The following is a 274,792-nucleotide window of genomic DNA, read 5'->3' as shown; positions in this document are numbered from 1 at the left end:
TGCCCGGCCAGGCCCGTGCGCTGCCATCCCTGCGCTCTTTGTCTGCCTTCCCGCCCTGTGTCACGCTCCCTCATGCCGCCCGCAGCCCCTCGGCCGCCCCCGCCCCGCTGCTCGCCCTGTGCCGGCCCCTCTGGAAGCGCGCCTCTGCTTCCCATCCCCGCGGAGCTGCTCCCAGCTCCAGGGGCTCCATCGCCCGCTCCGAGGCGGTGCGGGGGGAAAACAGGCAGCTGCTGCCTGGTTATTGATTCACCACCTCCAGCCGCCGCGCGGCTCGGCTCGGAACGCTTCCAGCCGGGAAAGATGGGGACGTGGGGAGCAGGGCCCCCGGCACGGGCTCGCTGCTGAGATGGAGCTCTGGGGTGCGAATGTCACCAAGAGGGGACAGCTGGGGCCAGCAGGGGGACAGGGATGGGGTGGGGAGAGGCTGGCAGGGCCAAGGGAACTGTTCGGTGTCCCCAAAGCACAGGGACACTGTCCCTGTGGCACAGAGGGCACCTTTGCGGGCAGCCCCAAGCTCTGCCTGGCGCCTGGACGCGGCTCTCCTGACACATGGTTTGGGGGTCCCCCAGCAGCACAGCCCCCTGCAGTCCCCCAAAAATGCCCCCAGCTTTGGGAAGCGCCTCAGCTTGATCCCAATTCCCAACACCCCTCGCCAGCCAAGACCAGACTCCCTCGGGCGTCTCCAGCCCCAGAACCTCCCCAGCAGCACCTCCGGGCTCCCGTTACCCCCCAGATCCCTCTTTCCCTGGGCAGCAAAGTTTCCCGAATTTCCCGGCATCTTCTCCCCCCATGACACGCAGCCAGCTCTGGGGGCCGCAGCCGCTGTCCCCGCACGGTGACACGGAGCAGGGCACCAGGAGGACGAGGCCGGTGCCACCTCAGGCAGCGTTTTGGGGGCACAACAGGCACTGCTTCACCCCGGGATGTGGCTTGGCTGGCTCTTCCCAAATCCTGCGGGGGTGTGAGATGACAGCACCCCCTCAACCTCCATCAGGCACCACCCGGCACCCCGTCAGCAGCACGTCTGGAAAATGCGGGAAAGGTGGGAAGGCGCCGGGAAGCAGGCAGTGGCAGGGCGCCTGCACAGGTGTGAGCACCCCCAGCACCCCACGGCTCCGGGCTCACGGCACAGCCGCCGCCGGTGACGTGGGAAAACTCCCACGTGACGGGAGCCCCAGCAGCCGGGAGCACGGGATTCGGGAATTGGGGAGAGGGGCTCTGTTCCCCCAAATCCCGCAGCTCGAGCTCTGTCCTGGGAGCCTCCAGCCTGCCAAGCAGAGCTGGCCATGGCACAAGCAGCCGTCAGTGGCCCACCGGCCAACGACGGGGACATCCGGCAGGGACAAGGGGGACAAACCGGGGGCAGGTGCAAAGTTTGGAGGGAGAACGAGGCAGGAGCAAATCTCGGGCACCGGGAGGGACGGGCAGCCCTGTCAGGCTGCTGCCGGCGGGGACAGGCTGGCGTCCCCCCTGTGCCACCCACCCTCCCGGGTGACCTTGGGCCAAGCCGTGCCGTGCCGCTCTCCGGGCATCGCTGCGGGGTCGCGGTGCCCCGGGATGGAGCCGCTGCCGGGGGGAGCGCTCGGCCCGCGGGCAGGCGCGAAGTTGCCCTCGAAGGCGGCTCGGCCGGAGCCTCCGGCTGCCGGGCAGCGGTGACGCCGTCACCTGCCGCGGGTGACAGCGCGTGGCGCGCCCCAGCCCGCCCGATCCCGCAGGCCTGGCACCTGCAGCTCTCCCCGGCGGCGCCCGCTGTCCCCGCCGGCACGTCCCCACGCCACCGCAGGACACGCCGTCCTTCTGCCCGCTCCCCGGGCCCCGGGACACGGCGGCCAGGCCCCGCCGAGCCGCATCGCTCCGGCGGCAGCATCGCTGTGTCTCCGCACCGGGCTCGGGCACCCCCAAAACGTCCCCGCCAGCGTCCCAGATTCCCCGGTGCGGGGCCGACTGCTGCCTTCCCAGCATGAGCTCAGCAAATCCGCGGCGGAGGAAGCCCCTTCCCCAGCCGCCCACCCCCGCGTGTCCCGGTGTCATTCCGGAGGTGCGGCAGGACAGGGCACGGGGACCCCCAGAAGGACGGAGGAGGCGGCAGGTGAGGAGTAGGGGCGTGCTGAGCGCTGGATGCTGCTCTGGATGGCGGGATTTGGGGCTCGCCCGGGGCTCCGGGGGTTTGCTGGGGGTCTGGGGAGCGGGATACTGCCCCCGGGGCTTGGGGTGTCCCGGGGGGGACGCGGGGCTCCAGCGGCTGCGCAGGGTGAGGAGAGGGGGGATGTGCTGGGTGTTTGTCTGGGCGCCGGCGCCCGGCGGGATTTGGGGCTCGCCCCGCGTTTTTGGGGGGCTGGGGAGCAGGATGCTGCCCGCGGGGGTTGGGGTGTCGCCGGGCGGGGGGTGCCGGTGGCTCGGGCAGCTCCGCAGCGCGGTGACAGCGGCGGCGGTGACTTTCTCCCCAAAGTACCGTAACTCCCGGGGCGGCGCGGGGGGAAGCGGGCAGCGGCCACGGCGGATCCCCGGGGGGGCGGCGAGCGGTCGGCCACCCCCGGTGCGTGTCCCCGCGTCCTGCGTGTGTCGGTCCCCCCCTCCCCGGCGGCGCGGGGCTCACCTGCGCTGGCAGCCTCCGGGTGCAGGTACATGGTGGCGGGCGGCGGCGGGGCGCGGCGGGGCGGCGGGGCGGCGGCTGCCCGGTGCAGCGGGGCCGCGGCTCATCAGACGGCGGCGGAGGCGGCGGCGGGAGGGGGCGGCGGGGCGGGGGGCGGCGGCGGGGCGGCGGGGGCCCGCATGCGGCGGCGGGGGGCCGGGAGCCCCGCGGAGCCCGTGCTGGCCGCCCGCTGCTGCGGGGTGCGCGCGTGTGCGGGTGCGTGTGCGGGTGCGTGTGCGGGTGTGTGCGGGTGCGTGTGCGGCGCGATCCTGCATCCACTTGCTGCTCGCTGCTGGCGGGATTGGAAACTGCAGCCGCCGGGAAGGGAGGAGGGAGCGGAGCGGCGGGGGGGGCGGGGGGGTCGGGATGCGCACGGAGAGAGGGGGACACGCGTGGGGTGGTGACAGAGCCCGCCGTGACGCCCCCGCGGGCCCGCACTGACCGCCCCGGTAACGCTGCCGTGGGGCCGCGAACCTGCCGGATCCGCGCGTCGCGCCCTCGTGGGGAGGGGGACACGCGTGGCAGGGGCAGGGACCGGCGGGCCCGCACAGGGGTAACACACAGGGCCGCGCACCCGTGTTCTGACCGTGGGGCGCCCTGGGAAGGCCGAGCCCGCCCCGGGTCCCCGCACACGCGTGGGGCCGCGCTCGGGACCCCTCCGGGCCCCCGCAGGCTCCGTGTGCCGCGCTCCGGCGGGATCCAGGCCGGGTTTTGGCGGGGCCGGGGCGCGGCGGGCGCTGCCGGGGCACTGCGGGCGCGGCGGGCGCTGCGGGCGCCGAAAAACGCGGAGTGGATTCACGGAGCTCGCTCCTGCTATCTCCCACACCGCCGCGCAAAGACAATTCCCGGAGAATTCCTGCCCATCCAGCCGGGATCCAGGGGTGCTGGCCTGGGGACACCCGGGGTGCGAGGGGGGGCGGCTGGGGATGAGACCCTGCTGATGCAGGGTGTGCTCATGGATGGAAGAGGCATCTGGGGGAAAGATGATGGAGACCGGGGGTTTTCTCCTGGAACTGGGAACCGTGCTGGCTCCCGCTTTCTGCTGGGGTGAAAGGATCAGAGATCCATCCTAGGATAGGATGATGGGGTCAGGGACTCATCCCAGGATGGGGCAATGGGGCTGGGACACTCCTGGCTGGTTCAGGACTAGTGGGAGCCTCCAGAGGCAGAGCCCAACCTGTCCTTGTGGAATGGAACTCGGACCAGATGACCTTTAAAGCTCCCTTACAACCCAAACTCCTGGGAATCAGCTGGAATCTCACTGGAGTCGCACTGGACCAGGAAAAAGCAGGAAACCACCTCAGCCATGGTTTGGAAGCTCTTTGGGAGAGTAATATGGGAATACTCCTGGGTTGGGTTTGGAGCAAGAGACGAAGCAGGAAATATCTCCTTATAAAAACCCCGAACTGTCAGGCACTGGATTGAGGGATGGGGCTGAACTGGGGGCAGTGGTGACTCCCCGGTGCCATGGAATTCCCTGGCAGGGGAACAAGGGGTGAGGGGTCTGGTCTCATGTGCCTGACTCACACCAGGGGAGGTGACCCTTCCCTGGGGGTGGGGGCCTCTCCCAGCACCTCATCACTGCACCAGCCACATCCCGCTTTGGAAAACCATCTGGGAGCCGCGTGCCAGGCAAACTCCGGCACGTGCGCCCTGGCAGAGCTCTTCCAGTGATGGGGAACAGTGCCAGCCTGCTGCCAGCCCTCCTGGCACTCCTGATGGGCCGGGAAAAGGGCACCTCTCTGCCCCTCTGTGTGCTCCAGGGCTGACGGAGCATCTTCCCGAGGCCACGGAGCTTTGTTTTGATTTTGGAACGATTTCTGCCCCTATCATGGGAACCGTCTGATGGAGCCCTTGGCAGCGGCCCTGGCTTTCACTGCGCTCCTCTCCGCTCGCTTCCCACACACTCCCGGGCTCTGAAATCCCCATCCCCGCAGGCACAGACAGGCGGGCAGCTCCGTAACCTCCCGCTCCCACTCAGCCGCTCCCGCCGTCGCTCCCGGTGGGCGGGAGCGCTGCTGAGTCACGGGCCCGGCGTGAGCCCCGGGCCACGCGTGAGCCCCCGACCCCGCCCGGGAGCCTTTCCTTCCTCCCGAGCCAGCGTGGAAGGAGGCAGTCGGCCCAAAGTGGGGCCCTGTGAGTCCCGGTGCCCCGAACGCTTGAGTCGCTGCCATTCCGGATTCCTGAGCGCCCCAATCCCCTGGGTGCATAAACTGCTGCCATTCCCAACTCTAGTGCCCCTAGAGACACCTGCATTCCCAAATCCCTGGGTATATGAGTTCCTACCATCCTAAAGCCTTGGATGCCTGGAGCCCCTGCCTTTCCAAATCCCTGGGCACACCAAATCCCAAACCATCATGGCCCAGCTGGGCAGGAGGATACTCCAGTGTCTCTGGGATGTCTCCCAAGTGCCCGCTCAGGACTCCCTGGAAAAGGCACATTCTGCTGCTTGGCTGCTCCAGGAGGAGTCATCCCGCTCCTTTCTCCTCATTTTCCCTCTTTTTTGGGGGAAGAGAATGGATATTTTCTCTTCTCCCTCCGCACCCAACGGAGAGAACCTTTCCCTTTGTATTTATTACCCCTCGCTGGAGCTGTTTATCCAAATTAATCTCCGGGCCGAGGCCAAGCCGGGGGTAATTCCATGGAAAACGAGGAAATTTTCGGAGCCTAACGGGAGCAATTACAGGGGGTTAGGGAGCGAACCATCCCTCAAGTCGGACATGAGCGGGCGGTGACCCGGCGCTTGTCACAGCTAATAAAGATGTTAATGAGCCGGCAGCGGCACCCGGCTGCTGCTCCCATTGTTCCCATCGCTCCCCATTCCCGCTCCGCCGCTCCCGGCGCTGCGGAAGCAGGGCCGTGTTTGCCTTCCCTGTGCAAACACAGCGCGGGGCAGAACCGGTCCGGCGGCCCGGCGGGATCCCGGTGCGCATCCCGGGAGAGGCCCCGGGGGGAGCGGGAAGGAGAGCGGCGGGATTGGCTCCGGGGGGATGCTCATCCTCCCGTGCGTTATTCCATGAGTGAGCGGGTAAATGATGGACAAGCTCGCTGGCCCGTGGATGAGCAGCGCGGCGGCTCCTCGGGCTGTGGATGCGCGGGGAAGGCTGGAAGCCCACCCGTGGGGGCAGCGGGGAGCGGGGAATGCAGCAGAACCCCAGCCAGGCCTCCCTCACTGAATGGGAATAATTATCCCTGTGACGGCTGAGTGTCCTCTGGATGTTTTAATTACGGAGGGAGCATCCGTCGTGTGGCAGAGCCGCTCGGCGCCGCGTTTGCCAGCGGCTCCAAGGGACACTCCCGCCGTGGCCGGCGCTGTTTGCCCTCGGCACATCCTCCCTGTTTGCTCTGCGTGCCTCCAGCCCTTTGGAGCTGCTGGAGTTTTCCATGCCTGTGGCACGCCAGCGTGTCCCTGGGCGGGGCCGAGGTGCGGCGGCTCCCAAAAAAAGGCACGCTGGGAATTTGAGGGTCTTCCAGTTTGAGCCTGAAGCCACCAGGAATATGCGTGGAGGGCGTGGGATGCTCCAGCACAGAGCTGGGAGCTCACCCATCCAGCCCTGGAGCTGCACTCTCCATCCAAGGAACTCACTCCTGCTCCTCTACCAGGCAGAAAAGTATTAAAAGAACAAAAGAGTTGGAACCAGGAATATGGATTAGAATTCATGTGGAATGCTGGGGATGGAGAGATACGAGCCAGGGTGGGTGACCATGGGGGATGTCACACATTCGCTGTCCTCCTGCCATATGGTGCCACATGGTCCTGTCTGAGGTGTATATAAACCTCAGCTTCCCAGTGCTCTTTATCTTTTTGGGATAATTTTGGCTATAAACCCTTTGGCTGAGCTCTCTGCCATGCAGGAGGCCGCTGCCTTCCCAGTGTTGGGCACCCCGTAGGGATGACCTGGCTGCTGGAGCAGGGAGGGAAGCTCCGGGCCCTCTGGCATCACCTGGGTGCCCAGAAAGCCCCGAGGGAAGGCGGGAAAGGCGGCAGGTGGAGGCTGAAGGTCGCGCTGTGGACTTTGCCCTGGGAGCAGCTGCTGGGCAGGTGAGACGGGATCCGAGGCTGCCCACAGGATCCTCCCTGCTGGCTCCGGGCCCGCGGCAGCCACAGGATGCAGGAGAACCCCGTGGAGGCTCTGCAGAGGCCTTGGGCTAGGGATGCGGGGATCCTGCCTCCCAAAATCCTGCGGAGACGGGAGGAGGGTTTGTCCTTCCTGCAGCTCACAGCCAGGTCGTGCCGGGGTCCTTCTGCGCAGCCAATTTGGGATCAGGTTTCGATCGATGGAGTCGCTCCAGCCCCGCTGCCCTGACTCAGCAGGGCCCGACTCCCAGAGTCCCCGCTGTGCCTTTGGATCCTCTCTGGGAAGGCTGGAACCAGCCGGGAAGGGGTTTGGGAGCGATTGGTGCTCCCAGCACGGGGAATGCTGTCCCAGGGGAAGCCGAGAATGGTGACACGGGGTGTCGGGATGATCCCGCTCTGCATTCCAGGTGCTGCCAGGGGAAGAGCCGTGCTGGGACACAGCCTGGGAGTGGTTCCCCCCCCCCCCACTTTGAAATCCTGTTGAACCCCATCCTCCCAACCGCTGCTTTCCCAGCCCTTCAGCGCCGGCCTTGGATCATCTTTTTTTCATGAGCGCCGGCGGTCGATGCCTGGGAAAGGCAGAGCTGGAAGGAGCTGCCCTTGGACACCCTGGCCAGGGAAGGAACAGCACAGGCACTGCCCTTTCCCTGCCCATTCCAAAGTGCTCTGGTGCTGCCAACATGGAGCCCGGAGCTCTCAGCCCATCCGAAACCGCGGCTCTCCGCATCCTGATGCTGGATAATTTGCGGAGCGCGGCTCCGTAATGAGTGGTGACCTCTATTAGCCAAGCTCTCCGGCTCCTCAGGAGTTCCCAAAGTGCCTCTCCAGTGTTTTTTTTGGAGAGTGGAAAGGCCGAGTCACTGTACCATTAGGGATAAATCACTCCTGCATCAGATGGATGGATGGATGGATGGATGGATGGATGGATGGATGGATGGATGGAAGGATGGATGGATGGATGGATGGATGGATGGATGGATGGATGGATGATGAGCAGTTTTGGTTCTCGTGGCTGTGAGGGCAGGGATGAGGTCAGTGGGATCAGGAAAAATCAGATAGAGATAGAAAATGAGGGATTTGCCTGAAAATCAGACAGGAAAGCGCTGGAGAGAGACATTCCTGTTGCACCCATTGCCCTGACCAGCAATTTCAATAATTTCTCCCACCTCCCACGGGGAATCTTTGCACAGCCACATCGGACTTGTTGCCTCCCCAGACACATTTTGGGGTGAACCCTCTTTCCAAAGCCTTGGAAGAGGCCTGGATTTTCCCTCTGAAGGCAGGGTGGGCAGAAGTAGCCTGGAGGAAATAATGCTTCAGAAAAGATTCCATCTGGAAACAGGATCCCACAATCCCAGGGCGATGCCACAATGCAGCCATGCCCAATCCTCATCCAGTGGGCACCAAAACCTGGCACCTGGGAGAAAATCCTACAGGACCCCGTCAGCCTGGGCTGGGCAGGGAGATGGGGTGAGCACTGTTTGAATATCCCAAAAAACCCTGGCTGCTCCAAGGACTCTAGGAAAACCAGGAATGCTGGGAATTCATGGCAAGCCAAGGGTGGAGGAGCACAGGAAGGCGATGGCACAGGAGTGATGATCCATGGCCAGCACTGCCACATCCGCTTGTTATCCAAACATCTCCGTCCTGCCACAGGCGCCGGAGCAAAGTCCAGCCCCACGAGAGCTGCAGCAAATCCGGCTGGAAAAGCCTCCAGCACCTGCCTGTGATGGATGCAGAGAGGCAGGATCAGGGGTGGGAGAAGCAGGGAGGAGGGAGGCTGATGCCACGCCAGCTACAGGAAGAGCCAAGGTGGGAACCCACCTGACATCCCGTCATGGAGATAAACAGCTGCTTGTGGAGGCACTTAATGGCTGGGAGAAGGGATTTAATGGCCAAGGATTGTTGGGAACAGCTTGTGCCAAAGCCCTCTAACAGCTCCCATGTAATCAGGGACAGAGATGAGTCTTAAGGTCGCTTCCAACCCCAACCATTCCGGGATTCCGGGATCTTCGGCTGCTTGGGAAGGGGCCAGTTTCTCAGTGTGAGCAGCACAGCTGAAGATCATGGAATTCTGGAATGGCTGGGGTGGAGAGGGTCTTAAACCTCATCTCATTCCAGCCCCCTGCCATGGACAGGGACACCTTCCACGTGCTCCAAGCCCAATCCAAGCTGTCCTGGAACACTTCCAGGGATGGAGCAGCCACAGCTTCTCTGGGCAACCTGTGCCAGGGCCTCCCACAACCTCACAGGGCAACAGAAACTTCATCCCATCCTCTCCACCAAAAAGATGTTACAGAGCAATCCCAGTCCCATCTGATCCCTCCTCAACACCATCACCAGAGCCTCTGGCACTCAATTTAGTGGGATGGGAGGATTTGTGTCCTGCCGTGGGAAAGGGCACGCTGGAAAAGGCTCCTCGGAAAAGGACCTGCTCCATCCGGAGTCCCCAGTGCTCAGCCCTGATCCAAACACAGCAGCCATCCCAGGAATGCTGTGTTGGGCAGGGAGAGCTGCGGCTCCGTGCCAGCTGCTGACAGATGTTGGGGCTGTCAGCTCCCTGCACGCTTCCCGCCGCCCGCGGCTCCGCAGTCACGCACCGCTGCCGCTCCGCTCCCGCTCCGCGCTCCCCGAGGCCGGCAGCAGATGTCCGGCACCGGCCACCTCCGGCACGCTCCACAAATTCCCAGCTCCTGGCACGGGCAGCGCCAGATGGGCTTCCCGATGCTCCAGCGCAGGAAAGCAATTCCTGCCGCGGCAGGGAGCGCCGGGACCGTGAACCCGCTCTCCTGCCCCTAGCCGCTATTCCCGCATGGATATGGAGACGTTCCATGGCACAGCAGGCTGTCTGAATTCCCAAAAAGGATCTGGGAGGCAGCAGGATCCCGCCAGCGCTGTCGAGCACCTGCTGCCTTCCCTGGATGTGTGATCCTGGTGGTATTTTGGGAACGGGCCATTTCATTGCCTGGGTGAGGACTCGCGGCGCTCCGGCAGCGCCTGGCACTTTTCCTGATTCCTCTCCAAGAGCTGGGAATGAGAGGGAGGTCTTGGTGTTCCAGAGGCTCCAGAGCCATCCCTGTGGCTGGGGTGTGTCTGTGATGCTCAATAGGGGCTTTATTGGGAAGTGGAGACAAGAGCTGGAGGAGGACTTTGGGAGGGATTAGACCAGTGGGAGAATTTGCTCCTCCTGCTTTCCTGCAGGGAATTCTCTAGGCCATGGAGGTGCTCCAGGCTCGGATGGGAGGAGCTGGGACAGTGCCAGCACTTAATTGGGGTCTGCTGGGTCTTGCCCTTGTTGGTGGCCTCTGCCCACAGTTGGAGGGAATCCTTCCCAGGGGAGTGGGAGAGGGATGGGATGGGATGGGATAAGGGGCAGGAATAGGGTGGGATAGGTTAGGAACAGATGGGAATGGATGAGGTGGGATGGGGAGGGATGGGAATGAATGGAAAGGAATGCGATTGAATGGAATGGGATGTGGAAGAACAGGAACAGATGAGAAGTAATGGGAAAGAATGGGATAGAATAGGATGAGAAAAGAATGGGATGGGATGGGATGGGATGTCTGTGCCCATCTAAGGAGCCCCAAACAGGGTTTTCCCACCCCCTGCTGGTGTTTTAGGGTTCCAAGTGTGGATGAGCTCCCACTCCCTCATGTCCAGCAGGAGCACACCCAGGGCAGGTTATTCCAATTGGGAAGTGCAGAGGGAAGCACTGGTGCTGAGCTCAGCCCTGCTGGGCTCCAGGGAGTCTCCCCATCCCAGGAGGCAGGAGGATGGCACATCCCACAATCCCACCCTGCCTTTCCTCCAGGAACAGGAAAGGCTCCACTTCCCCTTCCTTCCAAGCTCATCCTGAGCGTCTCACCCCCTGTGGGCCCCATCCCGCTCCGGGGAACTCCTCCCTGTGTGATTCATCCCGCCGGGATCCCCCTCCTCAGCCGAGTGTCACCGGCTGACGCAAATCCTCCCACCCCAATCCCAGGTGCCGGATTTAGAACGGCTCCACCGGCGCTGCCAGGGAGGATCCCACAGCCCGGCTGCCAGCAGGAATGGGATGGGCATCCATCCTGGAGGAGCTGGAAGCGCAAATCCCAGGGAAGGGTGGGATGGTTGGAGCTGGACAGGAGCAGGAATGCGGGCGCCCATCTTGGAGATGCTCCCACTTCCCTCATGGCAACGCTCTCACCAGGGATGAGATGGGACATGGGGTGGGATGGACAGGGAAAGGATGGGAAAGAATGAGATAGGATGAGAAAGAATGGGAAAGAATGGGATGGGCCACTATCCCAGCACACAGGAGACATCCATGTGGAAGCCCCAGGGCAGCAGCAGGAGGCAGGAGGAGCTGGAGCAGCTTCTGGAGAACAGTGGTAAAATCCCATTCTGAATCCAGCTCTTCCTGAGTGCCTTTCCACAGGGATGAGATGTGGGCCCCGAGGTGGGAGAATGGAGCTGGGGAATGGAATCCCTGGAATGCAGCCCTGGGAATGGCTGTGGAGGGCCAAGGGGAACCAATGGCACCAGGAGCACCGGGACTGCTGGGATGGGAGCACGAGGAACTCCGGGTGCTCTGGGAAGGACAGGATTATTGGGATGCACTGGAAACAACGGGATCTCCTGGGAAGAGCACCAGGATGCACTGGGAACACTGGGAGCACTGGGAATGGTGGGAGCACTGGAATGCACCAGGAGCATTGGGATGCACCGGGAGCACGGAGAACCCTGGGAACAGAGTGGTTTACTGGGAGCACTGGGAGGATGAGGATCCATGAGAGGGATGCTCCAGGAGCGCTGGGAGTTCTGGGAACAGAAGCAACACTGAAATGCACTGCAAGCCTTGGGATTCATTGGAACTGGGTCCCTTTGGAGCACAGGGATGCTCCAGGAACACCGGGAACGCTGAGAACAGAAGGGATGACCGGGAGGTCTGGAAGCACCAGGGGGTGCAGGGGTGCTCCAGGAGCACTGGGATGCCCGGGAAGGGGGAGCGCTGGGATGCAGCGGGATGCGCCGGGAGCCCCGGGATGCGGCGGTGCGGTCTGAAAGCTCCTCCTCGTGGCTCCCGGGGAGAACTACCGGGAGAGGCCCGGGATACGCGGGAGAGCCCCGGGGCACGGCCCGGGCACGGAACGTCCCAGCATCCCGGGAAACGTGGAGCCACGGGAATTCCGGGATGGAATGGATCTTCCCGTTCCCGCAACCAGCCGGGATGGGACGGGGCCGCATCCCGGCCCACATGGCATGGGAACATCCAGCTGGGATCATTGTCCCCACAGAGCCACCAACCACCCCGGAGCGCCGCCGGCATGGGGGGGTTCTGGGAAGGATTGGTGTTAATGCATGGAATGTGATTTCAGGCCACGGTCCTGCTGATCCGAGTGTGGGAGAGAGGCGGGAGTGGAAAATCACTTCTGCTGCGAGCAGCAATTCCTTTATTTTGCCTTTTGCTGGCAAAGGTATTGAAAATGAGAGGGAGAGAGGAGGAATGGGAACATCCAGGACCCTCAGGGCAGCTGCAGCTGCGCTTCCAGACAGCTTTCCATGGATTGCACCGTGTCCCCAGCCCAGCAGCTTGCTGCTCCTCCATGGGAGTTGTCCCTAAAGTGGTGGGAATATCCAGGAATCCCTCCTGGGCCTGGCAGTGTCACCGGGATGGCTGGAAAGGAGGGAGCAGGTGTGGGATTGGGGTGGTTTTGGTAACCAGTGGTGGGGTTGTGCTTTGCTCATCCCCTCGTGCACCTGATCCAGGTGGGATGTGCCACCACTGGGATCACTCCCAGCTCTGTTATTCGGGAAAGGGTCCCGCCCCCATTCCATGCTGTGCCCTCCAGTCAGAGCTCCACAAGGAAAAATCAATACCTGGCTTCCAAAATAAGCAGCTGCTGGTGGCTTTTTATAGCAACCTGTCCCATTTGCATCCTCCCTCAGCCCAGGCCCAGGGAGCCCGACCTCTGGCTAAATTAGCTGTGAATTCCCAAGGGAAACAGCCTTGGAAAAGCAGGAAGAGAGCTTGGTAGTGCTGGAATATTCTACCGCAGTCACCCCATCCATTGTTCCTTGCTGGCCCTGGTTTCCACAGGGAGGAAAGTCCCTGATGGGATTGTCCCACTCCTGGAGCACTGCTGGGCATGGGACAGGGTGGGTGCCAGCAGTGCCAGCCCCTCCTTCCCTTGGGATTGCTTCCCAGAGGGAAATTGGGGTGTGGGAAGGAGGAGAATCTGGGGCTGCCCCAACCAGGGAGCTCATGCAGGGAGCAGGGAGAGGGATGGCTGGAAATCCCTGGGATGGGGAGATGCTGACCCTCCTCCCCTGCCAAAATCCCACTGCTGCTGCTGCTCCACGGGCGAGGGAGGTGCCAGGCAGGCAGGCAGAGCACAGGGAATATTTAGGTCACAGTAAATGAGCTCCCTCATTAGAGCCTCTGGAGCTGCACCCACGCGGGGCCGGGGCCTGGAAATCGGGAAGGGGATTTGGACACCCCCGAGTGGGAGGGGAGGATGGATGGGCCCATTATCCCCAGGAAAGTGAGGAGGTGGAAGGCATGGCATTGCCAGGCTTGGATGGACAGGCCAGAAACGGTGGGAGGCTCCCAAAACATTTTAATTCCTGAGATGTTGGGTTTCTGCCCTTGGTAAAAGCTTTTCCTGCTTCCCTCCCTGCTGATCCCAGGTGCTGCCCATCAGCCTCACAGCTGGAGCAGAGGAGGGATAAAGGGGGAATTCAGGGGGGCTGCCAGCCCTTTGGAAGTCCTGGTGAGTTCCTTGCTGTGCTGGTGGGATGGATGCAGGCTGGGGCTCTGGAGCTGCTGGAAGTGCTTTGGGAGAAGGTGAGTTACTTCCCAGATTGTGTCTGGAGCATGGGGGGACCCTGGGGATGGACCAGGAATTTTCCTCCATTTTCTTCCCACATAAATTTTTCCCTGGCATCGCCAAGAGGTTCAGGGAGGGGATTTTTCCCCTCTCTCCTGCTCTGGTGAGATCCCACCTGGAATGCTGTGTCCAGCTCTGGGTGCCTCACTGTAAGGAGGATGTGGAGCTGCTGGAGAGAGGCCAGAGGAGGCCATGGAGGTGCCAGAGGGATGGACACAGGCTGGGAGAGCTGAGGGTGTCCAGCCTGGAGAAGGGAAGGCTCAAGGGAGGCCATGGAACCCCTTCCAGTGCCTAAAGTGTCTCCAGGAGCTGGAGAGGGACTTTGGAGTGACAGAGCAAGGGGGAATGTGTTTCACAGCCAGAGCACCTGTATAGATTGGAGATTGGGAAGGAATTTTTCTCCATGGGGGTGGTGAGACCCTGGAATGGATTTCCCAGAGGAGCTGTGGCTGTCCCATCCCTGGAAGTGTCCAAGGCCAGGCTGGACAGGACTTGGAGCACCCTGGGACAGTGGAAGGTGTCCCTGCCCATGGCAGAGGGTGGCGCTGGATGAGCCTTAAGGTCCCTTCCAACCCAAAAACCTCCATGATTCCCTGACTCTGGGTATCCCAGTTGGCCCTGTCAAGGAGAAGAATCCAGCTGGCAGATCCAGGGATGCTCCCCCACAGCTGGGAGGTGTGTCAGGAATTGCTGCCTGATCCGGAGTGCAACCAGCAGCAAGAGCACTCCTGAGGATGAGTCAGTGTCCCTGAGAGCCGGGCTGGTGATCCAGCAAAAAACATTTCAAGGAGAGGCTCCTGCACAGCTCGGCTCTGCGTCGGGGACGCAATTCCCTGGAGCTGCTGCTCCAGCCCAGCCTGCCCCTGGTCCGTGGCTGCTCCGGGGGGCTCCAAGCTGTGCCCTCACCATGCCCAGCAGCGGAGAGAGCTGGAGCTCTCCCAGCTTCTCCTGTCACCTCGTGCCTATTCCATGTCCCAAGCTGGTGGCTCTTCTGCTGGAAGAATCCTGGAATGGTTTGGGTGGGAAGGGACTTTAAGATCATCTCCTTCTACCCCCTGCCATGGCAGGGACACCTTCCACTATCCCAGATTGCTCCAAGCCCCATCCAAGCTGGCCTTGGAGTTCCAGGGATCCAGGACCAGCCACAACTTCCCTGGGCACCCTGTGCCAGAGCCTCCCCACCCTGACAAGGATGGATTTCTTACCAACATCCCATCTAAATCCACCTTTTTTTTGGTTTAAAATAATTCCTGCCTGACTTTCCACTGCTGCAAGCCTTAGGAATGCCTGTAGTAGGGATGTGCTGGGATGAGTGGGAAGCAGCACCGGGCAGTGGCTGCGCGTAATTGGTGTCACGGCGAGCAGCTGATGCTGCTGATTTTGGGATGAGTAATTCCAGCAGCTTAATTTGGGAAATCAGGCTCTTTGTGTCTTGCCGGGCTCATTTGCAGGACAGCCCTGGCGCAGCAGCCGGAGTCGCTGTGCCGGCAGCCGGACATCTGGAATGCCGGCGTGTCCCTGGCTCCGTGCCTGCCAGGGGCGGCCGCCGCACACATCCTTGGCCCTCTTCCCCCAAAAACAGGGATTTGCTGCCTGAGGGGAAGGGAAACCCTCATTAGCACCCGGCAGGAGGGACAGAGGGCGTGGAATTGCATTTGAATGCAAAGTAAAGTTTGGGAGAGCATCCTTGTGTTTTTTAGGGTCTGTGTTTAGTGTTGGTCACATGTGTGGGATCAGGGTCTCCCTGTTTGAGTTTTAAGGCAGTTTTGTTCCTGGGAGATGTTCAGTGTCAGTGTCCTGGGTTGAGGGACTTCAGCTTTGTGTCCTCCTTGGAAGTGGCCTGGATGACACAAATCCATCTGGCCTTGCTCCCACAGATTCCACCAGCCAGGAATGCTGATGAGACAAGGATGTGTCCATGGCACACATCCTTGGCCCTCTTCCCCCAAAAATGGGAATTTGCTGCCTGAGGGAAAGGGAAACCCTCATCAGCACCTGGCAGGAGGGACAGAGAGCATGGAATTCCTTGTGGAATGCAGAGGAAAGCAAAGTTTGGGAGAGCATCCTTGGGATTTTTAGGGTCTGTGTTAAGTGTTGGCCATGTGTGTGGGATCAGGCTCTCCTGGAATACTTAGTTTGAGTTTTAAGGCAGTTTTGTTCCTGGGAGATGTTCAGTGTCAGTGTCCTGGGATGAGGGACTTCAACTTTGTGTCCTCCTTGGAAGTGGCCTGGGTGATACAAATCCATCTGGCCTTGCTCCCACAGATTCCACCAGCCAGCAATGGGGATGGGACAAGGATGTGTCCATGGGATTTGTCTCCTTGGCTCCAGGAGAGCCAGAATCCTCCTTACCCAGAGCTGGATGCTCCCTACAACCCCTACCACCCAATCCCTGGATATTCCCACTGTGTGGGAACTGAATTGGAGCTTTTGGCAAAGAGGAAGGGGTGTAACCCTGTGAAAAACTCCCTGTTGCTCTGAGGGACCGGGCCAATCTGTGCTTGATGACATCTCCAAACACTGGGATCATCGAGGGGGACAAGCTGGAGAGCGCCCAGCCTTGGGACAGCCCATCCATGCTGCTGTATTCCACACCTTCCTGGCTCCTCCAGGCATCTGTTTGTTTGTGTGGGTTTATCTCAACAGCAGCCAGTGGCAGCTTGGCACGGAATCCGGGAGCTGCAGCTCCTTGGGATGTGGCTCCAAGATGGAGCTGCCCACACAGCCAGGGGAATGGGCTGGAAGAGCAGCTCCCAGCTGGCACTGGCACTTCTCCTCATTTCTTCCCTTCCTGGGAATCTCTGGTGGCCCAAAGGAAGTCCAGAGGGTGGTGGTGGCATGTCCAGTGTCCTCCCATCCGTCTGTGGAGCATCAGCTGCCTTGTAATGCTTCCCAGAGAAGCTGTGGGTGCTCCATGCCTGGAAGTGCTCTAGGCCAGGCTGAAGAGGGCTTGGAGAAAACTGGGATGGTGGAAGGTGTCCCTGCCCATGGCAGGGAGCTGGAATTCAGTCATCTTTAAGGTCCCTTCCATCACTAACTGTTTTGTGATCCTTGGATTCTGTAGCATCCAGGGATTTCCCTGTTTTCCATGGCACTGGCTGCTCCTGACAGGGCTGTGGAGGTGCTGTGTGGCTGGAGCAAATTCCTCCTCCTCCTCTTGGCAGCAGGAGCAGAGCAATCCTGGGGAGTGGATGATCCTGTCCTTGCTGCTCAGGACTTCCCCCAGCTTGTGTGGGATGTGGGATTGCTGGGAATGAGTGCCCAGTGAAGGTTCCCTGTGGGCTCTTGGTCACTGAATTTTGGGATCTGCAGTGGACTTTGTGGAGTGCAGTGGACTTTTTTGGGGTGATTTCAATCCAAGAGATGCCTGTGAATAGGTGGGATGGGGGAGATATAAATGCTGCTCCAGAGCTTTCCCTCAGAGAATCCCATAATAGTTTGGTTTGAAAGGGCAGGGACATATTCCACTATCCCAGGTTGCTCCAAACCCCTGCCAACATGGCCTTGGACCCTTCCAGGGATGGGGCAGCCACAACTCCTCTAGGAAATCCATTCCAGGGCCTCACTCTCCTTACAGGGAAGTTTTTCCCAATATGCCATCTAACCTTCCCCTCCAGTGGGAAGGTTGGAAGCCATTCCTGTTGTCCGGTCACTCCAGTTTGTGCAGAGTTCCTCTCCAGCTCTCCTGGAGACCTTTCAGGTTCTTCCTCCCCACGTCCCTCTGTTTTATGCCCATGGATGTGGCAGTGCCGGGGAACAGCCTGAGGTGGGCAGAGATTCCCCAAACCCCCTGATCTTCCCGCTGGATCCCTGAAATCCCAGCCTGGAGCCGCACGGTGCTGCGTGCCTCAGCTTCGGAGCTCCACCACCTTTGCTGCCAAGGGATTCTTTCCCCGCTTTTCTTCCAGCTCCTGCTCTCAGAGCCTTGTTTGTGGCCGTCAGGATCTGACAGGCTCCTGGCACGCCTCCCGCCCCCGTGGCAGCAGCGATTCCCGATTCCAGCCCTCTCCCCCTTTCCCCTTGCCCTGCCACCGCGCTTGGAGACCTGTTGGGAGGGCTGCGCTTGCCGGGAAATCAACTCCCAGCCTTTTTTTAGAGCCAGAGAAGCCCTGGCACGGAGATGACAGCAGCAGAAGCCAAAAGGCTCAGATGGTTTTAAATGTCAGGGAGAGGTGTAAACGGATCTGGGAGACAGCATGTCCAGGAGCCATGAGATTTCACAGACAGCAGCTCCAGAGCCAGCATCCTGCTGTTTTCCCTCTCTGGGAGCCCGGTCACTGTCCTGGAGCCTGCTGGGATTTGCCTGTGGGATGGAGCTGGTGACCCCTGGAGCAGGGAGGATGGAGGGCAGGCGGGGGGAGCGCTGGTGATGAGCAGAAGCACAAATGAGCCTTGGCTCCCGCTGTCTCCGTGACCTTTTCCGCTCCGGCCTGATCCGTCCTGACACTGGGCCGGGGGAAGGGGAAGTGGTCATCTGGGCTTGGCCGCTGTGTGACGGCCTGCTCGGCCCTGCCACTTCCCAAAAAAAGAGTTTGGAGTCTCTGAGAGTCAGCAAGTTCCCGGTGCCAGCCATCTGTCCCATTTCCCTTAGCAACCATCCGTCCTTTTCTCCTTCATTAAGTGTCTGAGGCGGATCCTGCCTGGCACACCCTCTCCCGCTTCCCTTTTTGCCTCTCTGGATCCTTCCCATCTCCTGTCACTGTGGCACAGAGTCCTGACATCAGAGCACACTCCTCAACCAGGGATTCTTGGACAAAGCTTGGACAGGGGCTGTTTGCTCACATTCCTGCCTGCTGCACTTTTTTTTTTCCCCAGACTGATCTTTTCCAGTTCCCCTCCTTCAGGAGCTGTTCAGGCTGGAAAAGACCTCCAAGATTGAGTTCAGCCACCCAGCTCTGCCATGGCCACCATTAATCCATGTCCCCAAATGCCACATCCACTCAGCTTTTAAATCCCTCCAGGAATGGGGACTGCACCTCTGCCCTGGACAGACTGATTCAACCCTTCCATGAAGGGAGTTTCCCTAAAATCCAGAGAGAAATTGCCCTGAGGCAGCTTAAGTCTTGTTCCTTGGGAGCAGAGCCTGACCCCCATCAGGGAATCATGGAGAGGGAGAAGGTCCCCCCTGAGCTTCCTCTTCTCTGGATTAAGACACAATTCCCTGCTGTATTTCACAGAAGGGAGCTGGGATCTTCTCCTTAGGATAATTATTCCCGGTTATTGGTCTCCAGCCTCTGCTTTGCTCTGAGGTCCCTCTCCCGCCTGCCTGCTGGGCTGTGATCCCAAGGTCTCTGCCAGGGCTTTGTGGAAGAGCTGTGCTGCAATTTAGGATTTGGGATCTCCACGGGCGGCCGTGCCTCCCGGTGAGAGCTGAGCTTCCCCTCCGGCAGCTGGGAGCTGGGATGAAGCCAAGTGGGTTAGACAAGGCTTTGAGGTCCGGGAGAGGTGGGGAATGGCTCTGCAGCCTGGTGTGAGGAGCGGGAACGGAGCCAGCAGCCGAGCCAGGAAGGAATCCTTAATGGGAAACCTCTTGGTTCAGTCCACCAGAAGCAAGAGCAGGATCCTGAGGAGGCAGAGGAGGGAGGGGTTTGACCTAATGAAATTATCCAAGTGCCTTGGCTCCAGCTGCTGCTCTCCAGTCACATCCGACTGATGTCCAGAGACGTGGCCTGCGGGAGGGATCGGATCCTGCACGGAGCATCCGCATCCTCCGTGCCGTGCCCACATCTGACAGCAGCATTCCAGGCTTCCAGAGAGCCTGGAGGCTGCAGGTGCTGCCTGGTGAGGGAGAGCTCTCCGACACTGCTTCCCTGGAGCTCTGACAGGAACAACACAGCTGATCCCCACATTTCCCCGTCCTGCCGCAGCCGTTAGCATCCCAGGAGGTGAGCGGGCTCCTGGAAACTGGGAAGCAGCTCATCCTCGGGGTAAATTCCTATGCTGTGGAGTCTCGGCCAGGGAAGCTGTGTTCATGCCACAGGGCCCTGGGAAAAGGCTCCTGCTTGTGGGGGTGAAGGCATCCCACATCCCTAAAGCTCCTGCTAAAATCCTGATTCATTCCTGGGCTGGAGCTCTCCTCCCGAAGGAGGATGGAGCCAAGGGCATTCGAAAGGTGGGCGGGGAGGAGGAATAACATGAAGGAATTTTGGCGGGGGTGAAGCAGATGAGGGAAATGACACGTTGTTATTGCACCTGGATTAGCCAGGGCTGGGATGGAGCCGGGAATTCCAGCGGCTGCCAGTGCTGCAGGCACATCCCTGTGACTCAGGGGAGCTTGGGGGATTGCATTTTCCTCCCCCTGAAACCTTTAGGGTTCATTTCCACACATTTTTGTTTTTAATTCCCTGCAGAACAACGAGGCTTTCACAACCTGAGGCGAAAAAAGCTTTGGAAAGATGGGTTTGTCCAAGGGGGAGCGTGGAGGATGCTGGCAAATATCCTGACAGCCTGGAGCACTGCTTTATCCTCTCATTTTTCCCAAAGGAAAAGCCACCTGGAGCTGCCAGGCAGGAAGATGCCCTGAGCTTTGCTGAGCAGTGGTGAGAAACCCCAGTGAACTGTTATTTAATGGTCCTTTTCCATGGCAATGGCTCCTTCCCAGGGAGAAATTTCTGGGCTGAGGAGTCACAGCTTGGATAATGCTGGATAATGTCCTCGGGAGGGGGAAGCGCTGGCGGGATTGATAGCAAGTCTCCGAGGCTTGGCTTCCAGAGTTAGATCTGGCACCAATTTAGCAAAGCAGCTGGAAAGAGGAGTTTGTGCTTGGAATCGTGAGCAGCGAGGGCTGTGCCGGATTCCAGGATGCAACCTGTGGGAGAAATCCTTTCCAGGCTTTTTCCGCGCAGCCAGACCCAGCCGTGTGCGCACGGGTGTGTTTACTACGTGCCAAGAGCGAGCCCACGGCGTGGGAACCTCTGGGGAAAGGGAGGGATCCCACTAGGAAAGCGGCTTGGAGGCTGGAAAGGGGGTTCCTGAGGAGGGGGTCGGGTCCCCAGCCTGTGCAGGTGGGAATGGGAAGAGCTGTGCCCCAGGGAAGGAGCAGGGAATGTGCCGGCCTTGCTCTGCCCTCCCTCCCTGCGGTGGGACCTGGTGCTGCCCACACCTTGGGAATTTGTGGAAAAAATTTTTCCCTGAGGAGGGGAAATCCATGGATGCCACCAGAACCCATTCTGGTGGTGAGGCACCTGAATGGATTTCCCAGACAAGCTGTGGCTGCCCCATCCCTGGAAGCATTCAGTACCAGGTTGGATGGGCCTTGGAGCAACCTGGGACAGTGGGGAGTGTCCCTGCCCATGGCAGGGGGTGGAATGGGATGATCTTTAGAGCCCTTTCCAATCCAAACCATTCCAGAATTGCATGTCTGATCCCTTCAGGTGCCTGACAGAGGTTTCCCAATTTGTGCCCTGCCTTTGGCTGGTATTCCAGCCTCCATGTGCCAGCCTGAGCCTGAATTTGGGCTTCCAGCTTATCCCTGCACCAGCTCTCCCTAGGTTTGGCTCTGACTGGGATGTCTCCCCTCTGAATTAAATGCTTTTTAGGGATTCAGGCTCAGGGGTGGCACAGCAGCCTGGGCCCCCCAAATCCCTTCCCAGTGCTGGAGGAGCCATGGAAAGCTGAGGCAGCTGGAGAGGGAGATTTTTTGGAACATCCAGAGTGCAGGAGAAGCCTCTCCATTAGGGAATGATTTTCAGTGAAGGTTTGAGTGATGCTGTTTCTCTGCAGAGCTGCAGCAGCTGCTCCTGCTGGGGGGACACTGCCAGCTGCTCATCCCTGCTTTGGGAGCTTCCCAGGGGCTGGGAATTGCATGGAGGGTCGAGCCAGGAGGTGCTGGCTTGGGGGGCATCGGGGAAGAGCAGGTTTCTGTGGAGATCTGCTGGGATAATGAAGGGTTTGAGGAGCAGGAACAGTCTGGAGGCACTGGATTAGCAGCGCTTTGGTAGGAGGTGATGGAGGCTGATGCCTCCAGAGAGCCGCGGGCGGGAATCACGCTGGGAAGGGAGGGAAGGAGGGAGGGAGGGCTGGGAAGGCACAGCCATCACTTGGATGGAAGCAAACACAGGCACTTCCTGCTTGGTGACACGGGAATGGGGGACAGGAATGCCTGCTGGTGTGGTTTTTTAAAGCGCTTCCCAAATTCTCGTTGGCAGCTGTGAGGTTTGGTGGGAATTTTGTGTGGGATTATGGTCGGCTGCACAGAGGGAGCAGCCTTGGCTTGTGCCAGGGAAGGTATAGATGGGGTATGGAGGAAAACTCCTCCATGGAATGGGTTGTCAGGCATTGGAACAGGCTCCTGGGGTGGAGTCCCCATCCCTGGAGGGATTTAAAACATGTGTGGATGTGGCACGTGGGGACATGGGTTAGTGGTGGCCTTGGAATGGTTGGACTCTTTGATCTTGGAGGGCTTTTCCAACCCCAATTCTTCAGTAACTGATATTCTCTAGAATTTTTCCCCCTGGAAGAAATGTCAGGATAACACTGTTGTCCACCTTTCCCTGGTGGCCTGTCCCCTCTGAGAAGGACAAAAGCACCTTCCCACGACACTTGCTGCTGTCACTCCTTGGGAACCAGCCAGCTGGAACAGCCTGTGCCTGCTCCAGAGGTGATGGAGCCCAGGCTGGTGTTTGCAGGGGCTGAGGAGTGAGGAGGGGTTTGGATAACCTGGATGCTGGAATCCCTACTCCAGGCAGATTGCTGCGCTCCCAGCCTTGCTCAGGCTATTTCCCTGTGATTTATTGTAATCCTAATGGAGCAGCTGAGGGAAATTGGCAGGGTTGGGATGGAGGAGGAGAGGGGCTCGTTACCCTGGGAGTAACGGAGCGTCTGACTCCGACTGGGAGCCCAACAGGAGCAGGATTCCGGAGCAGCGGGATTGGATGTGCTGCGCCTGGGGGCGGTGGCAATGACAACAAACTGAATAATAATATAAAGCTTCCCATGCTCCCAGCTATTCCTGGAGCCTTGTTCCTTGTCCATATTCCCTGGAGGAGGGCTTGGTTTGCTTTTAGGTTTAGGAGAATCCTTAACCCTGGAATCTGTTGGCTTTTTTTCAGGACACACAGCTGGATGGGCTGTGTTGAATCCTTCCTGGCACATTCCAGGGATCTCCAGAGCTCCAAGGTTGCCTACAGTGGTCCAGCCTTTTCCTGGGAGCTGATATGGAGAATTCCAAGGCTGCAGTGTGGAACAGCCCTGTGCCATATCCATGTGTGGAGGAATGATGCTTTCCCTCATATTCCCTGGTCATTCCTGCACAAAGAGCACAGATCCATCCAGAGGTGAGTGAGGAATAGCAATTCCTTAAGCCAGTGGGGCCTTTGGAGGTTTCCTTGTGAAATGGCTGGTGATGCCCTGATGGAGACAGTGCATCTGAGTAATCCAGAGGGATAACCCAGCTGATGGATGTGTGGGATGCTCCAGCTCTCCCTTACATCCCTCTGAAGGTGTGGGATTCCCAGGAATGTGTGTACATCACCACACCATTTTGCCCCAGGCATTTAAACCCAGCCTCAACCCTTTCCCACAGGTTGGGAAGCTCTGAAATGAATGGATTTGCTCCAGAGGCAGGAGGTGGGGACAGATCCATGCGAAAATCAGGGAAAATCACGTCTTTTGTGACAGGCTCAAATTAATTCCTTAATTCCCTTAAATGCTTCGCCACCCGCCCTCCGTGTCATGACAGCGGGGAAAAAAAATGGGATTTCTGAGGGCATTAATCCTTCCCTTAATGCTTTAAAAGGCATCCAGTTCATCCAAAACATTCCAAAATTGCCTGTAAATGGTGCCACTGCCATACAGGGGTCAGGGAACAGAGCCCTGGGGGTCACTGGGGTGAATCCTGACCTGGAGCTGGGCTATAAATGGGGTCTGGCCCTTGCAATTCAGCATAGCCAGGCTGGAAAGGGGCAGCTGGAGCTGCTGGAAGGCAGAAATCCTGAGCTGTATTGGATTAATCACCTTGTGTCCCTTAATTGGCAGGATCTGGGCTGGGATGTGCTCTATCCCACCCCTTGGAACGCTTTGGATGTCTTCTGATTGTATTTCCCTGAATAAAATCCTAATTTCCAATCTTCCTGAGCTTCTTCCCTCTGTCTGCTCCAGGTTTTGGGGCTTCCAGGGGCGCCTGCCCGGCCGGGAGCGGATCGTGCCGAAGGGAGACCTTGGAAGCGCCACAGGCTGGATGAAACGATTTGTTGGAATGCTAAATTTGGCAGCAGCTTTTCATCCAAAGCGGAGCCACTTTGCACCTGTCTGGGAAGATAAAGGGACTGGGAATGAGCGTGAGGGGGATTTTTCTGCCTGAACGGGATACAAAGGCCTCGGCACAAATGAATTCCGGAGCTTCAAAGCCTTTCCTGAATGTTTTTCCGCCCCTGTCAGGCTGTTTTATTTCCCAGGTACGGTGATATCACCCAGCAGACCATTTGAAGGCTGCTCCACTTGCTTTAAGGAGGAATGGGCAGGAGAGGATGCGCTGCTATTCCCTGCTGGATCAGCTTTTCTGGGACAGAGATTTTTTTTTCAATTTTTTTTTTTTTTTATTTTTTTTTTTTTTTTTTTTTTTTTTTTTTTTTTTTTTTTTTTTTTTTTTTTTTTTGCAGTAGGAGCATCTAAGTTGTGTCCTTGGATGATGGCAGCTGCTGTGCTCAAAGGGAATCGCTGTCCTTCCTCCCAAACGGGATGGTTGTTGTGGTGTGTCCATCCTTACAAGGGTTTTTTGGGAAGAGGGGGGTTGGTTGGATGGGATCTTACAGCTCATCCAGTTCCAGCTCCCCAGTCACAGGCAGGGATACCTTCTACTATCCCAGGTTACTCCCAGGATGGTCCAATCTGGCCTGGGACTCTTCCAGGGATGGGGCAGCCACGGCTTCCCAGCCAGAATCCATTCCAGGGTCTAACAATTTCTTCCCAATATCCCATCTAACCCTGTTCTCTGTCAGTGGGAAGCCATCCCTTCTTTTCCTGTCACTCCATACCCTTGTGAATAGGCTCTCTCCATCTTTATTGGGAACATTTTTTCCTGATGGGAAAGCACTGCTTTTCCATGCAGGGCATTGAAAGCAGAGTGCTCTCCATGAGGGAGACCACAGTGCCATACTGGGTAGTTTTCCAGAGGGAAGGGATGCTGGGAGAGCCCCACGTGTAGCTCAGGGGAGATTTTATTGCTCCCTGAATGCCCTGATTGAGGGGGAGGAAGGTTGGAACTGGGCTGTGCTTCCAGGGAACAAGAAACAGGACAAGATGATATGGCCCGAACTTGTGCCATGAGAAGTTCAGGTTGGACACCAGAAGGAATTTCTTCATGGAAAAGGGTGGTGAGATACTGGAAGGGGCTGCCCAGGGAGGTAGTGGAGTCCCCATCCCCGGAGGGGTTTAAGGAATGACTGGATGTGACACTCAGCGTTCCGGGCTGGGTGACAAGGTGGGGATTGTCACAGGTTGGACTCGGTGGTCCTGGAGGTCTTTTCCAAGAGAATTGGTTCCTGTGGGATCCTTCCGTGATTCTAGCGGGATCTTTCCGTGGTATATGGGTAGGGCAGGTGCGCATCAGCCCAGGAGCGGCCTCTGCCCGCAGCAGGCGGGGTTGGTTCCCGGGATCCCGCCGAGAATTCCCCGCTGGAATCGCGGCCGGCCCGCCACTGCCCCGCCCCGTGGCGCTACCGCCGGCCGCCACCAGGCGGCGCCGCCGCGCCCCGCACTCCCCGTTGCCGTGGCGACCGCAGGTTGCGTAGCGGCCCTTACGCAGTTGACGCAGTGGGCGGCCCCGGCGAGGCGGGGGCGGCCCCGGCAGGGCGGAGGCGGCGTTGGAGAATCGGGGGCCGCAGGGCCCCCGGCATGGAGGAGGCGGCGGCGGCCGCGGCGCTCCCGAGGCGGCGGCAGCGGGAGCGAGGTGAGGGACGGCGATGGGCACGGCGCGGCAGCGGGGGCCGGCGCTGCGGCAGGTGCGGGGGAGCCGGGAGGGCTCTGGCAGGGCCGGGGGAGCGCCCGCCGCCGCCCCCCGCCCCGCTGGGCTGCAGGCCCGTGCCGCCCGAGGGCTCCGGATCCCGCGGGAAGGGCGGCATTCCCGGCGGGAGGGCCCCGCGCCGTGTGGCCTGCGCCCCGTGGGGAGCGGGGCATTCCACCTGCGCCTCTGGAAAGCCGCCATCCCGGGCCGGGCAGGTGCGAGGCGTGAAGGTGATGCCGGCGCTCGGGAGTCGGGATGCTGCGGTGGGAGGCGGGAGCGGTGCTGCTGGATGTCCAGGGAGAAGCTGCGCTGTGGGTGTGACACAGGGATTCCTGCTCCCAGCTTTTATTACTTCCCGCAGGGAACGGTACCTGACTTGAGCAACGCGGGCGGATGCTGAGCCGCGGCCGTAAAATTCCCAAATTTAGGATCGCGGGCAGCTGCAGAAGTGAGATATCCTTATGAAAGTGAGGGAGATGTCGCTCCGAGATCTTGGAGCTGGGATGCTGCCAGGCTGCTCGGCCAGAATTCCCACTGTGCCCAATTCTGGGAATTAGTACCTGCTGGTGGATTTGGGACAGGCTTCAGTTGGCACTGGGAATATGGGAATGGGGATTGCCCAGCCTGGTGCATGCCGTGGTCCTTAGAGCCTGCTCCAGGTGGGAAATCATGGAATGATTCACCAAGGTGGGATATAGAACCCCAGGATGTGAAAGCAGCAAAACTCTAGGGAGTGGTGTTAAAGGAAAGGAGTATTCCAAGGTGGGAATATTCATCTCCCCCTGGATGAAACTTAGTGGGGATGAGCTGCTGCATCCTCCTGGCTGGACAGGGAGAAGCATCCGAGATTTTGTGGTCAGGCTGAGTGTTCTTAAATGGGAGATAATGAAATTGTGGGAAGTGGCTCTTGGAAAGCTTCGGGCTCTCCGTGATTCTGGCATCGTCTTGGCTGAAATGTGTATCCTGTGGACGCTGCTGGAAGAAGCTCTCCAAGTTGGAAACCTGAGCTGGGGGAAGGTGTTTGTTGTACCAGGTGTTGGTTTGCAGGGTCATAGAAGTTGCACGGGGGTCTTAAGGCTGCTGGGGAAATTCCAGCAGTGCCAGCTTGGACTGGGAATGGCTGAGGGGGTCGGGAATGCCCAACAGGGACAAGAGGTGTGGAAAAGCATCTGTTACATGGTAAATGATACAAATAACCTGGAATTTCTGCAGCCAAAACCTTTCAGCAAGGAGCAGGATAAAATTCCCCCTTCAAGTGGGGATTTAAATTGGGAATCTGGGAGTTGGCAGCTCTGCTGTCCAAAATTTTACTCAGGAGGGTCAAAATCAGGGATTTAAGGATATGGACTATGTACTGCAGGTACTTTGACAGTGCTGACCTGAAAAAATCCTGATTTGACCCGAATTCCCATTTAAATTAAGGCACTGGGCACTTTTTGCCTGCTACCTGCACAGCCAGATCCGAATTCCAGAGACAGGGAATGCTGAAATCCCTCTGTGGCTGCTGGGAAAGGAGTGGTGAGAAAGTGAAACTTCTCTGGGCTGTGTCCACCCTGTGTTCCCTTTTCAGAGTCTGGGAAGGAGCAGTTGTGCAATGAGGGGCCTTAAGGGAAGTGCTGTGCCAGGAGGGAAAGTGAGAAGGGTGGAAATGCTCCTCCCAATGACCAAAAATGTGAGGAATAAAATAATCCCACGTTTTGGAAACTTTGTTAAAATTCGCTGCACAAACAATTACAGCAACCAAAAAAAACTCCCTCTGCTTGGGTTTTTTTTTTTTTGTTTTTTTGGCTTTTGTGTGGGAATCTCAGTCCTGTTCCTTCTGCTCTCCCTCCCCTTGGAAGTTAATTAATTGAGAGCTGGCTGCTCCAAACGAGGTCACTTGGATTTCAGAGCTGCCCTATCATTGTATGGATTTGCAAAATCAGGATTTACGGCTTGTGTGCCTTAGAAATTTTTCCTTAAAGTGGCATAATCCTGGTTTTTGGGGGTCTTTTCCAGGCAGCTGAAGGATGTAGGGAGGAGAAGTGTTCAAATTGGAGGGTGTAAAGCTTGGGAAGCTGCTCAGCTTTGGATGGAGAAGAGTTTGGAGAAACTCCCAATCATTCCCAGGCCTGGCTGTCATTTATGAAACTTCCTTGGACTAAACCAGCAGGAATTCTCTTCTGTCCCAAACATCCCTGTCCTGTCTGAAGAGTTTTTTTTTGGGAATTAAGCCTTTATACCTCCCCTAGGCCATGCAGCTTTATTCTGGGGAGCCTTCACCCTGCTTTTCCTCCCCTCCCATTCCATCTTTCCCAAATGAATGACCCTTGGTTCCACCTCTGCTCCCAACAGTGATCCAGCTGACGAATAAGAACATCCTGAGCTGGATTGAGCCCTGGAGTTTGAGGAATTTCCAGTTAAAGACGCAGCAGTTGAGATGGGGTGAGTGAAACCAGTTTAATCTGCTCTTGGAGCTGCAGGGCTGGAGTTTTTCGGGCACTGGGAGCAGATGAAAGTGGCCTTTGTGCCATGGGAAGTGTGACAAATGGACTTTTGTGGGATCTGCAGAGAGTGCTGGGAGGTTTATTCCTGCTGGGATGGATGGGAGTCAATCAGGCTCTTCATTCCAGGCCAGTTGGAGCTGATATTTTTGTTATTTCATACATGATATTGTTAATTTAGGTCTGTTTCTATACCTTATTGTGTGGATTTTTAAGGAGAAATCAGTGAAAAAATCCTTGAAAATTTGCCAGGTGCAGCACCTGCCCAGCTTGGGACTTTGAAAATGGGAGAAATTAGAATGGTCTTCCAGGTTTTGGTGAAAAATGGGAAAGTTTGCCCTGCTGAGGAATATCCTGCCCTGAAACATGGACAAAAATGCTGCTGGACCCTAGCAGGGATTTTGGATACAGGAAGTAATTCCCACAGATTTTCAGGAAAAATGTGCTCTGTACCTTCAGGCATTCCTTCTTCCTCCTTTTCTTTCCTTTCTCCCCTCTTTCCAGTGGAAGGCACGTGGATCCCTTACCTCTGGATCTCTTTGGGAAGATTAAACAAAAAAAACCCTTTGGATTATTTTCCTCATCCTTGCAGCAGGAGCTGGAAATCTGCATGGCAGGCAGAGACTGTCAGGAATTCTGCCCTGGGCTCTTAATCCAGGAGTTTCTTCTTTAACTCAAATCCTTCCTTCACTACCCTTGTGCTCCAGCAGATCCCTGGAAATCCTCATCCTGCCCCATCCATTGGCATTCCTCCCTCTCTTTGAGGAGCCTTCTGAGCTCCTCTTTGAAGATCTGTGGAATTGCATGAAAATTCCTGGCTTTTTGTTCCTTTCCAGCTGAGATTTTGGTTCCTACGTGTTCCCTTGGTGTAGAATTAAAACAAGTGGGTTCCTCAGGGCTGCCTTTGAGCTCAATAGGAATTTTTCCCTGAAAACAGGAGACAAGATGTAATTTAGAGCCTTCAATTCCAGGTTTTCCCGGTGTTTTTAATTTGCCATTTCATCAGAAGTCAGTGGCAAAAATCCCACTCATAGCCATCAGTAAATATGGGAATGCCACCTTAAATGAGCATTTTCCACTACTTTTATCCTCTGGAACATGTTTCCTTGGGATTTCTTGGCCTGGAGGTTTTATTATCCCCACAGATCTGAGTGATCCTGATTTTACATCCAGGCAGGCTGCAGGACAGAATCCTTATCCTTGTTCTTTTGGAATAAAATGCTGAATCCCTCAGGCCACCTTAAAACATTTGAACTGGATAATGAGAAGAAACAGGAAAATTCAGGACATTCCTATTATAGTTCAGTGCAGCAAATAGAAAATGGGGAGGTTGAGATGGAATTCAGCCCTTTCTTCCCTGAAAGGTGCTTTTCTTCCCTGGAAGGTTCCCATTTGGATGTGTCCTGCTGCTCCATGTCTGCTGGAAGTTGGAATTTCCACAGCTTTGCATCCTTTGGGGTGAAATTTATTATTCTGTCATGGCTTGTCTTTGGAGCCCAGATCCCTGGTGTTGACACAGCCTGGATGTATTTTTGGAATATGGATTTCAGCTCCAAACTGGGAGCCTCTGGAGGTTTGGCTTTTCCCATTGGGTCTGCTAAATGATCCTGCAAATTGGTGCTGTTTTCTCCTGTGGGAAATGAACTGTTTCACCTCCCAGAAAATCAGAGCAAGGCAGGTGCTGCTTAGGAGCTTCCAGCATCTCAGCCAGCTGGGGATTGTCCTGAAAAAACTTTATCCTGCTCTGCTTGGATGCCATGATTAGAATCCTGGAATGATTTGGGTTGGAAGGGGCCTTAAAGCTCACCCACTATCCCAGGTAACTCCAAACCCCATCCAGCCTGGCCTTGGACACTTCCATGGAGCCACAACTTCCCTGGGCACCCTATTTCTTGGTGATATCCATATCCTATAAATATTCCTCATGTACCTCTGGGCCACGTTTAACCTTTGGAAGCACATTCCCCTTTTTGTGACTCCGGGTTTTTTCCGGCTGATTCAGTTGTTTGTCACCATCTCCATGGCACCAGAGCATCCGCTAATGACAACCAGCATTTCCCTAAATGAGAGCATTCAGGGATGAACTGGATTTTTCCTTGGAGAGGGGAAAACATATGCCCTGTCAGAGGAAGGAGAAAGACTTCCCATAAAAGCAGGAATTTGTGATTTGTGCTGCTCATTTTCTTCCCTGGATAGAGTAGGGAATAAGGGAAAATTTCATGGAGAGATTTTGTGCTCTGTGGGATTGCTCTTCCCTCTACCTTTGTCAGTTCTCCCTTATTTTCTTGTGGAAAAAGAGACATCCATGTTCCAAAACTGGAAAGATCCTCAAAATTCACTGACAAATCCAGGGGCAAAATTCTCTTTCCCTGTGTGGAATTGTGTTGTTAAAACTTCTGCAGGAAGCCACAGGTTGCTTTGTCTGGAAAACCTTCTTCTCTCTAAATTTTGTGGCTATTCCTGGATCAATGTGTTGCTTTTGGAAGAGAGTCTTTTGGTCCTTAAAAAAAAGAAGGGATCATATTTTCTCCCTGAGCTCGTTTGAACACCTCCAGTGCCATAATCGAATTTAACTCCATAGGAAACAGGCACATCCCCAAATCCAGCGTTATCCATGGTTATTCCAAGGCCTGATGGAACCTGAGATAAAGGGATTTGTGGCATGGAACTCTTTGCCTTATGGAATCCCAGCTGGCAAGGAGAATTTCGGGACTCTCTGGGGCCTTGCTCTGACTTTGTGTTCCCCTTGGATGAGGGCGGAGGAATGAGGAGAGGCGAGCTGGGAGGTGGGAAGCACGTGGGAAGCTGCAGAAAATGCTCAGGAATGGGCGGCTGAGTAAGTGTGGAGCCTCCTGGGAATACTGGCAGAGTTGGTGAAATTCCCTTGTGAGGTGGGGAGCGGGAATTTGGGGAGGGAAATCAGGAACATGCCAGTGTTGGAAGTTTCTCTGTTATCTAACGTGTGAGTTTGCAGGATGTGTTTTATTCTGGAGAAAAGAAGGATTGGGGGAATTTCTCATTCCCTACAACTCCATGACTGGATGTGGGAGCCAGATGGGATTGGGCTTTTCTCCCAGGGAACAAATGACAGGACAGGAGGAAGCGGCCTCAAGCTGCCTCAAGGGAGGTTTAGGTTGGATATTGGGAATATTTCTTCATGGAAGGAGCTCTAAAGCACTGGAAGATGCTGCCCAGGGCAGCAGGGACTGGTGGGTCCCCATTCCCGGAGGGATTTAAAATCCATGTGAATGTGACACTTTGGGACATGGGTAAGTGGGTTGATTGTTAGATTTGATAATCCTAAAAATCTTTTTCAACCTTAACAATTCCATGGTTGTTAGATTTGGTGATCCTAAAAGTCTTGTCCAACCTTAACAATTCCGTGATTTTCTATGTGCAGGCCAGGCACTCCTAAGGGGTTTGATGTTCCCAAATTTTCCCATGTCCTTCATGCCATAACCCATGCTTTGTGTCCATGGATTTGCTGGCTCCTTGCATGTTTGTTCCCCTGAAACCTGGAACCCTGGTTTCCAGCCATTTCTGGGTAGGAGCTCCAAGGATTCTCACATTTAGCCTTGATTCCCTGGGACACACAAGGTTTAGTTTGGTCCTCAGGGGGATGTTCCTGCCAGATTTTCCTTCTCTTGGGGGGTGACAAGACAGGGAAGCGAACTTTTGGAACTGGGACATCCGCAAGCCCGGTAAGGACTCGTGGTTCCGGGTGTTTGGGATACTCTGAGGGGATTCAGGCAGCGGAACTGATCCGAGGTGGCTCTGAACGACTCCGGGCTCACCCAGATCCTTCTGGCTCAGGAGAGCGGAAGGGAATGCGCTGTGTTTGCTCACTGGATGCTCATCCCAGGGCTCGCGTTAGTGCCGCGTTCCGTGGCAGCTCCGAGCGGGCGGACGAGGTGCTGGGGAGGTGTCACCTGGGCAGGCCGAGGAAAAGGCGGAGTCGCCCCAGGGAATGTGGGAATCTCTCCAACACAGGGGATCCTGGACTGTCCTCAGCCAGTTATCCTCCTAAAACCTTGGGGTGTTGTGCAATGGACGAGTCAATCGTAGGATATCCCAAGTTGTAGCCCACAGGGATCGTTGGAATCCAGCTCCTGTTGTCCTTGGTGTTCCCAGCTGCCATTGTATTTGTGCTGTCGTTTTCCAGATGCTCTCCTCATTTTCCTTTCCATGTTAATTCTTAATTGAACAACACTTGGAAGCAGGATGTGCATTGAGGAGAGTGAGAGGCACTTCCCACTGTTAAGAAATGAGGCTTCTCATTCCAGAAAAGCCTAGACAGAGGGGGTTTGGAAAACCAGATGGAATGGGAAGAACTCATCCTGGTTCCTGTTCCTGTAGCTGCAGGATTTTGCCTTTTGTGTGCCAGAGCTGGGAAATGCTGCCCTTTGGAGTGCAAGAAGCGTGGAAGGGTGTGGTCGGAGCAATCCGGAACCTTTTCACCTGAAAGCACCTGATTTATGACACCAAAATCCCAGTGTTAACATGGATTTGTTTGGTGAACTGCTCAGCTCTGAGTTCCCTGGGGCTGGGCCAAAACACTCCCTCCTGCCTGGCATGGAAAACACAGCCCTGGAGCCTCTGCTCCGGAGCACGAGGGCTCAGCATTCCCAAAAAACAGTGAGTTGGCCTTTCTGTTCTTCCAGCAGGTGCTGTTTGGCTCAACCTTAATATTTAGGGAAGTTTTTGGGTGGAGAGTGGGAGCAAATCCCCTTTTCCTTCTGGAATGCTTTCACCATTCCAGTGTGTCAGGGCCTGGAAGTTTTACATGGATAGGAGGAGAGCAGATGGATCTCCTGCCTCAGTGTCCAGAGGTAAAAGGTTTTGTGCCAGAGGGTGTGATACTGGAATTCCTGGTTGTCCAGGCCTGGATAAGCAGGACATCCTGTTCCCAGACAACGTGACTATTTGTTGCTCTGTACTTTAGACAGCTGTCCTGGTGTTTGCTCAGCTCCTTACACCTGACTGCAAGGGTTTTCCAAGGAATTCCCATTTAAAATTGGAGGTTTTGTTGAAACTCTGGCTTTTTTGGGGGAGAAAAAGTGACAAATCCCATTAGGAGAGAGGAAAAGGGAGGAATTTAGGACTTGGTGGCCCCTGGGGCTGTGGCTGCTGTTCCCTTTTTGGAGGAGGAATGGGAGAATTGTTCTTTTACCTTTCCCAACGTTTACAGTATTCCAGCTGCTGAGGCTCCATTAGACATTGCTGCTCTTGGGAAAGGAGATGAGGTTGGAAGTTCTCATGTTCCTATGGGAACAGGGAGTTGCAAGGGAATTTTCATTTATAAGAAGATTTGTCGGGAAAGGTAGGAAAGGGATTTAATTTCTGACTTAAGTGGGAAACCAAGATTCCTTCTCTCCCAGCTGGCTCCTGACTCTGACTTTTCCCATTCCAGGCTGCTCCGTGGCCTCGGAGTTAATTACAAGTTGGATCAGGAGATGCCCGAATCCGCCCTGCTGTTGTTTTGCTGACTCAGCAGCTCAGAGCTCCTTTTTATAGGGAATAGGGGCAGCAGAAAGACCACTCTGGATTCCAGATGCTTGTGGAGCAGGGTTAGGAACCCTGTTGGGATGAGTTTTCCATGTTAAGCTGTTCCTGAATCTGCTTTTCCCACCTCCTTGGAAGTAGATAAGATGTTCAGGACACAGAAATCCTTTTCGCCGGTGCAGCTGTTGTTTAAGTGGCTCCCAAGGAATATGGGACTTTGCCCAGTCCTGTCTGCATGCCTCTTCCTGGGAATATTGCCCCATGTGTGCTCAGAAAGGCTGGAAGGGGGAGGAAATTCAGGAAAACAGTTGTGTGAGGGAAGAGGAATTGCAGTCCCAAAGTTCACCTAGAAAATGGAAATGGGAAAAAGATGAGAGGTCAATTAAGGAAGAACTGTGGTTTTTATGAGTTTCCAGCCAAATCCAATGGAAAACAGGCACCTGCCATGGGATGGGGCCTGGGTTTCAGTGTGCTGGGATCCTGACTGAAGCAGCTGTGCAGTTTTTCCCTGTGGGAGCTTCCCTAGGGTTCTTCTGCCACTGCACCATGTCTGGGCTGTGGTCAGCGCATCTGGGACTCTTGCCTGAGGGATCCAATCCCTTAATTTGTCATAAATCTTGGATTTGGGACTTCTGCCTGAAGGTTGTCATCCCTTATTTTGTAATAATGGGATTGTCTTTTTTTTCCCCCTAAATTTGTATTTTCCATTAATTAGTGGCTGTTATTAATTATGACTTGGTACTTTAATACTTTAGTTTTCCGTGTTTCCAGTGCTGCAGAATGGAATTTGAATTCATCTGTCCCTTTGGAGGGCAGGGAAGTTTCAGCTCTCCGGTTAAAGGGGAGCTCTGCCTTCCTTGGAGCCTTTTTCCTTGGAACTATTTTGGGAACATGACTTCATCTTCCTCCTGGAGCGGGGGAAAAGCCCACCCCAGAAACGTGGGGGATTCAGAGCTTCTGTTCTTCCCTGCAGAAAATCACGGAATTGTGCCTCAGATTTCCCTGAAATGGGGGTGTTGGATCGTTGTAGGAGGGAGAAGGGGTGAGTTGTGTGCTGCTGGTGGACGGATCTGTGTTCTCCAGAGGTCACTCCTTGCTGGCAGCCCAGAGCAGGAATGGGATTCCTGGGTGCTGGCAGCTGAGGGAGGGGTGTTAAAGAGGCAGCTCCCGCTGGCTTTTCCAGTGATTCCAGCCCCTTCCCTCCTTGTTTTCTCTTGGATGTTTACCTCTGGATTCTTTGGCTCCCATCCTGGTAGTGCTAAACCCTGTGGTGGACTTGGGAAGAGCTGCATGAGGGTGGAGGTGAGATTTTGTCCCAACACATTTCAGAGCTTGGATTGTCCCTTCCTATTCCCCTGCTGCTTTCCTGGTGGAAACACAGAATTTTCCCATTTTGCTGTGTTGTCTCCTTCCTGGCTTATCAGGGGGAGAGGGAAGAAGAGCTGTGTTAAAACTTCCTCATGGAATGGGACGGGGTCATCCCAGTGTCCTTTTTACCTTTTCCAGCTTCAGTCTGGCAGCTGGAACACCTTGAAAATTCCAGCCAGGAAATCATGTAACTGAGGGGGGAATTATTCCTTGTGTCATTCCATAACCTGATTCCCTTACTCCAGAGGGATCATTTGATCTTTTGCTGGACACTGATCCCAGCTGGGAGCAACGAATATGGTGGAGGGAGGAAGAAACCTGTGGACATGGAGTTTTTCCAGCTTAAGGAATGCTTGGGTTCATCCTGTGCTGGACAATTCCAGGCTGGATGCTGGAGCTGGATATTCCCTGGGTCTGTGTGCTCTGCTCTTTCCCTCTTTGCAGTGAAAATAAAATCATTCAATATTCATGGGATCTTTATAAATCCTTAAATATCCATGGGAAGTTGCAAAAATGGGAATGTCAGCAGTTGGAGACATTGATTGATTTCTTTTTTCCCCACTGGAGAAGGTGTGTTGTCTGTGGAATGTGGGAAAGACTGTCTGGGAAGGTGTGTGAGAAGCTCCTGGGATTCTGGGAGCTGTTAGGAGTGCTCAAGAAATCCCTTCTCCAAGAGACCTTTGGAATTCTTTTGGTATTTTGAAAAAAAAATCAAAGCCATGTGACAAGGGACACTGGAGTTGTGCCAGGGGAAGTTTTAGGTTGGATACTAGGGAAAGTTCCTTCATGAAAGGGGTTGTAAAACATCGGAATAGGCTCCAGCGGTGGAGTCAGTGCTGGGGAATGTTGGACTGGATGATCTTGGAGGGATTTTCCAACCTGAACAATTCCATGATCCATTTGTCCATGCTGTTGGACGCACAGAAGTCTCAGCCTGGCATTTGAGGACAATTTGCCTCTCCCCTGGGCTGTGGGATCCCAAAACATCTCCACAAGGATGCAGGCAAAATTCCTGTAATTCCTTATCAAAAAGACTGGGAATATTTTGCCTTGCTGCCCAGAAGAGAACTGTAGGAGATCTCAGTTTGTGCCTGTGCTCAGAATTTAAGGCTGAGGGAAGGAACTGCGGCAAAAACAGGCACAGGATTGGGATGGAGAAGAGTCAGACCTGGGCAGGGATAATTCCTCATCCTTCAGAGCTTGATTATGATTCTTTAATCAGCTGTGTTAATTACAATATCATATTGCTCCCAGGCCTCTGAGCTCTGATCAGGGATGAGGATGTGAACTGAGAAAGATGGAATAAAGGAATTTTTTATGTCTTTGGAAGTTCACTTGTCCTGGCAATAACGGAATGAGTCACCAAACCCCAACTCTGGTGCCTGTGATCTTTTCCCAGCTGATTAGAACATTCCCACCAAGAGCTCTTCCAGGCATTTCCTTTTGAAGCTTAATTGAAAAAGCTCTGGGTGATTGGATACTTCATGGTTAATTATAAGATAATTAAAGGAAAGCAGGGAAAATCCACACCTGGACAAATCCTGCCGAAGGAATCTCTGCAAAGGCACTCAATTTAATTACCAGGATGGCCACGCGTTGCCTCGGGAATGAGAGGAAAAAGGAATTTCTTTTCCAGCAGCCTCAGACTGGTTGGGCTGGGAGCCAGGGGCTTGTCCTGAAGTAGATCCCAATGAACAGCTTTTTTCCTTATAATCCTGTTAGGATTATAAATTCAAGTGTGAAATTCGTTTGGAATTCGTGTCTGGTGGAGGAGGAGAAATCAATTGCAAAATGCGTCCCTGTGCTGTTGGAGCAGGGATCCTTCTCGTTTTCTGAGGATTGCCAACTTCCCTGAACGAGATTTGAGCTCCTTTTGTCTTTGGAAAAATGGAATTGCTTTCCTTTGCTTTCCAAAAGCTGTGGGGGTGTTGAATTCAGTAGAGAGGGATTGGGATCACCTGGCCAGGGTCCAGGATGTCCAGCAGCCAGGTGGGTAATCCAGGTACAGCCCTGAGGATGATCCTGCTGGGATGGAAAGGTGATGTTTTTCCTGTTCAGTTCAGACATGGATTGAGGACAGGCTGGGATTGCTGGGAATATTCAGCCTGGGCAAGAGAAAGCTCCAGGGAGACCTTAGAGACTTGGGACAAGGGCCTGGAGTGACAGGACAATGGGAATGGCTTCCCACTGCCAGAGGGCAGGGATAGATGGGATATTGGGAAGAGAGGCTTCCAAGTGAGGATGGCAAGGCCCTGGAATGGATTTCCAAGAGAAGCTGTGGCTGCCCCATCCCTGGAAGTGTCCAAGACCAGCTTGGCAGGGTTTGGAGCGACCTGGGATAGTGCAAAGTGTCTTTGCCCATGGCAGGGGCTGGCTGGAATGGGATGAGTTTAAGGTCCCTTCCTACCCAAGCCATCTGGAATTAGGGATAGTTTTAGGAGAAGCACATTTATCTCATTTTTGGGATCCTCCTATTTATATTGTAGCAATCACATGGTTGATTTAGTTTCTGGATCATCTCCTGCTGCTTCTAGTTACCTCCTGCCATGGTCTGACATTCCCCAGCTCCAGAGCTGGTGCATTCCCACATGTTGCCAGTTCATTTTTCCTGCTCCCTGTTCACTTGGGGAGGATTGTTCCTGGTTTTCTGTGGTATAATCAATTGTTAGGAACAGTCAGTTCCAATCTGTGCCATTCAGTTTGTGCCTGCACAGCTGCTGGGAGCCAAGGAAAGCTTTTCCAGGGATTTCTTCGGCTGCAGCTCTGCTCTTGTCACGTGGGCTCTCTGCTTCTGCCTCACCTCCTTTCACCTCCCTCTTGTCCAGCTTTTCCAAATGAATTCTGGCTCTGGAGCTGGTGGCTGAGAGGTGGGGACAGTGTCCCTGGAGTAACAACTTTCCAGGCTCCTTCCAAGCTCTGCTGAAGGACTCCCCCATAACAAGGGAAAGCAAGGAAGGCATGGAGACATGGAGAGTGGTGATAACAAGGAGAAAAATCCCAGGAGAGTTTGGGTTGGAAGGGATCTGGAATGTGATCCAGTTCCATTCCCCAGCCAGGGGCAGGAACACCTTCCACTAGCCCAGGTTGCTCCAAGCCCCAGCCAAGCTGGCCTTGGACACTTCCAGGGGTGGGGCAGCCACAGCTGCTCTGGGAAATTCAGGGTCTCATCACCCTCACAGGGAGGAATTTCTTGCCAATATCCCACCTAATTCCATCCTGTGGCAGTGGGAAGCCATTCCCATTGTCCTGTCACTTGTTGCCTTTATCCAAAGTCCCTCTCCAGCAATCTTGGAATCTCTCCAGGCACTGGAAAGAGCTCCATGGTCTCACTGGAGCCTTTCCTTCTCCAGGTTGAGCAAAGTCATTGTATCAAGGAGACACCTGGAGTGTCCATTAGGGAATAAGCATGGAAGCAGGAGGAGATTCCTGGTGCCATGGCTGCAGCCAGGAATGTGTGGCTGTGCTTCCTGTGGCACTGAGTTTGCTGGATAGCAGAGAGTAGAGATGGGAATCAGCAGTTCCAACTCCAGGATCTGTAGTGATGAATCCACAGGGAGAAACAGGCACAAGGAATCTGTGTCAGCAGGAAAAAGTTGGAGTAAATATGTGTGAGTAATTCCAGGAGTCAGAGCTGGAAAACCTGTGGAAATCGAGGAGATGTAAAGCTGCCTTATGGAATTAAATAATTCCTGAGCTTGAAACTGAATCCCTATCTCGTGGCTGTCCCTGGGGAGCAGTGGGCAGGGCTGGATCCCTGCTGGGGAGGGATGGGTGTTGTGGCTGCCAGGAGAGTGCAGATCCTGAGGGCCTGGAGAAACTGCGGATCAGCTCCACGTGCAGGCTGTGGGTGGTGAGGAGGAGGCATGTGTGTGCTGGGATTTGGAAATGCAGCTCCTGGAGTGTCCAAGGAGAAGGGAATGTGGAAAAATAAATATGTTTAAGGCTTAAATATGACATAGGATCAGGGAAGCCTGGGCTTGATTCATCCTTGCTTATATAAGCAAAAGGAAAAGAGGATTCCTGCTTTCCATCACAAATCTGAGATTCAGGAAGAGTCTGGAGAGTTCAGCTTGGCAGGATTCAGCTCAGGATTGCAGTTCTGGGTTGCTTGGTTGTCATTAGGGAGGCGCTGGATGGGTAGGAATTCCTAGGAAAAGGAGAAGGAAGCATTTGGTCCATTGGTCCTGGTGGTTTGGAGAGGTGTGTGCTCTTTGTTCCCTGTGGTGATTCCAACATCTTTATCCCAAGCACCAGGTGGAGGAAAAGCAGGCTGGTAAGTCCCAGGATTTGATTTCCATGAGGTGGGAATTTGGGACTTTATTCCATAAACTTGGGAGAGAGTTGGAGCTGCATGTGCTGGACTGTTGGTGGTTTCCCATGTGCTCTTCCTCGGTGAGCTCCATGTTCCTAATGGACAATGGGCCTTTTTGGGATAGGATGAGAGAGGAGCTGTTGGGGTGTGGAAGGAGGGAGCTGCTCCTGAGGGTCTCCATGGAGGCTGGAATTTTGGGGTCCTGCAGCACTGGAAAAAGTGATTTATTCCTAGGAGCAACCACTGAGGCAGGAAAAGTTTTCCCAAGCTGTTGTTTGAGTGAGCTGGAGACCTGGAATCTGCCTTTCCTTTCCTCATTCCCTCCCTCCTTCCCGGCTCCTGCTTTCTTTGGATTTGCACTGTAATTAGCAGTTTTATGGCAGCTGGGGCAGAGCTGGCAGCCTCCTTTAGAAAACTGTTCTCCAGGTGGGAATGAAGCAGGATTCTTCTGCTGGGAATGCTCAGCCTGATGCTTTCTTTTACTACCAGGGCTATTCCCATGCATTGAGGTGGAAGCCTTGGGATGGGAGGGGCAGAAGCACATGAAGCACATTTCTTGGGAAGTTGCAGCTGGAAATCCAGAGTTAGGCTTAAAATGTTCCCTTTGAGTTTAGGAAAAAGGGAAAGAGGATGTTGTCCATGTCCATATCTGAGCCAAGAACATTTCTGGGCTGAAATTCCCACTTCTCTGCTGTTGTACATTTAAAATTCCCACCTATACAGGTGTTCTTGTCTTGGCCCTTTCCCAGACAGGACTTTGGTGTTTGATCTTTGCTTCCAGGATAAACATGGAAGTGAAAGTGGATACATTCAGTGGGGAAAGAAGCCCTTGGATAGCAGCAATCCTTTGGATGCTGGTGATTAGTTCATAGGATCTTGCTGGAAAAACATTAATTCAGGGTTGGTTTTTTAATCCATAAATATTCCTGTAGGTTCTGGTTTATCAAATGAGCTTGCAGAAATAACTGATTCCAGGATATCGTGATGTTGCTTTGATTTTCACTGGAGGCTGGGAAAAATCTGGAATTGGGGCCAAGAAGCAGATTCTACTTAATCAAATGCAAGATTGATGCTTTCCAAGATATTGGAAAGTGGGAATCTGGGAGGGTTTGGGGAGTTACAGGAACAGGCAAAGCACAGAAATGGCATTTTCAAGGAATTCATAGCATTCAGGAATGTTCCCTCTTGAACTTACTCCCACAGGATGAGGTACTCAAATAGGCTGGTGGTGGCATCCACTGGAAGTTTCACTTGGACTTTGGGAAATATGACCTCCATGACCTCTTTCCAGGCTGATTTCTAGGAATGTGGGATACAGGCATGTCCTCAGCCAAGGAAACAAGCAGGGACACGGTGATGGAAATAAACAGGCAGCATCAGGAAAATGGGAATAGGTCATGTCCAGGTCAGGTTTAGGCTGCTTGGAGCCATTCCCAAGGTTTTTGAGCCTGGAAGTGTCACAGATCCAGGATCATGTTTAATGAGGACAAATTGTGTTGAGAAAAGATGCATTTGGGTTTAGATTCCCAGAAAACCTTTCCATATAGCATTGATTCCCATCATTTTAGACTTGCAGCTGGGCATGTCGTGGAATATGAGAAGAGGAAAACTCCTGAGATAAGTTGTGGGATACAGAAAAAAGGCCAAATTGGGAATGCTGGTGAGCAGGGAGTAGAGTAAGAAGCTGGAGGCCCTGAAATTCCACGTGTGTCCCTCTTTCCCCCTCAGTTCCAGGAAGGAGGGAAATAATCCCTAGTTTAAATTTCCTTAGGAAAATTAAACTAGGAGATGAGCAGAGCCAGCATTGCCTCCTATGCCGGCAGATGCACATGGAGGGAACCTCTCCCTGACGATTCCCGTGGCTCTGGAGCCTGGAGCCGCCTCTCCGGATGCGCTTCTCCTCTCCAGCACATTTGTGGGGAGGGGGGAGCAGGGAAGGAGTGCCAAGGAATGGTGTTGACCACACAGTTTTCCCGAGTTTGGCAGGGATTTTGTGTTCTCCCACTTCTTTCGCTCTCCTCGTGTTGGCAGCGGTGGTCCCGGCGCCGCTCCCGGTGGCTTTCCCTGCATGTGACTCATCCCCAGGGAATTCCTGAAGCAATGAGTCAAGTTATTGGGAAAACTGTTTGCCCACTAGTGTAAACTAGGGAGCCAAGAAGCTGCTTGCAGGAGGGGAGAGAGGCAATTCCTTTTGGGAATGACTGGGCTTCTCCTCCCTCTTCCTGAAGGCATCGCTTCCAGATGTGCCAGAACAGGGATGTGTCTCTGAATTCAGTATCTCACCTGGATATTTGCTCCTTCTGCTTTTTTTCTGCCTTTTTGAAAAGGAGGCTGAGCTGATAAGCATTCCAGGGTGGAGTAAAACTGTCAGGAATTTGCCAGGATTGTAGTGGAAAATAGCTTTCCCTAAAGAAATGAGGCTCCATCCAAAATTCTCCTTGTGTAATTACTGGTCACCTCTTGGATTTGCCCTGGCTGGCTTCATCCAGCCCTTGGAGTTTTGGCTATAAATAACTCAGAGACCATGTGCTTTCCAACCAGGAATTATCAAGTTCTGTGTGTGGCTGTGGGATATTCCAGTAAAACCAAGGTTTGGTGATTCCCAGTAAATATATCCAGGGAGCTGTTGTTCCACACCTGGGAGCAGATTTGGGATGCCAGGAGCATTTATTGCTGTATCCACCACCTCATCCAGCTATTCCTTTTGTATTCCCTACCCCATTCAAACCAAGCTTTCCTTGTTGTAGGGGATTTTATTCCCCTGTAGAACATGGAGTTGTGCTTGAAATCCCAAATTAATTGGGATTTATTACATTTTCCCCCGTGGCAACTTGGCCGTTATTTTTGCCCGAGCTCGGAGTGGTCGGGAAGCTGCCCGTGGGCTCTGCCGGCACAAGCTGTGGGTGGAATTGCGGAGCTGCCGGCACCGAGACAACGACTGGGGGTTGTTTTTAACTCCATTCCTGGCAGCACACTGGGACTCTGTGTGACAGTTCCTTCTCCACTCCCAGGTTCCTGAAAAAGTGGTGGCTCCCCTTGTTTCTCAGCCAGGTGTTTGTGCAGGCTTTGGATTTTCCGTAGGGTGATGAGTCTGGAGCTCTGGAGTTAAGGTGTGCTTTTGTCGAGGTCAAGGAGAAAAGTCCTGGGAATCTTGGAGGTGTGAGTGAGGCTTTTCCATCCCTTTCCAAGTATTATTCTCCCTTTCATTTGGGCAGCTGGAGTATCTCACAGTCATCCCTGTCTTTATGGACTTGTCCCTACAAACCTCTTCCTTTATGCCCAGGGATGGTTGCTGAGGGCTGGAATTAATAAAACCCTCTGGATCCTTCACCAAGGGGGACATGGAGGTGCTGGACCATGTCCAGGGAAGGGTTTGGGGCACAAGGAGCAGCTGGGGGAGTCAGCCTGCAAAAAACTGAGGATCAGGAGGGATCTTCTCACTCTCCACAAATCCCTGACAGGAGGGTGGAGTCGGGTGGGACTCCAGGCTCTGCTCTCAGGGAATAAGTGGCAGATGAGAAGAAATGGCCTCACATTGTACCAGGGGAGGTTTAAGTTGGATATTAGAGAAAATTCCTCAATGGAAAAGGTCTTAAAGCATTGGAGCAGGCTCCAGTGGTGGAATCCCCATACCCAGAGGGATTTAAAAGCCATGTGGATGTGGCATTTGGGGACATGGGATAGAGGTGGCCTTGGAAGTGCTGGAGGAATGGTTGGACTCAATCTTGGAGGGCTTTTCCAGCCTTAATGGTGAAGCTGTGGACAAATCCTGGCCCATGGGGTGGTGCAGGGATATCCAGTGGAGAGGAGCATTGGGTTGTGCAGTGTCACTGGTGTCTGGGACTGGGATCCATGGGAACAGTCTCAGAACTGGTCCCAGTTGTTCAGAGGAGGTTAATTTCAAAGTGGAGAGTTTCCTTGTTTCTTTTTGATTCAGTGAATCCCTTATCTGGCTTTTAACAGGGAACAAGTGCTGGGAGTGGCACTTTGGGATTTGTCCATCCTCTTGCACTAAATCCATTAGGGTTTGCAAGACAGTCCCATTTTTCCCGAAAACACCACTGCTGCGGTCGAGTCCATGCCAAAGAGATGCATACTGGAGTCTCCTTATTAAAAATTAATAATTCCCAGTGTAACAGAAAGGAGATGTTGTGCATGCTTGAGGGAAATGTGGGATTCATGAGACCTTTTTCTACCCAAAGCAGGAGAGTTTGGAGTTAAGGAAAAAGGGGATGGATTTAACCAAGGAGAACATGCACCTTGTTGTGTTTATGGCAAAGGGACTTTGGGAAGGAGTCTGAGGAAGGAGTGAGGTGGGATGGAGATGGATCAGTGCTGGGCCAACTGGGAAGTGGCTACACCAATCCTGTATCCATCACCATTGCAGTTACAAGGAATTTATTCCAGGATTTCAGGGTTAAACTGGTGGGCCAAACAGGTAAGTTCTTGTTCTCTGTGTTTTGAAGGTCAGTTGATGCTCCGAGATTATTTTGGGAATTTGTGTCAGTGGGCAGTGCTGGAGTTCCAGATCCAAGCTGATCCCATTAGTTCTGTCCCGATGACATTGTGGAGGTGACTGTGGTGCCATGGCCTTATCCCGAGGGAGCCACATCCAAAGTGTGCCAAGCCACAGGAGGCTCTTTGAACCTTTCCTGTCTCCAAGCTTCATTCCCTGGCTCTGCTGCTGACTCTTTTTATTCCATTCTCCTTGGAAAATGGGATATTATCAAGGAGAATATTCAAAGTAGCCATGAAGATATCCCAAAATTCTTATCCCCATTGATTTTTGCCAGTGATCTCTGCCTGGGATTTGCTTATAAATATGGTTCTTAAATGGAGAACCATATTTCCATGAATCCATGGAATATTCCTTAAAGTAGGGGTCTGTTCCCTTAATCACCTCCGGTGAGGGCAGAGCTCTCCTCACAAGCTTCCGGCAGCTGCTGTGCCTTCTTTCCCCTGGGAAGAGCTTTCCCTGCAATTCCTGCAGGCCCTGCTTGCAGCAGATACTTCCTGCCCCTTGGAAATGGCAGAAAGGATTTGCCTTCCTTTGGTGCTGTGGAATTTGTCCCCTCTTGGTATTCAATCCTGGAATGGTTTCGTTTAGAAAGGACACGGAATGCTCATCCCATTCTACCCCCTGCTGTGGACAAGGACACCTCCTACTATCCCAGGTTGCTCCAAGCTTTGTCCAGCCTGGACTTGTCACTTCCAGGCTTGAGGCAGCCACAACTTCTCTGGGAAATCCATGCCAGGGCCTCACCACTCTCACAGGAAAGGTTTTCTTCCCAAGATCCAATCCAAACCCACACCATGTGAGTGGGAGGCCATTCCCCCTTGTCTTGTCCCTCCATGCCCTATTCCAAAGGCTCTTTCCATCTCTCTTGGAGCCCCCTTAGGCACTGCAAGAGGCTCTAAGGCTCCCTAGAGCCTTCTCCTCTCTGGGCTGAGCTATCCCAGCTCTCCCAGCCTGGCTTGAGAGCAGAGCTGCTCCATGCAAATTCCTCTGGCCAGCTTCAGGACATTCTGTATGGATGTGACCCATCCCCCTTCTCCCTGGAAGGCGAGAACAATTCCCAGATTGTGAGAAGCCAACTCAGAAACAGAAAGAGCCTCATTTAAAACCCTTCAGAACAGCTGGATGGGGCCTGGTGGGGTTGGATCCAAGCTGGAATTGATGATTTCCGTCAAGTTCAGTAAGTGCTTGGTGGGAACAGGAGGGTTCTGGGAGCTGCAAGGGAATGGTCCAGCCTGGAATGGAAGCCCATATGGGACATGTTGGCGAGGGAAGGAAGTATTTGGGGTGATTGATGGGACCACAATTCTGTTGGTTAGGGAAGTGAACTGTGTTATCCTGCAGAGTGAAAACGCAGGATGCAGCATCCATGCTGTGCCCTCAGGACAGGTGTCTCCAGCACCTGGGCAAGGTGACCTGGATGTGCTCTCAGGGAGAAGGGAAGCACCTCTGCTCTGGAACAGAAAATCACTCCTGAGGAAAAGCTGCTATGGGAGCTGGCAGGACACAAAGCTCCTTTGGTTTTGGTTTTCCTGCTGCATTTCCTAAGAAGTTGAGCTGGGAGCTGGCAGGCCTGGGCTTGAACTTCCCAGTGGGACAGCAGGTTGGGACTGGGACATTCCTGGGGAACATGGTGACATTTCAGCCAGGGAGAGGGATCCTGGGAGGGGCAGCATTCTGGGACATGGTGCTGGATTTCTGTGGAACAGCCAAGGGCTCTGTCCTTTAGCAACACCTGCAACCATCCACTGAGACCTACAAATCCAATCTTTTTGGTGAATTCTGTAGCCCTGAGCAGTGAAAGCAAACATCTGGCTTGTTTAGAGGGAATTTCCTTGGGTGAGTCACCCTGGAGGACTCTGGAATTTGCAGAGACCAGCTGGGAGAGGGTGCTGACAGAGATGAGATGGGATTGCTTTGTCATACCTGGGTCTTGTGAAAGTGCCATCAGGTGCCTGAGAGAAAAGGTAGGGAAGGAATATTGGGATAGCAGGGCTTCCTCCATGCAGACATCCCCAGGGATCTGGCAGAGGGAGAGAAAACTCCCAGCAGATCTGATTTCAGCCTGGGTTTGGCTTTTGCTCTGAACAGCAGCAGGTTGGGAACCAGGGGAGGTTTTGAGGTGATGGAAGTGGGAATTCTGAGTTAGCCTGTGGATGCAGGGATGGGGAATTGCAGGGAGGGGGATTTGCAGGGGGTTATGAGTCTGTGGATGCAGGGATGGGGAATTGCAGGTGGTTGTGAACCTGTGGTTGCAGGGAAGGGAAATTGCAGGGGCTTGTGAGTCTGTGGATACAGGAATGGGGATTTGCAGGGAGTTGTAAGTATGTGGATGCAGGACTGGGAATTTGCAGGGGATTGTGAGCCTGTGGGTGCAGGGATAGGGAATTGCAGGGAGAGGGATTTGCAGGGGGTTATGAGCCTGTGGATGCAGGGATGGAGAATTGCAGAGAGTTGTGAACCTGTGGATGCAGGGACGAGCAATTGCAGGGTTGGGGATTTGCAGGGAGTTGTGAGCCTGTGGATGCAGGAATGGGGATTTGCAGGGATGGGGAATTACAGGAGTTTGTGAACCTTTGGATATAGGGATGGGGAATTGCAGGGGGATGTGAGCCTGTGGATGCAGGGATGAGGATTGCAGGGGGTTGGAGCATTGGGCTGTGTGGGTGCCTCGGGAATCTGCGATTCTGGGAGCTTGGAGCAAATCCTGCCTGGATTGGGTGGAGGGAGTGGGTGACTCCGGGGGTGTTGCTGTGGTGTGGGTGGGCTCCTGGCATGCAGGATCCAGGCACAGCCTTTTTCCTTCAGCTTTATTTCCTGGTGCACTTCTCCCTAAGGAGGCTCATGTCAGATGGGATGGGCTGTTGGATTAGCCTAAGTCTCCGAGGTTTAGCTGGAATGTTTTCTCACTGTAGCGTTTTTCTCCCTTGCTCTTTTCCCTAAGCCTTTCCCTACAGACAGCTAATTCTCCCCTTCCCCCACATCCTGTCATAGCCCAGAGCATGTCACAAGGAATTAACGGCTGGAAAGGCCGGGAGAGGCTCCTCTGGAACAGTCTCTCCTTTCTGTGCCCGGGGTGGCCCCCTCTGTGTGTCCCTTTTGTGTCCCATCCAAGTCCCCTCCCCCTGGCCATTCACTGGGACAGTCGGTGGCCAGGAGCCTTTCCCAGCCCTGTGCCACGGCTGTGTCCGAGCGCTCCCGCTTTCCCGGTGGGAACAGGGCGGAGGTTTGTGCCGCTCCAGGGTTTCCCTCCTCTCCCGGCTCCGCATCTCTGACAGCATCGCCCGCTCTCGCTCCCAGTCCTCCTTCCCACAATCCACGTACAATCTCCTCAGAATAGGGATGATGTCACTTCCTTCCAGAGGGTGCTGGGGGGTGTGGAAGGGGGAGTCACGACCTCTGGCTCTCGGCATTCCCGGTGGATAAATGAGGTGCAGGGAGGGACTTGCTCTGAGGATGATGCCCGGCACTGTCGGCAGGCAGATCCCAGTTCCCACGCCGTGCTTCCCTTTGCCGAGTGGGATTTTCAATGGCTGCAGGAAGAGTTTGCTGTTCCCTCCTGAGCTTGTGATGCCTGTCTCCCTGGATATGCACTTTTCCTGAAATACCCTTCTGGGAGAGGAGGATGCGCAGCGGCTGGACCACATGCCATGTAAGGTTCCTGCTTCCCTAGGTCTTGCCCGGCTCTCAGGGGGCTCCTTGTGCATGTGCTTCCCTTTTTTCAGCATTGGGAGCTTGGGGCTGCTTGTACCGGGATTCAGCTTTCAAGATCCTGGGAATGTTTGGCTCTTTGCAGCAGTTTTAGGGGCAGTGTGAGGTTCTTGCTGTCACAGAGCCGGGGTCAGTGGTCTCAGGGCTCTTTGCACTCCAGCCTTCCGGTCCTCCCAGTTCCTCTGCTGGATCGTATCCTCAGCATCTTAAAACCGTTCCTGGGATATGCTGTGCTGGAATGAAGCTGAACAGTCCTCACAGTGAGAGCTTTTTCTGGTGGGTTTTTCAGCCTCAGGCCTTCCATCATCTCCCTCCTTTCCAAAGCAGGGGCAGAGCCCCAAACCTCCTGGTTTAAATTCAGGAATCTATGGGAATAAATTGGGAATGTTCCTGCCCTGAGAGCCTGGTAAGTGAAATGACAGTTCCACTGTGAGTATTCCCATATGTGACAGTGAGTGACAGGCTTCTCCGCTCTGTCCCCATCTGTTGCCGTGGATAAGGAATCCACATTGGATATTTGTTGCTGTCGTTGATATCCTGCTTCTCAAACTGGGAGAGGGTGCTGGGAACTGGGAGAGCCCAACTGGAGGGGTGGAAGAGTTCCGGAAGGCGCGTTGGTGGGACACAGCCGAGGGATGACGGGAACGGAGCTGGGCTGGGAGGTGCTGGAGGTGTATCCAGGGTTTGTGATATCCCAGCTGTCCTGGGTGGTGAATGACAGGCACGATGGGGCTGGCAGGCAGTCTCCAGATGGCCAAAGGAGTGAAGGTAGAGCTGGAATGTACTCAGTGCTCTGATTATTCTATGCTGAGGAAGTGGGAATCCAAATGGCGTTGGAATTTCGCATTTGCTTTGTTTGTGGAGTGGAGCGTTTCTTTCAACTGAGTGACAAGCTGGAAGCGGCCTGTTAACTATGGAATCTCCTGGAATTTGAGGGGATTGTGTTGGTTTTCAGTAATGGGTGGCTGAAATGGGTTGGAAAATCCATCCCAGTGAGTGTGGGTGTTGCCCCAGGAGAGACGACTCTGGATTTGGAATATTCTGGGAAGTGGTGGGGTAACCACACCTGACTGCTGGGTTGGATTTAGTGGGACAGGGCAGGAATTGGTGCCATGGGCTGTCTCAAACCCAACATTTGTGTTATCTGGAGGGTTCAACTTAGTTTAAATCATGAGCAGCCTGGACTGGTGGGAGCTGTCCCAATCCATGACAGGGAGGTGGAACTGGATCATCTTCAAGATCCCTTCCTATCCAAGCTATGCTGGAATTCTATGGATATCCTTCCCTTTCTAATTTGTTTTACTCACAGCACTAAATTAGGGGCATCATATCCAAGTGTGGGGGGTTTTTTTTGCCTGGTACAGGAAGTATTGCAGGTAATATTCCCTTGGGAATGCTGTCAGAAATCGTGTTGTGAGTAATGGATGAGGACACTTAGTTGTCTGCTGTTGGGTTCCCAGAGGCAAAAATCCAAGAGCACTTAGGGATTTGCAAGTGCAGCTTTGGAACAGCATGGCCACCGCAGGACACGGGTGGAGCACTCCAGCAGCAGTGCTTGGATGTGGGAATTGGGAGGTTGGAGGAGTTGGGAACTGAGATGGATCAATTGGGAGAGCTTGGAGCAGAGGGGCACAGGTGAGGTGGAGCATTCCCTGGTAGCACAGGTAAGAAGTGGGACAGGGATTAGGGCATGGAAAGAGGGACAGGACTAATCCTCCAATCCAGAAATCCTTGGTGTCTGTGGAAAGAGTGCAAAGACACCATCCTGGATTTGTCAAAACCAAGAAGAATTCCTGGTAGTGGGTCATGTGTTGAGCCAGGAAGGCAGGAGTGGGATAAGGTGTGCTGCCAGAGTCCCTCTGGAGCAGTTTGGAGTACGGCCAGCTGGGATGGAGTGGGATGGCTGTGCTGGAGGAGGCTGGAGCGCCCTGTGCAGTCTCGTGACTTTGCACCACTCCTGTTTCTATTTTCCAAAGGGTTTGGGAAGCCCTAAAAATAGGAGCACAAACAAAACCCAGGGAGGAACAGCAGCTCCTCAATCTTCCACCTTGGAATTGGTCGTGCCTGTCAGGGCCGGTGCGGATGCGACGGAGATGTGGAGCTGGCAGGATGCTCCTGCTGGTCCAGGGGGAGATCTCCTAGGAGCCAATATCCTCACTGAAAGTGCAGTTGGGAGCCAGTCTATAGTTCCCCAGATGCTGTCACTGGCTGTTAATGGATATTTTGGCTTCCTGAGCCAAGTGTGGGGGGGAAAATTGTTGGACAACAACAGCCTGGCAGCAGGTTTGTGCATGGAAAAACACAGTAACAGGGTTTTCCAGAGATTTGAGGCCAGGATGACCTGTCCCAAATCCCACAGTGGCTGCTCACCATCACAGCCTAACAGGATTCCAGGTAATCCCATGAAGTGGATCTGGATGAGTTACACACCGGCTTCACCTAATACTTCCCACTCCTTCAAATCCCAGCCCTCCTTCCCGAGCATGCCATGCCCCCTGGTGCTGGAAGGAAGCAGCTCTGGGATAAATCAGGATGGCTCCCAGGTTGTGGGGCTCTCCAGAGGGGGCTGAAGAGGCTCAGCAGCAGCTTTGCTTCCATTCTTTTCCAGGAGGTGAGTGCTGTGCCTGCTGAACTTCCCGGGACCCGCCAGCCATGCCAGGGATTGTCGTGTTCCGCCGGCGCTGGTCTGTGGGCAGCGATGACCTGGTTCTGCCAGCCGTCTTCCTCTTCCTCCTTCACACCACCTGGTAAGTGAGAAGGGCACAAGGATGCTTGGAATTCACCCAGGAATTCTTCTGGCTATTTCTGGCACGCCTGGAAATTCTCCCTGCGCTTCTACATGGGGCCAGAAAGTTTGGTTGGGACATTCCTGATGAACACCAACATTTTTCCAGCTTCTGTTCCCGTTTTCCAGCTAAGCTCTGTTCCAAGTTCTGGCCTAGTTCCAAAGAGCCTGACCAGAGCTTTTTGTTATCCTCCTGTGCTGCTCAAGATTCTCCACTAGAATTTTGGGCTGTGTTTCTGTACAGAAGCTCAGGCAAAACAGGTATGGAATTCTGGAATGGTTTGGGTTGGAAGAGGCCTTAAAGACCATCCAATGCCAACCCCCTGCCATGGGCAAGGATGGCTCCCACATCCTAGGTTGCTCCAAACCCCGTCCAACTTGCCCTTGAACACTTCCAAGGGATGTGGCAGCCACGACTTCTCTGGAGTGGCAAATCCCATGGGATAATGTGGCATGGATGAAATGATTCTGATGGGGATAGCAGGGCCTCTGGATAGTTTGTGGGGGTTTGGGGCCCAAATGAAGAATAATGTAAGGAGCTGTGGGACACTGCGGAGAGAAGCAGCTGTGGGATATTCCATGGTTTCCTTGGCTTTCCTGCCCGGCAGGTTTGTGATCCTCTCGGTGGTGCTCTTCGGGCTGGTGTACAATCCCAACGAGACGTGCTCCCTGAACCTGGTGGACCACGGCCGGGGCTACCTGGGGATCCTGCTGAGCTGCATGATCGCCGAGCTGGCCATCATCTGGCTCAGCATGCGCGGGAGCATCCTGTACACGGAGCCGCGGGACTCCATGCAGTACGTCCTCTATGTGCGACTGGGTAAGCGGCCGGAGCCTCCGCGCTTCCCCGTGCTCTGCCCTGGAGCCTCCTCTCCCTGCCTCTGGGGCTCCTCTGGCACGGCCAGATGGCTGCCAGGATGTGCCGTGCATCCCGATGAATCCATAGGCTGCGCCTTGTCACGGCTGTCAGACTGGCGGGCGATGTCCCAAATAGCCTCCTTTTCCCTCATGGAATCTGCTCCCCTTCTGTTTCTCTTCCCCCCCCCCCTACGTTTTCCAAGGATAGAGGCATAAATCCCAAGGGTTCTGACCCTGAGGTGTTGCCTCTTGACTCACCTGATTCATCCCTCCAGGCACTGGGAGCAAAAGAGGTTTTCTACCTGCTCACTCCCTTTATCTTCCTATAAACAATTCCTCTTGTTCCCTCTCCAAAAACTAGAGCAGGGAAGAGAGTTATTCCTTGATCCCTCATTCCCTTTTAGCTTGTTTTCCCTGGATTCCGTTGCCTTCCAGGTACAGAAATTTAATCAGATTTTTCTGTGCCAAATGAAAGGTTTTAGGAGAAAAATCTTGAGGGATTCAGAGCCAAATCCATTCCAAACAAATCGTCCATTTGCATCCCTGCTTTTTGCTGGGTTGTTTTCCTGCAGAATCCACTAAAATAAGGATAACCTTGCTTGAAAGCTCAGTCTGGAAGACTTGGAATGCTCAGTGCAAGCCATTAACGCAAACAGCAAACAAATCTCCCTCTCCAGCTTCCCAGCCAGTCTCCCTAGGGATGCCTGGAAAGCCTGGCAGTTTCTGTGAAAACCAGACTAAGTGGGGCAAAGGAGGTAGGGAGAGTCCAAAGAAAGGTTTTCCTGCCCCCCCAAAACATCCCTTCTTCTTCCTTAAACTCTCTGTGTGCTCAGGAGTGGGATTTCCTCTGGATTTTGGGTCTTGTATTCCCTTTTTCCTGGGTATTTTACTCCTGGTGGTTGATCAGTTGTGCTGATGGAAGTGGGAGCGTGACCAGTGCGTGGGCAAGGTCCATGTGACTATCCCAATTTAAGCGTGTGCTGTTTAATGCAGAGGAATTTAGGGAATTAACTCTAATGTGAACCTGGGAATGTCTCATCACTGCTCCTGCTGCTCCTGTCCTGCAGCAGGCAAAGGGGAGAGGAGCCAAGGGAAGCAAAACCTAACTCAGGCATAAATTGGGTTTATCAGGAACCAGTCCCAGCCCTGATTCCTTGCCCAGGAAAGCTCTGTCTCCTGGAACTGGTCTTTCCAGGTCTGTAGCAAAGCCACTTAAGGAAAGATTCTGTGCCAGCAGGAGATAAGGAGGGCGAGTGGGATAAGCCAGGCTGGATTTAGTCTCAGCTCCACCAAAATTTAAGCAATCCCAAGCAAGGTATTCACCTTCTCCACACCTGATTGCCCACGTGTCCTTTGGAATTCTGGGGAGAAAGTGGGAGGATGGGCACTTCAGAGCAGTTTCCCAGCTTTTGTTGTTCCAGGGAAGCACTGTTAATCCCCAGTTTCTAGTTTGCTGTCAGTCACATGCAAAACTGAGGAGCTCCTTAGGCGCTGTCTCCTTGGAACTGTTATGGGAAGGGCTGCAAAGGTGCTGAGAATGTTTGCTAAGCATAGTGAGCAGGATTAATCCTGGATCCACACACTCACATAGTTTGGATCCGTGAGTCAGGCCAGCTGTCTGAGGTAGTTAAGGTTTGGGTCCTGTCATTCCTGCTGCCTCAGGGAGTCTTTCCAGCAGCGTGGGAGGAAGGTCTGGATCTCTGATTCATACCTGTGACACAACCAAGGGCGCTGACCCCTCCACGATCCCATTTTTTCGGAGCCGTTTGGAACATGTCACACTTTAGGCTCATCTCCTTACACATCCCCTTCCAAAGCGTTTTTATACCTATTGCTTGTGAGAAAATGGGAAGAGGAGCTCATCCTTAGGGAAGAGGCTGCTGTCATCCGTGCTGTTCCCATTTTTTCCAGCGATCCTGGTGATTGAGTTCGTGTACGCCATCGTGGGCATCGTGTGGCTGACACAGTACTACACCTCCTGCAACGACATCACAGCCAAGAGTGTCACCCTGGGTACGGAGCTGGAATGTGGCTTGGGAGCATTCCGACAGATTGGCGGGCATCCTTCATTCCCCTGTGCCAATTGACTCTGGGAAGTGGCTGGGAGCTGTCAATGTGGGGCTTGTTTTCCTGTTTATTGCTCGGAACAGTCCTTCCATTCATCCGCCTGTGCTGCCGGCGCTCGGGCAGGGATCTGTGTTCCCAGGGAAGGGCAGTCTGTAAATTCTGCTCTTGCCCTTCAGAATGGTTTTACTGTTTTCCTGGAAGCCTTTCCCAGTCTCCTGGTGGGGGTGATGTTAATGGTGCAGCCCCGGATGCTCAGGGAACATTTAATGGCCCCATAAAACAGCCGGAAGACTCATCCAGCTGTGGCTTAAAAGCCTTTCCAGAGGATTTCCTTTTGGGATGGGAAGTAAGGGCCAGAGCACGTGACTCCTGTTTTGTTTTGTTTTTTTTCAGGAATGGTGGTGTGCAACTGGGTGGTGATCCTGAGTGTGTGCATCACTGTGCTGTGTGTCTTCGATCCCACGGGACGCACCTTCGTCAAGCTCCGCGCCACCAAGCGCCGGCAGCGCAACCTAAGGACCTACAACCTCAGGTGAGGCAGCATTCCCTGGGATCCCGGAATTCCAGGGTGCCTTGGGTGCAAGGGACCTTAAAGATCATGGAATTCCAACCCCCTGTCATGCGCAGGGATGCTTTGCACTAGAAAAGGTAGCTCCATCCTGGCCTTGGATGCTTCCAAGGATGGGGCATCCACAGCTTCTCTTGGAAATCTGTTCCAGGGCCTCACCACCCTCACAGGGAAGCATCACTTCCCAATATCCCATCTGTCCCTGCCTTCTCTCTGTCAGTGGGAAGCCATTTCCCATTGTCCTGTCCTTCCAGCCCCTTGTTCAAAGTCCTTCTCCAGCTCTCTTGGATCCACTTCAGGCACTTTAAGATCTCTCCAGAGCCTTCTCTTGTCCAGGCTGAACATTCCCAGCTCTCCCAGCCTGTCTTCACAGCAGACTGAATTTCCCTTCTATCCAAGGACACAGAGATTTAAGGAAAGAACCAATGAAGGGTTTCAGCATTACCAGTGCTGTGTTCTTATGGCTACAGGCACCCAAAATCCTCCTCAAGCCAGGGAATTCCAGGATGGTTTGGGTTGGAAGGGATCTTAAAGCCCTTTAAGCCATGGGCAGGGGCACATTGCACTATGCCAGGTTGTTCCAAGCTCTGTCCAAGCTGTCCTGGAACACTTCCAGGGATGGGGCCACCACAGCTTCCCAAGGCAAGGTTTCTGGAAGGGTGTCCTGATTTTTTGGGATCTTGCCCTTCTCCTTGCCTTGCTGCAGGGACCATTCTGCTCCACTGAAGGGGATTTTGGGAGGATGCAGCTCCCTGTCAGGTGCTGTGTGTGGGCACCTGCATCCAAAGGAAGCAAAGCCATGCAGAATCCAGCTGGATTCTGCCTTAATTACTGGATTTGAGGATCCTCATGGACCCTGCTGACCACAACAACCTGTTTGTCCGTATCCCATAGCAGTGTTTTCCGTGGAAACACTGAGTGTGTGCTTAAATTTTCCTTACTTTGAGGCAGCATCTCCTTCCAAATCCCCTTTCTTCCTTTATTTTCCTCTCCAAAATCCAACCTTTTGCCCTGAGGTTTCTCCTATTTAGTCTTGGCCAAGGAACAATTCCATTTGTGTTGGCAGTTGAATCTTTTAATTAAGAGTTGATTCCATCTTGGAGCTCCCCAGATGGGGAGAGAAAAAGCTTTTTTTCACCAAGCAGAGCTTTTTCTGAAGGATTTTTTCCAGTAGGGGACAACACAAACAGGCTTTGTTTCCTTTGATTTGTGACTGTCCTTGAGGAATGTGGCTTTGGAGGGCATCAGGATCCGAGGGATAAAAAATGAGGCTTTCAAAAACCACTCCATAAATATCCCATTTTTCATTGGGTTTGTGTATTTTTTGTATTCCAATGACTTGGAATGAGGTCCCTTTTGAGGGAAAATGGTCTTTTCTAAGGATAGTGCATCAAGTTCTGTGAGAAGGAGCCTGGGTTTTTTTGTGGAAAGCCAGATATTCCTCCTGACCTTTCCAATGTGTTACAATGGCCTGGAATATTTGGAATTAGTGCCTAGCATGGTGATTGCTGATTGGAATCAGGACATTCCCAGGAAGATAAGAAGGATGATACTGTGGATGTACTGCATCCCAGGAAAAAAATTCTTCCCTGTTAGAGTGGTGAGGCACTGGAATGGTTTTCCCAGAGCAGCTGTGGCTACTCCATCCCTGGAAATGTCCAAGGCTGAATGGGGCTTGGAGCAATCTGGGACAGTGGGAGCTGTCCCTGCCCATGGCAGTGACTGAAACGGGATGAGCTTTGTGCTCCCTTCCATCCCAAACCGTTACAGAATTCTTGATGATTTTTCTAAAGTAAATCTGAGCTCCACAGCTTGCACATGTAAATTCAAACCAAACCCGAAATTCTCTCCTCTGTGGGGAATTTTGAGATCTCAGAAAGCTGAGTGAAGGCCTTTCTCCCTTGGCTGAGTTTTTCCCTCCAGGCCTGCAGTATTTATGGAGAGCTTGTTCCTGCTGTTCATGGATTTTTCCCTCTGGAAAGGGAATGTTAACAGCTGTTAACAAGCAAACGCTGTGGGCTATGATGTGAAAAACAAACATCAAATGTGACTGTTCACTGCTCAAACAATTGTTTCCAAAGGATACATTCCCAACTTCTCCCTCTTGCTGAAAGAAATCCTTTCCAAGGAATAGATGAGGAAGTTCTCTGCCTGGCTGGATTGTGTCCCACGGTGGTTTTCCTTTCCCAGTGGCATCGTGGTGTGTGTGGGCTGGGAAAAAGAAACAACCCAATAAAAGGCTTGGCTTGCTGTGCCAAGGCTTTTCCATGGAGCTTTGGAGCTCCTACTGAACGTGTGGAAGTTAGGAAGAAAGAATTTGGGAAAAGATGGAGGGAAAACAGCTCAGAGTGCACTTGGTTGTTGAACCCCGCCAGGGAAATTCTGGAGTTCTTTGGAATCTGGGGGAGCAAAGCCCTGCTGCCACTCATATTCCCATTCCTCTTCTGAAAGGTTATGGAGAGCTGTTTTCAGATACTCAGGCAGGAGCTGATGGATCCCTGTGGGATCTGCTCCTTCCATTTCAAGCAAATATTCCTTTGCCAGCATCTTTTCCTTCCAGGTGCAAACCACTTTCTGGACTTGGGCTTATCCTGATGGGATAACCTGCCAGAAAATGGAGTGATGTTTTATTTTGGATTCCTCTGGCATGGATTAAATCTGTGTTTCCCTAAAAAAAAGAGGAGCTGTGGACTTCAGGGAGCTTGGCACTCTGGCACAGAGTCAATCCCTACTTCTGTGGCAGGGGGTGGAACACAATGATCCTAAAAGTCCCTTCCAACCCATAGCATTCCTTGATTCTGTGATTGGGAAAATTTGCATGTCTGAAATGCTCAGGGTCTCTTGTGCCATTCCCACTCCCTCACCCTGAGGTAAATTTTTCCTCCTGAGTGGTTGCACATCCTGGCACATGGAGCAGCTGCCAAATTGCAACAGGAACTTCATTCCATGCATCCCATTCAGGCAGGATGGATGTTTGGATACCAGGTATCCAAACACAGTGCTTGATCCTGTGGATTCACACTTCTCTGGAGCATATCCAGGGAAGGGAATGGAGCTGGAGCACCAGGGGTGGCTGAGGGAGCTCAGGGGGCTCAGTCTGGGGAAAAGGAAGATTGGGGGAACCTCATCCCATTTTTCCAGGGACAGCACAGCCTGTGCCACTCCATGTTGGATCTTACACCATGTTCTGCCTCTCCTCACATTCCTGCTCTCCCCTTTATTCCCAGACACCGCTTGGAAGAGGGTCAAGCCAGCAGCTGGACACGCAGGCTCAAGGTGTTCCTGTGCTGCACACGGACAAAGGACTCCCAGTCGGTGGGTACCAAAAATCTCCTGTTGGGAGTCAGAATATCAGTGGGAGAAATCCCTGTTTTCTCTCAGGTTAGCACTTCCTGGGCAGCTCCCATTTCCCTTTATCAGCCCCTTCCTGAGCACTTTCTCCTGTTGTTTCCATCAATCTCACACCCTTAAGGAGGAGAATTTGGAAATGGAAAAACAAAAACCTGGAATCACCAAAATCCTTCTGGATCTCCTGACAATCAAAAAAGGTCTAATCCATAGGTCCACGTGAAGGTCACTGGGAATTTTCATGTGCTGCCATTGGGATTTTCCCTTGCTGTTCTCTAGCAGGGAAGGGTAAAGGCCTTGAAACTCCTTCCCCAAAAGTTATCATTCCATTCTCCTTAGAATCACTAGGAGCAGGTTTGTGCCTGAGGGTGGGATTCACCAGCATTCCAGAGGACCTGCTGGAGAGGCAAGTCAAACTTTGGAGCTTGAAAAGTTGGCTTTTGATTTAACTAAGTCAGTTAAAATTCTGACTGTTTGAGGACTCCTGAAGGAGCCAGCAGAACCAGGGAGTTGTTCCCAAAGGGAGGAGAAAGTCATAAAAATCAGGAGATTTGTGTACTTGCAGACACTGAGCTCTGAATTAGTTACAACCTCTCAGGGAAAAAGCTGGGATTTATCAAGGACATTCCAACAAAACCAGCAGTGGCCAAAAAATCCGCCCAGACGTTTAACTCCAGTTAGAAGGGCACGGAAAATGACAGGGAAAACACCAAGGGACCGACCACAGCCGCCGTGTCCTCACTAAATATAGCCCAGAGTTCGTGCTCCAAAAGGATGCAGCGGGAAAAGGAGCACACTGGAAGGGATGTGAACGTGGAGAGGAAGAGAAATGAGGCAGGGATTGAAAGCTCCAAAGGGAAAGTGGAAAAATAAAGGAGAGTCAGGTGAACGTTTGTTCTTCCCAGGTGATGAATATTGGATTAACAGCATTTCTTAGGGAGTGCTGTGGAATTGTCTACAGGTGCAGCTTTCAGAGTGTAGAAGGCTTCAGGAATTGTCACAGTCCTTGTGCAGAAGTCCAGCACTGTATCCCAGAATGCTGCCCCTCCCAGGATCCCTTTCCCTGGCTGAAATGCCACCATGTTCCTTGGGAATGTCCTTCTGGGAAGTTCAAGCTCAGGCCTGCCAGCTCCCAGCTTATCTGCAGGGGAAATCCATCTGGAAATCCGTCTGGAAAACTGAGACCAAGGGAGCTTTGTGCCCTGGCAGCTCCCACAGCAGCTTTTCCTTGGTGCTCCAGAGCAGAGACTCTTCCCTTCTCCCTGAGAGCACATCCAGGTCACCTTGCCAGGGTGCTGGAGACTCCTGCCCTGAGGCACAGTGTGGATTCTGTTTCCTGGGAGAGAGAGCCCTGACAGACACCTGAATGCCCTGAACAACTCCCATTTTATTCAGGATTGCAAAAGTATTCCAAATATTTCGAGTTCTTTTTAACAAACTTTCCATTTTGCAGTGACTGCTTCTCTTTTTTGTTAAGCTTGGAATAAAAGTGGATTCCAAATGCCTCACATTCCTCGTGCTGTTGAATTTCCACTTTACATCCAGCTTTTGAGCAATTTCCAGCCTCTTTTCTCTGCAGGAACAAGCCCTGATGTTGTGTCCTGGCATGGCAGCGTGTGGAATGAATGAGCACGTAATGGATCAGAAATGAATCCATTGCTGCCCATCCCACACCCCATGGAAAAAAATAAAAAAAGTAGCAGGAGAGGATCGTTGTCCTCTAGGCTGGAAAAGTGTTTTATGGGATGGACATGGCTTTGGGGAAAGGATCTGAGGTGAAGTCTGAAGCCTCAGAGCCTTCAGGGTTTGTAGCAGAGCACTCCAGGTGGACAAACAGGAATAATGTCAGGTGTTCCCAGAAAAAGCTGTTCCTTTGGAGCGGAAAATATGCACTGAACTTCCATCAGGGCCTTTTTTTGTCACAGCATCCAGGGCTGGAGCTGCCACTTTGGATTAATGGGTGTTTGTCCTGTTTCCTTTGGAGGCTCTTGGCATTTCTTGTGAGCTCGCAGGAGCCATGCTAGGATTGATGAGGTCAGGATTTCAAGGATACTGCGGTTGGAATGCCGGTGGCTTTCCAAAGGCACTGCTGGCACAGAGAGTTGGCACCTGGAGCCCCAGTTCTTAATGGGGATTTAACTGGCTTTTGTAGGGAAGTGAAAAATGACTGAAAGTCATCCCACATGCCAGGAGTTTGGCAGGGATAAAAGGATGTAGGTCATTCCTGCAGGGAAGAGAAGGGATTTACTGTCTTGATGGTCAAAGAAGGGAGAGGAGAAATCCCGTCCTGGAGTGCTCAGGGTTTCCACAACACTCCAGTCTTGTGGGTTTTGATGCTGGATAAAGGATACTATGAAAACACAGGGTAAAGGTTCAGGTAAGGCTGTGATCATCCTTGTAGGAAAAGTTTTGGATGGCAGGAGTCAAATGTGGATCATTGGTGGGTACAGCTCCACGTTTTGTTGCTCCAGCCTCTGGATCATCCTTGTCTTTAGGCTGGAGTAATGACAGGTCAGCACTGACCCACATTCCAGCCCCTCTCCAGCCTCCCAAAATATTCTACTGTAAGTTCTCGTGGTTTTCTTTTCTTGTAGCACAGAGCAAAAAGTGGAAAAAGGACATTTCTCTTCAAAATATCTTTGTCCCTCTGCTCTAGAGCCTTGCTTGACCCTCTCAGGTCACTTCCATTTCTGTCCCTCCTTTTTTGGGTTTGGTCACCTTCATTCCTGGGAATTCTGCATTCAGTGTCTCAGTTGTGCTTTTTGTGCCTTTTTGCTTGGGTGTCATCCAAAATAAACTTGGAAAAGCCTGGCAATATGGGCAAAAGGATCCCAGGTCTGGGATAAATTTGGGCAACTTCAATTTGGGCAGAAGGATCCTAGGTCTGGAATAAGTACAGGCAAGTTAAATGTGGGCAAAAGGGTCTGAAGTAAATCTGGGGAAAGGCTCCCAGGTTTGGGTTAAGTTTGGGCAACAGGATCTCAGGTCTGGGATAAATATGGGAAAAAGGATCCCAGGGCAAATTTAGAGTTGAAGAGACTCTTAAATAGGACAAAATTAGTGTTTTTTCCTCCTGGAATGGCCTTTATTCTGCTTTAGAGGAGAAAAGATGACTCCAAGGTAGCACTGGATTGGCATTTGCTTGGTTTTCATCCCATTTTCTCTGTTTTGTTGAATAGAGAGGGCCAAACCCATTCCCTTTCCCTCCCTGTGTCCTGTATGAGCTGTTTGGATGTCGAGGTGCCCACACACGGCACAAATCCAGCCCCCGAGTGCGACTGTGGAAAACAAACACGACACAATAATCATGTGATTAGTCCAGATCTGGCATTCCCTGCAGGAATCTCGCGCCTGTTTGGGAGGCTGAGCTCCAGAAACGAGTCCAGTTCTCACTCTGTGTCCTGTTTTGAGGCTTCCCACACCCAAACTCCTCCTCCTCCTTCTCCAAGCCCTCTCTGCCTGGATTTTGCAGGATGCCTACTCCGAGATCGCCTACCTTTTTGCGGAATTTTTCCGGGACCTGGACATCGTGCCCTCGGACATCATCGCGGGGCTGGTGCTGCTGCGGCAGCGGCAGCGCGCCAAGCGCAACGCCGTGCTGGACGAGGTGGGCAAACGTGGCAGCCCCTGCCATCCCAGCTGCCCTGGGATTCCCTGCAGGGAAACAGCTGCAGGGCTCTGCCCACCTCATCTCCGGGCTGTTCTCGCTCGCTGAGGTGGGAAAGAAAAATAATGGGGAACTTCAGCAGCTTTCCAGGAGTTTTTCCCTGTCAAAGGGCTCAGCCGATGCTGGAATCTGGATTGGTCCTCTCCAGGCAGATGATACAGGAGGTGCTCTTGATGCCAAAACACCTCCAAGGGGGTTGCAGGTACTTGGAAATGAATGGGAAGATTATTCCCACTGTACAAAGGTATGGAGATGATTCCAGCGATCTGCAGGGGGAAAAATTCCTAAAATTTCCAAAATCCCTAAATTTCCAAGCCGCTGTTGAGGTTTGCAGATTGTCAAAGCCAGTAGGAAATGGATTTATTTTACTGGAGTTTTTCCCTTGATTTGGGATTCAGGTTACAGAAGGAAATTCCCAGTTTTCCAAGCTGCTGATGAGGTTTGCACATTGTCAGCCCAGTAGGAAATTGATTGATTTTAATGGGTTTTTCCCCCCTTGAGTTGGGATTCAAATCAGGGAGGAGTAAAACCATTGGAAGTATTTGAGGGGCCTGGTTGGGATATTTGAGAGTGGATTTTTGTCTTGCTGTCACACAGAGGAATTTTTCTGTGTAATTGTGATTTCCAGGCAAACAATGACATTTTAGCTTTCCTGTCTGGAATGCCAGTGACCAGGAACACCAAATACCTGGATCTGAAGAATGCGGTAAGGCCCTGGGATATGAGATCCTCCAAACCCACCTGTCATTCTTGTTTTCTTTTCCTCACTGGCTTCTCTTATGCCTTTCTGCCCCTCTTTGAAATAATCCAAGAAATTCCATGGGAATGGAATAAAACTTGATCTCTGGAGGCTTGGTGAGGTGATTTTGCTGTTAGAGAGTCAGCACTGTTATCCATGATTTATTCCAGATTTTGATTCATCCCTGATTTTGGTTTATCCCTAATTTATCTCTGATTTAGATTTGTCTGACTTATCCCTGATTTTGATTTGTCCCTGATTGTGATTTTCCCACCAAATTTCCACCCCCTCATTATCCCTCTGCCATTTCCCCCTTCAGCTCTTCCTCCAATTTACCTCTGATTTCTCCCTGTTGTCTCTCTGATTTTCCCCTCTGATTATCCTGCTGTGTTTAACTCCAGTCGCCGATCCAGCTCTTTGGAATAACTGAGCTTTTATGGGATGCAACTGCTTCACATTGGCTTTGTGGCCCTCTCCAGGCATTCTCTGGCCTGCTGGAGAGGGGATATTTAGGGAGCTCATTTCCAAATCTGCAGGAAGCAGCTTCCTTGGCAGCATGGTGGGATACCCCAGAGAATTCCTCAGGAAATCAGGCAGAGGAATCTCTGGGAGGGGGTGGCTCTTGCCTGGCATCCCCACCTCGCTCTCCTCAGTCACCACAGCGCAGCTGGGAGAGGGGGCTGGCACTCAGCACGTGCCTAACCATGGAAAAAGGGAATGGAGGGGGGAATTGCAGGAGATGGCAGGCTCAGGGAGTGCCGTGTCTTCCAGCAAGAGATGCAGCGGTACCGGGAGGTGTGTTACTACATGCTCTTCGCCCTGGCTGCCTACGGATGGCCCATTTACCTCATGAGGAAACCCACATGTGGACTCTGCCGCCTGGCCAGATCCTGCTCGTGAGTGCCCACCCTCATCCCTTTTTTCCTGCCTGGTTTTCCCACGTTTTGAAAAACTTTGTTTTTCCCCATGTGTATTTCATCCCCTTGGTGCTTCCTCCCTGCTCGATTTATTTTCGACCTTCTTCTCCTCATGGTTTTTCTTTCCATCTCCCTGGGCTTCATATTCCAAAGGCTTTCTGAATCCCTTCCAGTTCCTAGTACATAAACCAGCCTGTCCTCTGCTCCATCCTCTCTGGAGCATGGAACAGCCAGCGGAGACAACTCACCTGGCACAACACCAAGTCCAAAAAGAGCTTCTTGGAGCTCAGAAATCAGGGAGTTGACATTTGGGTCCTGATTAAAAGACCTCCAAGATTTGCCTGGCTTGGGCTGTGCTCCCTCAGATTAATTGGATTTTTCCAGCTCAGAATTTTTGCCCTGGTGCAAGGGTTTGTTTCCAGTTGCCAGAATTCTGTCACCGGATTCAATTTGGGGACAAGCTTTTGGCACTTCCTGGGCTATTGGGAGGAATGTGATTCCTTGGGAATACTTTTATTTATGAGAGAGAAAGAAGAAAAGTCAACCTGAGTTTCTCTTTTTATTTTGGGATGATTCTAAACCCATTGTTTTCCTATAAATAAACCTGGAGCTCAGTCAGTGTTGGCTTTTCCACATTGAAGCACTGGAAAACTGTGCTTCCAAGGACAGTATCCTTTGAGGAGCCATCCCACCCCACAATCCTTAGATTCCTTGGGGACTGGCTGCATTGTAGCTCTCTCTGGTGCTCAAAAGGAAAACTGCACCCGATCCCAGATTTTGAGGCTGTTTCATGGTTTTATCCTTCACTTGGCACTCGCTGCCATCGCGATGAGGTTGGGAGGGCCCGCCTTTCCCTTTCCTCTAGGAATGCCACTCCAAATCCAGCCTTTTCCCCTCAAAGCCGTGCTTCCCGCCCGCAGGTGTTGCTGCCTGTGCCCGTCGCGGCCGCGCTACGCTCCCGGCGTCACCATCGAGGAGGACAATTGCTGTGGCTGCAACGCCATCGCCATCCGCCGCCACTTCCTGGACGAGAACATGACCTCCGTGGACATCGTCTACACTTCCTGCCACGACGCTGTAAGCACAGCCCCAGGCCCCCTTCCCAAGGGGATTTACCCACTTGTAGTAAACCCCTCAGGTTTAGCCAGGGCCCCTTGGAGAATAGAATGCTGACACAGCAGCAAAGAAGTTTCCTGTCTCCAGAGACATCCGCCTTGTACCTTATCCCTATAGCCATGTAAGGCAATATTGTGTTAAACCTTACTATTGGTCACTTATGGTCACTCTAACACCTTTGCCATTGGTCAGGATTGGATCCAGGCCAAGGGTATCAAAGTAGCATACTGTACCCCTACTAACTCGGAAGAAGAAGAGCTGAGACCCTTCACGGACCCTCCAATAAAGCCATACTCGTGGAACAGCCAGCGTCTTCTGCTTCTCCTCTCTCTACCGTCTGCTGGAGCCTTAGGCCAAGGGAAAAGCTACCTAGCAAGCAAAGCTGAAATCACAAGAGCTGCCTAATCACTAAGAGCTGAATATCTCCCTGCTTGCTAGGGGCTAACCCGCGGCCTTGGTCTGAGAGCGAGCTGGCTTCTGGCACCCAGTCCCCTTGGGGACTGAGCTCTGGAGCGGTAACAGCTTGCATAGGATACGACCAAGCAAGGCTCATTTACCCACTTCTGTTCTGCTGGGACAAAGAAGGGAAATGAAGCCTTTTTCTCTTCCATTTCCATCAAAAAATTCTGTTATTTGGACATAAATCCTGTCATGCACTCTGTCACCTTTTTTCTGAGGATAATCCTACAGGAATGTCTCTCCTGATCTCTTGCAGGTTTATGAAACCCCTTTCTACGTGGCTGTGGACCATGACAAGAAGAAGGTGGTCATCAGCATCCGGGGGACTCTGTCCCCAAAAGTAAGTGGGATATGCAGTGGCCTCCTTGGTGGATATTCCAGAGAGGTGGAGCCCTTCCCAGTTTGGAGTCCTGACTTGGATTTGACTCACCTGAAGCAAGGTGACTGCTTTTCTTCCAGGATGCCCTGACGGATCTGACGGGGGACGCGGAGCGCCTGCCGGTTGAGGGGCACCACGGAACATGGCTGGGACACAAGGTGGGGAAAACAAAGGGAAAACGATCCCAAACCAAACAAAACCCCGTGGATTTTTTTTTAATTATTTCACTTTTTAATTATAAACCCCCAAATGGTCTTAATTACTTGAAAAAGAAGTTACAGAAAGGGCTTTGAGGTGTTAAACAATTAGTGGGAGCAGTTAAAATCACTGGGCGTGTAATTAAAAACTCAGTGCAATTAGAGAATTCCAAATTCAGGAAGGCATTGTGGAGACCCACAATGAAATTCCTGGAGCCACTCAAATGACTTTTTCTTCCAACAACCTTTAAGGAATTTTCAATCAAAGCCTGAGAATGTGCTTAAAATTCTGCTGTGATGGGAATGTCCTCCAAGGATGCTGGCAGGACTCAGATCCGTGAAATTAGATGGGTGCTCTGTGTCTGTGAGCAGCTCTGGGCTGGCTAAATCCATTTATTCCAGAGCTGACCTTTGCCCCTGGCTGGCAAAGGAACGATGTGCTGAGTTTTTAAGATGATCAGGAATTTGGCAGCTTCCAAAGCTGCAGTGCCAAGTTGGGAAAGGAAAATCCAGAGTGAAGGTTGTAAGGAATGGAGCAGTTGCTGGAAATGCTGCTGGGGGGAAGGTGGTGTTGCTCAAGGTGAGATGTGGAGCTTGGAAGTCCTTGGAAGCCATGAGTTGGGAGCTCCAGCTTGCCTCATGGTGTCCTGCTGGAATACCAAACCTCTTCCCTCTGCTTTAGGATATAGAACCATGAAATCCTGGGATGGTTTGGGTTGGAAGGGACTTTAAAAATCCTGTTCCAATCCCTGCCATGGGCTGGGACACCTTGGAGGATCCTGGATTAGTGAAAGGTGTCCCTGCTCATGGAACTGGGATGGGCTTTTAGGTCCCTTCCAATCCAAACCACTCCAGAATTCCACGATTCAATGAAAATCCAGGAGTAGATCCTTGCAGAAATTGGCTTTGCTTTTGATCTTTATATGAAAATATTCCTCCACTGGCGACTTCCATGAAACATTATCAGTTTATTCCCTTTGTTCCAGACAGAGCTTTTATTTGTCCTTTGTGTTATTTCTTTTTTGGGATTACTGCCAGGAGAGAAATATTCACTTTCTCTGGAATTATTATCAATATTAATCTACAGACAATAATGTGCTGTTGATTCCCGAGGGAAAACTAAGGGAGATAATGGAATTTAAAATGCATTTTTAATGTCCAGGAGTCAAGTTTAATATCCAAACAAATCCAATGTCTCACTTACACATTTAATTTGGGAACAAGGACTTGGCTACGTGGGAGCTTTCCCAGGATTTGTTTCATTTGGGGTGTTTTCCTGCTGCTTCTGTCCCACCCATCCCCGGGGGTGTCTGTAAGCCATCCTAAAATTCCAAGTCTTGATGTTTACATGAAATTTTTTATCACTCCACAGCTCCAATGTCACAATTAAAAAAAATATTTATCAGGCCTCTGAGCTATTCTGGATCAAAAAATAGAGCTGGAACTAAAGTTTAGGGATTAGAATGCCAAAAAAAAGGGATTATAACTCAAAGAAGAATCGAACTTCACTATTTTTGCAATAAAGTCCACTGATTTTATAACAAAGTTAATTTTAAAAATAATCCTCAGCCAAAGGGGTGAATCCACATTTAATTGTTGAACTCCCAGGACAAAGTTAGTGAAAATAGGATGTTACAGAGCTTTGTTTCCTGGTGTTGAGCCAACCAGGAGGACAAGGAGCTGCTGGAAAGTCCTGGAAGCTCAGCCATGATCCCAGTAATGAGAATTTCCTACATTTTTCTCTCATAAATAGACCCTTCTAGGGGTTTTCCCCCAAAATCTCAAATATCTCAGAGCAGTTTTGTGCCTTTGGGATGCAAAACAATGCAGAATATTTCCTTTCCCTTTCCCTAAATCTTTGATCCATTTGGTTATTTATATGTGAACTTGCTAGATTAAGCCCAAATAGTTTTATTAACTTGAAATTGGATTTGTTTCCCAGAGAATTTATGGATGCTACATCCCTGGAAGCATCCAAGACCAGGTTAGATAAAGTTTGGAGCAACCTGGGCTAATGGCACATGTCCCTGTCCGTGGAATGGGATGATCCTTAAGGTCCCTTTCAACCCAAACCAGGACTCCAGGAATTTTAGGGAATTTTTCCAATGGTGAATCTAGATGGAAGTTTACAGTCTCATTCCATAATCATTAAAATCCCTGTCTCTGTTAGGGTATAATTACCAAAAACACGTCCCGAAGGCTGAGTAACCTCCCAGCAGTGACATCACCGTGGATTTGGGTCACGCTCTCTAAAAATAGGATCCCAAATTCGCGGTGGGAATTTAGATCAGTGGCCTGCTGCTCACTTCTCATTAGGATTGGGAGTGGAGACTCTTCTGGAAGCTGGGGAGGAGCTGGGACAAGGCATAACCACTGTGGTGCCTTTTGGTGGTGGCAGCATCCCATTTATCTCATTTCCATGGCGTGGGGTCTCTCCTGTCCTGCTTCCTCTCTTCAGTATCCAGATTGGGATCAAAGACATCTTAGGTACTGAGGACCTGGAAAAATCCATGTTTCTTTGCTTTTTTTTCCCCTCACTGGCTTCTCTTATGCCTTTCTGCCCCTCTTTGAAACAACCCAAGAAATTCCATAACAGTGGAATAAAACTTGATCTCTGGAGGCTTGATGAGGTGATATCGATGCAAGACAGTCAACATTGTTATTCCTGACTTATTCCTGATTTATCCCTGCTTTTGATTTATCCCTGGTTTTGATTTTCCCACCTAATTTTCCCACCAAATTTCCACCCCTCATTTTCTACCCACTCCTCAGCTCTTCCTCTGATTTACCTCTGATTTCTCCCTGATGTTTCCCTGATTTTTCCCTCTCATTATCCTGCTGTCATATCCTCATTACCCTTTTTAACTCCAACCCCCAATCCAGCTCTCTGGGATAACTGAGGTTTTATATATTATTATTTACATATATTTTTCTTTGCTTTTGGAGCCAGGAATCTTTTCTTATCTCTGAGATGAAGAGTGAGCCCCCAATAACATTCCCATTTTAAGATAGGGATTTAAAGGAAAACAGCCAAGGAGATGATTTTGCCCAGTGTCCCCCCATTTTTTGGAGTTTGGGCTCACTTCCCACTGAGTTAAACTGTACCATTATCAGAAATTTATGCAACAAACCAAATTCCAGTTGCTTGTTTATAGCTGCATTTAGAATTGCATTGAACTACATTTGGAATCAGAGAAACACTCCTTAGCAGAGAGGAGAAATGTTTAGATCCAGATATGATCTTTCTCATCTTCCAGCACTCCTTGACTTCTAGGGAATAAAAACTTTTAATAATTTGGGATGAATGTCCTCTGACAGCCAAATCCCCTTAATATTGATGGCTGGAGAAGGCAGGAACTAATTCCTTGTGCTTTTCCCTTTGGTGTTTGAATCATTAACTCTATTAAAATGATTCACACTTTTATTCCCAGATTTAAATTGAAAACTCCTTCCCATATTTACCTGGAATAGGATAATTTGGCTTTAAAACCACCAATATTTAGAATATCCAAGTCTGTTTCTCTGTTCTGCCCCAGGTCCCTTGGCCTGAAGTACCAAATCCACAATCCCGTGTTTAAGTTAATTGGATTTGGGGTAGTTTTCCCCCTAAAAGCCCAGGAATAGGCCCTTGGAGTGTTCCTTAATTAAGAACTGCCTTTACTCCTTAAGCACCAAAACTTTGGAAATGCAGAGGGGAATCAGATCTCCCTCCATCCTGATCCATGCTGAGGGACATTCCAGAGCTTCCTCACCTTCTGGATGTTGAGATCCCATTTACATCCTGCTGTGTGTTCCTGCTCCCACAGGGAATGGTGCTGTCTGCTGAGTACATCAAGAAGAAGCTGGAGCAGGAGATGGTGCTGTCCCAAGCTTTTGGACGGGATTTGGTGAGTACAAGTTGTCTCTGGACAGAGGATGAGATTTCCATAAAAAACTGGGTTTTAAGGGAATCTCTGTGTCCCTGAGCTGTTGTATTCATTTCTCAGCTCTTCCTTTAATTCCTGGATTTCCAGCTAGTTACTCATTTTGTGGAATGGTTTGGGTTGGAAGGGACCTTAAAGCTCATCCCATTCCACCCCCTGCCATGGGCAGAGAACATTCCACAAGATCAGGTCGCTCCAAGCCCCATCCAGACTTCCTGCAAGGCTTTTTTATTTTGGAAGCACCAATAGTGCAGAGCTCCTGATTATTTTCCTTTTCCTGAGGCAGGAAGTCCCACATGGTGGCAGTGAGGGACAGGGAGCATTAAAACCAAATCAGCAGGAACTAAAATCCCATTTTTATGGAGATTTTCTTTGGAATGCGGTGGTGACTGTCCCTGTGGGCACATTCCTGGTGGCAGGGAGATGTCACAGGACTCAAGGGAGATGTTGGGAAGCAGCTTCCCTTGGTTTATATGTTGGAAATAGTTGCTGAAGTGCTGCCTTGGGATATTTGGTGGATGGAGGGAGACATAAACCAGCATCTAGCTTTTGGGGATGGAGCTTCATTCTTCTCTGCCTTCTGTGCAGAAAGGGAAAATGGGAGTTGTTCTGTTACTCAGGAGGAATATTTCCAGGCTTTAGGTCCATAAGTGCCATCCCAGGTCCCACCAGGACAGGACCTTGTTTCTGATGGTTGCCAAGACAGATATTCCAGAGAAAAGTGTCCAGCAGGGTTTAGAGACACTTTCTGTGTGGGCTTGGATGTTTTCAGGAGGGACAAAAAGCTCCCATCAAATCCTAAATAATTCAGATAGCTTGTGTGCCTTTCCTTTTTTTTTTCCACCTTCTTTCTTTCAGGAATGTCCCAGTAGGCCAGATGTAGAAATCAAGAAGTGGATGAAGTCCAGCCTCCAGTCAGGCCCTGGCATGGGTTTCCCAGCTGGATGGGGCTTGGAGCAGCCTGGGCTAGTGGAAGGTGTGGAGTGGAATGGAATGATCTCTCCCTTCCTTTCCAGCCTAAACCATTCCAGGGTTCTGTGATGATTCCATGATTCAGAACAAGCAAGGAGCCATTCAGCTGGAATCTGGAATGCTCATGTATAGAAACAGACTCCAAAACTGGGGAAAGGGAGAGATTTGGAGGATAAATTCAATTTCATTTCTAACCTGACCTTGATTCCTTGTTGTTTCCATGTTTTTTAGGGAAGAGGAACAAAGCACTACGGCCTGATTGTGGTTGGGCATTCCCTTGGAGCTGGCACAGCTGCCATCCTGTCCTTCCTGCTGCGTCCCCAGTATCCGTCCCTGAAGTGCTTTGCTTATTCCCCCCCAGGTGGGCTGCTCAGGTAGGTCTTGGGATACACCTGGGATACACTGGATCCTCCTGGAGAGGCTCTAGGGGGCAGTGAAATGGACAAGGCAGCCTGGAGAAGCTGAATGTTTCCTCTGGGATATAGTTTGGTATTCAAGTTAGGATGGCAAATAGCCACTTTCCCAAATATTCTGGTTTATAACTGAATTGTCCATGGGTCTACATTTAATGAGAAATGGATGCAATTTCCTTACTCTCTGCCCCCTCCCACTGAATAGATGGAAATAAAGGAGATACTTGACCAAATGCAGGTGTCTGCAGCAGCTGATCCAGTTCTTTGGACTCCTTTTCCAAAGAAATTGGAATTGAGATGTGATTTCTGTCATTCTGCAGCCTAAAATTTCTCACAGGGATTGCTCTGATTTTCCTCCCTTGGCCGTGGGGCAAAACCAAGGAGAGATTAATTGTGAATCCCTCCCATTATAAATGGGAACAGACCTTCTGGTCATGTCATTCCCAAATACAACATCCCATTGGATTGCTGGGAAGTGAGGGAAGGTCTCCTGGTCCTGACAGACACCGTGGGGATCCTTGGAATCAGCTATGGATCATGAGAAGCTTCTCTTGGTAGTTCCTGCATCATATTCCAGGAGCAGCCAAGGGTTTTAAACCATCCTGCTGCTGAATCTGGATGCTGGCATTCCTTGTTGTAGTATTCCCAGCTCTTCTGCAGCCACAGAGCTACAGAGGAGGATATTTCAGGAGAGTTGTACAGCCTTCTGCTCCAAACTGTCCACTCCTGGATGCCTTGGTAGCTCCTGACTTGTGTCATGCTCAGGATCATCCCTAGGTCAGTGAGGCAGCCTCTGCCCATGGTGACTGGTTGGGAATATCTCCAGGAAACTCAGTGGGAATCTTGATTTCTTTCTTCTTGTCTTGGAAGTCAGGTTGCTCCAGGAATTTGCCATTTGAATTCCCCCAAATATTGGTATATTTCATCCTACATTGTAGCCTCAGGAGCAGGAAATATCTTCTTCCTTGGCTGTCCCACCATTCCCAAATTATTGGAAAATGACTATGAGGCATTCAGTTCAAGCATTTCCTTTCCCAGCTATATCCAGAGTCGTGTGCAGGGGGATGATTGGGCCATAGGATGTGGTGATCAGGCTCTTCTTCCACAAGGCACAAATCCCCAAAGCCTGGAGCAGCTTGGATTGGGGTCTGTGCCCCTGGTTTCCCTGCCACTGAATTGGGAATGAAACACTGTTTGCTTCTCCTTGCTCCTGTTTCTCTTCCAGTGAGGATGCCATGGAGTATTCCAAGGAGTTTGTGACTGCAGTGGTGCTTGGCAAAGATCTGGTGCCCAGGCAAGTGGAGAAGTGTCTGAATTCCTTGATGAATCTCTGCTGTTCTGTCCCAAATCATCTGTTTCCTATCTGAAACACTTGGATCATCTCTGTCTCCAGCTTCCTCATTTTCCTGTCCTTTTATTGTTCCCTGTGTCTGTGTTTTTCCTGGACACCTTTGTTGTGTCTTTTATGGGCAAATCCCTCCTGTTTGAAAGAAAAGGGGGAATGTCTTACCTCTGGAATCCCTCCCTGTGGTACCTGGAATATCAGATGTGCCACCTTCCTTGTTTCCTGTGTTATCTTGGCCCTGTCCTGGATGTGCTGCCACCTCATTTGGACCAATTTGTCCCAAAATCCCTGTTCTATGTCACCTCATCTCCAAACCAGCTCATTCCTTGTGCCTTGGCATTCTTTAACTTCCTCATCTCCTGGGATATGTTCTGCTGAGCAGGGATTTGGAACAGGAGCCAGGCAACCTGGGATTTACCTGGATGCCATGGTCCTGTCCATCCTGTCATCTGCTCTGTGGTGTCATTCAGCTCCAGGACACTTTTCCAACTCACCTGTTCTGTGCCATCTTGGTTGTCACCTCCCTCCTTCCCTGTTAACTGATCTTATCCTTGTTGTCCTGGTAATTCCCTGGGCCTCTCACTCCTGGCTCCTGCTCCTGAGTGATGCCACAGCCCACCTCTGAATCCATCTGCTCCATGTTGCATCCTTTTAACTCAATGCCTTGTTTACTGTGCTCCATATCCTTCTTGTCCTGTTCCCTGCCCAGGTGTTGTCTTCCATATCCATAACTTTCTTCTTTTTCAGACTCACTTCTTCTTCTCCAGAATCACATCTTAATCCCTTCTAGAATCACATCTTCCTCTTTTCCATAACCACACCTTTTTTCCAGAGTCACATCTTCCTCTTTTCCATGGTCACATCTACCTCTCTTCCAGGATCGGGCTCTCTCAGCTGGAGGGATTTCGCCGGCAGCTTCTGGATGTTCTCCAAAGAAGCACCAAACCAAAGGTAAGAGGGAAGAGCCAACACCTGGAGATGTCTCTGAGCAGGGATGGGGAATTTTTATGGCAAGAAGGGTGGGTTTCCTCCAGGCCTCCTCAGGATCATTATTTAGGGAACCAGAGGAATGATGGAAGGAGCTGGAGAGCTCAGTGGGATCATTCTGGCTCACTTGCTGAAACTTCACCATCACAGATCCCAAATAACTGAGCAGGGAATTTTCTGTCTGAGCCCCTTTTAAAGTCTGTATTCCAAGTGTGGATTTTCCTGACCAGTTAAAACTGGGAACAGGCTGGAAGTCCAACACCTGTGCTTGTCAGAACATTGGGGTGAGGCTGTTCCAGGATAAATGGTCTGCTTCATGTCTTGGAGATAGGAAATGTGGGAAGCTGTCCCTCCCCAGTCTTTACCCTTGCACCAAGATGGAAAAAACCCCATAAAATACAAAGATTTTTAGGGATAATACGTGATGGAATTTACCTGGAGAGAGTATATAATTGGGAAAAGAAAATAAACTTTCAGAAACATTTGGATCATCTCTGTATCCAGCTTCCCTGTTTTCCTGTCCTTGTATCATTCCTTATTTGTTCCCAGTGTCACTGTGTTTTTCCTGGACACCTTTGGTGGTGTTTCACACACCTTCCTTGGGCAAATCCGTCCTGTGTGAAAGAAAACTGGGTTTTTTGCTGTTCTCTCCTCAAATCCTCCCTCCCCCCCTCTCTCTTTGTGGGAACAGTGGCGGATCATTGTGGGGGCTACCAAGTGCATTCCCAAATCCGAGCTTCCCGAGGAGCCAGAGGAGAACTCGGTGACGAGCAACCGGCTCTGGACACATCCCAGTGACCTGACCATCGCCCTGAGTGCCAGCACGCCCCTGTACCCCCCCGGCCGCATCATCCACGTGGTGCACAACCACCCTGCCGAGCAGTGCTGGTGAGTCCTGCAGTTCCTGCTGGAATTCTGGCTGGAAAACTCTCCCTGGGACAAGGAGAAGGGGGTTTTCTTCCCCGCTGTCTCATGGGGACAGTGGTTGTGGCTGTGCTGGCGGAGTTATGGAATTGTTTGGGTTGGAAGGGACTGTGCAGATCATGGGCAGGGATGCCTTCCACCAGACTAGGTTGTTCCAAGACAAGTCCAGCCTGGATTTGAACACTTCCAGGGATGGGGCAGCCACAACTTCCCTTGGAAATCCATCCCAATTTTCCATTCTCACCACCCTCACAGGGAAGAGTTTCTTCCAATATCTAATCTAAACCAGCACATGGAATGCTGCAATGGTTCGGGTTGGAAGGAACTTAAGGATTTATCCAGTTCCAGCCCCTGCCATGGGCAGGGATGCCTTCCACCATCCCAGATTGCTCCAAGCTCATCCAACCTGGCCTGGAATACTTCCAGGGATAGGGCAGTCACAGCTTTTCTGGGCAACCTGTGCCAGGGCCTCTGCACCCTCACAGGGAAGAATTTTTTTCCAATATCCCATCTAAACCCACCCTCTTTCAGCTTAAAGCTACTCCCCCTTTTCCTATTATTCCAGGCCCTTGTCCAAAGTCCTTTTCCTCTTCAGATGATGATTAGCCCATGGATAATCATGTCCCCATAAAGCAGTATTTTGGAACCATGTGTATTTTAACAGCTCCTCCCTCTGTTTTTCTTCTTTTTCTGCCTCTGCATCCTGCTGTTTCACATGCCAAAACACTGCCCTGCTCTTCCATCCCATTTTCCCTGTTGTCTGCACCCCTTTTCCAGCTGCTGTGAGCAGGAGGATCCCACCTACTTTGCCATCTGGGGGGACAACAAGGCCTTCAACGAGGTGATCATCTCCCCGGCCATGCTGCACGAACACCTCCCCTACGTGGTCATGGAAGGGCTCAACAAGGTAAGGCAGGGAATTGTCATCCCAAAAACCACTGGGCCAGGCAGGCTTATCCTGGGAATGCTGCTGGTTAAATACACCAGGCTGTTTATTTTGGAGAAGAGGAGGAAAGGGGATGCTCCTGGTCAGTCTTGCACTGGGTATTGGGAATGGAGTGTGACAGGGTCTGGGAATGGAATTCCCACAGTCCCAGGAGCTCCTGTTTCCAAATTTAACATCAGAATAACGTGAGGTTGGGTGGTGATGGTTCATTCCAGGAGCTGCCCTTAAATTGGAGCCCAGGTGACATCCAGGGATGTGTCAGGATTTATCCTTCTAATCCTTTATCTCCCTGTGCTTCCAGAAGGCTCTGGGAAGAAAGAGGCCAATCCAGCTGTTTGAAAGCTTCCAGTCAATCCCTGCTGTTCCTCTGCTTTCTTTGGACAGGTCTTGGAGAACTACAACAAGGGGAAAACAGCTCTGCTTTCTGCAGCCAAAGTGATGGTGAGCCCTACAGAGGTGGATCTCACCCCGGAGCTGATATTCCAGAGCCAGCCCTTGCCCAGCTGCCCCACCGTGCAGATTGGAACTGGACCCATCCCAGCGGACAGGAGGAACAGCAGTACCAAGTAAGGAGAGATTTTATATGGAATATTAGAAATATTAATAAATACCCACAAGTGTGGGCCCTCTTCCTCTTGGAGCATTGTGATCCGTGTTTGTGGGAAAGACAGATCCATGGGCCTTTGTGGGAATTAAAGCTTCAGGATATCTTGAGGAATGTCAGGGGAAAAAATCTCTTGTGTTGCTTAGGAATTTGACTGCAGCAAGTTCAGGAAAGTTATGAAAGAGACTTCCTTTTTTTTTGCTTTATCCAGACACGTGAGGTTTTCCTAAGGTAAAACTTGGAGCCAAGTTTGGTTTGGTTTGATTTGGAAGGGATTTAAGGATGATCCAGTTCCAGCCTCTGACATGAGTAGGGACACCTTCTACCAGCCCAGGTTGCTCCAAGCCCCATCCAGCCTGGAGCACCATCAGGGATAGTCCACAGCCTCTCTGGACAGGAGAGAAGGATTTAGTGAGCCAGGAAAAAAGAGAGAAGGGCAAGAACTGGAGTTTGCAGAGGGAGAATCTGTTTGTGGTATTTCCAGCTGGGAGGATGGAGCGAGAAGAGATTCCCTGGAGTTGTGGATGCCTCTGGTTGGAGGAGCTGTGTGAGGAACCCTTGGATCCTCTAACTGTTCTGGAATTCTGCAGCCTCGTGTTCTCTGTTTCCCATTGCAGGAGCAAATCCCATTCGGAAATCAGCCTGGAGGGGTTCTATGAGACGAAGCCGCTTTCTCCCGTGCAGAAGGACCCCGTGGAGCTGCTTCTCCTGGACACCAAGGAACGTCTCTCCGTGGAGCTCCAGGACCGCCGCGCCCCTCTGGCCACCATGGAGAGCCTCTCGGACAACGAATCCATCTACAGCTTCGATTCCCGGCGCTCCTCCGGCTTCCGGAGCATCCGGGGCTCCCCCAGCCTCCATGCGGTCATGGAGAAGGACGAGACGCACTGCTTTTATATAGACCCCGTTATCCCTGAGGAGAACCCTTCCCTCAGCTCCCGGACAGAGCTGCTGGCTGCTGACAGCCTCTCCAAGCATTCCCAGGAGACGCAGCCCCCGGAAAACGTCCTCAACAGCGGCGGCACCACCCCCCAGCGCCGCTGCAGCGCCGAGGGCGCCGGGAGCGACGGGGAGCGCGCGTCCTCGTCCCCGCGGGAAGAGCCCCCGCTCCACAACGGCCGCCTGGCCGACGTTCCCAGTCCCCAGGTGCTGGAATTCGCCGAGTTCATCGACAGCCTCTTCAACCTGGACAGCAAAAGCAGCTCCTTCCAGGACATTTACTGCATGATGGTGTCGGACAGCTCCAGCGACTTTGCGGAGATTCCCAAATCCGTCAGCGACCAGGAGATCCTGCTGAGGGCACAGTACGAGCCCAACTTAGTCCCAAAGCCCCCGAGGTTGTTTGCGGGCTCGACGGATCCCTCGTCGGGAATCTCCGTGTCGCCCTCCTTCCCCCTTAGCTCATCCGGAGAACTCATGGATATCACTCCCACGGGTGTGAGCAGCCAGGAATGCCTGGCCACGGACAAAATCCGGACTTCCACCCCTTCTGGACATGTAACCAGCCCTGCCAAGCAGGACGACCTCATGATTTCGGCCCTTTAGTGCAGGGGAAAGGGGTGGAATGATCCCAGTGGGATAATCCATGGAGGAGGCTGTCATCGGGCAGTTGGGATCAGAGGAGACAGCTGGAAAAATCCTTTCTGGGGTGACCCAGTGGTGGTGTCTGGAGGATGGATTGTGCTGGAATCCTGTGCTTGGAGCTGGGAGAAGCTTTGCCCCACGGGGCCTGAGAGGGTCTGAGGCACTAAAGTTCCCTACCTCAGCCTGTCTCATTCCAGAGGCAGATTCCTTGCCCTGGGGCACCTGCTGAGTTTGGGAGTGAGATACCTGGATAGATGGAAGCAGGAGGGAGCCGGGCCAGATCCCTCTCCTCGGGACCGAGCCGGTGGTTGTGGGAAATGAGCGGATTGAGACTTTGGGCCCTGTTGCACTACCACGGATCCGGCCCAAGATCCAATTCGGCACACTCCCATGGGGATTGCTTTTGTAGGACACTCCTGTTTTAAAGCCATTGGGGCTGTATTCCCCCCAAATCCAGTCTCCCCTTCCCGGCCAGGCGCAGCAGGAATGGGGCTGGCACCGTGGTTTCTCTCCCCCGAGCACTCCTGAGAGGGAAGGACGCTGTTCCCAAGAGCCCAATCCCTCTGCCTTTGGCAGAAAGTTCTCCTGGATATCACCCCCATCACTCCTCGATTCCCTGGACCCCTCTAAGCTGGCGACATTCCCGTGGGACTGCCAGGATTCTCATCTCAGAGCTGCATGGATGTGGATGGATCAACTGCAAGATGCACCTGGCATTATTTTCCAGTCCCCTGTGGAGTCTGGGAGTCTCTCCTGGATCCCTGGGGGTCCTCACACCACTCATATGCAGCATCCACAGTGGATCAGTGCCAGCCTCTGTCATTGGGAATTCAGGGAAAAGATGGACTTTTTCCCAGTGTTGCAATCTCTTGTATGTTTACAGAGCTGCTGAGCTGGTTGGAAGGTATTTATTAAGGAAATAGGGAGGCTTTCCTGAAGGAAAATTCATGGTCATCCTCTCCTTCCCATGCTGTTCCCTCTGGGGACTGAGGGAAGAGAGGATGGCAGGCAGAATTCCAAGCCCCCTGCTTCCCAAGTGGCTTGGATCTGGGGGTAACTGCCTGCCCCCTCTCCCCACCTGCACAATTCCATGCAGGAAAGCTTGAGCAAGTTAGGAAAAACTACCTGAGCCTCCGGGCCCAGAGGAGCCTGCTCCACCTCTCCAGGCAGGTTTTCCAGTGATGGGAGCAGGAGGAAAACTACCTATTGTAGGAAATGAAGCATTCTTGGGACCTGGAAAAGGCCTTGAATTGCCACAACTCCCCCTCAAAGCTCAGCAGTTACTGATGGCTCTCCCTGGAGCTCCCTGGAAAAGAAATTCCTGGTTTAACTTCCTTAGAATCCTGTGGTTGCTCCCTTTTCCCCTCCTCAGCAGTGCTATTTCCATTGTAGGTGGATGCTGTGCTTTCCAGGAGCTCAGCCCCTGGCAAATCCCAGCTTCCTGTTCTCCGTGTGGGCTGTGGAAGCGCTGGGATGGGTCAGGGCTGTGCTCCCCGGGAGCCAGTGGGATCCAATGCCATTGAGGAGCACTTTATAACCACTGTGCATTGATGTAAATAATCCTGGGTGCATGGAATTCCACTGGATTCTGGGTCCAAGTGCTGATATCCCACTCCATCCAGTGTGGGATGCTCCAGCCCCTGCTCCTTACCTGTTTCAGAGCCTTCAGAAGTGCTTGAAGCAGCCAGGAAAACATTATCCCTGTGGTTTAAGGTTCCAAAGGTGACCTTTCCCTGAGTGGAATCAGAGGAAGGAAGCCCCTCTGGATTCAGAGGGATTTGGAGAAGAAAAAATCCTTTTATTCTGAGCAACCAGAAGTTCTTTTTGATGTTGTAGGTCCTTAAAAAAGGAGCAGGGAGCAGGTGGTTCAGGAGCACAGCACAGGGTAAGGAGGAATTCCTGCACTCAGGAAACACTACCGAGGTGATTTTTTGGGAATACGCACAAAAATCTGGGAAGGTTTGAGGGGAAAAGGGGAGCTGAGGGGCAGGGAGGCTGGGGCTAGCGGGCTAGCTCCCCTTCTGGCCCAGGAGCTGGGATAAGGAGCTCATTCCTGCCCTTATTCCCAGCAGGAATTAACCCTTAGCACTAAGGCAGAGCTTGGGATCTGCAAAGCACTTTAAAGCACTAAGGAAAATTATCATCTCTGTCCCTGGGAGAGACATGGATACCTGGGATTAGATGGAACTACTGGTGGGAGGTGCCTCCAGGTGAGGAAAAGTGGGATATCTCCCTCCTAAAACGATTCCAGTGGGAACCTGCTGATGTTCCATGGCTCAAATGTTGCACTAGAAAGTCCCTTCCCTGACGTTCCTCTGCTGTGTCCTGGAAGACTCAGTCCTTGGGTGGCTGTTTCCTTCTTTGTGCCATTGGAACTGTATCCCATAGGAATGGCCTTCCCTTGCCCTGACAGGAAGCAGTCTGGAATGCTGCAGTTTATTTGCTCTGTGATTACTGGACTTAGGAAAACCTGGAATCACATAACTCCTGGGAGCTGGGCTTACCACAGGTCAAGGAGTAAAGGCACAAAAGAGCCCCTCAAAGGTTCTCATTGTATCCTGTCATGGATAATTCCTGGTTTTTGTTGACAAACAGATCTGATCCCAGTCCTTTCAAATGAAATTCACATTCTTGGAATTATTTCTGCTTTAAATGTCTCTGTGTCTTGATCCCCATCACTGTGTCTTGATCCCCAGCATTCCATGTCTCCATTCCCATCACTCCTTTGCTGTCTGGGCATTTGGAAAGGCTGATCTCCCATATCCTCCTGGAAAAGCACACCTGGAATGCTGAAATAAATGTTAAAGCTTCAGCTACCTCCTTCATCTGTACTGTACACACTTCCTGCTTTCTCTTCCTGCTCTGTCTTTGGGAATACGAGGCATCTCCAGTTTTCCAAATCTTTTGGCTTCTGCTTCTTCCTCTTCAGCTTTGTGCCTTCTGATCTTTGGGTATTCCCATGACATTCCAACAGGATGTTCCACCCTGTGCAGAGGCAGTGCTGGAAGTGCCTGACACCCCAGACTGACCAACAGGTCACCCATTCCATGCCTCATCCTTAAAATCCATTCTGATCCTTCTTCCTTGGACTTGAGTGACCTTTAAAGGTCCTTTCCAACACTGCTGAGTGTTGGTATTCCAAGAGTTCCTTGGCAGAGGAATGGAGCTGAGGCTCTTCTGCACCAGTAAATTGATTTTATTGTTGCTTTCATTGCAGCAGTGCCAAAAATTTGGGAAGGATCCTGCAGTGCTAAGGATATACCAGCTCTTTTCCAATATTTATCATTGCTTCTTCTCCACTGGGGCTGCCTTCTCCATTTGGAATATTCATTTCCTCCTAAAACCTTCCCTCTTTTCTTTGCTCCCTGTGCTTCTCACCTATTTCAGGAGCCACCTCATCCCTCCCATCTCTCAGGGTGCTGATGGCTCATTCCACATCCTTGGTAGCACATGGGAAACATGGGAAAACTATCCCAAAGCAGTTAAATGAGATTCTTGGAACTTTTTAGCAACTTTTTTCCAAAGCAAACAGGATTTGTGGGAGGTACTTTGGTCTCTGCAGAGGGCTGGCATGGCAGAGGGTGGGGAGTGTGGTTACAGAATTCCAGTGATTCCCAGTTCTATTCTTTTAGGATGCTAGATTCCAGGAGCAGTTGATGGTCCCATGCAGAATTAAAGTGGGAAATCTGTTTCCAAGGGCACGTAAGAAGGAGGAAAAGCTCCAAGCGTGGTGATGCAGGATGAATATCTAACACATTCTCCATGCACTTTGATGTTTTCTCAGCTTTTGCTGCTCTTTTCCTGCAGGCAGATAATATTATTTCCATGGACTCGCCCACACAGCTTTCATTTACAAATTGGGACATAGGAATAATCAGGATTACTCCTGGCAATGGGAATTAGGTAGGATTAATTATTGCTGGAATGGGTGTGTTTGGATTTGTGTTTTGAGGCTGTATCCAAGAGCCTCCATTGGGCAGCAGAGTCTTCTGTGTTTGCCTTGGGAATTGCTGGGCTGGAGCTCCCCTCCATGCTGGGTTTGTCCTTATCCATTCTGGAATATTCTTCCCTTGGCAGTAGGACATTCTGGCTTTGCAGGATGGGAGCAGGAATATTTAATTCCAGTGGGTTTAGGAATAGTGGTTGTAACTGCAGCCTTTGAGTAACATTGCCAAGGGGGGTGTAGATTCCTCATTTCTGGAAATATTCCAGGCCAGGTTGGGTAAGGCTTGGAACAACCTGGGCTAGGGAAAGATGTCCCTGCCCACGGCAGTGAGTGGGAACTTCCAAATTATTCTGGAATTCTGTGATCCCTGTTTGCAGTGTTACAGTGCTGCAGGAAAGGGAAGGCTGGAATTCCAGCAGCACCTCTGCATGGATTGCTCTGCTGAGAAATCCCTCTGAAGGAAGCAGTTGGAAAGCACTGCCTGGAACTGGGCTCATTGCTTTGTTCCCAGAGCCTGTGCAGTGCTGATTTTTGGGAAGAGCTGCTGGATTTCAGGAAGAGCCTCATTTCTTGTGCCAAAGCTCCCTCTCATGGCTCCCGTGTGGAGGAAGCAATGCTGCATGGATCCTGCTGGAGGCAAACACAGCCCATCCTTGGCAGCTGTGGGAAGAAGGAGAGGAGGGAATGTTGCAGCTGGAAGCTGGCATTCAGTCTGGAGCCCTTTGCTCTCCAGTCAGATCCACAGGGGAGTTGTGGATGCAGAGAGGGATGGGAAGGGGGCTGGATCAGCAGTCACTGATGTCCTTCCCCTTCTTCCAGCTCCAAGGAGCTGCTAAAGGGCTGGAAATTCCAAATAGGCAAGGATTAGGGCAATTCCTTGCTTTGTCATAGGGAATCATCTTCAGCCTCCAAGTGCTTTGCTGTCTCCATTCCCATTGTTTTTTCCATGTTTTTTGAGTTCATACCTCTTGTGCCTTTGTTCTCCCTGGCTTCAGGTCCCAGTTTCTGGGATCAGACATCTCCCACCTTACTTTCCCACTTCTCTGGGAGTATGGAAGTGTGGCCAAGGCCTGGCAGGAGCTGCCCTTGCTCCTGAGCTCTCCCATTCTGCCTCAGCCAGGACTTCCCACACCTTCCCACTTTTCCTTGCTGCCTGAGGTCGTATCCAAGTGCCAAAAGCAAATCTTGACCTGAGGCAGGCGATTTCCTCCAACCCACACCAAGTTTCTCCCTGGCTCTGGAGCAGCTCCCTGGGAATTTTTCCAGCTTTCCTTGTTGTGTCCAATCCCTCTGCTGTCACTGTGTCACACCATGCTGCATGTCCTGACTTTCCCACCTTCCCAACACAACTGCGGGATGAGGAATGACTCCCTGTCTTCACCTCTTGATTCCTGAAAATCCTTGCAGCACAGGAACAAGCCTTGACACTGGTTTTTCTTTGGATTCCACTTCCCTGCTTCCCATCCTGGGCTTTGTGCAGTTCCAATGGCTCAGAGTCAGAAGTCCCAGCTGGGGTGGCACGGGTCTGTCCTGCTGGGATATCCACTTTTGGGAAGTTTGTGTGCAAAGGGATCCTGGCAGGGATTTTTCCTAGGACGCTGTCACACCCTTTGGGTCCTCACTCCTTTCCTGGGATGTCCCCAGCGCTTGGTGGTGGCAAAGTGGCCTCACCTGCAGCTCCAGCTTCCCACCTTTCCCTCCACAAGTCCAGGGAATACTCCTGAGCTCCTGTCCTGGCACTATGTGGAATTCCTATTGGCACAGGGATATCTGGGGATGGGCTGTGCCTCCCTGTCTGGAATGTTGAGCCCTGTGAGTCCCTTTCCTTTGGCTCTGCCTCTCTGGAAAAGCCCTTCCTGCCTGTCACCTGTGTCCCATCTCGTGCTGGGGCAGCTCAGAGCAGGATATCTCTGGATTCATTTCCTGCTGGATCCTAATTGCCTCCTTGGAGCTGAAGCCTTTGGCATTTTTGGGAGAAGCAGCCCTTCCAGGGAGCTCTGAGGCACTCCCACTGCTTCTGGCAGGGCTTGGAGCACTTGGATATGCAACTGGGGGGGGGAAAACAGCCCAGCATCCTGCGTCCCCATGCTCATCCTGGGAATGCTGCCCTCTGAATCCCTGCTCCGAGCTGCCCCAGCATGAAGATTCCAAGGAAACTCAAGCACTCCTCATGTGCCCTTCATTCTCCACGTGACTTTTTTTGTACCTCTGTACGAAAGATCTGAACTAATCCCGCTGTAAAGAAAGATCGGATGAATTATAACCTAATTCCAGAAACATGGATGTATATAAATTTTCTGTATATTCTATGGCACTCTGTATAAAATGGATGTTGGAAGCATGGCTGGAGTATGTGACTGTTGCCAAGGATGTCCTGGACACGGATGGTTGGGAATTGCCTGAGGTTTCTGCCTTGAAGGGTGGTGAGTGAGGTGGGAAGGACACCAGGAATTGGTGTGTGGCACTTGGGAAGGATCCAGGCAATCACTGGGGGTTGGTTGTTTCTTCTCCAACTCTCTCTGCTCTGAATCTCAGCCTTTGGAGTGGGAAAACACTTGGGAGAACATCCAGAACTTGTGGATTTGCCATACCGTGGCCAGGTTGGAGCCGGCTGGAAGTTGTCCTGGAAGTAATGGAAGGTGTGCCTGCCCATGGCAGGGATGTAACTGGATCTTTAAGGTCCCTTCCCACCCAAACCATTCCAGGACTCCATGATCCTTGTCCCTTGAGATGAGTTCTAGGAATTTCTCCTTCTGTGGAGAAGGAAATTAAGGTAGGAACTGGATGCTTTGAGTTATTCAAAGTTAAATTCAACCTGTCCTATAAAAAGAAGGATTTTAGTGCAAACGGGGAATTTTTTTGGGAGTGGATGGGAATGACAGGGATAGAGGACGAGCATGTGTGCTCTAAGTCAAGGATATATCCCAAATATTCAATCAATTGGATTTTCCAGCCTGAACCCTGTGGAGATCTCCCCTTTGGATGAACATGGAGGTGCTGGGATCCTTCTGTGGGCCGGGTGAGTCCAAACTGGGATTTTCCCAGTGTCCCACAGGACATGGCTCTGGAGTTGTAAGGCAGGATCTCACTGCCTGAGGGCTGGTCCCAGCTGAATAATTTCGCATAATTCATATTCTGGAGAAGGGAAAAGCTGCATTTATGGCTTACAGCATTGGGGAGTAAGGGCAGGAGAAGTCCTGGAGCTCACTGACCAGCCAGGAGAAATCCAGGGAGAAAAGGAATGCCTGGAAGTGTGTAATCCTATTAATGGCTGCATGGAATTGTTTTTTATGGCTGCTCCTGAAGGGACTATCAGGGAATTAAGAGCTCAAAGGTGGCTGAACTACTGAGTTCCTATAAAAATGCCTATAAAAAGTGCTGGAATGTTGAAGTGCCTGATGTTTTGGGATGGTTTTGTGGGATTTTTTTTCCCTACCCAGAGCTATATCAGCCTCATAAAAGGATATTGGCTCTTCTGGAAACCCTTCCCCTCCTGGGGAAGGAAAACATCCAACTCTGGCTGCTATCCTTGGATAAACATGGAATAATCCATGTTTAGGAGAGGCTGCTTTAATTCAGTTTTTAAGGATGAAAATATATAGATGTGGACACAGCAGGAGTGGGGGATGCTGCTATAAAACCTATTAACAGCCTTCCTTGGGGATGTAGTCGTGTTTTCCAGGGAGATTCTCCGGCTGCTGGGTGTGTTGGTGGCCTTAGGAAAAAATCCCAGTTTATTGAGAAAAGTTGTTTCCAATCCATTGAGAAAATATCCAGAACTACAGAAAAAAAACCCCAAATTTTCCAACAACTTTTGAAGTGTTCTCCAGCAAGCAAAGAAAATGGGGGGAAATAACGGGAATATTTAACTAACTAAAGCTGGGATCGAATTGTTAATTAATTCAATGGAAACTAGCATGGCACAAATAGTTCCTCAGGGTTTTTCCAAGGATTCCAGGTTGTATTTCCATTGGAAAAGAGGGAAAGGAAAGGTGATCTGAGGGTGGTGGTCCAAATGTAATTCCTGGTCTGTTGCATCAGCGTTTATATTTTCCTGCCTCCTCAGCAATGTCTCCTTGGATTTTCCAGCAATCTCTACTCATCCTTCCTGCCACAGAACTTCCTTGGAAAGCACATCCAGCCCTTGTGGCCTTGTTTGTCCTGGTAGGGTGGACAGGGGCTTTCCATAGAGCCTGGATGTCCTTCTTGGGAGTGGGTGGGTGACACTTCCCTGCTCCAGGCCTGGGCTGAGCCTTGTAATTCCAGCTCCAGAGGCTTCCCAGGGTGCTGAGGTCTCCCAGGACATGTGTGCTTCTTCCTGAGGATGATCCTTTATTCCCTGATGAATCAATGGAGGTGTTCTCTCTGTCTTGGGAATGAACCCTTTGGAGTTAATGGGTAACCAGGCAGGGATTGATCCACACAGGTCTCCTGCCAGGAGGAGATAACCGAGGGAGCTCTGCTCTGCTTCCGCCTCCAGCGGGGTGGGAGCTTCCCTGGGGCCTGGAAAGGATTTCCCAGAGAAGCTCTGGCTGCTTTGTCCCTGGAAGTGTCAAGTCCAGGTTGGACAAAGCTTGAAGCAACCTGGGCTAGTGGAAGGTGTCCCTGCCCATGGCAGTGGATGGAATGGGATGAGCTTTGAGGTCCCTTTCCACCCAAACCATCTGGGATTAGGGGAATTTGTGCCTGGATTGGGGTGGTTTGCAAGTAGGAGATTCCAGGTATTCCAGCATCTCCAACAGTGACCCAACACCTTCTTTGGGACCTGGTTGCACCAGGAGCAATAGATCTTATATCCATTGGATATCTCTGGATCCATGATCCCAGCTCGGCTGAGCCTCATGTGAGCCAGATCAATGACTCCGGCGCCCCTCCAGAGACTGAGGTGTTCATGCTCAGAGCTGGTGGAAAAACTTAAAAATGGACTCCAAATCCTTCCAGTCATGCCTGGGAGTCTCAGCTGGAGGTTGGGATGTGGGCAGGGATGGGGTAAGGGAGGGGGAAATTCCTGAATTATTGTTTTGTTAGAAACTGGACTTTGAAATTTGGCGCCGGAGGGAGCCCCGGCCGCACCTTCCATGAGTAATATCCCGAGTAACATCTCTGCACCCCTTCCTGGCTCGTGCTGCTGCAAGCCACGTGGGACAGGGAGAGCAGGGTTTGCAGGGAGCGTCACCCAGAGGGGACTGGGAAGGGGGAGAAATGTGGGAAATATGGAGGGCAGGAGAAAGGAAAACTAGTGATGGAGTGTGTTTGGACCCACTGGCGCTGCCTCCCTATGGATCAAAGCAATACCTTGGATTTTTTTGGGATTCAGAGCTCTCTAGGATCCTTTGGGGATCACACAAGTCCATCCCTGAAGTGCTGCAATCCCAGCTCACTGCAGGAAGGGAGCTGGGCTATCCTGTATGGATGAGGTTGGCTCCATCCCTTGGTGTGTTTTTCCAATGGGTCTTTTCCCTTTAATCAGGTCTGGGAAGGGAGAGAGCAGCATTCCCTGGGAGTGGGAGCTGAGCAGGACTGGGAGGCAGGAGGAAAACTCAGGTGAGAAGGATGTGGATCATCCACACCTCGATTTAGGCACCAGGAGAGGAGGAAAGATGGGAAGGAGCAAAGATTCCTTAGGGATATGTCCAGAGGAGGGCATTCTGGAAATGGCAGCCCCTTTGTGAGGGCAGAACCCTCAAATCTGAGGATTTGAATCCTTAATGAGCTGTTCCCAAAGGGATTTTCCTGTCTGGTAAGGAGTGTGTGGCACTCTAGAGCTGTCTCACAAGGGGTTGGGATGTGAGAATGTTGATATTGTCCCTAAGGAAGGGAGGGAAGTGTGCTATTTTTATTGTAAATTAGTTGCTCAGCAGGATTTTACACTTTAGGATGGGGAATCCCAGGCCAAGCCCAACATGGTCAATCCAGAGGGATCCAAATCTGGGCTCAGGATCCTTTCCCAAATCTTTTGATCATCCTTGGACCCATATATATGGTTCAATGCCATCACAGGTAGGAACTTTTGGAAGTGTTGGTGGAACTGGATGGGTTTTAAAGTCACTTCTCACCCAAAACATTCCAGGATTCCATGATCCCTGTCCCTCAAGATCCGTTCTAGGAATCTGTCCTTCAGTGGAGAAGGAAATTAAGGAAGGAATTTGATGCTTTGAGTTATCCTCAGTTAAAGTCATCCTGCCATATAAAAAGAAGGATTTTAGTGCAAATAAAGTTGAGTACAAGGGAATTTTTGGGAGTGGATGGGAATGACAAGGATAGAAGAGGAAGATGAATGCTCTCAGTCAAGAATATATCCTAAATTAATATTAACATAATTAAATTATGTTGGATATATGGTGTGGAAATCTGCCCTTTGGATGCTGGGATCTTTCTGCAAGGAAGGTGAGTCCCAAATGGGATTTTCCCAGTGTCCTACAGGGTGAGTGACATAGGCACATGGCTCTGGAAAGGTAAAGCAGGTTCTCATGGCCTGAGGTTACTCCCAGCTGAAGAATTCCATGGATGAGTTTTAACTTCACTCCCAAGGCAAACCATTCCAGGATTCTGGGATTCTAAATCACAGAGCGATGGAATGTGATTCTACAAATCAAATTATGATTTTATGAATTCACAAGATTATGGGATATGATTCCGTGGATTCCAGGATTCTAAATGACAGAATCATGCATTCTAGGATTCAATATCCTGAGTTGGAAAAGGCCTCTAAGGATCATCCAATCCAATTCTGACTTTAGTGCTGGGTTTAATCTTTATTTAAGTAAAATATTTTAAGTAAAATATTACAGACCAACATCTAACAGGGTTTAGGCTGGGCTGGCGCTCGGCTTCCCAGGAAAAATCCATTTTCCCTAATTTCCTTTCCTTCCCACGCAGCTTGTGCCCGAAACGGGGGGCTGAGCGCAGGAACAAGGGGAGCAAGGAATAACAATTGTCTTAATGTGGAGAGAGAGAGGAGAAAAAAGGGCTCGTTCTCTCCATCCCGAAATAATAGACCCATTACTGTCCCCAATCCTCAATCCCCCTCCTCTCCCGGGAGAAGAATTGGTCACTGCACAGCTGTGGGAGCGGGATAAATATATTTATATATCCCGGAGAATCTGCCCTTCTCAATTGGGATGTGGGGCTGGACAATCCCTCATTGTGCCCTGGCTGGCCCGCAGCAGAAAGGCCCCACAGTTTGGGGCTGGCAGGGCCCCGGCGCTCCGAGAACTCGGAACTTCATGGACATTATTCCCAGCGGGCCCTTATTTATTTGATTGGAGTCATTATGGGGTGGGAGGGGTGAGTGTGTGTGTGTGTGGGGGGGGGGGGGGGTTATTGGGGATTGTGGGAACATCTGGGGAGAACAAACCACAGCTGGGCCTACCCCTGAGGGGGCAGGGGTTGGGCTCTGCGGTGGGATTTGGGGCTGGTTTAAGGTGACTTGGGGCTAGATTTGGATGATTTAGGGATGGTTTTGGATGATTTAGGGATGGTTTTGGGTGATTTCCAGCTGGATTTGGATGATTTAGGGCTGGTTTTGGATGATTTGGGGCTGGATTTGGGTGATTTGGGGCTGGATTTGGGTGATTTGGGGCTGATTTAGGGTGATTTGGGGCTGGTTTTGGGTGATTTGGGGCTGGTTTAAGGTGACTTGGGGCTGGATTTGGGTGATTTGGGGCTGGATTTGGGTGATTTGGGGCTGATTTAGGGTGATTTGAGGCTGGTTTTGGGTGATTTGGGGCTGGTTTTGGATAATTTAGGGCTGGTTTTTGGGTGATTTGGGCCTAGATTTGTGTGATTTAGGGCTGGATTTGCTGGTTGGGGCTGTCTTAGGGAGATTTGGGGCTGGATTTGGATGATTTAGGGCTGGATTTGCTGGTTGGGGCTGGATTTAGGGTGATTTGAGGTTGGCTTTTTGGTGGGGTGCAGCTGGGTTTTGATGATGCAGGGCTGAATTTGGTGATTGGTGCTGGTTTTGGATGATTTGCAGCTGGATTTGGGTGATTTGGGGCTGGATTTGGATGATTTGCAGCTGGATTTGGGTGATTTGGGGCTGGATTTGGATGATTTGGTGCTGGATTTGGATGATTTAGGGCTGGATTTGGATGATTTGGGGCTGGATTTGCTGGTTGGGGCTGATTTAGGGTGATTTGAGGTTGGATTTTGGTGGTGTGCAGCTGGGTTTTGATGATGTAGGGCTGAATCTGGTGCTTGGGGCTGGTTTAGGCAGATTTGGGGCTGGATTTGGGTGATTTGGGGCTGGATTTGGATGATTTGGGGCTGGATTTGGATGATTTGGGGCTGGATTTGGATGATTTGGGGCTGGATTTGGATGATTTAGGGCTGGATTTGCTGGTTGGGGCTGATTTAGGGTGATTTGAGGTTGGATTTTGGTGGTGTGCAGCTGGATTTTGAGGTTTTAGGACTGGATTTGGTGCTTGGGGCTGTTTTAGGCAGATTTAGGGCTGGATTTGGGTGATTTGGGGCTGGATTTGTGTGATTTGAGGGCTAATTTTTGGTGGATTTAGGGCTGGATTCTAGTGATTTGGGTTTGGATTTCTGACTGGATTTTGGTGGTTTGCACCTGGATTTTGATGATTTAGGGCTGGATTTTCTTTTGGGGGCTGGTTTAGGCTGATTTGTGACTGGATTTTGATAACTTAAGGCTGGATTTAGTGTTTAGGGGCTGGATTTTGGTGATTTGGGGCTGTTTTAGGCTGATCTGCAGCTGGATTTTGGTGATTTGCAGTTGGTTCTGTATTCTGTGACTGGAATGTGAGGCTGGATTTTGGGGATTTCCTGGTTTTGTAATTTGTGCCTAGATTTCAGAGATTTGTATCTTTTTTTAAAAACAGGATTCCGGTGATTTGTGGCTGGTTTTGGAATTTCTGGGAGGATTTTGGTGGTTTGTGGTTGGATTTTGTGTCTCAGGGCTGGTTTTATGAGCAGGTTTGTTGGTTTGTGGCTGCATTTTTGTAATTTGTGGCAGGTTCAGTGTTTTGTGGCTGGGTTTTCCTAGTTTCTGGATAGATTTTGGCCATTTGTGGCTGGATTTTTGATGGTTTGTGGCTTCTTTTGGCACCTTATGACTTTGGGGACAGATTTTGGTGCTTTGGGGACAGATTTTGGTGCTTTGAGGGTGTTTTTCAGTGATTTCTGGCCAGATTTTGGTGGCTTGTGGCTGTTTTTTTTTGGTGCCTTGCGACTTTGCTTTGTGAGAGATTTTGGTGCTTTGTGCACAAATTTTTGTGCTTTGTGAGTGTTTTTGTGCTCAGATTTTGGTACATTGTGGCTGGATTTTTTGGTAGTTTCTGGATGGATTTTGGTAGCTTATGATGTTTGGTGGCTTGTGGCCATGTTTTAGTGCTCTATAGCTTTTGTTTTGTAGTTTATGGGCAGGTTTGGGTAGTTTGTGGCTGCATTTTTGGTGGCTTGGGGCTCTTTTTTTTTCTTAGTGCTTTGTGGCTGAATTTTGGTGGCTTTTCGCTGATTTTTTGGTGCCTTGTGGCTTTGTTTTGTGGAAGATTTTGGTGTTTTGAGAGGGATTTTGGTGCTTTGTGCACAAATTTTGGTGCTTTGTGAAGGATTTTGGCGCTTAGTGCACAAACTTTACTGTTTTGTGAAGGGTTTTGGTGCCTTGTGGGCAAATTTTAGTGCTTTGTGGCTGTTTTTGCAGTTTGCTGGACAAATTTTCATAGTTTGTGGCTGCTTTTTTGCTTTGTTTTCTGGTGATTTTTGGCTCCTTTTTTTGGTGCTTTTTGCACAGAGTTCTGGTGCTTTAGTAGCCGGGTTTTGGGGGCTTTAGTAGCTGTTTTTTGGGGGCTTTAGTGGCCGGGTTTCAGGGCATTAGTGGCCAGTTTTTGGGGGGCTTTAGTGGCTGGTGTTGGGGGCTTTAGTGGCTGGCTTTGGGGCTGTAGTAGCCGATTTTGGGGGGCTTTAGGGGCTGGTTTTGGGGGCTTTTGTGGCTGGTTTTTGGGGCTGTAGTAGCTGATTTTGGGGGGCTTTAATGACTGGGTTTTGGGGGCTTTAGTAGCTGGATTTTGGGGACTTTAGTAGCTGGGGTTTGGGGCTTTAGTAGCCGGTTTGGGGGGCTTTAGTGGCCAGTTTTTGATAGCTACTTTTGCGGCTTTAGTGGTTTGCGACTTGGGGCTGTTTCTTGGCGGCTCGTGGCCGCTTTTTAGCGCGTTCTCAGCGTATTTTTCAGTCCGCAGGTTCCTCCCGGTGCCTGGCGAGCGTTTTTAGGTGACTTTGGGCAACCTCGCGACTCGGCGGCGTCGCCGGAGCCTCTCGGCGGGGGTGCCCCGATCGCGGCGCGGGGCGGAGGAGGAGCGGCGGGCGGGGAAGGGCCGGCACAGGGGGAGAGAGGGAGGGAGGGAAGCGGGCAAGGAGGGAGGAGCGGCCGCGGTAGCCCGAGGAGTCCGGGGCAGCGCTCGGCGGACGCCGATGGGCATCGGGCGGCCGCGCTGGGCAGCGGGAGCCCGGCGCTGAGAGCGGGGCCCGGACGGGGCTCGGGGGTCGCGGCGGGGCCGCCCGGGCCGGGGCGATGCCCCCCTGCAGCCGCAGGGACTGAGCCGGGGCCGGCCCGTGCATGGCCCAGCCATGGAGGTGGTGGACGAGACGGAGGCTCTGCAGCGCTTCTTTGAAGGTAACGGGGGCAGCGCCGTCGCACAGGGCCGGCCCGTTCCGGGATCGGCCGTGGAATGGGCTGGGAGGGAAGGGAGCCTCAGGCTCATCCAGTGCCACCCCCTGCCCTGGGCACGGACACCTCCCCTAGCCCAGGGTGCTCCCAGCCTCGGCCAGCCTGGCCTTGGGCACTGCCAGGGATGGGGCAGCCACAGCTTCCCTGGGAAACCCGTCCCGGGGCCTCGGCACCCTCACAGGGAGGAATTCCTTCCCAACATCCCGGCTAACCCTGTTCTCTGGCGGTGGGAAGCCATTCCCCCTTGTCCTGTCACTCCAGGCCCTCTGTCAAAGTCCCTCTCCAGCTCTCCTGAAGTCCCTTTAGGCACTGGAAGGGGCCCCAAGGGTCTCTCTGGAGCTTTCCCTTCTCCAGGTTAAACAATCCCAGCTCTCCAGCCTGGCTCCACACCATCCTGGAATGGCACAGATCCCTATCCAGGGGCAGCTGTGCATCCTCCAGTGCACACTGTGGGTGCCAAGCTGGAAATTCTGGGAATTGTGTTGTGCCATGCCTTAGATTCCCACTGCCAGCCCAGCAAGGACCTTGGAATGTCCCTCACCATCCTTGGAGCAGGCTTGTGGCAGTGGCTCTGGCCTATGGATCCCAGACCTTTTCCGGATCCTTGTGGCCACCGCATGGCTGTGGATCACTCTCCTTCCCAGCAGGGTGGAAAAGTGGCTGGGAAGAGAACTTGGCCTCTGTTGGATGAAATGTGGTTGCTCATGGCTGAACTGGGATGTGTTGGGAGCCTGATCCCATTGTTGTTCCTGCCTCGGCTCCGTGTTCCCTTCCCTGCTCTGCTCTTGTTGGCACGCTCTGCTCTTCCTTGTGGAGAGGCTGGTTCCTTCTCTTTCCCCCTCGTTGCTTTCTTTCCCTCCCTTGTTTTCCAGTGGGTCGCTTGCCAGGCCCAGGTTTGGTTGCCATGGGCTGTGTCCTTTGGGATGAGCCCCTGGCACATGGAGGGAATAATGTGCCCATCCTGGCGAGGCTCCATTGCCCCAGCAGGTGCTGGGGTGTATCCTGATCCATGGGTCAGCTCTGGAGCTGGGATCCCCTTTGGAGCAGTGGGGTTGTGCAGTGAGCCCCCAGAGGCAGCTGGGGCAGGACAGTGGTGTCCATGTGGATTCTTTGGCTGGTAGAAGGATTTATCCTGGAAAGCGGGAACAGAAGATGCTCTTGGGAGCGAGTGGAAGCTCAAGCTGCTTCCTCCTCGCTTCCCCCTCTCCTGGCATCCATGTGACCTCTCAGTGAGGCATCTCTTCTGCAAAGGAAGAAGCACCCCCTGTTAGTTCCAGCCATGATCCCAGATTCCCAGGAGCCCCAGGATTAGCAAGGAAGGGAAGCCTCACCACGAGGGCTCTTATCGGCCGCTCCCAGCCCACGTTCCCTGCAGCCTTCTGGGGCTTCCTTTGGTTTTAGGATTTCACTTGGGCCAAACTCCTAAATCCTCCTCTCCCACTTCCCATCCTGGGGGTGCTGAGCAGCTCCCGGGAGTCTGCAGAGCTCTGGCTCAGCATCCCAGTGTTATTTATGGACCAGCTCTCTGTCTCTTCAGCTGGAGACATGGAATTTCTCCCTTTCCCCAGAGCATCTTTATTACAACACAGAGATTTCTTTCTTTTACTGTTTTCCTGTTCTTTCTGGGTGCTGGGGGTGATCCTGCTCGAGCAAGATGACTCCAAGAGATCCCTGATAACTTCAGCTATCCTGGGATTCTTCCTCTCTGTTTTCCTCCTTTCTTTTTCCTTCCTTTTCTCCACCTTTTTCCTCCTCCTTTCTCCCTTTTTCATCTTCTTTTTTCCCTTTTTTAATCTCCTTCTCCTTCTTTCTTTTTTTCTTCAATCAAAACCATCCTGTCCCTGTAAGAATCCAGAATCAAGGAAACTGCCTGAAGGATATTTTTTGCCTTCAGCTATAAAATCCTTCTTAAAACCTCTCTGAGCCAAATATTCCATGGAGCACAACTTTGTTTGGGCAGCTCAATCCCTTTCCCGCTGTTATTCCAGAGCATATGTCCGACATGGAGCTGGAGGGGGACAAGGGAAGAGAAGAAAGTTTTGCCGCCAGGAATTGCTGCTCAGTTTTTGCCTCTTGTGCCAGGTTTAATTGTTGTGCTCTGAGGAATTCTGAGGCCAGAGTGATCCTCTGGTTTTTTGGGAGTGAAGGTCAGGGCCTTAAATCATGGCATGGAGTTGGATTTACTCTGGAATCTGGCCCTCCTGAGGAATTAATGGTTTTTGGATGTGGTAAACAATAGATCTGTTAGAACTTCATAATTTACAGGAATAAATTAATTATCCAATCACTCCTTTAAAATTTATCACTGAATTCCCATCATCAGGAAATCATTTTCCAACCTATTTTTCACTTGCAGTGAAATATTTTCTTCTTCTTACGGATCATCCCACCCTGAAGGGATTTCTTCCTGCAGGCTGAGAAGTCTGGAATAACTTGGGAATTCTCATTCCTTTGCTTGACTCTGATTTTCCCAGGATCTGAGCCTGCTGTAAGGAATCACAGAAAATTCAGGCAGAATCCCTGAGCCCTTGGTATTTCCCAGTGTCAGACAAGGATTAACCGGGCTCCTCATGGAGATGTTTGGGAGTGGGGGCTGTGCTGGTGGAGCTGGGGAAGAACTGGCGCCTGTGGTCATTCCAAATCCTGGAATTTGGCTGGTCCCATCTGCAGAGCCAGGCTTGTTTTGGAAAGCAAATGTTCCCAAAATCTCAGGTTTGGATGATGCCTCTGGTTTTCTCGGTTGTGAGAGATGGACCTGGATTTTCCTAAGTTTTCCTTGGTGTTTGCTGGGGCAGGATTTCCTTATTTTCCTGGGTATCCTTTGTTTTCCTGGGTATCCTTGTTTTCTTGGATGTCCTTGTTTTCCTGGATATCCTTATTTCCTTGTGTACTTTTGTTTCCTAGGCATCCTTGTTTTCCTGGATATATTTATTTCCATGGATGTCTTTGTTTTCCTGGGTACCCTTTGTTTTCCTGGGTATCCTTGTGTCCCTAGATATCCTTGTTTTCCTGGATATATTTACTTCCATGGATATCCGTGTTTCCCTGGGTATCCTTGTTTTCCCAGATATCCTCGTTTCCCTGGAATGTGGCTGTCTGCTGTTTGAGGGTGAGATCTGAGGCGTGTGAGGATGGAGAAGCAGAAAAGTGATGGGAAGGATCCCAGGCTTTGCTCTGGTATTTGGGATGGACAAGGGAAAAGTTCCTGAGGGAAAAAATGCATTGGGAATAACTTCAGGCTTTCCTGGGATGAAGGTGCTGGGAATGCAGTCCTGCCTTTCCATACTGGGTGTCCTCAAGCTGGGCTTCTCCTGTGCTGGGAAGATTGTTGTTGTCCTCAGGCACATGGTGGAATTTTTGAGGTTGTCCTATGCAGGGCCAGGAGTTGGACTTGGATGATCCTCATGGATCATCCCTTCCCACACAGGCATCTTCCCAAACTCCGTGGTCTGTGTTAGCACAGCTGATCCATGTGTTTGGAGGTGCCCAGGACCATCCTGCAGGCAAAAATCCTGGAGCAGCGAGCATGGGATGCCAGGGGGTTCTGGCAGGGGAGGAAAGGAGATTTCCATGGGTTTGGGAGTGTTCCTGGAGCGTTTGTGTTTGGATTCAAAGGAGAAAGGAGGGAGTTGACAGCGTCTGACCCTTGGCTGGCATCCTGCTCCCAACCTTTCCCTTGCTCCCGCCCGCCCCTGCCTCAGGGAAACGCTTACGCCACGGCTCAGCTATTTGGGATCCCTCTCCCGGCTAATTTATGAGATAAGGGCTCAGGGAAGAATGTACAGCGGGAAGGATGTTCGGAGCAGCGGGGCTGGCGGGGGCTGGGAAGCGGGAGTTCGGGAAAGGAGCAGAGAAAGGAGAGCGAGCGCTGAAGGTTGAGCAGGTTTGGGGTCGAGGTGGAGCTGGGAAAGACAAGAGTTGGTTCAGCAGAAGGGGAAGGTTTCCATGAAGGTTATCCAACAGCTCCACGGGTATTCATGGAGCACAAGTGGCTGGAACACTGGGAATGTTGTCTGTGGAGCAGCCGTGTGTCCGTGCAGGGGTTGCTGGGCTGTGTGTGCACAGGAATTTCTGAGCTCAGAGTGACCAGGAGTGGATGGTTTTGCCTATGGGAACGTTTGGATATATGTGTTCATGGAATCCTGGAATGATTTGGGTGGGAAGGGACCTTAAGGATCATCCAATCCCACATGGGCAGGGACACCTTCCACTATTCCAGGTTGCTCCAAGCCCCAGCCTACCTGGTCTTGGACATTCCAAGGATAGGGCAACCACAGCTTCTCTGGGAAATCCATTCCAGGGCCTCACCACCCTCCCAGGGAAGGATTTCTTCTCAATATCCCATCTAAACCCTCCCTCTGTCATTCACAACTTCTCTGGACAACCTGTTCCCATGTTCCTGGTGTTGGTGGCACCCCTGGTGATTTTGATTGTGGAGCACTTGGTGCCTGTGAGGAGGAAGTGTCGCCCTGCAGAAAGCGGCCTGGAACATTTCCCTCTTTTCCTTGGATAAAGGAGTATAGAATACTGGAGCTGAGGCAGTGAGGTGACCCCAGGACAGCTGAGATTGCCCCTTGTCCCCCGTGCTGGGCCATAAGGGGGATTTGGTGGTAGTGGTGGTGGGAATGAGTGGAGAAGGAATTCGCTGGTCAGACTCCTGCTAGTGTAAAGCAGCACATCCATGAGAATCCAGAGACTGCTGTTGCTTTGAGAAAAATTGGGAGCAGAAAGGGCAGGAGGACAGTGGAACCTGGGGGATCTGTCCTGGTGTCCCGTGATTTAGTTTCCCGGGCTTGACGTAGAAATGCAACTACACAGATCAGAACATCACTTTTCATGGAATGCCTTAAAAAAATGGCTCTTTTGGGGCTTCCTGCTTGTCACCCTCTGCCTGCCCCCAAATCCATCCCCGAGGCTTGATGCTGGAGAGAGCTTTTCCCACACGGAGCTGCTGCGGCAGGGGGAGAACACCTTGGAAAAGCCCAGCGTGATCCCAGCCCGGGGGGAGCTCCTGGCTGGGGGATGAGGTGACAGTCACTGCGGGGCCTGGCTGGCGCTGGGGAAGGTAAGAGGCTTTGCCCGGAGTTCTCTGGGAGCCGGGAGCCAGCCCGTGCCGGAGTGGGCGCGGGGCAGCTGGTACAGCACTAACACATGACCGTCCCTGCGGGTAATCCCCTGGCCGTCCCAAATCCCAGCGCGGAGCAGCGGCCGCCCGGCTGCCTCCCCAGCCCTCCCACTCTTCCCGGAGGGAATAGAAAAACCAGCAGGCAGCAGCTGCCCCGGGAGCTGGAGGAGCTGAGCTCAGGGAATAATGACACAGGGAGGGAGCAGGGATACGGCGGGAGCTTGACGTCGGCTCTCAGCATGCTCAGGATGCGCTGGATCCGAGCAGGTAACGGCACAGACCTCCCAGCCCTTCCGTGGCTTGCCTTGCTCTCCCCTCTGCCTCTCCATCTCTCTTCCCAATGGGATTGTTCCCTGGTTCTCCTCTCTCTTCCCTCTGTTTGAAGCTTCCCTGCCTGCCCTGCTTAGTCAGCCCTCAACAGGAGCGGGTGACATGAGGATGCTGCTGAGTCCAGCTCAATCCCAGGGCCTGAGCAGAGCAGGGAAGAGACAAAAACATTCCCTTGAGCTCATCACCACACTCAGCTGGCATTCTGGACACTGGGGGACAGCTGCCACATCCATCCCAACAGGAGATTCCTGGAGTCTCTTCAGCCAAAGGACTCGTCCTCATCCACTCCTCAGGGAAGGCTGGTGCCAAACGCCGCCACTGCTGGCATGGTCTTGTGATGGTTTTGCTGGTGCTCCTCCCTCCCATTTCCTCGAAACTCCTTTATCCTGGACCCTAAAACTCCTTAATCCTGGGAAATGGGTAAGAGACGTCCAGGTGGAGTAAGGCCAGAGAGCTGTTCATGAGAGGGTGGATCTGCAAAGCCTGATAAAGGACAGGCTGGCATTTGGAAAGGTGATGTCAGCACGAGGCTCCATGAGGAGGAACTTTGCCCGTGTCCTGGGTAATGCCCCTTCCATAGGCTGCTGCCCTGGGAGCAATGCCCGGGCACAGACAGGGAGAAGCTTCAGGAAGAGGTGGCACTTGGGGCAGGTTGGAAGGAGTCATGCTGGGGGTGTGACCAGCATGGAAACGGTGACACAGAGATCTGGCTGAGCCCGTGCGTGGGATGGGGCGTGGAAGGGCTGCTGCATGCAGGGAGATGGGAAAGGAATCCTGGTCAAGGAGGAGCCGTGGGATGACAGACGGATGGACAGGTTTCCCTCTGCTTCCTCACCCTTATCAGGGAGAGCCCTTCCAGGACAGTCAGGAGTCATCCCAGCTGCCAGAAAGAGGGAATTACATGGCTCCTGGGCATGGTTATTTCGAGGAAGAGAGATGGGATCCTGCTCTGCTTTCCCTCTTCTGGATAAGGGCCTTGTGGATTCCTCCTGGTGGGAGTGGCTGGAGTGTTCTGGTGGTGAGGGTGGTGGAACAGGGTGCCCAGAGAAGCTTTGGCTGCCCCATCCCTGGAAGTGTCCAAGGCCGGGTTGGATGGGGCTTGGAGCAGCCTGAGGTACTGGAAGGTGTCCCTGCCCATGGCAGAGAGTGGATTATCCTTACAGTTGCTTCCAACTCAAGCCATGCCAGGACTCCATGATCTGGAGCTGGGAGCTGTGCTGGGAAGGTGCAGGTGAACCCATGGGCACTTCCCAGCCCATGCCTTGGATCCCTCTGGTGTATCCCAGCCTGAGGATGGCGTTGCTCTGGCACAGCTTTGCCGCCCTTGCCGGGGAACCCTCCTGCCTCTTCCCAGTGCTGTTGCTGACTGGACTTTGCACTCTCCGATAAGAATCCCGGGACACTGAATGTGCCTGAGGAATGATTAACCAGCATGTGCCGTGCCAGAGGACAAGGGAGCAGCTGTGGCTGGAGACACAAACAGGAACAGTCTCGTGGCTTTTGGGGCCGAGCCGGTGCGTTCTGGGTGCCCATCCCGTGCTCCAGCGTCATTCAGGAGGGACAGCCATCAACATGGGGCATTTCAGAGGGATACGAGGACTAGGGATGGACAGACAGTGGCAGAGAGCCAGGGAGGTGTCCTGCTGCTGTGGAGGGTAAATGGGAACTCTGAAAAGTGGAGGGTGGATTGATCCCTGGAAGTGCCCAAGGCCAGGTTGGACAGGGCTTGGAGCAGCCTGGGCTAGTGCAGGGTGTCCCTGCCCATGACAGGGAATGGAACTTGAATGAGGTTTAAGGTCCCATCCAACCCAAACTACTCCAGGATTCTATGATTGGATACCACACTTGGCTATCCGGTGGCTCTCACTTTTATTTTCATGGATATATCCTTTTATTCCAACTGACTGCCATGCTTGGCATGCCCTTGCTTATCCAACAGACCGTTCCTTCTCCCCGTTCTTCCTGCACAGCAGGGCATGTAATCATGGAATGCTATGGGTTGGAAGGGACATTAAAAATCATCCAGTTCCACCCCCATCCGTGGCATTTTCTCCCTGATTTGGTGGCTGATGTGGCCAGCCCAGGATCCCACACTCCAGGCTGGCTTCCAGCGGCACCTGGGGTGTGTTCAAGGCACATTTGAAGGAAAGGCCTCCTTCCCTTCCCGAGGGAAAATGTAACATGACACTCAGGGTCCACCACTTATCTCACTGAACTTTGGCTGCTTTTAGAGCTTTCCCTCTACTCCAAACAGAGAGAGGGAAAGGTGGGAAGAGTGGCCAGGCCTGGCTGCAAATGGAGTGGACAGAATTCTTGGGGAATTCCTTGTCCACAAATGTTCCCAAGTGCGAACGCTTGTGTATTTCCCTGGGTTTTGTGGTGGTGGGGAGGAGAACTGGCTGGAAAAGCCAAGGATAGAGTTTTAAACGGCCTCAGAGTGCTTGGATCCAGCCTGGGTGTAAAAACCAGGCATTAAAGGGATTTTTTCTGGGGTTGATTTGATTTTCCCTGTTTTTTTTTTAACATGGAGTCTTTGGTATCACCCCAACTTTGCTATGGAGTGGCAATTGTTCTGGTTTTCCTACCCAAGTAGTTTAGGGAAGGAGACAGTGCAGAGGTTGTGGGGTGGGCATGGAACAGGATTTTTTGAAGACTCAGGTGTGATATCCAAGGAACTGGAGGTTTCATTCATTGATTTATAGAATCCTGAAATGGTTTAGTTTGGAAGGGACCTTAAATCCCATCTTGTTTCATGGGCAGGGACACCTTCCACTATCCCAGGTTACTCCAAGCCCAGTCCAACCTGGCCTTGAACACTTCCAGAGGTTGGGGCATCCACATAATTTATGACTTTTAATCCTGAATGCCGATTGCTCAAAATCCACATAAACAGGAAAGCAAACATCTTATCAGCCTGCTGGATCTTGGCTTATCTCCTGTGTTATGACTAGCCAGGGTTTATGGACATTGATTTGTGGAAGCATTAAAAAGGATGCTTTGACTTTATTGGGAATGAAACACCTGCTTAAGTAAAGGAAAACTTGGAAAACAGAGTTTTATAAGGGCCATCAAACCTTTTTACAGTTGGCTGCTTGCTGATAATGCGGTCAGTGCCCCTCTCCTGAACAGGCATGGGGTTTTCCCAGATGAGATCCCATCTATCCCAAAATCCCAGGAGTTCTGGGCAGGGGGAAATCCTACCTGTCCATGTCCCCTCTGTTCTGTCTTGTTTTAATTCAGGTTTTGGGAAGGGGTATTGGAATGGAGAGGTTGATCTGTAGGGAAGGCCAAGCCTGGATTGGACAGGGCTTGGAGTAACCTGGATGAGTGGGAAGCATCCCTGTCCATGGAAAAGGTGGCACTGGATGATCCTTAAGGTCCCTTCCAACCCAAGACATACTGGGTGATAAATATTCCAAAATTCACCTCATGGTGTTGAGGAGCCAGAGGGATACAGGGAACAGCCCTGTGGGGGCCTGCAGGCTGGGAACAGCTTTCACAGCCCAGGATGAGGAGTTTGGATGCTGGAAGTTGTGCTGGTGTTCTCGGAAAGAGGAGCTGGACAAACTCAACCCAGTCCAGCAGGATGGGCTGTGGAATGTCAAGGCAGGGACTTTTCCTACTTCCTGGTTTTTAAACAGATGTAGTGTGGCTCTGGACATCCAGTGGGCAGCTGTGGATGCAACAGGTCAGGAATGATCACTGAGAGGGATTTTTGCAGGATTTCCAACCACTAAAAGGTCAGATTTAAGTAGGAAAACCCTGCAGGATCACGAAGTCGAACCATTCCCCATTCTCATGTTGTTAAGGTGTTTTTCCCTCATTGCCAGTTGTGTTGCAGCAGGGATTAGCTCTGGAGGTTTTTCCCCATTGCCACAGAGAGTTTATCCATGAGTTTGGGGTCACCATCCCTGTTTTGCCAGGAGAAAGGGGCTTTGCCACCTCTTCCTTTCTTGTATCCATATAATCCCTTGCAGAGGCGACTGAACAGAAACAAGAGGCCTGGAATCTTGGGAGTTTCTTTTGCTCCATATGAGCAGAGGTCATGGAATTGTGGAGCCATTTAGGTTGGAAAAGCCTCCTGGGATCATCCAGTCCAACCATTCCCCTGGTGTTGCACTACCAAGGCCACCACTATCCCACATCCCCAAGTGCCACATCCACACAGATTTTAAAATCCCTCCAGGGATGGGAACTCCAGCACTGGAGCCTGTTCCGATGCTTTACAACCCTTTCCATAAGGGAATTTTCCCTAATATCCAACCTAAACCTCCCCTCATGCCATTTGAAGCCATTTCCTTTTGTCCTGTTCCACGTTCCTTGGGAGCAGAGCCTGACCCTCACCTGGCTCCCTGTCAGGGAGTTGAGGAGACCAAGAAGGTCCCCTTGGAATGTTTTTGACCCCGGTCCCTACCAGGGGGTCTCTGCCTGGGAAATCCTTGTGCCTGGTTAATTTGGACACAACTCATTCCCACCCATTCCCAAACAACCTCCTGGTCCTCTCCTCCCCATGGCACATCCCCAAGCATCGTGCCAGGAGTCTTCCCTCTGGATTTGGGGCTCTCCAGCCAGCCCAGTGCTTTGAAGTGATCCTGGGAACACCCAGGGAGCTCACGGGATGGATGGGATCCAAGCAGCACGTTTGGTATCTCGGCTGTATTGTCTGGGAAGTGTTTGCTAAATCCCTGGAGCAGGAAATATGTTCCAGGATGGCTCAGAAAAGGCAAACAAGGGGGTTTTTTTTAAAAAAAAAAAAGAAACCTCAGTTCCCTGTGAAAAGTGGGTGTGGGAATAGCCAGCATGGTAGTAATCCCTAGGGAATTTTGGGGTTTCAGTAGTGAGTTCAATTGTGTAGAATCCTGTAATGGTTTGGTTTGGAAGGGACCTTAAAGACCATCCAATTCCACCCCCTGCCATGGAATCATGGAGACAGAAATGACAGCCCTGGACCTGTCTCACTTCTATTGGTCATGCTAGATCCTGGGGAAAGCGGGGATCCTCCTTGGGAGCTTTGTGCCATGTGGCTGGGGAAGGGTTTTGACAGCCCTTGTGATGATTTTCTTGGGAGACAACTCCGGAGCAAACGTCCCAGCTGTGTGAGCAGCAGGAAAACCCTGGCGACCCGACGCTCCTCCTTGTGAAAGATCCGTGGTGGTTGCACAGATCTTGGGGTGGCCCTTCCCGAGCCCTGGAAAATGTCCCATCTAGATAAATGGGTCTGCTTTTTCCTCCCAGCCTGCTCTGGAGATTGTCCAGCCTGGACAGACCTTGGTGCCTCCCAGTTGGAAGGGAGGGGATGATGTGTTCAATCTGGACACGGTGTTCCCGGCGATGCTTGGCTGCCTCTGCTCCTGTATCCTGGTGCTGTTCTGTTCTTAATCTCCCTCCCTAAGGATTGTTTTGTGCTGTAGGGGTTTCCAGGAGAGGCAGCACCTCTCCAAATCCTGAGTTATCCCGAGTTCCCTCTGTGTGTGGTGTGGATGTCTTAGAGTTGGGCTGATGGTGGCTCATCCTGGCTCTCCAGATTCCCTGAGAGCCTTTCCAGAGCCACAGTGTTGCCCTGCAGCGAGGTCAGTGTCCAGGGACTGCATCCCTGGGTTCTTTGCTTGGAGCTAGGAGAGCAGCAGGATCACAGCTCAGGATCTGCCATCAACTTTGTCAACTCCTTGTGGTTCCCTGAGTGTTCCCTCTCCTGGTCATTGCCAACATGGGAAACTCTGGGCAGGTGGATCAAGTCTCTTCTTGGTACTGGTATGTAGCTGCTAATTATATTATTAATTTTTTATCCATTCTGGCAATAATTCTTCTGAGGGAATGGTTTGGGATATGGATATGAACCTTCACCACCACAGCAGTGTCCAGGAGCTCATCCACATCATGTTATCCTATGGAAAATGTCCCTCCTGTCCCCCCAAAGCTGCAGTCTGGATAAAACAAGGCCAGGTGAGGCACCTCAGCAACGGGGATCCTCAGGAGCTTTTCCCCATCCCTGTTGTCCCCAGGGATGAGGCCCCAGCCTCGTGCAGCCAGATGAAGTGGCCTCCTGCGGTCCTGTTGTCCCTGCTCCAACACCCTCGTCCCGGGAAGGGAGATAAAGGCGTTGTCTCCAAACAAACAGGGCAATGTGCCCCCCTGGGCAGGCACCTTGGAGCCTCCCAAATGGAGCCGCTGTTCCTGCCCTCGGAGAGCATGAATGGACAAGCGCGGCATTGACGGCCGCGGGGACAGGGACAAACGCGCCTCTGTGTCCCTCCTCACACCTTCCCCTCCTCCTCCTCGGCCCCCGTTCTCCCAGGACAATGGCTCCATCCATGCCAAGGTTCACAGCTGGCAAGGGCGGGGGAAAGGCCAGGACAAGGGTGGGGAGCTGCCAGGAGAAAGGGATGCAGGAGGGAGGACGGCTTTGGTGAGGGGAGATGAGGGGAAATTCCAGGAGGGTTGGAGGAGAGAAGGTGCTCAGAGGGAGGGCTCAGGGATGTTTGGGAGGGAGGATCATCCTTTCTGCCTCCTATTCCTGCAGTTCCCCAAGGAACATGCCCATGGCCTGCCATGGCAGAGCAGGATCATTTCCTCACACTTCCTGTGCTTTGGGATGTCTCCCACCAGCACTTTCTCTTCTTGAGAATGGGGAATGGAGGGTGTTATCTCCTTATCCCTGAGTCTGGGGTGTTTCCCAGGGCCATGTCCACCTCATCCAAAAGTGCTTTTTTTCAAGTAGATTAATCTGTGGATGTAAGCTAAGGAGTTATGGGGTTATGTAGGAGCAGAGAGAGCTTTCCGGGGAACAGAGAGATGCTGCTGCCTCTGGACACTGGGTATTTAGGGAATCCTGGAATGCTTTGGGTTGGAAAGCACCTGAAAGATCATCCAGTTCCAACCCCCTGCCATGGATTTGCTTGTACTTCCCACCAGGCCAGTTAATTATTCTTTCCTCTGGAGCTGGCTCACTGTTACCCAGCTTGTTGCTCCTGAGTCTTTCCTGTAAATCTCTTTTCTCCCTCAGCCTGAGGATTTGGCTAAATCCCACTGTCCTGTATCCCTATCCCTGATCACTGCTTTCTCTGCACCCTGCCCTGTCTGGCATGGGATAGTTTCTCTAGGAATGCAGAGGGGTTGAATTTGGGATATTGGCTGGGAGCTCACCAAGAACTACCAGGAAGGAGAGGGTCAGGTACTGGGAACAATCCCGGCCCCTCCATGTAGAAGGTTTGGTGGAATGTGTCTGTTCCCAACCCGTATCCATTGCTCTGTTGATTAGTTCATTTAAATTCCATGACAACCAAATTCTCACAAACCCCCAAATCCTTATCTCTCAGTTTGGTGTTTTCCTTGGGATCTTATCCCACAGATCCCAGAGCTCATCCTTGGCTGTGTTTTTGCTGTGGAATTAGCTGGAATTTGGACCTTGTGTTTTTTTGTCTGGTATGAGCAGGGATGCAGGAGCTGCCCCTTTGCTTTGGAAGGGCAGGGCTGTCCTTGGGGATGGGCTGGCTGGGGAATGTCCCCAGTATGGGATCCTCAGCATTGCCTGGGACAGTCCCACCTTCTGTGACGGGAAGGGACACGGGCTGGGTTGGGATGTGTAGGGATGCATCCCAAAGGTATCCTAATCCAAAAGAAACTGCTCAAGGGTGATGTTCCTGGGGGGAGCCAAGGATGACAGTAATGGGATGAAGAGGGGCTGTGGATCAGAGATAAGGCCTGGGATCCCCTGGAAGTGCCTTGGACAGCCAGGACTTTGCTCTGGGGTGGTCTTTGGGGAGCTGTGGGAGCACTGGCTCCGTGTCCTGCTCCGGTTACAGGAGCCCCCTTTGGGGGCTGGTTATCATCCCAGTCAGGTAATAAAGAGCATTAATTAAGCAGGAATGCCGGGCTGGGATCCAGGAGGAGCCAGGGGCTCCTCCAGGGTCACCAGAAAGGATGGAAGCAGCCCAGGGTTGGGCACGTGTGGCAATAGGGGCGTGATCCTGTTGTTCCTTATGGAAGCAGCCTAGTCCAGGTGTGCATCCCAAGTCTCTGGGTTTGCTGAGGTGGCAGGCACGGGAGGGATGCTATTCCCAGCTGGAGCAGTTCCTCCCTGCGTGGCAGAGCCGTCCAGGACGGGAAGAAGCTCCGAAGCCAAGCGCTGGCCGCGCGGCTGCCCGGGCTTAGGCGGTGTTTGGTTTGTTTGCCACGGCGCGGATTCCTGGTGCTCGGGGCCAGGCCAGCAGCCAATCCTCCCGAGCCGAAGGATAAACACGGCAGGAGGGAGAAGGGGGTGAGGAGCGGCGCGGGGCCCCGGGAATGTGCCGATGCTGCAGCCTGGCCCCAGGATTGCACAACCCAGCCCTGGTGCACCGACACAGGCGTGATGAGCCCGGGGAGTGCCGGGGCTCTGTGCCTCGCCAAGCTCCGGCGCTGCTGTGGCATCCCAGGTCATTCCTGCTGGAGCTTCGTGCTCTGTGTCCTGCCCATCTATCCATCTATCCCACCTATCTAGATGCTCCATTAGGAGAGGGACCACATGGAACCAGAAGCTCCTGGGGTTTCCCAATCCTATTCCACCGTGCATTGGTTTGGGTATTTTATCACCTCCCAGGCTGTTCCACACCTCATTTTTCCCTGAAAATTCTCTGGTACAATGGCACTGGGAAGCGCTGGGCTTGGCACAGCGTCTTCTGCTGCTCTTTCTCCTCCTCTTCCTCCCCAGTGTCCCCCCACTCCTAGCTGATGTTCCCCAGCCCCTGCAGAGTGCTGACCTCGTCGTCATCTCCAGCTTCCCACATCTGGTTCGTGTTAGCGCATCCCGGGATGAAGTTCTCCAGCTCTCTCCCTTCCTCCCACCCCCAGGTGACCCAGGCAGGATTAGAGGTGATTTGAAGACAGGCAACAGAGTAGGAATTGAAGAAGGAGGGGGGACTGTTATAAATAGAAATTCCATAAACTTCTCAGCCTATCACTCCAGGAAAATTCCGGGTTAAATCCCTCAGACCTGTAAATATGACAGTTCACAGAGGCCAGGCTCTGTTAACTCTTTCCAAGCCCTATGGCCCCGTGCCCATCTCTGGGAGCACCCAAAACTGGGACAAGGAGCTGGGAAGGTGCCACCAGGAGGGATGAGCCGGTTGGGGCAGGGAGGAGGTGGCAGGGGGGTGGGAAGCACCTCTGTTGGGATGTGGAGCGTGTTTGGAGGTTTGGGGAAGGCAGAGAAAACCAGTCCAAACATTGGGATTCCTGACATTCTCACACGTCCGGGGGCCTCAGCCCGCCCGGCTCCGCTCACGAGGAGGGTGCTGAGGGTTTTAACTTCTTGTTCTTCAGGCAGAGGTTGGGGTTTTTGGGATTGCCATGGCTCTTATCCCAGAGAAGGGTTGGAAAGTGGAGCCGTGACATGGTGGGAGAGCAGGGTGGCAATGCCAGGGATGGGAGGAGGATGGGATGTAGGGACCTGGCAGGTTTGGGATGGGTGAGCTCAGTGCTTTCCTTTGCTCCTCCATCTTTCTTTGGTGGGATGAGATGTGGGAGCCTGTCCCATGCAGAGCCATGTGGGTGTTGAGCTCCCCTCCTCGGTGGCTTCCCACTAATCCCCACTTGGGAGGGGGAGGGAATGCCGGTGCCATTGGGATCTCGTGACTATGGAGCAGTATTAGCTTTTAATTAATCACCTAAGCTGGCTTTGGTCAGAGCCCGGCTGCATGGAAGCTCTGGGCGGTGGGACATTCCTTGTCCCTGCCCTGATATCCCTGGATTTGTGCAAATCCCACTGTCCTGGAGCAGAGGAAGGTCTTTGATTTCTGGTGGGCAGCCCCAACTCGCCCCCAGCCCTGGCACACTTCTCACGTCACCGGGCTTTTCTCACCTCCCCAAGGTGACTTCAAGGAAGCAAAGGAATCCTGAAATGGTTTGAGTTGGAAGGACTGTGAAGCTCATCCAATACCACCTTGCCATGGGCAGGGACACCTTCCAGTGTGTTGCTCCAAGTCCCATCCAGCCTGGCCTGGAACACTTCCAGGGATGGGGCAGCCACAGCTTCTCTGAGCACCCTGTGCCAGGGCCTCAGCACTCTCAGAAAATTGGGAAACGCAGCATCCTGCTGTCTATAGAGGGCTTCTCATCCTGGAGGGTTCCTGGGCTCCTCTCCCACCACGGAGGAGCTCCTGGAGTTTGGAGGTGTGAGGGAAACCTGCTGGGGTTGGACTTTTCTTGGACAGGCTGAGTCACAAAAATTGGCCAAGTGCTCTTTTTGCTGCTTTGATCGTGGATCCCAGTGCCGGAACTTGGGATGAAGACAAGTTTCCTGATGGCCTTTGGGGTGGGTGTTTGCCACGGGCATGCTGTGATTTATAGCCTGGGGGTTTTTTTGGCTAAGAGGGAGGCAACGGAGCACAGGGAGGGTTCCCACCCTCCTGGAGTGCTGATCCCTGGCAGGAGGTTTCGGGAATTTTACGGGATGACAGTGAGGGTTTGAAGAGGTGCCTTGGGAGATGTGTTTATGGTGAAGTGTTGGGAGTGGGCTATGGCAGAGATCCTTAGGGATGAGCAAGGGACACATGGATGGCCATCAGTGAGCTCCCATAACTCCAAGGACAAGAGGGTGGAGTTACCACATCCCGGGAACTTCAGGATAGGATGCGGCTGTCACAGTGGAGGGACAGAAGCAAACCCTGTGCTCCCTTGGGATCTGCAACTCCATATGGGATATGATGGAGATCCCGGAGGCTGTGCCTGCTCCATCCTCTCCTCACCTCAGTGCTCACCTGGAAGCAGCATTGTGTGTCTCTGCTCCAGATGTTCACATCCTGCTCCTGTGTTCACATGCAAGAGCACCCTCACCGTGTCCCCAGGTCCCTGGGCTCTGCCACGGAGATGTCCCAGAAACGAACGGTTCCCTGGGATTTTCCCCCCCTCCAGCCAAGGTTTGTGAGGCAGAGCTCCCTGTATCCACACACACCCTGTCCGCTTGGCAGAATTCCTAGCTGGATTTATTTCTGCCGATTTGCCTGTCTTGGTATGAAAGGGATTTGCAGAGGGAGGGCTGCAATTGGCCGGGGTGGGCTGGAGCCCCCCGGGCCGGCCCTTGCGGATCAGCAAGTGACCTTTCCCGGGAAGCTGGGGGATCCAGGCGGGCAGGGGCTTCTCTTGGGCTTTCACGTGGGGTCTTTCAGGATGGTCTTTCACTGAGTTCCTTATCAGAGCAGGAGGAGTTGGATCTTCTCTTCCACTTTCTTGGCAGTGCCTTTGGCGCAGCGGTCTGGCTCTGGCCCCGGCGGCCTCCGGACTCCCACTTGGGAGAGACAGATAAAGGAAGGATTTTCTGTCAACAAAACCCTGCCCAGCTTCCCTGGAACAGGGCAGGGAGGGGAGGAGGAGCCCTCTGGAGAAAGGACAGGGAAATCCACAGCCTGCCCATGGGGCAGAGAAGAGGGAGGAAGGTCGGGGGTTGATCCAGGTTGTGGTGGAGAATTCCAGTGTTCTGCAAAGGGTCCAAAGGGAATCATAGAATGTCTTGAGTTGGAAGGGATCCCAAAGGATCTGGTTCCCAGCATGTGTCTGTGTCCCTGCCCTGGCTTGTCCCACGTGCCCCATCTCCTGGGATGAGGCTTTACACTGGGATGCAGTGGGTATGGACAGCTGGCAGTCCCCAGGGATCTGCTGATCTAGTGAGTCATCCCTGCCCGTGGCAGGGGGGTGGGATGAGATGATCTTTAAGGTCCCTTCCAACCCATTCCATTATTCCACGATTCTCAGATCAGTTCCTTGTCTGTGTAAGGGTCTGGTGGTGTTTCCAAGGCCCTTTCCTGTCCTTCTCCTGGCTCACATTTCCACCTCCTCTCCCCTCCAGGCCACGACATTAATGGAGCTCTGGAACCATCCAACATCGACACCAGCATCCTGGAAGAGTACATCAGCAAGGAAGACTCTCCAGAGATGTAAGTGCTTCCCTTGCTCTGCAGCAGGAACGATGTTCCTTGTGATTTTTTCATGGAGAAATCACAGAATCCTAGAATGGTTTGGGTGGGAAGGAGCCTTTGGGTCAGAAGGGACCTTAAAGCCCATCTCATTCCACCCCTGCCACATGCAGGACACCTTCCACTATTCCAGGTTATTCCAAGCCCTGCCCAGCCTGGAATACTTTCAGGGATGGGGCACCCACAGCTTCTCTGGAAACCTGTTGAGCAGTTTCCAGCCCTGAAATGTGAGGAAGCATTTGGGAATCACCTCTGCCTCCCCAGAGTCTTCCTGGATTTCTCTTTGCTCCTTTATCATTCCCATCTCTTTCTTCTGTCTCTTCCTGGCTTCTAACCTTCAAGTTTTCCCAGTCTTTTTTTTTTCCCTCTCTTTATCCCCTACAAGGGCACCATAAACACTTTTCCTTAATCAGAGCACTGGGAGCTCAGATTAAATCCCCAGGACTGTGCAAGTTTGCAGAAGGGAAGGATCTCCCTGTGTACCCCAACTTTGGGAAGGAGGATAGAGCAGACCTGGAGAGCACCAAGGGAATCTGGGAGCAGTGTGGGAATCTTTGGCATGGCTGGTCTGTAAAGGTGGAGCACAGTGAGCACATCCTGCTGGCTACACAAACCTTGAGGCTGCTGTCCTGGGCACTTCAGAACTTCCTGGGTGGATTTTGGACTCTTCCATCAGTCTCACTGTGCTGTTGCCCTGACGTTGTCCTGTTTTCTCCCTCAGCTGCTTCCCTGAGATCCCTGCTCCCGCCAGCTACACGCACCCCCAGCCCTCCAGCTCCGCCAGCATCCCTGCTCCTCCCAGCAGCTCCATCGGCAGCGTGAGCAATCCCTCTCCCAGCGCTGCCCTCCACCTCCCTGCGGCCGGCAGCCAGCTCCCCATCCGCCATGGGCCCCTCCTGGCCGCTCCCTGCGGAGCCGCCTACGGAGCGCACCTCAACTGCAACAACAACAACGGCATGGTGGTGCCCAAGGGCTTCCTGCCTGGCCACTGCCTGAGCAGCGTGGTGCCTCCAATCAAGTCAGAGCCCAAGGCCTCCTACGCACCTGGGTGAGTGGGAACGGGATGGCGGGATAAGGGTGGCGCTGGGATGGAGGATCCTTCAGGCTGTGGTACCTGCAGGGTCCCACGGAGCTGTGGCAGCGTGGCTCAGTGATAAGTCCTTGGTTTTGGGCGAGTGGAGCTCCTGGAACTTCCCAGAAGGTTTTTCGGGATCATCCCCCACACCATTGTAGAGTATTGGATACCTCTGCTGGACATCTGCAGGTGGGAGAACATTGGAGCAGTTTTTAAGGAGGAGGAGACACAGAATAAACTGAAACAAGACAAAATTCAGTCTCTGGGATGGAACTTGGTCTCTGGGATGTTGCCATGACTATTCCAGAGGATAATTCACTACAGTGGGCAGGGAGATATTCTTCTTATGGCCTGATGTTGTAGATGCTCCACTCCAGAGAAGGAGAAGATGGATCTGAGCTGGATGTGTCCTGTTCAACAAGCTCTGGGGAAGAGGAAGGGCAGGTTCTGAGACTGCTGATGGACCCAGCTGGAGAGTTATTCCCACGAGGAGAAAGGATGTGGTTCGTGCTCTCCAGGATGGAAGGAGGGGTTCAGTAACGTCCCAAGGTGCTGTGCTGTGCTCCAGCCTGGATCTTTAGGTGGTGATGGCCCCAGACAGCCTTCTCCCATGGGATGGATTATGGATGTAAGGACAGTGAGGCCAGGATGGTTCTTCTCCCTCTGCCTTGTGCCCTCTAGTGTTGCCAGCAAGCACAATGCAGAGATTCCCAAATTTGGGAACACTCAGTCAACAGCTTTCACCCTTTGGATGAACTTGGAAAGACATCCCAGAAAGCTGAAAGAAAAAAAATCTGCCTTTCTTTTATTCCCAGACCAGGGAGTTTTCCCTTGCAGTGATCCCAGAAGGATACTTGGAGCTTAGGGGGAATCAAAAGCATGAAGTGATGCCTTGTTATGTCCTTTTCTTCTGGATGCATCTGGAATTCTGCAGGATGTCATGAGTAAGGATCACACCTTGCTGTCAGAGGTGGAGACCTAGTTTGGATGTAGCTGAACTGACTCAGCTTTGATGGCAGCATTCCCTCAGCATCCTAGAATGACTCTTCCCCCTTGTGCCAGGCTTTTCCCAGTGGAGAATCATGGAATATCCTGGAAGGGACACATAAGGATAATGGAGTCCACTTCCTGACCCAGGCATCCCATCCTGTGCTCAGGGACAATGTGGTGGATACCAACAAACCCTTCCCTTGGACAGCCACTACCTCCCAGTGGGAATTCTGCAGTGTCTGCTTTTTCCAGCCTCCTGGATTCCTTGAATTGTGCTGTTCCCTTTTGTTACTGGCCAAGACTTGGCCTGCTGGTGCATAAATCTTGATAAATCCATAGGAAATACAGTATGAACTGAGATCCCACATGGCAAGGAGCCTGGAAATAAGGCTGGGAAGGGAGTGATGGAAAGGTGCTCCAAGGGAAGGTGGAGGATGAGGGAAGCATGGCAAGAGGTTTTTTGGGATCACCTTACCTCAGCCCTCTTCAGCCCCTGCTGTGTGCAACTTCCCATGGAGAATCCAATCAATGGGCCTTGAGCTTCTCTGCTCCTGGAAGATCCTGCATCCTGGTTCCCAGCTGGAATTGTGGGTGCTGTCAGGAGCAGAGTTGGAGCAGTGTGTTCCTGTGCTTTTCCTCCCTTTCCCAAAATTCATTTGCTTTCTTACTGGTTTTCATCTAAGGAACACTGGGATTTGTCTGGGATTATTTCTAATCCATAAAGCTGATGGAATAGGATGGATGAATGGAAAAGAATTCCCTTGGAAAATGAGAACGTGCCATGGTCTCTGTCCCTGCTGTGCCACTACACATGACCTGGTGCTGCCATCCCTAGCCATGGATGTGCTGGAAAAGGCAGCTGGGAGCTCCCGCTTTTTTTTGGATTGTGTTTCACAGCCAGGGCCAAATCCTACTCCTGGTGATGTTGGAATATATCCAGGGGGATACAGCAGGAGCTATGGTGGTGCTCAGGTTTGTACAGGCAAAATCCATTCCATGGACTTCCCAGAGCCTCTCATTTCATAGAATCATGGAATTGTTTGGATGTGAAGGGACTGTAAAGCCCATTCAGTCCCAGCACTTGCCATGGGCAGGGCTATCCTAGGCTGATCCAAACCTTTTCTCTCCTGGCCTGGAACAGCTTCCCGGGATGGGAAGAGACCTCTGTGCATTCCACTTGATCACTGACTGACATTTCCATGGGAAGCACACCTTTCCCTGGGAAGCAGATAAATTTGTTTGGCTTCTTTTCTCTGGAATTCTCACTGTCAGCTCAACAGAACGTCCCTGTTCCCGAGCTCCAGTGGAACCTGTGGCAGTGATGGACACACTCAGGGTGTCTGGGATCTGCTGCAGGTGCACCTGGGATTCCCCTGCCAGATCCTGGAGGGTGCTTGAATCCACCTGGACCTCTTGGTTGTGCTGGAAGCTGGATTAAAGTGACTTTCCCTTCTCTTTTCCCATTGCTCTACAGCACTTTGCCGGACTCTCCCCCGGATTCCGGATCGGAAGCCTACTCCCCTCAGCAGGTGAATGGTAAGTGCTTCAAAAAGGGAAAAGGAGGGGGAAAAATATCCTAATCCAAACCCCAAATCCAGCATCCACCCCCTTTTTATTCCGTGAAAGTGGTTGGCTCTGCAATCTTTATCGGCCGGGAGAAAACAGGCGGCTGCACTACGTGGGGAGATTATCAGTTAGTAAATATCCCTCAGCTTTCGCCCATTGTTCCGCTCCCGGCTCTGGAAAGGGGAGAGGGACCGGCACAGAAGGAGAGCTGGGAGTCCACGGACACGGAATCCGTGGTGGGAATCCAGAATCCACGGGCACTGAATCCGTGGTGGGGATCTGTGGGCGCGGGGACAGCGTGGCAGGGTGGGATGTGGAGCCCGCCATCCCCCTCGTCCTGTCCTCTGCCTCGGGAACACGGAGCGGGAGCGCGTCCCTGACATGGAACCTGGCTCTGGGAGGCAGCCATGAACCCGCCATTCTCCAGTAAGTTCCTTCCCAGCCTTTCCCTCCCCTCCAGCTGATCCCGAGGATCTCCCGCTCCCGCTGAAATGGCACAGGGAGCTGGGACCCCCTCCAGGGTGTCTTCAAGGTGTTCCTGGCTTCCCCCAGGAAAGCCACCCAGGCTGTTTGGTCCCTTTGGTGACCTTCACTGTTCTACCATGGAAAAACTCCTTGGGAAGGAAGGAGGGAAGGTTGTCCCAGTCTCCCTTCCCCCTCGGCAGGAGCACCCTCCGCTTCCCCAGGCTCCAGCCCAGTCCCCACCGGGAACAGCGCCTGCTCCTCTTTTTTTTTTTTTTTTTTTGATGGAAGAGGTCAAGAGTTCTGTTTATCTTGCTAAAAAAAATCCCTGGAATTCCTCCTGGCCCTTCCTTAAATATAACAAAGAGGCCGGGCTGCTCACCATGGGGAGAGCAGCTTTGGAGTGCTCGGAGCTTACTTGGGAAGGAGAGGAGGCTCCAGAGGGCACCCACAAAGCTGGGATCACATTCCTGGAGATGATTTTTCCCTCAGTTTGGGAATGCCTTGGGCAAGCACATCACTTGCCTATCCTTGGCTGGGCTGTCCCTGAGGAAGCTCCCAAAGGAAGGCTGGCCCAGGAATGAGCCTGGAAGGAGGAATCCGGTTCCATGTGTGTGGAAAAGGCACTGAGAGGTCCCAGGGGGAAGCAGAACACCTTAGAGGGAGCAGGATGGGTGAAAGCAGCCCTGCCCTGGCAGCCTTCAGCAGGAGGACCCAGTGCAAACACATTCCAATTTTCCAAACCTTCTGACGGGAGGAGTTTTCCCATTCCTGGTCAAGCGCTTTGGCCTCATTACTCAACCCCTGCCTGGGTGCTCTGAGGCCAAAGTCCATCCAGCTCAGCCTGGAAAGATCCAACAGATCCTTCCCTGCCGTCCCTCTCGGTGTTCCCAGAGGCTGTGCCTGGCTTGGCCAGTCGCTGGATGCATTTTCCAGCCGGTTTTCCACATTGGAGCATGAAGAAGCTTTGTCTTGCATTTAAAACAAAGTCACTGTCTCTTCATACCCCGCGGTTTGCTCACATCCCAGGAGTCAGTCCCTCATTCCTGCTGGGATTGCGGTGTTCTGTGGGGACACCTGAAGGCATGGGTTGATCCAAATATCAGGGAAAAGCTGGAAAAACAGATGGGCTTTGTCCTGGTGAAGAAAAAGGAGGCTGGAGAGGGACTTTGGACAAGGGCATGGAATGTCAGGACAGGAGGGAATGGCTTCCCACTACCAGAGGGACATTGGGAAGGAATTCTTCCCTGTGAGGGCAGTGAGGCACTGGAATGGATTTCCCAGAGAAGCTGTGGCTGCCTCATCCCTGGAAGTGTTCCAGGCCAGATTGGACATGGGTTGGAGCAACCTGGGATAGTGGAAGGTGTCCCTGCCCATGGAAGGGAGTGGATCTGGAATGTTGAGGTGTTGAGGAGCAGAGCAGGAAGGGACATGGATTTGCATGTCCCTCCACACCCAAAACATTTCTATTCGTGCTGGTGTAGTCAAATCCACCCTAATTATAGAATGGCTTTAGTATCCCATTCCAAATGGAGGAGGAGAAAGGTGGAATCGCATTTGAATGTCCCTTTTTATCTATTTAAATTCTGGGATCAAAGTCTCCTCTTGGTTTCAGTTAAAATGTTTAAAGTGCCCCCTCAGAAATCCTCCCTGGAAGTGCTGGGGGTGTTCAGGTAATTCCATTGACTCTTCTCCCTCACTGTCCCATGGAGTGATAGAATCTTGGAATGGTTTGGGTGGAAAAGGGCCTTAAGGCTCATCCCATTCCAACCCCCTGCCATGGGCAGGTGCACTTTCCCTAGTCCAGGTTGTTCCAAGCCTCATCCAGCCTGAGAATCCAAGATAACTGGGTCAGTGGGATCAGGACACTCCTGACTTTGGCTCTTTCTCCCTTTCCAGATCCTCACCTTCTCCGGACCATGACTCCCGAAAATATGTGTCACATGACTCCCCCTTCCCGCCTGGAGCACCCTCCTCCTCCTCCTCCTCCTCCTCCCCCCCCTCACCTCCAGGGTCCCCCTCCGCCGCCCCCGCCGCCCCCTCACCCCCTGCAGCCACAGCACAATTCCCACTTTCCCGGCCTGCAGCGGGATATGTTCCTGAAGGCCGAGCCCCTGATGCCTCCGTACAGCGTCGGGCCGGGAATGGCGCCCGCCGAGCTGCACCATGCCCAGCAATCCCAGATGCTGCACCAGCTCCTCCAGCAGCATGGAGCCGAGTAAGGCCTGGGAATGGTGGGGGTGAGGAAACGGGAGCTGGAGGTGTGTGGGTTGCCTGAAGTGTGGGGTTGGGTGGTGGGAACAGACATGGGAAATCTGTGGAAGGTTCCCTGCCCATGGAGAGGGGTTGGAACCGGATGAGCTTTAAGGTCTCATCCAACCAAACCATTCTGGGATTCTGTGGAATTAAAGATGTGGCTCAGCACAAGTAGTGACCCAGACTCAGCAGTGTGGGTTAAGGTGGGACAGCACTGTGGGAATGTTGAATTTTCCATGTGAAATCTCGCTTGTCCTGGCTGTGGGGTTGTCACCTCCCGACCCTCCGTTCCCTGCTGATTGTTCCCGCGGTATCCGCAGCCTCCCGGTGCATCCCGCCAAGAAGCGGAAACACTCCGAGTCCCCCCCCAACACCCTCAATGCCCAGATGCTCAACGGGCTGATCAAGCAGGAGCCGGGAATGGGATCGGTGCCGCTCAACCCCGACCGCGTCCAGACCCCGCCGTGGCACCAGCCGGGAGCGCTCTCTCCAGGTACCCCGTTATCCCCTGAATTCCAGCCCTGGGCCAGGGCCGTGGGAGGAGGGAGGATGGTTGCCAGCCTGTGGGATTCTCCCTGGATCTGGTGCTGCACCAGCAGAAGGAGGGAAGCTTCAGGCAGTGCTGGTCACTTCCTTGGGCTCCCACCCCTCTGGATACTCAGCCCAGCGAGTAAAATCGGGATTTAATCCGTTTTAACTGTTCCACACAGGCCTGATTCAGGATAATGACAGCCTGAACGGCTCCTACCTGGATCCCAACTTCCAGTCCATCAAGTGGCAGCCACACCAGCAGAACAAGTGGGCAACTCTGTATGATGCCAACTACAAGGAGCTGTGAGTAATTCCCTCACCACTGGAGAACATGGGATCCACATTCATTGTGCAATTGGCAAGCCACTGGTGTTGGGAGCATCCCACTCAAAATATGGGATAAGGATCTCCCTGGGCTGGGCTTTGTGGTGGAGGTAATGCTCCCCATTGCCCCTTCCCTACTGGGAATGTTGCTCCTCCACACCTTTTATGGATAATTAAGGAATAGCAGAAGGCATTTGAGCAGCTTTGGTAACAATTCCAGAGCCACTCAGACCTTGCTCACCATGGAGGGCTTTATTGGCAAATCCGGCCTTGTCCTGAGGAAAGTTTGGATGAGCAGCACCTTTTCCCCCTCCCTAGGTTTACCAGAATCCTGGATTTTAAGTTTAGGATTGAGAAATCCTAGTGTGGGAGGCTGGAGGTCATCCAGAGCCACTTCAGGGCAGCTTGAGCAGTGTAGAAAGGACCTGGAGGAGTGGAAATGGTTGAGGGGGCAGAGGAGGAAGGAAAAAGAGGGGAAGGGGATTTAGGAAATGCTGGAAGTGGCAGAGAGGAAGGTTGGGATGATCAAGACAGGGAAGAGAGAAGTGGGAAGGTGGGCTGGGAATTGAGGCTGCAGAGGGTGGAGACAGCACACAGGGAAGGAGGAGTGCTCAGGAGGAAACCACTCTGGATCCTCCCTGCATTCCTGGGAGGTGACAAAGAGCTGGCAAGCAGTGGGATGGCTTCCAGGAACCTCCCAGGGACCCTCTGTTCCCTCCCACTTCCCTCCCTCCTCTTTCCACACAGCCAGCTGGGGTCCTGTGGGGGACATGGAGCAGGGAATGCTCTGGTACCTGTGGATAATCCTGGACTATGACCATACTTTGCCTGGGAATGGGAGCCAAGGACTCCAAGGGTTGGGGCAGAGTCCCAGCTTTCCCACAAAATCTGCTCATCCAGTCTTCATCCCATCTTTCATGGTGGGAATGGGCAGGGAATTCTCTGTTGGAGCTGTTGCCTCCTTTGGACTCTGTGGCTGTTTTTCCACCCCACAGCAGGAGAGGCATGATTTGGAAAGACAACTCCTTCTGGTTTACCAAGCCATTCCCATAAAAGAGTATCAGCAGCTCCAAAGCCATCCTGCATCTTTCCCTGCTCTCCAGCACCAGTTTGCTCCCTCTGGGTGGTGGGATGGGGAAAGCTGAGCATCTTCCATGGATCCTGTCCCCAAATCCCTCTTCCATGTGCAGGAATTCCACTGCCACCTCCTCTGACCTCTGTCTGGACACGTCACCTCTTATCCTTTGGTTTTCCAGCCTCCCTTTTCCTTCTCACTGCTTCCTGCTCTGGGAAAATGTTTTTCCATCCCAAACACATCACAGCCTGTCCCATGCCATTTCCAGGCATTTCTATCCCATTTCCAGAGATTTCCCATGCACCCTGCTGTCCCCAGGTGGATTGGGAGAGACAAACTCCATGATATTTTGTGCTGGACACAGAGGAGTTGCTGGAGAACATCTACAAAACCAGCCCTGCCCTCTGGATCTTGGGATCACTTCCCTAATGCCTGCTTTCAGGATTTAGGGTAAAAGCCTGAGCAAACCCACTCCTGGGGGCATTGAGGTCGTCATCCTGTTGTGTAAGGAATAAATTCCATTGAGGTGACTCCATGGGGATTTGAGGAAGCCACGTGGGCTTTGTTGTGGTGCTGGATTTGAGCAGAATTAAGGGTTAAAGGTTGATTGATTAATTTTTAGCTCCACGTTACCTCAGGGGACTCTTCCTGCTCCTGTCCAAGCTGGACCTACATCTCTCTTTAAATGGAGCATCCCTTCATTCTCCTGGTGCAGCACTTCCCTGGGATAATCTATGAGAAACACACTAAAAAAGTTCATCTTTCCTTGTTCCTGTAATGGCATTTTTTAGGTTGGCTAATATGAATTTGACAGGTGGGAATTGTCTCATTTTTTTTCTCCTTTTGGGTGTCCTCAGCAAACGAGTAGCATCCACATCAGGATCCATAATTTTTCCCCCAGTTTAGCTTCCAAGGAGCGGCCCATTCCCAGTCTGGTTTCTGCTGGAAGCTGTCCCCAGTCTCGATGTGCTGCTTGAGTTCCCTGTGATCCGGGTGCCCAAAACCTTTTCACAGCCTCAGGAATGTGAATCATCTGAATTATCTGATTTTTCCTACTCTTGATCCTAAGAAAAGAGTCCAGAGAGGAGGTGAAGGAGGGAGAGCATGGGAAGCTGTCCAGGTTCTTACCAGATTCTTGGGAGCGATTAAAGGGCAAAAAGTACAATTAATGCTATTCCACGTTTTCCTCCCTTTGCACACAAAAAATGAGGTTCCATAAGGGGATGGGGTAGGGATTAGGTTCCATTCCAGGCCCGTGTCTCAGGTTTTGCCAAGGAATCTGTGTTGCTGAAGGAGACAGAAATCCCTGGATTAATTTTATGGATAGCATACAATGTTTTTGGCCTTTTGCTCTGATGTTGTGGTTTTAGGCTCAGTGAACATTTCCAGGGATGAGCTGGTTTCCAGCAGTGGAGCCAAAGAGGCCTGGAACTGGGCAATTCCCTAATTTACTCCTGGGAGAAGGAGCCATTCATCTCCCTGACAGCGGGCTCCGATAAATTCCAGCTCCCTCCTCCCTCTCCCAGTTTGAGGGAAGGCAGCTGGGAATAGTGCAGCCCTTCATGGAAACAACTCCATGCTGAGGCCAGAGCCTTGGAACTGGGAAAATGGGAAGGTGCTGTTCTTTTCCCATCCAGCAAACTGGTGCTCTCTGGGGGCTGATCCTGGAGTTTTGGGGTTGCACCCCTTGGCTGGTAGAAGTGTCAGGATAAACAGCCCCAAACCTGGCTGTGCTGCACATCCTGGATCTCACCAAGGGAATGGAGACCAGTCGTGGTCCAGGCCTGCTGGATGTGTTTTGGGATATGTGATATGGGGTGCTGGTCATGGATCATGGATGTGTCCTGGGAAGCTGATGGGAATACATAATATGGACATACAGGTGGGATTGTGTGGGAGGGATGACAGTGTCCTGCTGCTCAGCTGGAGTTTGTATTCTGGAAGCAAAAGAAATCGGGGAATGCATGGAATTAGGGAATGTTTTTGGATTAGGAGTCTCCCAATATTGTTTTAGGAATGGTTTAGAGATGGGGAAACCTGGATGGACAGAAGGAAGGAAGGAATGGGGGAACATGAGCATCCCTCTGCTATCTTGCTTTTGGCCAAATCCCAGTACAATTCCCTGTGGGGAGTTTGTAACCCCTTACCCTCACTGGGATTGGGAAAAACCTCCTCTGATCCTGCCCTTCTGTCCTGCCTTAATCCCCCCTGTCAGTGGGGATGTTCGGGATCAAATAATCCATTTGACCCCAGACCTTTTATTCCTGACACTTTGCCCTTTGGCCCCTGCCCTGTCTTGGAAAAGCCAGCATGGAAAGCAGCTTCTTCCCTCTGATCAATCCAGTGCAGGGATCCCAATCTGGGGAATGCAGCAGCACAGCCATTGGGGAAATGGGAAAAATCAGTGAAAAGGAACCTCTGAAAGGGGATAATGGAAGACCTGGAATTTCCAGAAGGCCGAGGAGGGGAGGCCTGCCTGTCTCACCTCTGTCAGCACACATTTAGCAGCTGTCAGTTTTCCAATTTGGGAAGCATCCATGGTTTGGAAGTTCAGACAGACCCTCCCTCTCCTTGGCTTTGCCAGTTAAAAAACAGTGGGAAGAGTAGGGAACACTTGGGAGCCATTAAAAAAAACAGGAATGGCTGCACTTGGGTCCCCTTGGGATGAGGGTGCTGGGGTCAGCTTCAGCTGCGTGTCCCAGTCAGGAATATCCAGATGGAGAATCCAGGGCTGAGGCTGGGAGGAGGTTGGGGAATTCCTCTCATGCCTCTGGGCTAAGGTAGTGCTCTGCTCCCACCGCCTGGTTTGTGTCTGGAGCAGGGCACAGCATTCCCGGCTCCCTGGGGCGTAAGGAGTGAGTGGTTCCTCGTGGCTATCCCAGAATTACTCATGGCAACCTGGAATCACCCCCAGCTCTCATCCACATTAACTCCTCAGGTGGTTGCAGGGAGAGAATGGTTTTATTCCAGAAAAAAAGGAGGGATACCAGTGAAGAATCCTTGTCTCCTGAGTTCTGCCACAATTTCTTACTGTCAATCTGTCCACCTCCCCTCCTGTTGCTCCAGTCCTTCTGGAGGTGGAAGTCAGAAGTGGTTTGGTTTTGGAAGAAAAGTACTCCATAATTTTTAAGCCTGAGATCCAAGGCTGGGCTGAGCTCCCCCTTTACCTCATCCCCTGTTCCTTAATTAAAAACAATGGGATTTGGGTGTTCTGTGGGATGAGAGGCAGCTCCTTCCCCCCCTTCTGAGGGCCCACCAGCCCAGGACTGGGCTTTGTGGATGGTGAGGAAAACGGACTCACTGCAAAGGCCACATATTTCCCTGATTCCCATGGAAACCAGCCCATTAAGGAGATGTAGATTAAACCTTTCCAGCTGGTGTGTGTTCATGGAGCAGCCAGGACCCCTCCTCCTCCTCCCTCCCTCTCCTCCTCCAGACCTGTCCACTGGGAAAGCTGGAAGCTTTTCCACAGCAGCCAGAGCAGGTGGTTGTGATTTTAGCTGGAATTTGGGAGGGTACAGCTGGTAGAAGGTAACATTGGGAATGCCACAAGGTGTGGGTCAGTCTGAGCTGCTACTCCCATGTTAAAGGGATGCTCCAGGCTTTGGGCAAATTTTGGAACTTGGGATCTCCATATTCCTTCCCAGGTGAATGGGAAGAGCTGTGGAATGATGTGGGTTGGAAGGGACCTTATGGATCACCCAGTGATGATCCATGGGCAGGGACACCTCCCGCTAGCCCAGCTTGCTCCAAGCCCCATCCATCCTGGCACGGAACCCTTCCAGGGGTGGGATATCCGCAGTTTCTGTGGGGAATTGCTGTTCTCAGCTGCTCCCTCTCCCCAGCCCGATGCTCACGTACCGCGTGGATGCCGACAAGGGCTTCAACTTCTCCGTGGGGGACGACGCCTTCGTGTGCCAGAAGAAGAACCACTTCCAGGTCACCGTGTACATCGGAATGCTCGGCGACCCCAAGTACGTGAAGACCCCCGAGGGCCTGAAACCCTTGGAGTGCTTCTACCTGAAGCTGCACGGAGTGAAGGTGAGAGGGAGCTGAGGGACCATGGTGGATCCAGCTGGGAGCAGAGGGGTTGGGAGGTGGCTGGGGACGGGTAACAGCACCTCTTCATGTAGCAGAGGAATGTGTGGAGTCACACAATCATGGATTGGGATAGGTTGGAAAAGCCTTCTAGGATCATGGAGTCCAGCCCTTCCCCTAGCAGTGCCAAGGCCACCAGTAATCCATGTCCCCAAGTGCCACATCCACACAGCTTTTAAATCCCTCTAGGAATGGTGACTCTACCACTGCCCTGGGCAGCTTGTTTCAATGTCTGACCACCCTTTCCATGAAGAGGTTTTCCCTGATATCCAATGTAAACATCTCCTGAGGCCATTGAAATACAAGTCCTAAGATGGGCTCCATCTGGCTATCGTCAGGATTGCTTCCCACTCACCTTTGACTCCAGAGGGATAAAGGCACTTTGGGAAGATCCTTCCACCCTCAGCTTTTTTGACTCTTGGACAATGCCCACACTCAGGCTGGGTGTTCAGCATCAGATGTACCCTGTCATTGGAGGGCGGGCAGAGAGCTGGGAGGGAGGAGGTGGGAAGAGGAAGGTCTCTGTGCTCTGTGCCACATTCCCAAATCTTTCTCTCCAGCTCGAGGCCTTGAACCAGTCCATCAACATCGAGCAGTCACAGTCGGACCGCAGCAAACGGCCCTTCAACCCCGTCACGTGAGTGTGTCCTTGTGGGAATGAGCATCCTCTGCTTCCAGGGAATAAGCAACAGCAGGAGAAGGTGGGGAGATGGTGGAGTTGGAGGTCTCCTACTCCACTGTGTGAGTGCCACACTCTCCAGTTTTCTCCTGTTTTCCTCTCTCTGCATTCCCAACCCTGCTCTGTGCCCACGTCACAGACTGTGGAGCAGGCCAGGAGATGGCCATTCCCAAAAAAGCTCTCCTCTCCAGGTTGTGGCTCCAGCCTCTCCATACCTGGTTCCTCAGGGCATGGAGTATGTGTGGCAGGTCCCAAGATAGGACCAGTGTGCAGCTGGGAATGAGGGAAGAGTATTGTTGGGTTCAAGGCCTCCAGGTGCAGGAAAACTGTGTACTCCCCACCTAAGAAAGGAAGAGATAGGAGAGGAGTGGGAAAAATTAGGCACCATTCCCAAATAGCCACCATCCTTACTCATTGCTTTGTTTTCCTTTCCCTCCAGGGTGAACCTCCCCCCAGAGCAGGTCACCAAGGTCACTGTGGGGCGGCTGCACTTCAGCGAGACCACGGCCAACAACATGAGGAAAAAAGGAAAACCCAACCCGGACCAGAGGTGAGGGAGAACACAGGGGCCTCCTCCAGAACATGCTGAGAACCCTGTGGGTCTGCCTGTCCCTGGGCTGGGCAGAGTGGCTGGAGTGGGATGTGGGAATAGGGCTTGGATTGCGGACACCAGAGGGGTGTCCCTGGTCTGGGAGGGGTTGGGGACACCCAGCACAAGGACAGGGGATGCTATGAGCCCACTGTGGTGCCCAGTGCTCCAGAGGGGACAGAGATCCAGCTCTTCCCAGCACAGGATGTGTCCCTGAGCTGTGTCCCTCTGCAGGTACTTCATGCTGGTGGTGGCCCTGCAGGCACATGCCCAGAACCAGAACTACACACTGGCAGCCCACATCTCCGAGCGCATCATCGTCCGGGTAAATCCCTGCTTTCTCTTTCCATCCCCACACTCCTTTGTTGCACCATCCTGGGCTGTTTCCCACAATTCCATATCCACAAAATGTGTGGATGTGGGTCTTAGTTTAGTGGTGAATGAGGTGGAGGTGCTGGGCTGGCTTCGATGTTCTTAGAGGTCTTTTCCAAACTTGATATCCTACCTTTCCCACCTCCTCCAAACTCTTCCTTCCTTGCTTGTGGCTTTCCCTGTCCACACTGGGATTCTGGCTTCAGACTTTCCAAACTTGTTTCAAGAGCCTGTTACCGGAAGAAATCCCATTCTCCAAATGGGATCAGTGTGCAATAGAATTATTTTGAATGAGGAAAGAGTGTTGTTGGAACTCTGCAGCAGGAACAAGAAGATGCAGGAAAATTGGGCACTCTCCCAGAACATCACTTTTTCATGTCCTAAGGTAGGGGAGCAGGAAAAGAAAGGCACCATTCCCAGGCTCACCCAGGGTTTTGCTGGAGCACTCAGCTCCAAAACATGAAAGCAGGTAGTAAAACCCAAACAGGGACCTCAGACAAAAAGTCCATGATGGATTAGGCAGCTTCCAGGATGCCCAGCACAGAATTTCAAGGAATTGCAAGCAGCCTGGAACGCTCTGAGTTTGTGACCCGGGAGTATCATCCATGTCACTTGGTTTCCTGCTGTCCTGAATGACTGGAACACTGATAGCTGGGATAACAGCTGAAGGAAGCAAGGATATTCTTTTAGGGAGAGGAGAAGGAGAAGGAGAAGGAGAAGGAGAAGGAGAAGGAGAAGGAGAAGGAGAAGGAGAAGGAGAAGTCAACCTTCCCCGTCTCTGCTTCCCAGCATTCCCCTCCCACTTTTTCAGTCAGTCCCTGTTGTCCCATGTCTCCGCAGGCCTCCAACCCGGGGCAGTTTGAGAGTGACAGTGACGTGCTGTGGCAGCGGGCGCAGCTCCCGGACACCGTGTTCCACCACGGCCGCGTGGGGATCAACACGGACCGCCCGGATGAGGCCCTGGTGGTCCACGGCAACGTGAAGGTCATGGGGTCCCTGATGCACCCTTCGGATGTCCGAGTGAAGGAGGACATCCAGGAGGTGGGAATCTGGGAAGCAGGGTGGGCTTGGGGTCACCAGGAGGCTGAAGAATTCCAATAATTCTTTCACATCCCTTCCACCTCGGGATATTCCATGATCCTGTGACTGCAGAGCAGATGGGAAGTGCCTTAGGATTTTTTCTGTCCCAAGCACAGCTAGTTCACTGTATCTTAGGGAATATTGACTCTTCCAGTGTTAACCAGAAGTAGCAAACAGCAGGAAAAAGGTGGAAAATGAGTGGAAAAAAGGTCAGTGTGGCAGGTACCACACTGGGCTGTGCCAGAGCCTGGGTGAGAGGCTTGGCTCTGCTCTGAATTCCTCTCAGCTGGATTTGCCTGTCCAGAAAAGCTGGATATAACCCTGTCACCTGTTTTTGGGAACTGTCTCTAGTCTGGTTCTGCAAGGAGACTCAGTCTCCTGATTTCCCTATCCAAGGATCTTGTCCTGACTTGGACATTAACTCCAGTGTTTGTCCTCATGGCTGCTCAGAGCAGGGTTCAGGGCTATCTCCCAAAGGAATTCCCATGGGCCATAATGGGTTGTCCTGCTTGGATGCAGAGTGGTGGGGATTTGAGAAGCAATATCCTGTTGGGAATTCCATGTGCCTGTTTTGTCCCAGGTGGACACCACGGAGCAGCTGAAGCGGATCTCCAGGATGAGGCTGGTGCACTACAACTACAAACCTGAGTTTGCAGCCACAGTGGGCATTGACAGCACCTCTGAGACAGGTACATCCCATGGGAATACACCTGTGAGACGGGAATGTCCCATGGGAATACGCCTCTGACACAGGAATGTGCCACAGGAATTCCCTGACTTTCCCAGGGGCTGGACCCAGCTCTGTGCCAGGGCAGCCTCCCAGGTGTGGGGCGTGCAAGAGGAGGCTTCTAACCTCCCAAATTAAGGAATCTAATGAAATTCCCTCTTTGGTGAGTGGGAAAGAAAGTGACACTTCCCACAGGGAGAAGGTTTCTCCAAGTACACTGTGGTGGGTGATGATCCCTATCCATAGAATTTGGGGAGCAGCCTTGTCTGACCATCCTCTGCCCTTGAGGGTCTCCAAGGAGCTGTGCACAACTTGGAATGAGTATCCAGGGGATGCAGGGTGATCCCATCCCACCCCACTGTTCCATCTCCACATCTCCAGGTGTCATCGCTCAGGAGGTGAAGGAGATTCTGCCCGAAGCTGTGAAGGACACTGGGGACCTGGTCTTTTCCAATGGGAAAACCCTGGAGAACTTCCTGGTGGTGAACAAGGTTGGTGGCAGCCAGGAGTCTGGGGAAGCTGGCTCGAGGGAATTGTGGAGCTGGATATGGGAGAGGGAAGGTGGGATGCCTGGGAAATGCTCCCAGATGAGTTTCAGACCTGGCTGGTCTTCCAGAAGTCGGGAGCAGCCCTGGGTGGGTATCGGACACCGGCAGGGAGGAACCAGCCTGATGCTGGTGAAATTTGGCAGCATCTCCCTCGGGAAGGGCTCCTTGTTGGCAGCTTCCTGCTGGGAGGCTCCCAGTCCTAATCTCCCCTTCCTAGATAAGATAAGGTGCTTATGTCAGGATAACCTGGAGCACCTGGTTTCCTAACTTTTCCCAACCTGTGGCAGCCTGGCTCCTGCTCTGGGAATCGAGGGGACAGTCTCCCATGGCACACAGGGAGGGCATGGATTGTCCAGGTCCAGGTGTGCCTCAACCTGCTGGCCTGATTTTCTGGCAGGAGCGGATCTTCATGGAGAACGTGGGAGCCGTGAAGGAGCTGTGCAAGCTCACGGATAACCTGGAGACACGGATCGATGAGCTGGAAAGGTGGAGCCACAAGCTGGCCAAGCTCAAGAGGCTGGACAGCATGAAGTCAACTGTGAGCTCTGGAGCCTTCAGGTACCCATGGCGCCACAGGGAATGTCCCCTTTCATCCCAGGGAGTTCCAAGGGGCAGCTCGGATTGGGAACAGGGAGATGAGGAAGGACTGGGATGTTGGCTGGTGTTGCTTGGCCTGGAGTGGATTTAAAGAGCTGATCTTGAGGAGGTTTGGAATTCCCACAGGACCAGCCCAACAGCACCCGGGATGAAATGGTCTCCATGTTTCCCTAAAGTCAGTGGCTTTCTCATGGCAAAGAGTTTCCCATGCTTCCAAAATTTCCTTCCTGACCCTGCTTATGCCGGTTTTGGGGCAAAGCACCAAAAGGGTTTGTGACTGTCACACCACAAAAACGTCTTTTCCCTCCCAGAAGTTCCCATTTTTACCTTGGAATGGCTTGGAAACCTATCCCTGCCCAGCTCAGCTCCATTCCTCCTTTCTCCTTGCAGCCAAACTGGGAGCCAGTTCAGCCGGGCAGGAAGCGTGCCCCACAAAAAGAGACCCCACAAAGTCGCCAGCAAGGTAAGGAATGGATCCCAAAGGAGCAGTGCTGGGAGCAGAGAAGGCTCAGCCTGGAGTAAAGGAGGATCAGGGGGAACCTCACTGTCCACAAATCCCTGGAAGGAGGTTGGAGCCAGGAGATTGGGCTCTGCTCCCTGCTTTATCCAAGAGGAAACAGCCTCAGGTTGTGCCAGGGGAGGGCTAGGCTGGATATTAGGGAAAATTTCTTCATGGAAAGGGCTGTCAGGCACTGGAGCGGGCTCCAGTGGTGGAGTCCCCATTGCTGTGCCTGTGGATGTGGCACTTGGGGACATGGATTAGTGGTGGCCTTGGCAGTGCTGGGGGTGGGGTTGGACTCCACGATCCTAGAGGGCTTTTCCAACCACAGTTCTCCCATGATCTTCCTTTCTATCTCCTAATGGAGACGTTAAATGACTTCTAAACTTGGGGAGTTGAGGATTTTCCGGGAGGCAGGAAGAGAGCTTAGGAGGGCTGGGGGAGATCTGTGCAAGGACCAGAGCAGTGAGGGAGCTGAGCTGATCCAGGGGGTCCTGAATGAGCTGATCCAGGGTTTTTTCCATCACAGTCTCCATCGGTTGTCCCGGAGCAGGCCTGCATCAGCCAGCGCTTCCTCCAGGGCACCATCATTGCCCTGGTCATCATCATGGCATTCAGGTGAGATCCCACTCCTGGGCTGCTGCATCCGGCTCATCCATTGGGACTGTGCCATCCATGGGGTGTGCAGTGAGGGGCTGTGGGTGTATGGCTTCTTCCAGAGAATCCTGGAATGCTTTGGGTTGGAAGAGACCTTAAAGTTTATCTGGTTCCAGCCCCCTGCCATGAGCTGGGAACTTCCACTATCCCAGGTTGCTCCAGCCTGGCCTTGAACACTTCCAGGGATGGGGCATCCATCTCTCCTGGGCTGGAATCCCATGGAATTTGGGAGCAGCCTTGTCTGACCATCCTCTGCCCTTGAGGGTCTCCAAGGAGCTGTGCACAGCTTGGAATGGGAATCCAGGGGGTGCAGGTCGATCCCATGCCCTGTCCTTGCTCCCTGCTCCTCCTCACCCTGCCCTTGTCTCTTTTCCAGCGTGGTGTCCATGTCCACGCTCTACGTGCTGAGCCTGCGCAGCGAGGAGGATCTCGTGGACATCGATGGGTGGGTATTTCGGGAATCGCTGGAAGGGATGAGGACACCTGGGAGAGGCTGGAGCACAGAAACTGGGATTGCTGAGCACAGTTCCAGAGCTGCAGACCCTGCCAGGCACAGCCACACACCCCAGTCTGATGGTGGTGGAATTATCTGGTGCAAGAAGTGAGGAATAGAGAAGGAAAAGGGAATCTCTTTTTAGGATATGCTGAATGTTCCTTGGGTGCCTCCAGCTGGACTAAAACAGCCTCATCCCACTGGTGCAGCAGGGCTGGATCAGCTTTGGGAGCTTGTGTAACCTGATAATGTCTCTTTTTCTCCCTCTCTTTTCCCTCTCCCATTTTTCTCCCTCCTCTCCTCCTCACATCTCTCATCCAACCCATTTTCCTTCCACTTTGTCTTTGATTTCCCCATTTTTGTCTTTTCCTTCCCATTATCTTCCATATCCTCTTTCATTCCCTGTCCTCCTGGTCACCTTCCCACTTTCCTGTTCTCCTTGTCTCCCTCACTGTCCTGTAGCTCCTTTGCTGTACCCACTGCCTGTCTCCTGGCCCTCTTTCGGCACGGGGGTCCCGGAATTCCGGTCGCTCTGTGTCCACGGTATGTGACTGTTTCATTATTTCATTATTTAATTCCTTTGTCCCTTCTCTTAATTCCTACTTTTTTTTCCTGCATCACCAAAGGCCAAGAAACTGGAAACAGAGAAAGGGATGTGAGACTTCCAGTGGGATTGAAGGAGGAAGGGTTATGGGTCTTGTCAAGGAAGGGAAATTAGGAGTAGGAGATGGAAAAATCAGTTGGTTAAAGGTTAAATAAAGAAATTGCATCCTGCAGGGAGAGCAGGAGCAAGATAAAGCTGTGTAAGGAAAAGGGGTGAGGCAGTGGAGGAACTTCAGGGATGAGGGCTGGATTTAGACTGGGATGAAGGTGAAGCTCCAGAGGCTTGTGCCCACATTCTCTTTGGAAGACTGGTGTTGAGTCTCCTTCGACCTGGAAAAAAATCCCTCTATTTAGACAAATCTCAGAGATGACAAAGTGTTTTTTTAATTCCTCTAAATGAGTGAAGCTCTGTTAATCCCACAGAAACCTGGGGCAATGCTCAGGGACAGGTAAGACATGGACACAGGTGTCCAGAAGTGCTCCTTGTTCTGCAGACCTGGGAGAAAGATTCCCTCCTTTTCCCATCTCCCTTACCCTCCGGAGATGGCTGTGGTGTCCTCAGCTCAGGTCTTGGCTAGCTGCAATGAAACACCTGGAATTCCATGGGATGAATTTGGGCATGGGGGGATTGTGTGTGTTTCTGAGGAACAAGGTGAGGAACAGTCTGTCTTCAAGGGATAAGGGGCACATTCCTTAGGGAGTGGTGAGAGCTTGAAGCTGCTGATTCCCAAGCACCTAAATCCACCCAGGAGATTCCTGGTGGGAGTCAAATCCACCATATACACCATGTTCCAGGAGGGTTGCTGGTGTCCTCTGAATCAGCTGGGACTTTTCCCTGCCAGACATGGAACAGCCACACTATTCCCTGTGGAATTTCTGAGCTCTCCGTGCTGTTTTCATGGCTCGTGTGCCTTTCTCCTGCCTTTCCCAGGTCACTCTGTTCTTCTCCACATCTCCACTTACTCCATGTGCCTCTTCCCATCCTCCTGCTGCAGCTATTGTTCTCCCCACCTACAAGTGACCCCATTGTCCACACCCAGGAGGTTTCCAGCATCTTTTCCTACATTCCAGGTCAAGCCAGAACATTGACAAGACGCAGATCGTGCGATCCACGGCCACATCCAACGGGGCCAGCAGCAGGATCCCTCCAGAGCACGGTGGGTGATGGATTGGGATGGCTCTGGTTTCATGGAAGGGCTGCAGGGCACCAGGTGCTGCTCCTGTTCCATCCCTTGACTTATTTATTCCCTGTGTCCCTGCAGTCCTGGATGAGACACATGGAGTAGCCCTTGGCGTTCCTGGTCGTGGTGTGCTGGCCTGTTTCAGCCCTCCCTGTTTTTCCACGTGCTGCTCCATTGCTCCCACTGCCATCTCCTCCACTGTCCCCTCGGAGACCAGCCCTGCCCACGCCACCAACCGGACAGGTGAGGGCCAGCCCAGATTCCCAGGAATGCTGGGACATCTCCAAGGTTTGTGTCACCTCGTGTCCTCCTCGTGTTCCTTTTGAGAAGGTCTGCTCAGTCTCCTCCAGGATGAACAATTCCAGCTCCTTCTCCCCTCCAGATCCTTTGTCATCCTCATTCCACTCCTTTGGAAGCTCTCTAATAGCTGATACTCTTTCTATCCTTATCCTTGAATGTATCCTTTATGTCCTTCTCTGCCCATGTGGTGCAGTTTGGATCCTGTTGCCAGGGGTGTGTGAGAGCTAAAAAGGATTTGGAGCTTCCCATGTTGCCAGCAAAAAGTTATGGGAAGCTACACCAGGCACAGCTCACCTGAGCAGCCCTGCCTTGAGGTCTGACCTCATTCCCTCCTCACTCCATCATCAGCTCCATCAGGCACAAAGGGAATGGAAGCACAGATTCCTGGAATGCTTTGGGTCAGAAGGGACCTTAAAGCCCATCTGGTTCCACCCCTGCCATGGGCAGGAAACCTTCCACTATCCCAGGTAGCTCCAAGTCCTGTCCAGCCTGGCCTGGAACACTTCCAGGGATCCAGGGACAGCCACAGCCTCTCTGGGCAACTTGGGGTGCATCAGGAGGTGACATGGGGACAGGATGATCCCAGTGCTCCCAGCCTTTCTCTGCTTCTCAGCACAACCTTCTCTCCCATTTTTCCACAGACCAAAGCCAGCCCTCCCTCCTGCCAGTGACAAATATCAAAGCCAAATCCAGGGGCATCACCGGGAAATCCACCTCCTACACCAAGTGGCCAAAGACTCCTGACAGGTCTCAGAGCTTCGGCAGCCCCAATGCCAGCCCCTCCTCCCCCTTCTCCCACATCCAGGGCAAATCCAAGTACATCTCCAACCTCTCGCTCTCCCGCAGCAGCTCCCGGCAGCAGCGCAGCCTCCGGCAGCCGGTGAGCGAGCGGCCCCGCACGGAGCAGCCCGGCACGGATGGTACGTGGATCCCACCTTCTTTGCCTTCCAGCCTCGGGATTTTCCACCCTTTGCTGTTCCTAAACACCCTGTTCTCTCCCTGACAGGGCCGAGCCCGGTGCTGCAGTCCATCCGGATCCTGGAGATCAACCTGGCCATCCATTCCCAGTACTGCGCCGCTGCCGACGCCTGCAGGTGAGCCAGAAGGGCTGGCTGGTGGCACCTTGGTGGCACTTTAGGAAATTTATTCCTATTTAGCAAATAGGAAAATCTGGGAGTTTTTCCAAGATTTTCTTGGGTGTTTCCTGCCATCACCTCGTGCTGCTCCATGGGAAGAGGAGCGGTGCTCCCAGCTTTCCCTCAGGGGTTGTATTTGGTGGTGGGCTTGTCCTTGGGACATTGGGAAGTTCTTCCCTCTGAGTTCTCAGCCTGGCAGGGATTTTGAGTCCTGTCCTGCCTTTCCCACAGCCTGGTGACATCTAATGTTCTTTCTGTGTTCCCAGGAGTGGGAATTTCAGCTACCGCATCCCTGTGAGCCAGCAGACGGCCGTGAACACCAACCTGACCCTGGAGATGAAGTGAGTGCCCATGGATCATGTCCTTTGGGAGCCCCTGGAGTGGCTGATGTGGCCATGGTGTCTCCATGGGAAAGGGACACTTGTTCCCCCTTCCGGGCTCTCATGGTGTCCTCTCTTCCCAGCTCCTCCTCCACTGTGTCCATCTCCCTTTGTGACCTTGTCTCCAGTGATCCCTGCCAGGATGCTGTGAGCAGGAACAGCTCCACTGACTCCACAGATGCACAGGTAGGGAGAAGGGGACAGCTCACTAAATACACATGGAATCATTGAGGTTGGAAAAGTCCAACCATTCCCACAGCACTGCCAAGGCCACCATGTCCCCAGGCGCCACATCCACGTGGCTTTTAAATCCCTCCAGGAGTGGGGACTCCACTGCTGCTCCCCTTCCACCCCTCGATTTATTCCCACAGGGAACAAGGCAGCCCTTTCCATGAAGGAATTCCCATGAAGGAATTTTCCCTAATACCCAACTTAAACCTCCCCTGGCACAGCTTGAGGCCGTTTCCTCTCATCCTGTCCTTGGTTCCCTGGGAGCAGAGCCTGATCCCACCTGGCTGCCCTCTCCTGTCAGGGAGTTATGCAGAACTTCCAGTAGGTCCACCTGGACCATCTCTACTTCCAGTAGAGCCAGAAGGTCCATCTGGAGCCTCCTTTCCTCCCAGCAGAGCCCCTCCAGCTCCCAGAGCCCTTCCTCATCCCACTTGTGCTCCAGGAATCATCCATGGGGTCACATGACAGCAGGAGGCTGTGGATTTCCTCCCAGATCCAGCCTGGAGGCCATCCCCCAGGCTGATCCCTGACCAGGTGTCCCCCTTCCCTCCCCAGGACACCTCGCACCGCTGGCCCCTGGTGATGCTGTCCTTCCGAGAGTTTTCCTACCACTTCCGAGTGGCGCAGCCGGTGAGTACCTGCAGCTTGTCCAGGGGCACGTGGGAAGGAGAGAAATGGGGGATTTATGGAATGTGGGAAATGCAGGAGCTTCCCATAGTCCTGTGGGTGGTAGGAAGATGATCTGTCCCTACCCCAGCCCATAATCCAGGCAGAATCCCACCCTTGGAGTGGCACCCCTCTCTCTCTAAGCTGCTTTTCCCGTTCCTAGGGCCGAGCCGACTGCAGCACTTCCCTGGAGCAGCTGGGGCACCTCTTCACTGACTATTACTTCCAGTTCTACTGGCTCTGTGAGTGAGTCCCGGCAGCACCAGTGCCCTCTGCTCGGAGACAGGAGAGGAACTGGTGCCACTGGGAGCCTCCCGAATTCCCTGCTCCGCTGGCCCCCAGCCCCGCCTCACCCCCGTGTCCTGCGGCAGCTCCGGAGCTGGAATGGTGATGGCTGGAGACACTGAAGCTCAGGACACACAGGACCTAAAAGCCACCACCAGCCCTGTGGTGGCTCCTGGGGGGACCTCGCACCGATTCCCAGCATCCCACACCCCTGTCCTTCCCTTAGGGGGATGTTTGTGTCCTCCATCGCTTCCCCCTCCCCTTCCAACACTGGATTTGGAAGCATCACACAGCACTGAGCGTGGACAGCTCTGCCACATCTCAGAGGGGTGCTCCTTCCGTGGACAGGAGCCCCACCTGGTGCTCCCAGATGTCCCACATCAGTTCTTCACAACACTGGAATTGCTTCAACACTGGAGCCCTTTCCAAGGGCCAAACGCTGGAGTTTGGCCTGGAAAGGATGGCTGTGCCTGGACCTACTGGAAGTTCTACACTGGAGTTGCTGTTCCTTCTGCTTGGCCCAGGGCCACTTCCCACGGACTTCCCAGAGACTCCCGGACCTGCCAATGGACACGTTCCTCTAGGAACAACCAGAGAAGGAGCAGCTTCGACGTCATCCCCCCTCTTCTTTGTGCTCTTAAATCCCATATCCATGTGGGATATCCATGTCTGGATGGATAAAACCCCCACTCAAGCTGCTGCTGAGGCCGTGTCACACCTGGGGACACTTGTCCCCAAGCCAGGGGTGACAAATGACCAGGACTTACCCACATTCAGTGTGGTAGGATCCGTTTTTGTCCGCTTGGAAGCGGCGTGTGCGGAGCTGCCTGGTCGGCTCTGGAGCCAGTGCCAACCTCTGCCCAGATGTGCAGCACTGGCAAAGCCTGGAGTGCCCTGCAGAGCAAGGCCAAGTCCCTGGGAGCACCAGGATCTGTGTCCAGGCAGGATCTCTGCCTCAGGAGAGGGGTGGTGTTCTCCCAAAAGTTGGGATGGCAGCAGCTGCAGCCTGTCCCTGCCCTCACAGCGCTGTGCTGGGGGGATTTGGGATATTTTACTGTTACAAGTCCTTAAATTGCTAAACTACTGAATTCTTGTGGGGTTTAAGCTGGAAAAAAAACAGGAATTTCCTTCTGGCCCCATTGAGCCAGGTGTGTCCTGTGGGAAAGCCAAGTGGCTCCCTGTGCTTCCCTCTCCCCGTCCTGCTCCTCGTGCTGCAGAGGAGTTGTCTGCGTTCCTGGAGGCTCAGCCACCTCCAGGGTATTCCAAGGTGGATTTCCCTGAGGAAACAAGTGAGGGGGAATGCCACATGCTGATCCTAAGGACGCTCTAAAGCTGCTCTGGAAAAACAAAGATGGGTTTCATCCAGGTAAAGTGGTGGTTCCTGAGCATGTCTGGTTTTGTCTCCCATCATCCCCCTCCTGAGCTTATCCCAGCGAAGCAGCCCTGAAATTCCTGGTGATGTCACTTGGATTTGGCATCTGCCCCCAAGAACTGTTTGTAGGGAGGTTTCAAGGCCTGGAAACACTGAATTATAGTTACTAAAATCCACTGAGTATTGGGAAGCAGGGAATAGCGGGTGAGCAGGGCATTCCGAGCACCCAAGCAGTTGGAAAACCCAGTTTTGGGGAGCTCAGTGGGACAACAGGACACCCCAAGGCCTGGGAATGCCTATGCACAAGCAGGGAGGCTCTATGCTCAGCAGGATTCTTTATTTTTCCCTAAAATTGAGAAGGAAACACCTGGATGTAGCTGAGTGCTTTTCCCTCCACCTGCCCTGAGCGATTTTTCCTGGTTTTAAACTGGGAAGTGACTTCCTTGGCAGGTTTGTTGTTCCCTTGGCAATCAGTGGCCCAGGCTGGCACGTCCTTCCTCAGGTGAGTGATGCTGAGCTGGGATAAAAGCTCCTGGAAGAGGAAACAGGGAATTTTGGGGGGCCAGAGCCTGCAATCACCACCCCCCTCAGCCAAGACACTCCAGTACATTCCACCCCACTCCTGAGGGAAGGAATCAATCAGTGGTGGCCCAGGAGGAAGTTGGGATCTCTCAGGTGTCCCCAGGATGCTCAGCCATGGGATTTGAGGAGATTCCCAACACACCAAGTGCCTGGAAACATCTCTAGTGCCTTTTTCCTTGTGGAACAGCCCCAAGGAACAGTGTTTTCCCACATATATTCCCAAATGCTGCCTCAGACATGGTGCCCGGGTGGTTTAACTGGGATGTGGCAATTCCTGGAGTGCCAAAGTCAGCCCTACCCACATGGAGCTGGCAGCAATCCCTGGCATCAGGAGAGGACAGGGATTCAGGATGAAGCTTTTAGTGTCAATAGTACCTTATGTCTTAAAAGTGGCACAGGTTGCCCAGAGAAGTTTTGGATGTTCCATCCCTGGAAGTGTTCCAGGACATGTTGGATGGGTTTGGAGCTGCCTGGACCAGTGGAAGGTGTCCCTGCCCATGGCAGGGAGTGGGACTGAATGGGCTTTAAGGTCCCTTCCCACCCAAACCATTCCAGGATTGCATGGTAAAAATCATCCATCGGCTGCTACCCTGCAAGGCAGGAACGAGCTCCAAAGGGGCTCAGAATTGTAAAATGAAGGAGTCATGGAATTGCTTCCAGGCCCGTGGAAACAGCTGTGTGCATGGATTTCCCCCCCAAAACGCATCTCTGCCCCTCCCTTGTCCCCAATCAGTACCAAGAGAGTTCACAATCAGGCCTTCCCTCTCCAGCCTGGGGAAATCCCTCCCCATCCAGCGGCAAAGAGACATTCCTGGCGGGAAGGAAGACAAGAGGGTGGAGAACGAGGCTGTTTGGGAGTTGTTTCAAAAGCAAATTCCCAACTCTTCTGTCCTACTGTTGGAGCTTAAAGCCTGTAAATAGAGACTATGGCACCACTGGAAGAATTAAGGAAAAAAAAAACACCACGTAAAGCACTAATTTTGTTGGTTTTAATGTTGCTGCCACAGCTTTAATCACTGTATTTTGCCAGCCAGTTCGTAGAGTTGCATTTGTAGCAGGTTATTATTGATTCCTGGTTTTTATTTGTGGGGAACAAGCGTGGTTTCCCTCTTTTCTTCCTGATTTATATTTATATTTTGCTGAATTTGAGGGCTGAGTTTCCGGATTCCCCGGATATTTTTTTGTTTGTTTGTTTTGTTTTGCTTATTTAGACTTTGTTTTATGCTGGAGGTAAATGTGCCCATATGAATAAAATATATAAATACTGCTTTGTATCCAAGGATGGCTCCTGGTGTTTTCCTCCCTTTCTGATGGAATAACTCAGGTGAATGGCTGTAAAACCGCCCATGGGATGGGGAAAATTCCAAGTCTTTAATCAGCGGAAGTTTCTGGATATGCCCAGTCAAGGTTCTTTGGAAAGGGGAAAAAAGGAGAAAGGAAGGAGGAAAAAGAAAGGACGAAGGGGAAAGAAATTAGGAAGAGAAAATGAAGGAAGTAGGAGAAAAATGAAGAAAATAAAGAGGGAAAACAAAGGTTAAATGGACAAAGGGAAAAGGAAAAAGAAAGCAAAAGGACAAAGAAAGGAGGAAAAAGAAAAAAGGAGGGGAAAAGGAAGAAAGGAAGGAAAAAGAAAAGGGAAACCTGCCTCTGACATCACATTGCTCACTTCAGAGGGCAGACTCAGATCCAAAAGCATCCAAAAGTCCACAGAAGGAAATCTTCCTTCCCAAATGGGAAATCGGGGCTTGGATTTGTGATTTGGAAGTGGAATGGTTTGAAAGCTGGGCTAAAATTCCAACCTGCCTCTTGCGGACATATAAATCAATTCCTTGTTTCTAGGCCAGGCAGTTAATTCAGGAGTTAATGAAGGGCACACCCAGCACCACAAAATTCCTGGTTAGGGATGAAAACACCCAAAAAAAGGGGTGAGGAGATGTGACAGCAAAGAAGGCTGAGGGATCAAAAGCAGATTTAGGGTTTATTTTGCACAGCCAGGACACAAGGTGGCAGTGGAACACCTGTGACCACACACAGCACAGAAACCCGGGATAACACTGGCCACGTCCCAAAGTACCCAAGATCGCAAAGATCTTGTGCCAATGTGGAGAAAGGGAGGCTCAGGAGGGGCCTTTCCACTCTGCTCAACTCCCTGCCAGGAGTGTGCAGCCAGGTAGGATTGGTCTCTTCTCCCAGAGAAAGTGACAGCACAAGAGGAAACAGCCTCAAGCTGCACCAGGAGAGGTTTAGGTTGGGCATTGGGAAAAATTCCTTCATGGAACAGGCTCCAGAGGTGGAGTCTCCATCTCTGGAGGGATTTAAATGCTGTGTGGGTGTGGCACTTGGGGACATGGGTTAGTGGTGGCCTTGGCAGTGCTGAAGGAGTGGTTGGACTGGGTGATCCTAGAGGGCTTTTCCAGCCTTAGACTTCCCTTAATTCTACCCAAGCCCTTTGGAAAAGCCAGGTTAAAAAAAGAAAAAAAAAGACAAAAAAATAGACAAACCAGCAGTCGCCAGTCAGGTGTGTCACAGAGCCACCTTTATTCACCTGTGGGTCACTGCCTGTCGCAGACCACACCTGCTACAGGCGTTTTCTCCTTGAAATACAAAAGAAATATAAAAAGAGCTTTCCCGAATCCCCCATCCACGCCCCCCGGGGGGTTCAGACGTAGATCCCGACCCAGAGCAGCAGGAACAGGACGCCGAAACCCATGAAGAGCGACGCCACTAGCGAGATCAGCAGCTCCTTGTAGATGTCCCGGGTGTACTTGGTGGATGTCACCTCGTAGCTGCCAGGCCGGGGGTTAAGGTGATAAAACAGAGGCACAGCAAGGCGAGGGGACCCCCACCCGCTCCCCTGCCCCCGGGAATCACGGAGATAATCCGGGATTGGGAGGCACAGCAAGGGGACCTTGCGCTCAGCCGCGGGGATACACGAAGAACCAGGCGGTGAAGAACATGCCGATGGCCAGCAGCACCACGGTGAGGTGCGGGAACACGGCCGGGTTCACCGGGCTCGTGTATCTGCTCATCGCCTCCAGCTCCTGCGGGGACACGGCGGTGTTCAGCGGGTCCGGGCCGCCACCGGGCCGGACCCCCTGTGGCAACCCCCGGTTCCCCCCATCCCCGCCCTCACCATGTCGCCGGTCCCTGCTGCGACACGTCGGCTCCGCTCCCACCGCCGCACGACCGCCCCCCTCCGCCGCCGGAAGTGGAAGTGAGGGCGGGAACGAGGCGCGGCGAGAGCGAGCCGCTTCCCTATTGGTCGGCGGCGGCTCCCAGCGGGCTCGGCGGCGGAGCGCGGGAGCGGCGGCGCGCGAGCGGCCGGGTAATGGCTGAGGGATAACGGGGGGATCTGAGGGGAAATGGGGGCTCTGAGGGGGAATGGCTGAGGGATAACGGGGGGATCTGAGGGGAAATGGGGGCTCTGAGGGGGAATGGCTGAGGGATAACGGGGATCTGAGCGGAAACGGGAGCTCCGAAGGGTAATGGCTGAGGGATAACGGGGATCTGAGGGGAAATGGGGGCTCTGAGGGGGAATGGCTGAGGGATAACGGGGATCTGAACGGAGACGGGAGCTCCGAAGGGTAATAGCTGAGGGATAACGGGGATCTGAGGGGAAATGGGGGCTCTGAGGGGGAATGGCTGAGGGATAACGGGGATCTGAGCGGAAACGGGAGCTCCGAAGGGTAATGGCGTCTGAGGGGCAACGGGGATCTGAGGGGAAACGGGAGCTCTGAGGGAGAATGGCGTTTGAGTGCGAACGGGGATCTGAGGGGAAACGGGGGCTCTGAGGGGGAATCGCTGAGGGATAACGGGGATCTGAGGGGAAACGGAAGCTCTGAGAGGGAATGGCGTCTGAGGGAGAACGAATCTGAGGAGGTAATGGTGGCTGAGGGAAACGGAGGATCTGAGGCCGATGGAACAGGGGTTGATGGCAGGCCTGGGGAGCTGGGAAATAAGGAGATAAAAATGGGGAGGTGATGGGATCTAGATGGTTATAATGGTGGAGATAATCGAATTTTGGGGAAGGGGATTGGGATGGGAGGGATAGAGGTTGGAAGGGGAGTAATGACGGGCCGAGAGGGAGTGGTGAGGGATAAGGGTGGCCTGAAGCAGGACTCGGGATAAGGGCTGCCAGTAGAGGCCACAGCACTTGGAGTGATGGTTTGCAGGGGAAGCAGTGCCCTCTTTGCTTCCCCCTCCTTGGGTGGCCCAACATTCCTCACGCAGAGCCTGCTCTCAACATCCCCCTTTTCCCTTCCCCAGGATGGGAATCCATGGCTTGGCCAAGCTTATTGCCGACGTGGCTCCCGGGGCCATCCGGGAGAACGACATCAAGTCCTACTTCGGCCGGAAAGTGGCCATCGACGCCTCCATGAGCATCTACCAGTTCCTGATCGCCGTGCGGCAGGGAGCCGACGTGCTCCAGAACGAGGACGGGGAGACCACCAGCCACCTGATGGGAATGTTCTACCGCACCATCCGCATGGTGGAGAACGGCATCAAGCCCGTGTACGTGTTCGACGGGAAGCCCCCGCAGCTGAAATCCGGGGAGCTGGCCAAGCGCACGGAACGCCGCGCCGAGGCGGAGAAGCACCTGCAGGAAGCGCAGGAGGCCGGGGAGGAGGAGAACATCGAGAAGTACAGCAAGAGGCTGGTCAAGGTGACCCCGCAGCACACGCAGGAGTGCAAGAAGCTGCTGGCGCTGATGGGAATTCCCTACGTGGAGGCCCCCGGCGAGGCAGAGGCCAGCTGCGCCGCCCTGGTGAAGGCCGGCAAGGTGTACGCCGCCGCCACGGAGGACATGGATTGCCTCACCTTCGGCAGCCCCGTGCTGATGCGGCACCTCACGGCCAGCGAGACCAAGAAGCTGCCCATCCAGGAGTTCCACCTGAACCGGATCCTGCAGGACCTGCAGCTGACCTGGGAGCAGTTTGTGGACCTGTGCATCCTGCTGGGCTGCGACTACTGCGGCAGCATCCGCGGCATCGGGCCGAAGCGCGCCGTGGAGCTCATCCGGGAGCACAAATCCATCGAGAGGATCGTGCAGCAGCTCGACACCAAGAAGTACCCCCTGCCCGAGAACTGGCTGCACAAGGAGGCGCAGAAGCTCTTCCTGGAGCCCGACGTGATCGATCCCGAGGCCGTGGAGCTGAAGTGGAGCGAGCCGGACGAGGAGCAGCTGGTGCAGTTCATGTGCGGGGAGAAGCAGTTCAACGAGGAGCGCATCCGCAACGGCGTCAAGAGGCTGAGCAAGAGCCGCCAGGGGAGCACCCAGGGCCGGCTCGACGACTTCTTCAAGGTCACCGGCTCCATCACCTCGGCCAAGCGCAAGGAGCCGGAGCCCAAGGGAGGGGCCAAGAAGAAAGCCAAGAGCAACTCCAAGCCCAACGGCACCCCGGCCACAAAGACTAAAAAGGCAAAATAATCACATTGGGCGCACACAGACCTCTGGGACTGGGTTTTTGGAGGGCTTAATGAGGAATTTTAGAGTAATGGCAGTTGTGTGTCAGTGCTGCGTGTTAGTGCTGGGAAGGGATGGGTGAGGCCGGCAGAGTGGAACGGCTTCTGGGCACAAACACTCCCAGATTTCAGAATTCCAAAGCTGCACAGCTCCAGAGCAGACCCAGGAGAAGTTAGATTTCAGCCTGATCCCATCCATCCCAGAAAAGGTAGATGCAAGCAGAAACTTGCTTGAGTGATAGGAGTGGAAGGCAAGCTGGAATTGGGAAGGAGGCTTCAAGTAATGAGGTAAAATTCTCCCTTTAAAGAGAATTCATTAAGGTTTTTCCTTCCCTTTTCATGGTCACTCTCCTTATTCAAAACCCAGTTGTGATCTCAATTCCAGCAAGGTCCTGGCCCTCTTTTAGTGCATAATCCAGGGAAAGCTGAGCCCAGACTGCAGCTCTCCCAGCCTGAAATTCGCTTAGAAATGCTTAAAAATAAAAATATCCATAAGCCTAGAACTGCAGCCTCTTAGTCCCTGAATTCCAGAGGCATTTTTCCGTGTTGTACACACTTACAGGTCCCCGGATGGGAATTAAAACCTTTTATTTCTTATTTTATTCTGTATTTTCTGTAGTGTTTTGCTTGTCAGAGCCACGGGATGGGTTTTTTTTCCAGAATAAAATTTGAACTCAAAGACACTGTTTCTCTTTCTCCAGAGAAGGGGCTTAAACCGTGTTTTTAAATGAAAATCCCAGTTTTAGAGGGAATTCTGTAACAGCCGAAAAACCATTGGGAGTCTGGAACACAAAGAATTCCAGTTTGAGCTCTCTGGATGCTTCATAGACATCAAAATCCGTGAGTCTGCTCTTTGCCAGTTTGGACAATAAGAAGCTGGCTTGTTTTGTGGGGAAATTAATCTTTAATATTTATTATGCATTATCTTACTAAAATTGGGATTTATGTTTCCTTGCTGTGGATTCTCTTACATGTTTCAATCTACAATTGTTTTTTTTCCCGGAAGTTTTTAAATTAAGTATTTCTCTTTTATTTCCAGATATTTTCATAGGTACAGTAATGGTTTTGTGGTGGAGGGATAAAAAATTACTTTAAAATAATAATATCTGGAAATAAGTCTGGGAAATTTACCAATTCTAAAAGCTGCTTTTCCACCACCCACTCTCTACACTCTCTGGTGTTTCGTGGTATTTCACTCAATTTTTCCTCCATTTCTCATTCCAAACAAAGATTCCCACTGCTTCTGGCACTGACATTGTTATTAATGAATTCCAGTTCCACTCTGTGCTGTGGGAAGCCAGGGACCCAGCAGAGCCAGTCAGAGAGGGCACGGGGGATTTGGGGCTCTCAGGTGTGGGCAGTCTCCCCATGGGAAGACTGGAATATTTTCCACCTTTCCCCCTCTTCCACCTCTTAGTTCTAATTAAATGAATTTTCAGCTTCTTCATCCCAGTTTTCCATCTGGCTGGACCATGCCCCATGTGTTACCCACAGCATTCCCACCCTCATTCCAAGCCCAATATGTGCCAGCTCCTGGGAAGAAAGGAGCCCTGTCCCAGTAGAAAGCAGAGCAGTGGGAACTCCCAGACAGCTTTTTGGGAAACCCTGAGTTTATCCAGCAGGAAGAACGCTACAGAGTGTGCCAGCTGGTGCCACGAGCTGCATCCTGGATCCGTGACAGCCATCTCCTGAGAACTCCCTTGCGCTTCCATTCCCGCTGGAGCCTCTTGTGCAGCACTGCCCGCAGGGTTCTCTGCTGGGGCGCTGCTGCACCCTGGGAGCCGTGCATCGGGCACCGGCGGCTCAGGGACACGTGCTGCTGGGAATGCTTTGCTGGAATGGCTCGGGCTCCCAGTTGTATTTCCCGTCTTTTCCTGGCTGTGGGTATCTGGTGAGTTCTGTCGATAGGCACGGCTCCGAAGCAGCAGGGAGACCTGTCCGTGTGGGCTCCTCCATCTGGAGTCCAGCGGATCTCATGGTGGCTCTGGCAGGGATGGAGACCTTTGCTATAAACATCCCAGGTGGGGAGATCTTCCTTAGCCTCGTCCTCCGCAGGCAGCTCCAGGGACCTGTGGAAGTCCTGTTCCTGACACAAGAGCAGCTGCCTTTGCTGCCGGAGCCTCTTGTCCAGCAGCGTGCGGAGCGTCTGCCCCGATGGCTCCTCCGCAGGATCCTGGCAGCCATGGATTGGGCACCGGCGGCTCCAGGACACTTCCACTTGCTGCTTGGCAGGAACAGGCCAGGTTCCAGTTGGAGCACAACCCAGGTCACAGAGGGTCTGCATGGAAATGGAGGAGCCTTTCCGAGGGATGGACATTCTTGGAACGGAGGAGGATCTCAGCCAGCGTCGGGTTCTGCGGAGGACTGAGCCTTTTCCAGCGGCAGATGTTTTCCTGCAGATCTGGGCTCTTGTTGGGCTCCTGGATGGCTGGGGGCTCTCAGAGGAGCTGGAGGAGCTGCAGGAGCTGCGGGAGGCGCAGCAGGGCAGGCGGCCTTGCTCCAGCAGCTGCTCCAGATCCTCCCACGACAGCTGCCACATCTCCGCGTCCCGCGGGAAGGACACCTCGGGCCACAGCGGCGTCACCAGGTCCTGCAGCTCCCGCGCCGCTGTCGCGCAGGGGGTGCAGCAGGGGCCGCAGCCGCAGGGGATGTACAGGGGGCTCTGCGGGGCAGCCGGGCCGTGCGCCGGGGGCTCCTCAGCCCGGGGGGCACCGGGAGCCCCCGGGGCCGCTCGGCAGCACCGCGACGCCCCGGCCCGGCTCCCGAGGCGCTTCCGCGCCTTCCAAATGCGGGCGGCCAGCAGGACGGCCGTACTGGCCACCAGCAGGACGAGCGAGGGGAGCAGGAAACTCATGGCTTCATCCGTGTCCCATCGTGGCCGCACTGGGAGCCAGGGGTGGTGGCACGTGTCCTGTAGAGACACCGTGCTGATGTCACAGTGCAGCGGGGGGGACACCTGTGTGACATCACAGCCACGCCTCGCCCCAGCGCTCACAGGGCCCCCCAGGGCTTCCAGGGGCAAAGGGCTCCATGTGGGCAATGGTGGCCCTCTGGAGCAGAACAGATGGAAAGATTCTCAGGCAAGTAGGACAGAGTGATGAGGAGGAGGATGATGGTCTCACCTCCTGGCTGACAGAGCTGGGGACATGGATTGTCCCATGGGACACTGCAGGGTGCTGCCGGAGGAAAACCTCAGTAACCACAAAACATGTCTGTGTTATCCACAGCATTCCCATCCTCAATCCAAGGCCAGGGCTGTGCCACAAACTGCAACGAAAATGATCCCTGTGAATCCTACTGAAAGCAAACAACCAAAGCCCTGAGGTGGAGCAGCATAAGTGTTTTCTGTGGAGCGTGTTGGTGATGGAGAACTGCATCAAGATGGGATTTAGCAGGAGAGAGAGGGGCAGGCTGGGTACCCGGGACATGCCTTGCAGCACAGGGCAGGAATGTCATCTCCAGTGGAGCACCTGATATCCTACACCAGCTGTGGCACTGCCACATGGTGCCAGCTTATCTGTGTGGTCACAGAAGGACATGGAGGGTGGCACCAGCACCATGGGTTGAGTCTGACTGGTTTGATGTCTGGGATAAATCCACATGTACTGGAGATGTGGAAGATGGTGGATGCTGGTTCTTGGGCTGTTGGGAAGAATTTGGATCCTGTCCCTCCCAGTTCCTTCTGGAGACAGTGTCTGTGGAACCACAGAATGGTTTGGGTGAGAAGGGTCCAGCTGGGAGCAGGTCCAGGCTGAAGGTCTGGCTGGACAAGGCCCAGTGGGAGTAGGGAATGGGACCCAGCTGGGAGGTGCTGGTGTCTCCTGCCCAGAGATGGAGTCACAGAATCGAGATAAGAATCAGCTGCAACCCCAGGCCACCACCTGCGGATTTCCGGGGGGGAAATGCAACTGCTGGCCTGAGGAAATGCAACTGCTGGCCTGAGGCTGGTGCTAATTGGTGTTGTAATAATCAGATGGAGATAATTGCATCTGGTTCATGCCATGAGAGCTTGTGTGGGGATCAGAATAGGTTGAAGTGAAGCACAGCAATGTGCCTGGAGGAACAGGCCCATGGCTGCTGGGGAAAGGCTTTGTGGATGTCCAGGAGGGAATTGACTCCATGGAGTTTGGGTGAGGCTGTGCTTGTGAGTGGTGCTGGGGAGGAGAAGGAGAGGAGCTGAGCTCATGGAATTAAGCAGGAAGGAAGACAGAAGGGATGTGAGCTGTGTTATCTCCCAGACACACACACACACAGGGACATGCTGGAATGTCACTTTATTTGCTCCATGGAGGTGTCCAGGGTGTCTTGCTGGCATCAGTAGGTGCTGAAGATGGCCTGGATGTGCTCCCAGTTTTTCGGTTTGTAGGTGCCAACCCCTGCAGCAGAGGGATGTGTGAGGCTGGGACATGGAGATCCCCAAGCACAGCCCCTTGTGCCCCACACCCCCCTGGGTGCTCACCTTCCTGGAGGGGACTCCAGCAGCTGAGGAACTGCCAGTAGGTCCTTTCGTTTTCATTGCCAGCCAGCTCGTGGATGGAGGTCACAAAGGGACCCAAAGATGTCTTCTGTGTCTTGAAGCTGCCGGCAAAGGGAGTGAGCTCAGAGCTGGGTGGGGGGATGCAAACACCTCCCCTTCTCTCCCACCCTCTGGCTCTCACCAAAAGATGTCGGGTTTCTCATTCCTTGCCACCTTCATCACCTGGAGCAGCGTGGAGTTACCTGGGACACACACCGAGGTGGAGTAGTGGAAGTAATTCTTCAGCGTGTTGGTGATGGAGAACTGCACCGTGATGGAAGCTGCGGGTGGGGAGAGGGGCAGGGTGGGCACCTGGCACACCCCGCCTGGCATAGGGCAGGAGTGTCACCCACAGGAGGTCAGCTCCAGGCTGGAATTGCAGTTCTCCCCAGCACTGGAGACAGGGGCAGCTGTTGGCGTGGGGACATTCCATTGGTGGCAGCACAGCCCCACCTACCTGCGTTCAGGTACGACTTGCCCACCAGGGGAGGCAGCACCTGGGCTATGGCCATGGGCTGTTGGTAGTCATGGTTGCAGACCACGCTGAAGGCCTGGGCACGGTCCCACTTCCGAGGGGCGTAAAACTCACTCGAGGTCTCCAGAGCCTGTGGAAGAGGTGGAATGTGGACAAGCAGCCTGGGAGCGGAACTGTGACCCCAGAGCCCCTGTCCATACCTGCAGGGCCAGCCCCATGCTGGAGATATTCCCGATCATCCCACTGTGCTTTTCTTGTTTATCCAGAAAATCGTTGGTCACTGCCTTTAGTGCATCATGGATCAGGTGCTGCTTGTCTGAGTGGTTGTAGGCGCACACCAGCGCCACTACCGCCATGGCCCCCGTGTCTGTGGGATGCCAGTGTCACTGTCAGCGCCCCAGAGACACCTCTGGGAGTGGAGTGGCACAGTGGGGCTGGAGGATTCCCTTACCAACATCGGGGGAGCTCTTATGTTTCAGCAACTCCTCTGCCACAGCCCTGACTGCATCTTGGTTGTCATATTCCTTCACCAGGCACAGGGCCAGGATGTCCAGGCTCTCTGTGTACCAGGTGATCACTGCAAGGCAAAGAGGGGTGAGCTGATGGGGTGCAGTGAGGGTGACACCCCCCAGTCCCCCCAGTCCTTCCCTCACATCCCTGTGTACCGTTTTTGCTTATCTCCTCATTCATTTTCTGCTTCAGGATGGGGATCAGGTTGATAGTCTTCCCCATGGCATGGACACTTCGGGGGTCCTGGCAGGAGGAGAGGAGGGCGAGGACGTACAGAGCCACTTGTCCCGAGGTCAGATCTGTGGGGACAAGAGGACAGAGTGGTGGGATGGGATGTGGTGTCCTGGGAGCTGGCAGTGCTGAGCCTGCAGTACGGGTCTGCTGGGATCAGGCGCACCCCCTCCCCTGCTCTGGGTTCTCCTGTCCCTTCCCCACCTGTCTGGGCTCTCTCCACTGCATCCTTCTTTATCTCCTGGAGCAGCCAGTTGTGGACGTGGCCGTGGGTGGCTCCAGCCAGGTTCATGGCCAGCAGGATGCTGGGGTTCGGTGCCTCGTCAAACTTGACGGATTTCTCCATGCGGTGCAGCAGCTTCTGGACCAGGTGGTGATTGCACCCCTCTGCCACTGAGGGCAGGTCACCAGGAGCCCTGTGCAGCATCCACTCGTCCCCCTGCAGTGTCACCGGTCTGTCTGAGGTGCCACTGCAGGAGGAATGACACTCACCGCAGCCCTGCGTGACCGTGGCACTTGCCAGGGCCAGCAGGACTGCCATGCTGTGAGCCACGCTGGGCATCCTCTGTCCTCAGGAGAGCTGATCCACTCAGGGCAGCAGAGTCCTGCAGGCACTCGTCTCTCCAGCTGTGCCCTCTGCTTTTATCTGCTCCTGGTGGCATCCTGTGGTCACTGCCCACCCTCACTTCCTGTGGCACTTCCACATGATGCCACCTTATCTGTGTGGCCACGGAAGGACATGGAGGGTGGCACCAGCACCATGGGTTGAGTCAGAGGGATGCTGCTGTGTGAATGGTTTGATATCTGGGATAAATCCACATGTACTGGAGATGATGGAAAGTGGTGGATGCTGGTTTTTGCTGTTGGGAAGAGTTTGGATCCCGTCCCTCCCAGCTCCTTCTGGAGACAGTGTCTGTGGAACCACAGAATGGTTTGGGTGGGAAGGGTCCAGCTGGGAGCAGGTCCAGGCTGAAGGTCTGGCTGGACAAGGCCCAGTGGGAGTAGGGAATGGGACCCAGCTGGGAGGTGCTGGTGTCTCCTGCCCAGAGATGGAGTCACAGAATCGAGATAAGAATCAGCTGCAACCCCAGGCCACCACCTGCGGATTTCCGGGGGGGGAAATGCAACTGCTGGCCTGAGGAAATGCAACTGCTGGCCTGAGGCTGGTGCTAATTGGTGTTGTAATAATCAAATGGAGAACTGGTTCATGCCATGAGAGCTTGTGTGGGGATCAGAATAGGTTGAAGTGAAGCACAGCAATGTGCCTGGAGGAACAAGCCCATGGCTGCTGGGGAAAGGCTTTGTGGATGTCCAAGAGGGAATTGACTCCATGGAGTTTGGGTGAGGCTGTGCTTGTGTGTGGTGCTGGGGAAGAGAAGGAGAGGAGCTGAGCTCATGGAATTAAGCAGGAAGGAAGACAGAAGGGATGTGAGCTGTGTTATCTCCCAGACACATACACACACACACACACAGGGACATGCTGGAATGTCACTTTATTGCTCCATGGAGGGGTCCAGGGTGTCTTACTGGCATCAGTATCTGCTGAAGATGGCCTGGATGTGCTCGTCATCGTGTGGTTTGTAGGTGCCAACCCCTGCAGCAGAGGGATGTGTGAGGCTGGGACATGGAGATCCCCACCACAAACTCCCCTGCACCATCCCTGGCCCCCTTCCCCACCTTCCTCGAGGGCGTTCCCAGCACTGAGGAACTGCCAGTAGGTCCTGTCCTCCGTGCTGCCAGCCAGCCCGTGGATGGAGGTCACATAGGGACCCCAGAATGTCTGCTCCGTCTGGAAGCTGTGGGAGAGTTGAGGGGGCTCAGAGCTGGGTGGGGAAATGTCAAACCGCACCTCCAAAGCCACCCTGGCTCTCACCTAAAGGTTTGGGGGTCCTTCTTTGCTGCCTCCTCCATCACCAGGAGCAGAGTGGAGCCACTTGGGACTTCCACTGAGGTGCAGTTGTGGAATTGTATTCCCTGGAGCTTGTTGGTGATGCAGTAATGCACCTGGATGAGGGCTGTGCAGGGAGAGAGGGCAGGGTGGGCCCCTGGCACACCCTCAGTGGGCACAGGGTGGGAACATCATCCCTGTGGGGTCTGGGTGACTCCAGGTGGGATCGGCGTACCTCTGGGAATGCCGTGTGTCCCCAGCACTGGGGGCAGGAGCAGCTGTCGGCCTGGGGACATGGTGGCAGCACAGTCCAGGCCAGCCACATCCAGGTAGGACCTGCCCACCAGGGCTGGCAGCACCTGGGCGATGGCCATGGGCTGCTGGTAGTCGTGGGCCAACACCCTGGAGAAGGCCTGGGCACAGTCCCAGTCCCGTGGTTCATAGAACTTCCTTGTGGCCTCCAGTGCCTGTGGAGCGGGTGGGATGTGGAATGGCACATCTGGGAATGGGACCAAGCGGCCGCGATTCCACACTCCCCTGGCACCTCCCCTACCTGCAGGGCCAGCCCCATGCTGTAGATATTCCCGATCATGCCGTTCCTCTCCTCCTGCTCATCCAGGAAGCTGTTGCTCACTGTCTGAAGTGCCTCCCAGAGCAGATCCTGCACGTCTTGGAGCTCCACTTGGTCGTAGACACAGGCCAGCGCCAGTGCCACCATGGCCTGGGTGTCTGTGGGGTCCTGGAGTCACCGCCAAGGCTCGGGATAGACCGCAGCAGTGGGAATGTGGGAGCAGAGGAGTTCCTTACCCACGGAGATGGGTCTCTCGGGGTTCAGCAGCTGCTTGGCCAGGGCCACTGATGGCCTTTGAGCACCATCTGCCTCAGCCAGGCACAGGGCCAGGGTGTCCAGGCCCATGCTGTACAGGGTGGTTTTGGGAATCCCCTCGGCCTCTGAAAGCAAAGAGTGGCAAGATGACAGGGTGTGGGGACAGTGACAGCCCCAGACCCCCAAGCCCCAACAAACCCAGTTTGGTCGTCTCCTCATCTGTTTTCTGCTGCAGGACACTGATCAGGTCAAGGGTCTGCTCCAGGGCATGGACATGCTGGGGATCCTGGCAGGAGGAGAGGAGGGCGAGGACGTGCAGAGCCACCTGTCCTGAGGTCATGTCTGTGGGGACAAAGGGACAGCCAGGCTGTGCTGGGCTGGGCACCCCAAGAACTGGCAGAAACCTGATCCCCAGGGAGCTGGTGCCTTCCCTCCTTTCCCTCCCTACCTTTCTGGGCTCTCTTCACTGCCTCCTCCTTGATCTCCTCGAGCAGCCACTTGTGGATGGGACCGTCACTGTCCCCCCCAGCCAGGTTCATGGCCAGCAGGACACTGGGATTCGCCGGCTCCTCATAATTTACAGATTCCTCCATGCGCTGGAGCAGCTGGGAGACCTTATCCTGCGGGGCCACTGGAAAGAGGGGGAGGTCAGTGGGATCCCGTGTCCCATCCGTGGTCTCTCCTGGTTCTCCATGGGTGGCTGCCACTCACCACAGTCCTCGGTGGCTGTGCAGCCCAGCAGGGCCAGCAGGACCCCGATGCCCAAAGCCACGCCAAGCATCCTTCTGGAGCCAGCTGACCCACTCAGGGTGGCAGAGTCCTGTAGGAATTCGGCTCTCTGGGCGTCCTCTCCGCTTTTAGCTGTTCCCAGTGTCCTTGTCCCGTCACCTGCCCTCCCCCAGCTGCCCTGGCTCTGCCAAGCTCTGCTGGCTTATCTGTGTGTCCAGCGGGGGAGGAAGGGCGGTGATTTTCCATTTGCGATCACTGGGGACCACTTGGACCACTTCAATATCCATGAGGCTGTGATGTTGGATGGGATTCATCCCACTATGTCCCAGAAGGAACCGCCTCAATCTTCCACCCAAAGTCCTGGAAACCTGAGGAGCTCCATTGCTGGACATTCTCCAGCTGTACCCCGCTTGGACTTTTCCAGGAAACTCCAGCCTGGGTAATGTAACTTCAGTGCCAGGAAAACTGGTGGAGAAGGTCATACTGGGCCCTGCTGGGAAAGCAATTCAAGGACAGTGCCTGCCTCAGGCACGGGCAGATCAGGACAACAAGAGAAATTCCCGTCTAACTGGTTTCTTATCCTGCTGCCATAAGGTCTCCTGGCTCAGAGGTGATGGGAAGGCAGAGCCTGTTCATTTTTGGGATTGTAGTAGGAGTTTTGGCCCTGTTCCTCACAGAACCCTTCTGGAGGAGTCCAGCTGTGAGACGAGCAGGGACAGGGTGTTCTGGCTGCTGTGCTGGATGTAACTGGGATAGGGAACTTTTTGTTTACTGCATTTGGATTCAGGATGGTAACGGTGCAGATAACACATGGGAGGTTTGGTGGTTGCTGAGCGGGGCTTGCCCTCCTCAAGCACTTTGCAGTGTCCCCTGGGACAATCCAGGACGAGGCACCATCCTCAGGGACATTCCCTGTGCCTTCTATGGGATGGGGGAGTCTGGAGGCTGATGGTGTCACTTGGCACAACCCATTGTGGTGGAGGACCCGGTGAGTGAGGGATGAGAGGGCCCGAGTGAGATCCCTCCAAAAAAGGGAGGTTACAGCCCCAAAAGGCCTGAAAATTCATGGAGGGTTTGTGTGTAAAATACTGGAAACCGCAAATATCCCCATTTTTGTATATTCTGAGAAATTTTGATGCATTCAAAAACTGATTCCGAAATAAAAGCCTGTGTCTGCTGTGTTATAGACAGGATATAGACTGTAAGGAATTCTGGATACGGAGCTAGAGGCTTTGAAAACACAAACACATTTCTCCATCCGGGGCCGAGGCCGGGGCTGCTCCCGGAAGGAAACGCGGCAGCCCCGGGAGCGCAGGCGCGGAGCCGGGAGCGGCAATGGCGGAGCTGAGCGGGGAGCGGGACAGCCCCAAGCGGGGAACGGGGATGGGTGTCCCGGTGCAGTGATCCCTGTCCCGGTGCAGGGATCGCTGTCCCGGCACGGCGATTGCTGTCCTGTCCCGGGACACGGAGCGGGAAGGCGGCAGCAGCGGGAGCTGCGGGCAGGGGGACACCGGAGCTGCCTCGGCCGAGCGGGGCCCGGGGCGGATTCTGTAGGGGCCAAAATGAACATTTGGGGGTGAAATCTGAATTAATGTGCAGGGGCCAGAACTCACAGTTTGGGGTAAGGATGAGGTGGTCGGTGCTCTCCGGAGGGACCAGCTGGGGCTGGCTCTGTGTTACTGTGAATAATTTGCTTTATGGAACGAGACAGCTGAGACTGCCGCGGGAATCCAGGGCTGGAGCCGGGAAGGAAACCTGGTCTGACCGCGGGAAGGGGAGCGGGGGTCAGGCGGGGCTTCCATCGGTCACTGGAGCCGCTGCCGTGAAAGCGACGTGTAAGGATGAATAGATTGTAGGGTTACCGATAACGATACATAACGGAGCTATAGAACGATCCTACAACGAGATATAAATAAAACTCCCCTATCGTCAACCTTCTCCCAGCCCCACTGTGTTTTCAGCATCCTGGGGGAAGAGCCGGGCTCCGGACAAGGCTCCCGGGCACAGCGGGGAATTCTTGGGGTCCTGTGCGGGGCCAGGATTTGTCTCGGTGCTCCCCGCAGTCCCTTTCGGCTCAGGAATGCCGCGATCCTGTGCCCTGGAGGGTGGCACAGGGCATCGGGGGTTCTGCCCGCGGCGTTCGCGGCCCCGCCGGCTCAGGGCGGGTCAGAGGCGCGGCCGCCCCGGGACAGCGGCACCGGCCGGGCCGGGAGCGCCCGGTGCTGCCGCCCCGTGGGCAGCGCCGGAACTGCAGCCCGGGACGGCGCCGCACCGCGGGAGCGGCGGGGAGCGGCGTCCTGAGAATTCTGGGGCACCCCGGGAATGCTGGGGCATTCCTGGGAATGCCGGGGCACCCCGGGAATGCTGGGGCATTCCTGGGAATGCTGGGGTATCCTGGGAGTGCTGGGGCAACCCGGGAATGCTGGGGCACCCCAGGGAGTGCTGGGGTATCCCTGGGAATGCTGAGACATCCCGGGAATGCTGGGGCATCCCAGGCAGTGCTGACGTTTCTCAGGGAAAGCTGAGGTGTCCCAGGGAATGCTGAGGCATCCCATGCCCGGGGCACTCGGCAGCACATCCCTGATGTGGTGCAGAAAAAGGAAAGCCCTGGGTTAGTGGGAGGATGTTTCTGGAATGGAACTGGGAGAGGTGCTGATCATCCCATGGAATCCGGGGCTGCTTTGGCTTGGAAGGGAGCACGGGATCATTGACACTCTCCTGTCTGATTGCACAGCCAAGAACATCCCAAAGGGCCTCCTCACCCTCATGGACAGCGCTTCCATGGCTCCTGCTTGGGAATGGCAGTGGCTGTTGGGAGCTCTGGCAGGAGCACCTGGAGACCAGGTGAGAGCAGCAATTCCAGCTGCTGCTGGAGGTGGTTTTCTCTTTTCCATATGTTCCTCTGGTTGGTGTTTTTACAGCAGTGTTCTAGGGCATCTTTGAGGGTAATTCCAAGAATTTTGAAACAGTTGAGAAGCAGAGGGGAAAAAATGTGAGGCCGGTCCATTTCTAGTAATTCCAAACTTCTCCCACAGCACCATTCTGGATGAAACCTAGGTAAGGGATAAAGATGCAGAGGAACAAGTGTTCTAAACCCCCCTGGATTTCTGACAGAGCAAATCCCCCAGTAATCCCAGTAGATGTCTCAGAGAAACTCTGTGGCATCAGAAGGATGTCCATGAAGCAAGAAGAATGCAGAGATGAGGGAATAGGTTTCCAGTTAATACTGATTTGGTGGAAATGAGAATGATTCTTGTATGTTTGATGCTTCCCTTTTTATTCCTGGAATAATTTTAAATTATTCTTTAGTAAATAACTTAAATTTGGGAAATTAAATTTGAGAGGAAACAATACAAAATAGATTGCATGGAGAAATCATGGGATCATCCTGGAATCCCCAAATGGTTTGAGTGGGAAGGATCACCTCATTCCATCCCCTGCCATTCCATCCACAGCCCAGGGTGCTCCAAGCCCCATCCAGCCCGGCCTTGGACACTTCCAGGGATGGGGCAGCCACGATGTCTCTGGGTTTATGGGCACAGGAGGGAGTTTCCAGCAGGACTGAGGCGTTTCCTTTGCTGTGCCAGCCCCAGCAGAGCAAACGTTTGTGGTTTCACATCCCGTTCCAAGGAGCTGCCGGGGCAGGAACGGGGATGGGCACGGAGCAGGGACGGTGCCGGGCACAGGGTGACATCCAGAGGGTGCCACCAGCCCGTCCCTGCTGCCCAGGCCGGGCTGAGCAGGCTGGTGACCGTCCCTGCGTTTGCTCCGCAGGGAGAGGAAGCCAAGCCTGGCGAGGAGGAGGATGAGGAGGTGTGGGAGGATGGAGACAGCGGCCACCAAAGGCTGGGGAAGGCCCAGCTCCAGGTAGGAGATGCTGCCTTCCAAGGAGAGGGACTTGTCTGTCCCACTGGAATTTGGGGTGTGAGGCCAATGGAACAAAGGGATTGATTCCATTTTCTCACTCAGGCTCTCATGTGCCTTAGGAGGTATTTGTGGGAAGGTCATTATCCCTGATGGAATCTTTGGAAAACAGGGATTGAATCTTTCTGAAGTGACCCAAACCTGCCTGCATGTATCCAAGTGCAGCCCCAATCCCTGTTTTTGTGTACAGCTGGAATGAGACCTCAGCTGCTGGTACCTGCCAGCTCACAGGTTGTGTAGCTCAGAGTCTGCAGCCCTGGAGGGCCAGGCTGTGTTTAAACAGAGAGCAGAGAGTGGAGTCATTTCCTAGCAGGGAACTTAACTTGGAAGCTGCATTCCAGACTTTTGTCCACATTTATTTTATCTCCCACATGGAATTGCCTGAAGAAGCAGAGGTGGGGTGTTCCTAACAAAAGAACATCCCAGTTTAGTGGTGGTAGAGGGCTTAAAATTAAAGTGTGAGTGGAGGTGCCTTTAGGGCACTTTAAATTCCCATGCTGTGGCACTTGGACACACATCCCTGATTATATATTATATATTATATATTATATATTATATATTATATATTATATATTATATATTATATATTATATATTATATATTATATATTATATATTATATATTATATATTATATATTATATATGTTATATTATATATGTTATATTATAATATATTATATATTATATATTATATATGTTATATTATATATTATATATTATATATGTTATATGTTATATGTTATATGTTATATGTTATATGTTATATATAGAGAGAGAATTATATATTTACGGTAGAGAATCTATATTACGATTTTCCTCTGATTGATCCTTTCACAGGAATTTTCCTGGGCATATTTGAGAGTTATGCAAGAATTTTAAAATAGTTGAAAAACAGAGGGGGAAAACTGTGAAGCTGATCCATTTCTAGTAATTCCAAACTTCTCCCACAACACCATTCTGGGGGAAACCTGGTTAGGGGACAAAGATGCAGAGGAACAAATGCTGTAAACTCCCCTTGGCTCTCCAGCAGAGCAAACCTTCCAGTAATCCCAGCTGATGTCTCTGATAAACTGTGGGATCAAAAGGATTTGCAGGAAAGCTAAACAAGGACAGAGATGAGGGAATAAGCTTCCAATTGAATAATGATTTTATGAATGAAAGAATGATTCTTGTATGTTGGATGCTTCGTCTTATAATAATTTTGAATAATTTTGAAATGGCTCATCTAAATTTGGGAATTTAAATTTGAGAGGAAACAACACAAAATGAATGCAGGGAGAGACTGTGGAATCATCCTGGAATGGTTTGGGCTGGAAGCCTCATCCCTGAGCCTGTCCTGGGCTGGCTCCTTTCCTTCAGCCACTCGCTGCAGGTGGACGTGGAAGTGATGGAGATGTGCAGGGAATGCTGCTTGGTTTTCCCTGCCTCTGGCAATCTGGCCATTCAAAAGACTAATTGAGCTCTTCCAGCAGGGAAACATTTAAACAAGAGGTGCCAAAAAGAATTGAAGCTTCTGCACAATGAAATCTGCAAGAATCCAACTTCAAATCCTCCTGGATTGTCACCGGTCCAACTTCCATGGACTGGTCACCGTGGCCAGGAGTGTCCAGTCTTGCTGGGAATGCACTGGACCAGGATGTCATTTTCACTTTATACAGGTAAAGACCCTCTGGGTGACCCCCAGTCACTGGAAGGACCAGACTGGGCTCCCAGGGCACCAATTCCAGGGGTTCTATTTTTGGGAATAGCACAGGAGCCTTTCCCTTGCCCAGAGGAGCAGCAAGTGCCTCAAATCCCCAGGATGGACCACAGAGAAAATAACAGGAATATGGAAATCCCCCACACTGGGAGTTTGTGGTGCTCTGGATTACATTTTGGATTTATAATGTTAAAGGGAGGCTGTGGAATGGCTTATCTCCTTTTTATTTTTATTGTTCTCACTGCTCTTGTTGCTGTCACTGTTATTATGTGTTGTCATGAATATTAAATGATTGTATTTTATTGGTTTCCATTATTAAAGTGTTCTGAGCTGGATTTTTGTCTCTGGTCTCTTCCCCATCGCACTGGGGTGAGGGAGCTGCTGCTGGGGCCCAGCTGGGTCTGCCCCTGGCCCGGGGCACTTCTGGGGGTGCAAATAGAGGGACTGGGGCAGTTTTGGGGCTCACAGAGACACCCAGTGCTGCGATTTGGGGGCTCAAAACTGGGCTCATTTGGCCAGATACAGAAAGAGACACTAAGGACTGGTTTGGGGGCTTGATACCGAGGTGCCTCAGACAGCATTTGGGATCTCAGAGAGAACAAGTTCTGCATTTTACAGGCGTGGAGCAGAGGCCATGGCCTGTGTGTGGGAGGTCCTGAAACCGGGGTCACTCAGCGTTTGGGCTTCACCAAGAGAGACTGAAGGGCTGCATTTTGGGGGGCTTAGGGAAAGGCCAAGGGCCGCGTTTTGGTGCTCCGGGCGGCTCTTTCGGCCAGGGCCAGTCCGTGTCTCCGGGCTCCGCGCCTCGGGCAGGGCCCGAGCGCCGCGGGCGGGGCTGGCGGCGGAGCCCCGGGGCCGCGTTCGGGGCCCGGCGCGGGCGGCCGGGAGGGGTTCGGGGCTCCGAGCGGAGCCGGCCCGGCGCGCCGGGCTGAGCGCGGCATCCCGGGACCGCCCGGGTCCGGCCCCAGCGCCCGTCCCGGAACGGCTCCTGCCGGTGCCGGCCCCAAGCGCCCTCAGTTCTGCGGGGCCGGGACCCGCAGCCCGCCCGGCGGGGGAGAGGCGGCACCGCCCGGAGCCCCAGAGACACCGGCGGGACCCGGAGCCGAGGCCCCGATCCCGCTGCCGCTCGCAGCCCCGGCCCGGCCGACACCGACAGTCCCGTCGCCATCGCGGGCAGGGCGGGGCCCCGGGGCGGTCCAGGGCGGGGCCGGGCCCGGCTCAGGTGTGCGGGGCCTCAGTGCGGCTGCGCGGGGCGGGGCCGAGGTGATTTAATCCCCGGGAATGGCCGCTGCCGCCATTTGCTTACTCGGAGCTCTGTGAGGCTGTGGCTGTACTGGGCTCTCCCGGTTGCGATTCCTCCCTTTCTTCCCCCTCTTTCTCCTGCCCTTATCCTCCTCCTTCTTCCCCCCCTTATCTCCTCTTTCCTATCTCTCCAGCTTCTTTCTCCTTCCCCCGCCATCCCCTCTCCCTCCCAGCCCCCCCTGCCCTCTCCTCGCTCCCCAGCCCTCTCTCGCTGTTCCCCTGCACATCCCCGATCCCCCGTTCCTTTAACCCCTCTCCCTACTCTCTCCCCGGCCCGACCCCCCTCTCTTCCCCCTGTACCGCTCCTCTGTCCATCATCTCTCCCCGGACCCGGCCTTTCCCTTCCCCCAGCTTCTCCTCAGCCCCTCTCTGTTCCTCACCTCATCCCTCCCTATTCCCCTCCTCTGTCCCCCTCTCCCTCTTTCCCCCGCAGCCGCGGGGCTCGGGGCGCCGCACAATAAAGCCCAAGAGGGCCGGAGCGGCGCCCCCGCTGTCCCTGGAGCCCCCACACGGGGCGGGGCCCGCTCGGCGGGACCCCCCATTGCTGTGCAATGCACGGCCCGACAGCGCCGGGGTTCCGGCTGTCCCTACAGCACACTGGGGGGCCTCGGGGGGGTTGGCAGGGCCCCCTCCTCCGGACGGGATCCCGGGGGGGAGGGGGTAGGGCCCCCTCCAGAGGGGGGGTCCGGGGGAGGAGTGGAGGGGCTGGTGCTGGAGCGCTGTGCAGAGCCCCAGACCGGGGGCTGCTCCCGGTGCTGCGCGGGGCTCGAGGCGCTGAGGTGGGGCCGGGAACGGGACCCGGGCCTGGGGATTCGGCTCCGGGTCCTGCCGGTGTCTGCTGGGGGTCCCGGGCTGAGCCACTTCTCCGTTGTGGGGCTGCAGAACCGAGGCGGGATTGGGGCTAGGAGCGGTATCGGGATCGCCGTGGGTGGGAAGAGCCGCTCCGGGACGGGCATGGACCGAGCCCGGTGCTGCCGCTCCCGCTTGAACCGCGGCTGCTGCGGGGCTGCTCCCGCTGCGGCTCCGGCCAGGTCCCGCTGCTGCCGTGGGGAGCCGGGGCTGTGCCGGTGCCGGGCCCTGCAGGAGAGCGGCGCATTCCCGGAGCAGGCGCTGGATCGCGGCTGGGAGCTGGTGGGGCGCGGGGACTGCCCGAGCCGGGCCCGGGACCCCTCAGGCCCCGCCGCTCCCTCAGCGCCGCCGCCCCGCGCGGCGCCCCCTGGCGGGCCCGGAGCGGGGCTGCGAGCGCGGCGCCCCCTGGCGGGCCCGGAGCGGGGTTGCGAGCGCGGCGGCCCCCGGGGCGCTCCCGGCCCGGCCCCCGCGGGGATGCGGACCCCCCTCAGCCCCGGTACCCCCAAGGCCACCGTGCACAGAGCGGGACCCGGACCCCGTGCCCGCAACCTCCGGGGCTCTCGCCCGCCGCGTCTCCGCGGAACGAGCGGGGCTGCATCGCCGCGGGCCGGAGGAGCCGCTCCGGGCCGGGCGCTGCCGCTCCTGCTCCGACTGTGCCGGGTGCGGGACGGGGCCCTGCCCGGGCTCGGTTCTGCTTGGGACTCTCACCCGACACCTGCCAGGTGAGAGGTGATGCTCTCCCTCCTCCCCTGAACTTTCTTTGTGGCTCACACTCCCCAAAGCAACAAAACCACTGGATTTAAAAAGCCAGTGAAAACTGTTTATTCTTTATTTCCAGGTCATCAGATATCCTGAGTGGGAAGGGACACACCAGAAGCACCAGGCTGAACCCTTATGTGAAGGGTTCAGCTGTGGATTGAACCCACAATCTGGGCATTTTCAGCACCCTTCACCACCCAAGCCAATCTCAGGTAATGGCAATGTCCTGCCTGGGACAGGAATGCCAATGCCAGCAGGGGAATTCCTTTGCCAAATGCTGCTTTACACACCAGCCCCTGGAACGTCCATAGGGCATAACTCCATAGCCAGCACCTGACCATGGAACAACACAGGTGAACTGTTGTGTGACAGCACAAAACTCTCCCAAGTAATCCTGATTTCCTGCCCTTGCCAGCATTTCCCTGATGGCTGTAAAGGTGCTGATGCCGTGTCCCTTTCCAGGGAGAAACGAGCAAGGCCAGCCCTGAGGGCTCCCTTGGTCCCAGGCCGAAGCTCTCCTGCAGTGTCGGGGCTGGTCCCGCCTGCCGAGGGCGTTTCCTGCAGGTGAGCGCTCACAGCCCCAAATCACGGCGGGGCCGAGCCCGGCGCTGCTTCTCAGGCCCGGAGCTGCCCGGAGCCCTCGGGCACTCCTGCTCCCTGCCAGGAACGTCCCTCGGCGCTCCCTCCGTGTGTCCCGGCCGGCCGGGAACGCGGGGCGGGAGGAGGCCGAGCCCGGGAGGGAACCGGCCCCTCCTGCCCCCGGTGCGGGCAGGGCGGGAGCTGCCTCAGCGTCCTGCCCGTGCGGGCAGCGTGCCGGGCACACCCGGGGCGGGCACGGGATGCCCGGGCAGCGCTGGGATGGGCACGGACCAAGGGCTGCCCGCGGCTCCTGGGCCAGGGGCTGCTCTGAGCGGACCCCGGAGCTGCTGCAGCCCAGACAGAGCCCCCTGACCCCCCAAAACCACCCCGGGGAACAGCTGCCATTGCCCGGGAGTGCTGCACGCTGGGTTTGCAGGGAGCTCAGACAGCAATTCCCGGTGCCACCTCCTGGAGCTCCCACACTGCCACCAGGGGTGTCCCAGCCACTCCAGTCCCTTCCCTTCCAGCCTGGAGACACCCTCCTGCAGCAGCCCTAAAACCGAGGGAATTCCCCTCACAGAAATTCAGTCCCAAGCAAGGCCCTCGGAGGTGCCCTAAAACAAAAGGTTAGAGTTAGATGAAGTTTTGTTCGGATGAAGTTTGGAGTTTTTAGGGAGCCAGCTGGAACTGCAGAACTGCTGGGAAGCTTGCACAGGTGGGTCACGCCGCAGGTGCCCTGAAGGCAGGGATGGGCATCCCTTTCCTCAGGGAAGAGAACTCCCAGAGGCCACTCCTGCCCTGGGCTGCTGTAAAACATCAGCGGGAGCCCGAGCCCAGGGGTGGAGTCCATGGAATTCCTGAGGGATGGGAACTCTGTCAAATGCCCCCAGGAACATGGGTAGAATGAACATTTTGAGGTAAAAATGAGGTTATAGGTAGTAGGCCGATAGAAAAATTTTTGGGGCAACATTTGGCTGGGGGATGAGGGTTATAAATAGCAAATGTTATGGAATATCAACCTGTCCTTGTCCTGATCCCACTGAGCTTCCTTGGAGCCTCTGCTGGTTCCTGGCACAGCTGGTGTTCAATAGGCAGCTCTGTGTGGGAATATCCATGCTGCAGGAGGATATCCATGGATATCCATGCTTTAGGAGGCACTGGGAGGTTATTCCAGTAGGGAATTCAGGGCTGTAGCTATAATTCATCTAAACAGCAAAGCTGAACCCCAAATCTGGGCACCACACAGGGAACAATCTCTGTGCTGCCCTGTCAGCCAAAGCCCTGGGCTGGGAATTTCAGCAGCCAAATGGATGGAATGATCTAAATGCCAGCATCCCCCAAAGGGACAATCCAGTCACCTCCATTTGCTCCCAGAGTGTCCATTCTGTTCCCCACGGGTGCCCTGGTGACACCAGGGGGTTCCTCTGCCCACAGGGCCTTTCTCCTGCCCCTCTCTCCAGCCCAAGGCCTCTTCTCCCTTCCCCACCAGCTGCTGCCAGGATGGGAGGACACAGGGAGTCCAGAGTTACCTCAAAACAGTCCTTCCCTCACCTGGAGATTACCTGAGATTTCCCCCCCAAAATTTTCCCTATCTGTCCCCTTCTGATTTCCTCACTTTTTACAAGAAAGCATTATTTCTCTAATCTGGGGATTACCACAAGCTTTATTCCCATTATTTTCCCTCCCTATCCACTCCCTATTTCCTCATTTCCACCTCAATATTTTAATTCTCTACCCTACAGATGCTTTCAGTTTTTACCCCCAGTAATTTCCCTACCTGTCCACAACTGGTTACCTCAGTTTACCCCATCAAGTGCATCCTCTCTGCTGCAGATCACCTCAGATTTTACCCCTGAAATTTCCCCTACCTCTCCACCACTGAGTACCTCATTTTTACCTCAAAATGCTCATTTTCTGCCATGGCAAATCCCTCAAGTTTTATCCCCAGATTTACCCACCTGTCCACAGCCATTCCCTCAGTTTACCTCAGGATCTTCCTGCTCTCTCCTAGAGAGAATCTCACATTTTAGCCCCCAGTTTTCCCTACCTGCCCAGTACTGATTACCTCCTTTTCTCCTCAAAATATCCATTGATTCCTCTGCAGATTAACTCAGATTTTATTACAAAATATCCATTTTGTCCCCTGTTTACCAACTAGATTTTAAAACTAAAACAACACAGGTTGTCTCTTATCCCCAAAATGTTCATTCTGTCCTCTACAAATTACATAGGGGACAGAATGAACATTTTTTTTCCCAAAACCACTTATTGTTCCTACATAATTACCTCAGGGTTTGCCCCCCAAATTCTACCTAATGTTGATCACTGATCATTTCCACCTCAAGATGTTCATTCTCTGCCCTACAGATCTTCCTAAGTTTTACCCCCAAAATTTCCTTGCTTGCCCCCAGTGACTGCCTCAGTTTATGTCAGTGTTCACTCTCTCCCTTGAGATTACTCCAGTTTTACTCCCAAAATTTTCTGGATATAGAAAGATATAACTGTCCATAACTTTTTACATAATTTTTACCTGAAAATAGTAATTCTCAACCTTAAGATTATTTCAAGTTTTGCCCCCCAAAATTCCCCTACCTGTTCACTGATTCCCTCATTTTTCCTTCAATATTTACTTTCTATCATGTAGCTTTTGTCAAGATTTACCCCCAAAATTTTCCATGTGTACCTAATTTTTACTTCAAAATGCTCACTCTACAGATTATTTCATATAATTTTTGCCCAAAAATTTCCCCATCTGCCCACAACTCATTCCCTCACATGAACTCAATATGTCATGCCCTCCCCTAGAGATTATCTCAGATTTAGCCCCCAGTGTCCCTAAGTGCTCAGTACTCATCACCTCATTTTTTCCTAGAATGAAAGTATTCATTCTCTATTCTTGGGATTTTGTCAAGTTTTGGCTCCAAAATTTTCCTTGTCTGCTACTGAGTACCTAATTTTTACTCCAACATATTCATTCTTCAGATTGCATTGAGTTTTACCCCAAAATTTTCCTTCCTGTACAATATTGATTAGCTCTTTTCTACTCCAAAAATTTGCATTCTCTCCCCTAAACATCACCTCAGCTTTTCCCTCAGAAATGTCACCTTGCTCCCCTTGACATCCTCACATTTTCCTACGCAAACAGTTCTTGTGTCCCCTCAACTGTCCCAGGTTTTCAGCTAAAAATGTCACCTCTGTCCCCTCTGAGTTACCCCAGGTTTTCCCTGTTAGGAGCTGCAAGGAATTCGGGCAGGGCAAAGGACAGCAGGGAATTCTGTAAATTCAAAGGCAGGGAGAGAAGATTTACCAGCAAAGGCGAAAGGTTTCAGAAAACATTTCTGCAATTACTAATTAATAATCATTTCCAATCTCCAGTGAGAAGAACATGAACTCACCACCATTAAGGCCTGGCAGTTCCCTGCAGTGAGAGCTCAGTGCACATCCACAGAGGCAATTCCAGCATCTGAAAGGAAGAAAAGAAGAAAAAGGTGATTTCTTCTCTTTCAAAGTTATTTCAAGTTCTCAGACCCAAACCAACCTTTGCCCTTGATTTGGGTGACTCCTGAGCAGTGGGCACAGGTCCTGTCACTCATGCTGATGGGAGTGATGCTTTCTGGGGAAATGAGCTGATTTCCAAAGTTCACTGCCTGCCCCTGCCTGCTCTGCACAGGAGAAAACCTCTTGCATGAAGGGATTTGGCTCCATCCGATCCCCTCTGCCCAGGCTGTTCCATGGGGATGTTGCCAGGCTGGGGCAGCACAGGCAGATGCAGCTCTCAGCTCTCCCTGCTCCAAACACAGCTCTGGGCTCTTTGCAAACTCCTCTGCTGTGAGGGTTTCTCCAGGAGAACTCAAGGAATGGCTCACAGTAGGTGGACATGAAATTATCACCAGGGAAGGAAAGGATAAATATTCCTGTAAGAGCCTTTGGGACCTGCTGGGCTGAGCTGGGAAGGGGACATTCATTCCCTGCAGTGCCAGTGCACAACAACCTCCCACACAAAGCACAGACTGCCAGCTGGGGTCTGAAAGCACCACTTGCACAAACCTCATTGTTATTCTTCCTTTCAGGACTTTTCCAATCCAACCCTGAAGCTGAGAAGCCCAAAAGCTCTGGAGTCTGCTCTGGAACAAAAGGATCCTCCCAGGGCTGAGGCCCATTCCCAGCAAACCCTCCCAACAGGCCCAGAGGCGCCGCTGGAGCTCCTGCTGGGCTGGGAAGGGCTGCCAGGAGGACACAGCCCCAGGGGTGGCAGTGGCAGTAGGAAATGGCCACTCTGGGATGGCACAGCAGAGCCCAAGGCCAGCAATGGCCACGGCAGCTGCAGGGTTAATTCTGCTCCCTGCGCTGCCCCAGCCCGGCAGGAAATGCCCGGGGGGACAGAAACTCTCGGGGTGCACAAAGTGCAGCATCTGTGCCCTGATCCTGCCTGAGCCCAGCGTGGGGGGCCAACCCCCCCAGGGTCAGCCCTGCCCTGCCCTGGCTCAGCCCCAGACACTGCCCCAGCTCCCGGCTGCTCCCGGGGCTGCCACCACTCCTGGCAAGGGGACAAAGGTGACAAAGGCCACAACTGCATCCAGGCCCATCACTCCATCCAGGTCCTCCCAATCCTCCCAGAGCTCCCCATCTGTGCTTTGGCCAGTGCCTGCCCCCAGCCCTGCAGCATCCAGAAAGTTTGAATGCTGGAGATCTGCTGTACTTGTCCCCTTCAGTGTTATTTCCAGGAAGTAACAAACCCACCACAGTGCAAGGGAAGAAAAGGTGATTTAAGGAATGTTTTACTCACACACTCCTCACTTTACCCCTCACAACCACCCCAGCATGGAACAGACATTCAGGAATTAGTGTTCAGTAGCTGCCATTGGAATTTTAAGGGATACCAACAAAGCCTTGATACTCCATACAGGAGCAAAAATTTATAGGATGATAATATTTCCTTTTATCCTTTACATCTTTTTAGATGTATGATATGTGGGGAATTCCACAACAGGTTTTCATTCCCCATCCATGTCAGCATCCAGCACAATTCCCTGCTGCTGTTTGGTCCCCAGGAGCTGCAAGAGGAATGTCAGTCCTCGGCTTCACCTCCTTGGCGTAGCCTCGTTAGTCCAGGAGATAATTAATTCAAAGAGAATTCAGCTGGTCAGTGACAGAAGATCATCACAGCAGAACATGATCCTTGCCACAGGATATTCCCACACCTGTGGGCAGTTCTCTGATCAAGAACTACTTCCCAAATTCAGTGATTCCATTTAAACCACAGCAGCACAGTTTGCAGGGACACAAGTTTTCAGCCTTGTGTGAACGAAGTGAAGACAAAACATCACTGGGAGAAATCCTGAAGTTTAAAATCCTATTCCTCACTTCTCTGACTAATGCACCTCTTAAAATCCAGTCTGGATTGTGCAGAAAAGTTCCTTGGTCCCACTTGGAAATTGATCTCCCCAAAACCCATTAAACAGTTATTACAAGTGATTCCATTCATTACTAAGGAAAAGACAATACAAATAAACTGGAAAAAAAATTGGCTCAAGTTTTCCTCAGGAATTAATTGGGAGCTCACCAGCAAGGATTTCTGACAGGTAGAGTGTGTGATATAAAAGATATATGTGCATATATATATATAATATATATAAATAAATAATTATATATATTTATACACACACATATAAAAATATATAATACATATTTATATCACAAAGTATCTATCTCACATATATCTGCCATATATATATATATATATAGACACACATATATATAATCACAAATGTTTTTATATCACAAACTCTACCTATAAACATTCCCCCCTTTTTTTCAGGAATGTAACATTTTTAGGGATCCTAAAATCAAACAAATACAAAGGAAAATAAATCACTATTTTATCCCATTAATGCCAAGATGTTTTCCTGGATGTGGTGCTGGGTGTTTTCCTGTAAGCTCTTGTTGCTTATCCATGAAGTGTACTTGGAATTGTCAGGATGATGAAATCCATTTGGAATGTTACTGTCTCTCCAGTGGGATGAGTTTTTCCACAATTATTCCTTACAAACTAAGCGCATCTCCTCAAGTTCCTTCTCGCTTTCTGCATCCTGGAAATGCAAGAGGGAAATTCATAAATGTACAGTCAATTAAAACAAATACAAAACACCATTTCCCTTCTTTTCCTCCAAAGCAGCTTTTAAGCATATTGTGGAGTCCTGGAATGGCTTGGGTTGAAAAGGACCTCAAAGCCCATCCAGTTCCTGGGCAGGGACACCTTCCATGGCCCAGGTTGCTCCAAGCCTTGGACACTTCCAGGGATGGGGCAGCCACAGCTTCTCTGGGCAAATTGTGCCAGCACCCTCACAGGGAAGGATTTCCTCCTAATACCTGATCCAAGCACAATCTCTTTCAGTTTGAGGCCATTTCCCCTTTCCCTGCCCTTCCAGACCCTTGTAAATTGTCTCTCTCCCTCTTTCCTGTTGGAAGGCCGCAATCAGGGCACCACAAACCTCTCAGCCCAATTCTCCCAGCCTTCCCTCATGGCAGAGGCGCTCCATCCCTCCCTGTGGCTGCAGTGGCCCAGCTGGGATGTCACAGGGTGGAGCAGAGGTGCAGAATCCATTTTTACCTCTTTGGTGTACCCTGGCAGCTCCGCGGCGAGGTCCATCCACAGCACGGCCGCCGAGTCGTTCCCGAGGTCCCTGTAGCACTGGGAAGGGAATTCCCATGGGAGAGAGGTTAAATAGAGAAAACTGACAGCAAATGGAACTGGGCAACTGCTAAAAAGAGCTGTTTCTGCCTCTTCACCCTTTGCACTGGCATCTCCTGCGGTATCCCTCAGCCACCACGCCTCAGAAGCACCACCAGATCTTGGAATACCAAATATATTTCACTCTTTCTTTTTGGGGAAGGAGATTGGGTTTTGTTTGGACATTTTAAGGTGCCCCTGTGGTTTTCACCCTTTTCAAAGCTCTACTTTGATTTTCAGTTGCTGTTTCCCCTCCTCCTCACACCATTTTCTCCACAAAACCTCTCTCCTGGGAGCACATCGTTGCCCAGCCTGTTGAAAATGTAATAAATATTATCTATAGGAGTCTCAGGCCCAAAATAGGCATGAAATATTCTCCATGTGACCAGCAGCTGAGGCACAGTGATCCCTCTGGGAACAGGAAGATTTTGGGTGCCCAGAGAGTCCTGGGGGTGTTTGGAGACCATGAAATTCACCCAGGAAAAGGAAGTGGGTGTTAAAAACCCCTCAGCAAGAGGGCTCAAGACTCCCATGCTGGACAAGGAAAGGGAAATCCTTTATCCTTTACTTCTCCCCATGATTCTCTGGCTTTATCACCACAGAAGTCATGGTGGGGAAGGATTAAACCTCCAGCTCACAGCTGCCAAGTCACCATTCCTGATTTATACACAATTTCATCTGTTAAATCCAGGGATGCTCCACTGGCTGACTCAAAGGCATAAACCCCTGAATTTTAAAGCCTCTGTTCAAGGTGATTTGGCCTAAAAAGATGTAAAGGATAAAAGGAAATATTATCATCCTATAAATTTTTGCTCCTGCATGGAGTATTTTCTACCTGGTCAGCACTTTACAGCCAAAGGTGATTTTTATTACAAATATTTCTTACTCTCTGAACAAACAAGAAGTGAGTGGTTACCTTGGCAATGTAAACTCTTCCTGATTTGGAAAACCCTGGGCTCAGCTCCTCAACCTACAGAAACAGAGGCAGGGTGTGACAGGGAAGAGGAGACATTAGGATATGCAAGGACACAATTAATTCTTACATCAGGCTCATTGCAGCTTTTAAAGGAAAAAAAATAGATGGCAGAAAGGAGAATCCTAATAAAGCACTGTGCCCCTGAAACCTTCAAGCAGTTGTCTGGAAAAGTCTGAAATGGAAAAGTCAGCCAGGCTTTAAGTAAAATATTCTGAGGGAGGAGCTGCCAGCTCCCAGACCCTGGAAGCACAGCCCAGATGTATCCAGTACTGAGCAAGGAATTGCTGTGCAGCCTTAGGAAGGAAAACCAACCCCCTAAACCAATTCCCAACACTTTGGGCGGCAATTCTGACATCTTCAACATCCCATTCTTTTGTCTGGCTGTTCTGGAATGGACACTTCTCATCAGCTTTCCTTCACCCACATCCCACGCTTGGGGAAGGGCCAGGAGGGATCCAAGCAGCCCAGTGCCATCCCTGTGAGCTGTGCAGGGCAGTGATGACCATTCCTGTGAGCTCTGCAGTCAGTGCTGCTGTTCCTGTGAGCTGTGCAGTCAGTGCTGCTGTTCCTGTGAGCTGTGCAGGCCAGTGCTGCTGTTCCTGTGAGCTGTGCAGGCAGTGCTGCTGTTCCTGTGAGCTGTGCAGGCAGTGCTGCTGTTCCTGTGAGCTGTGAGGTCAGTGCTGCTGTTCCTGTGAGCCGTGCAGTCAGTGCTGCTGTTCCTGTGAGCTGTGAGGTCAGTGCTGCTGTTCCTGTGAGCTGTGCAGGCAGTGCTGCTGTTCCTGTGAGCTGTGCAGGGCAGTGCTGCTGTTCCTGTGAGCTGTGAGGGTCAGTGCTGACCATTCCTGTGAGCTCTGCAGGCAGTGCTGACCATTCCTGTGAGCTGTGCAGGCAGTGCTGCTGTTCCTGTGAGCTCTGCAGTCAGTGCTGCTGTTCCTGTGAGCTGTGCAGTCAGTGCTGCTGTTCCTGTGAGCTGTGCAGGCAGTGCTGCTGTTCCTGTGAGCTGTGCAGGCAGTGCTGCTGTTCCTGTGAGCTGTGCAGGCAGTGCTGACCATTCCTGTGAGCTGTGCAGGCAGTGCTGCCCCTCCCTGGCCCATTCCCACCTTTCCTTACCCTCAGGAAGTTCTGCAGCGCGTCCTGCACCGTGGCTGTCGGGGGAGCCTCGAACAGCGCCGACACCGTCCTCTTCTCCAGCCAGCCCAGGTGGGCAACCTGCACACACAAAAGACAACCTGGCCTGTCCATCCAACACCAGCACAGGAACAAGGGCCTGCCCAGTCCCTGGGAGCTGCTCCTGCAGCAGGGAGGAAGCCAAACCCCTCGGCAGTGTGGGAATATTCCCGTGGAGTATCCAAGTCCGGCACAGAATTTAACCGGATTTGCTTTCCCTTGTCCCAGGTCAGTTTTTGCAGTTCCACACATCTGGGACATGGATGGCCCCAAATCCCAGCCTGCCACACTGCAGCCACACCAGTCCCCACCTGTGCTCTCCCTTCTCCCAGCCTAAACCTTCCACAGGAACCTGCTCCCCTCCACACTGTGACTCCCTGGGAGAGGCAGGCTGAAGCCTTCCCACCAGATATTCATGGGATCATTTAGGTTGGAAAAACCCTCCCAGCCCATGGAGGCCAACCTGTGACAATCCCCACCTTGTCACCCAGCCCAGAGCACTGAGTGCCACCTCCAGGCACTCCCTGAACACCTGCAGGGATGGGGACTCCACCAGCTCCCTCTGACAATACCCTGTTTAATCCTGCATAATTCCAACTATGCAGACTACATGAAGCACTACCATACTTCTCCACCTGTGGTTTTATTCCACAGCTTCAGCAGCTCCAGGCTGAGCAAGAAGGAAGGATCTGTTTCCAGGAAAAGAGCCAGGAGCTCCCAGCAGTTCAGTTCAGGGCTGCTCTGTAATTCCCACTGTCAATTATCCCAGCTACAATCCCTGCACTGTGGCTCCATTCCCAACAAAGTGCTTTCCAATGGCACAAATGGAACAGCAACGGTCACTGCAGGCTTTTATTCCCTTTTTTAGGCTCTAAATCTGATTGAGAGCTTGGCATTTGACTCCAAGCTTTTCCCTGTCAGGAAGCATAAAGCAGCGGGCACATGCTGCCAGTGCCTCCAGTTCTGTGTGTGGCAGGGGCAGGGGGACACATGGAACACCTCACACACCAACACTGTGAGCAGAAGCTCCTCAGATGGCCTTGACCACGTCCCTGTGTGCTCAGAGGATGGAAGGAAGGTTGTTCTTACTGAGCAAAGCACTGGGAACAGGAAAGGAGTTTGCAGCCCAGGCTTTTCCTAACCCACCCTTTGCCATTTCCCCTCCCATGCCAGCAGCAGTGACTAAAAACCCAAGTTGGAGCTCTGAACCCTTCAGAGGCTGCCCAGGGGGTGAGAATAAACTCTCTTACGTGGTAACACCACCTGCCCAGCAGATAGTAGAGCTGTGGGTCCTGTGGCTTCAGGGCAATGGCTTTGTCAATGTGTTCCTGTGGGAAAACAGCACCAGCACGTGTCACATCTTTGTCAAAATCAAGTGAAATACCCACCAGAGCAAGTGGAGAAAGAGGAAAGGAAGGAATCCACAACTTAAGTGTCACAAACAGTAAAGTTAGACTGGATTCAGTGAGCAAGGAAAAGCAGCATTTCTCCAGCCTCAGGGACAGGAATTTCTGCACACACACACACAAAGAAGCTGCCCTGCATTTTATTCCTGCTCCAGAGCTTTGCCATAACCTCACTGATCATGCCAAAGGCTGATGGGGAACAATAACCTGTGGCCTGTTCCATGTCCATCCTTTTTCCCTGGAACATCCCCAGGGCATCATACACCATTCCTAGTAATAATACTAGGAATAAAAAAAGGGGATCTGAGGCAAATGAAATCCTCCTTGAGCAGCAACTGCTCCCTGGGAGGGTGCAGGTTGCTCACAGGCACACATTGCAGACAGCTGGTGCTGTGTGTTGTAACCACACAATAATTCCATGTTTCATTTGCAAAATTTTTTTTTTTTTTTTTGTAATTATAGTGTGTAAAACTGCAGAGTCACTCCCAAAAGGCATAGCTGGAATCAACCTCCTCATCCCTGGCACCTCTGAAATCTACTGCTTCCCTCAGAAGAACTGGAGCCAATTTTCCCAATTTTCTGCTGCAGAAATGAGTGTTGCTTGATACTCACACAGAGCCCAGCACCTCCTGGCACTCACCTTGAAAACATATCCAGCCTGGATGCGCTTGGAAATGCTCTCCTGCTCCGACACCTGCCCACAGAGGATGGCAAACCTGCATGGGGAGACACCAGCATGAGCCAGCTGGGGCTGAATCCACCCTCAATCCACATTTCCCTGCTGTCCATGGCTGCACAAGGAAGGTCTACAAGTGCTCAAAGCCAGGCTGGACAGAGCTTGGAGCAGCCTGGGATAGTGGAAGGTGTCCCTGCTGATGGCAGGGATGGAATGGGATGAGCTTTAAGTTTCCTTTCAGCCCAAACCATCCCAGGATTTTGTGAGGTGCATTAAAGCTTCACACCTTAGTGGGGAAAACAAAGAATACAGCACATCCCTGCCAGGGAAGAGACAAAAGCAGCAAAAATGTAGCAGCCAGGAAGGAAGGAGCTGCAAGGATGAGGCAGCCAGAGGGGTTGGGTGTGACACAAACTCACTGCTCTATGGCTAAAAACCAGGAGCAGCACATTTCCACATTGGAATTGTTTCTCTGAGCAGGGAAAGCTGTGCCAGGACCCAGAGCAGGGCAGAGTGAAGTTACTGCAGCAAGAGGCAGACTAAGAGCAGCTCTAATGAATCAACTACAGGGCACAGCAACCTCCTCACACACAGCCCAGCTGCAGCACACAGGGCTCTACTTGCAGGGAAACACTTGGAAAACCTACCCTCATCCTGCAGCTGGGAAACAGAATGACATGCTCAGTGTTGAAAGTGCAAAGCCATTTAGTTTTGTCCAGTGAGAGACCCTGAGTTGTGAGCCTGAGAAGCAAGGCCCCAGCAAAAGCAGTTATTGCATGAGCTGTGAAATTCAAAATTCATTCCCTGTGGATTTGCACCTTCCCACCTCACCTCCCTGCATCACAGTGGTTCAAAACCTCCCTCCCTGCAGCACTTCCCAAGAAACAACAGCTCAGAGAGCTCTCAAGTGGGACAGAACCTGCAGATGGAAGTTCTGCCTCATGGAAGTTCTGCCTCTCCTACCCTGCCTGGGATCTGGGAGTGAAGAACATTTCCATCCCTTCTCTGAGGTTGGATCAAAAAATACCAAGTGGAACAGAGAGACAAATCAGTAACATGGCTCATTCCTGTGAAAAGTAAAGCTGAAAAGCAGAAAGATGCAAATAAAAATCCCCTTTCCTACACCCACATCCCAGTGCTGCCACAGATAGCGACATCCCAAAGGATCCTTTGGGATGATTAACCACAGCAGATGTGCAGGAATCTGTCAGGAGACCTTTAAATCTCCAATTACACTTTCCTCAGAGTCACAAAATCCCACAAATCCCCTCACACATCACTGCTCCATTCCCAGTGTGTAACTTACAGCACAAAGTCACGATTCCTGAACAATTTAACATTTTGCCTTAAATCTCTTCCTTTAATTTGTTAACTTTCTTGTGGAAAAGCTCTAGATCAGCTCTCAAATTCTTATTTTTCATGGTAATGGAAAGGATTACCAGATCAGTGGGTTATGGGACAAAAATCTTTTCCTGCTGCTGGGGCTCCACAGCCCCACTCTGTTGTGTGCAGATAATGGAATAAGTGTTTTTAGGATCTTCTCCAATTTGTTTCCCAGCCTGGACTACACATCCCTAACCACAACATGACAGGGGTTGAGAAACACAATCCAATAAAAAGCTTATTTTCTAAGATCAGGAGATAAAATATTCCTAGACAATACATCACACAGTTGTCTCATGTCAAATATAAATTCCAAGGGTTTTTTTAACAGCCTGGTGAAATGTTGATGAAAAAGCCATAAAAGCAGCAGGAAATTAAATTTCAGTGCCATGAAATAAACTAAAAAATATATATGGGAAGAGACACCTGATCTGATTTTCACTGTATTGCCAGGAAAAATGGTTCTTCCCAACTCAGCTTTGCTGATCCCAGGTTCAGGGCCACTGGACTGTGGGGGATTTTCACACCCACAACTCTGCACTTGTGGGATTTTAGGCTCTGCTTTCTGCTGTTCCCTCCCCTGCTTGCTCAGCTTGGCAGGATGGAGTCATTGATTCCAGCTCATTCCATGGGATGCCTCAGGCTGAGCACTGTGGAGGTGCAGGGGGGCTGAGCAGCAGCACCAGGAAAGAATAAAAATGATGATGGGGATTTTCATCCCCTGTAACCACTGGGTGCCCCATGCATTACTGCTCAGATCCATGCAGAGCTTTCCTCAGGTTATCCCTTGATTAATTAGCAGCCAGACTCCCCATGAAGCTGCTGACACACAGGAATCTCAGCTCAGGATTTCCCCATTTATTAGAAAATAAACTCTGGGCAAGCAGGAACTGCCAACAGAGAGAGCCTGATCTTCCAGCTTAAATCCCCAGGATTTAAGGACTTTTTGGGTTCTGCACTCTGACTTCCCTGGAAGCAGCACTCTGCCATGGAATACAGAGCCTCCAGTACCTCCCCTCCACAGTCAGCTAGCCCAAACACACCTCTTAGCTCTTTTAACCACCTCCAAGACAGTCTTCCCAATATTTTGTGAGCATTCCCAGTTTTTTACCTTCCTGTGCACTGGGTAGATGTATTTGAGTCCCTGCACTTGAGTAAGGGGACAGGGAATTAGCAGGCAGATATTTAGACTGCAACAACCAAAAATTAAAATAAGAATTTATGCGGGAATTACTGCTCTGGGAGACACAGCAGAATTCCCAGTGACTCCACCTGAAATTAATGACCAGCTGATCCTGAAAAGGTTGGGGAAAAAAAGCTTTGGCTCTTCCAAGGGGAGACAAGATGGAAGGAAAAACTGAGAGAGGCTCATGTTCCCCCTCCTTACAGCCCACAAACATCCACATGGGAGAGCTCCTGGATTCTGGATGTTCACATTTCTGAATTCACCTTCCAGGGCAGACAAGTCAGGGGGCTGCATTCAGACAGCTCTAATTCCATGGTATTTTCCCTCCACCACATTCTGAACTATCTCCTAACACCTATTCCTACAGTTGCTCCTGCTCCATGTCACACTGACAGAAAACTCCCTGTTTCATCTGCCTGCAGAACAGAAAATGCTCAGCTCATAAACCCAGAATCTGGCTCAGAACTGGCCAGATCTGGGCAGTGATGCAGCAGGAGTGAAATCCTGGAGCAGTGCCAGGTGTTAAATGAAAGCATCCCCCAGGCATATCCGGAATGCTGGGACTTTTCAAAAATCCAGGATCTGCCCACGGACAGCCAGATGTACCCACAGAACTGACAAGGGCTGGTGATCAGGATGTTCCACCACACTGCCAGACTCTCCAGAAGAAAGGGCACATTCTGGAGACTCATCCAAGCCAATCCCACTTCTCCATAACACACAGGATAATCCCAAGGGGGCTGGAGCTTATGATTCCTCCCACAGTGAAGGCTTTCAGCAGGCAGTGATTCATTTCCAGGGCAAGAAGTCCAGCTCAAACTACAGCTCCTGACACAGCACCTCCACCATTTTCCTCAGATTTCTCTGAAATCCCTCTGGTGTATTCCCTTTAGCAAGAGGAATGGAAGCCAAGGCAAATCCACAGCTCGCTCTCCTCTCCCGATCCCTAAAGCTGCTGCCCCGTGCTTGCAGTTGTGCTGCAAACACCCACAGGGAATGGGCTGGCAATTCTAAAAGGCCACAGCTGTTTCTCAATCCATTTCTAAAAGGTCTGTGCAGTCACTGATGCTCGCTCCATCCATCCATCCATCCATCCATCCATCCATCCATCCATCCATCCATCCATCCATCCATCCATCCATCCATCCATCCATCCATCCCTCCTTCCCTCCCTCCCTCCCTCCCTCCCTAAAAACAAGAACAGACTTGGGAACCTGCTGTGTCCTACTCAAGAGCTGAAATCACTTTAAATGGACAAAAGCTCCACCTGCTCAGGGATGTTTGACAACCAAAGCAGAGAAGGGCTCTGGTGTCCAAATCCAAGGTAAGAACCAGGGCATTGTGAGTCAGGAGCAGAGAAGCTCTAAGATCATTCCCTGTGAATCCCACACACAGATCTACTCCTAAGGCACTAAATGCATTTAATGCCCAAGCCATTTCCCAAGGGAACATCCCAAGGGCAGCATGGGCTGGATCAGCCCCCCTGGACAAGGCTGGCTTGTCTGTGCAGCCCTGACCAAACTCCTGCTCCGGAGATGGCTCCCTTGGCACCGGCCGGCTGCCAACAGCACCAGCCACAAGCAGAGCTTTGTCCCACACTCATGGCCAGGGCAGAGCCATGACAGCCTCTCCTTTGTGCTTGGGCAGGTCCCAAAGGCAGGCCAGACACAGCCCCACACACTTACTGCTCTCCCTGGCACTCCTGAGAAAACACTTTTCCTCCTGCTCTCAAATCCTTCCAAGCCCAAAGGAGCTGTAGCCAGCAGTACAGCTAACCAGCAGAAATCCTTCCCTTCAGAAATCCTTCCCTTCCCCAGTTATTTTCTTTCTTTGTTTCTTTAAAATGTCAGTGATGACTGAACAACAACGAGGCACTGAGAGGAGAAATGTTTCCTTGCAATAGCAACTGTAGGCAAAGTACCTCTTGTCTTCCTCAGCTCCTCAAAAAACTGGGAATTGTGTGGGCAGCAGGAGGAAATAACAAGCACAAAACACAATGAATAAGCACCAAAAGCCAGCACAATTTCATCTGAAGGAATCCACAAACTTCCAAGAGGCAATTGAAAAAATAGAAGATCAATATGAAATGATAAAAACAGAGAAAAAACTCAGCCCAGGAATTCCTGCACCATCAGGCTTCACACAGCCTGTGTGGAGAGGCAGCAAAATAACTGGGAATATTTCCATTAAAGTGGCCATTTGGGATGCAGTGGGAAAGAGAAAGATGCTGTGTGTAGAAGAAAGAATGCAAAGGACCATCATCCCAGCACAAAGCCATGCCACTCTCCCAGCTTGAGTCCTGCACTGAATCCCTCCACTCTTGTCTGAAAAACTACAAGGAAGAGGGAGAAGAATATTGGAAAGACAACATGGGTGGTGAGAGATAATAAATCATTCCCCTGTGACAGAAAATAATAAAGGATTCTTCAGCAAGGAAATTAGTCACTAGAGAAAAACATGACAGAACAAAACTGTAATTTAAATGAATGTGAACAATGTTCTCTGATCGCTTCCCCCAAGAGCTGGGGCATCAAATCCACCCCAAAACAGCTTTAAAACCTCTGCTGCCTTTTCTCCCCAGGGTAAATTCAATTAGCATAAAGAAAGACTGCAATTAAGCCAGCTTGTGACCACTTCAGAGCTGGGAAGGGAATAATTTCCTGTTCTATTCATGGCACAAAATAGTAATTTGTGTGCTGATAAAGGGAGTTACATATTCACTCCCAAGAAATCCCACACCTCCCACATGCTGCTCTGCTGCTTCCTTCCTCCAGCTGCCCTGGAGAATTGGAAGCAAGATGTAGCTGTGCAGGAAGGAGCCTTATCCCTGTTTGGGAAAGGGGTCTGAGGGACCAGGAATCGTCCCAGACTTGGAATTCCAAGGCAGAACTGTCAATATTTGGACACTGGAGTAGAACCTGGCTTTGTAAAATACAAATTTCAAGATTCACCCTGGCAACTAAACCCCATTCATTCAAAGATGTTAAGCCAGCAGATAAGAGCCCAGCACCATGACCTGCTGGAGAATTTCCTGCTCCCAAATTCCTCCTTCCAATCAAAGCTTTAATTGAGAGCAGTAATTCATTACCAACAGATGAAATACAGCCTAAGATGATAAAGGCGTTTATTCAGATGCCAGTAGTTCAAAACAATCCTTCAAGCAAATTTACTCATTGCAAGAGCACAGATCGTGTTTAGCAAAGACACTCAGCAACCTCTTTTCCCAATAATTTTCATTAAAGATGAAAAAAAAATCCCTTTCATTCTAATTGAAGTGCTGTCAATCTTTCAGTGCAACTGCTGACAAACACCATTCACAGAGGAATTCACCAGAGTAACAGAAAAGAAACAGAAACAGTTCCCTTGTCTCCAGATATCTGTGCCACTCCTCAAACTCTGTTTTGGAGTAATTTTCATAAAGGACATGTAAAAATCCCCCACAAGGGCTGGAAGCACAGCCTGCTCACCCAGGCTGCTGAAGGGAGCAAGGTCCCTTCCCCTCTCCTGCCTCCTCCCTGAAACCCTGGGCAGAAATTTTGTTCACAACTGCTTGGCTGAACTGCAGATCATCTCTTCTTTTAGCATGGAACAAATGCATTAAACATCTCTGTTTAAATAAAAAAGAGCCACGTGCTGCTGTGTCCCTTCATGCCCAAGCCAAGGGCCCTGCAGGGGGATGAGAGCAGAGCCAGCAGTGCCAGAAAACACTTCCAGGAGACTCTAAAAGCCTGTCTGCTGAGAGAGATGGATCTCCTTCCTCCAGAATTAAGTGGAAAATAGGGAATTTGGCAGAGCACCAAGCCCACACTCCCAGGCCTGGCTGATGGAGTCAAACACATCCTCTCTTGCCTCAAAAGCAGCTCCACTTGGGAGCTTTTCCTCCAGAACTCTTCAGAGAGGAATTCATAATTAAGTTGCTGTAAGATACCCCAAATTTATTCCTACCATCACAACCAAACCTACTGTCTGTCAAGTCATTCCTTACACCAAGCAAGCAAAGCTGTTAAAAATGGCTTTTTATGGAAAAACACCACCAGTGTGGCACAGTGCAAGTAACAGCAAAGAAGTTTGTGGGGAGGGTTGTATTTCTTTTTTTTTTTTAACTGCAGCTCAGCTCACAAAAACCTCCAGGTCCTTTTCCTATGCTTCTTAAAAGCAAGAAGTAAAAAGTCACTTACCACTGGTGGCACTCAGCACTTTCATCCCAATTCTGCAAGGCAAGTTCCAGCTCTTCCTTCCCTGGAACAAAAGGAGTCAGAAGTAAGAAATTCAGCTGCTTTCTCTCCCAGTTTCTTTCTCTGAGGCTGTCAGAGTAACAGAATAGCATAAAAGTCATATACTTGTCAATCTGATAATGCATTTGGCTTGGAAACATCCCATACAAAATTTTATCCCCTGGCAGGTTCAAAAAGCTGAAAATTAGGCACCTATTGATAGCTCAAAGGACAATATAAAACTTAGAATTCCATGTTTAAAAGGCTCCACTGATTCCCAGAAAAGAGTAATTATATTAGCTACAGTATTAAGTAACTCTATTTAGTTATGTGCATAATAAATAAGATAAAAATTATTTACATTAGTATCTTTTATTGCACATCTTAACTGTAATAAAGATTATTTTTTCTCCATTCTGACTCACCTAAAATCTTGCAGACACCTTTGAGGTGGTAAAGAACAAAGAGGGAATGAAATTAAAGAGAATTTAAAAATAGTGATTGTTTTCATATCTGCACGCGCTGGCAACAGAGAAAATCCAGTGTGCTACAGCAAAGCTTGTTTATTTTATATTCATGGTTTATTTTAGTATCACAGAAAAATGGATGACAGGTTTCAGAAACAATTTTCCCAGCTCTAAACAGGTCTCAGCCTATTTAGACTCTTTCAGAAACTCAATTTTTAAACACAAAAAATTCATTTAAAGCGCTGCTTCCCACCAGATTCTAGGGAAACCCAATAAAACCACAGCCCTGCTGGCAGCTGAGTGCCTGCCCTCCTCTGGGGCAGCAGGAACTCCTTACCCCCTGTGGCATAGGACCTCCTCTCGTCCTTGTCCTCTGTCAGCTCCCACATGTCGCAGTGCGCCCGCGCCAGGCGCCACAGGAACTCGCGCTGCCCCGCGTACTGCAGGGAACACAAACACCCCACAGCAGTCAGCACCAGGGCTGAGCAGGGCACTCACACCTCAGGGCATGCAGGGATCTTTCTAAGCCTTAAAACGCCCCAGTTCCAAAGGAAGCAGAGTGGAACCTCAGGGAGGTGAGTTTGGAACTCAGCGCTGCAGAAGAGTTCCCCGTGCTGGGAACGGCAGGGGCACCTCCGGTGCTGTGCCCAGCTCTGGGCTTGTCACGTCAGAAAGGCAGTGAGGGAGGGGATGGGGCATGTCCAGGGAAGGGAACAGAGCTGGGGGGACTCAGCCTGGAGAAAAGGAGGCTCAGGAGGGACCTTGTCCCTCTCCACAACTCCCTGACAGGAAGGGGCAGTCATGGGGAACTGGGCTCTGCTCCCAAGGAACAAAGGATAGGACAAGAGGAAATGGCCTCAAGCTGTGACAGAGCAGATTTAAGTTGGACACCAGGAGGAATTTCTTCCTGGACAGGGTGGTCAGGCAATGGAAGGGGTTGCCCAGGGAATGTGGTAGTTCCCATCTCTGGAAGTTTCTAAGGAATGACTGGACATGGCACTCAGTGCTCTGAGCTGGGTGACAAGGTGGGCATCATTTCCAGGTTGCACTTTGAGTGAAGAAACCCCTCCTGACATCCAAGCTGACCCTCCCCCGGTGCTGGAAAATACAACAAGGCACCTATACCGCCATCTTGTTGTTGAGGAGCAGCTGGAAGCCCTCTCTCCTGTCCTTCTCATCCCCGCTGTGCAGGCGGTCAGCCTGCTCCAGGAGCTGCCCCAGCCCCTCCTCCAGCGAGATCTCTGGGGACACAGGGCTCTGATCCTCCAGGGGCAGCTCCACCGAGTCCCCGATGGTGTCACAGCTGTCACTCCCAGGGGGCAGCTCCAGCGAGTCCCCGTGCAGCCTCTTCACGATGTCACGACTCTCAAGCTTAGGGGGCAGCTCCAGTGAGTCCTTGGGCAGGCTCTTCACGATGTCACAGCTGTCATCCTCGGGGGGCAGCTCCAGGGAGTCCCTGCGCATGGTCCTGACGGTGTCACAGCTCACCTCGTCCTCGCTCTCCCGCTCCGACTCCCGGTCGTAGTCGGACTCGGCGTTGGCCGTGGTGTAACTTTGGGGGAAGAAAACATCACCAAAGTGGTTTGAGGAGAGGAGAGGAAGAGTATCTTGGCTTAGCCCAGAGAAAACTGCACAACCCAAGTGTCTCACACAACCTCATTTCTCGTGTCACCCTCAGAAAGCTGAAGGATGTCCCAAGTCAGTTCTGAGCAACCTGGTCTATGGAAGGTGTCCCTGCCCAGGGCAGGGGTGGCACTGGATGAGTTTTAAGGTCCCTTCCCACCCAAACCATTCCAGGATTCTAACTGTCCCCACCTCCCCTGCACACCCTGTCAGCTCCTCCTAACCTCAGTGATCCTGTAAAGCTCAGATCAGAGCTCCTGAAAATGGAGAAAATTAAGCTCCCCCAGCATTACAGTCGGGAATTTCAAATTTGAAATTTCAACCAGGGTTACACAGTGGTACCACAGCAGGAGGGAGTCTACTTACAGAGCTGATTCCTTTTCAAATAAGACTATCTGTCTTGTTTGAAAGGCACAAATCAGCCAGTCATTTCTAAATGTGCATTTGAACACAGAGGCTTTGTTGATTTAATCAGTAACTGCCCAAGAGAACTTGAGCAGTTCTGCTGGATCTGAGTTCCCTGCACTCTGGGGGCACTGGGTACCTCCAGCTGTGCTTCCCTCTGTCCTGGCTGATTGCTCCTCCCAGGGACAGGACAGCCCTGTGGCCCTGCCTTTGTCTGGGGACACAGATAAGTGACCACAGCCCCTATCTGAAGGAGGCAGTGACAGGGCTTTGCCCACACACAGATAACAAGGCATGTTTGGCTATCAAAGCTTCCTGAGAACCACCCCTAATTCTCAGCAATTCCCCTCTCTGCTCCCTCAAACCCTCACCCAGACTTTCAAAACCCCACCATGTTGCCCTGAAACATTCTAAGGCAAGAAATAAAGCACCAGCCTCACAGTGCAAAGGCAGGAAAGCAAGGATGTCATGCTGGAGATGACACTGAATTAATGGATAACCAGCACAAGGGTAGGTGACTGGCACAGCTCTGCCTCAGATTAAAACCCTCATTTATTTACATTTCTTAATACCAATGCCATTATTAGTTCTCTAGACCACCTCATTTCCAGTAATTAAAGACAAGCTCCTTGAATTCCCTGATTTCCCCATCCTAACCTCCAACATTTTACTGGCAGCTGCCAAGATTTCAGTCCTTCAGCTCAAAAACCAACCGTGTTTTCTGCCAGACAGCCCCTACCAGATTCAAAAAAGCCAGTTCAAAAAGACAAGGAAACCCAAAGTTTTCAAGGAGATTAAAGGATTTTGGTGTTATCAGCCTGTTTTCCTGAGTTTACAATGAGGGAAAGCTCTGGAATGCTTTAATGTGGCAATCCTGAAGGAAAACAGCCCATGGGAAGAGGAGGAGAAGAAGCCCAAAACCTAAAGCCACACTGGGAAATGAAACAGCGCAACCCCCCTGAAAACTCTTGGTAGATTTTTGGGAATTGTGTCTGAAATTGGAGAAGCTGCTCATGCCCAGGTGGTTCACAAAATAAAGCTGAAATTGGGGGTTGTCTGCTCTGAATTCCACTGAAAGGATTCAGCAAGGAAAATCCAGCTGAAATCCATCTGCTGGCAACAGGCTCATTCCTCCTCCCACAGCCTGCTCCAAAGCTTCAGTAGGTTTTTTGCAAAATTTACATTTCCTAGCCTGAAAATGCTACTTTTCAAGCACATTCACATCCCTAGCAGACAACACTGCACACTGCAGGCAGCTGGTCCTGGCCTGACTGATATTTTTACACCTCCCTGTGTATGACCAAAGTGAGACATTACCTAAGATTCCAGTTTTAAATCAGGTGAGAGCTGCTAATCCACCAATCCCCACACTGGTCATTACAGCTAATTACAGATGATAATTAATAGATGAGGACTCTACCAACCACCTCTGGATTCCAAATAAATTATTGAGGTTTTGCAGTGAAATACACCCCTGCCCCCTCAGGAGGTGCCTTTTCTGTAACTCTAAATTCTTGGCCTCCATAACAACTCATATTTTTTTATGATTTGAGGACAGCCAGGGCTGGGATGTGTGGCCAAAACCCCCTTTTCCAGCAGGTTTACACAAACCATTGTTCCCCTGGTGACTCAGTGCATCTGCTGTTACCCAAACACCCAAGCCCTGCCTTCAGCACCAACTGCAGTTCTAAAATCTGTTCTGCAGCCTTGTTACCTATTACACCACCATGAATCACTCCCTCCCTAATTTCCTTCCCATCCCAACACCCACTTGAGCTGAATGAAGAGATTAACCTATAACCCCAATGATATCACCCTCACCAGCTCCAGTTAGAGACAAACATGAGCTTAGGGCAGTCCCAAATCCCTGTTCTTTGTCCTGGCAAGAAAAATCCCTGCTGAAATGCCAGCTCACACCAGCCCCCAGATTATTTGGGTGCCCAAATTCCTCCATTGCTCTGAAAATGAAATGCTCCCACTGCTCTAAAATCCCTCTTTAAATGACATTTCATCCCAAATACTCTGGGAAAATGCAAATAGCAGCACCAGCTGTTTTTGGACACACTTCCATACCCCAAAAGCTACAGAAGTGGTCAGATTCAGGCACAAAGGAGCAGCAACTCCTCAGAAAATCAGCAGTCACAGGTGCAGGAGAACTATATAACCTGCAGCTAATCTGGCATTTTTAATGATGTTCTTACACCACACAGAATTTTCTGTCGTGTGCAGGGCCAGAAGCTGGACTTGGATGATGCTCCTGGGTCCCGTCCACTTTCACTGATCCAAAGATTTGATCATTTTAATATAATATAAATTGTCTGGAAATTTGATTTCCAAACTCTCTCACTCCATATCCAGGCTGGACTCATACTTCTCTTCCTTCTGCAAGGTTCCTTAATCAAATTGTTTCTTTAAAACCCTTCAAAATTTTATTTTCCTTTCTCTTAAAGGATCATTTCAGATCTCTCAGTCTGGCCCTGGCAGTAACACACTTACTGTAACAAAAGCAAACTAAAACAGGCTCTAGGAGAAGAAAATTCCCATCTTTATGTTCTAAACTGCCCAGATGTGGCACCAAATCCCCTAAAACATCTGTCCCACTGCTCTCCTTACCCCCCTTCACTCTCTCCATCATCTGTGTTGGGATTCCTTGAGCTGGTGGTGAAATAAATGGAGCTGGAGCCTGTGGAGTCACTTCTCTCCCTGAAGGGGAACTTCCTCCGGCGACCCACACGCTGGGTTTCTTCCAGGTGGGCCCTGCAGGGACAGAAAAAGGAAGAGAAATAAACATTTGGTGGTGAAATATCTGCTATTTCCCTTCTCCTCTCCAGCAGACTCCACCCAATTCCCTTTCCAGGCAAAGAATTCACGAGGTGGTTCACTCCTGTTTATACAAACTCAAATGGAGCTGATGGTGTGTTCTGTATAATATATATTAATATTATATTTATTTGTTTATTTTAAAATATATATATTATATATTATACTATATATAATTATATAACTATATACGATATATTATACTACATATAATATATATTATACTATATAATATACTATAATATATATTATATATAGTATAATATATCGTATATAGTTATATAATTATAAATATAATATACAATGCATCTAATATAATGCATACAATGTATCTAATATAATGCATTCTATAATATATATTATATAATATACAATTATATAATATATATAACGTATCATATATAATTAAAATTATATATATAATATAATAGAATGCATTTTTGTATTATGTATTAATGTATCATTGTACAATAATATATATTATATATCATATCTAAAATACATATAAAATATATATAAAATACATATATAAAATATATATAAAATTATATATATAATTATATATAAAATACATAAAATATTGCAATGTTTTATATATTATATTTTATATATTATAATATGGTACTTATTATATTTTATATGTCATAATATATTATATATTATTATGTATTATAATATATAGTATAGTATCTATTACATATATATTATATAATGTATATTGTATAATAGATAATATATAGTTATATAATATATATTATACATACAATGTATAATTATATGACACATACAATATAATATAATGTATCTAATACAATATATATATCTGCAGGTAAAGCAAATCCTCCTGCATGGACAACCCTTACAGAATCCATAGATGGGATGTCCATCCAGCCCCTGCATCAGGGAGTGAAAGAACAGATTCAGACTGGAAGAGGGGGAAATTTAGGTTGGATTTAGGGAATGGATCTTTCCCTGTGAGGGTGGTGCAGCACTGGAATGGATTTCCCAGAGAAGCTGTGGCTGTTCCATCCCTGGCAGTGCCCAAGGCCAGGCTGGATGGGCTTGGAGCAGCCTGGGCTAGAGGAAGGAGTCCCTGCCATGTGTGGGTGGGCTCTGAGGTCCCTCCCAGCCCAGGCATTCCCAGCCCCAGGCATGCTGTGCCCGTTTCCCAGCACAGAGGGGCAGTACCTGACTTCATCCACGATCTCCACCGCCAGGTCCTGCAGGCTGTTCCGCAGCTCCTCCACCTCCTTCCTCAGCTCGGCCACGTTCCTCACCACGAAGTCCAGGCGCTCCAGCAGCTCCAGCTGCTCGTCCTGCCTCAGCAGCAGGGGGCTGGGCACGGCTCCATCGGCTGCATCCCCCACCGGGAGCAGCGCTCCACGCACGGGAACGGGCACGGGAACGGGCAGGGCCTCGCCTGCAGCACAGCACAACCAGGGTCACATCCCAGGGAAAGCATTCCAGGGGGAGGGAAATGTGCATGGCTCTGCTGGCAGGGGATAAAGGGTTTGGTGTTGGTAGGGACACCAAGGGGATCAGCAGCTCTGCTGCAGGGAAAGGCTGGGAGAGCTGGGATTGTTCAGGCTGGAAAAGAGAAGGCTCTGTGCTGACCCAACTGCCCCTTGAGGGAGTCTGAAGGAAAAATGGAAAAGGAGTGATAGGACAAAGGGGAATAACTCCAAACTAGAAAAGAGGAGATTAAGATGGGATATTGAAAGGAATCTTTCCCTGTGAGGGTGCTGAGGCCCTGGTAAAGCTTGCCCAGAGCAGCTGTGGCTGTGCCATCCCTGGCAGTGTCCAAGGCCAGGCTGGATGGGGCTTGGAGCAGCCTGGGATAGTGGAAGCTGTCCCTGCCCAAGGCAGGGGGTGGGACTGGATGAGCTCTAAGGTCCCTTCCCACCCACACCATTCCAGGATCCCATTATTCTGTGATCACTGTAAAAACACAGTTTCATTTTCTGTTCCCGAAATTTTGCACAGGTGTGGATGAAACCCAGCAAGTTCAGGGTTCCAAACCAGCACTTCTAAAAGCCCAACACCCCAAACCTCACTTCCCCCTATCCTGGCCCCACTCCCCCCTATTCCAGCCCTGCTCCCCCATCCCATCCCATCCCATCCCAATTCTCCCCCACTCCAGCCCCTTGCTTCCTTTTCCAACCCCATTTCCTGCAGTACAACCCCACTCCCCCATTTCAATCCCATTCTTCCAACTCCAATTACGTTTTCCACTCTTCCTATTCCAATCCCATTCCACTTCCTCCACTCCAGCTCCGTGCCCCCCTATCCCACGTGCCCCATTCCAGCCCTATTCCCACCCCATTCCTCTCTATTCCAACCCCACTCCATTTCCTCCACTCCACCTCCAGACCTCCCTATCCCATGTGCCCCACTCCTCTCTATTCCAACCCCATTCCATGTCCTCCATTCCAGCACCACGCCCCCCTATCCCATTCCGGCCCCATTCCTCTCTATTCTAACCCCATTCAATTTTCGCCATTCCACCTCCAGCCCCCCCTATCCCATGTACCCCATTCCAGCCCCACTCCTCTCTATTCCAACCCTATTCCCCGCATCCCGACCCGGCTCCCCCGCCGCTCCATCCCGCTCGTACCGGGGCGCGGCTGCCCCGCCGCCTCCTTGGAGCGGCGGCGCATGACCCAGAGCACGCCGAGGCAGAAGCCGGCGCCCGCCGCCAGCCCCAGCGCCATCCCCAGCCGGGACCCGGCCCGGGCCGGCTCCGCCACCGGCACCGCCATGGCCGCTCCGGCCGCGCGGCACCGCCCGCGGCGCGCCGTGATGGCGTCACTGAGATGCGACGAGGGGGTGGTGCATGGGTGCGTGACGTCATCGGCGAGGCCACGCCCACGGCGGCGCGCGCGTGTGGCGACAGGCGGACATGGCGGCGACACGAACCGGGCCCCGGAGCCGGGCCGCCCTCAGCGGGGGTCAGCGCCCTCACACAGGGCCCCAGTCCGCGGAGTGTCCCGGGAAAAGCCCCTCAAGGCTGCCGGCTGCCACCTGCTGCCACCGCGGCAGCTGTCCCGCCGTGGTGACAACACCTCGGCCCGGCGGCGCAGGGGACAGGGCGGGTGTCCCCACACAGCCCCACGCTCTGTGGGTGCTTCCACTCGCGGGAGGAAACCCCGCTGGGTTCGGGGTTCTGCTTGGAGAGTGATGGACAAACGTGCCCCAAAAATTAGGAATTTGGGGTGCCCAAATCTGGGGAGCTGGGCGGGACAGGATTATTGTAGGGAGGGAGCTGGGCACGGGGCTGGCTGTGGGATTGTGGGAACAAAGCCAGCAGGTTTTGGGATGAGATAACAGATTTTAGGATTAGGTCAAGGAGATGGGAATGACCAATCATCCCAAGCCTTTGGGGTTGGAATTCTCCCTTCTACAGGAAATATGGTGGGTGGTTCCATTCCTGGTGGGATCCCCCAGGAAGAACTTCTTTACCCCAAATTGGAAATACCCTTTTCTGGAAGAGCCAAAGGATTCCTTAGGGAAAGGTGCCAGTCAGGAGAGGGGAAAACCCTCTGTGTGTGCTCCCCACTCCTGGGGGTTTGGGTGACAGCAGGATTTGGGCAGAGTCAAAGAACCTTCTGCCTCCCTTTATCTGAATTACTGGGAGCAATTCCGAGCCAGCCCAGTGCAAGGAGAGCTGGCAGCAGCCAGCTGGGAGCCAGAGGGTGATAAGGTGCTTTGGGATGATGGATGGGATCTGGCTGCCTCCCAGATTTCAGTATCTCCTCAAATTCAATATTAAAATGTTATGTATACCTCTGCTCTCATTTCCTCTTTTTTCCTTCCTATCTTTTTTCCCCAGGAAAGAGCCACATAAGTGTCAGAGCCAGAGCTGGGCAGGCTACCAGAACTCTGGCTAGTCCTTTAATTTCTGGAAAGGTCTGGATTTTATATCCATATCATTCCCTGCATAACCACAGAGCACACATGCCCAGCAGAGGTCCAGAGGGGTCATGGATTATGGGAATTCTGTCAAAATCCAACCCAGCTGGGTGAAATGTGCCCTTGGTGCATTGGGCAACAGGTTTGCACTGGGACAGGAGAGCAATGAGCAAACATTCCAGCTGTTCCAGGACTTGGGGAAGAGGCTGGGAATGATGAAAACAAGCTGATGTTTAACCCGTGGGGGGAGGTATCCCACAGGGAACTCCTGATGGACATACTGGGATCTGTGGGATGTGCTTTAGGAACAGGAGACCAATAGCCTGCGGGGTTTCTTGTATGTCACCAAACCCAACTAACATGTCACTGACAATGTCAATAATAACAATGAACAGCAATAATAATTATAACAACAACAACAATTAATAATTAATAACACAGCAATAATAACGGATATGCAGCACCTCTGCCTGTTCTGATCTCAGGAAATTGAACTTCTCCAATTATGAAGGAATTTAAATCCCCTGTGTTCTGAGATAATAACAGCAGAAAAAGAGATTTTTCCCAAAAAATGTAGGAAATGCTGAACATTCTGCTTCAGGGGGATGTTTGGTCAGACTGTGGGGTGGGAGTGGGAATGCTCTGCAGGGCCCTGCTGCCTGGCTCCTGCTCCACCATTCCCAGTCCTCACCTCCCTCTGTTATTTCCTGGTCCTTTATCTCCCTGCTATTAATTTCCGTTTACTTTGTCTCCCTTATCCATCATCTCCCTGTCCATCATCTCCTGGTTCATTGCCTCCCCGCTCATCATCTCCTGTCCTACACGTCCCTGCATCTCATCTCCTGCTCCATCCTCTCCCTGCTCACCTTCTGTCCCCTCCCGCTCCATCCCCTTCCAGCCCTTCACCTCCTGCCCATCCCTTGTTGGGACGGCAGCGCCGAGATCCCTCGGGATCCCCCGGGTGCCTCCCGTCCCCCCGAGCCCTCCGGTGCCTTTCCCCCCGGCGCCCGGGGGCGGTGGTGGCGGGGCGGGACCGGGGACGGCCCCGGGCAGGTTCCCCCGGAGCGGCGGCGGGAGCGGCGGAGCGGAGATGCCGTACCTGCTCATCAGCACCCAAATCCGCCTGGTGAGTCCCGCTGGATCACTCCCGGGGGTGCGGAATACCGGGGGGTGGGCAGGGACCGACCGGGGCGAGCGGTGAGACCCGCTCAGCCCGCGGTGTCGCCGGTGCGATCCCGGCAGGGGCTGGCCCTGCAGCTGCTGGGGGTTCGGGGGACCCCAGCACGGCCTGTGAGAGTTCCCGGTGCTTTGCTGCTCCAATCCCTCCTGTCCCAAACAGCGACTCACTTGGGAAACTTGAGGCAGGATCCCAGGAACGCCAAAGGGACGGCTCCTCTTGTCCTCGCAGTTGGTTTTCCCTCGTCCCCAAAGAGCCGTTCCAGGGTGGAAAACGCGGCCAAGGGAGTGGGCATGGCTGGGGCAGTGGCTGGGATCAGCGTCCAGGAGCACTGGTGGGATCGCTGCTGTCCCTGCCAAATAAAGCCACAAAATAACGTTACTGCACTGGCAGCAGCCACATCCTGCAGGACTCTGTAGGAGCCCACAGCTCCGTGTTTATCTGGGGTTCCCCTTTTCCCGACATCCAGAAGCCTGGATCTGCTGGTGTGGTTTGGGGCAGGAAGCAGGCAAACAGTGAGACAAGTGGGACAGTGAAAACAGCAAATGAGCAAAGGGAGGGAGTTGTGATGGACACTGCAGTGGATTGGGAATGGGGACATGAGGGGATGCTGCAGCACCAAAGCATCTGCTGGCAGTGGCGTTTGGGATTGTACAAATTGATTGAGTGATTTTGGACGAGGTACAGGAAGGGACACAGGGGTTATGGCACTGGAGGGAACAGCCTGGAGCAGCAGGGCTCAGTCTGCCCTGCAGAGACTTTGGAAGCTCTGCTCTTTACCAAAGGGGCAAAGCAAACATTTCCAGTGTGAAACCTGGCATTGAGCTGAGGCTGGAACCTTCCCGGGTGAGCAGCTGCACCTTCCTGGCAGCGGCTGGGACTGAGGGAACAGGGGGTGGCTGTGTCACCTCGTGTCACTCACCACTCTGTGCCTGTCCCACAGGAGGCTGGGCCCACCATGGTGGGTGATGAGCACTCAGATCCCCACCTGATGAGCATCCTGGGGGCCACAAAGAGGAGCACGCTGGGCAACAACTTGTAAGTCCTTCTCCCCTTATTTTCCCAAGAAATGCAGAACATTTTCACTCCTGGAATTCCCCACAGCACCTTCCAGATGTAGAGTTAATCCCAGGATTCCTATGTGTCCTGTTAATGAGGAAATGCTGCCTGATATTTCACTTGGTTCTCTACTTTCCTTTGCTCTGACCCTGCTTTAGCACCTGACCCCCCTTTCCTCTCTCAGTGCCATCCCTGTCTTGCTCTGCCTGTGTCTTTCTTGGTGCTGAGACACCAGAATGCTCACCCAGTTCTGTCCATCCATCCCATCCCATCCCATCCCATCCCATCCCATCCCATCCCATCCCATCCCATCCCATCCCATCCCATCCCATCCCATCCCATCCCATCCCATCCCATCCCATCCCATCCCATCCCACTCTCCAGTGCAGCTCAAGGCTTCACCTGAGCCAGCCCTTCCCAACAGCTCCCAAATCTTTTCCATGGGCAGCTGAGCCCTGGGGTTGGAGCTGTTTCCCATTGTGTCACCCTGACTCCAACCCTCCACTGGCATGTTCCCAAGCTGGGGATGTTTGACACTTCTCCATGTCCCCACCTCTGGCCACGCTGAGTTTGACCCAGCCTTTGGCCAAGTGCTGCTCAGAGATGTGACCAGCATCTTCCTCATGGTTTGGCTCACTTTCTTTTTTTTCTTTTTTTTTTTCCTTACTTGATATCTCACTTCCTGGTTTGCCCTGGGGTGGGAAAAAAAAAAACAACCCAAAACCACAATGGCAAAGCGAAACAAACCCCCAAATGCAAAAGAACTTGACAGAGAGGTGCAGCTTGATTCCTGCTGTGTCCTGTGTGCTGTGGTGTGGAGTAGGAGAAGGAGGAAAGGGAGGAGTAGGAAAAGTAGGAGGAGGAGGCATTAAAACAAAAAGTGCATCTCATCCTAAATGTTCTCCACCTTCCATCCATGAAGCTGGGAAAACCCTCCTACTCAGCACCAGCCTGGCCAACACTAAGGGCTGGATCCTCGGCTGCTGCAGCGTTAAAAACCTGAGTGGGGTGGGAAAAGTTAATAATAAGGAGATATAAAATATAACTATTGAGTGCCCCCCATCCCAGCTGCATTCCTGGGGGTTTGCCGGGCTGATCCCTCTCCGTGCTGCTATTCCCAAGCCCGTGGGTGGGGCAGAGATTGGCAGCAGCGCCAGAGTCGTGCTGCCACCCGCCGTGCGCAGCCCGGAGTTACGCAACGGGATGGGAGACCGAGAAACACAACAGGCTCCCAGGAGGAACTGGATCCTGAGAGATTTGGGCAAGGATCCTGGGATTCAGGTGGAAAAGGAAGGCAAAGACAGATAAAAGCCTCTGTGGTGCCTGCCCCAGCAGCTGAGGGAGCTACAGCACTGTAAGGAGCAGAAGCTCCACATTCTGCCTGTTCTGGGGAAGGGATGGGAGCTTCCTATGGGATCGCCCTGCTGGATTCACCACCTTTCGCTCCTCCCCATGGCCCGGAGCGTTTTGAGCTGCTCTTGCCCCACCTGCTCCAGTGTCACAGCTGGGAACTCCGCTGTGTCCCTGCGGCACACCCCTGCAGGGCATCCCTGCGGCACAGCACGTCGCTCCGCACTGCTCAGGCACACGGGGGAAGTCCCCTGGCTGGAATGTGGCTGCTGGCACCGCCGGGAGCACAGCCACGTGCCAGCCCAGCCGCCTCCTCCAGAATCCCAACCACAGCTGGGAGCTCCAGGATCTGCACTGTGGCCAAGCAGGATTTTCCATCCCAAATTCCTTCATGAGCAGAGCCTGGCTATGGATGCTGCAAACTCCTTTCCTGCAGCACCTTGGGCCCAAGAACTTTAGCCATGACCTTGTAGGGAGCCTGAAGGAAAACCTCAAGCAGCACAGAGCTGCTGGGAAACTGGGATGTACAGGTGAAGCTGAAATCCCTGTAATGAGGGAGTGCACGGATCCTGTTCCACAGCTCTGCACAGACACACAGCCCCTCATTAAGTCCCACAAGGTGTGGGGAGCAGGGATGTGGTGCCTGCCCTCTCACTCGGGGTCAGAGACCTTGGGGCAGCCAGGTGGGGCAAGGGTTGGGATGGGATTTACCTGGAAGAAAAGGCTTTGCAGGTATCCCAGCCCTTCCATCCCGACTGGATGCACATGGAGACAGCAGCAGATCTGATACCCACGGTGTGCATTCTTCATTTCCCTCAACACACAGCTGGGATAAAGCCCTGGGAACTCTTACCTCCTGCTTTTAGCTCAGCTACTCAGTTTTTTAGGTTTCTACAAATCCCGTAGTATTCAGAGGAAGTAGCCTCTGCTACTTCCTCTGAATAGTGGGAATAATATTTACTAGCTCCCACTGCGAATCTGAAGGCTATGTGGCAACCCTCCTGGAGAAAGAACAGACTTCAAAGACACTTATAATAATGCACATTATCTTTACACCACATCTATAATTACAGCCAAGTACAGTCTGTCTTGAGAAACTGGAAAATCTCTCACATCTCAGGTTATTTCATGCTTTAAAGCACTCCCAGCTCCAGCATGGGTCTGAAATCCAAGCAGGAGAAGCTTTGGAAAGGCTTTTGGATCTTTTTTTATCATTATTAGTAGGAAAAGCAGGAGAAGCTTTGTTCAGGTGCCCAAACAGGATCCCCAGTGATCCTGCAGCCCATCATTATCTGCTTATCCAGCACTGTGAGTCAGCTACAGCTGAGCTGCTCTGGGCCTTATCCCAAAGTCATGGCAGAGGAGAGGCTGGCACATCCAGTGCCAAAGGTCCCACTGGCCAGCTCAGCTCAGCTCAGCTGTCCCCAGCCAATTCATCCCAGTCTGTGCCTGGTCTCTTCACTGGGGAGCAGTGTCACAGCCCTGGAGCTTCTGGGATAGAGGGGTAGGAATGTGGGACACCTTCTGCTCCAGGCACACAGCCAGCACAAACCACTGGGGAATCAGAGCTGGACAAGGATCCCAGTGTGAGCTCCCAGGCACTGCTGGAACAGAGGAGCTTGGGCCCACCTTGCCTGGCACATCCATGCAGGATGGATGACTACTGGCTTTCCAAAGGTTTCCCACCTGCCTGAAAGCATCACTTTGTTCCAGTCCCCAAATTCTAACAGTCTCTCAAACCCACCCATCTCACAGACATACTCTGCCATGGGTAGAGCATTGAGATTTCATTCCTGAATCATTTCTCCTCTCTTCCTCCATGAATTCCTAGGTATGCTAAAAATGTGCTCACTGTGTTTACCTGTGAACCCTCTGCTGCAGGGTCAGCCCAGTTACCGAGCAGCATGTGGCTCTGGACACCAGCCCCTGAGCCACATTCCCATTCAACCTGATCCTTCCCTCCTGGACAGGATTCCTGTGGTTTGGCCCCTGGGGCTGTGCCTTCCCCCGGGGTTAACCGAGGCCCTGTGTCACACACGCCTGTGCCAGGTGTGGCCGCTGGTCTTAGAGGGATCAGGAGCGAGGCAGGCTCACTTCCAGCAGGAAATCCCCATCTCTTCCTCCCCAGCTCACCTCATTCCTATCTCTCCTGGCTGCAGCTGTGAGTACTACGTGAACGACGCTCCGCGCGTGGTCCTGGACAAGCTGGAGAGCCTCGGCTACCGCGTGGTCAGCATGACCGGTGTGGGCCAGACCCTGGTCTGGTGCCTCCACAGGGAATAGCCAGGGAGAACCATGCCTTCCACCTGGACCACATCCTGCTGGAGATCACCTTAAAGGACTGGCAGCAAACTTTCCCCCTCGAATTCCTTCCTGTCCCAGACTCCAGGCACTCGGGCAGGGGAGGAACGGCGCAGAGGCAGAGCTGGACCCAATGGAATTTTGCCATCCCTGTTCTGTTTCCCGAGAGCAGGGGAAGGAAGGTATGCCCAGAAGCTGGCAGAAGTAACAGATGGCTCCAGCTCTGCCTTCAGTGGGATGGCAGTCTGGCAAATTCCAGCTTTTTACATTTTAATCATGCATTCAGCATGCCCTGGAGGAAGCTCAGTAACAGCCCTGTTTGCCTGCCTTCTCCTGGGTCAGGGGGTTAGGGAGGGACAGCAAGCATGGACACCATCCCATCTCATCCCTGAAATCCAAGAGGGAACCACTAAACCTACTCCCAAGGCTCTGAGAATCCCTTCCCTTGGCAGCAAGGCCCACTTCCATCTCAGCAGCACCACAGAACTTCCAGATCCCAGACTGCCATGCAAGCCTAACATGGGATTCCCAAAATAACACAGAAAATGGTGTTGTGTGACTATTCCAGGTGCAGGCCCTAATCCCAACACTGCTGGAATGTTTGGGACTGTGAATGGATCCTGCTATGGGAGTAACACCAATAAAACATAATAAAACATTGCTCCAAAGAGACCAATGTCCTGCTGTGGGCTGTTTAAAGCTGTTGCCAAGTCCCTCTGAATGAGCTTTCAGGAATTAAAATCTCCAGGCTTTGGTGTTCTGAGGGCACCTCTCACACCTTGTCCCATGGGATGGGGCAGCTGCTCTGGGCACACACACTGACAGGGTAACACCTGCACTCTGTGAACCTCAGGCAGCGATTCCTTCCCCAAACCTGGAATGGGATAAGGTCTGCAATCCCTGGGAGTTTCCATTCCCACAATACCTTTAGAAAAAAGGAGGTTTATTGACTTAAATAAAGAAACAGCTCTGAGGGGATGAGGGGTGGGAAGAATCCATACTCTCATGCTAAGTGTGGGACTTTTCCTCCTCGTCTTCCCGCTGGAGCTGCTCGATGAGCTGCTGCCTCTCGGCCGCCTGGCGCATCCTCATCATCACCAGGCTCTCGTAGTCCCGCTCCGACACCACCGATGCCTGGGAGGGAGCAGGAAAGACAGACAACCCATCAGGGGCAGGACAGACTCCCAGAGTTCCCCAAAACCCCCTCACAACACCAGCATTCCAGGCAGGAAATGGTTTGATCCCACAGAAATTGGGTGAGGTGGGTGAAAGCTGCCTGGCTACAGGAAATAACCAGGAATTGTTATTAAAATGATTATTAAAAATAACCAGCAATGACTGTGGTTGGTAAGGAAAGCAGGACAGACATGGAGCCAGCATTCCATGAGGCTGAATGGGGAATTATTTTGGATTACAAGATCACTCTGCACCTACAACGTTGGTGCCCGAAGTCCAGCATACACTTCACCTGTTACAAAGGCTAATGCCATAAAAAAATCAGTCCTTTGTGGATGAGTCACGGAAGTGACTAACTTCCAACTGCCTGACAACGCTGAGGCCTTGGCAAAGGTTGCCCAGAGAAGCTGGGAAGCTGTGCTGCCCCTGGATCCCTGGAAGTGTTCCAAGCCAGGTTGGACAGGACTTGGAACAACCTGGGATAGTGGAAGGTGTCCCTGCCCTGGGATGGACTTTAAGGTCCCTTCCCACCCAAACTATTCCATGATTTTTCCACCACAAACAATTCCCCGATTCTAAGCAGAAGCAGAAAGAAAACCACCAGGGATGTTCCCAAACCTGACACAGGAATGGAAGAGTTTCCCAAAGCTCCCAGAGCCTCCCTGCTGCGTGTGGCAGCAACTGTCACGTCAAGGCAGTTGATTGCAGACTCTGCCTAATGAACGTGGGCAGCAGATGACAGCTGCTCCGGTGCTTTGGCGCTGCTCCCAAAGCCATTCCACACTAGTAGGTGGCCGTGCTATTTTGGAGGTATGAAAGCACTGCAAGGCTTGGAAACATCCAGCTCATTCCTTGACAGTTCAGGTGGAAATAAGAGTTTCTTGACAGAAGGTGAATGGGAAAAAAACCCCTTAGTATTCCTTTTTCTAGGAAGCGGGTTAATTGGTGATCACAGAGAATCACAGAATCCCAGAATGGTTTGGGAGTGAAGGGATTCCAAACATCATTTGGTTCCAACCTCGTGCCATGGGCAGGGACACTTTCCACTAGCCCAGGCTGCTCCAGCCTGGTTTTGGACATTTTCAGGGATGGGGCAGCCACAGCTTCTCCAGATATTGAAGGATTTCTTAGGAAGCAGAAGGGATACAAAGGCAATAGAATGCCTAAATAAATCTCTGCATGGAAATATGGGCGAGTGCAATTCCTTATTCTTATCCTGTGCCAGCAAAGTGGTTCCTCCAGCTGCAAGGACACAATGAAAGCCCACAACAGATAAGGAACATCAAGAGGGAAATTAAGAGTCTAATTGGTGTCTTAGGAGCTACCTAAGCAAAATGACCTTTGGGTACTGGCAGCAGCAGTGTCTGAGAAAGCACCGATGGTATCAGCAGCCCTCAGCCAGGATCCTTCCAAGTCCCATCCACCAACCCCAGGAATTTGCTGGGCTGGATGGAAGAGGCTGCCTGAGACTTGTGCAGATGAATCACCCACACAAACCTGAAGCCCCACCTCATGCTGGGATTATAATTTAAAACAGCCAGGAAATTATTTGCAGCCTTGCTTGGGAGCTCTGCTGACACAAGGAGCCCTCGGAGTGGCAGGAGGAAGAACAGCCTGATCTCCAGGTGGGCTCCCAGCACGTGCTCCCGGCTGCCTGAGCGTGGGCTGAGGCTCCACCACTCCACACACCTATTTCCTGCAATCCTGGCAATTACCAATGGAGTGAAACCCAGTTTCTGACGTGGCTGACTCAGCAAGGGCTTGGCTCAAAACAAACACATCCACGCAGGGAGCCGCAGCCCGGGAAGCAGCGACGGGTGGCACATGAAGGGACGGCGGCGGCAGAGCTGGGGAGTTTTGGCATTCTGGGTCCAACCTGGCTGAATTCCTGGACTTCTGGCTGAGTTCTTCCTGGACTTGCTTCTTCATCCTGGTCTCTGAGTTCTCCAGCAGCTTCTCCTCTCCGCTCCAGGGCTCCTGGCTGCTCCAACAGAGTGTAAGTCTCTCCTGCACTCCGTTCTCCCAGCGTTGTCTCCTGCACTGTCGCTTTCTTCATCCCCCTTCTCCCGTATTCCCTGGGTTCCTTCGGTGGGACTGAGTCACCGTCTCGTTCCCAGCCACCCACGGCGCTTTTCCGGCGGTGCCCCTCCTCAGAAGGTGCCTGGTTACCATGGCACCCGAGTGCCCTTCTGTTCTAGATGCCAGATTAGATCTGTTCTCATGGTGACTGTGCCTCTGCTGTTCCCCACCAGCCCGGAGCCGCAGCACACGTTTAACGAGCTCGCTCACACACCGCCTGCCGCTCCTCTCCACTCCAGGGGGAGACTCCTTCAGATCCCAGACAAGCCGAGTGCTCCTTGCCACGGCGTGGAGTTTGCATTTCCTGCACTACCAGCCTCTCTGTGCTCCTTGCAGCTCCAGGAACGGGGCAGGAAGAGGTTGATCCTGTTGCGTGGCTCTCTGCTGATCCCTGGGCTCCTGCCTGTGAGGAGCCAGCATTCCTGCTCCTCGCTGCCTTTCCTCACCATGGATACTTGGCGCAGGGGGTCCCTCAAGTCCACCACCTTCTTCCGGCGCTTCTCCCTCAGGAGGCACAAAAAGCTGGGCAACCAAGTCATCATCCTGAACCAGAACAGCCACACTCTGGACACGGACGGCCAGAAGAGGGAAGGCTTGAGGGATCTGAAGGACAAGTCTGAGTACCTGTCCTGTCAGAGCGAGCAGAACCTGGCCAAGGCACAAGCCCCTCCCAAGCCTCCCCGGCTGTACCTGGACAGTTCCAGCTGCCCCAACATCATCGACCGCACAGATTCCCACTCCGACCTCTCCTTTTCCGACGCCGCTCCGTACCACAAAGGCACTCCCACGCACAAGGACCAGGCTACGGACCACGGCACCTCAGAGGCAGGTCTCCCCAGCAGCACCACTCTTCCTGAGCTGGCTGACCCCTTCCTGTCCTTCAAAGTGGATTTGGGGCTATCTCTCCTCGAGGACGTGCTGCAGACCCTCAGGAAACAGAACCCGAGGGATTACGCCATTTGAAGGTATTCTTTGTCCATCACATCCCAGTTACTCACTGCTGCTGCCAGTTCCTCCCGTTCCAGCAGGAGGAAGGATACTGGAGCATGCCCGTTGTGTGTGGCCTGTTTTGTTGTCCTCGCCTCACCCACCACAGAGCATCCCTGTCCTTGCCAAGGAATCCTCTGGAGCAGAGCTCTGTGCTCAGGTGAGAGCACCGTCTGCTGTCTCATGGCCAACTTTCCGCTCTCCACCCCGGGAATTTCCCACTCCGGACTGCGCGTCCCATCCTCAGGGAAGACTGGCACTTCTTGGGAAAGACTTATTTTGGGGATGTGACACTGTGGGGCAGGGACACACAGGGATTTGGCATGGATCACTTGTGGAACAGCAGGCAGCCTGCAAGGAGGCAGCAGCACTGCACCCCGAAGCCAAAGCTTTGAGGGCTGAGAGACGGGAACTGGGGCTTCTCCTCCCACCATGTTTGGATGTGAAAGCTCAAAGCTGTTCCTCCGTTTTTTCTCTTCCTCTTTGTGGGTTTCTTTTCCCTTAACTCCAGTGCAGGTAGCACTCCCAGCCAGGTAAGCATCCAAGTAGGCTCCTGATACAGCACCAGCAGTGGATTTATCCTCCTGGCAGAAGAGGTGTCTCTGACACTGCTGCCTCACGCATGCACTGAGCTCCCAGCTGTACAGACATAGAAGAATAAATGTATCTGTGACTGGAAGTGTCTGGTTGCCTCATTTCCTTGGGAACAAGCCACAGAAATCCCAGGCACCAGGAGCACAGGGTATCTGGAGTGGCCCAGGCCCATCCTCCCTGGCACTGCAGGGTTTTATGGTGGGGGTGGGACACCTGTGTGGCTCTGAGGGAAGGACAGAGGGAACAGGGACTTGATTTTCCCCTGAGGTGAGCTCAGGGCAAGACAGCAACAGCTGCCCACCCTGAGCTGGACAGTGGGAAAGGCTCTGCCAGGCTGAGAACATTTTGGGCAGCACCAGGACAAACTGCTAAAAGAAACTACCAGTTCTTAGCTTTTTGACTATTAGGGCTCTTTTAAAAAACAATTAAAAAACCTCCATGCCCCAGATCACCAGGAGCTTTGGAAGTGGCCACAGCAAAGTGCAGGGACACTCCAAGGAAGGCACAGCTGCCTCTTACCGTGTGAGATTCACCTCCCAAAGTCAGATAATATGAAATAAACCCTCTGAAACCTCTGAAGGAGCTTAGAACAGGTACAAGAACACCAGGCAGGAGGCTTTTCTCAGGGCTGAATGGCTGAGGAGCCCTGGCAGGGAGATTCCAGTGCAGGAGCAGGGAAAATCTTCCCAAAACTGAGCACTGCATGCTGTTGGAATGGCAAAACAAGCTCTCTGCAGCCACTGTGTGCTTTGAACCATCACACAGCCACTGCTCTCAATAGCCTGGAGTAATGGTGTCCAAGCCACAGCTTTTGAATTCCAAGGGCAACTGGAGCCTGCTTGGCTGCAGCAGCTCTCCAGGAACTGCTGCACAACGTGCACCTGTTTCTGTAGGAGACAACAAAGCTGTGGAAAATGAGCAGCTTCCACCTGGGAACTGCTCCCAAACCCCCTGCCTGGGGTCTGGCTGTCCTTTACCCGTGGATTTTGGCTCTCAGGTCCTGGCTGGCTCTCCCAGGCAGGGAGTACTGGCTGCCTGTCCCAGACAGGGAGCAGAGGATGAGTAGTGAGCGTGTTGCCATGAGAACACTGCAGGCTTGGGCTGTTTCCTGAAGCAGAGCAGCAGAGGAGCTGCTTTTGCACAGAGTGGGAACAAACTGGGGGTGGATTCAGACAAAAACAGAGGGGAGGAGTGAATAGGAAGCAAGGGCAGCTTAAATCAGAATGAGGTAAGTGCAGCCTGGAAGCAAGAACGTGGAGCCTGGTGCCTGGGAAGCCAGGCTGGGTGTGAGGGGAAGAGGCAGAGGGAACAGGGATCTGGGAGCTCACTCTGCACACTCCTGAACTGGAGAGCACAAACTAAGTCAGCTGGAAGCAGATCAGCCAGGAGGAGCTGCAAACACATTGCAGGTTTTAGGAGCATCCCAGTGGATGCAGCAGGAGGATTTGGGGAGGGTCTGGAGTGGGAACAAGGAAAAACAGGAAAGAGAGCAGCTAGGAGATGCAAGGCTGCAGTGCAATCCCAGAAAGTGCAGCTTCCTACAGCTGAAAGCAGCAGAGAGGACAGCAAAGCACCAGCTGTGCAGCTCCTGGGCAGGATGCAGGTCCCTGGCAGCAGCTCCTCAGCACTGCCAGAGCCAGGTGGGATTGAGGAGCTGTGCTGGGCAGAGGTGAATCACCAGCACTGTGTGTGCTGCTTTCCTGCTCTCCCTGCTGCCCCACCACACTAATCCTGCACCGCAGGCAGACGCTGCACTTCCACACTAACAAGCTCTGGGCATGGAAACAGGCCAAGACAAACTCAGGGATCTGAACCCACAGAAGCTGGAATCCACTACCAAAGCTCCAACTGCACCAGCAACCCCCTTGGTAGGAATGAGCCAGTTCACACTCTCTGCTAGTGAGAAATTCTCAAATAACATGTTTTGGATTCTGCTTTTTGTCCCAGTTCCCTTCCTAACACTCTGGAGACTCTCCTGTGGCTGCAGGGCTCTCCCTGGTCCTACATGGACAGGATAACAATCAGGGGGTTTGATGCATAATTACAAATAATATAAATAAAATACTTAAAGAAACATCAAGAGAGTGAATGCACTGAACTATCTCACAAGCTTAAAATATTTAGGGAGTGAACACACAAAAGGGTATTTAGCTTGATATTGCTCCTGCAGATCCTAAGAATAGAGGTTTGCTTCCAGCACTGAAGCTTCCTCCTCCTGGGAATGCAGTGAGCAACCAAGACTCTCCAAAGGAACTTTCAGCAGCTCTCACTCAGAGGATTCCAAAAATCCCATCAGAATGGCACTGGAGGCTTTGGGCTGAGCAAGGAACATTCTTTGTTCTTCACTTGAGAGGAAGGGAATGTGTGAAGATGCAAACAGCTCCCAGTGTGCTGCTGCCCAGGCAGGAGGTCCTTTAGAAAGCCACTGATCCAGCACAGAAAGGGCTGCTGGGAAAGCCAGGCCTGGCCCCAAGAGCTGCTATCTGACAGCACTCTGAGATGTAGGTTGTTCCAGGATTTCCATCTCCTTACCTGTGAGCTCCTGGGCTGGCTGCTGCTGTCGGGGAGGACGGTGCTGGGGCGGCTCTGGGGCTGGCCCTCCAGCCAGGAAATCTTCAGGGGGTTATTTAGCAGGCCAACCTCATTCTTCACAGCCATCTCCTGGCAGGGAAAACACCCTTCCATCACCACCTGAATTTCAGAGCCCACTCCCTCCCCTCACAAGTCCCTAAGAATCATGCTCCCATCTCAGAATGGCCTCAAGGCCAAGCAGGGCACAAGCAAGACCTGTCTCTGGAAGTGTCCAAGGCCAAGCTGGAAGGGGCTTGGAGCAACCTGGGATTATGGATGGTGTCCCTGCCCATGACTGGGGACTTGAAATGGATGGTCTTTTAAGGTCCCTTCAAATCCAAACCATTCTGTGGTTCCACTCTGTAAGATTTTAAGGATCTTTCCAACCCAAACCATACCATGACTCAGATTTCACAGCTGCCCTACATGAGAAGCACCTCTATGGTCCATAGCCCTGCCAGCACTTTTGATATACAGGTCACACACAGTTCTGGGGGGTTTTATCATTTGGATATGAGTGAAAGAAAAGCTAGCAAGGAAACTCTCATACAGCCCAAGCTCATGGAACTACTGAAATTCAGGATAACTGATGACTTTTGCTCCCACAGCCACATGAATTATTATAACTCACAGTGAGTCAAGACATTTTGGTTTGTTTTTCACTGCAAATGCCTGTTATCACCTCCAAAACACATAAGCCCAACTCCAAGGCATTTCACCTTCAGAGGGAGCTGAGTAAGTGCTCAGTGCCTGATTTTTAAGGCAGTGCCTCCTCCCTCAGCCTGTTCCATGCACAACCTGTTTATGTGCCTGATCTCTGGGTTTGTGCCTGCAGCTGTGCCACTCCCTCCGTGCCTTTTGACTCTCATTACCCTTCTCCACTGCCATAATGACAGGGCAGTGTCCTGGCTGTCACCTGTCCTGTGCCACCCCCAGCACAGCCAGCAGGGGCTCTGCACACTCACAGCTGCCTTCACCGTGGCAAATTCCACCACTGCACTGCCACTCTTCCTGCTGGAGATCAACAAATTGAGCACATCACCATACTGTGGGAAGAAAGAAAGGAAGGGAAGTTAATTACAGAGCCAGGGGAGATGTCAAGTTCAGTTCTCAAATGAACACAAAGAGAAAACATGTGTTTTCACAGACATGAGGCTTGAGCTGTCACCATTTCTGTCCTGCCTCCACTAATCCCACATTTCTGTCCCTCCAGGAAATAATCTGGGAAGGCATGGAGCTACACACTTAGCTCCCAGTGCAAGAGGGCTGCTGAGCTCAGAGGGAAAGGAGGCCAGGGTGGGATTGATCAGAGCAAAGGCCTGTCTGTGCCTGTCTCTGCACTTGCCACAGCAGGGATCTGGAGTGCTTCAAGTGAAGGATGAGTGCACCACAACCACAGAGCCAGACTAAGTGGGCAGGAGGCATCCAGTGGGAAGAGCTTGCAGTTGTTCTACTGGGAAACAGCTCCCAGCTTAGGGATCAAAGGATCCAACTTGGTTCAAAGGTTGGATTTGATAATTTAAGAGATCTTTTCCAACCTTAATGACTCCACGATCATGCTGATGAGCTCTGAAAATTGCATAAGAAAGCTGAACAGGGAAGGAAATTAACCACTCCAGCTTACAAGGGCATGGAGTGACAGGACACAGGGAATGGCTTCAAACCAGCTCTTTAGTTCAGATTACCTGTTCAGATTAGATTAGGATAAAATCCTTCCCTGTGAGGGTGCTGAGGCCCCGGCACAGGTGCCCAGAGAAGCTGTGGCTGCCCCATCCCTGGAAGTGTCCAAGGCTGGGTTGGACAGGGCTTGGAGCAACTTGGTCTAGAGGAAAGTGTCCCTGCCTGTGGCAAGGGGTGGAACTGAATCATTTTTAAGGTCCCTTCCCACCCAAACCACTCCATGATTCTGTGATATGCAGCTTCCCAGAACTCACTATTCTTACAGCACTGGGATCAGGGGAAGACCCAGTAACACACAGGGAAGAGTGTCAGACAGGACCTTTTGCAGGATCTGCAGCAGCACATCTTTGGAGTATCCCCCTCCAGTTTCATCTTCCTTCCTGCATTTCCACCTGAGCTGGGGAACAAACGGCAGGAGTTAATTTTTCCCCTTTGGATGTGCTGCCAGCAGCTCCCACCCCCCTGCACATTCACCACGTCTGCTATTTCCAGCCACACTCCCAGGCCTGCCAAGACAGTGATCTCAGCATGGGAGTGAGCACAGGGAACAAACTGTTTGGGGAACAGGGAGAAACGCTGCTCACTGGAATAAAAAAAGATCGCACTTGAAAGGATGCTAATGGCTCTGCCAGGGTAATTAGCAGATGTTCCCTGTGCTTAAAGCACAGACAACTCAATCCCAGGCTCAGAAATCTGGAGCAGACAAAGAAAAGGTGACTGAGGAAGGAATTCTAACAGTAAGGACAGGGGACAGGAGCTGTTCACCTGATGATGCAAATTCCATGGAGCAGAATTCATACATCCCAGTATAAAAAAAGATGTGCCAGCTCACCAGGGTTGAAATGTCCCTTCTGTTTTTCCACCATGTTCTATCAGTTTTCACCAAAACACAGCTTTTTAAGGATGTCTTACCTTGAGCTTAGGAGTTATTTTGCATTCTGCTCCATTTCTTTCCTGCTTGCCTAAAGAGAGAAAAAGCAAAAAAAAAAAAAAAAAAAGATGGAAAAGATGGAAAGGACACAGGTGAAAATTCCTCAGCATTTTGCACAAATTTTTGTTCCCTGAGAACATACATATGATGAAACACTTTGGGATTTCCACTGGACCATTCCAGTCCCAAAAATCTCGTGCAACAGGAACTGCAGCACAGACTAAATACTCCATGGCATCATTTTTCCCTTTTAGGAAGCTCAGACTTGCCAGGATCAAGGCTAGAAACAGGTCAGCAAAAACACAAAGCCGGAGACATGTTCTGAGGCATTTTTCCCTGCAAGAAGGTTGGAAAAATTCAGGGTGGAGAGCTGCCAAAGAGCCCAAGGCCACGTGCAGGTGCTCCCCGTGCTCACCTCGGCTCTGCTGCTCCCTCTCCCGGCGGATCTGCTCCCTGACCAGCCTCTGCTGCTCCTCCAGCTGCCGGGAGCCCTCCTCCCGCAGGCGGATTATCTGCGGCACAGGGAACACAGCACGGGCACCTGAGGCACACAGCCAGGGCTGCAAGGCCACCTGGACACTTCCAAGGACAGCCTGAGCCTCACACACATCTCCTGGGACACCCCTCCTGCCAGTTCCCCTGGGCAGCTCCAAAAGGAGCAGCCTGGTGTGGTGGAAGGAGTCCCTGAGCATGGCAGGGGCTGGAACTGGATGGGCTGTAAGGTCCCTTCCCACTCAAACCATTCCAGGATTCTCTGATTCACAGAGCCTTTTAATCCCAAAGGTTGATGCACTGCTCTCCAGAGATTTTTTGCACCTGCTTTTAATCCCAAAAGTTAAAGGACTGCTCTCCAGAGATTTTTTGCACCTGCTTTTAATCCCAAAAGTTAAAGGACTGCTCGCCAGAGATTTTTTTGCACCTTGAGACGAATCGCAGATTTGTCTTTACAAACAAGCTGTGGGTCTGCTGGTAGATAAAACCAGCACTGGGAGATAAAAGAAACAATGGGAAGGATTCTATTGACTGATGAATGGAAAAAGATATTTGCTTTTACAAATAAATTTTAGGTTAGCTGAGAAATGAAATTAGACATTGAAAGATGAAAGACACAGTGGGGAAGAAAAACCCCTAAATTCTGTAAGAATTTTAAATTAAAAGGGAGGGTTGTACATTAGAGGGAAATCTTTGGTATCAGGTGTATTGGGGAGTCTGTACCTCTCAAGTACCTCAGCAAAAGGGGAAAGAGAGAAGAGAGATGTAGCTGGGAAATTAGGATAAAAAGGGAGGCTGCATCCTCCAAAAATTTGAGAGACCCCAGGGGAATGCCCCATGGCCTCTTCCTTTATTGGAATAAAGTCAAAGGACTCCTCTGTCTCCTTTTTGGACATAAACCTCTAATGTTTGTGGATTAATTTTCCTGACAACCTCATCTCATGGATGAAATGGATGGAAATACTTCCAGCAATTCTTCTCAAAAACAGCAGAGAGAACTAAGAATTTATCCTTACTTCTTCTTCTAATGATCTGGTTATCCTGATCTCCTCCTCTTCATTCTCCTGGGACTGGGCTTCCCGTTCTCTGGCCTCAAGATCTGCAGAGAAAGAAACAAAATTCAAACAATCCAAAGAGAACTTGAATTTTCCCTGCTGGCCAGAGGAAGATGGATAGATCACACACCAAAGGAGCCTTAGCAGTCCTCCACCCCCTAATTCCCACAGCAGGACCTAATTCCCTCCTTCCCAGAGCAGGACCACCCCAGCTATGGCTGTGGGAGGAGATTCCAGGTCTACTGCACTGTACTAGGGATGAAGAAACCAGAGTCATCCTCCATGGATTGACCCCAGTGGAAGGAGAAATGCAAGCAGCCAGCTAGGGGAGACCTCAGGAGAAGGTGAGGGCTTGATTTTTCTCACCAAGCTTTACTTTCTTCCTCTTCTCATCGAGTTTCTGTGTCCTTGCTGCAGCCTCCTTCTTCGCCCTCCTCACCCTGTCATAGGCTGCCTGCCAAGGAAGCAGCACAATAGTGGGAAACTACAGAAACCAGGAGAGAAACTGGAAAACAGGGAATACAGTGACATCAGGGACTGAAACCCTGTCAGCAGGGCTGAAGCATCTGCTGCTTCTTGGATTACAAGCTTTGCCAGAACCTGAAAAGAGGAGCTCATGTTTTTAGCTTTTATCACCTGGAATCAACACTTTTCCCTCTCCTGAGCTAATTTGGAGAGAGTTCCTTCTTCACTTTTTGGTTTTATCCTTTCCAGGGACATTTCCAGGTTCTTTTAGGCCTTGGGCAGTGGGTTCTCAGGCACCTGCTCACAGCCCCAGAAGGCTCTAAGCTCTCCTGTGTCCCTCAGACAGCAGAGCTTGGAGCCTCAGGAATTGCATCCAGGTATTACTCATTTGTCAGCCCCAGATGATGCCATGGGAATTTGGTGTTCCTCAGTCAGGGATGGTGTTATGAAATGGGATATGCCCCAGTCCAGCACATTATTAAAGGCAGAATCTCAGGGCAGAGCTGCTCCCAGCAGCAAATCCCAAACATCACCTTTCTCCAAGCTTCTACCTGGCACCTGAGATTTGATCTTTGGGAGAAGTAGGGGGAATAACACCTGAGATTTGTATTGAAGGAGCTCTGTGAGAGCAGGACAGGCAGGATTACAGTTCCCAGCACCACCCCAAAATCCCACCCTTGCCCAGGGAGCATCCTTACCCTGGCTGCTGCATCTGTGAGCACGGCCAAGGCCTGGGACAGCTGGTGGAAAATTTCCGCTGGGAACAACAAGAAAGAAGGGCAAGATGAAGGAAACCAGCTGAGGGACCTGGGGAAGAACCAGGAAAGACAATTCCTGCAGGAAGGTCTCTCCAAAGAACAAACATCACCTCTGCAAGAACTCTGTAAGCTAACCTCCAGACTCAACTCAAAGGTGATACACAAACTTGAGAGTAAATAAAGAAACAAAAAACTGGGATTGTTTCATTTTCAGAGAAATCTTGGAACACACAAACTTAATTTTTCTTACTGATCATTTTTATTTTGGGTTGCAATATCTCCTTCTTGCCACATTTATCTGGAGCTCACAATTTCATTCTCCCTCTCAGTCCTTTTCCTTCAACAAGAAGTCCTGCTTATGTTGTACTGGAAGTTGTTGCATTACAGCCATGTATCCTTTAAGAGTTTTTCCTCTTGTCCCATTACAAGCATTGGCAAATTGTATTTATTTTTTATAAAGATTAATTATGAGTCTTGACACACAAAATACATAGTAACTGCTAATTCTACAACTTCCATCCACAGCAATCCCTCCCTGCAGGCAGCTGAAACTCCCCGTTGCCCACAGATAAAAGGATTTATGGAGTGCTGGTGAAGTTTGGACTGTGAGAGATCCAGATCAAAGCAAAGGTTGGGAAGGTTTGGAAGGCTGCAGCTGTAATTCCAGCACTGACTTACTGCTGGTGTTTCTAAACCCAGCAGGGATCGTTCAGCTTTAAAAAGCAAAGTTAACACCAACAGGAGGAACACATCCAGGGACACCCACCCAGCCATTCCCTCAGCACTTAGGGAAGCAGAGGCACTTCCAGGAGCCTGGAGAAGGGAGAACAGCAGCAGGAAGAGCTGCCCCATCTCTCTCACCTGCCCGGGGGTTGTCGGGGTTCTTGTCCGGGTGGCAGGTGAGCGCCTTCTGCCGGAACGCTGTCTTCACCTGCAGGGGCCACACTGGGGTCACTGGGGAGAAACTGCTTTGGCTCTGCCAAAAAAAGCAACCTGGAAACCCAAAATAATCCCTGTGTGCAAGGGAAACCCGCTGGGCTCGGGACGTGGGTGTGTCTGGAAGGAGCTGGAGCTTTTAAAAGCTGTTTTGGCTTGCAGGTGTCTTGTGTTGCAGGAGTTAAACTTCAGGTTAAAAAAAATGGGAGAGGGGAAAAAAGGAGGGAAGGGAAAAAAGGGGAGAAGGAAAAAACAAAAATAGAGAAGGAAAAGGGGAGAAGGAAAAAAAAAAGGGGGAGAGAGAGGGAAAAGGGGGAGAGGAAAAAAATAGGGAGGAAGGAAACTGAAGAGGGGAAAGGAGAAAGGCAAAAGGAAAAAAAAAAAAGGCAAAAGGAAAAAAGGGGAAAGGAAAGGCAAAAGGAAAAAAAAAGGCAAAAGGAAAAAAGGGGAAAGGAAAGGGGAAAGGGAAAAAGAAAGGAAAGGAAAGGAAAGGAAAGGAAAGGAAAGGAAAGGAAAGGAAAGGAAAGGAAAGGAAAGGAAAGGAAAGGAAAGGAAAGGAAAGGAAAGGAAAGGAAAGGAAAGGAAAGGAAAGGAAAGAAGGGGGAAATGAAAAAAAAATGGGGGAAGTGAAAAAACCCAGAAAGAGAACCAAAAAGAGGGAAAGGGAGCCGAAAAAGGGAAAGGAAAACAAGAGGCAAAGGAACACAAACGGGGAAAAGAAGAGAAGTGGAAAAAAAAATAAAAGAGGTAAAGAGAACGAGAAATGGGGAAATAGAGGGAAAAAAGTGAAAAGGAAAAAAAAGGGATGGGGGGAAGAAAAAAAGGAAGGCACTCTATCCCACTCTCAACCAATTCCCTGCTATACGAAGTGGGAAAAGTTGTGTCCCGGCCCCACCTGGTGGACAAAGCTCCCGGGATTGGGAATGTGCAGGAAAAGCCCTGCAGATGGTCCCACCTCCTGCACAAGAGTCCAGCTGAGGGAGAGGAGTCTCCTCGCCGGGCTCCAATCTCCAACCTCCCATTTCAGCCCGGAATTCCTCCCCGGTGTCCCTCCCAACCCCGCTGTGTGCCATTGGGCAGCCATTCCCTTTTTACCCTGCTATTCCCGGCCCTTGGCCGAGCCCCTCTGCAGCTCTCTCAGAGATTCCTTCCTGTGTTTAGTATTGACTAACCAAATAAACTCAATTAAAAACCGCAAACGTGTAATTACAACCCTACAAAATTAACTACGTGACTTCTGGGCGCTCGGACAAACGTCTGACAACAGGATTTTTGGATCAACACGGGAATTTCCCTTCTGGAAGCACATAAACAAAGCGAGAACACGTCCCAGACCAACCCCGCAGTTCTCTCCTCCTCCAAAGGCGGGTTCCGCCCCGCAGGACTGAGGGGTGAACTGAGGGAACGAGGCCAATTCCAGTAAAAGCGGGATATGACAACGCCAATATCAGCACAAACGGGATTTTTCCGTTTTCCAGCCCCGGTCCCGCAGCAGCGCTCGGAGCAGCCCCTCGAGAGCTCAGCGCCGGAGAGCAGCACCGCCGCTCCCGAGGACACCAGGAAAGGGATGGAGGGGAGAGAAGGAGCCAGTCCCGAACTGTCCGCGCCCCTCACCTCCTTCTCGGACGCCTTCTCGCCGATCCCCAGCAGCCCGTAGAGGTCCCGCTCCAGCAGCTCCTTATCCACCGCCATCTTCGCGCTTCCCGGTTCCGCTCCTGGCGCCGCGGTCGCTGGGAAATGCAGTCCCCTCACTCCGCCGCGGCACGCGCCGTCCAGGAAAGTTGGACTACAAGCACCGTGATGCACCGCGTGGCTCCAGAAGACGGGAACAGCCAGGGTGAGCAGCGCCACGCTGGGCATGATGGGTAATTGTAGTTCTCTAGCGGCAGCTGCTAGCGAGGATGAACTAGAGGAAAACTACAAGTCCCGTGGGGCCGTGCGCGGGCACCGAGTCCTGAGGGAAAACTCAGGGCGTGCGTCCCGCTGTCTCCCAAGGTCACCACTGATCGTGTCCCCCAGTGCCACCGACGGATCCACACCCATGAGCTAAATCCAGGAATGGCACTCCACCATTTCCTCTGGAAGCCTGTGGCAGTGGGGGCTGGTGCGAGCCCAGCTGCCCCCTGTTCCCAAAACCATACTTGTTTTTGTTGTCACCAAAAAACATCCATCTCACCCCAAGGCACAGCTCCTTGGGAACTGTGTTTTCTTGTTCTCTTATTGATCAAAGATACCTCCCTTTCCCCCCACTGCTCTAAGAAGAGAGCACTGTAGAAGAAAGCCGATCCAATTATTCCCATACACAGGAGACAGAGTTTTTTAGCCCTTACTCCTTTATTCTCGTAGGATTTGTGTCCTCATGGCTGAAGGTTACTTAACTTACTTTACCAACAATAGCAACAAACCTGAGATGATGAAGAAAACTAGAAACCCATGATTCCAGCAAAATGAATTGTTCCAGAGAGCTGTTCATAGCCAGTAGTGCAATAAACTGAAAGGTTCCTGGTGTGTCTCCATGGATCCTCACCCAAGCAGAGCCTCAGCTCTCAGGGTGCAGACCCAAGTCATCATCAGTGTTGTTCCAAGCCCTGCTCCATTGCCACCTCCTTCTTCTTGATGAGAGTCCTGGAGTGGTTTGTGCTCAAAGAGACCTTAAAGGTCATCCAGTTCCACCCCCTGCCACGGGCAGGGACACCCTCCACTATCCCAGGCTGCTCCAAACCCTGTCCAACCTGACCTGGAATGTTTCCAGGGATGGGACAGCCACAGCTGCTCTGGGCAACCTGTGCCAGGGGCCTCACCCCTGAACTGAGGTGAGAATTTCTTCCCAGTATTCCACCTAAATCTCCCCTTTTCCATTTTGGAACCATTGTCCTTGTCCTAACCTTGCTGTTGCTGATGAGTTGTAGCCCTGGTCATGCTGAGGCCACCTGTGGCCATCATGGTGTCACTTTGGGCACCTCCTTTGGCCTCCCCCTGAGGATCCCACTCCTGTGACACCTTCTTGCGCTACAAAACACAAAATTCACCCCCCAACGCCTGTCCCTAAACCCAAGCACAGCACCTCAGCCCTTTGGGGCTGTCCCACGCCTCAACAGTGGCCCTTTGTGACAGCACCATCAGTGATGTCACAGCGGCCACGGGACACAGGCCATGTCACAGAAGCAGCAGAGGGGGCCCAGAGCCGCAATCCCATGGTGAGAGGCGTGGGATGCAAACACCGCTATTCCAGCCCCACCACGGCCCCGCTGTTGAGGTGTGGGACAGCCCCGGAGGGCCGAGGGGCCGCGGGGTTCCGGGGAGAGCTACCTGCAAACTGACTTTGTGCCTCTTGCAGGGCGAGATGTCATCGAGGGAGGACACTCCGGAGCCCAGCACCAGCCAGGCTGCCAGCACCAGCCAGGCTGCCAGCACCAGCCAGGCCGCCGAGGCCGCACTGCCGGAGGACAGCCATGAGGAGGAGGAGGCCTCGTGCCCGGAGTGCCGGCACATCAACACCACTTGCTCCAGCTCGTGCCGGCACTGCTTCTGCCAGCTGTGCCTGTGGGACTGGAGCCTGAGCGAGGCCACATGCCCGCGCTGCCAGCGGCCCACGCGGCACCCCTACCCCCAGCATGTGGCCCTGTACCACGAGGTGCAGGACCGCGTGTACGACAGGAAGCGCAGACGGCGCGGCCAGTCCGCACGGAGCTGGTCCTTAGGGCCCTCGGAGAGGAGGCCCAGGAGGTCTGGGAGGTGGCCCCGCGATGGCCGTCGGCAGTCCCGGCGCCGCCGAGGCAGCGACTCCCCGAGGAGGAGGTGGTGGCAGCACCAGAGGAGGGCTTGGGAGGACACACCTGAAGAGGGACAGACTCCGAGGGTGGAATGGACCATCCCGGTCTCCTCGCAGGGACGGCGATCCTGGCGCAGGTCCCACAGGTCATGGAGCCAGCAGGAACGGTCCTGGGGTCGGCGCACATGGAGCAGGGGCAGAGAGCGTTCCCGTGGCTGGGACGGGTCCTCCAGGAGAGAGCAGGACACGCAGACAGGCTCCCCCGAGCACTCCGCGAGGCACAGGCGCTGGAGGAGCTGGGATGGTGATGACAGACACCCCCCAGGGCCCCAATACGATGTCCCCTCAGACAGGAGTGACACACATCAGTCGGAAGACTCTGATTCCTCCGAACAACAGCACACAAGAGGGAGGCAAAGCCGGGGCAGATCCCACAGGAGATACCAGCACTCCCCGGCAGGCTCCCAGAGAACGGTGCCCTACGAGCATTCCAGAAACCAGAGGCGCTGGAGGAGCTGGGATGCTGATGGCAGACACAGTCCAAGGCCCAACCATGACAACCCCTTGAGGAGGAGTGACAGACACCAGAGGGAAGACTGGGGTTCCTCCAGGCAACAGCACGGGACAAGGAGCCAAACCCGGGGCAGATCCTACAGGAGAAGCCAGAACTCCTGGAGAGCCTCCCAGGGAAGGGCGCCCCGCAACCACTCCACAGGTCAGAGGCAGCGGAGGAGCTGGAATGACGACCAGGGACATGCTCCAAGGTCCCAGCGGGACAACCCGGGCTCCTCAGGGAGGAGCCGGCGCCATGCCGGGCGCAGGAACACATAGCCCACCCTCCCAAAATGGGAATTCCCACACTCAGGCTCGGCCCAGGGTGTCCAGGCAGGCTTTGGTGACCTCCCAGGATGGAGCCACCAGATCCCCATCCTGGACATCCAGGGCTTGACTTGCTGCAAATAAACAAATCCCACTTGAGCCAGCACTCCCTATCTTCTTTTTGTGTTTTTGTCACCTCAGATATAAATCCACAGATATTTTGGAGCATCCCACACCCTTGGGTTGCCCTCATGAGTTTCCCTCTGTGAGCTCTCCCAGCATCATTAAGTGCCTCTGTGGATGAAGGAATGAGCTGAGGGGCTCTTCCCCTCTCCATGCCCTCACAGCTTTTCCATGGTTGAACCTGACTTGACTTTTGCCATTGCATTCCCTTCAGTTTTATCCAGGGAAGCTTTGCTGGGAGAAGTTGGTGCCCCTTAGCACATTTTCAGCAGAGCCACAGCTCAGTACAAGAATATTTTCCCCCAAAACCCACGGTGTGGCTGATACAAATCAGTGCTGCAGGTGCCCAAGCCCAGCTCCAGGGCCAAAACTTGCCCTTAACTTCCCTCTCAGCTGTCATCCAGCCCCTGTCCCAAAATGCCAGCCTTTGGAATCACCCCACTAACCTGCAGTGTCCCACTGATCTTCAATTTGGGGTGTCAGCATAGCTGATCATCCCCCTAGATGCATATTCAGCATGTGGGATGAGGATTTTGCCTATGGATACATTCTCTGCTGGATGGAAGGAGCCTGGTCACACTGGATCCCTCTTGCACTGCAAGAAATAATTGGAAAAAAGCCATAAAATTCAGCAAATGGTGAAAAGCATGAGCCTGGGCACACAGGAGGTGGGCAAGGATCCTTGATATCCACATCATGCTCTGGTAGAGCCACTCCTCTGCTTGATCAAGTTTATTTTTCTTCCACAGAAGCCTGCTTCAAATACACCTGGAATTCATTCTTTTCCCCAAATATATTCAGAAAATGGGCTCTTGCTACCTGGAAACCACACACAGCCTCAGCTGGGAGAAGCACTGCTCAGCACAGGAGGTGGCCACACACAGCACCAAAACCACCCTGGTAGTTTTCCCCTAGATTTAATTTTTTCATTAAATACAAAACTTCTCCTCAGGTATAAGCTGATGTTTGTTTATCTCCTGGAAAATCCTCTCCCTGCCTCTCTGAGCATAGTTCCAGGGACCTGGAAATGCTGGATATGCCACCTGAACATACACACACAAATATTTCACCAGGAAAACCCTGGAAAAAATGCAGCATTCTGTGTGGATGGATGTTGGTGGCAGAGCCACTGCTTCAGGGTAACAACGAGTTAGAAAATCCAGACAATTTCTGCTGAAGTAAAAAACAAAACAAAGCCAAAAAAAGGATCTGGGAAAAGTGCAAAGAGGCTGGAGGTCTGAGGGGAGTGCTGCCCCTGGAGGTCTCTGTCCCAGAGCCTGGATTCAGGAGGTCTTTACAAACACTGGCACCTCGGCCAGGCTGGCAGAGTAATTCCTGAGCGTGGTGCCACCATCAAACACTCGGGCAGTGTTGGTGTCCAGCCACAGGTGCCCCTCTCCTGGTAGGTAGATGTCCCTCCACGTTTGTCCCTTTTCTGTTATTGGAGCCACCAGGACCTGCAGGGAGAAGGAAAAGAAAGAAAAAAGAACTTCAGCAGAGGGAGGATTAGCCAGCGTGGTGGGGTGAGATGGTCATCAAGGAATCCTGGAATGGTTTGGGTGGGAAGAGACCTTAAAAACCATCCAGTGCCACCCCCTGCCGTGGGCAGGGACACCTTGCACCAGCCCAGGTTGCTCCAAGCCCCATCCAACCTGGCCTTGGACACTTTCAGGGATGGGGCAGCCACAGCCTCTCTGGGCACCCTGTGCCAGGGCCTCAGCACCCTCACTGGGAATTCCTTCCCAATCCCATCTATGCCTGCCTTCTGTCAGTTTAGAAGCATTAATGCAGTGCAGTGACATTGCTTTGACTGGGATTGGGATCATCCCTGTCTGCAGCTGCCCCAAGATTCCATCCAGTCTATATTTTTGAAAACCAGAACAAAAAATCCCCAGTGATAGAGTCAATGTAATCCCACCTTCAGGGAGCAATTTTTCCGCTTCTTTCATGGGAAAAGCAGTTCCCAAAAGTAGTTCCTAACATTCTAAGACTCCATGCCTGCTAAATCATTTCACTTCCAAAGCTGAAAGGTTTCAGAGCCCTAAATAAGAGTTTCATGAGGAAAGCCAAAAAGCAAAAACTCCAAAACCCACAAAACTCAGCTACTTTGGCTTGGATTTAAATCTGCTCAAACCCAAGTCCTGGTTTGTGCTTGGGCAGCACTGGATTTACAGGAATAATGCAGAATTCCCACCTCATCTCCTATGAGGAACTCATCCTCTATGGTGAATGCAGCGGGATCCGTGGGGCTGAGCCACCATGCAGGACGGAAGATGGGGTACCCCAAACTCTGCCACTCCTCACTGTATTTTAGGAGCAGGGGCACAACAAAGTCCCGGTGCCTCTGGATGCACTGGCGGGTCAGATTCAGGACCTGCAGGTGGGGGACAAATCCATGAGGAGCCCAACGTCCAGGAAGCAGCAATGCAGGGAGGGAAAAAACCCCAAAAATAAATAATTAAAAATTTACAAGTAAAACGTATTCCCTTGGGAAGAGAAATTACTGAATTGGAATGTCCTGATCAAGCTATGGTGCAAATGGGGTTGATATTGTATATTAATTGGATTAATTGGATATATTTGGATTAATTGGATATATTTGGATATTAATTGGTTTGCATATAAATCCATTGGTAATGGACTTAAAACAATTGAACTTAAATGTATTTAAATCCATTGGTAATTGTTATAAATCAGCTGGATTTAAATCTATTGATGGCAGATATGAACACATTGGATTTGAATAGATTTAAATCTGTTGTTAATGGATTTAAATCCATTTGATTTAAATTTATTGAAATGCATTGAAAATAGTTATGGATCCATTGGTTTTCAGAGGATTTAAATACATTGATACTATATATGAATCTATTAGATTTAAATGTATTTCAGTCCATTTATATTGAACATGAATCCATTGGATATAAATGGATTTAAGTCTATTGATAATGAATATAAACCCATTTGATTTAAATAGATTTAAACCCATTGATAATGGATTTGAATCCACTGGATTTAATTGAATTTAGATCCATTGACAATGCATATAAACCCATGGATTTTAATGCATTTACATCTATTGATAATGGATAGTAATTAATTGTATTTAAATGGATTTTCAACCATTAATAAAGGATCTTAATCAATTTAATTTAAATTCCATTGATAATGCATGTGAATGTATTTAATTGAAATATAATTAAATCCATTGATAACAGACACAAATCCTTTGGATTTAAATCCACTGGTACTTGAATCTAAACCCGTTGATAACGGATTTATTCCCACTTCAGTGGGAAGCTGAGGACAACAGCTGGCAGGAGATCCCTGCCAGGCCTTCCATGGCTTTTGGGGCATTGGCCATGTCAGAATCCCGGTGTGGGACACGTACCCAGGTGTCACAGCAGAGCCAGGGCGGGGTCCCAAAGGCCATCACGGGCAGGAATGTCACAATCTGCAGCCACCTCACAAACAGCTCCGGGTCCCCTGGGGTGGCTCCAGCCTCGCTCCCTCCTGCAGGAACGTGGGGCTGGAGTGAGGGCCTTCCATGGCATGGAAAGGTTCTGGGGAAACCTCAGAGCTCCTTCCAGTGCCTACAGCATCACCATCGCTCTGAAAACCTGGCACAGCTTCCCTGGAAATGGCACAAACCCCCCAGCACCAAGGGCTCACCCAGCCGTCCACAAATTCCTGTCTCCTCCACAGGCTTTTCCCAGCTCTTGCAGCTCCCAGGCTGCTGGGACACAACCTCCTGCCCAGCTCTCTCTGTGCAGGATGATCTGCGCTCCCATCCACACAAGCCAAGAGCTCCAGCACCTCTTTGGGAAGCAAACTCCCATGCTGGGATTGCTTGAGCCTCATTTTCTAAAGAAAACAAGCTAAAAATAGAGGCCAAATTGAAATATTGCTCTCAACCCCTGTTTCAGGGCTGTTGTTTAGCTCAGCTCTCCACATTTGACACTTTGGCACAGCCCCTGCACACTCAGGGCATGTTTTAAGCACCACTAACTCCACCACTAACACCACTAACTTTTCCCAGAAAAAGGGAAATGGATCCACTTGGCCCTAATTAAAGGTTTTTTCTTGCCCTTTTATAATGCTTTTATTTCAGGATTTCTGCAGCCATTTTGCTTTGGAGCAGAAATACAGACTTGGGGCAGAGCTGCTGGGGTTTTAGAAGCATCCATTCCCCAGCCAGGAGCCTGGGGAAGCAGATCCTGCCTGTGCCAGGTGGGATTTAGCCCAAGCCAAGCCAAAGGTGTGGGCTGTGGTGGAACTCTGGGAAGGGCATCCCCAGAGATCCAACTGCTGCTGGAGCTACCTGGCAATATTTACAGCATATTCTTTTGGTTTTAACTCCTCACTTTTTTTCCCCTGATAACATTCATCTCAATCAAGCCAGCACAACAGAAAATTGGGGAGAAAAACGCTCCAAGCCTTCCCATAGCACGCCTAAGGTGCAAATGTACTTCCTGTGCCTGGAAAAAGGCTGCAAAATTCACTGCAGAGAAGCCAGAAATTGGGGGAAAAAATGGAAAAACAACTTACCTACTGCATCAGGGATGAAGAAGTTGTAGCCCAGCAGGCTGTAGTGCAGCACGGAGGGGATGAGCCCCTTCAGCCCGGCGTGGCTCCAGTCAGAGCGCAGGGGCCTCATCTGGACAAACAGTGGGAGGTGACTGGATCTGGAGAAACAGCACAAACCCTTCAAGGTGAAATTCCATGATCCCAGTTGGCTTTGGAGTCACTGGGGCCAGATTATAGTCCCAGAATGGTTTGGGTAGGTAGAGACATTAAAGCCCATCCAGTCCCACCCCTGCCATGGGCAGGGACACCTTCCACTATCCCAGGCTGCTCCAAGCCCCATCCAACCTGGCCATGGACACTTCCAGGGATGGGACAGCCACAACTTCCCTGGGAACCCTGTGCTGGGGCCACACCATCCTCACATCTCACAAGTATTGTTGACTCCAACACGCTGCCCTAGCCCACTCCCTCGCCCCTTCACTTCCATGGGTGCCAAGAAACATCTGGGAATACCAAGAGGGAATTCCATGCACCAGTTCCACCATCTCCCAGCAAGCTCTTGTGCCCATCAGCTCCAGCGTCCCCTCCCTGGTGCCCACCTGCTCCCGGCGCTGACAATGGTGCCATTGCCCAGCGTGGCCAGCGCTGCCGCCAGCGCCTCGGTGTATCCATCACCCTCCAGCTCGGCAGGAGCAGGGACATCCTGCTCCAGGAAGGAATTGCCCTCCACTCCCTCGAAGGCCACGTAGGTTGCCCCCAGTGCCTGCCGCAGGTCTCGGGCACGAGCCAGATACCAGCCCAGCGCTGCCTCGCTGGTGACATTCAGGCGGGCGCAGAGCTGCCCCTTCCAGGTGGTCAGCAGCGGGATCTGCAGAGGGGGAGGATGGAAATCCCTGTCAGATCCATAGAATGTCCTGCTGATTCCATGGGGGATGCCATGCTGCTGCCATCCCACCCTGCACTCTCATGGTGCAGAGCATCAAGGTGTAAACTCTCCCTCAACCTCCCCAAAAGTCCCTGAGCTGGTGGCAAAGGGATCATTAAAATGACCACACAAAGTGGAGCTGGGGAATCTTCTCAACACTGGAAGTGGGAATTTTAAAGTTGCTTCCGTAGGAAGAGGAGGGATGCTGCCTCCCCCAGCACTGCTGTGTCCCAGCACAGTGGGATAGGCTGTGTCTCTTGATAAAATAATAAACCTGAGGGGGTTTGTTCAGCTTTAATTTTGGTTTGGGGGCTGAGGGGGTCCCGTACCGAGCTGGCCCCGGGTCGGGGCTGGCGGCTGAGCCAGTATCCCGCAGCCTCACCACCATGCAGGGAGCGCTGGAAGAGCGGGGAGGCGATGCCAGCGTACGGGGACAGCGTGATGGAGAGCTCCAGAGGTTCCACCAGCACCGGGGCCTGCCTCTTCCTGTGCCCTGAGGGCACCAGGTCCTGCGGGCAGAAAAGGCGGGAATAAGGGGTTTGTGGGAGAGGAGCACCACGCTCCCCACATGCCCGGAGGGTGGCAGGGTGGCCGTACTGCAGCAGCGAGGACAGCGGTGCCACGCTCCCCCAGGGCCACGACGCCCTCCTGAAGGCGATGCCTCTTCAGCCTCCTCACCAGCGACCTCAGGCCTCGCTTGATTTTGGCGGCAGAACCCTCCGGGCCATGGTAGCGCCAGATGGGAGACCTGCAGGGTGGAAAATCCCTGGTGAGGTGCTTGGGAGAGCGAGCAGGACACTTGGAAGGGTTTCCACCATCAGAAGGAGTGCTGACCCCAGGAGCGCGGTGTCCGGCAGTGTCCGAGCTGGAGCGCTGGCCGTGTGCCGGCGGGCAGCCGCCACGTCGGTGCTGACACAGAGCTGGTAGTGCAGGGACTCCGCTCGCCCCGCCGGCGTCTCCAGGCAGAACTGCTGGTGGCTCTCCAGAGACAGGAGCAGAGACACATCGGGAGCCACTGTCACCGTCACTCCTTTGGGGGAAAAGTGGGAAAATGCTGTCTCAGCAAGCATCCGGCTGCTCCCGGTCCTGGGAGCCGCAGGGATGAGTGGGGCAGAGCCTGACTGGTGCCAAGGCCTCCTGGGCTGATCCTACCACAGATCCAGCCATGCCAACCATCCCCACCCTGCTCTTGCTATTTCCTTGTAGAGTCCCAAATGCCTTTCAAGGGCTGGATTTCTCCCTTTCTTGGCCTTTTTGCTCAGCATTCAGCAGTGCAGGGCAGCTGCAGGTCAATTGGATTAACTTGGGGTAATACCTGAAATTTGGTGTTCTGCAGAATAATCCAAATATACCCAAATAAATGACACCAGCAGCTGAACTCCTGCCTGAATCCAGCATCCCACAGCAACATCAGGAAGCCACAAAGCAGCTCGAGTGGAGCTGGGGATGCAGCAATAGGCACAGATCTGGGCTTAAGAAGAAACCAGACACACCAAGAGCATGGGATGTCCCAGGAGTGACTTGGGCCACCCCATCCTCAGGCACCCAGCTTCAGTATCAGCTTTCCCACAGCGATGAGGCAATGTGGGATCCATCCCACATTCCCTGTTGCTGCTACATCTGCAGGATATTTTATTCCCGCAGACATCTACGCTACTCTCAAACCAGCTGCTTTAGCAGTGAGGAGAGGGGCAGAGAAGCACAGGGATGAAGCTGTTGGGCCCTGGCCAGGGAAGGAGGTGGTTACCTGTGGATCCCAGGAAGAACCTCTCCAGGAGGGGCCCGAATCCGTCGGGGTTTGCGCTGAGGTCGCCGCTCACCAAGGGCTGCGCGGGGCTCTCGGCGCCGTTGAGGGGCCAACGCTGGGCACGGATGCTCGGCCCTCCATACCAGGAGACATTGGCCATGGAAAAACAGTCCTGCAGCCAGGAAAGCATCATCAAAGAGCGAGGAATACTCAGGGGAAACAGGAAAGCCAGACTTGGAGCAAACTGTGCTAGTGGCAGGTGTCCCTTTTACAGCGTAAAATTGTGGTTTCATTTAAAAAAAAACAAAAGAAAAGCAAGACGTGCTTCCCAAAGCCTGCCAGTTTTTGCTGGAGGAGCACAAATAAAACCAAACTGCCACGACAATCACACTTTTGCACTCCATCACAGTTATCAAACACCTCTGAATCACAGGTAAAAAGATGCTGCAAAGGTGTGAGCAAAGAGACTCTGCAGGAGTGAGTGGGAAAGGACAAGAGAGGGGGAAATTCAAGGAAACAGCTTTAAAATGCACTGAGAGCACTTTCAGAAGCCCAGTTGAAAAATCTGTGTATTTTGGTTTGCTAGTTTGTTTGGGGTTTTTTTGGTTTGGTCAAGATTTTTCAGTTTGGTCATGGTTTTTGGGTTTGGTCAGGTTTTTTATTTGTTTGGTATTTTTTGTTCAGTGGGTTTTTTTTCTGTTTTTCTTTTTCTTTTTTTTTTTTTTCCTCTGCTTTACTTAAAAACCGCATTAAGCTCTCCAGCTGCCTTCTCAGAGTTTCTGGAGTGAATCAGCAAGTGCAGCTGTCCTCAGCTGAGCTCTCACAGAAAGCTTTTAGCCCCATCTTGAGCCCTCACCTTGATGGCACCAGTGCCCTGAAGGTGACACATCCTCCCTCCCAAGGCACAGCTTCCCTCTTTCCCGAGGGCTGATGATAAAAATTTCCCTCAAGAGACTCAGTTTGGAGATTTGGGCACTTCTCATAGGCCTGACAGGGCCCTGGGATGGGGGACATCCCCATCCTTGACCCGCCTCCTGCCAGAAATCATCAGTTTTCACTTCAAAGCTCCTCAGACTTTCCCCTTTCTGCCAAATCGAGGGATCAGCAGGACTTAGCGTCCTCGTGACTTCCCAGGCAGGATGGGCTTCCCCGAAAGCCCAGAGACCTGGGGCCGTGAAGGGGGCCTGGGGTGGGTGGCAGAGGGGACCCAGAGACCCCCCCACTCAACCCACCCCACCTTTATTCCCAATCCCAAGGCTTCGGAGCCTCCTGGAGTCGTGAGCTCGGGGGCGCAGAGAGGTTAAGTCTCTCCAAGGGGTGCGGAGAGGAGATGTAAATTATTAAAGTGGAAACCCTGGAGGCTCAGAATAGCTCTACCAGGTGTCAGCTGAACTCGTTACACCAGCTGGGAAAGAGGGAAAACAGTCTGTTCTGAACTCAGATTTCGCTGGATCATATTTTCCAATGGTTTGGGGGTTTTTTTAACAAGTGGGGGAAAGCCTGTTCTGTCTCGCTCATCCTCTCAAATGCTCACAGCAATGTCAGTGGGGAAGACTGAGGGTTTGTGCTCAGGCAACACCTTCCACCGACCCAGAATGGTGCCAACAGGTGATTTATGGCCAAAGGGAAACAATCCTCCATCCCAGAGAATCCCATCCCGCTTCCCTCCCTGTTCTGAGGGCTCCCCACAACTGGACACCCTGCTCTGACAGCGTGTCTCCTTCCCCTCCTGAGGCTCCTTCCCAGAGTCTGCTTTTATTTAACTGAGGGAGAAAGCAGGGAATGGTACCAAAAATGTTTGCAGCAGCGCACACGGATTATTCCCATCCCGCGGGAGCTGCCCATTGTGTCTGTGCTGGAAGAGACCTTCCCGAGGCTCTCGCCAGCATTGTCATCTCCACTGGGTATTTACTCTGTCTCCATATAAACACAGCTCTCCCACCCGGGGTCACCAGCGTGGCACCACCACAGGATTTTGGGGCTCAGCTTCACAGATGGTTTTCCCCACCCAGCACCTTCTGGATGTGGAAGGCGGGGAGCCACAGTGTGATCACATAACTGAGCTGGGGGATGATGGTGAGGCCAGAGCGGCCCCTGTTGGATCCCAAAGGGTTTGGAGCCGGCCGGAGGGGTTCTCGTTACCTTCAGGGTCACGTCGGGGCGCAGCGGGGTCCAGCGGACGCTGTAGCACTCGGTTCCGGGGGCTGCCGGCGGCTCCAGGGCCAGCCGGAGCTCGGCGTCCTCCTCCCAGGAGTAGCAGAACTGGCGGCCGTCGTGCCAGCAGCGGTCGCGGGGCGGCGGGGGCTCGGTGGCCGGCACGCTGCCCACGGCGATGGCCAGCACGGGCCGGCCGGCCGGCAGCGCCCGCAGCAGCAGCGCCCCGCGGCCGCGCTCCCACAGCATCCCCGCGTCCCGGCCCCGCAGCACCCACTCCTCCGGCGGCTGCTCCACGGCCTGCCACGAGATGATGCCGATGGTCATGGCGAAGAACACGGCCACGCCGAGGCAGCCCACGGCGCCTTTCCAGGGCTCCGTCATCTCCCTGAAGGTCAAGGTCCAGGTGGACTCCGGGATTTGGCCGGTGTGGCGGGAGACGGGCATGGTGAGATCGCAGGGATGCGGCGGCGGCTCCGCTGCTCTCCCCTCCTGCGGCGGCACAGGAAAGAAAACCCTCTGGGATAGCTGCAAAAGATCTTCTGGGATAGCTCCAAAAGATCCTCTGGGATAGCTCCAAAAGATCCTCTGGGACTGCTCCAAAGGATCCCCTGGGATGGCTCGAAAATATCCTCTGGGATAGCTCCAAAAGATCCTCTGGGACTGCTCCAAAAGATCCCCTGGGATGGCTCGAAAATATCCTCTGGGATGGCTCCAAAAGATCCTCTGGGATGGCTCCAAAAGCATACACAAAAAAACTAATGAATGTAATGTATATATAATGAAATTTTAAAAATAGTTTAAAAGAGGGAAAGCTGCCTCTTGGTTCTGTCTGCACTAATCCCGAGGTAAGGGGAGTCCCTTCCACAGCCTCCTCCAGAGCAAATCCCGCTGCTGGACTCGGTGACGGTGGCTCAGCCCCCAAAGGCAGGGGCTCAGCCCCTTGGCACAGCCCGCAGCACCCAGGGACACCGAGGAGGAGGAGGAGGAGGTGTCACACGTGGCCCAGAGCCCGGGAGGAGATGGGGCCATGGACAATGGGAATCGGGGCCGCGCTCCAGCCTCGGCTGCTCCGTGGGGTTTGGCTTCGCTTCCCTGCTCGGTTTGGAAGCAGCAGCAAACAGCCAGGGGTGCAGGAAAACATCCCAGGGTGGGTCGAGAAAGGAGGGGATGCAACATCCTCCTTCCATCTCCTCTCTCCCTTCCCTGGAAAAGCGTTTGGATGATGCACAGAGCAAAACCCACCCGTGGGCAGGGTCGGAGAGCTGGCTGAGCCCAAGGGAATGGGCACTGCTGTCCCTCCAGGTGAGGGGTCACTGTGGGGACAGCTTCATGGCGTGGCACTGGCTTGTTCCTGCATCCCAGCCCTCATCCCACTGCCCGATGTCAGGTTGGGCATGGTGCCACCTCCCCTGGCACAGCACAGCCACCCCTACTTCCCTCATCACCCCCTTACCTAAAGGTAGGTTTGGAGGTGCTGTCACAGCCCCCAAAGCGTCCTCAATGTTTTCCCCAGCGGTTTTCCCACCACAGGCAGGTTTTCCTCCTCTTTCCCAGAACAGTTTTCCCTCCTGGCCGTGTCTCAGACCCGTGGAGCTGAAGGAACTTGATCCAGACTAACCCAGGAGCGTTACTTAAGCCAAGCTCCCTCCTTCCCTCCCTCCCTCTGTGCCTCCCGCCCGCTCCCCTGCGGCCCGCACGTAGCCGCAGGTGGCTGCATCCCCAGCAGGGGCAGGACATTAAAATATTCCCTTTTCAAGGCTTCTATCTATAGAGGAATAATTTTAAAGGAGGTTTTTTTTTTTGCCAGATTGCTGAGGTGGCTCTGGTTGAGTCTTTACCCCACACGTGAAGCCCTAGGAGTGCTGAGCCTCCTCACTCTCCTGCTTTGGCTTTTGTTGCTGTTATTGCCCAATTTGGGGGGATTTTATCCCTGTTCCTACTTCACATGAGCCACTGGACCCTCCCTTACATTAATTCCAGGGCTGCAGCTGAGGGTGCTGCCTGCCCCCAAAACCACAGGGAAGCCACTTCCCAGGACACTTGAAATCCCCACTGGTACAAAAACTCTGGAAATGTGAGATTTCCATCAACTTTTCCATGCTCCAGTCCCCCCCATTCACAGTCATCTCACCACATCTACAGGTGATCAGGGAATACCTGGATTTTCCAAGTGATATTACAACCTGTTGGTTGCCAAGATATAAAAACCTTGGGATTTAAAAGTGCTTCCCCATCCTGCATCAAGACAAAACCCCAGCAATCCCAAGGCCAAAGCCCTGCTCACCCCAGATTTCAGGAGAGTCCCGGGACAGCCAAATCCACCAGGAAAATTCTCATCTGTAGCCCAAATAGGCCCCTGGATGGGGCCTTTCCTCTCCAAGATTAATTTTTCTTTGCAGGTGAGGCAATATCCAGTGTTGGATGGAAGAAAAAATGGTGGATTGCATCAGGACAAGAAGGGACTCCAGAGCAGGTGAGGGGGTGTATCCAGGATAAGGAGAAAGGATGAAAAAGGCTCAGATATGAGCCAGGAGACCACGATGCTCATTTCAAACAGGCTGGGGATCCCCTGGGAATGGAGTCAGGAGAGGTTATGGCAAAGCTGTGGGTGATGGACTCACGGGACCCCAAAGCTATGTAAAATAAAGGGAAAAACTGAAACAAAAATAAAGAATGAGGAGTGTTCCTTCCACCAGGGGTGTTAGAGGCACTTGAGGGGCCCTGCACTCCCCATGACCTGGAAAGGGGGAGCAAGCAGAAGTGAATAAACCCTGTGGTGACTCAGAGCTGCTCACCCACAGCATCACCGGAGCCAATGGAATTACTTGGGAGGCTGTACAGATCCATGTGCCCCAGGGAGAGCTCAGTTTGGCTGCAAAACCTGCAGAAACAGGGCAGAGGAGGGGAGAAAAGGGATCTTTGGGATGGTCTGGGATCCTGGTACAATGTTCAATGCTCCTGAAGGTTCAATGCTCTGTCCAAGGGAGAGAAAGGGATGTGGCAGCAGCCCCCAAAAGCTGCCCAAGGATTGGCAATTCCCTGTCTCCCACCACAACAGGGGCTGGGAGAGGGGCAGCTGATGAGGTTGTTTGGCTGCAGCTGCTGAAGGCAAAGCTCTGTCACATGGCACAAGATTAAATCACACCCATGGAATGGCAGAGGGGCCCCCAAGGTGGGATTAGGGAAACCCGGGATGGCGCGGGTGCAGTGGCATCAGCAGGGACAGGGGGCCGCGCCTGGGAGGGACAGCAGGAAATGGGGGTGGTTCGAAAAACCTTTTTTCTTAAAAAGCAGCTCAAATCCCAGGGAAAAAATCCTGCTGGAGCTTTTAACAGCCCAATATTTGGCCAAGTTTGGGCCTCCCCAACATTGCACACGGCCTGGGGGTTTTTTGGGCCAAATCCTCCCAGAACTTCTGGGTTTTGAGAGGAGGAATGGATCTCTGAGTTTTCCTGTCCATCACAGATCTCAGCATGAACTGGCTCCCACGAGCAGAGTGAAACCTCCCTTCATCTTCCTCCCACTGCCAACAAAAACCACTTAGCCTTCACTGGCCACAGGGAAAAAAAAATATTTCGGGGTGGCTCCCTGGATTCCACAAGGGTGTCCTGCCCCTCTGCTTCAGAAGAGTTTTAGTTTAAACATTTTAAATTTCCTCCTATGCAGAATGGAGCATCTTTTCCCTCTTCATGACTTTTCAGGGTTGAAAAGACCTTGAGGTCACTTTTTTTATATCCAATGGGGCTTTCCAGGCTGCAGGGCTGCTGAGGGACCTTGATGTGGTGGCAGGTGTCCCTTGCCATGGCAGGGACTTGGAACTGGATGGGCTTTAAGCCCCTTCCAACCCAAACCATTCCAGGATGGAGGGGTTTGCCAAGGCTCCAGGTTTGCTGGGCTGTGTGGGATGTGGACAATGGGTGGACAATGCCCAGGGAAGGGATGGAGTGGGAGGCTGGGAACACATTTAACTCACCAGCATCCATAACCAGAGTTGGAGAATCTGAGCTTTTAGGTGAAGCACACAGAAAACAGGGACTAAGGGTTATTCCCACTGGGATTTAGGATCACTGTCCCCTAAGAGAGGCTTCCATCACTGCCTACCCTGTGGATCACAGTCCTTTCCAGAGTTCTGTCATCACCTTTTGGGCTGGCTGGAAAAAGGGAGAGCACAGAGAACCACAGGGATTTTCCCCTTTTCTGGGGTTGCAATGGGAAGGCACAGCCCTTTCCATCAATATTTTCCTACAGCCTTTAAGCACCAGCAATTACAGCCACAGCTTCCCAGCCAGACCCTCCTGAGGTTTCTGGTTTGGGATTTCTTAAATATTATTATTTTTAAAAAATACAGGAAAGGTGTGTGGGTTGGCCAAGAGCAAATGAGAACTGGTGGGAGCAGCAAAGTGCCTCCAGGACTTGGCATTTCTCCTCCATTTTTCCCGGTGGGGAGCTGCCTCACCCCAAAACTCTCCCTGCGGGGTGGATCCCACAATCCCTCAAAAGCCTACACCAAACTCTCATTTTTATCCATTTATCCATGATATCTCTACGCTGGGAGACACAGTGATGAGCCAGAGTGGATTCCCTGAAGCTGGCAGCATGGATGGACATGGATTTCCCACCTTCCTGCCCTCCCAGAGTTTATCCAAAGGGAAAAGATACTTTCAGAATCCATCCTGGGAATAAAACAGCCGACGTGCCATGGTGGGTGTTCTCTTTGGATTTTCCTTCCCCTTGCAGTTCCCAGCCTTGCCTTTCAGGGCCAGCAAAAGCCTTTGGCTGTGCTGGAATTCTCTGTGCCTTAGAGAGCTTTGGGCTCCTTATTGGAGCTGAGCTCTCTTTAAAAGAAAAAAAAAAAAAAAAGGCAAAAAGAGTGATTTGGTTCCTAAATTCCCAAAATCTCAGCCCAGATTTCCTCCTGGAAAGCATTTTCGGATTTCCATGAACTCCACAGCTGTTTATAAAGGAAAAAAGGAGCAGCAGGACTTGCACTGACAACGTGTCCTTATAAACAGCATCAGCTCTTGGAAGCAACCACTGTCCCTTCCCATCCCAACTGTGTGCCCTGAACCAGCAATGCCTGGATTTGGGAGCTCCTTGAGTCCATCCACAGCCCATTCAAGCTTTCAGGAGGGTCTCATGTCAAGCAGCAGATTTTGGGCTGGGAACAGCCTGGAGAACCTGAGATAATCCATGGATGGATAATTTTCCAGCTGGAAAGTCGCCAGCTCCAGCTGCCAGTTTTGGGATGGAAACAGTCCTTGTGTGCCCTGATATTTTGGGGACACCAAACTCAAGTTCCTAATGCACAATATTCTGTAAAATTTCTAATCTGAGCAGAGAGGAGCTCCCTGTGCTGAGGAAAACCCCCTTCATGGGGCACTCACCCCCCTGCACCTCCAAACCCAGCCCAGGTACCTTAAATCCAGGGAATTGAAGCCCCCAGCCAGCCTCAGTGCTCCTGCTCCAAGCTCAAATCCCTCAGAGGGGGTGAGGCTGCTGGTTTGGGATCTCTGAAGGCAGCACCTGCTTGGAAAGGGCTGTTGGCAATTCCACTGTCCCAGGAGCAGGGCTGTGGTGAGGCCAGATCCGTGTGCTGCTCCTCCAGGAGAAGACTTCAGAAAGCCCCAAACCTCTATTTTTTAAATTAAAACAAGGCACAACTGATGACAAAAGCTGTGGCTGTGAGGAGAGAGCGGCTGCACCCCACAATGCAGCCCAGGATTTTGGTTTTCCAGGAAACCCCTTGGCAGAGGGGAAAAAGAGGGATAATGGGGGGGCTTGGCGTGCCAGGGAGCTGCTGGGGGTGAGCACAGCGAGGGAGCTCTTGGAAAGGACCTTCCTGCTCCATCTGCCTCTCCCCAGCTTCCCAGAAATCTGGTGAGCAGATTTGCAGCCTGCCTGCTGCCAAATTCAATCCCGGCCCTGGAGATGCTGTTTGGATAATGATGAGACCAAAATTCTTCAGCTCCTCTCCGTGGAGCTGAGCCAGAGGAGGCTGGAAAGGCGCAGGACAACCCTCAGGACACTCACCTGTCCCCAGAGAGGTGGCACTTCCAGCCACACACAGGAGCACCCACCCAGGGGATCACCAGGGGCTCCAAGGCCAACCAAAGCCCATCCCTCACTCCCAGCTTCCACTCCAAATCCCCTCAAAGTGTTGTTTTAGGGGCACTGCCCTGCTGGGCAGGGAGAAGGCTGCAGGTCCCACATCCCCATGGAACCAGGGGTGTCTCCAAGGAAGCTCTGGGCACCTCCTTTCCAGGGACCTGGCTTGGACTCACCTGCCCAGGGCTCTGAAACTCCAGGCTCTGCTCCAAGTAAGGCTTAGATCTTCCTCTTCTTCCTCATCTTCTTCTTTTTCTTCTTGTTTTTGTTCTTTCCCCTCCTCCGTCTCCCCTGCCCAGCCCCTGCAGACCTCTCACCAGAGGGATTTAGGATTTTTGCCCCCCAGAATCCCCCCCAACAAAAACCTCTCTGCACCCCAATGAACACTGCATCCTCAAGACCTTCCTTTATAAGGGAGAGGAAACTGCCCCTGGAGAGCCATTAGAGGCTTCCAGTAATTAGCAATTACCAGTCCTGAAGAGCTGCCCCTGCCTCTCCTAACGAGGTTTGGTGCTAATTATAGCAGGCAGAGCCAGGAGCCCTGGTGAGGGGCCGTGGCAGCGACCACACAGAGCCTTCTGGATTCCTTGGGATGTATAAAAGGGCCGGGGTTACTTCAGGACAGAGATCCCCTCCGCTGCCAGGAGCTCTGGGGATGCTGTTCCAGGGCTGGCCTGGCTTCCTGCTCATCAGCTGCTCCTGTCTCATCCATCACTTGCAGTAATTCCTGCTGAATATTGCGGGATTCCGCCGTGCCCGGCTCCAGCCAGCAGCTAAATCCATCCCCTCCTTGGAGCAGCCTTGGGGATATTTGGGAACTGAGCAATGTGGAATGAGAGCACCCAAATCCTTCATTTGTCAGGCTCAAGAGTGTGTTCAGTGTCCCAGTGGAGTTTAATCCCTCCTGAGCTCTTCTCTGCCCATCCCAGCACTTCCCAAAGGGGCTCCTCTCCAGCCAGGGCAGCAACTCCCACCCCAGCTGCTGGAAAACAAACCCCCAACCCAGCTCCCAGTGTTCAACTCCTTTGGGAATGCCATAAACCCCCTAAAAATAAACAAACACTCCCTCCTTGTCCAGCCCCCTGAGGCGTTTTAGTCCCATTTGGGCTCTGCCCATACACAGAGCCCTGAGCAAATTTTCATTCACTAAATTCAATTTAATTCAATAAAATTAGGGTTTTAATCAAGGTGCTGAGAAGGAGCAGCCCCAAATTGCTTTCCCAGCCCACCTCTTTAATGGGGCTCATTTTCCCTCCAACAGGAGAATGTGGGTGTATGAAGAGAACTGGAATATAATGAATCCTTGAAACCTTGGATAGACACAAGCAGCACCAGGAAACACCTCTGGGAGCTGTAGGAGGGCAAAGGGTGCCTGGGTGGGTTCTGGAGCAGGCTGGGGAGCTGGGGTAAGTGGCTTCCCAGGCTGTGATCCTGCAGGGAATCCTTGTAGGGGTGGAGGGAGCCAGGAGGGTGCATGGTGCCAGGGCTCAGGGGAAGGATAAGAGGGATGCCCAGCCCTAATTTAAGGGTGATCCTAAACCATGTACTCCTTTCCTTAAGCTCCCTGAAATAACCTATCCTGGGAGTCCCACAGGCAGTTGGGAACTCGGTTTTTATTGTCACAGGACACAGCAGCAGACAATGGGGGGGGTCACAACAGAGGGGACAGGGGAGTCACACCACAGGGGCCCAGCACAGCCACCCCGAGCAGCCACACAGCCCCAACACCCAGAGGGAGGGGAGGAACATGAGCCACGAGCCTGGCTCCTTCCCACACCTTTCTGCCCCATCCCTGTGCAAAACAGGGTGGTGGTTTTCCCTCTGGGAACAGGGCAGCTGATAAGCAGACAGAGGGGGACCTGCAAGCAGCTTCTGGAATCGGCTCCATTGTGTCCATGCTGCTGAGGGTAGCCTGGATGGACTGGAAGGGCTGGAGGATCCAGGGGTTTTACTCACCAGCCATGCTGAGGAAGCAGGCTCCATCCCCAGGGAATGGCTGATGCCAGCCTGGGAGCCAGCCCTGCCCTTGGGGTCACCCAGCATGGTGGGTGCTGGATTTGGGGTGCAGATACCCCCAGCCAGCTCAGGGGAGGGGAAAACTCCCGAGACGTGCCTGTGCTGGGTCTGAGCCCCACTAAAACAGGGCTGAACCTCCCTCCAAGGGCTGTCCCAACACCACCGAGTCACCCCAGCCATGCCAGAGGGGGAGGAGGGAACAAAGGGATCAGATGGATGGAGAAAACCTTCCCAGCTGGCACAAAGCCCCCTGTTAGAAGAACCCAGAGGCTTTTGTAGCCCGGTGCCACCCTCTGCAGTCCTGCCCTTGCCCTGCAGAGGCGGCACAGCCCCAGCAGCCGCCCCCATCCCGGGCTGAGCCGGCGCTCACTCGGGGATGTAGTCCCTGAAGGAGTTAAAGCTGAGGCTCCTGCCCGCCGAGTTCAGGCTGGAGCTGGCCTGCATTTTGGGGATCTTCTCCATGAGCTTGGACACAGTCCTCCTCTTGAAGGAGCCTGGGGAGAAGTGGCCCTGCCTGAGCAGCTCCTGGTAGAGGCTGCTGAACACCGCCACCGGCTCCTCGTAGCTGTCCCGCGTGGAGATCTCGTAGAAGGGAATCTTGAGGGCTTTGGAGAGGTTCTCCCCGTCCTCGGTGGACACCATCCTGTCGAACTGCAGGTCCTTCTTGTTGCCCACGATGACCACGGGGGGCTGCTCGGCGCCGCCGCCGCTGCGCTTGGGGCTGGCGTGCAGGTGGTTGATGAGGAAGCAGAGGCGCATCACCTCGTCGAAGCTGCAGCGGTCGGTCACCGAGTACACCACGGCAAAGCCATCGCCCCACTTGATCTTCTCCTCGATCTGCAGCGAGTCCTCCTCCTGCCGGGGCACACACGGGCTCCCTCAGCACCGCTGGAATGCCGGCGCTGATGGATGCAACCCCGCGGCGCCGTCCCCATGGAGGCTGAGAAGGAGCAGCCCCAAATTTGCTTTCTCGACCCAGGTCTTTGGTGGGGCTCATTCCCCCTCCCGCCTACAGGAGAATGTGGGTGTATGAAGAGAAATGGAATATAATTCCCTTGAAGGAAAACCCCTTGAATAGACACACCAGGAAACACCTCTGGAGCTGTGGGAGGGAAAAGGGACAGCAGCCAGGGAAGGGATGGGATGGCTTAGGCAGTGTGGCAGGTGGGGACAGCCATCAGCCCTGTCCTGGCATGGATATTGGGGGAATCAGTGCTCCCTTGAGGTGCCAGGATGCTCCACTGGCACAGCAAGCACAGCTATGCCCTGCATGGGAATGGGGGAATATTTATCTGAAAGGAATGGGAATGGAGGAATATATTACTCTGTAATATATTAATAATATATTACACTGTAATATAACTGAGGTTATACATAAATTCACCACCCTTTTCCTGAGATAACCACTATGATGTTCCAGACACAGGAATTAGGCCAGTGCAAGAAGTGGGGTTGCTTTCCCTGGCAGGCTGCTCTGCTCCGTGTTGCTTTCCCGGCTGAGCTCACCTGTCCGGCTGTGTCGAGGATCTCAAAGTGCACCATCTCCCCATCGATGACAGCCACGTGCCTGTAGATCATTTCTGGGCAGGAGACACAGGGAAGGTGTGTGAGAGAGCCCCCAGGTGGCTTCGGTCACCTGGGTGGGTGGCCGAGGGGGCAGCAGTGACCAAAGTGTGGGAGCAACAAGGGAGGGAGAGGGGCTCCACAGGAGAGAGGGAGGAGGGGATATTTCTGGGACATTCCACCCGGGACATGGCTTCAGTGGTGAAAAAACAACCCAAATGCAGAACAAAAAACCCCAAAATCCTAGAATTCAGGAGAGCACAGGCTGCAGGGGCTTAGATGCCTCCTGTCATTTAAAATCCACCCCCCAGCAGATTGGGAAGGAATTTGAGGAACTGAGCAGGAACTACTGGTTTGATGGCTGGACTCTCAGAGGTCTTGGCCAACCTAAATGATTCTGTGATCCTATGATGCTACATGATTCCACTACCCCTTGACTGAGCCTGTGCAATCCAAAGGCTCATTCCAACAGATTTTGCCTAAATAACACCAGAAAGGGAAAAAGGCATGCAGGACCCAGGGAGGTGTCAGGATGTCCATGGGCTGCCTGCCTGGTTGAGGAGGAAGAAGAGGGAATATGGTGAATTTGGGGTCAGAGTTGTTTCTGCCATGGTGACAGCCCCAAGGAAAAGGAGTTTTCCTACCTAGGGTTGGGTCATAGTCTCCAATGAATCTCCTGGTGATGAATCGTACGGTCAGCGCTGGAAAAAAGAAACACAACGAACCCTGTTGGAGTTGTCAGTGCTCTGGGCTAATCTTTCCTCCTTGCAAGGGCAAAGGAGCAGCAGGAGCAGCCACAGCTCAAGCAATTAAACCCCCTCATCTGATTACACATCTCCCTGCACCAGAGCCCAGCAAGGCAAAGCCCAAATCACTGGCAAAACCCTCCCTGGCGCCTTTGGTCCTAACATATTTTCCAGGAAGCTGCTTTGGAAATGCAGTGCTGATGCCTGGAGAGGGAATTTCTGGACAAAGGCATGGTTGGGAGGGTGAAGAGAGTGCAGGAGTGGAGAGAGAAGTGGTGCTTGAGCCCTTCAAGGTGTTAATGATGATAATGGAGATGGGAGTGAAAGGTGCTGGAGAGGCTGAGAGCTGGTTTGGAAAGGCAACAGGAGTGGAAAGTGAAATTAGTGGAACAGGGGGAAAAAAACGGGGGGAAAAAACCCCAAAAGAGCTAGGCAGGAGCACAGAGCCAGGAGGGACAGGAGGAAGGGAAAACAGAGCAGGAGTGTGACAGGAGGATAAACCTCACCAGAATCAAAAGGGGAAATGAAAAGCCAACACCAAGCTGGAGCAAGACTTGGAGCTCTGCAACCCAGGGTCAGTTTGTCCCACCTGCCCACCAGCAGATGTTGCTGGTGTCCTGCCCTCACAGACCCACACCAAGCCAACCAAGATCTGTGTGTTTATCCCAGGAATGTGGCACCCCACATGGGCCAGCTTAAATAACCACAGAAAGGGAAAGAGGGATGCAGGAACTTCTCCTGCCTCTCACACCTGCTTGGCTCCTCTTTGGGGGCATCACCATCCTCTCACCCCCCCAGTCTGTCTCTGGGTTTGAAACCTGCACAGCAGGGAAGGGATTTGAAGAAAAAAGCAGGTAATTTAGCCAAACTGCTCTGAGGAGATAACCAGGCATCCTGCAGGAGGCACCTACAGGCACCTTCAAAGAGGCAACGGAGTTATCGGGGGGAGCAGGACGAGGCAGGCTCGGTCTCTAGAAAGCACCTGATTGTGTGTCATATGTCAGGCAGCCACCCAAAGCTGGAGCACATGGTGAGGGATGAGAAGAGGAGCCAATTAGATTGATTAAAAATTGGCTGGAGCACAGGAACACGAGGGGAGCTGCCAGTGGGGGAAGCGGCCGCAGGCGGAGCGGCCGTGGCCACCCAGCCTTATAAGGAGCTTTTTCTCCCCATCCTCCCCATCAGTCACCTCGGGAAGGGCTTTCCTTGGAGCTGAAAGGGTTAATTGTGCCTTAAATGTGGGGTGGGGGCTCACGGGGTGATTTACCTGCCACGGAGTCAGGCTGGCACCTCGGGATAGCACCAGGCGTGTGCCCACGTGCTGCCCTGTTTGTGCTGCTGTGGAACGGCCCCAGCACCGATCCATCTTCACTCCACGTGCTGCAGGCAGAGCTCTGCTCTGGATTATGGCAGAGTTTACGCTGGGCAGCAGCAGCAGAGGAGAGCACAAGCCCCAGCTGGGCTGGATTTCCAGCCCCCGCTGCTGACTCACACAGCCCAGGTCCTTAAACCACACGGCTGCACCCAAACCCACCCCTGCTCGGAGGATCTGGGACCTCGGGTCTCCAGATCCTGAAGGCTTCCAAACTGCTCCAAAAGAACCTAAACTCCTGCTGAGAATCAAGGGTTATCCTTCCCTTTTGCAGCTGCTCACATGGGATTTGCCCTTTGGTTGTTCCCACCCCTCAACTCTCCCAACCTGGCTCTGTATCCCATGGTCATCCTGGGGATGAGTGGAGCCCTGCCAGGATGGGAGCTTGGCAGCTCAGGGATGAAATCCACCTTCAGCCTGCCCTGCTTCACACCCTGCCCAGGAGAGATGCCACCCCCACCTTGGGGACACAGCTCCCATGTCCTCCCCACAGGAGCTGAAGCAATGATGCTGCTGCCCTTGGCTCCTTCCTTACATCTCCCACACTCCATCCGTCACCTAGGATGTCACCTGCCAGCTGGGAAGGGACAGCAGGACAGGTGTCCTCATCCCCAGCACAGGGGCTGGCGGGCAGCAGGACCCAGCAGCTGGGGCACAGCCCCCGGGGAAGGTGACACAATGTCCCCTGGCAGGGGAGGACGTGTGGAACAGCGCCCAGGGGACACAGATGGGGAGGGACACACTCAGGGGGCTGCGTGCCTGCCATTCCCAGGGGCTGCTCCCTGTTCCTGGCACGCTCCAGCTCTCCTCTGCATGAGGCATGGATTGATTACCCCCCTGTGCCCTCACTCCCATGGCCTGTGTCACTGTCCCCCTGTCACACACGCTGACAGCCGACCTGAACTGGAGGAACTTTTAAAGACCCTCAGCACGATCCCACCCTAAGGAAGAGGCACAAAACCCCCACACCTGCCCGCAGGAGGGGCCCAAAGCTGCCAGGAATCTGCTGTGTGCCGGGTGGGATGGCCAGCAGCAGGGAGACACACGTGTTTGGGGTGGGGGCGAGCCAAGGGCTTCGTACACCCCATAAACCCATCTGCTCCATCGGGGCCCAACACCTCCAGGGACTCCCCCAGGCTCTGGGTACCCTGGAGCTGAGCCCCATCCCGTGCTCCAGCCTTGCTCAGGGAGAGCTGCGAGCTGCTGCCTTCAGTTTAATCAGGGAACGAGGATTTTTCATGAATGCCGGTTGCTGTCCATAGAAACACAATTCCAGCGGCTCCAACAGCCCAGCACAGGTGCCACAGCCACCGTGCCTTCCCCTTTCCAGAGGGGCAGGACTTTCCCTGTCCCCAAGGGCACGGCAGCATACCAGGCTTTGCATGGATCATGGATCACTGCAATGTAGATCCACATCTTTCCCTGCCTCTGACCCCAGTCCTGGCACTCCAAGTGCTACTGAGGACACTTTTGCCCCCTTTGAGTGCTCACAGCTCGGGATGGAGGAGCAGGAAGCAGGCAAGGATGATCCCCAGGAAGGAAGGGGGTAAGGAGGGAGCTGAGGTGCTCCCAGCACAGCATCCCAAACCCCCAGCTCAGCAGGCACAGACGGAGAGCGCTGAACGAGGCACAGGGAAAGGGAGTTTTCCTGAGGGAAAACAGCCCGGTGCTGCGGAGGAGGCTCCGCACAGCTGCTGCGGGCGCTGGGAATGAGCAGCCAGCTCCTCACGGCCGGGAAAACCCAATCCCGGCTTTTAGCAAAGTTCTCCCGGACAGTGATGTCCACGCAGCCGGGCACCCCTCGGGCAAGGGAAACGGTGCGAAGTGTCCATGTGGGAAACTCGAGGGGAAGGAAACTCAGTGCCCTTAAACGCCACGGGCTGGGGGGGCACCGGGACAATGTCCCTCGTTCCAAAGGGACATGGGAAGGTTGGTCCCACTGGCCGGGAGGGAGAATAGCGGGGGGGATGCCAGAGGGGTGCCAGGGCATAGCAGAGGGATGCAGGAAGGTGCCAGAGAGGTGCTGGGGGATGCCAGAGGGATGCGGGGGACACCGAGGGGATTCCGGGGAGCCCCGTCCTACCTGTCTTGCCCACGGCACTCTGTCCCAGCACGACGAGGCGCAGGGTGCGGGCCGGGCTGAGGCTCACGGAGCGGCGCAGGGGCCGCGGGAAGCTCATCCCGGAGCCGGGCCGGGGCTGCCCCGGGATCCGCCGCTCCCCGCTCCGCCGGGCGCTGCTCCGGCAGCTCCGCCCCGGGGGCCGGGCTGGGCTCAGCCCCGGGCGGGCCCGGCTGGTGCCCTCCTCCTCCTCCTCCTCCTCCTCCCTCGCCAGCAAAGGCGGTCGTCATCCCGTCCCGGAGGCGGTTCGGGAGTTGTGCCTCAGTTTCCCCGCACGCAGCAGCGCTTCCCGGCCAGGGAAAGGTGCTCCCCGCAAAGGGGCAAAGGCACGGCTGGACGGGGCTCGGAGCCACCTGGGCTGTGGAAGGTGTCCCTGTGCGTGGCAGGGGGCGGCACTGGATGGGCTGTGAGGTCCCTTCCATCCCAAACCTTCCTGGCATTCCCTGGGTCTGTAAGAGTGAGGAAAGAGGGAAGTGGTGCAACACCTCCAGCCAGAGCAACACAGGGAGGGTGCTGCCTGCCCCAAACCACTGCCTGAAATCATAATTGTCTCCATGTTTGTGCACCAGACAAGTTAGTAAGGACAAGAGGATCTGACTTAGCCCTGGCCATCCCCCCTGTCCCACGAGCAGGACGAGGAGTGAATCCTGGCTCACCACGAACCAGCCACTAAATCCCCATGGATATCCAAGAGCAAGGACTCCACACCAGGTCTGGAACTGAAGTTTGTGTGTTTTGGGGCAGCAGCAGCACCAGGTTGTTAAGCAGCAGCGTGAGGGGATACCCAGCTGTGCAGGGAATGTGTAACAGCTCAGAGCAGTACCTGGAGCTGGCATGGATGTGCCTTGGGCATCCTGGGAACAAGGGACAAGCCTGGCAACACCTTTAGAGCATCTTGACTCTCTCCATCAGAGCCCAGAACGCTTCTGATCCATGGGATGCAGATCCCAGGTGACACCAGTGCTGCAAAAAAAGGAGCTGGGAGAAGGGATCTGGCCAAGGATGTGGAGCCCTCAAACGCCCACATCAGGGACTCAGCCCCTTTTCCAAAGGCTGCAGTCACTTCTCTGGCACAGGGATCTCTCAGCCTGGCCATCTGGGGTGACTTGGCACAGCTCACTCACTGCTTGAGGGAACATGAACCCACCTGGTATTTATAGCCCCTATCAGGTGTCCAAAGGGAACGTCCTGGTGCCCACAGGGACAGCAGCACTCAACCAGCCACAGGGTTATCGGGATCACAGCTGCTGCCAGCGGGATCAGGGCTGGAGGGAGGCCCCTGGATAGCACAGAGACTGTCATGGAGAGCCAGCAGACCTCTCCCAGAAAACCATCTTGCCATCACGTGTGTCTTCCTTGTGCATCAGCCCCTGGAAACAGCCCTGCTCCGGCTTCTCCAAAGGCAAAAATCAGGCTCATGGCTACATCTGGGGCCCAGAAAACAACAGCGAGGCAATAAACAGATTTTGGGACAAAAGCTGATTCCCAGCTGGGGAACGGGGGGTGTCAAGAAAAAGAAATCTCCTTTACATTCCTTCCCTATTTTTAGCCCCATTTCCTACGGAAATGAGATGTCTGCAATCAAGTCCTCTTCTTGCCTGATCCTCTCTAAGACCAGTTTTAATGCATTGCCTGATTCCAGGCAAACGAGGGAGAAGACACAGAGAAAACCCCTTTTCCTGCGAGCTGTGTGACAACAAATGGGCAAATTTCATGGAAAAATCGACCCTTGCACTTTGGAAGGCAGGAAGTGGCTGGGGGAGTGCAGAGTAACAATTCCCGCTGCCCCAGGTTCCTGCTGTGCTCACCTCAGGTGCAGAACAGCCCTTGCAGCTGGGCAGTCACATTTGCCTTAATTCCAAGTGTGTTAACAGCACATGGATTCTTGGGGATGAGGGAACAAAGGGACAAGAACGGTGGAATTAAAATGGAAGCACAGCTGCACTCGTGCCACAGACTTCCAATGTCACCTTGGGAAAATCAGCTCCCTTCCCACCACCTCCACGACCACTATGACCTTCCAATCCAAGACCAGCTGCTCCAGAAAAACATATCCCTGGATTCTTTAGGAAAAGGGTCAGTGTGAGTCCTGGGGCTGGGGAATTTGTGTCCCTGACAGCACAGCTGGGAGAAACTCCTGCTCCTCAGGTATGGCGTGGTAGAAACCACATGCATGTTCCCACAGGAGCACTCAGCACCACGTCCCACGTTTGCCAGGGAACGTTTGGCAGTGGGAACAGGATTTTATCACCAGTGATCGCTGCATGATCCACTTCTGGCACTCTGCAGCACAGCCAGGTGGGAAAGGTGCAGGAGATATTGAGTCCTGGTGAAATATTTGTGGTCAGGCTCCTCCATACTTGCTGGTCCTTCAAGACACAAGGAGTCTGCTCTGGGAACAGAGCCAGAGGCTCCCATGAATCACAGCCCTGCAAACAGAGAATCAGCTGAAGTGAAAAGCTGGCCTAGAGCACAGAGCCAAATCCCCTCAGGCCGTAGCCTCGGGTCAGGGGGATCCCATTCCATGGTCCAAACCACTTCCCTACTGGATTATCAGCTGTTTTGAGAGCTGCCCAGGAACTGAGCTTTGAGGCTTTTGAAACTGCCAATGGTGTTTTCTCACTTAGGAAAGGAAGATAAAGTAACACCAGTCCCTTTTCTCTCCATGAGATGATCCAAAGGCATGGAATGCCAACAGATCCATGCAGGAGCCAACTCCAGTTCAAAAATGATTGAGGTATTGCAAATTTTAGTTCCCCAAGGCTTAGCTCCTCTCCCAAGCCTCCATTTGAAGGGCTCAAACCCTTTTCCAGCTCACTCACCACATTAAACTGGCACTTGTTAATTACTGCACAGACATTCCCATGTGCAGCTCCATCAGGGAATGCCCTCCAAGGGTATAACCAAAGTCACACTGCCCTGCCCATAAACATATTTTGGGTTGCTGCAGCAAACCCAGCACACCCAAGAGTCCTCCCAGCCTTCAGCCCCTCGCCTTCCTTGATTCACTCTGTTCCTTCTGACGCCAGTCCTGCTGTGAAACCTGTGCATTCACAAGGCACAAGGACACAGATCTCAGCTGCTTCTCCATTTGCTATAAATAGGGAGAGGGAAAACAGATGGAAGGCCCCATGTCCAGGCATGCCGGCCACTGCTGGACTCCGTGTGGGATTCACATCAACATAGACCCTCTGGGAACACATTCCCTCTCTTTTTTTAATAAAAGGCTGGTTTTTAGGTCACAGGAGATAATAAAACTTCAAGTGCAAGAGAAATCCAACCAGCAGAGTGTCCTGATGTCCCGTTCCTGTCTGCCACTGGAGCGGATTCCGACACGCGGCTGGATCACGCTGAGAAAACAAATCTGGCTCCACGTCAGAGCTCAAGGGCTCCTTCCCAAAGCTGTGAGGGATAAAAAACACAGGGAAGGGGCAAATTAACAGCACTTCCCTCCTGCCCCAGGGCCTGAACAACATGTCCCCAGAGCTGTGCCACTGGATAAACACCGGCAGCCCATGGCTGGCAGAGCACACGATCCAAATGTCCTGACGGAGCTGCTAAATCCCTGTGCTGCCCCGTGGCTTCCAAAGAGAGCGTCCTGCACTTTGTTTTCCCGCAGGAGCCGGCTGTTGGGGAGGAGGACACAGCCACAGACCCTGTCTGTCCATCAGGCTCCATCACACCCCACAAACAGCTCCTCACGGCAGGAAGCTTCCCGCTGCGGGAATGGCTTTGCTGGGAAGCTGATTTTAGAACACAGAGCACTGTGCTGAGGGAAGGAAGACAAATCCCATCGTGGAAATGACTTAAACCTCCAGAAACGCTGCAAAAAGTGATCCTGTGGGATGACCAGGATGGGGCTGTCTTACCTTCAACCACAAGAAGGATTTTGTGTGAAACACAAGTCCAAGCCCCTCGAAGCTGCAACATCCAGAGCACTGGAGGGGTTTGGAACAGCAGCAGCCTTTGAAATGATGGAAATCTCGCTCCAAAGTGGCTCCTAAAAGCAGCTGGTGTTATAAGGGGGAGGGAAAAACCTGGAGCCACAAAGGAATTCTGGTGCCACAGGCCACTCTTGAAAGGGCAGAGGAGGAGGGCTGGGCTCAGTGCATGGCACACAGAAATCAGGGATTCAGCCTCTCCCGGGGAGGGGAGGGCAAGGAGGGGTCTCGGGGTACACACACCTGGGATCCAGGGAGGAGCAGGGCCAGGGACGCACTCGGCATTCCTGCCCCAAACAAGGGATGCCGTGGGGAGCAGCGAGGGCACCTCCCGAATCCTTCCCGCCAGCCCTTCCAGAGCAAACCTCGCAGCTGGCGAGAAAACAAGGCTTCCTTATGCTGGGAAATGTCAGGGCTGTCCCGCTGCCGCCGAGCCCTGCCGGCGTTCTTGGAAAGCGCGGCGGGAGGGAGCGGCACAGGCAGCGGCTTTGTGGCCAGCGGGCAGGGATCAGCGCTGGAATTCACTCCCGTTCCCAGCACAGGCCCTCGGCTCGGCTCTCCAGCCTCCCTGCCGGGGGGGACAGACGCCACAGGGGTGGCCGGAGCCCGGGCCTGCTTCTTGTCTGACCCACGTGGATCTCCTGCTCTGGGCAAAGCATCTCAAATTGCGCCCGGATCTGTTTGGTCCAGGCAGAGACATTTTCACTGCGAATCGGTGCTTAAGGGAAAAAAAAAAACCCTTGAATTTTCTCAACCTGTTTTGTTGAGAAATTCCTGCTTTCAAACTGTTTCAGTGCTATTTAGCACCAGGAAGGGTGACAAGGATCACTCCCCTGACACATGAAGCCCCTGTGACTTCATCCCTGAGAGCTGGGCATTCCTGCTTCCACTTGCAATGACAAAAAGCTTTTGATTCAAATTCTCCTGAAGAAAGCATTAAAATAATCCCTTTTTTACCTCAGTCTGAGCAAATAATTCCAACAAAACCTGCCTATTTTGCATTACAAACTTTTTTAAACCAAGAACTTCCTGATAGTGGTTGGATTTTCCCTTCCTGATTTTCTGTCCCCCCAAAATGCTGTGAAAACACCCTAATTTTGTGTAGTATCTCACTTGGATCAGAACCACATTCCCAAGGGCTTTTTGGGGGATCAGACTCACAGAACTTAAGCCCTTTGCTTTTCCTTGGACTCCACAGCAGCCTCTGCCCTCCGTATTGTTGAGCCCAGAATCCCGTGTTATTTCCAAGTGTTTCTTCCTATTTGGGAAGGACAGAACATTCCTGCTACATCCCCTGAAAGCCAAGACACGCTGTTTCTTAGCCCCAGCACTGAAGCACAGAGGGACTGAGGGTTTCCAGTCCAATTCCTTGGGCTGGCAGCGCCGCTTCCACTGTGGACCGGGAACAGCCTGCATCCGGAGCTGTGGTCCCTGTGCCAGCCCACGGCACGCTCTGCCTGCTGCTGGGATCTCTGCTCCCAGCATGGAGCTGCAACCACCTGTGGGAGAAGGGGAACAGGTGGGAGATGGTTTTTGGAGGGGCCTCCCCACCCTTTCACTTTGGAAGAGGTTGGGAATGAGGATGTGACAATCCAGGCTGTCCCTGTCTCCACACTCCCTCAGCTGCTAAAAACTGTGTTTAACCTCAGCAGCAGGGAAAGAGCAGCATTCCCAAGGCTGTTTGTGCCAGGGGATCTGAGATGGGGAGGGCTGAGGCCACCCCTGCAGATGCAGCTGTCTGCAGTGGCTGAAGAACCAGCTCAGCCCTGGCACAGCTGGATCCTTTTCCAGCAGCCACCACAGCGGTGCCTGAAGTGATCTCCCAAAGGAATTGTGAGATTGGACAGCCAGACCAGCTCCACATGGAACAAAACTCCCATTTCCCTCAGCACAGGGCTCTGGCAACCTTTGTCCCAGGGGGAGCCATGGTGGGAGTGCAAAGGACACCCAAATGTGGTTTTACTCAAGGTACTCCCTAGGGAAGTGACAAAGTGAGCAGGGCCCATTATCCCTTCCCATGGTGGCTATCAGGAACCCCACAGCACAAGAAACTCCAGGAAACTCCAGCAAACTCTCCTCCTGGTGGATATCCAGCCCAGAAACACCAGCAGACCTCAGCAGGATCCACCTGGCCTTGTATGTGCTGCTCAGGAAAGGACAGTGCTCAATGTGCAGCCACAGAAGAGGGAAAAGACCAGGATCTAGACATGGAATACACTCAGCAGGTCAAAACTCAGCTCTGAAATAGGCACAAAATCCCTCCTGAGCCACCAGTGTCTCATTTTGATGGTGTTACATACACACACATACAATTTATTGCTGCTCACCTTCAGGAGGAGAATTTTTCAGCTCCACTTCCCAGTGCTAATGATTAAGAAGGATTTTCACCCCATGGCACAATCTGGGAGATTTGAGACCCTGCAGTCACCTGGTTCCACTGTCCTCTTCAGTCCCACAGGCTGTGCCCCAGGATATTCCCTGGAGCCACACAATGCCAGGAATTACATGACCAGAATTCCTAAAATTCAGGAGGTGTGGAGGCAAAAAAATCCATTAGGCATGAAAAAGCTGGATAACCAGCAATGGATCCTGGGTAGCTTAAAACTCCTGGCAAATAAACACCAGCAAGGCTGAAGCAAGTTTAAAAAATATTTTATTTTTTTTAAAAAGAAAGAGATTTCCATTTCCCACCACACAGAGATTTCCATTTCCCACCACAACAAGAGGTCCAGAGCTTCCCAGTGCTGAGGCAGTTTTATTTCCACAATTTCCTGGAGCAGCAGTGATTCCCAGGACACCTCCCCAGTCAGGACAAGCAGGGGTAGATCTCGATGGTGTTGATCCTGAGGACAGTCTGGGGGTTTGCAATAACTGAAAAAGAAGGGAAAGGGGGAAAAAAAAGGATCAGGTGCCAAGGACAGCAGGTCCCAGAGGGCAGCCTGGCCAAGGCTTTACCATCCATCCCATACAAAACCAGCCATAATTCCTCCCTCTCTCAGACAAGGAAGAGACATTTGGCAACCAAAACGTGGGCAGGACCCTGTCTGGGCTTGCTGGGAGCTGTGATGACACATCCAATGTTCAAGGCTTTGGGGAGAGACTGGGATTGCTCTCCTGCCCAGGAAGTTTAGGGAACACTGAGGGAATACTAAACCTTCTGTGGGTGCACATGGGACAGGGGCTGGCCCTGAGGGGCTCTGGGGACACAGAGAATGAGCTCCTTCCCCAGGTCCTTGTGCTGGATTCCTCCCCTCCCACACCCAGCAGGGAAGGAGAGGTGTCTTCTCCCCTTTCCCCCTTACTTTTCTTCCTCTGGAAGTTGTGTCTCCTCCAGAAGCGCATGTTGACCTTGGGCCACGACTCCGTCTTCTCGATCACCGTGGCCTCCACACGCACCAGGTCCTTCCTTAAAAAGGAGGGGGAGAACCAGGTTTCAGTTATTTACATGCTGTCATTGTCCCTGCTAGAAAGGAAGGGACTATTTTCAGGCTAGCAATGATTTATTGCTCAGATCAACAGCAACCTCAGAGGCTGTGATATTTTAGAGGAGAAAGTATTCGGCCATAGCTCAAGAGCAGTCACAAATTTCTTTGTTACAAGGTGATATATCAACGTTCTAACTCAGCAGACAGCTGCCACAGGGTTTATCTCACTTTTCTAACTTATCACCTTTACTTACTTCTGCCGCACTGCATTGAATATTTTTATCCAATGGGTTTCTAACTCACAGGCACATGTTTTTTTGTTAGGGGAAAACCACAAGTTTTTATTTTAACTTTTTACAACTACACCCTTATATTACAAACTCTTCATTGTCTTATCAGTACAGTTTCCCACTTACTTAAGGTATATTCTCACCTACAACTACAGAAATATAAGTTTATGATTTTTTGGTTTAGTATCTGTGTATTGTATTTTCACATCAATCTAAGATTCCTTTAAGGCTGTAGATCAAATTTTTTAGTGTCTGTGGAAGTTTCTGTTTTTCTAATTCTCACAACATCCTACTCTTGGGCAGCAGGTTTCTGGGAGAAGAGAGAAAGGGATAACAATGCTGGGAATTGCAGATCCTCCCTGGGAGGAGGGCCACCTGCCCAGGCACAGCCAAAAGCCTCCAGGTGCTGTACCTGGCTCAGGTGTGACAGTCACAATTTCCCTGTCATGGGAGGGATGAGATCTTCCATCAGAGCAGCCAGCAGACACAGGGACCTGCAGGAACTTGCAAGATTGAGGCAAGATAAACTTCCCTGGCACCTCCAGGTGATTTCATGTGCCCTGCTTTGGTTTTGGCACAGGATGAGCCCATCCCTGCTCCTGATCAACAAGAAATCCTTCCTCCCCCTCTAAAGCATCACAGACAGCTGGAAGAAAATCTCACCTTGTTGGAAATGCTATAACTTTCCCAATAATTTTTAAATTAATTGTTTTAATGAACCATAAGCAATTTTCCACTGCAGCCAGCATTTAGCAAGGCTTGCCATAAAGCTGCTGCTGCTGGAACACAGTTTTGGGGAAAATTACATTAAATTACTAAGTTTTGCTAAAACAACTGTAATCAACCTTGAGATGCTTCAAGGGTCTCAGAAGGAGACAAAGCTCTCAGGCAGGAGCTTTGCACAGGGGGTTTTTAGTCAGCAGCCACAGGGAAGGAGGAGGAGCTGCTCGTCCATGCACAGCACTCCAGAATTCCATTAAAAGCTCGTTAAGTTTGCCACAGGAAGACATTTAAAGACCATTTTGCTGACAAACGGCTCTGTCTGCACTTGAGGGGGGCAGAGGGGGAAGCCCATCCAGCTGAAATTGTTCCAGCAAGGTCACTGGGAGGCCAAAGGCTTCAGACAGCCACCATCTCTTAAAATTCACCCTGGGGGTGTGATTAAATCAGAGATTGGATCCTGGAGGAAACTGATTTATCTGCAGTTAGTGACCAGCCCAGGAGAAAAGGGATATAAAATAATTCAGATTTTCAGAAACCACTGTGTGACCCCGACATGCCAGCTCCAGGATTTGCTCCACTGAACCACACACAAACCCTGCAGCCCTGAGGGAGGAGAAACCAGAAAGCAAACTGCACTCCAGCCGTGGTTTACCACTAATCTGGGACTAAACTTCCTGGATTCAAGGCCCTGCTGGGTTCTCTGTGGGACTCAGCTCTAGGAACTGCTGGCAGGAGGCTGAAGCACAACAGAAACCAACATGCTGGGGAAGAGCTCGTGGGCAGGACAAGTTCTCAGCAAAACAGAGCCCAAGGAAAAAAAAAATAAAAATCTCTATCAAACGTTTTAGGTATGACTGGAATGTCCATAAAAATAAGAAGGGGGTCACACATTTCCCAGAGCCCGACACAGCTGCATGTGTCCATGGAACACAGCAAAATGTTCCACGAATTGGATTTTTGCAGGAGGTGAGAAAAAATCAGGATGGAACCTCATGAGCTAGGCTGAAAGGTGATTTCAACAGGCAGGAAAAAAAAAAGATCTAGGCGAGCTCCAAGCCCAGAGGATGCAAACTCTTGGATCACAGCTGCAGCTGCCAGGCTGGCTCCCTGCAGGACTGAATCCCAGCCCAGCTCCAAAGCCTTTGGCACTTCCACTGCACAAAGGGGTAGGTAGCAGGAGAAACAGCGAGCTTTCCTAGAGGGAAAGTTCCCATCAGCTCTGTTTTGTCTAGAAATGAGCCAAACTTTCCCTGCACTCGTGCCTAGCACAGGCTCCAGCCCTCGTGCCAGCTGGGACAAACACGGAGCCCAAGAGATTCCAGAGCAGGAGCCAGCCAGGAGCTCCCAGAATAGCCTGCAGCATGCACATGGGGTGTGCTAGGATCTAAAGAAGTGTCCTCCTGTGGGGTATCACGGAACAAAGCCTGCCCAGCTGTCCCCAACAGGACACTTTGGGAGCCCACAGGAAGCGGCTCCGGTGCAGTCTCGGGCTGTGAGCGCCCACTGGGTGTTTATTTATACAACAACAGGAACACAGAACTGCCTCTCTTCTCATCCAGCCTCTCCTCTCCTCCCCACAATGTCTGTGGGCTAGGGGGTTGTGTGACAGAACTGCAGTGTACATTGCTGGTGACACCTTTCCCCTTCCCCCTTCTCCTTTTCCTCATCCTGTATGGGAGAGCTGGGATCTGGGGGGTTCCCTCAGCTCACAGGGTGATGGCATCTCCCTCTCAGCCTTCACTCTTCCTGGCCAGCCTCCTCCTCCTCCCACTGACTCCCTGCAGCCACAGGCCCTGGGACAGGCCAGATGTGCAGCCTGGTGTGCCTCAAGCAGCTGCCAACACCTCCCACACCCTCACAGCACCTGCAGGAGCCAACAGCTGGATTTCCTCCTGTCCTGGAGCTCCTGGCTATGCCCTGCCAAATCCAGCAGCAAGAGCTCCAACAACCACCCCAGGGCCCCTGGATCAGCTGGGGAGGGAAGCTGCTCCTCACCTGCCTGACATGGCACATCCCAAAACTAAAAGCCCATTTCCAGTCCTAAAAATGAGATTCCCCTTCCTAAAGCCTTCCCCACAGGCAGTAACTCAGAGCATCCTGATGATGTGCTATTCCAGATCCACTTGCAGGGCTGCCACAAGGACTGGCAGCTCCCAAAATCCTGTCCAGCACAGGGACCCGAGGCAGGTACCACCAGTGCCACTTGAGCCATGTTATCACTGCACAAATAACTCCTAAATACCACCAGCAGTAATACCTGGCCCATATCCCCTTTCTTTTGGGAAGGAAAAGTCCTGTACAGCAAGTCCTACAGCAGTGGGGTGGAGGCAGTGCCAAGGGATCAACTTCCCCCAAATTCTGTGACTGCTGGATTATGTGATTAATAGGAAAGGAAAAATTAGGAACACTGAAATTAGGGTTAAGGCTTGCTGGAATATGTCAATGGCAAAGGGAAAAGGGTTAAAAACCCAACTCAAGGGATAAAGGAAAAGGAAATTTCTGGCTTATTTCAACATGACCACCACCAAAATCAGGGTAGAGATGCTGAAGAGCAACATGTCCTGCTGGTTTGTGCAAGGAGGGAAAGATCCCACTGAGGTGAATACCCAGAGGCTGATGAGCTGTTTTACTGGTGATTCTTCCAAAAGCCACAAGGCTGGGATCAAAGTTAGTGCTGATAAATCCCAGTTTCAGGGACTGCAGAGCCCTGAGGCCACATTTAAGTACAAAAATGTCATATAAATTCCTTGATGAAGCATCTTACCCCAGCAGAGGCCTTCCAACGAGCGTGAAGTCATCAGCACCAACCAGCAAAACCTGGGGGAAATAAATCAGGCACAAATCACTGCTCATTGTCCTGGCAGAAATGCAAACAAGACCTTTCAAATTCTACAGCCATAAAGGAGTCAAAGTGCCTCAAACCAGGCCTTCCAACATTTCAAAGCTGACACTAACAGGAGGGGTAGTGAGGAAAGCTGCTAACAGGCTGCAGACAGAGCCATTACTCTTCCAGAGAGCTCATCCCACTCAAACAGGCTGCACAAGTATCTTTCTGCATGATCAGAACACACTGAACCTCTCTGTCCTGGCTTACCAGCAGCCATAAAAATTATGAAAAGCAATCAGGGAAGAAGAATAACCTGCCTCGTGTGGGATCTGGACAAATGGCAGCTCCTAAACTGTTGCATTTTTACAGCAAATGCCACAAATCCCACTGGAGAAACAATTCCCTCATTCTCCTCTGTAAGGTCTGCAGATGGGGAATAAAGAAATGAACATCTGGGGGTTCATTTCAGCCACATCTAAAGGAACAGGCAGGATAAGAGAGGATACAGTAGGAAGAGGCTGCATTTCACTGAAATCATTGAGTTGGAAGAAACCTTCAAGGTCATGGAGTCCAACCATCAAATCCAGCACTACCACAATCTTCCCCAAACCATGTTCCCCAAGTGCCACATCTGGAGCCACTTCTCCCAGGGCTGCCTCACAAATCCTCTGACAGCACTTAAAAACCACCCAGAGTCATGAGAAGTCCTGGCTTTTGTTTTGGACAGAAAAAAACCCCACAAAATTAAAGGGCTCTGGTGTTCAGGCAGATTTTCCCCTTCACTCCCATCTAGATATTTGCATTCTGAGCTGGCTACAGCACAGAAATCCCTCCTCTCTGCTGCACACAGGGATGTGGGGGACATAGATGAGGACATTCCTAAAAAGCTGCTTCAAAACTGGGCTTCAAAGCAATGGACAAGCACAAAAAACTCCACAGCTCTCCTTAATGACTTGCTGAGCTCTAACAAACAACACCAAAGTGAAGCCAACAGAATCCCACTCCATAATATTTCCCTTCAGCCTGGATTAATGAGCCTCTCTGCAAGTCCCTGCTGGCTGTCCAAGGCTGAGGATAAAGATATTAATTGGATCTTGGCAATTCTCCCCTCCGTGCCCCATCCCTCTGCCTCCACCCAGCCCAGCACGATAAGGATCTTGCAGAGCCCTGAGGAGCTTACAGTCCCTCTGGGAGACCTGTAAGGATTTAAGAGGTTGGACTCGATGATCTTAGAGGTCTTTTCCAGCCTAAATGACTCTGTGATCGGGGTGCTGGACTCTCAAGGCAAACACAGGCTTTTGCTGCCGGCTCTGGAAACAACAACTGTCATTTTCTTTTTTTGGAAGGAGTTAGGACAACAAAAATCTGTCTCCCCACAGAGTCTGGCAAGACTCACTCCAGCCCTGTTGAACAGAAATCACAATAATATCTGAAACTGGAACAAAACCAAGGGAACTGGAACAAAACAAAGGGCTGGAATGAAGGTGGGAGACCCTCAGGAGCACTTTGGGACGACAAAACCAGCGATGGGTTTTGCCTCCGGGAACGTTTGCAGGAAACCTGCTCTGGGTTTTTTTTCACCTTTTCCATGCGGATCCTGTCTCCACACTCGGCCTCCAGGACGTTGTCCATCATGATGAGGTCCTCACTGGTGATTTTCCACTGCTTGCTGGCGAAGTGCACGACGGCGAAGAGGCGCCCGTAGCGCCCGGCCGCGATCAGCCCGTTCACCTTCTGCACCACCTCTGCTGGCAAACAGGGCCAGCATCAGGGCAGCACACCCAGGGAGCTGGGAAGGGCTGGGAAAACCCACCCAGCCACCCTGCTCCCCCCCAAGCACTCTTATCTCCTGGGAATCTTTGAGCAAGGATCAACAGCAGCGCTGCTTCCCAGATGTGCGAGCCTCCCTTTCTTAAAATTAATGATTTATTTGTATTTTAGGTGCTGGCAAAGCCACACATAAGTAAACATCTTGTATACACTGTGCTGCTTCTCTACCCTGCTGACTCTCAGCCCATTCCTCAGGCATCCCAAAATACACTGTAGTTGGATATAAAGCATTCCAGAAAAGAGCTCTTGTGCATGCACCCTGTGTTTGGAGGAAACTCCCTCCATTTCCAAGTCATATGCAAACAACCCAGGGCTCTGAGTTGTGCTTAAGGCACAGAGGAACATCAGGAAGAGCTTGGCAGAGTACCAGGGAAAGCCTGGCCCCAGAATTTGTACCTGCAACAACGACAAGTGGCCTGCCCCTTGCTCTTTCCCAGAAAAGCCTCCTCCTATGTGCATGCAGAGTGGTGCCAGGAGCAGGACAGAGCCCAGAGACCAGGTCCTGCACATGGACAAACTCCATTCCCTGTGATCAGCTTCCTGGGCAGTGAATCCAGCCCCAGTTTTTATGGGAACACCAAAAGGTGTTGGTCCCTGACACCATCCCACTGCCAAACAGCAGCTTCCCACCCTCCCAAGCTGCTCAGGAAAACACATTAAAAAGTGGCTGAATCATTTTTGGTTTTTTTTTTTCCTGGAATGCAAACAGAACATCCCTTTGGGACAGACAGGAATCCAGCAGCCAGGCAAACCCAACCCAATCCTTACAGGAACGCTCAGAAAAGGTCCAAGCTTCAAGCCCTAGCATTCAAACTTCAGGGTAGGGGTAGGAACAGAAACTATTTGCAGGGCAGGAGCTGCTGTAATTCCCACCAGGATAAAGAGTTGTTGACAACTCTCCCAACACCTCCAGTGCCAGGAAACATCAAGTGATTGCTGGCTTGGATCTCAGCACCATGTGGAGAGACCCATCCTAAAATATCCGGGGCTGTTTCCATGGGCAGCAGGAGGCAGAGCTGGAAAGCTCCTGCTGCTGTTCCCTTTGGATGAGCACAGCCAGGAGAGAAGGATGCCAGGCTCAGCAGCAGCAGGAGGCAATGGCATGGGAGCAATCCCTGAGGAGGGGACCCTGCTCCCCACGGGGCTGGCAGGGAGCAGTCTGTGCTTCACTGCTGGGTTATTTCTCACACAGGGACAGGCACCCATCCGGCACTGAGTGATTGCTGACACTGGCTTCTCATCACAGAGCAGAGGAAAAGCAGGATCAGAGCAGGCCAGCAGGAGATGTGGAGCAGGAGGCTCTCTCCACAGCACAGCCCTCAGTCAGGGACACACTCCAGCCAGTGATGGGGAGTGGGCTGGGAGGTGGGCTCAGCTCTTCCTGTCAACCTTGTCACCAGAGTACTGAGTGCCACATCCAGCCATTCCCTGGACACCCCCAGGGGTGGGGACTCCAAACCTCCCTGGGCAGCCCCTCCCAGCCCTTTCCAGGAAGAAATCCCTCCTGATGTCCAACTTGCCTCTTCCCTGGCACAGCCTGAGGCAGTTTCCTCTCACCCAGCAGTCCTGGCAAGCTGAGGGGACAGGGACACGACCCCCAGGGTTCTGTCACGCTGTGTCCCACCTCTGCAGGTCTGTCCTGTGCCCACCATCCAACTGCTCCTGCTGGCTGGATGTTCTGTTTCGTGCACCAAAATACACCAGCTCTCCGTGTGCCCACCATCCAACTGCTCCTGCTGGCTTTGATTTAACCACTGAATGGAAAACAACTCGCTTCTCCTGCCCAAAATGCTTCTCTCATGCTTTAATTTCTTTAATATAGTGCTTCATGCCACATATCACATCAGGTAAGGTTCCTCTGGGACAAGCTGCCCTAAACTAAGGAGAAATCACATTGTACCCAAATCTCCCAAACCTGGAGAGCAGCTGGAGCACAATTCCAGCTACACTAAAACACGTGAGAAATGAAATTAAAAAAAAAAAAAGAAGTGAAGAGCTCAAACTTCCAACTGAAGATATTTATGCTCCATCAGGCCTTCAGGCAGTGCTGGAAGACCAGATTTGAGACTTTTACCTGCATGATACTTGGCTTCTTCCACTGGATCTGGAAGTTTCACTTCAGGCCATGGGGGCGAAGTCAGGGAAGTTTTGGCAACAAGTCTGTGAAGGAGAAGGCAAAATTCACTGCAGCAAGGAGAAACTGCCAAGAGATGGAAAACAGGGAGAGGAAAGAAGGAAAAAGGAGATGGAGTGGAACTGGATATTACTCACAAACATCCCAACTCACAAGGCATCAGACTACAATTAACAATTAGGCAAGAACCTACAATAGCACAAAAGGAATCTTGGATATAAAGAGGAGGGAGATTTGCCTTGGAAAACCCCATGCGATGAACGTGAAAGGTCATGGTTTCTGCAATCTGAAAATTTAGTAGATTTTGTAAACACCATCCCAAAATAAAAAGCAAATACCATCCCCCTCAGCAGTGGGCAGGTTTTCCTGCATGCAGAAATCCACACTTTGGATGCACCAAATGCATAAAATATTCAGAAATAAACATGAAATGTAGTGGAAAAAAGCAAAATGGACTCAAAATCCTTTGCAATGATTGATTTACTCTGTAACCCTGAGGCAAACATCCCAAAGGGCTTTAATTCAACAGGAACTGCAAGCACCTGTGAGCACACAGCCATAGGCACTGAGGCCTCACAGGGTTTAGTGAGATTTTGGGTGCTGCATCACCCAGGCAGGGATCCAAGATCTCTGATCCCTGAGGATGAGCAGGAAGAGGGAACAGTACATCCTGCCATCCTCCTCTGCTCCTGCAGTGTCCCCTCCTGGTCACAGCCAGCAGCAGCTCCTGCAGGAGATCCCAGCACAGGGAATGGAATAAAGGCACAGCAGGAGATCCCAAAGCGATGGAAAAAGCAAAGCCAGAAGGTGTCAGTGGAAGAAGTGTCACAGGATTCCTGAAGGGTTTGCCTTGGAAGGGATGCTAATGCTCATCCAGTCACAACCCAAGGCAGGGACAATATCCACCAGACCAGGTTGCTCCAAGCCCTGTTCAACCAGGCCTTGAACATTTCCAGAGATGAGACAAAAAAAAAAACACATCAAAAAATGAAGAGAAGCATCCTTCTGGGAAAGGTGACTGAAGGTAGGCAGAGCCCAAAACACTGGGGAGTGACCAAGGGGCAGCCAAATCTCCTTCCCAGAGGAAAACCAGCTGCCCTCCCAGCCTGGAAGCAGGGCAGCATTCCAGGGGGAAGAGGAAAGTGATGGATGTGTGACATTACCCTGCCTGTGGGGATGAGCTCTGGGAGCTCCTGTGCCGGACTGCAGCCGAGAGCAGCGAGGCTGAAAGGGAGGAGAAAAAAGAGAATTAAACACAGGCAGCAGCTGCTGGGCTTTTGCAGAATTCCAGAATCATTCAGGATGGAAAAGTCGTCCCACACCATCGAGTTCACCCTGTGACTGGTCACCACGCTGTCACCCAGCCCAGAGCATTGAGTGCCACGTCCAGGCATTCCTGGGACACCTCCAGGGATGGGAATTCCAGCACAAGCTGGAATGGGAGCAGCCCCTTCCATTGCCTGGGAAGGAGATTGATAAAGTCCCTCCTCCCTCCCATCCACTGGATTTTGCTGAAGGGTTTATGCCAAGGTGCAAAGAACTGTGTAAAGCTCATTCTCCTTTTTGTTAACACTCCCTGACTTTTGGGCTCCAAGGCTGATGCTGGGAAAGACCCGGATCCTTCCACCCCTGGGAAGAGCTCCAGGGCCCATCCTGCAGGTGCAGAGCAAGGACACAGGGGAGGCAGCAGTGGGGACCCTGACTCCTGCCAGCCTCCTTCCTTCCCTCCTCCCATACCAGGAGCAGGCAGAGCACAGCCCGTCCATCCTTCCTTTCCTCCCAGAAAGATGCGGATGCTGGCAGAGCATCTTCCTCCATTCCTTCCCTCCTTCCCAGCAGCAATCAGAGCTCCTTCCTTTTCCTGCTTCCCTCCTTCCCAGCAGCAGGCAGAGCTCCTTCCTTCCTCCTTGCCTTCCCTCCCAGCGGCAGGGGCAGAGGTTGTTCCTCCCTGTCCCTGTTCCCTGTCCCCGGTCCCGTTCCCGGTCCCCGCTCACCTCCCGCCCGCCGCGCTCGCGCCGCCGCCATCGCGGTGACCTCGCGCCGGACGCGGAACCGCGGGGGCGGGGCCCGGGGCGCGCAGGGGGCGGGGCCTGCGCGGGGCCGAGGGGGCCATGGCGGCCGAGGCGGCGGAGCTGCACCTGGGGCTGCTGCAGGACGAGCGGGAGGCTGAGGTGGCCCAGAGCAGGTGCGGCAAACGCGGCACCGGCACCGGCCGCCGGGGACACGGCACAGACCGCCGGGGGGCTAAGGGGCGGCCACAGCCGGGGACACGTGCGGCTGGGGGGGCACGGGAGCGCTGTCACCTATGGGGAACATTGAGAGACCCTCAGCCGGGACCCGCTGTCACCTATGGAAACCCCGAGAGATCCTCCTTTAGTGCCCCCTAGGAAACCCTCCTGTCCCCGGAGGGAACGCTGCTGGAGTCCCACCGCTCTAACCAGCCCATGCCTATCGGAACCCCATCCCACAGGGCTCTGATCATGGGGAATCCTGCTGGGTCACCCCCACAGGACCAAGTCACCCTCTTAGTCACCTTGCTGGGGACACAGACACTTACCCAGCCAGGAGGATGGAAGTGCCACAACAAGGTCATTCTGCTCTGTCCCCTGGAGCTGTAATCCTCACCCTGTGGTGTTCCCACCCTGGTGGTTCCCAGGGCATGGCAGGAGAGCGTCTCCCTGAAGGAATTGCAGCGGAGAGGAGTCTGCTTGCTCAAGCTGCAGCTCAGCAGCCAGAGAACCGGCCTCTACGGGCGTCTCCTCGTGACATTCCAGCCCAGGAAGCGGGACTCGGACACCGAGCTGCCCTCCAACAGCTTTGGGCCTGGTCAGTGACACTCCTGCTTTCCAAAGAGATCATACAGCCTGGAATGGTTTGGGTTGGACAGGACCTTAAAGGCCATGCAGTCCCACTCTCTGCCATGGGCAGGGACACCTTCCCCTATCCCAGGCTGCTCCAAGCCCCATCCAGCCTGGCCTTGGACGCTCCAGGGATGGGGCAGCTGCAGCTTCCCTGGGCAGTGACATTTCCCCACCTCACTGTTTCCTTTCCAACCTCTGCAGGGGACATCGTGGGGCTCTATGAGTCGGCTGGGCAGGGGGACCCACTGTGCACGGGCGTGGTGACACGTGTCACCCCCAAGGCAGTGACGGTGGCCCTGGAGGAGGCCCGGGATGGGGAGCTGGCCCTGGACCACGAGCGCTCCTTCCGCCTGCTCAAGCTGGCCAACGATGTCACCTACAACAGGCTCAAAAGGTGAGGGCTCACCCCGGCTCACTCTGCCCAGTGGGATGGGGAGTGCCAAGTTTAGTTTGGAAAAGCCTTCCCAGTCCCTTCCCAGCTTGGATTTGTCATTCTAGAGCCTCCCAAGAACCTCAGTTTACCCACCTGCTGGCTGGTGCTGCTCATCCCTTTCCCTCTCTCCAGGCTGTGTTTTGGTCCTGTTGCATCACCTCTGGAACACTCTGGGTTCTGTGTGGGGCCTTTTCCATTCTGGAAGGAGGAGTGAACAGCTCCTTACTGGATGAACAACCCAAAAAACTCACATTTGGCTGTACCAAACAGGGACAATGGGTAGTGGAAGCCTGACCAGCACAGGGATGTGTGTGCAAGGCTTGGGAGATGCAGGAATTGTGTGGGATTGGCATTGTTCAGCTGTGGAATAGTTCAGTCCTTACTCACAGCCTGTCCCTGGGCACTTGGGAGTCTCCAAAGAATTCGAGCTGTGCCTGTAACCTGATCTCCCCTTCTCTGGCAGAGCTCTGACTGCACTCAAGCAGTACCGGGGTGGCCCAGCTTCCGACCTGATCGACGTCCTCTTCTTTGCCTCTGCTCCCAGGGCATTCCCTGAAACAAGTAAGGATCCTTTTTTTATCAGGCTTGAGGGGCATCCTTGGGAATTGCCCACGAGAGCACAAATAGCTCTGATCCCTGTTTTTATCTACACATGCTCCAGAAAAGACCCCAGTGTTCAATGCAAGTCATCACTGGTGCTGCAGCTGGTGGCATTGTGTTCATACTGGTCTGTGCTGGGCACACTTTCCTCATGGAAGGAACCTGGATAAAAACTTGGATATAAGCAGTGTCCACTCTGTTGTGCTTCTTAGGAAGAAACAGAGATTAAATTACAGAGCTTCACCTTTTGGGGAGAGCAGAGCCTCTGATCAGCAGCTGAGTCAGATATCAACACCTGCTGATGGATATTATCCCTTGGCAGAAGGGAAGGGAGCAAAAATCAGGGAGTGAGGGCTGAGGGTGGGCCATGTACAGAGCTCAGGGCTGCTCTCCCCCCAGTGCCATCCATCCCTGCCAGGGTTCTGCCCCTTTTCCTCCCCTCCACAGCTCCCTGCACTGTTTGTCCTCCTTGGAGTCCTGGATTTGGCTGCCCACCATGGTTTGCCTTTCTCCCATCCCCTCCAGCCAGGCTTGACTTCTGATAGGATGTGCCAGGGACAAGAAATGGATGTTACTGAGTCCCATCCCCATTTCTCTAAGCACTGATGCCAGTCTGAGTCAAACCTTTCAGCCCTATGGCTGCCCGGGGACCTTGGTGCACTCAAGGTTTTAATATTAAATAAAAGGATTAAATTTTAATCAATCAACTATCCTCAACAGTGCTTTTACCCCTGAGGAGGCAGAACTGCCTGTAATGAAGGAAAGCTCCATTTCACCACATCACTCAGCTGTGCCAGGCTGGGCAGAGATGAATTTTCCATCTGCTCAGCACTGGGAATATTGCTGGGTAGGTGGAGGCACATTAGACAGACAGAGGAGCTGCAATATGAACTCCAAGGCCTTGCAGTTACCTCCTCCCTCCAGAGCTGCTTTCTCCCCACCTAGAGAGATGTTGTACCAGCCAGGAATTAAGGGATAATAACTTGGAATAAGCCTGCCCTGAGCTGAAGGGCTCTGCCAGGCAAACTTGACAGCAGTCAGGCAGCTTTCCCATGTCACAGCCTCTCCTTCCATGACCAAGCACCCATTAGCCTGGTTTCTTTGGGGATGTGGCTCATCCCATCCATTACCTGATTTCAAACAAGCCCATCAGCAGCAGGCTGAGTCAGTAAGCCCTGGACAGCTCCTGAAATTGGCTGTCTAGACACACATCTGTGTCAGCACCGCTCAGGGATGCCAGATGAGCTCACTTCCCTCAGAAACCTGGGAGCCACAGCTGGGAGACAGGGCAAAACCCACTCCAGCAGGTGCAATGTGCAGCAGCAGAAGCCTGAATCTGATTTTTTTTTTTTTTTTTTTGTGGGAGACACAGATGAGAATCCTAATTTTTCAATCAGGGAATCTTGTAGGTGGGTTCTGACACCTCTGTGCATTTCAGTAATTAATTATCAGACAGCAGCAGCCCAACACAGCACATCAATGCCCAAGTCCTTTCAAAACATTTAAATATGCAACAATAAATGCTCTTGGCATAAGACAAAAACATGGAACAAGCTGTGGGAAGAATAACCTAAGGAATAGCCAAGAGGAAAGGAAGGGATTTCCAGTGGGTAGCTGGGACCTGCAGCAAAGATTGGGACTGGCACAAAGCACTTCCACGCCTCACCTTGCTGCTTCCAGGAGGGCTCCAAGGGGGAGAACAGTTTTTCCAGCAAGGGCAGACTCTGAACTGAGCAGGAATTTTGCCCTTATCAGACTCCCTGGGAAGCAGAATCCAGGTGCTCACCCATCAAAAATGCCCTCCTTGTCTCCCTTCCACTTTGATCTGCACCCATGGCCCTGCTGGAGCTTCCACACCTGAAATCTTCTCCAAACAATCCTCCCCTGCTCCCAGCATCCCCGTGGGATCCCTGCACCCCTACATTTTGGGAATAGGGGGGAGTGGAGAGGCTTTTCTTGCCAGCAGAGGCCAGCATTGCTCTGCTTGCTGTGCTCCTCCTGGCCACCCAAGAGGGACACATCCCTTTTCCCTTAGGAAAGCAGGTTCTGCTGTACCTGTGCAGGTTGGTGATAGCTGCCAGCTCTCTCCTGTGCTGGAGAAAGTCAGGAATGCTCATTTTTGTTCCTGGCTCCAGAAGGCCTGGCTTGTGTCCAGCTCTGCCCATGGCTGTCAAAACATTTGTAAAGGGAAAGAAGCAATCTAGTGAAAAGGCAGGAATGCCCCCAGAAAAAGCCAACCTGGCAGCAGAGCACTGGGGAAGCACCAGGGATTTCCAACAAGAATTTCTTGGCTTTTTGGCACAAGTTCCTTGCAAAAATAACATGAAATGCTCCTCATGCCTCTGCCCTGTGACACCTCTTGTCATCACAGGGGCCATGGAGAGACCTCTGAGATATTTGGGGAAGACAAACAGACCAGACAAGCCAGCTGCCAGATATTTCCTCTGGAGAGCAGGGGAAGTTCTGATCCAGGCTGAAGTACCCAGCTGGATTTTGTCCAGCAGTGTTGGCTGCAGTGAGGAGGAGTTGTTGGGGTTGGGGGTCTGAATTGCTCTTGGTCAGAAATATACCTTGGAAAGGGCTTCCAGCTCTGGAAAACCTGGGCTCTTCCTGCCAGGAAGGGCTGTTTCCATCCATTTTTGGTGCAAAGACCCCTTTCCTGAGCCTGGATATCACCTCCCACCCCACTGCTTCATCAGAGCTGCTGTAAAAGCATCTCAGTCCCTGGGAATGTTGGGGCACCAGCCTGGATGGCCAAGGAAATTTGGTTTTCAGCACTAATTAATGGAATTGTGCATCAGGGCACAATTACCTGGCCACCAGCCTGACACATTCCAGGGATTTTTTCAGGTGGGGACACCTGGAGCCCAGCTGCTGCAGGGAGAAGAGTTTGGAGGAGCCACAGCATCCCATAAGAGGCTCTCCCTGCTCCCCAGCAGTGTGGCTAGCCCAGGAGAGCAGCACTGGCAGCCTTCCCACACAGCAGCTCCTGGCAGCCCGTGGTTGGGAGGGATGAGGGTGGGCACAGGCCTGGAGAAGCTCCTTGGCTCATCCTTGAGCAAGGCAGCATCAATGACTCCCACATCCCAGCTGTTCCTGGCTCTGGGAAAAGCCTCTCAGGTTTGAAGCTATTCCTGCTTTTCCCCCCAGCCCATGGGATGCTTCCTGGTCTTGTCTTAGTCATTAACACACTCACCCAAAATTTACATATGAACCAAGAGGCTGGGGGACAGCAAAAAGCACCTTCAGCCCCATTTCTCTCCTCATCATCACCTCAATGAGTATCTTTTGCTTAACCTCATTTGGTGGTGGCCACACACAGGTTCACCTGCCCAAAACCAAAGCAAGTGGCACGTTTTTAAGCCAGCCCTTAATGCAAAGGGAGGGATGAAGCACATGATGCCCAGCAGGGAAGGATGCCCAGAGATGTGTCTTATATAAGCTTTTGTGGGAACGTTATTTTCGGGAAACCTCGGTGTAATGAGTCATCATCCCTGCTGTAATTAACTCCCATAATGAACAGGGAGATTAGCATTAGGATTAGGAGGGGGGGATGAGAATAAATTTGGGCCTAAATGAGATCAATCTGGGAGGTTAAAAAGCAGCTTTTGAGCATTCAGTCTCTGCAGTGAAAGCAATTCTCTTCTAATGCGATTTGCATATTCTTTTCTCCTTTTTCCTCCCTTATTAAAGCAGAAATGAGTTTTAGTTTTATCATTTAAATTGCTATTTGTACCTTTTCCTGTCTTCATTCCCAGTCTTGGCTGGCCACCCCAGGGCTGCTCTGTTCTGCTCACAGACTCTGTAGGTTGTTCTGCTTTTTCACTGGTGCTGCATTGGGGTTGTTCACTGGCAGGGATTTGATTGCAAAATCTGCTACTTCCTCCCCAATTTTCATTGAAGATTTCACTAAAGGTGCTGGTTCTCCTACAAAACAATCCCAGAGCTCCCTCCAGAGCCAGGAAAACCTACCTGTTTGATGCTGGAGAAGCTAAATGCCTTTTAAATTGTGGGAAATCCAGCACTGACTGGCTGAAGGCCAAGTGTCAGGGCTGGGGAGGGAATGGGGAAGGTGCCTGTTTGTTTTGGAAGCATAAAAAGCTCATTTTTACCTTCTGGGGTCTTCCAGCCTCCTCAGTGCTTTCCTCCCAAGGTTCTCCTCGTTATCAAGTGGGTTTGGACCTGCTGCAGAGAACACCGTGTAATTCTGCATTTGTGCTTCTCAGCCTCTTCCCAGCTGGGGCTGAGGTCCCAGTGACTCTCCTGCTGTCTCCCCAGAGCCTCTGGAGTTCTTCAATGGCTCCCTGGATGAGTCTCAGAAGGAAGCTGTGTCCTTCTCCCTGGCTCAGAGGGAGCTGGCCATCATCCACGGGCCTCCGGGCACAGGGAAAACCACGACCCTGGTGGAGATCATCCTGCAGGCTGTGCAGCAGGGCCTGAAGGTGAGCCTTGCTGCCAGGGACCACCTCAGGTGGCCACCAGTGACCATCTCTGCTTGTGTGAAGGCCTCAGAGCAGCCTTCCAGTCAAGGGATTCTTCATCAGGAACTGGGGTGGTGTGGCCGTGTCCACAGGGGTCTGAGGATGAGGGAGGAGACGAGGATCTGACTCCATGTTTCAGAAGGCTTGATTTAGTATTTTATGATGTATATTATATCAAAACTATACTAAAAGAATAGAAGAAAGGATTTAATCAGAAGGCTAGCTAAGAATAGAAGAAGAAAGAATGATGACAAAGGCTCTGTCTTGGATTCTCTGTCCAAGCCAGCTGGGCTGTGATTGTCCATTAATTAGAAACAACCAACATGGGCCAATCACAGATCCACCTGTTGCATTCCACAGCAGCAGATAACCATTGTTTACATTTTGTTCCTGAAGCCTCTCAGCTTCTCAGGAGGAAAAGTCCTAAGAAAAGGATTTTTCTTAAAAGATGTCTGTGACAGGGTGGTACCCCAAGGGGAAATGGCTTCAAATGGGAAGAGGGGAAATTTAGGTTGGATATTGGGAAGAAATCCTTCCCAGTGATGGTGCTGAGGCCCTGGCACAGGTTTGCCCAGAGAAGCTGTGGCTGTCCTATCCCTGGAGGTGTCCAAGGCTGGGCTGGATGGGGCTTGGAGCACCCTGGGCTAGTGGAAAGTGTCCCTGCCCATGGCAGGGGGTACTGGATGGGCTTTAAGGTCCCACCCAGACCATTCCAGGTTTCTGTGGTTATTGTGCACACTCCTGGGCTTTGGCAGCTGGAGCAGCTCCTGTTGGATCTGTGCTAATCCAGAGCCTGGCTTGGCTTGCAGGGGCCAGGGATTTCCCCACCAGCTCCAAGGAGGTGCTGACAGAGCTCAGGTTTGGGGTTCACTGGGGCCCCTACAGAGGTACTGCAAAGCAAGGAGGGAATTCCCTGTGCTGTATTCCCAGCAGCAGCTCGCTGGTCTCCCCCTCTCTGCTCACACCCCGCGGGTGCCCCCGGAGGTGCCCAGGCCGTGCTTGTCCCCGCAGGTGCTGTGCTGTGCCCCGTCCAACGTGGCCGTGGATAACCTGGTGGAGCGGCTGGCGGGCCGCGGGCCGCGGCTGCTGCGCCTCGGGCACCCCGCCCGCCTGCTGCAGCCCATCCAGCAGCACTGCCTGGACGCCGTGCTGGCCCGAGGGGACGGCGCCCGCATCGTGGCCGACATCCGGAGCGACATCGACCACGCCTGGGTGCGTGGGCTGGCGGAGTGATCCCGTGAGAAGGGCACATTCCAGGGGGAAGTTCTTCCCTGGGAGGGTGGGGAGGCCGTGGAATGGATGTCTCAGGAATCTCTGGCTGCCCCATCCCTGGGTGGAAGGTGTCCTTGCCTTTATGAGATGATCCATAAGGTGTCTTCTAACCCATCTTGGGATATTTTTTTTGGGACTTTTCTAAGCCATTTTGGGATTCTCTGATCTTCATGTGCTGGAGGACAGAACTCCTCCTGCCTGAATCCCTCATGGAAGTGGGAAAATTCCAGTCCCTGCTGCTGCCCCTCACATCACCTGTCTGCCCTGATCCGTGCCCTCCCCTTTGCCAGGGAAACATTCCCATCATTAATTCACTTCCTAACAAGCTGTCTGCCTGTCCTGATACTGCCTCCCACTCTCAGCCACCTCAAGTAGAAAGCAGAGCACATTTTAAAATGCATCCTTAATTTCTTCTTTCTCACCCTAATTTTCCTAACATTCCCTTACAACACAGCTCTGGTACTTGGGGTGAGGATTTGATGCTAATTAGGTTATTTTCCTTCCCTTTTCTGGTGGCAGCACTGTCCAAAAGCCCTTTTTTTTTTTTTGCTTCTTAATTTATTTTCCATCTTTCTGACTGGTGATTAATTTTCACTTTCCTCTCCTTGGGAGGAGTGTGTCACAGAAGCTGCCCTTGGCTGCAGAGAGCTCATCTCCAGGGTCCTGACCCATCTTTTCTTCCTCCTGCCTCTGTTCCTCCACTGCCACATTCCCTACTTTTCCCTGGAACAATTTCTCCCTTTGCAGCTCCATGTTTTGACTCTTTTTTTCTCCTTGCCTTTTCCCCAGCCCACAGAAGAAGCAGTAAGAGAAATGAAAGCATTGAGGCATTTCTTGCCCCTTTGTGCCTCCTTCCCTCACATGGCTTTGAGAGTCCCAGGACCTCAGCTTCTGGATACCCCTTGCCCCAGCAGGGTTTCAGCCCCACAGTGCCTGAGAATGAAATGCAGCACAGATCCAGGGTCAGTGCAGCTCCAGGGATGCTGAGCAGGATCAGGGAGCAGTCCAGGAGGATGAGGCAGGGAATCCAGGGAAGAAGGCAGGCTCACTCCATGAGCTGGCCTTAAATAGACTCCCAGACCAATGAGGGGATAAGAGAGCTCATATGAGGCAGGTGGGGGTGATTAGAGTTGATATTCCTAATCCCTAACTAGGAATGGGTGACATCCAGACTGACCTCATCCTCAGGGCCTGTGATCCCACACCTGCAATTCCCAAGCCCATTTTGATGACACCTGTCAGACACATGAAGGTTTCACAGTTTTAAATACCCACAAATTCAGCCAAAGCAGGGGGCTGAGCTGATCTGTGTTAGACCCTGGAAAATCCATCCATCCATCCATCCATCCATCCACTAGAGGAACCAGCCTGTCTAACTCTTTTGGCTGCATATAAGAGCTTCTGCCTGCAGCCTTTACATCCTTCCCAGCCTTAGCTCCAGAAATGATCCCAGTTTCCATCTGGGATTGCTCAGTGAGCTGTGCTCCCATGGCTGCTGCTCTGGCAGTGCTGGTGCCCAGTGCTGGTAGATACATTTAATACCTGCTAAAAAAGCCCTGGGCCTGTCTGGATGCTGCTCTGGATCCTTTCCAGCAGCTCAGAGAGGCCAGTTTGAGGTGGCAGAGCTGCTGCTGGGGCTTGGGGAGTCCTTCTGCTTCCAGAAGGGCTCTGCTTCCTCAGAGCAAGCTAGGAAATCCCAGTCCCCAAGACCTCTCTTCCCAAACATTCCTCCCTCCCAGATGCTTTGGCTGGTCAGAGACAGCCAGAACTGAGTGGCAGCAGTTGGCTCTATCCAAAATTTTCTGTTTTCTAGGCAAAAACCAAAAAGGCCCAAGACAAGGGAGAGAGAAGCCATTTTCTGGGTGAGATCAAGACCCTGAGGAAGGAGCTGAAGGAGAGAGAAGAGGCTGCCATGGCTGCAGCCCTCAGCCAGGCCAGCATTGTCCTTGCCACCAACACAGGTGTGACATCCTCCTGCTGGTGTTTTCCCTCCTTTGCCAGGTAACCCAGGTGCTCTGCAAGGCAGCTGTCCTGGCAGGGCTGGCACCCTTGCTCCCAGCTCCTGGGAGCCCAGCAAAGTCTCCCAAACCCCTCCCCAGTGGGATTCTCCCAGCTTCCACTGTGGCACAGGATGTTGTTGAGCACAGAAGACGAATCTGGAAGGGCCCGTGGTAGCTCTGAGTAGGAGCAGGGAGTGCAGTGAGTAAACAAGTGCTGCTGGAGGTGTGCAATCTGCTCCCCATGGCATAAATCACATGGCACTGCTTCCCTGCTTGGGCCCTTGCCAGGACTGATGAAACCCAGCACGTGTTTCCAGAGCCTGCTCTGTGGCTGCCTCTGCACTCACCCAGATGCTGTCACACAGGATTTTAGGGAGCAGGTCCAGGGGTCCAGCAGGCAGCTGCAGCTGGGAAGGTTTGGCACATGTGGAAGGGCTTTACTGGCTTAGGTTTTTCATACTCACTTAAAACCTTCAGATCTGGTTGCTCAAGGGTGATTTGTTGAAAGGAAACATCAATAATTTTAGGTCATAAAACAGCAAGTTACTGGAGTGAAGGTTAGTGGACAGATAAATCTTTCCATGTTTTAGTCCCTGGGAGTTGGCCTCTCACTTCTTTTTACTTGCCTGAGAGAAAGGGGGAGATTTCCTTCTCCCAGTAAAACTGGTGGTTTTGTTGATCAGCTATGACTCTCCCTGGAACTGGAGCTTCCCAGCCAGCTGGGGAAGTGGCAAAAATCGAGTTATGACTGTACAACTCACCAGAGCAGATTCATAAGGCTGGAAACCAGTTCTGGAAGGAGAGCAGTGTCTTTGGTGGCAAACTGGAATGTCTGAAGTGATGCAGAGCAGCAGAGGCAGCAGGATTTACAGTGGCAAAGCCAAATCCCTGCTCTCAGAGCTGCAGTAGCACAGGAGCTTTGGAAAAAACCTTTCTGTGAATAAAAATCCCCTGGTCTGAGAGACTGGCTTTCTCACCCTGCCCTCCTCCTTTTGCATCCTTCTTCTGTGTGAACTGCAGGGAGATTTGGATGCCCCAGAAATTCAGAATTCTGATCAGTGTAAGGATCAGTATCAGTAGGTCTGGCTTAGAGCAGGATGTCTAATTCCTATGGTGGTTGATTTCTCTACCAAGGAAATCCTGAGTGCCCTGAGCAGATGTTTTTTGCCTATTGATTGCTTTAGAGAAATAAAACTGGGATAAGTTGGACAGACAGAACCATGCATGGGATGCTTGGGAATATCTACTTGAAAGTACCTAAAGTACAGCTGGGAAAGGCAGAATTCCCAAACCCAGCCCACAGCAAGCAGGATTTGTTGCTAACATGGTTTCACCTTGTTTTGCCTGCAGGAAATGCTGTGCTTGGCCAGCCTGCCCTGTACGTGTCCAGAATGCTCAGTGCTAGGAGAAAACCAGGAATTGTTTCCCATGGAAGGCCGGAGCTGTGTCTTCAGCCATGGCTTATTTTTTCTTATTCATCCCTGAGGAGACAAATGTTACAAATGGACTTCTGATGTTAAAAATTAGCCCTTGATGTGGCTGTGTGGTTCCAGTCTCCTTTCCCTCTTCCCAGTGCCACGAGGAGGAGCAGAGTGAGCCCATCTCCCCTTCTCAGGGTGTCCCTCAGTTACCAGGCAGGTGAACCCCCAGTCCCTCACCCTGTGAGGGCTGGGCATGAGCAGTTTTGTTGGCCCTGGGGGGCAGCAGGAAGGTGGGTGTTCCTTGTTCTGCTCCAGATAGAGCAGACTGGAGCATGTTGTTGTCTTTGGCATCTGGGCTTCACTGCTGTTCCCAAAGATACTTGGAAGCTTCTGGGCCCAGATGCCAGGGGGAAAATGGACAAAGAGGAGCTGGCAAAAACAATCCTGACTTACACATATCAATGGGTAGGTGTTTGGCAGGGCTGAATTCCTACATCTCTGCAAAGAAACATTATTTCACTTGCCTCAGTCACCATTACAGCTTGTGAGGTTTGTTTCCAGAGCAGGCTCCTCACTCTTCCTTGCTCCCCTGCTCACTTGGGAACCTTCTCCTTCCACCAGGTGCTTCCTCAGACGGCCCCCTGAAGCTGCTGCCCGAAACCCACTTTGACCTGGTGGTGATTGATGAGTGTGCCCAGGCTCTGGAAGCCAGCTGCTGGATCCCTCTGCTGAAAGCTCCCAAGTGCATCCTGGCTGGGGATCACAAGCAGCTGCCCCCCACCATCATCTCCCACAGGTAAAAATCCTGGATCCTCCCCTTCTTTGTGCAGCTTCTGAATCCTGGTGATTGGAGACATTTCATGGTGGAGATCTGTGCTGCCTGCAGGCTCTGTGGAATGCATTTGGGCTCATCCTCAGGCTAATCCAGCTATTTCCTTTAATTCTGCTTCTGTGGTTTCCACATTTATTTATTTAATGTATTAATATGTGAATTGGCCCAGTGAGATGCTGCATTATCACACACCTCAGGGATTATAAAACCTCCCAGTCCCTACAACGTGGATAATAAGAGCAGTTAGTGTGTGCAAAAGATCTGTGGATAGTGCAAATTGCCTGTGCTTCCAGGGGGATGCTGCAAAGAGTACTGAGGAATCTTTGAGTAATTTAAAACATGAATGTGCTCGTGTTTATCTGGTTTAGGCAGCTCCAGATCTGGAATTACTGAACCACAGAAGCAGAGAAATAGGCCTGACTTCATAAACATCCTCTCCTGCTTGCAGAAAGTAATGAACAAGACACATATCTGCCACCTCCCTTGGATTTTGAACACAGGAAATGAAAAATCCAAGGCAGGCAGCAGCTCCCAGCACATGTTCAAGAGATAGTGAGAACAACATTCAGGGGCTGCAGCATCCTCTCATTTTACCTCTCTCAGATGCCCAAAAGCTGCTGTTCTGCAGATCTTGGCAGGTGATAAACACATGCTCACCTGCCTGGAAGTGTCCAGGCTGGTGAGCTCCAAAAGCCTCTCCAGAGCCCTGCCCTCTTGGTCTCCTGCTGTTTATTCCCTGGGAATTTGCAGGCTGGCTCTCCTTGCCTGGATTTTCCAAGCAAGGCACTTTTTGAAGTAGCATCTTGTTGGTAGCAAGAAGAAATTGGCCATTTGGTCCTTCTAATTTCAGAGTTGTTATTTTCTGTGAGTGGTGCATAAAGTTCCTCTTTTCCCCCAGAAAAATTTCATGATAGCTCCATAATGCTCCACAGTGCCCATCCAGCTGGATCCACCTCAGCAGCCTCAGCCTGGCTTCTCCCCAGACTGTCAGATTAAGGGCAAAACACAGCAAAAATCCCAGCTCTGTTATCTGGAATGGGGCTGACACTCAGCTGGTGTCGCTTTTGGCTCCTTGTTTTGAGACAAAAGCAGTTTTTCTTCACTCCACAAACATTGTAGCAGCTGCTTTGTTTCTGCTCTGTCACGGTGGCTGCTGCCAGGAGCCTTGGCTGGAGCTGGAGGCAAAAGGCTCCTCCTGGATCTCCTCCTGCTCCTGCTTGAAGAGTTGTGCTTTTTTCTCCATCAGCTTTCACTTGGTGGCCTTGGCAGTGCTGGGGGAACATCAGACTCCATGATCTTAAAGTTCTTTTCCAGCCTGAACAACTGTGATGGAAATAAATGGGATGCTGAGAGCCCTGTCCTGGGCTTTCCACGTTCCCTGCAGGTCCAGGAAGCAGCACTGTGGCAGATCCCTTCCACCTCCTTCTGTGGGTATTTCCAGAGCTCCCACAAAGGCCCCAAATCACCTGCCAGCTCCTCTGTGGTTCAGGGGAAGCAAGGAGCTATTTCCAGGGATGATTCATGCAGAGGACTCCAACCCTTCCGCCCACCTTCCCCTTCTCCATTGATGACAGCGGGCCTGGAGTGGGTGGGCTCCTATTTTTGGGGCCACGGGGAAGGGTCTGAAGTTTTCTGGGATGAATCCAGGCTGGCAGGAGGCTCAGCTGTTACTACAGCAGGGGAAGTCAGCCCTGCTCAGACAGGAGCCTCTGTCCAGCAGGAATGCTGTGGGACTCTGTCCACCTTCCTGTTCCTGCTTTTTTCCTCCATGGAATCAGCATTTACCTGTTCCCATCAGCAGTGACCCCCTGAGGCCTGGAGAATATTTGACAGAGGGTCTGAAGGCTCCTCTTCCCTGCTTTCTGACACACCTGGAGCTGTCCCAGGATGCAGAGGGCATCCCCACACACACCTTCCAGTCCATGCTAGCAAATTCCAGCCCCCTCCAATTCCTCCTCAGCAGCTCCAGCCCAGGCTCACAGGCAGCAGCTTCCATCTTGGAGATCCTCCTCCTGCAATTTGTCCTTGTCCCCATGGGCATCTCCATGCCAGGACAGTCTGTCAGGAACATTTGTTTGCCTTGCTGGAGCCCTCATTCCATCCTTTTCCCAATGAATTCATTTCCACATCAGGGCTCTGATGTATTAATTTGGTTTTACTCCCCTCAGATAGTGGCAGATGCTTATCAAACCTCTTGTTCTCAACAAACACAAGAATATTTTGCCATCTTGTTTGTCCATGGTCAGTCTGGATGTCTGCACCATCCCAAATCCATGTGCTGATTCCTTTCACTTTGTCACTGAAGTGCCAGGGTTTCTCTGGTAGCCTCCACAACTGGAATGTGCTGGGGCACATCCATGAATTAACTCCATTAATGTGGAGTTCCTGAGGTGGGAAACCACAGTGACCTCCTTCTCCAGGCTTTTCCAGCCAAATCCAGTGTGTTCTGCAGGGATCAGTCACAGCAGCATCTCCTGCCTCAGGGATGAATAAGAAAAAATAAGCCATGGCTGAAGACACAGCTCCAGCCTTCCATGGGAAACAATTCCTGGTTTTCTCCTAGCACTGATCATTCTGGACACGTACAGGGCAGGCTGGCCAAGCACAGCATTTCCTGCAGGCAAAACAAGGTGAAACCATGTTAGCAACAAATCCTGCTTGCTGTGGGCTGGGTTTGGGAATTCTGCCTTTCCCAGCTGTACTTTAGGTACTTTCAAGTGGATATTCCCAAGCATCCCATGCATGGTTCTGTCTGTCCAACTTATCCCAGTTTTATTTCTCTAAAGCAATCAATAGGCAAAAACCATCTGCTCAGGGCACTCAGGATTTCCTTGGCAGAGAAATCAACCACCACAGGAATTAATTGAGTGGTAAAATAACAGAAAATTATTAACAGGTGAAACATTCCTGAGCAGATTAATTCTTCATTATTAATTCAGCATATAACCTCCTGTGGATCCCTGTGGTAGGAATGCTGCTGGAAGGGTAGGGAGCAGCATTATTCCTGAGGTTTGCTCTGAGGTTTAGTGGCTGTTTCAGGCATGTGCTTGCACCTGAGTGCCAACAGCTCTCCCTGCTCAATTTCCTTCCTGTCTCAGAGATCCAGGCTCCGTGGGCAGAACAGAGCTGGGAGAATCAAGTTAATTCCTGATGTCTGGAATGCATCCCCCAAGCCCACATCTTGCTGTGTCCCCTCATCCCATCCACCCCAGCCCCGCTCTGGCACACTGCTGCCTCCCACCTCCAGCTGCCCTGTCCCTCCAGAGGTTATTCCCATTTTTTTGCCTGCGTGCTGCATCCTCTGATTCAGCCAGGAGGAGAGCTAATGAGGCCTGGCTTCTTGGAAAGATTTGTCCTCAGTTGTCCCTTCTGCAGGTTTAATAACTTGGCAGTGCCTTGTCACCTTTCCTCAGTGCCTGTGGTGAGCGTGGCAGGGCTGGCTGGTGCCGCAGCCGCGCGCTCGCTGTGGGGCCGTGTAGTGCTGGAATTCCCCCTGCAGGGATTGGATGAGTGCTGTGCCCCAGAGCCTGATGGAAAGCGTTCTCCTGAGCTGTTCCCTGCCATCATTCCATCATCTTCATGCTGCTTCCTTGTGTCTGGCAGCCACCAGCACGCTCAGTGTCAGCCTCAGGATGAAAAATCTCCCTACGCTCACAGAATCCAAGGGCAACACTTCCATCCTTCTTCCTCAGATGGTGCCTCCCAACAAAGCCTCTGTGAGGCCAGGAGGGAGCAAACAGGCTCCTGAGAGGCTGAATTCTGTAGGAATTTGATTCATTTGTGCCACATATATGAGCAAGGGGTGCTGCTGGATGTGAAGGGGATTTAGTGGGTGAAAAAGCAACGAGTGCAGTGCATCCGTGCCTTAGTCCAGGGTGAGTGGCCAGGGAAGGATGGAAATGCTGGAGTAGCAGGGGTCTTGATGAAAGCAGCAGAGGTTGACTGTGTGGACAACAGGATTCCAGAATTTGGGGTGGAGCTCTGATCCTAGTGCTGGGTGATGCTGATGCTGTGGCTGAGCTTGCAGTAACACCAGTGTAGCCTTACACTGATGGATCACAGAATCATGGAATCACTGAGGTTGAGAATGACTTCCAGGACCACCAAGTCCACCCTGTGATCAATCCCCACCTTGTCAACCAGACCAGAGCACTGGGTTCCACATCCAGTTGTTCCTTGAACACCTCCAGGGGTGGGGGTGACTCCAGAGGCCAGGGGCAAGATCTGTGCCCAAGCTTCTCTGATGTCTGTCTGTCCCTGAGGGTCTGACAGACAGCACTGTTGGCACCCAGGTGCAGCAGGGTGTCGGTGCCACCCCAGGGGAGCCACACGAAGGCGCTGAGCAGGGCAGGAGCATTCCCACTGGCACCCTGTGCCCCGGGAGGGGCTGCCTGAGCCCCATCCCGCCCTGGGGATGGACACTCCCACTCTGAGGTGCTCTCCGTGCAGGGCGGCGGCCGAGGGGCTGTCCCTGAGCCTGATGGAGCGGCTGGCGGGGCACTACGGGGAGCGGGCGGTGCGGATGCTGATGGTGCAGTACCGCATGCACCGCCTCATCATGGAGTGGGCGTCCTCGGAGCTCTACGGCGGCCGCCTCAGCGCGCACCCCTCCGTGGCACAGCACCTGCTCAGGTGGGTTCCTGCAGGAGCTGAAATGTTCTTTTCATCCCTGTTTATCCCTTCCCTGCGGAGTTTTCCGCTCCTCCTGAGGCTGGGGCAGTGGTTTTGTTTCAGCCACTGTTTCATCGAGGAGACATTACTGGGGGGTGTGTCCTTTTTGCTCTGTAACCAGAAGTGATGCAGACTTGTCTTCTGTGTCCTCCTTTGCTATGATAATCGTGGAATCCCAGAATGATTTGGGTTGGGAGGTTGGAAGCCCACCCAGTCCCGTGCCACAGGCAGGGACACCTTCCACTAGACCAGACTGCTCCATATCCCATCCAGCCTGGCTCTTCCAGGGATGGGGCAGGCACAGCTTGGGTGGATATTGCTGTAACAGCAGTGTTGGTAACTGGCTCTTTCCCACATACCTTGTGCAGGGACCTACCAGGTGTTTCTGACACAGAAGAGACCAGCACTCCCCTGTTGCTCATAGACACCGCTGGCTGTGGCCTGTTTGAGCTGGAAGTGGAGGATGAGCAGTCCAAGGGGAATCCAGGTACCAGAATGGATGGACTGAGGTGCTCAGCCCACCACAGGCTTGGCCACGACCCAGAGATGTCTCTCATGGGGTCCCAGAGAGCCTTGCTTAGCTGAGAGATCTTCCCTCCATAAATCCTCAGCCTCCAGGGACTCTGAGCTGTGTTGGAGCTCTGGGGACAGTATCCAGCTTGTGGGTGGCCTCTCCTGCTGCCATGTCCCCTTGCAAGGACATTTCTCCATGCTGAGGGCTGGGACAGGGTGGAGAATCCCTGTGGAGGTGCTTTACAGCAAGGAGGGGCAAATAGCAGCAGGCAGAGCACAGGCCTGTTTTGGGAAGGCCATGGATAAGGTTCAGAATTACGTCCCAGTCCTCTGCTCATTCCATGAAATCCTGTCTGGTTCTTCTGCATGGATTTTCCTGGGACACCAACTTCTGCTGCTTTTCGCCTGAAAAAGTGGATTTCATCACAGAGCTTGAGTGCAAAGTCAGGCTGGAAAACACAAGGGCAGTTTTTACCAGTTTAAATATCTTTTACCTTCTGTTTGACCCCCAGCATCATTTGAGTGCCTCATTTTTCCATGCACCATTCCCAGAGCCCTGCTGAACACAACAGGCTCTTGTTCCCTCATGGAGAGCCAAAAAGCCTGGTCTGAGAGAACTCAGGGATTTGGAGCAGAGGATTAGAGGCACTTCTCCCCAAATTTGGGAGGCAGCCTTTTGGCACAGCTCACTGCAGAGTCTTGATGTTTATTGCTGTGTTTTGCTGCAAAGCAGAAGCCCAGCCAATGAACCATGAAATAATTCATACAAGATTTAATTTTTCCCCTTAGATCCCTCTGAACCAGGCACCATTTTGGATAACCCTTTCATGTCAGCCTTTCCTGCTGTTTTGGGGGAGGTGGGCACATTGCTCTGGCCTCTGTCCCCTGTCACACTCTGTCCCTGTCCCAGGGGAGGTCCAGCTGGTGGGGATGCACGTGCAGGCCTTGGTGGACGCTGGTGTGAAGGCCAAGGACATCGCTGTGGTGGCCCCCTACAACCTCCAGGTGAGCTGTCCCTGTCCCTGCACACAGAGCACCACAAGAGCCAAATTTAACCAGCATTTGGGACCAGCTCCTGCACCTTTGAGCAGCTTGGGGCTGTGGAGGGAAGAGCTGTTAGCGAGGTGTTCCACTCACAGCCTCAGGAGATGCTCATCCTTGTGGGTTTGGGAGGGAGGGATTCCCCCAAAACCCTGCTGTTTTAATCCTTTGCACCCATGTATTTCCTTTAAAAGCTGCCCTTGGCCTGTTTCTCAGGTGGACATGCTCAGACAGCACCTTTGCCACAGCCACCCCGAGCTGGAAATTAAATCAGTGGATGGGTTCCAGGGCAGGGAGAAGGAGGCAGTGATCCTGTCCTTTGTCAGATCCAACAAGAAAGGTAAGACCTGGCTGCTGGAGATTGCTCCCCTGGGAATGGGGAGGAAGGGGTGTAGCCAAGTGCTCTGGTTTAATTGCAGTGCTCTAACACTTGGCTCTGGATGGATTTACTGGCAAACCCTCCCTTTTCAGGCTTTTTTGTTTAATTAATGGATATATGTGCTGTCAGGGCTGCAGGGGAGGCTCCTGTGCTACAGCAGGTCCAGGAGTGCTCAGTTTGAAGGTTCCCTGAGCACTAAGGCATCAGAAATTATTTAAACCAGCACCCTAAGAATGTCACATCCCATTAGCCCCACATTTAGGGGAGGTGGGGGGGAATTTCTTGGGTTTTGAGCCCATTTTGGGTGAGTTACCTGCAGAAAGTGAGCAGGAGCTGGCATCCCAAGCCGTGCATGGAAAATGCTGCTTGTGGGAGCAAAATCTAGAGCAGAAAATCAAGTTCTTTGCTATCAGCAGCTGCAGTGGAAGTTAATAGCTGGAAAAAAGCTGCTGCCCTGGGGGCACAAGGCTCCTGTTCAGGGAGCTGAATGGTTTGATGGAGCTGGCTCGGCAGGATTGTTCTGTGATCACCTCTGTTCCATGCTGGGATCAATTCCCTTTCCAAACCCACAGTCCTGTGGCCCTACCTGTGCTGCTGGAGGGCTGGAAGGGGAAAAAAGGGGGGAAATATGCATGGAAGGAGGAGATGCCTCTTTTTCCAAGCCTAGAGGAGGAAAAGCAGCCTTGTGGGGAGAATGGAGGTGGGGACAGCACTAAGAATAGTCCTGATCCAGGAGTGACTCACCCCTGTGCTGCTGGGAGCTTGTGGCCCTCAGAGGGTGAGTGTCCCACAGCCCCTTCTCCTGCACAGGGAGAGGCCAAAGCTCAGGTGTGGGGCAGGAATTGCTTTTTTTGGGGCACAGGGAGGTTTCTCCTTGACCTGTTCCTCTGCAGCCATTCCTGATCCAGCAGGAAACCTTCAATTAAGAGGAAATTTTTCCCTGTGAGGGTGCTGAGGCCCTGCACAGATTGCCCAGAGAAGCTGTGGCTGTCCCATCCCTGGAAATGTCCAAAGCCAGGTTGGACAGGGCTTGGAGTCTGGGATAATGGAAGGTATCCCTGGCAGGGGGTGGAACTGGACAGGCCTTAAGGTCCTTCCCAACCCAAACCATTCCAGGATTCAAAGGAGTTGGATTTGCCCCTGCAGCTGGGTTAAACCTCATCAGAGAAACTGGGAATTGTTCCCTGAGCTGCAGAGCAGGGAGAGGGGCTCCCCCTCAGCCTGTCCCTGAAAGGCAGCCCAGGGGAGGCTGCTGAGGCAGAGCCAGGCTGGGCACTGCTCTGGCAGAGGCATTAATCTCCTCCTGCCTGGCCTGCTCGCTGTTCCCTGGAGCTGGGAGCTCGCAGCCACCCACGCTGCGCTCGCGCTGCCTGATCCTGCCTGAGTCATCCCGCCACTGCCGGCTCTCGTGCTGCCTGTGAGCAGCAAAACCTCCCAAATGGCTCTTCCTACAGACCCCAGGGGATCTGGGAGCAGGGGGAGCTCTGTAGGACAGGGGAGAGCTCCTTACCTGCAGTCCCTCCTCTGTTGCAAGGTGAGCCTTTTCCACGCTGCTCCATCTTGTGTTTGCTCCCAGCTCCAAGCTGAGCTTGTGTTGCGGGCCAGGCAGGGAGATATTTCCCCTTTCCATGTGCCTTCCATGCTCTTCCCTGCCCCAGGAAGCAGGGAACCTGCAGGGAGCCTGTGCAACACAGGCAGGAAGAGGAACAGCTGTGAGCAGAGCTCCATAAATGCCAAATCTCACCCTCCAGCCAATAAATCCTTGCATCCCTCGGACCAAACCCCTGCTTGGAGGGCATAGGGTCTCCCTCTACCTGCCCCCCTGCCTGACAGGGTCCCTGTCCCCTCTGGCATCCTTCCCTCCTGTTTTCCCAGGTGAGGTGGGCTTCCTGGCCGAGGAGCGGCGCATCAACGTGGCGGTGACGCGGGCGCGGCGCCAGGTGGCCGTGGTGTGTGACAGCCGCACCGTGGGCGGCCGCCCCTTCCTGCGGCGCCTGCTGGACCACCTGGCCCAGCACGGCCTCGTGCGCTCCGCCTTCGAGTACCTGGATGACCTCGTGCCCCAAAACTACCCCGGGGAGGGCCAGGCCCAGCGCCAGCAGGGCCCCAAAGCACCGGGCCCCAAAGCGCCGGGCCCCAAAGCGCGGCCGGCTCCGGCTGGGAAGCTCAAGGCGGCGGCGGCCGGAGCGGGGAGCCAGAAACCGGGAGCACGGAGCTCCCCGAGCAATGCCACAGCTGGGAGGGACAGCTCAGGGTCAAAGGAGGGTGGGGACAGGTTCAGGGCCATGCTGGTGGCCTTCCTGGCGAGCAGCGAGGCACAGCTGGATTTCCCGGCATCCCTGAATTCCCACGAGCGGATGCTGGTCCATGTGCTGGCAGAGGAGTACGGGCTGCAGCACCTGAGCTCTGGGGAGGGCCGGGACAGGTACATCAGTGTCCGCAAGGCAGTCCCCAAGCAGCCCACGCTGCCCTCTGAGCCCCTTCCTGAGTCCCCACTGTCCTCTGAGCCCCAGCTGCCCCCTGAGCCCCTTCCCAAGGCCCCACTGCCCTCCGAGCCCCTTCCCGAGCCCCAGCATCCCCACGGGAACACCCCTGACCCTGTGGAGCCAAAGGAGAGCAGCAAGAGCTCAGGGAAAGTGGATCTGAAATCCCTGCACCTGGAGAGAGTCCAGAGGGAGAAAGCCAGGCGGGAGGAGGCGGCCAGGAAGGTGCAGGAGCCCAAGAGTGGCAAAAGGAAAAAGGACAAAAGTGAAGCCAAAGGTGGGTGAAGATTTTTGTAAGCAGCACAATTAATGCTCTTCCTTGAATGGGTCTTAATCCGGGTGGGTTTGCTCCAGAGTTTGGGATTTGGGCATAGAGCATGTGGTTCTTGGAAAGCTTCAGGGAGGTGGGAACTGGCTGCAGCACCCAGGTTTGGATACCTGAAAGCACATTCTGTGAGAGGGACAACACTGGAGACCCTTTCCCAGGAGAGAGGCTCAGGAATCACATGGGAGGCTCCCAGGGGTGGGGAGAGGAGCTGAGGGGAGTGCCTGCCCACACTGAAGGATGTAAAGGCAGAGGCTGCCCTGGGGCTGCAGGAGGGTGGGTTTGTTCCCAGGCCCCAACCCAGGTGTGTGCTCACCTTTCCCAGCAAAGCCAGCGATCGGGAACGTGGCCGGAGAGGATTTTGATGCTCTGATCTCGGCTGCCATGGAAGCTGACAGGACCTGTGCCTTCCCCCGCTGCAAGGCCTCTGTCACCACCCTGGGCCAGCTCTGCCACCACTGCCAGCGGCTCTTCTGCCTCAGCCACCACATCCCCGAGGTAAGGAGGGGCAGGACAGACTCAGCCTGGGAATTCTCCCTGTGGAACTCCCTGGGCAGGGAGGGTTTCCTTGCATGGAGTTTGAGCAGAGCCCTCCCTGTCAGAGCCTGTGCTGACCTCAGGTACACAGGGCTGGCAGGTGCTGCCAGCTGGGCTCTGCTCACCTCTTCCTGAGGGATTTTGTGTTCTCCTCTCATTTTGTGCCCTTCTTTACCATTTTCTGGCACTTCTACTCTGCGTGGATAAAGTGAGGCAGAGAGCAGAAATGGAGAAGCACAAGTTTCAGGCTGAAGCGAGCCTGGACTCAATTCCCAGCTCTTTGCACGTTCCCTCTGCATTGTGAGGGTGATCCCAGCCCTTTGCAGATTGTCTCTGCATCCTGGGGACAGGACAGGCACGGTGCAGTGCTGCCTGGCCAGCAATTCAGAATTCTCTGTGTCCTTGTTCCTCACCCTGTGGAACTCCCAGGAGCTCAGCAGCCCTATAAATCCTTGGCAAGCTTTTTCCTCTGTCAAGAGCTATCTGTTTCCATGGCAAGGAATAGTTGTATTTATGGTCACTCACATCCAGGGGGATGGAGATTTATTCCCTGCAGAATGGCCTCTCCTTGCTGAATTGTGACAAGGCTCCAACAGTGGTAGGGATTCAAATCCATGTCAGCCCTGGGAAGGGCTGTCACAGCTCTGAGGGAACAGGCTGGGACCAAACTCCATGGAAACATAAATGACTTTGGGATGGGCCAAGAAAAGGAATCAGATTTTCGGATGTCACCTGCGAGAGATAATTCCAGTATTGGACTTGGCTCATTAAAGCAGCAGATTCATGGCTAAAAAAGGTCTCCCATTCCCCAAAACTCCTTTCCCAATTCACTGGAAAGGAGGTGGAAAGAGCCACTTGAACCATCCCAAAGGATGATTTACCTGCTGTTCAGAGCCCAGGACCTGGATCTTTATATTTCATTCTGCGTGAGAGGAGCTATAAAGATGATTTAATAAAACGCAGAATAATAAACATTAATTATTAATCATAAACAATAAGTATAAGAATAAATCTATAAAAATAAAGAATAAATCTATAAAAATAAAGAATAAATTTATCAAAATAAGGAATAAATCTATAAAAATATAGAATCTAAATACAAAATGAAACTAAATAAAAATAAAATGAAAATACATAGAAATAAAAGAAATAGTAAACAATGATAATAAATAGTAATCAATTATAATAATAAAAAATAGTAGTACAATGATAATTAAAATAAATCTATAACAATAAAGAATAAATCTATAAAAATATAGAATCTAAATATAAAATGAAACTAAATAAAAATAAAATGAAAATACATAGAAATAAAAAAAATAGTAAACGATGATAAATAGTAAACTATGATAATAATAAACAATAGTAGTACGATGATAATTAAAATAAATCTATAACAATAAAGAATAAATCCATAAAAATATAGAATCTAAATATAAAATGAAACTAAATAAAAATAAAATGAAAATACATAGAAATAAATAGTTAACAATGATAATAAATAGTAAACTATGATCATAATAAACAATAATAGTACAATAATAATTGAAATAAAATTAAAACAATATAAGTAAATATATAAATTAATTAAATAAAAATAGTAAACAATGATAATAAAATAATGAACTGAAATTATAAAAATATGTAAGTATATAAAGCCATATAACAGCACAATATATAATAATATATAACGAAATGCTGAGAATGGCTGTAAATGGTGGGAGATGATTCCAGGGGGATGCAGTCAGGCCCCACAGGAATTGCAGGCTCGGGGAGTGGCAGCCCCTGGCTGCCAGGAGGGTGATCCATGCCCCGGTGCCCGTTCTCTCCGCAGGGGCACGGCTGTGGGGACAGGGCCAAGGCGCAGGCCCGGCAGCGCATCAGCCGCGAGGGGATCCTGTACCCCGGCAGCGGCCCCAAGGACAAATCCCTGGATCCCGCCAGGCGAGCCCACCTCCAGCGCCGCCTGGACCAGAAGCTCGGCGAGCTGACGAGCCAGAGGAAGGGCAAAAAGAAAGACAAGGAGAAATGAAGGACCTGAATCCTACTTTTTTAACCTCAAAGCCCCAGATCCCCCGGGGCAAAGCTGCTGTGCTGGGCCTGGGTGGAACAGGGGGCTCCATTCTGGGGGGAAACCTGGCGCTGGGAGCCTTCCCGAGGTGCAGGGGAGGGAGAGCTGCTGCATTGTCCTGGTTATCCCTACGGACACGGTGATGGATACACTCAGGGGCCAGAGCACGCTGGTGAAACGGGCATTAAACACCCAAAGCTGTCACTGTCACATCGGTCCCTGCGGCAGCACATGATGGATGCCTGGGAACAGGAACGTGGGAGGCATGGAAAACCATGGGTGACCCTGTGCTCCAGGGAGGATGGCTGAGGAAATGGATGTGTCCCAGCCCAGCAATCCTCTGGCTCTGCTCAGAGCTGGAGGGAGCCAGCCTGTCCACACTGCAGCCATTCCCTCCCCTCCTGGGCCAGGGGCTCAGGAGGGGGCTCAGCCCTGTCCCAGGGATGGGAATAGGGATAAGTTTGGGCCTCAAACCCAAACTGTGCTGGCACCACGAGGAGCTGCTCCAGCACATGGAACCATTTCCCTGGGAGAGCCTTCCTGTGCCACTGGGAGGTCTCTCCCTCCTCACTGCTGCCTGTCCCTTGCCAGAGCTGTCCTGCCCTTCCCACGGAGCTCCTTGGAGGCTGATTCCCACTGGGAAAGCCCACAGTGACAGCAGGTGCAGCCATGTGAGCTTTTCAGGTGAGAGGGAGCCTTGTGTCCATCCTGGACCTTTTCCTAATCCTTCACACAGAGTCCATCCATCCCACGCCCAAAATAGCTCCAGCAGCATTTTCTGTCCCCAGGATGAAGGAGAAGGTGCAGAGGTGCTTCCAAATAGGAATGGCTGGAGAGGAGCACAAGAAAAATGCCTAAACCCACACATTCCCCATCCTTTTGGGGCTAAACAGATTCCAGCACTTCTGGAAGTCACTCACCTCATCCCAAGTAAAGCTCAGCTGTTGGCAGGAGCTGCCAGACAGCCAAGGATTTCTGTGTCCATCTCTTCCCAAATACTTGGCTGGGATAGCTGATAAGCACATTTTCCCCCAAACCTCGTGGGCTGTGAGTACTGGCTGTGAACAACTTCCCACTTCACTGTGAAAAACTTCCTCATCCTTCAAACCCCTCCATGCTTGGCTGGTGCCTTGGTGCTGTGCATCACGCATGGAGGGGTGGCACTGGCTCCCCTGGCAGTGGGTGGGACAGGGAGAGGTGGGGAAGTGTGGGAGAAGGGAATCTGGGCACCAGTGAGTGGAGGGGGATGATGGAACAGGGACATCACAGCCCTGTCCCAAAGGGAAGGTCAGGCAGCACAGATGGGAAGGGAAAAGTGCCACCAGCTCAGGGGATAACTCACCTTGGATTTAATTTTTAACCAGGGAAAAGCAGATAAATGGCTCATTCACAGCTTTTTCCCTGCTCAGGTTATCCAAGCAGCCACATCCCAGCCTGTGCTCATGCCACGGTGCCATTTCCATGGCACAGGGTCCCAGACACCCCCAGACTTCCCAGCCTGGCTTCCCACCAGCATCCTGCAGGCAGGGAAAAGCCAAGGCTGCAGGCTCCAGGGATGTGGCCCCAGTGCATCCTCTGCTCTCCAGCCTGTGCCATGAGGGGCTCCATCACCCTCCACAAACCAGAGTGGGAATTAGCTCCCCAAAAATCCCAAACCTGGCTTGGGACAGAGCCCAGCAGCAGACAGGATCCACACAAGCTTCCTTCTAAAACAGGAGTTGGGCTTAA

At 52.6% G+C, this 274,792-nt stretch overlaps 15 protein-coding genes and 2 long non-coding RNA genes across 35 annotated transcripts in view; 8 read left to right on the top strand and 9 right to left on the bottom strand.

Annotated features, from left to right (window-relative positions):
* The window catches only part of SYT7 (synaptotagmin 7), a 26,430-nt gene extending 23,677 nt beyond the window's left edge, over window positions 1-2,753 (bottom strand). For 2 of the 4 annotated variants that reach the window (XM_064715363.1, XM_064715364.1), the window contains exon 1: window positions 2,597-2,753. In XM_064715363.1, the coding sequence (XP_064571433.1) occupies window positions 2,597-2,627 (31 nt within the window). In that variant the 5' untranslated portion in view covers window positions 2,628-2,753. The remainder of the gene's footprint in view (window positions 1-2,596) is intronic. The other 2 variants (XM_064715365.1, XM_064715366.1) reach the window with 1 other exon arrangement.
* Window positions 2,754-23,934: 21,181 nt separating this feature from the next.
* Window positions 23,935-82,499, top strand: DAGLA (diacylglycerol lipase alpha). 4 transcript variants are annotated; one of them, XM_064715357.1, is made up of 21 exons: window positions 23,935-23,973; window positions 27,855-27,944; window positions 50,021-50,159; window positions 50,806-51,017; window positions 52,967-53,068; window positions 53,516-53,654; window positions 56,918-57,005; window positions 60,511-60,645; window positions 61,334-61,411; window positions 62,216-62,340; window positions 63,282-63,438; window positions 64,193-64,276; window positions 64,396-64,473; window positions 68,319-68,399; window positions 69,639-69,781; window positions 71,046-71,114; window positions 72,044-72,116; window positions 72,844-73,040; window positions 73,854-73,983; window positions 74,407-74,588; window positions 75,244-82,499. In XM_064715357.1, exons 3-21 carry the CDS (start codon window positions 50,065-50,067, stop codon window positions 76,169-76,171), a joined length of 3,096 nt encoding a protein of 1,031 aa, XP_064571427.1. In that variant the 5' UTR covers window positions 23,935-23,973; window positions 27,855-27,944; window positions 50,021-50,064; the 3' UTR covers window positions 76,172-82,499. The 4 variants fall into 4 exon arrangements, with proteins under 4 accessions (XP_064571427.1, XP_064571426.1, XP_064571428.1 ...); XM_064715356.1 differs by lacking the exon at window positions 23,935-23,973 and adding an exon at window positions 25,348-25,466; XM_064715358.1 differs by lacking the exons at window positions 23,935-23,973; window positions 27,855-27,944 and adding an exon at window positions 25,348-25,466.
* Window positions 82,500-90,549: 8,050 nt separating this feature from the next.
* On the top strand, window positions 90,550-134,871 carry MYRF (myelin regulatory factor). Of its 5 annotated transcripts, none has more exons than XM_064715351.1 (28): window positions 90,550-90,789; window positions 108,120-108,207; window positions 108,968-109,294; window positions 111,786-111,847; window positions 114,239-114,557; window positions 114,916-115,088; window positions 115,306-115,429; window positions 120,371-120,566; window positions 121,184-121,260; window positions 121,742-121,852; window positions 122,126-122,216; window positions 123,104-123,304; window positions 123,924-124,032; window positions 124,452-124,561; window positions 125,016-125,176; window positions 125,606-125,678; window positions 126,244-126,332; window positions 126,748-126,816; window positions 127,327-127,407; window positions 128,539-128,624; window positions 128,730-128,891; window positions 129,590-129,695; window positions 129,798-129,868; window positions 129,955-130,042; window positions 130,351-130,425; window positions 130,548-130,650; window positions 131,251-131,325; window positions 131,525-134,871. In XM_064715351.1, the coding sequence occupies exons 1-28, from the start codon at window positions 90,744-90,746 to the stop codon at window positions 131,609-131,611; spliced, it is 3,360 nt and encodes a 1,119-aa protein (XP_064571421.1). In that variant the 5' UTR covers window positions 90,550-90,743; the 3' UTR covers window positions 131,612-134,871. The 5 variants fall into 5 exon arrangements, with proteins under 5 accessions (XP_064571421.1, XP_064571420.1, XP_064571422.1 ...); XM_064715350.1 differs by having other exon boundaries at window positions 129,795-129,868; XM_064715352.1 differs by lacking the exon at window positions 127,327-127,407 and having other exon boundaries at window positions 129,795-129,868.
* A 1,243-nt stretch (window positions 134,872-136,114) lies between these two features.
* Window positions 136,115-136,841, bottom strand: TMEM258 (transmembrane protein 258). Its single transcript, XM_064715340.1, has 3 exons — window positions 136,734-136,841; window positions 136,532-136,641; window positions 136,115-136,386 (listed from the first exon to the last, which is right to left on the bottom strand). The coding sequence occupies exons 1-3, from the start codon at window positions 136,734-136,736 to the stop codon at window positions 136,260-136,262; spliced, it is 240 nt and encodes a 79-aa protein (XP_064571410.1). The 5' UTR covers window positions 136,737-136,841; the 3' UTR covers window positions 136,115-136,259.
* Window positions 136,842-136,854: 13 nt separating this feature from the next.
* On the top strand, window positions 136,855-139,746 carry FEN1 (flap structure-specific endonuclease 1). The gene is made up of 2 exons (XM_064715339.1): window positions 136,855-136,925; window positions 137,867-139,746. The coding sequence occupies exon 2, from the start codon at window positions 137,868-137,870 to the stop codon at window positions 139,026-139,028; it is 1,161 nt and encodes a 386-aa protein (XP_064571409.1). The 5' UTR covers window positions 136,855-136,925; window position 137,867; the 3' UTR covers window positions 139,029-139,746.
* A 3,622-nt stretch (window positions 139,747-143,368) lies between these two features.
* Window positions 143,369-145,203, bottom strand: LOC135448516 (cobalamin binding intrinsic factor-like). The gene is given in 8 exon segments (XM_064714602.1): window positions 143,369-143,439; window positions 143,523-143,641; window positions 143,722-143,860; window positions 143,929-144,184; window positions 144,255-144,421; window positions 144,506-144,631; window positions 144,720-144,863; window positions 145,000-145,203. Coding segments are annotated over 8 exon segments (1,155 nt in total). The 5' UTR covers window positions 145,142-145,203; the 3' UTR covers window positions 143,369-143,377.
* Window positions 145,204-146,269: 1,066 nt separating this feature from the next.
* LOC135448515 (cobalamin binding intrinsic factor-like) lies at window positions 146,270-148,362 on the bottom strand. The gene is made up of 9 exons (XM_064714601.1): window positions 148,221-148,362; window positions 147,958-148,140; window positions 147,708-147,851; window positions 147,491-147,634; window positions 147,237-147,412; window positions 146,919-147,150; window positions 146,669-146,810; window positions 146,473-146,591; window positions 146,270-146,389 (listed from the first exon to the last, which is right to left on the bottom strand). The coding sequence occupies exons 1-9, from the start codon at window positions 148,288-148,290 to the stop codon at window positions 146,328-146,330; spliced, it is 1,272 nt and encodes a 423-aa protein (XP_064570671.1). The 5' UTR covers window positions 148,291-148,362; the 3' UTR covers window positions 146,270-146,327.
* A 1,204-nt stretch (window positions 148,363-149,566) lies between these two features.
* On the top strand, window positions 149,567-154,261 carry LOC135448345 (uncharacterized). 2 transcript variants are annotated; one of them, XR_010440427.1, is made up of 4 exons: window positions 149,567-151,082; window positions 152,013-152,105; window positions 153,635-153,820; window positions 153,911-154,261. It is a non-coding gene; the product is annotated as an uncharacterized LOC135448345 (long non-coding RNA). The 2 variants fall into 2 exon arrangements; XR_010440426.1 differs by having other exon boundaries at window positions 153,632-153,820.
* A 2,592-nt stretch (window positions 154,262-156,853) lies between these two features.
* LOC135448946 (uncharacterized) lies at window positions 156,854-162,028 on the top strand. Of its 2 annotated transcripts, none has more exons than XR_010440613.1 (3): window positions 156,854-156,983; window positions 160,726-160,838; window positions 161,421-162,028. It is a non-coding gene; the product is annotated as an uncharacterized LOC135448946 (long non-coding RNA). The 2 variants fall into 2 exon arrangements; XR_010440614.1 differs by lacking the exon at window positions 156,854-156,983 and adding an exon at window positions 157,217-157,335.
* Window positions 162,029-162,112: 84 nt separating this feature from the next.
* RMDN3 (regulator of microtubule dynamics 3) lies at window positions 162,113-183,168 on the bottom strand. The gene is made up of 12 exons (XM_064715325.1): window positions 183,018-183,168; window positions 181,592-181,823; window positions 180,197-180,340; window positions 176,681-177,107; window positions 175,893-175,995; window positions 175,053-175,113; window positions 168,270-168,345; window positions 167,474-167,551; window positions 166,167-166,265; window positions 164,997-165,050; window positions 163,961-164,041; window positions 162,113-163,439 (listed from the first exon to the last, which is right to left on the bottom strand). Exons 1-12 carry the CDS (start codon window positions 183,160-183,162, stop codon window positions 163,386-163,388), a joined length of 1,554 nt encoding a protein of 517 aa, XP_064571395.1. The 5' UTR covers window positions 183,163-183,168; the 3' UTR covers window positions 162,113-163,385.
* On the bottom strand, window positions 181,715-205,750 carry DNAJC17 (DnaJ heat shock protein family (Hsp40) member C17). Of its 5 annotated transcripts, XR_010440610.1 has the most exons (13): window positions 205,538-205,745; window positions 203,849-203,918; window positions 202,928-202,986; window positions 202,131-202,218; window positions 201,726-201,808; window positions 200,633-200,729; window positions 200,199-200,248; window positions 199,606-199,683; window positions 198,572-198,652; window positions 197,568-197,696; window positions 191,201-191,333; window positions 185,660-185,841; window positions 181,715-181,823 (listed from the first exon to the last, which is right to left on the bottom strand). XR_010440610.1 is itself a non-coding variant. In XM_064715327.1 (11 exons), the coding sequence occupies exons 1-11, from the start codon at window positions 205,613-205,615 to the stop codon at window positions 191,208-191,210; spliced, it is 939 nt and encodes a 312-aa protein (XP_064571397.1). In that variant the 5' UTR covers window positions 205,616-205,745; the 3' UTR covers window positions 191,126-191,207. The 5 variants fall into 5 exon arrangements, 2 of the variants coding, with proteins under 2 accessions (XP_064571397.1, XP_064571396.1); XR_010440611.1 differs by lacking the exons at window positions 181,715-181,823; window positions 185,660-185,841 and having other exon boundaries at window positions 191,126-191,333; window positions 198,523-198,652; window positions 205,538-205,749; XM_064715327.1 differs by lacking the exons at window positions 181,715-181,823; window positions 185,660-185,841 and having other exon boundaries at window positions 191,126-191,333.
* On the top strand, window positions 183,314-190,871 carry GCHFR (GTP cyclohydrolase I feedback regulator). Its single transcript, XM_064715329.1, has 3 exons — window positions 183,314-185,438; window positions 186,433-186,527; window positions 190,058-190,871. The coding sequence occupies exons 1-3, from the start codon at window positions 185,403-185,405 to the stop codon at window positions 190,179-190,181; spliced, it is 255 nt and encodes an 84-aa protein (XP_064571399.1). The 5' UTR covers window positions 183,314-185,402; the 3' UTR covers window positions 190,182-190,871.
* Window positions 193,596-195,120, top strand: C5H15orf62 (chromosome 5 C15orf62 homolog). Its single transcript, XM_064715328.1, has one exon. It carries the CDS (start codon window positions 193,596-193,598, stop codon window positions 194,415-194,417), a length of 822 nt encoding a protein of 273 aa, XP_064571398.1. The 3' UTR covers window positions 194,418-195,120.
* A 3,673-nt stretch (window positions 205,751-209,423) lies between the features above and the next one.
* Window positions 209,424-224,426, bottom strand: LOC135448417 (SITS-binding protein-like). 2 transcript variants are annotated; one of them, XM_064714442.1, is made up of 11 exons: window positions 224,335-224,426; window positions 218,039-218,542; window positions 215,897-216,068; window positions 214,984-215,179; window positions 214,747-214,897; window positions 214,479-214,658; window positions 213,824-214,092; window positions 213,246-213,382; window positions 212,089-212,210; window positions 210,892-211,071; window positions 209,424-210,154 (listed from the first exon to the last, which is right to left on the bottom strand). In XM_064714442.1, exons 2-11 carry the CDS (start codon window positions 218,495-218,497, stop codon window positions 209,981-209,983), a joined length of 2,040 nt encoding a protein of 679 aa, XP_064570512.1. In that variant the 5' UTR covers window positions 218,498-218,542; window positions 224,335-224,426; the 3' UTR covers window positions 209,424-209,980. The 2 variants fall into 2 exon arrangements, with proteins under 2 accessions (XP_064570512.1, XP_064570513.1); XM_064714443.1 differs by having other exon boundaries at window positions 214,828-214,897.
* A 1,325-nt stretch (window positions 224,427-225,751) lies between these two features.
* LOC135448274 (ras-related and estrogen-regulated growth inhibitor-like) lies at window positions 225,752-232,117 on the bottom strand. The gene is made up of 4 exons (XM_064714086.1): window positions 231,939-232,117; window positions 228,382-228,438; window positions 227,681-227,754; window positions 225,752-227,029 (listed from the first exon to the last, which is right to left on the bottom strand). The coding sequence occupies exons 1-4, from the start codon at window positions 232,033-232,035 to the stop codon at window positions 226,541-226,543; spliced, it is 717 nt and encodes a 238-aa protein (XP_064570156.1). The 5' UTR covers window positions 232,036-232,117; the 3' UTR covers window positions 225,752-226,540.
* Window positions 232,118-238,551: 6,434 nt separating this feature from the next.
* Window positions 238,552-249,195, bottom strand: MRPL21 (mitochondrial ribosomal protein L21). 2 transcript variants are annotated; one of them, XM_064715320.1, is made up of 7 exons: window positions 249,139-249,195; window positions 248,308-248,368; window positions 247,085-247,170; window positions 244,762-244,928; window positions 243,118-243,170; window positions 239,218-239,321; window positions 238,552-238,786 (listed from the first exon to the last, which is right to left on the bottom strand). In XM_064715320.1, exons 1-7 carry the CDS (start codon window positions 249,167-249,169, stop codon window positions 238,722-238,724), a joined length of 567 nt encoding a protein of 188 aa, XP_064571390.1. In that variant the 5' UTR covers window positions 249,170-249,195; the 3' UTR covers window positions 238,552-238,721. The 2 variants fall into 2 exon arrangements, with proteins under 2 accessions (XP_064571390.1, XP_064571391.1); XM_064715321.1 differs by having other exon boundaries at window positions 244,762-244,925.
* A 48-nt stretch (window positions 249,196-249,243) lies between these two features.
* Window positions 249,244-273,274, top strand: IGHMBP2 (immunoglobulin mu DNA binding protein 2). Its single transcript, XM_064715315.1, has 15 exons — window positions 249,244-249,329; window positions 249,801-249,970; window positions 250,207-250,399; window positions 250,902-250,999; window positions 255,317-255,480; window positions 256,531-256,731; window positions 258,605-258,752; window positions 260,834-261,008; window positions 265,494-265,676; window positions 266,084-266,202; window positions 267,139-267,233; window positions 267,486-267,609; window positions 269,524-270,408; window positions 270,782-270,954; window positions 272,828-273,274. Exons 1-15 carry the CDS (start codon window positions 249,256-249,258, stop codon window positions 273,023-273,025), a joined length of 3,000 nt encoding a protein of 999 aa, XP_064571385.1. The 5' UTR covers window positions 249,244-249,255; the 3' UTR covers window positions 273,026-273,274.
* The last annotated feature ends 1,518 nt before the right edge of the window (window positions 273,275-274,792 follow it).

Source organism: Zonotrichia leucophrys, chromosome 5 (assembly GCF_028769735.1).
Source record: "Zonotrichia leucophrys gambelii isolate GWCS_2022_RI chromosome 5, RI_Zleu_2.0, whole genome shotgun sequence".
In the NCBI taxonomy this organism is placed as follows: domain Eukaryota; kingdom Metazoa; phylum Chordata; class Aves; order Passeriformes; family Passerellidae; genus Zonotrichia; species Zonotrichia leucophrys.
Note: the sequence above shows the minus strand (reverse complement) of the source record. Positions and strands in the feature narration are given on the sequence as shown.

Bases quoted from the DNA above. Each gene is read 5' to 3' on its own strand.
- DAGLA (XM_064715357.1), top strand. From the start codon at position 50,065: ATGCCAGGGATTGTCGTGTTCCGCCGGCGCTGGTCTGTGGGCAGCGAT. The intron at 51,018-52,966 runs GTAAGCGGCCGG...CATTTTTTCCAG, and splicing joins CGTCCTCTATGTGCGACTGG to CGATCCTGGTGATTGAGTTC. The intron at 73,984-74,406 runs GTAAGGCAGGGA...TTCTTTGGACAG, and splicing joins TCATGGAAGGGCTCAACAAG to GTCTTGGAGAACTACAACAA.
- MYRF (XM_064715348.1), top strand. From the start codon at position 90,744: ATGGAGGTGGTGGACGAGACGGAGGCTCTGCAGCGCTTCTTTGAAG. The intron at 90,790-108,119 runs GTAACGGGGGCA...TCTCCCCTCCAG, and splicing joins TCTGCAGCGCTTCTTTGAAG to GCCACGACATTAATGGAGCT. The intron at 127,408-128,538 runs GTATGTGACTGT...CCTACATTCCAG, and splicing joins CCGGTCGCTCTGTGTCCACG to GTCAAGCCAGAACATTGACA.
- TMEM258 (XM_064715340.1), bottom strand. The intron at 136,387-136,531 runs GTATCCCCGCGG...CCGGCCTGGCAG, and splicing joins TTCACCGCCTGGTTCTTCGT to CTACGAGGTGACATCCACCA.
- FEN1 (XM_064715339.1), top strand. From the start codon at position 137,868: ATGGGAATCCATGGCTTGGCCAAGCTTATTGCCGACGTGGCTCCCGGG.
- LOC135448515 (XM_064714601.1), bottom strand. From the start codon at position 148,290: ATGCTTGGCGTGGCTTTGGGCATCGGGGTCCTGCTGGCCCTGCTGGGC. The intron at 147,635-147,707 runs GTTTGTTGGGGC...CTTTGCTTTCAG, and splicing joins TGAGGAGACGACCAAACTGG to AGGCCGAGGGGATTCCCAAA. The intron at 147,151-147,236 runs GTAGGGGAGGTG...CCCGCTCCACAG, and splicing joins GCATGGGGCTGGCCCTGCAG to GCACTGGAGGCCACAAGGAA.
- RMDN3 (XM_064715325.1), bottom strand. From the start codon at position 183,162: ATGGCGGTGCCGGTGGCGGAGCCGGCCCGGGCCGGGTCCCGGCTGGGG. The intron at 180,341-181,591 runs GTACTGCCCCTC...CTGTCCCTGCAG, and splicing joins GAGATCGTGGATGAAGTCAG to GGCCCACCTGGAAGAAACCC. The intron at 163,440-163,960 runs GTAAAAATGGAT...TTGCATTTCCAG, and splicing joins TGCCAGGGTACACCAAAGAG to GATGCAGAAAGCGAGAAGGA.
- GCHFR (XM_064715329.1), top strand. From the start codon at position 185,403: ATGCCGTACCTGCTCATCAGCACCCAAATCCGCCTG. The intron at 185,439-186,432 runs GTGAGTCCCGCT...CCTGTCCCACAG, and splicing joins TCAGCACCCAAATCCGCCTG to GAGGCTGGGCCCACCATGGT. The intron at 186,528-190,057 runs GTAAGTCCTTCT...TCCTGGCTGCAG, and splicing joins AGCACGCTGGGCAACAACTT to CTGTGAGTACTACGTGAACG.
- C5H15orf62 (XM_064715328.1), top strand. From the start codon at position 193,596: ATGGTGACTGTGCCTCTGCTGTTCCCCACCAGCCCGGAGCCGCAGCAC.
- DNAJC17 (XM_064715327.1), bottom strand. From the start codon at position 205,615: ATGGCGGTGGATAAGGAGCTGCTGGAGCGGGACCTCTACGGGCTGCTG. The intron at 202,987-203,848 runs GTGAGAGAGATG...TGTTGTTCCCAG, and splicing joins CCCCGACAACCCCCGGGCAG to CGGAAATTTTCCACCAGCTG. The intron at 201,809-202,130 runs GTGAGAAAAATC...CTTTCTCTGCAG, and splicing joins GAGGAAGAAAGTAAAGCTTG to ATCTTGAGGCCAGAGAACGG.
- LOC135448417 (XM_064714442.1), bottom strand. From the start codon at position 218,497: ATGCCCGTCTCCCGCCACACCGGCCAAATCCCGGAGTCCACCTGGACC. The intron at 214,659-214,746 runs GTACGGCCACCC...TTCTGCCCGCAG, and splicing joins CCGCTGTCCTCGCTGCTGCA to GACCTGGTGCCCTCAGGGCA. The intron at 213,383-213,823 runs GTGGGCACCAGG...CTGTTTCTCCAG, and splicing joins ATTGTCAGCGCCGGGAGCAG to ATCCAGTCACCTCCCACTGT.
- LOC135448274 (XM_064714086.1), bottom strand. From the start codon at position 232,035: ATGAGCTTCCCGCGGCCCCTGCGCCGCTCCGTGAGCCTCAGCCCGGCC. The intron at 228,439-231,938 runs GTAGGACGGGGC...TCTTTTTTCCAG, and splicing joins GAGTGCCGTGGGCAAGACAG to CGCTGACCGTACGATTCATC. The intron at 227,755-228,381 runs GTAGGAAAACTC...TCTCCTGCCCAG, and splicing joins AGACTATGACCCAACCCTAG to AAATGATCTACAGGCACGTG.
- MRPL21 (XM_064715320.1), bottom strand. From the start codon at position 249,169: ATGGCGGCGGCGCGAGCGCGGCGGGCGGGAG. The intron at 248,369-249,138 runs GTGAGCGGGGAC...CCTCCCTTTCAG, and splicing joins GCGAGCGCGGCGGGCGGGAG to CCTCGCTGCTCTCGGCTGCA. The intron at 244,929-247,084 runs GTAAAAGTCTCA...CCTGTTTGCCAG, and splicing joins AGAAGCCAAGTATCATGCAG to CAGAGGTGGTGCAGAAGGTG.
- IGHMBP2 (XM_064715315.1), top strand. From the start codon at position 249,256: ATGGCGGCCGAGGCGGCGGAGCTGCACCTGGGGCTGCTGCAGGACGAG. The intron at 251,000-255,316 runs GTAAGGATCCTT...CTGTCTCCCCAG, and splicing joins CAGGGCATTCCCTGAAACAA to AGCCTCTGGAGTTCTTCAAT. The intron at 270,409-270,781 runs GTGGGTGAAGAT...CACCTTTCCCAG, and splicing joins GGACAAAAGTGAAGCCAAAG to CAAAGCCAGCGATCGGGAAC.